The following is a 236,124-nucleotide window of genomic DNA, read 5'->3' as shown; positions in this document are numbered from 1 at the left end:
GCATTTTGACACTTACAAAAACGGTATTACTTAATTCTATTGCAGGCGATCATAGATAAACACAACTATAACTGTTCTACAGTTGTTACGTTATTAAAACCTATATTTGTAATGCACATTTATAGTTTTATAAAAAAAAAGATGAATTTTCAAAATTGAACAAAACATATTAAATCAATAGTTTTATTTATTGTACCGCTGTTAAATACGATCAAATAAATTTTATTTATCAAAAATAACTCAATGCCTGTCAATGTTTACAATTTTGAAGCTTTTCCTGTTGTGCTGATATTGTTTGCTAAATTATTACGGTTAATTTATCTTTTAAAGTAACATGTTAAAACGTGAATCGCAGGTACACCATATTATGCAGCTATATCTGGAAGCCAGGTATTATTTACTTGGGTATATTTAGCATTATTATCTTTTATCGAATATATATATACAGCTATGGCAGGGTTGATTGTTCTGTAAATTGTTATATCGGAAAATCAGCATCGAACGTTATAGTGCACTTTAAATGTTGTTATTCAAAATTTAAATTGAAAATACTTTTTGTAGTTTACAATATTCCAATAATAAAAAAACGTAAACGGTTTCTAAATATTTTGATCGAGATCAGTTATATAAAAAATGAAATATTCTGCTGACGTATGGTAAATAGACAACAAGAAACCATAGTTCAGGTTTATGAATTATAACAAATATTTAAGTCATTTAATTCAAGCTCATGCGTATTTCACTGTCTAAACCTTTCTTCCTTGATATGTTTATTTTGCATGTAGGTTGTAAATATATTTTTTCTATAGTAAATGACTACGAGATAGTTTTACATTCATTCATAAAAGAACTTAACAGATTTTTCTTATAATAGTGTAAATCTTTGACCTCGAGGATATTATATTTCTCCGTACCTACCTGTCATTTTTAACATCATTCGCACCTGTACATCCGGTTTACAGAAGCGATATCACCTGTCATTTAGCCCAGCATCCTGCAGCGACAATACCATTAAATATGTGTACAACACAAAAACTTAACAAAAATCATACAGATTATTAATAGTCAAACTTCCATTTTATTTAAAAGATGCAACTTTAAATAGTCAACTTAAGATTCCGTAACAAACCTTTAAACAAACTCAGAGGCCATTAATTTGACGATCTCATAAAACATATAATTTGTCATTTATCCGAGAAAAAAGGTCAAATATGTTTTTCATAGTTATTCAAAACCTTTTCTTTATGATCAAAAGGGGGTAGGTCTGCACCTAGTTGACATGTATAGAGTTAATTCTTTTGTTATTGTTTATTGCACAATATGAACATTGTGAACGCGGTCAACGATTCTTTACCCCACCATCTTGGGTTTTGTATGTCTAATTTTTCTTTATGATATTATAAGTTTGTGTTATTCAGTTAAAATGACCTTTATATTAAGTATTAATGGATATGGAATGTGTTTTTCTAGAAGACAGTATGTGTAGCTGTGTATACGCTATTAATGGTTTTTTATGCTTGCAATGTTTTATACATTTTTAACATATTTGTTTTCAAAAAGACATAAAAAAAAATCCAAAACAACTTTATGAATTTCATGCGTTCTTTATTTACCTTCACCAGAAATGCTCAAAGTCGAATATTTGAAAGTCAAGGAATTATAAAAACCGAAACAGTTATGACCAAATGATGAAATATCTATTTGCTTTTTTAAGTTTTGTATACGGTATAATCCACAAGCAGGTAATTGCTCATTGTTGAAGGCCTTACGGTGACTTATAGTTGTTAACTTCTACGTCATTTGGTCCCTGGTGGAGACTTATCTTATTGGCAATCATACCACATCCTCTTATCTTTATGATATCATTTCTTTTTCAAATAAGTTGAAAACCACATGTTTGTTTTAACTATTGCTTCTGGGCTTCTTTTTTTAGCTTCAAATGACCCAAGGTATCCTTTTATTCTCAATTCTCTGGTCTGAGCGTTCCATGAGTAGGTTGATTCAGAATAGTGCTGTAAATTTTCTGATGAAGATTATTTCAGAAAAGCATTCTCTGTGTTCCTAATGAAAGTTTATTCAAAAAAGCTCTTTGCGCGCCGGAAATTATTTTTGTCTCTCGCGATTTTTGAATGTAAAGAAATGGACGCAAACAATTAATGAATAAATGTTTAAGCGTTGTTGTTAACCTGATCTTACCGCACGACTTAGTCATTGATTTATTCTTTGTTTTGCGTCCATTGGCCAATAGTTCATAGATTATTCTTGATGAATGACCACATGGACACAGAGTAGTGTGTTATGATAACATGTAAACATGAATGTTTTGCCTCCTTTCAGATTGAATGTGTATCGTGTGTTGACATTTCAAGATGGGGATACCTAGGTCTTGTACTGACATTACACGAGAGGACATATAGATAGCAAACTGACATTTCAAGGTGAGGACACCTAGGTCTTGTACTGGCATTACATGAGAGGACACATAGGTATTAAACTGATATTTCAAGGTGAGGACACCTGAGTATATTTTACTAAGATTACACGAAAGGATACATAGGTATTATAGTGACACTACACGAGAGGACATCAAGGTATTATACTGACATTACACGAAAAGACACCTAGGTATTAAACTGACAATAAATGTGACAACACCTGGGTATTATATTTACTGACACTACACGAGAGTTATACTGACATTACACGCGAGGACACATGGGTATTATACTTACATTACACGTGAATACAGGTATAACTCTGACATTGCATCTGAAAGCACGCGGATATTTTAATAATATGACATGAGGGGGCACCTGCATATCATACTGACATTTCATGGAGGAACACCTATGTATTATATTGACATTACATGCGAGGACACCTACGTTTTTTACTGAAAACATCAAGGTATTGTACTGACATGAGGTGGGAGTTGTTCTCTGTTCTGGTCATGAACTAAATGAATGGGTTTTCCAAGTTTGTGTTTAGATTTAATGATTCAGCCTGCCTGATTAAACAAAATCTTATGTTATAATAAAATCCAATGTTGTACCGCACAAAACCGTTGTGATTAGTGTAAAATCAGAGTACTTATTACACTGCAACAATGAAGATCATGAATACATGGTATTTCTTGTATCAGTAGAGAGCATTGTATCAGTAGAGAGCATTGTATCAGTAGTGAGCATTGTATCAGTAGAGAGCATTGTATTAGTAGAGAACATTGTATCAGTAGAGAGATTGAATTAGTAGAGAACATTGTATCATTAGAGAGCATTGTATCAGTAGAGAGCATTGTATCAGTAGAGAGCATTGTATCAGTAGAGAGCATTGTATCAGTAGAGAGCATGTATCAATAGAGAGCATTGTATCAGTAGAGAGCATTGAATTAGTAGAGAACATTGTATCAGTAGAGAGCATTGTATCAGTAGAGAGCATTGTATCAGTAGTGAGCATTGTATCAGTAGAGAGCATTGTATTAGTAGAGAACATTGTATCAGTAGAGAGCATTGAATTAGTAGAGAACATTGTATCAGTAGAGAGCATTGTATTAGTAGAGAACATTGTATCAGTAGAGAGCATTGAATTAGTAGAGAACATTGTATCAGTAGAGAGCATTGTATCAGTAGAGAGCATTGTATCAGTAATGTTGCAATGAACCTTCTAGTTACACATATGCTAACCTGCGTTTTATATGGTTATTAAGTAGTATTTTATTTAAGATAAGATTGGTTGTCCTTACAATACACGAACCCATGCTACAATCACCTAAGCATTTACAACTTTATTCTCTTTTCCACTTTCGTCAACCCATATCGATGTCATCGTTTCCAAACCCAGTCAATTGCTTTTTTATAAATGCTTATTCTTTGAAAAGAGGTCAAGTCGCAAAAAAAACCCAAAATCGGGATTTTGCAATGGACAGTATCATATATTTTCAAATTTTAATCTTAGGAGTATTATTATCTGTAAACAATTAATAGATTGTGTCCGATTATTTGACTGTACGATAACCACTTGTTAAACAACAGTTTGTATAATGAGCTGTCAGTCTAATCGAATCATACGCTGCTTAATTTCCCGTGATGCCATGCTTAGTCTAATTCAAATATAGATTATTCATTCCATCTTTATTTATACACACCATGCAGTAATTCCCAAAAGGGTTTATGGGTAATATTGAAAACGAGGTACGTATTGTGTTTTCGAAAAATCATCCATTTCAAAAAATGACAAATTAGCAGTATTATGAGGAATCATTAATTACATTTTATCTAATGGACCAAAAACTTGTCATATATCACTAGCATTTGAAATTTACATGAAACTAACATCGCGGGATGACACGCGCGCTCGTCCATCATTTTTGACAAGTTTAAAGTTTAAATATAACAAATCATAAATCAGATCTAACCATGTTGCTGTCATGTTTTCTTTACCTTAACTTGTCAAATATATGCTGTAACTTCAGAGAGGAACGTGTTGTTTATGATTTGTTTTACTTTTCATGTAATCATCTTCTGTTTGATATTTATATTTAGAAAAACAACGATTATTAACCCGATACTTATAAAGCATGATGCAAAAAATTCGTTCAAACGTTCAATCACTATGCTCACACAAGTTGAGGTATGTTCATGTCAGCTGCATTAAGGTTTTTATATGAATATATTTGAGTTAGTCTTTGAATCTATACAATATTCGTTGATGTATTGTCTTTCTTACCGACTAGCATGACTTTTACTAACATCCATATGCTTTTGTTTTTTACTCTTTCGTACATGTAATATTTGTTATAAAGATGGACCAGGCAAGTTAGATTGTAACTATCCAGTGGTAAAAAGAAAAGAAACCCTAAGTAATTTCAGTATATTAAGTGCCGAGACGAAGTGTGAGACTTATTGTTAACATTTCACTATGATTCCGATGTGCTATTGCAATTCACGTTCACATAGATTAATTGTAACTATTTATAATTACATTACATGTATGTTTCATTATAATACGTTATTTTGATTGGCTAACAGCAATCTCGCGTCTTTCTGAAATTAACCTTCATTTCAAAATGAAATGTAACATCCATGATGACACGAGCTTCCACAAAAAAGTGCATAGGTAAATAAAAGAAAAACTTGATAAAAAAAGTGTTTTCATGATCCTATAAAAAAAATGTAATTATAAGTATTGAATGCTTCTTTTTGTAATTTCAGTGGCGGATCCAGGGGCGGGGGGGGTCCGGATGTTGGAACCCCCCCATTTTTTTGACGATCAATTCATTTAAATGGGGTCATATAGTTGGACCCTCCCTTTATCCTGGGTTAGGAACCCCCCTTTTATAAATGGCTTGATCTGCCCCTGAATTTTATAGGGTTGTAAAAGCGTTGATCGTGCGAACATTTTTAGAATGAAGCGTTTCCGCGCTTCATACAAAATGTACTTCGGTCAACGCTTTTACACCCCAATAAATTTACAAAAAGAAGCATTCAATTCTTAAATAAAGAAAAAAGAAATACTGTGATATGAAAATATCAAATTGTTCTGACCGTAAAATGTTCAAAGACGTTATATCATATAAATTGATGTTCTCGCATCAATGTATTTATACTTGTATTAGATGACATGGTTTTGTGACAAAAATACAGTTGAAGCATAAGACAATATTTGTATTAATTCATTGTTTAAATGTAATCCATCTTAAATTACCCGTTTGAACAATACGTTAATGAAAATTTCATTGAAAATTGTCCCTTTATCCTTGGTTGCTATGAAACTCGTTGTTGCTAGGGTGCTCTCTTCGAGGTCCGCGATATTGATATATAAGGACACCGATACATTGTGCGAGATCGTTCATTTGTAATTTGGCTGTTGATGGTAAGGCATCGGAAAGTGAATTCCAGGAGTAAAGCTAGGGGTCTCAGGAACTTATGGTTTTGAAGCTTGGATCTCGGTTCTAGTTTCTAAAAGGTTATGATTGTTTAACAAATAAGTGTGTACCTCGGAGTCAGTGTAAGGATAAAGGATGAATTGAAGTTATAGTTTTTAGACTAGTTTTTGAATACAAAGTAAATTGTATATTATTTTCTAGCTTCTTTGTAATTAAGATTCAGACTTTATACGGCCGGTCTCGTAGTTTATAGTAAAGCTTCCAAGTTGTAGTTAGGTTTAGGGTTAATTAAAAGATTGATATTGAAGCGTCTCAGATTCTGTGAAAACGGATACGAACAGATAGTTCATATATAAGCCAAACACGTTACAGTTTTACTATTTACATTTTGAGATTATAACTTTAAGTTAATTATGTAATTTTACTAAAACTCAGATACTTTCCCTTAGGCAGACAGAAGTTGTTTGGTTCAATATTATTGTATACATTTACAATATTGCTTTGATGCCAAAGTTCCGGAAAACATGTTAACAGTAATATGAATTGTATGTGTTGTTTTATATTGTTTTGTCTGTGTTGTTTGTAGTTAGTAGTCGTATTTGTTTTCTATCTCTATAGCTATATTTGTGTGCGAGTTTTTCTATAGGTTTTTCAGCTTTTTTGAAGTAGACGTTTCTTCTGATGTTATTGACTTTGACTTACATAATTTGGTTTCGTGATTACTATAACATTTCTTTACAACAATAGATTTCGTTTATTACATGACATTTAATACGTGTACTTCTAATGTTGTGTTTATACCATAGCCTGAATGGACATTGTCAGTTCTCTATATGATAATCAGTTATGTACATTCACTTACATAAAATAAGGAGATGTGGTATGATTGCCAATGAAAAACTCTTCACCAGAGACCAAATGACATAGATGTTAGCGACTATAAGTCACTATACGCCATTCAACAATGAGCAAAACCCATACCGAATAGCAAGCTGTAAAAGGTCCCGTGTTGACAAAATGTAAAACAATTCAAACGAGAAAAAATTAAAACCAAAATTTAGTTTTTTTTTTGTTTTTTGTTTTTGTTTATTGTTTATTGTTTTTGTTTTTTGTTTTGCTTTCTTGGTCTTTTGTATTGATATTACTCCCATAATTTGTTGAATGCGTCTACTTTCTATGATGACATTGGATATATCGTTAGTTCAGCTAGTTTTGAAAACTCGAAACGGAGAGAGACTACAACAAGGTACACAAACAATGTATGTATCTCATTAAGCATATTCAGTAATAACTTCCAAGCCAGAAAGATTACGACCATGGTAATAATGTTAGATAGTTGGATATTTGTCAGTTCTACCAATGCACTGACAGTATTCGTGTTAGCGTTAATATCATTACAAAACAGCGATAATGGATGTCATGTCACAAGATCCTTATTAACCCCACCACATTCTATATGTACCTGTCCCAAGTCAGGAGCCTGTGGGTGGTTGTTATTTCTTGCTCTTTATCATGCCTGTTTTTCGTTAATTGTTTTGTATAGTGTGTTCTTGGTCTGTGCTATTGCACCACTGTCTCGGGTTAGGGTAGGGTTTGGCGCCATCTAACTAGTTTAAATCCGCTGCATTTTTATGCACCTGTCCTAAGTCAGAAGGCTGTTGTATAGTGGTTGTCGTTTGTTGGTGTGGTTCATATGTGTTTCTCGTTTCTCGTTTTTTATATAGATTAGACCGTTGGTTTTCCTGTTTGAATGGTTTAACACTAGTCATTTTTGGGGCCCTTTATAGCTTGCTGTTCGGTGTGAGCCAAGGCTCAGAGTGGAAGGCCGTACTTTGACCTATAATTGTTTACTTTTTATACATTGTGACTTGGATGGAGAGTTGTCTCATTGGCACTCATAACATATCTTTTTATTTATATTAAAAAATCATAGCAACGAGATAGCGCTTTTTTTGCTATGGCATATCGTTTTACTTTATATACATAAAAGCCAAAGACTTTGAAAGATTTGTATATAAAGACCACAGAATGCGAAGTTAAAGAAAGGTAAGAAAGGCGAAAATATCAAACTCAAAATTCGAAAATAAACTGACAATCCCATACCAAAAAAAAACAAAAAACGACGAAAAGACAAACAACAGTTCACAAAACACAACATAGAAAACTAAATACTTAGCAACACGAACCCCACCATAACCGGGGCTGATCCCCGGAAGGGTAAGCAGATCCTGGTACACATGTGGCACCCATAGTGCTGGTCTTGTTAGTATAAACCCGGTCATAAATATAATTCTTTAGGTTACATTCGGGGAAAAGAGGACGGGATTGTAGTTACGACAATTGGAACATATCCGTCGTCATCTATAAAACAGATATTCCATAACGGTCAACCAATTCATGATGGCGTCTGTAAAATTTTCGAAGAGATGCCTTCAACTTCACTACTAGAAACTCTTGGTTAAATAGCTTCTTTTGTCAGCAGCAACCCTCTATCAAGGTAACCATGACAGGAAATGCAAGCTCTGGAACTTCGGATTAATTGAGAGATATATACTCTATATGCAGGCGATGCTGGAATGCTTCAAGTAAGTCAAATGATTGATTTTGAAAATTACCACTAAATCACAATTTTACCCATTATTTCAAATTTGCTTATTATCTTCAAAACTATAATAGATAAAAAAATATGTCCAGCAAAAATGAGGAAAAATCATTTCCATTCAAGGCAAACATTCTTTAACCCCGCCACATTCTTTATGTACCTATCCCAAGGCAGGAGCCTGTAGTTCAGTGGTTGTTGTCGGTTCATGTCTGTCATATTTCTTGTTTTTTTGGTAAACTGTTTTGTTATAAATTAGGCCGTTGGTTTTCTCAATTGAATTGTTTCATATTTTTCATGTCGGGGCCTTTTATAGCCAACCATACGGTATGGGTTTTTCTCGTTGTTGAAGGCCGTACGGTTGCCTATAATTGCTTACATCCACTTCATTTGAACTTTGGTGGATAGTTGTCTCATTGGCAATCATACCACATCTCCTTATTTTTATATTAATGCATTGTATAATTTTATGCACAAATTCCAGGTGAGCGATTCAGGCTCCTTGGAGCGTCTAGTTTATATGTCAAACCACCAAGATCGAAAATAAACTTCTTCACAATGAGTTGTTGAAAGAATTATTTTCATAAAATCTGAAAATTCCATATGAGATATACAGTAAAATAAGATAAAGGGTAAATTAATTCTTGCCACAATATCTATGCACGCATTTGATAAGAAATTTCTACTTTTGATTATATTAACAGATGTTGGCATTATAGATATTTCTATGGGTAGATTTCATTTGCAAATTTTGGTACTATAGATGATTTCCCGAGTAGATTTTATAAACAAATGTTGGCATTATTAGTGTATCTCTGAGTAAATTTTATTTACAAATGTTGTCGTTATATAAAAATAAAAGATTTGGTATGATTGCCAATGAGACAACTCTCCATCAGAGACCAAATGACGTAGAACTTAACACAACTATTGTTCAGTCACCGTATGGCCTTAAATAATGAGAAAACCCCATACCGCATAGTACGCTATAAAATGTTTGCCTAATTAATAAGAACAGTCACTTGAATTCCCGTCTCAATATTTTTGTCACACCAATAGTATAACGCCAAGTACTTTGCAAAAGAGACGCGAAAGATAACATAGAAAACTAAAAACTGTAGACCAACCAAAAATCGGGGGTGATCACTGGTGACTTCCTGAATAGGCTGAAAGATTTGCAACAGGGCATTAACAATGAAATTATTCAATTCTTGTTGTGTTTCTTATACTGCATTCTATCGAAATATAGCAAGTGTAAGTTTTGTGATATATTACATTCGTTGACAAGAAAAGGAATGTTGGCCTCGCGCAAACTATTGCATGCTTTTAAACGACTCCCTCGTTGTTCTCCACATATTACATAGTTTTCTAATATGAACAGTTAAATGTTTATAATTCGAAAATAGATTTAAATCTTGTCGATTGTATCTTTAACATTTGCATATCCTTTACTATGTATATTTAGCAACATTTGACTATTCCTGATACTTGTATAGTTTCAGATTCATTATCTATCGTTTGAATGCATGAATTGCATACCAACTACTTCAATTTTAAATTACACAATGAATGCAAGTTAAACTTACGATCTATTGTTCAAAAGTTAAACGTATTATTAACGCTTGACATATATAGAAATCAGCGATACATGACTGTTCTGTTCATTCACATTGGAATATAATACATTTGGAATTATACTTCAATTATACGATACAAATGTTTCCAAGGACTTCCGATATAGAGATCATTGCCAAGTTCATTATATAGATATAGAATGCGAAACTTGTGTAATCTATACTGACGGACTCTAAAAAAGCAACACACATTTTGGTGATTTTTTTAACCAAATCATGATTGATCCTCATATAACTACTATTCATGCTTACCATACTTCTTTCTGTTTAGGAATATGCAATAGTTGACCTACCTGAGGTTATTGAACAAACGAGATTATTGCTGTCGCACAAATTTCTTAAAGCGATATTTGAAACCCATAAATGATTTTTTGAATGTTTTTTTTTTCTTCGTGAAACAATTCTTTCAATCCAAACCTCACTTGAATCAGTAAAAAAATGTTGCATTTCAATATTGCCTAGACTGAGCAATAAAAATCTGAATCAGGCCATAATAAGTTTGCAGGCAGAAATACATGAACGCCATGTCATTTGCGAGACATGTTTTCGGTCGCAACGTCAACTGCTAATAAGTCGTTAAATGCCATGGAAGACAGATTCACGTCATACATCTTTCCAATATACTAAAATCCCAAAGAATCGGATGCAGAAGAAAATTTAAAGCTCTAAAGTTTAAACCGCATAATTGCCAACACACACTGTAATGGGTGGGACAGAGGCAAAATCAGAAGGTTCAAAACAGAACTCAAAACATGCCAAACAGAACTGGCTGACCTTTCTGTCAATCATTTAGGCGTTGGTTACAGACAGTCATTGCCTTCGACGGTGACACATTCATTAATAAGGTGGAAACCAGGGTTTTAGTGCAAACATCATGATTTGACTCTTAACTATAACGTAATAAATTCAACTATCGAACTGCAAACGTTTTTTAGACAATGAAGTAAATGAATGAAATGTATGTTCATACATTTATTTTACAAAAATTGCATATTTAAAATGAGAATTAAAAAGAATAATCTAGTGCTGCGTTTTTAAAGTCCGTCAGTACTATAACCCTTTTGTACTGACTGTCAGTTTAGATCAAATAACCATAGAGTTATCCTTCTCTAGAAAACTAAAAATAACATGAAAAAGTAAAATAACAAAAATACTGAACTCCAAAGAAAATTCAAAACGGAAAGTCCTTTATCAAATGGCAACATCAAAAACTCAAACACATCAAACGAACGGAAAACAACTGTCGTATTCCTGTCTTCGTACAGGCATTTTCTTATGTAAAAATGGTGGATTAAACCTGGTTTTATAGCTAGCTAAACCTCTCAATTGTATGAAAGTCGCATAGAATTCCGTTATATTGACAACAATGTGTGAGCAAAACAAACATACATAAACCCCGCTGCAGTTTTATGTACCTGTCCCAAGTCAGAACCCTGTTGTTCAGTGGTTGTCGTTTATGGTGTGGTTCGTAGGTGTTTCTCGTTTCTCGTTCTTTAAATAGATTAGACCGTTGGTTTTCCTGTTTGAATTGTTTTACACTTTTGCTGTTCGGTGTGAGCCAAGGCTCCGCGTTGATGGCCGTACTTTGACCTATAATTCTTATACATTGTGACTTGGATGGAGAGTTGTCTCATTGGCACTCATACCATATCTTCTAATTTATAATAATAGGTAAAAATGTCAAAAATTGGGGTTCAGCAGTATAAAAAGATCCCAGTTAGTTAAACCTCTCACTTGTATGACAGTCGCATAAAATTCCATTATATTGACAACAATGTGTGAACAAAACAAACAGACATAATAGGTAAACATGTCAAAAATAGGGGTACAGCAGTCAAAATTGCGTTAAAATCTTAATCACTATAAAAACCAACTGTCAGCAAAGAAAAGCAAAATGGCATTTAGACAAAGCACATAAGCAAAAATGAAAGCCAGTACAAAAAAACAAAAAAACAGCACAACAACACCATGGCGGGATGCATAAATACCGAGCAACGTCAAAAGGATATTACCAAAAATGGACTCCAAACAGATTTATTCAGATGCAGTCGAAGAAAAAACAATACCATGCACATGGCAAAAATATAAGTATTAACATGAAATAGGACAATAAGTGTATGTCAATACACGTCTAGTTATGTATTTCACCAAGTATGCTTATATTACATTCATTGAAATTTTCAAGACTTGAAAACAAACACAGGAATAACAAACAAGTTGGGAATTATACAAACTGTAAGAAGGGACCAAAGAAAAACCATCATAAAAATCCCCACCAAAGATACAAGGCAGATACAAGGCGTATTATCTAGTATGGCAGACAATATCATTGGCGCTCTATACAAAATCATTTAACGGCGTAGAAGAGCATTCAAAACACAAAATTCCAAAAGTTTGTGTTAAATCTGTCTAAGGGTGAATATGCTAAGGAGTAAAACAAAATCTTAATAAGACAAGAAAATAAGCAGTAGAGAAACGAAAAATATTTCTCTTTTGTTGTTAATTGTAGTAAAGAGCAATAAAATATCAATGACATGTTTTATAAATTGCGTTTATTATGTTGTCACATGTGATGCTATTGACTTCACTTAGCATGCATATATCATAGTTGCTAGTGTCAATTCACATGACTGGTGATACATGCATAGCAGGAGACACCAACCCTGTCGACACACTCGGTCTCGCTCCTCGCTCAGTTGATTCAATTTCCTCCGTTATTGTTTTTTACCTTCCCAATGAATTTATGGGATTCGAAAATCGGTAAACTACTGTTGCCTTTGATTAACATCCACTTCATTTTGACTTTGTTTGATAGTTGTCTCATTTGAATTCATACCAAATCTCCTTTTTTTTTCTATATATGATATAGAAATAAGATTGATTGCCAATGAGACAACGATCCACCAGACACCAAAATGGCATAGAAGTTAACAACAATATTTGTGTAGATGTTTTCACCATCGGTAGTAGTTTTACTTACAACCATGTCAAAACGGAAAAGCTGTTAAATAAGGAAAGGTGCACATCACAGTCATGTCTCTAATAACGGATAATAAAATTATTAAACAGAGAATTCCGATGACATAGGAAGATTAATGTATAAATTCTACGAAAGTAGTAAAACCCAAACGGTAACGAAGGTTTCTTTCATCCCAAAATATTCTTTCGAGGTTATTGAAATTTTACAGACACTGAAGTAAAATCTGAACATCACAATGTTTCTACTATACCCTTGGTTTTTTTATTACACTGCAACCTTATATTTTCGATCTATGAGTTTGACTGTCCCTCTGGTATCTTTCGCCCCTCTTTTATACGTTTCGATTTACATCTACATCCATTATATGTTCAACTACAAATGTTTCAGTTATACTGACTTGTGCTCTTACAACCATTTAGGAACTTGTAATATAAAAATTGTGACAACTCATATAATAATAACCGTATTAGGTATTTATGGAGTGCAAAAATAATTTAAGGTTGTCTTAGATAATTCTCATTCTTGACTTTTTCTTTCTATTTCCAGTCTGGATAATCTTGATTGTAGATGCAGGGGAGTGATGTTTAACCTGTCGACGCAAATGGTTACTCTCCGTTTAGAGTTCAAGCAATGTATTTAAGATTGATCTTTCAAACATGGATGTTGTCCCTGCTAGATCTCTGTTCTTTTTAGAGTTCAAGCAATGTATTCAGGATTGATCTTTTAAACATGGATTCTTAGGAATAGGATACTATCGTTAAACTTACAGAGTGGACGAATATTCTGGTATCTAAATAAATACATGTGGCTAGTGAGTTGATACACAAATATATCGTATCGATCAACCAATTCGTGATAGGGAAAAAAATGTCGATTCTATAGTTCTTCCTCATAACTCTGTTCGAACAGGTTTTTGTGTAAGGAGATCGCTCTTACTATCGAACCCCGTATACTGCGAACATGCACGAGCGTAACGTATCAATAGAAATATATAAACGTCACACGACGGAGCAAAGGGTATGTTACTGGTGAGAATGGGAAGTTGACAATTAGAAAGTTGAAACCTATTGGTGTATCCTAGATTCTGGTTTGAAGCAGTCCATCGATGTCTGTATCGACGAAAAGATCCATATATTGATCTATTAGTTTTTGTAGTATCCTTAATCTTAAGTTCAATGGGACGTTTGAGATGCAAAAACTCACCAAAATGTAGACATTGAGCGACAGGATATCATTCAAATATCAGAATCAGATGCAAGATGATGTTTTTTTTTATTGAAGGTTTGTATGAATTCTGTTTCATATAAGTAAAAAAAAACAAAAAACAAATCGGTTAGTACAGGTGCACAAATAAGTTCAAATAAAACAGATTATATCGAAACAAAGCATTTACTGAAAGTTATCTTAAAGTATTCAACCTTCAGCTGTGAAATAATGTCCTTCTTTACTTCATAGAATGTTTCATACAGAAACATCTTAAATAATACAGAAAAACACGATGTTGTGCAATGCCCAGAACAAACCATACAAAATTTCGAATCAGAAAAAACAAAAGCAACATTTCAATCTTGTTTCAAGCTAAAACGAATTAATGGCTTTCCCAAAATATAATTGACGCTATGAGTGAACAACAACAATTTAACTCTGACCTTTATTGATAAATCAATAAGACAAAACAGAAAGATTTGAAGACGATTATAACGGGTGCCACATGTGGAGCAGGTTCTGCTTACCCTTCCGGAGCACCTGAGATCAACCCCAGGTTTTGGTGGGTTTCATGTTGCTTAGTCTTTAGTTTTCTATGTTGTGTCATCTGTACTATTATTTGTCTGTTTGTCTTTTTATTTTTGGCCATGGCGTTGTCAGTTTGTTTTCGATCTATGAGTTTGACTGTCCCTCTGGTATCTTTCGTCCCTCTTTTATAAACATATTATAGTATATAAATGAAATTACCATAACACGCTGGATGCAAAATACTCCTTTTTATAAAATTCCTTTGCTAAAATTCATAAAAATCTTTAATCAATTTTGATGGTTAAATCCTTTCTGTAAAAGTTTTTAATTAACGACAATATTACGTTCATTGAAATCAGAAATTTCTTTATAAACAAGAGCACTAGCAATGTTAACTTCAGAGGAAGACAACAGTGACCCCCAATTAATGAAAGGAAAAATAACAATGGGAAAGGAAACTTAGTCCAGTTTATCTTTACATTTTGGTATGAAGCTTAGCATACATTGATCCAATGACAATATCTGAACACAACATTGGTCACCAGCAATATCTATTTATGTTTATTTATAGTCATACATGAACAATTGTAGATTTTGTTAAGCGGTCAAACTTTACGGAATTAATAGTTTTGTACTTAAAATAAATCATGGTTTTAATCTTGTATGTAAAGCTAGCAAACAGTAGTACTGATATCAAGATTAATTTCAAACATATTTTTTTTTTTTGCATGTGCAACAGTAACAGAAAACATTCGAAAGTATTCTATACAATAAACATGAACTACATGTACTAATACAAGATGAGGTAATGTATTATTGTTACCTTTAGTAAGAGAATATATGAATAAAAGAAAAAAAAGTGTGTACTAGAATATTTTATTTCCAATCCAAAGGGCAACAACTCTTGTAAATTAATATATGGTCAAAGTATATATCAATATACATCTTTGTATTCTTCGTATTTGGCATTTTGATTTCTACAATGGTAATCGAGAAGAAAGATATGTATCAAGTTTCAATTCAAAACATTGTTTGATGCATTGCAAAAAACAGCGTCAATATTTGGGGTGAACTAAAACAACATAAGTCAAAATAAACAACACAATAGCCAAATAAGAAACAACAAAACAAGACAAATAAGAAACAACAAATTAAGATAAGTCAAAATAAACAACACAATAGCCAAATAAGAAACAACAAAACAAGATAAGTCAAAATAAACAACACAATAGCCAAATAAGAAACAACAAAACAGCATTGTTAAACGATGTTTCTGTAAACCTTAAATCTGAATGAATGTGAAAGTTTGAAAAGAACGATACACTAATCATAGATACTAGGCTTAAATTGTGAACGTCAGACGCGCGTATCATCAACAAAGGACTCATTAGTGACGCTCGAATAAAATAAGTTAAATAGGTCAAATAAAATACGAAGTTTAAGAGCATTTAGGTGAACTCAGGCTACCAAAAGTCATAGATATACATACATGCAAAACTCAATAAATATTTGTAGATATCCTCATTATATTTATCATTCTGGTGCATATTGTTACCGTTAATGTTGTTATTACATGTCAAAGCAAACAAACAAACAATAAAGACAATTGACGATTATATATTTAGGTGTTCGTCATAAATTATACTGAACCAAGAAGTAAAGGATCATCCAGACATATTCATTTTGCAAGAGTGCAATAAGGTTTCCCACACAAAATGTTCAAATCAAAATCTGAGAAAATTCGGTTCCAACTTTTAAAGTATCAACTGAGCTTGTTGGAAAAGTTGGCACTGTAAGTGCTGTATTTGAACCTTAAAATTTGATCTTGCTTAACAATGCTCTCACTTAAATTTGATAATGCTAACAAAACGTAATAAAGATTTAAAAGTGGAAAATGTCCCACAACGACAAAGAAAAAGGTTCATTCTAAGAAGGTTAGGCAGAAAAAATGTAGGATTAATAATGAATGAACTTCAGAAATAAATTATCAACACCAGAAAACGAAACGGGAGCAAATCATAACAACAAAAGCAATTTTCACATAAATTGAGAATAAAAGTTACTCAAAAACTGAGGGTAAGTGTATCCTCTGTTATCCGTTGACCAAGTTGAAATTCGATTCAAGCGCGATATTAATTGCAACATTGCTTTTATATTCTGCTTTTTGAGATAAAAGCTGATGAGTAATGCCAAGAGAATATATTCTTCAGACAGACTGAAGAATTGCAGAAAGTAGTGTTGAAACATATATCAAACAAATAGGTAAAAAAGAATACTTCTTCTCTGTACCTGATATTGTACCTTTTAACATAAAGCAATTTGTTTTGTAGTTAATCACGATTTTTGTTGTGAATTCTTGAATTATGAAACTGGAAGTGCTTTCATGTGTTTTAGTCTTATATCTTTAAAAATAGTTTTATCTTTAGTAAATTTTACTCATTTTGTTTTCTGCATCATTCTTTGTTGATGTTGATGGAAATCAGACATTGTTAATTGATGACGTAGTTTTTAAATTTTTATTTTATTTTACAGGAATTACTAAAAAAAACTAATGAAGTTTAAGTATGCGTCATTGTAAAACCATCATTGAATAAATTGACAATCTCTGACCTTTACATGTGTGATCTCCTCCATAGTCACTTGCAAGTGAATCATTTTGTTTATCCACATTAATAATGTTTTACCTTGGTGTCTTTGTTTTATTATACATTTTATCTATAAAAAGCTACATAATGCACAAATGTCCTCCAAAATTTCATGAACGTTTCGATCAAAATTAATACTGAATATTTTGTCTTGTTTTTGAACTTCAGTTCGTCCTATTTTCTGATGCAGAAAAAAACCGAATGCATTTTACAGGTGTGTGATTGCAGTATAAAGGTATCGTAACGATTTCACACAACACATTAATTTGGAATAAGTTTCATCAGGTCGACATTGATTGTACGTTTTGCCAAGATAGTACTAAGCTCTTACTTCATATCAACCTGGCATTGTTCGAATCTTTGCCTATGCTAGGCAACAAATGAATATTTTGTACTTGATGTGACAAAATAAGAATATATCAATGGGAACAAAACCGCAAATCAATGACAGATATACAACACAAAAAAACATAAACAGACGAAAGGAAAAACAACGGTAATAAAACAGCACTAGATATAGCAACACGAACCCGATTAAAATCCGGAACGTGGATTCGCGTATTCCAGAACCGAAACCTGTTCCTGTTTTACGTTATTCACCATTTGTTATGCTCCTTATATGTTACAATCCAGTTAAAAGTCACATTCTGTGGTTTCAAACGCGTCGGCTTCACAATATTTGTATTCTCATGCAAGAATGATATTCCTTAAAGGTCAACAAACTCACGACAATGTCCTCATTTAAACTTAAGAAGATATTACTTCCACTTTGCCATTCAGAAACTTTGACAGAATGCAGAAACCACACACATTGGAATAACTACTTATTATAGAGTTGCAACCCTCAACGTCGGTTTCTAGGTATAAAGCAGGTGAAGAAACTGATCTAATTGTGACCATGTTATCCTTTATTTCATAATCAATACGAAAAATCATTAGATTAGGAAGACACCAGACCACATCTTCTACACAATGTATATAGAAGAACGCAATGTTATGGAAAATGTTTGCTTCTTTTTATTCCTTTTTCACAATAAGAATTCCGATTGACTCTGTCCTAAATAAAGGCAACAGTAGTATATCGCTGTTCGAAATTCATAAATCAATTGAGAAAAAAACAAATCCGGGTTACAAACTAAAACTGAGGGAAACACATCAAATATAAGAGGAGAACTACGACACAACAGAAACACAACATGAAAATGTAACACACACAGAAACGAACTATAATATAACAATGGCCATTTTCCTGACTTGGTACAGGACATTTAAAGAAAAAAATGGTGGGTTGAACCTGGTTTTGTGGCTAGCCAAACCTCCCGCTTTTATGACAATGTTAAATATAACATTAAAATGACAACATTACATGGCAGGACTACAATACAAATGAATGGGAGAACATATAGGACAGAGAAACATACGAATACTAGCTAACAAAAGGTACCAGCTAAACATGTTATCAATCAAGAAATCATTGAGCTTGATAATGACAATTCATAAATCGTTTTGTTAGAATGAAAGTGGTGAATGACAAAGTATGGATGGTCCCTGCATTATACAAACTATTGGTATCTACACTTGACAATCGATTTTGTATGTAACGAAAACCATTATTTATTATATTGCAAAAAGAGAAGGCCTTATGATGAACTCTAAGATATCTTTTGAATTGTTAAGTGTATATAACGTCCCACAACAAGTTGTACGTTAATTTTAATTGTTAATAGACTAAATGTTTCTAATACAGAAATTGGTTTCTATGAGTTTTTCGCAAATTCATTTATATAACATTGAATGTAAAGACACGTATGAAATTAAAGTATGAAGTCCTATAAAGGAAAACAATGTTCTTTGCCATGTTGAAATTCAAAAGAATCATAGAACATGCCTATTGTCCAGACTGTCCACACTTTATAAAGTAAGATTGACACACAAAATGACTATATGTTTGGGCTTAGCCTGTGGGTAAAATAACAACGTTGGCTTGAAAGTAAGACACAGCCTTAGCGCATTCAAGAAATAGTATAAATAAATATGTCTTTCTCTCACATTTTGTTAATTCAGTAGTTTAATCATTGACACAGTCTATTAGAATTTCAAAGTTTTGTTCGAATTAATGAATTAAGGTTCATGGTATTTTGACCCTTGGCAAACTCATTTGGTGTCCGAGCGTTCCGTTTGTTCATATAGTCGAGCCTTTGGGTTTGTCATGTTTTATATTCTTCCTTTTTTTATTTATGTTGGAATTTTCTTAGAGCTGTGTTGTTGGCAATGTTAAGTTAGAGCGTTGCTAGTCTATGATATATACAAGGAGAACTTGCAGGGGTATAACTGGAAGGTTGCCTCACTCTTGAAGTCGGCAATATCTAGATTCTGTAATCATATTATTATTTGAACATAGTAGTTGCAGTAACTGTGGTTAAGGTATAAGACACGATTTGAACAGACCGCTGGTCTTTAAAATAAAGAGGACTTTTCGTTTTAACTTATTTATGAAAGATATTGGATAAATTAAAGGCTTCAGGACCGATTATGGAAAAAGATAAAAAAATTGAAAACAACACGTTTAATAATTTCATGCGTCCGAAGCGCTTTTCTGGATTTACCTTCATCAGGAACGCTCAAAGCCAAACATTTGAAATCCGAGGGATGTATAAGTACCGAAACAGTTGAAGAGTTATATGACAAAAATACATAAAACAAATAGCCAAATCCATCTAAGGTCAACTTTGCCTGAGGGAGTTGAAACCTTAGTTTCTTTATAATTTCAAAATTTATAAACGGGCAATTTTAGAAAAGTTTGTTATAAATCATATCAGTACCGAAGTACTGACTACTGAGCTGATGATACCCTCGGGGACTGATAGTCCACCAGCAGAGGTATCGACCCAGTGATGTAAAAAATTGAAAACAACACGTTTAATAATTTCATGCGTCCGAATCGCTTTTCTGGATGTACCTTCATCAGGAACGCTCAAAGCCAAACATTTGAAATCCGAGGGATGTATAAGTACCGAAACAGTTGAAGAGCTATATGACAAAAATACCTAAAACAAATAGCCAAATCCATCTAAGGTCAACTTTGCCTGAGGGAGATGAAACCTTAGTTTCTTTATAATTTCAAAATTTATAAACGGGCAATTTTAGAAAAGTTTGTTATAAATCATGTCAGTACCGAAGTACTGGCTACTGAGCTGATGATACCCTCGGGGACTGATAAGTTTAGGAGGGAGCGTGTATACTCGGTTTTTTTTTTCAACCAAAAGAGGTCTTAAATGTCTATGAACAATATCCATGAAGATGGCTGTAATGTTTGGTTGAATTATGATTGGAATTTGTAAATAGATCGATTTATACCAAGCTGTTCTGTATAAAGTTTTGAGGGTAATACATTGAAGATAACGAAGGTCACTATGGCCATTACTTTGCCCACCATAGGTGTTGAACGTCTCAGTTCACGAATCCAATCTCCTTTCTGTTGTCTATTTCTTATGTTATGATTGTTAGATCTGTGAAAAAAAAATATGAAACAAAATAAAGAGAAAAAATTGTGTAAAAATATGTTGTGTTTTGTGTATCGTATTATAAAAAAAATATGATGTCTACTGGTACTAAAAAATGCTTTGTTGATAATAAACAAACGAATAAAAACATATCATTCTTAATGCAAATAGAAAACCTTGGTAATATGTCAAACTTGAAGCTCATCTTAAAAGAATATATCAACAAAGTCAGCAAATTATAGAAATAAATCAACACGACCTCGGCTTGAAAGAAGAGAAAAAATACTAATGTCCTTGATAATAAGTTAGCTTGCAGTATTTTGCATCTGTGCTTTTTTTACAATAAGACCTCTCCCCTTAAAAAAATTTAAAAAAAAATAAATAAGAAAATGCTTTACTCCAATTGTCTTTCAGGCAATTGATTGGTCTTCTGAGAAATGACATTACATTTCAAGTCATGTATTTATACGAACAAAGCGGCATCAAAATGCAATTCAACATTTGAAATATGGTGACGATTTCTCGCTCTATGTGTCATCCGTCGTGTCACTCATTGCAAGTTAAAATTCGCTGTTCAGTCTTAGTTGGTAATGTCTCAATCCAGGGATGTATTTTAAATATGTGTTGTTCATTCTCTTGGTTTTTAAGATTAGGTGGTGTATAATATTTCCTCAGGTAAAGTTGACCTTTGGTTATATAGCCCTTAAACTGTTTCGGTTCTTATATTTCATTGTATTTCAAATATTCGGATTTGAGCGCTCCCGATGACAGTAAATCCAGAAAAGCGCTTCTGATGCATACAATTAATACAGTGTTGTTTTCATTTTTTTAACATTGTTTTTATTCGAATTATAGAATTGTCAACAAAACCTTGAAAACATTAATCTTTTATTGACCAGTTTAAAAGGGGAGTTTAAATGGGCCACAACTCAATTAAATAAAGGCAACAGTAGTATACCGCTGTTCGAAACTCATAAATCGATAGAGATAAAAATAAATCCGGGTTACAAACTAAAACTGAGGGAAACGCATCAAATATAAGAGGAGAACAACGACACAACAAAAACACAACATTAAAATGTAACACACACAGAAACGAACTATAATATAACAATGGCCTTTTTCCTGACTTGGTACAGGACATTTTAAGAAAAAAATGGTGGGTTGAACCTGGTTTTGTGGTATGCCAAACCTCCCGCTTTTATGGCTAAAACTACCAAATAACAAATGACTTATTTGATGGGATATATTTTTTTTTGAAAGTGTACTTCCTGAATATTCTCTTCGCTATTTTTGTTTTATTTTGTATAATTATCCGATGTCTGCATTCACGTTATGCTGTTCTCGGTAATGTTTAAAGATGTAACTGAAATCCATCAAAATGATCAAAACAACAATGCACCACGACGCATCTTAACGAAATACTTTACTTAAATTCAACAAAAAGTTCCAATCGAAAACTTACCTAAACATAAATAAATAAAGACTAGCACCAACAAATCGACAGTAATAAATGGAACAAAAAAAAAAGCAGTGTCAGTTGGCAAAAACAGTTGGGCTCATTTCTTAAACATTACAATTAGCTTGCTTAATTAGATGATATTGCAAACATAGAAAATGAACTTATTAATGCAATTCAAACGCCCACAATTTTGCTGATGTTTTGTAAACTCTTTGAAAAAAATGAAAAGTAAGTCACAATATACACCACAAGGCGATAATATATATATTCATATCAGAATATAATATAAAGGAGCTTGAGATTTTTCAATTGTTAAAATATATTTTTTCACGTTTTGATCTTTTGGAAAATGTTGTATTTAGACCTCTCTACAAAGAAATTTGTTTTGCAGGCACACGTATAAAAATTGCGGTTTTTATCCAACGCAATCATAGGTTTGAATGTTGTTTTCAATTTAGAGTTGTATATATCAGAATATACACATTAAGTCTCATATTGCATTCTATAATGCGACAGTAATTTGTATCACAAAACTAAAACTATATATCTCAACGCATGTCGAAAAATTAGCGGATAACTGATGAGAATTAGAGTTGTGTCTCAAAATGCATCCGGTAAATGTAGTTGAAGTTAAATGTGAACATAACACTTTATTCATGTCGTGCGTCCGAATTTTGTCAATATAACGGAACTATAAACAACTGTCATACAAGTGGTAGGTTTAGCTAGCTATAAAATCAGAATAAAACCACAATTTTCTAAGGAAAATGTCTGCATCAGGAATGTGACAGTTGTTTACCATTTGTTCCGTTTGTTGATAAAGTCTAACGTCTGATTTTTGTCAGTTTGTACGGACTTCCCCTTTTTGAATTTACCTTGGAGTTAGGAATTTTTATTAATGCTTTTTTTCTTCTGATTTTAATCAATCATAAAAAATCAAACCTTAACATTTGAGAGTCAATTTTGTAAAAAATATAATGTGTTGCAAAGATAGATAAAAGGGGCTTGAGATTTTTTGAAATATGTTACATAGGAAATTAAGATTCTTTCCGAAAAAAAGACTATTTGGCTGTGATGAAACTATGCAGATAAACTCAACATAGATACATATAGCAGAGACAAAAACAGAAACTTTTATATTCTAATGAATGTCATTCTATACTTTATCTCTTTCTATTTTTTTAAACAGAAAGTATATCAAAACATGGTATATAAAATGCGTTGAAAATGGCATAGTCATAAAAGAAGAAATGGTTCCCGAAATGGAAACATTAGCGCAAAACTGACTGGCTGTGCTCGTCTATGAAATATATTTTATCCATAATAATGACATTTATTTATCTACTTTTATTTAAATTTATTTATTTATTTATTTATTTATTTATTTATTTATTTATTTATTTATTTATTTATTTATTTATTTATTTATTTATTTATTTATTTATTTATTTCTATTTATTAATTTACTTAATTTACTTAAATTATATATCAGTTTTTCAACAATTTTGATTTATTAATTTTCATCTTAGCAATTTTCTGTTTATCAATTTTTTATCGTTTGTGTGATTTTCTTGCTTTTTATGATACACTTTTTCAGCAATGTGCATGGCCTTTTGTATTATTGAATTTTAGAGAAAAATATATCTGAAAGATAACGAAAGCAACTTTAAGACGACGAGATAAACTGCATAAAGAAAACGGAACGGATATATCCATTAACGAAAAAAAAAAACACCAACAAGCCACAAATAACATGCTAAGAAAGAACACATACAGATAACAACAAACAATAAATAACATGGGATAAACAAGTTTAATATGACTGCCGTGCGCACAACCTTTTTGTTTCAGGTAAAACCATCCCCAGGTACGTACCAGATCAAATGCTTGGTAAGCCAAAAATAAAATAGTTTAAAGTATAACACAAAAGGGTCGAACCAAAATGCATGCAACCATTAATGTTGATAAAACAAATTTGTATTTTGATAAATGTTGTCTATAATGTGGTGCTAATCGCCAAAATCTTTGAAGATATTAAACCTTTTCTTTGTGAAATATAGCTGAAGTAAGCAATATTAAGTCTCTTTTTAATATCTCTTGCTCTTGCGTACTAGCATGAAATTGTGGTATTGTTTTATTAAAATTTGCTGTTGTAAAATTTCGAAATCATTTTAAATTAAGGAATGTACCTCCCTTGTGAATAGCTATATTCCTTGTACGGGTTTGGCTTTACCATTTATCGTTTTGTTCTAGTTTTATCAGCTCTTCAACGTTTGTATAAGGTTTTGAATTTTCAAATATTTCAGTCTCTAGCATCACTGAAGAGACATTTATTGTCGAAATGTCGCATCTGGTGTAGAAAAGTTTAAACCGTTAGTACTATGATTATCTTGTATTTTAATTATTGCCTCTCTCTGTTACTTTACTATCATTATTATTACCATTTCAATTTGATATTTAATACTTTTTTGTTTTGTATTAGATTTATCTTTTAAATTTTTAAAAAAAAATTACGAAAACTCCAAGATAAATGAAAAAGTCCATACATTCTGCAAAAACCAAGCGTTTGAATTTATTGCTCGATGACAACCAAGAAATACATGTATAGAAATTAAATTATAAAAGTTCTCCGTCCATTTATTTGTTTCAAAAATATATTTCAATGAAAAAGCTCACTTTAACTGGTTGTTATTTTCCAAAATTTAATGTGATGTTGTCTGATAAGAATAAGAATAAGTATAGCAAAGTTCGATACAAAACAAATATTTCTTGAGGATCTCAAGAACCTTTCATTCATCTATTTCTAACATGTTGCTCAGTCTTTAGTTTTCATGTGTTATGTTTTGTGTACTGTTGTTTTTCTGTTTGTCTTATTCTTTTTTTAATCCATGCCGTTGTCAGTTTATTTTCGACTTATTAGTCTGAATGTCCCTTTGGTATATTTTGCCTCTCTTTTAGGAATAATTCAATTGCTATTTGACAATTTCTTTTCTTGTTTTTGTTTTTTAACGGGTTGACTTTGGATATTCTAAACCCTTTTGCTTAGATTAATTATCCCAAAATTATATATCTCGAATATTTATACTTTAAAAAATCCAGAAAACAGATTTGGAAGCATCAAACCTCTAAAAGAATCAAATTAAACTATTACAAAAATACTTATTATGAGAAATTATGGGTATGCTCTATATAACCAAGTCATAAATATTGCAGTGTTTTTCACTTGTTCCGTTAATAGATAGCTTTGATTTTGTCAGTTTTTATGGACTTCCCCTATTTGAAATTTCCTTGACGTTCTGTATTTTTGTGATACTTTTTTGCTGCTTGTGAAAGGAAAGTAAATACTTAAAAACGACTGTCATGCCATCATTGTTTTACATTCAGATAGAAAGAAAGTTATATTGTAGGCAATTAATAAATCTGTTTCGAAGTAAGCAAAACAAGAAAAATAATATATATTAAATCAGGTCTAAAGCGCCATCACGTGAAGTAGCAAATTCAGCATTTGTTTTACGTTTTCCTTTTTGTGAAATATTAGTCTTCAATTTGGAACAATGAATCTGAGGAGGCATGTATTAATGAACGACGTATATTTTTAATAGATAAGAATTGTTCAATAAAAAATAGATAGATTAATCAGTCTTATTTCATGTACAATCAAAAAACAATTTACTTTTGTTTTTTTTTCTCAACAGAAATGATTGAATCATTATGGGTTCTGCGCAGCATTTGATAAATCGGCATGGCTTCCATTTTGAGTTTATTCTTGTGAAAAAACTAAAGCAAATAATATTACATTTGAATAATCGGAACCATAAAGATTTGAAGATGTGTAATGTGTATATTAGTCTTACCATAAACAAAATTACAATATTCCATGTTTACAAAGTTATGTAAGAAAATAAATTTCAATTTGTATGCAAATTTAGATTTACAAAAACGTCAGCAAAATGCTTAAGAAATTATAAGTGCTTGCCTTCACGTGTTTCGATGATTGGGCGGGGAAAATTACGTAATAATGAATTAACAATAACCGGTATAATGTGAGAATTGTGTTTATTTTACTAAAACAAAATATGTACAATAGTTTGTGTGTAGTAAAATAGGTTTGATGTCAGGTTTTGGTACTATAAAAGAGAGGCGAAATACACCAAAGGGATATTCAAACTCACAAGTCGAAAACAAACTGACAATGCCATGGCAAAAAAAGTTAAACGAAGTATTACTTGGCAGCCATCGTCTGTCGTTTACTATTCTAACAATAAAACATTCCTGAATATGAAATTTAAACTGAAAGTGCGAACGGTTTCTTATGACAACGGATAAATAAGAGTATACCAGATATAAGCAACAACATAAAGACACTGAAAAAAATGAAAAACAAAATTTATTGCACCGGAAACTAGAAATAAAACAACACGAACCCCATTTGAAAAGACCTGGTATGAACTGAAACCTTATTCATAAACTCCCCCCCCCCCCCCCCCCCAAAAAAAAACCCAAACACATACATGTATTAAATAACTGTAAATAAAGGTAACAGTAGTATTCCGCTATTCAATTTGATTAAGCAAAAATCAAATCGGGAAACAAACTAAAACCAAGGGAAACACATCAGCAATAAGAGGAGAACAATGGAAAAACAGTAACACTGAACTACAACAAAAGCAAACGCCAACATACATAGAAACGGACTGTAGATAACAATTGCCATATTCCTGACTTGGTACAGGACATTTTAAGACAAAAATGGTGGGTTGAACCTGATTTAATGGGTAGCCAAACCTCCCGCTTATATGGCAATGTTAAAAATACCGTTAAAATGACAAAACTACGTGACAGGAATACAGTACAAACAAACGCAAGAACACTCAGCACAGAGAAATACATAAATAAATAATATAATATTACATTACAACATGTAAACCGCAGAATAACAACGGATACCTCCCGTAAATTTACGACATTACACTAGGACATCACAAACGAAATATAAACTGCGCGTCACATGAATGAATCAACGTCACTAAAAGTAACGTATTTTTGTGACGTTTATGTTATCACAGATAATTTCTGAAAATAAAATAGATTTGTTTTATTTATAGACACTTACAAGAATATTAAATTGGGATTGAGGTTATAATGGTGTTATTTTATGTATTTTCTAACCATGACAAGAATATTAAAATGGAATCTGTAAAACATTGCCAAATAGGTGCTGCCCATATCCCTTGTCTTTGTTTCAACCCCAAACTCGAAGGTTGGTGAAATCTTTTTATGAATATTAAAAAGTCTAAAAAAAATATAGTGGACCAATTTTATAATTTTGAATACTTTACGTTATTTAGTCGTGTATTGATGTTGGGGAATATTGCAGAATATTACAAAAAGGTTTTATAATGCAGCGTATTTTTAAATGCAAACCCAGAAAATATACCATATTTCTTTAAGTGGATAAATAAAGATCTTCGTTATTATTATTCTAAATGTTTTTTTTTTCTATTTTTAACCTAGTCTGGCCTGAAAGAGGTATTATTCATTTTGTTCGTTGGTTTGTTGCAAATATAGACATGTGTGTACCTAATAGACACATAAAACTTATCTGTTTGGTAATCTGTAACACCGATATTCTGTAACAGTTACGTCATGATGACGTCCATAAAACTCACCTAACTTTATGAATAATGTATCAACTCGAAGATAATTACTTTGTATGGAGGTTAAATCTTAATTAAAATTCACCACTTCTGTGTTGACATGAACTATCATTGTTATGATCATAACTATAGATTAACTGTTTACAAAACTTTAAATGTTTTGAAATACTAAGGATTTTCTAATCCAGGCTTTGATTTCTTAAGCTGTTTTTGGCAAAACCTTTCGGAATTTTGCGTTCTCAATGCTCTTCAACTTCGTGCTTTATTTGGCCTCTCAAACTTTGAAACTGCCTACTCTAGGACTAATGGAATCAGGGGTGTACGCTTAATAATTCCAAATGTATCCGTTTTTATTCTGTAGTTAGTCCCCACTTCGGTTTTATCATGTATATCTATCATATAGTCATTTTATCAAATTTACTGTTAGCAAAATTATAAATTATTCTAAATAATAAGGATGTTCTTGTCCCAGGCAGAAAACCCTGGCCGTGTTAGGCGCAACTTTTTTGGAAGTTTTGGTCCTCGGTGCTCTTCAGCTTTGTACTTGTTTTGGCTTTTGAACTTTTTTAATCTGAGCGTCACTGGTTGGTCTTGTGTGGACGAGACGCACGTCGGACGTATTGAATTTTAAGCCTAGTACCTTTTGTTAGCTATTATTCGTGTGTTTCTTTGTCCTATATGTTCTCCCATTTATTTGTATTGTGGTCCTGTCAAGTGATGTTGTCGTTTTGGTGTTGTGTTGGACGTTGCCATAAAAGCGGGAGGTTGGCATGCCACAAAACCAGGTTCAACCCACCATTTTTTCTTAAAATGTCCTGTACCAATTCAGGAAAATGGCCATTGTTATATCATAGTTCGTTGCTGTGTGTGTTACATTTTAATGTTGTGTTTTTGTTGTGTCGTTGTTCTCCTCTTATATTTGATGCGTTTCCCTCAGCTTTATCTGTTAGATTACAAACAATCTAAATCCCTTCCCGTGTGCAAAAAAAAAAAATGAAACATTTGACCTTTATTTCCTTTTAACAAGTATCACTTATTTTTAACTTTAGGACAGACTGTTAGATTTAGTTCAAGTTTGATTCATGAACATGTATATTCTAACAAAAAATTTGAAATTGTCATCGTCATCATGAGGTGGGTATGCTGTTCGACAGACAGTCCGCATTACCATGTCGTGGGGTGGGTATGCTGTTCGACAGACAGTCCGCATTACTATGAGAACAACCTGCCCTCTTCTTGCCAATTTTGGTTCTTGTAATTGAAGTTTGGTGACTTGCTGGTGGACGTTTCGTCCCCTAGGGTATCACCAGCCCAGTAGTCAACACTTCGGTGTTGACATGAATATCAATTATATGGTCATTTTTATAAATTTCCTGTTTACAAAACTTTGAATTTTTAAAAAAACTAAGGATTTTCTTATCCCAGGAATAGATTACCTTAGCCGTATTTGGCACAACTTTTTGGAATTTTGGGTCCTCAATGCTCTTCAACTTTGTACTTGTTTGGCTTTATAACTATTTTGATCTGAGCGTTACTGATGAGTCTTATGTAGACGAAACGCGCGTCTGGCGTATTAAATTATAATCCTGGTACCTTTGATAACTATTTACCAATTAGTTAATTTGCACTTGAAATAAGATATATTAAAGATTTAGTTAAGTCTGCTATACATCTAGATAATAATTAACAATTTGGGTCCGTTAATAAACAAACATAACGACAAAATCAAAGGTGTCTAGCTATTGTTAAAATTCTATATCCATATGTATTAACATTCTAACACCGCCGGTCGTGATTTCGTTGATACAGCGTTTTGTTACACAAAAGCTAATAAACAAAGAATTTATATGATAAAGTTGATGTCATCTCTTCGAAAGTCTTACCAGTGCATTCATGATTTATTTGACCGTTATGAAATGTCTGTGTCATAGACGTCCGCTGATTGGTCTACTTGGCATAGCCACAATACTGTCACTTTGTTTCTTGATTTAGAAATCACCGAATGTAACTTATCGTCGAATCTTTATTTGCCATGATCAACACGGCAATTGTCATTAGATATGCAAAAGCTGATTTCCCTCCCGGAGCATTGGAATCAACATAAGATTTTTAGTTGAGTTCTTGTTTTCTCTGTAGTCTTGTTTTTAATATTAATCTTCTTTAGTAGATGGTGTTGTAAGCTTTGTTTCGAATGATAGTTTTTCGAATGATAGTTTTTAAAAGCCTTACGTATCTTCCTCTCCTTTGCTTAAATATTCAATAGAAGGACATCATCTATGTAGTGGGGCATTGAGATAAATGTTAGTTTCTTAAATTTTTCCTAACATGTTCCTGAATGAAAACTGCCAAAGGGAAGCCAACTGTGTCCCTTTAGAAATACCGAATGTCTTTTGAAATATACATACACCAAACGTTAGAAATATGATGTTGATAGCAGAATTAATCATCTTAAGAGATTTTTTGATAATTCTCTTATGACATTTAAAGAGATTTTTGTCAGAACACGATATTTTTATCTATATTTATTTACTCAATCTAATTTTTCTAAATTGTCGTAACGTACAGAACGAGGAATACTCATCTCAATAGTAGTCAAAAGTTTTAACTCTATTGCACGAAGAAAGGGTCTTTGTGTAACTTTTTTTAGATTCTTTTATTTCGGTTTTGATTGTTGCAGAATATATGCTAGCGATTTAAAAGGAAAAATCATGGATCCAGTGGACATTGTAATCTATCATTGTACAAAATGTGATCTTGGGGAAAGGTTGTTAGGTTGATTGATTAATTGAATTTTGGTGGGAAATGTCACTTTCCTCATTTTGGCTATATCTTGGCGGTTTGTTTTTAATGGGAGAGGAAGCTAAATAGAACAACAGACCATCGGCAGGAAAAACGGACAAGCCTAAATAATTAAGATTGGAGTGGAACACTCATTTCGGACTGTTTGTTCGAACTCGTAACCTCAGTTTTAAAGATACTGTAGTTGACCACGATGTTCTTACTAGGTTGTTAGGATATACTAGTAGATGTTGGATTTCGGACTGAAGTATCAATACAATTTTTACCTAACTCTTAAATAAAATTTATACATTATGATTTACATATAAACATAATATCATTTTGAGCCATTCATGCCGTCAAGGCCAACAATATACTTACCTTGGATATAAGATAGTTGTCTAGCAACAGTAGATGTTGTATGATTCTTATTGTTTAAACTATAACGTGCACCAAAGATGACAATGGTAAGATCCAAAAACGAAAACAATCCTCGAAGGAATTAATAGGAATTCCTAAGTTATGTATTAAACGTATTAACTTTAGCTCATGGTATTTTGATCTTGTTACATTTCGTTACAACATAGTTTCAAAGAACTATTTTTGACAATATTAAGGTGAACGAATTATGATCGAAGGTTTAGAGACAGGATAATATTCTAGATTTTAAAAAAGATATTGATGTTCAGAGCGAATCTGACAAAGCGAATAAGACTAATCAATGGGTCTGTATTTACATGATTAACACGACGGATTCCACATGTGGCGCAGGATCTGTTTACCCTTCCGGAGCACCTGAGATCAACCCCGGTGTTTTGGTGGGGTTCGTGTTGTTCAGTCTTCAGTTTTTGTATATTGTGTGTTGTGTACTGTTGTTTGTCATTTGGTCTTGTTTCGTTTTTCGTCATGTCACAGTTTATTTTCGACTTATGAGTTTGAATATTCCTTCGGTATCTTTCGCCTCTCTTTTACCATTCCGGAGCACCTGAGATCACCCCCAGGTTTTGGTGGGGTTCGTGTTGCTTAGTCTTTAGTTTTCTATGTTGTGTCATCTGTACTATTATTTGTCTGTTTGTCTTTTTATTTTTGGTCATGGCGTTGTCAGTTTGTTTTCGATCTATGAGTTTGACTTTCCCTCTGGTATCTTTCGTCCCTCTTTTACATATGATTTCACTTTTTCAATATTCAAATGAATTAAGGAAATGAATGATTTGTAATCAAACCATTCTCAACAATTGTATAAATGTAAAATTGTTAAAACATATTATATTTATATAGTAAAAAGTAAAATCACAAAAATACTGAACTCCGAGGAAAATTCAAAAAGGAAAGTCCCCATTCAATGGCAAAATCAATAAAACAAACACATCAAACGAAAGGATAACAACTGTCATATTCCTTACTTGGTACAGGCATTTTCTTATGTAGAAAATGGTGGATTGAACCTGGTTTTATAGCTAGTTAAACCTCTCACTTGTATGACAGTCGCATCAAATTCCATTATATTGACAACGATGCGTGAACAAAACAGACACAATAGGTAAAAATGTCAAAAATAGGGGTACAGCAGTCAACATTGTGTTATCATCTTAATCACTATAAAAACAAACAAATGTAACGAAGAAGCACAAAAAGGCATACATCAAATTTAAAGACCTCATTTAGCTTATATTATACGATTTTATTTATCTATGTAAAATCAACCCATAAAGGATGGAAGGTTTTAAGTACTGGCGTAAAATCGCGCGTTTGAAATTCGCACAGGTAGACATAAAATAATTTTGTCGTTCAAAGTATGAGGGGATACATAAATACAGAGTCACGTAAAATGGATATAACAAAAAACAGTAATATTAATAAATAAAATAAAATAATTGTGTGGTACAAAGTATGACGATATACATAAGTACAGAGTCACGTCAAATGTATATCACAAAATACAGACTCAACAGTAAAAGTAATATTAATGAATAAAATAATTTTGTCGTTCAAAGTATGACGGGATACATAAGAACAGAGTCACGTCAAATGGATATCTAAAAAAAACAGACTTAACAGTAAAAGTAATATTAATAAAGATAAATAAAAGAATACAATAACATGTTATTAAGATGATAAACAACGTCAGAACGTAAAATCTATTCTTCAAGACCATCGTGTATTATTTGTGAAGTTGATACGGAATATTTATCAACAAGTTCTTGGTACCTTCCGATGAACTTTTTTAGAAAAAGGACGAGACGTTCTTTGACATACCCCTGGTTCATCAACTTTCTGCTCAGACACTGGTGACGTTTTACAAAGTCTGAGTTGGAGCTGCAAGCTCTTGAATATATATTGCTACTAAGGTGGGGGAAATGGATAATTTCAAAATTAAAATCGTCTCGTTTGTCATAGATTCTGGTACTGAGATGACTGTGTATGTCAAATTCGAGGTATAAGTCTAAAAATGAGGCGGAGAAAGCCGTGTCTGTTGTTTCTTTAATTTCTAGTTCTGGTGGATATATTAATGGAACCCAATCAGAAAAGTTCGGATTGTTAATGGAAAGAACATCATCAATATATCTGAAAGTGAAATTAAATAACCTGGCTTCTTTGATCTTCTTGTTTTTGACAAGTGTCTGAAGGAACTCCGATTCATATGAAAATAAGAAGAGGTCGACAAGGAGAGGCGCACAATTCGTTCCCATAGGAATGCCGACAATTTGTTGAAAAAGTCTACCTCCAAATTCAACAAATATGTTGTCAATAAGAAACTCCAGCATACTGATCACTTGTTCCTCTGTGTAGCATGTTTTACCCTCTTTTGTTCACTATTAACAAAATATGCCTTTTGGTATCCCAAAGTAATAAATTTATAGCGTATGCTACCATTTTTATGATGAAAAGCATTGTGGATTATTTCTTTTAGACGGTTTTTCAATTTCACAAGGGGAATGGTGGTATACAAGGTTGAAAAATCAAAAGTTTTGATAGAACTAATTGCAGAAAAAGACCGAGATTTAAAATTATCCAGAAGTTCTTTAGAGTTTTTAAGAATCCACATATGTTTAATACCACTACGCGAGTAAACAGTTTCACAGTATTTCTGAAGACCCTCTTTCACTGCGGACATAATTTTAGTCAATCTAATGGACAATTCTTTAATGGAACATGCAGATGAGCCGGCAATGTACCGTTGCTTGAACGGAATTTTGTGAAGTTTAGGTATCCAATACAAACAAGGTAAGTCCTCCGATTTGTTGTTCAATGCAATGTTCATAGAAGCCATGAAGGACTTATGTTTCGCCAAAATCTCATCCTTGTCAAATGATATGTTTTTGTATGTGGGATTACCTGAGTGCTCATTTATTCTTAATTCTTTTACAAGACACTCGTAGTAATACGATTTACATATAAAGACAATATTATTTGAAGCTATGTCCGCAGGGACAACAACATACTTATCTTGAAGAGATGATAGACATTTCACAGCCTCTTTGTCTCTGAAAATGGACTTTGGTCGATCATTCACACAGTTTTTCAAGTTATGAATGCGACGTTTTATCAGAGACCTGATTGTTTTGACCCATTCTGACAAAATGTCTAGTTGAACTTCTTCTCGTTTAGCCCATGCTCTGGCGTAGTCCTCAATGGAATCCATAATTATTTTAAAGTTATGGTTCTAATTGATGTGCTGGGGTTCTCTAAACTTAGGACCATGAGAAATCACCTTTCGGAGATTTTCATTGTGAATTATGTTTAGATCCCCAGTAATAACATGGCCAGAGGGGCTGTAATTGTAAGGCGAGTGGGAACAGTCACATGTCAGAGGGTTTTTTAGGTATTGTTCTAAATCAAGGTCCTGTAATGCTTGATTATAGTTAAATATTTTGGGTGCAATGGTTTTGGTGTAACTGTAGGATACAATAGGAACAGACTGATTTTGAAAATAAATAGGAATTTTAGATGTTACCTCCTTGTGATGTAGAACGTTGCTGATGTTGATTGCATCAATTCCTCTATTGGTAAAGTAAACAGGAAGGAATTTCCTCTTTTCCTCATGTAAAGGTTCCGATCTTACTGGTTTAAAAAGACGGAAAAGAGCTACATCACAAATTATACTGACAAGTCTGTATATTGGAGAAAATGTATTTATGCATCCTTTGTCAAGTGCATAATCTCTCAAACATATTAGAAAATTAAGAGGCAGTGAAAAAAGAATAGGACATTTCTAGCTTGGTTTTCATTATTTGTTTGATTTATAAGGGAACTTCAAAAATAACATTAACCAAAATTATCAGGTACATTGTAAGAAAGGTAGCGCAATTGTTTACAATGCAAAACGTGTTCATTTTCAAACAAGTCTGAAGTAAAGCCCACCCACCCCCACCCTAAACTAAAAAAGACGTAAATATAGTGTAATACATAAATTTCTCGCATTTCTGTTATTTCTCATTTTAAGGTGAATTTCATGTGTTTGGAACTATAAACCCAAAAGATCAGACAGATTGAAAATTAGAACAATGTAAGACGATTAGTGATACTGTCACGTGACACAATAATGTCACAATAAAAATGACAATATTAATTGAAGTAAAATCATGTTTTGACATTACTAGATGTGAAGGGCCGGCTTATGAAAAAACCTTTTTTTTTTAATATGAGATCGTACATTTATGCGAGTACTTTCAAATCGTACTTTTGTGTTAATTTGATCTGTTGACACAATTTGTAATGCATTTCTGTTATTCAATGTTTACTTTTTTTGTGTTATATCTCGTCTTACTATTTAATATGTACCACCTTTGGGCTTGTGTTTCCTATCATGATTTCCTTGATAGAGGATTGCTGCTCACAAGGAAGTTATTAAACCAAGAGTTCCAAATGGTGAAGTTGAAGTCATCCCTTCGTAAATTTTACGGACGCTATCACGAGTTGGTTGACCGTTATGGAATAACCGTTTCACAGATGATATCGGATATGTTCCTTATGTCGTAACTACAATACCCTTCCCTTTTCACGAATGTGACTTACCGAATTAGACTATTTACCGGATTTGTAATAACATAAGCAACACGACGGGTGCCACATGTGGAGCAGGATCTGCTAACCCTTCCGGAGCACCTGAGATCACCCCCAGTTTTTGGTGGGGTTCGTGTTGCTTAGTCTTTAGTTTTCTATGTTGTGTCATCTGTACTATTATTTGTCTGTTTGTCTTTTTATTTTTGGCCATGACGTTGTCAGTTTGTTTTCGATCTATGAGTTTGACTGTCACTCTGGTATCTTTCGTCCCTCTTTGATAAGTATTTAGTATGACGAAAACATTTTCACTTCTATACTCGTACTATGAATAACAAATTTATTTTGTAAAAACAAGTTTCTGTATTATTACAAAATTATTATATTTAAATTTACCTGTGTACGTTACTTTAGTTAACGCCATTGTGTCCTAGGTTAAAGTTATCTTTTTGACATTGAAACATCTTTTTTATTTATATTGTGTCATAGATCAAACTAATTCTTTCAGTGTACATTTATTTGTTTTTGTGTAATGTCTTTTTGATCGAGTTAAGCCATTTCAATTGATATTTTATTGTGTGTCTTTTTTATGTTGTGATGTTATACCACTGTTTCAGGTTAGAGTGAAGGTTGGCGCCTGTTTAATCGTTTAAATCCGCTGCATTTTTATGCACCTGTCCTAAATAAAGGCAGCAGTAGTATACCGCTATTCGAAATTCATAAATCGATTGAGAAAAAAAACAAATCCGGGTTACAAACTAAAACTAAGGGAAACACGTCAAATATAAGAGCAGAACAACGACACAACAGAAACACAACACTAAAATACAACACATACAGAAACGAACTATAATATAACAATGGCCATTTTCCTGACTTGGTCCAGGACATTTTAAGAAAAAATGATGGGTTGAACCTGGTTTTGTGGCTAGCCAAAACTACCGCTTCCATAGTCAGGAGCCTGTTGTTCAGTGGTTGTCGTTTGTTGGTGTGGGTCATTAGTGTTTCTCGTTTCTTGTTTTTTTTATATAGATTAGACCGTTGGTTTTCCTGATTGAATTGTTTTACAATATTCTTTTTGGGGCCCTATATAGCTTGCTGTTCGGTGTGAGCCAAGGTTCCGTGTTGAAGGCCGTACTTTGACCTGTTATTGTTTACTTTTTACACATTGTGACTTGGATGGATAGTTGTCTCATTGGCACTCATACCACATCTTCTTATTTATATTAAAATTGTCATTAATAAGAATTGTCTGTCATCCCTATTCATTTGTAATAATCTGGAAGAGGTTGAAATGTGAATATCTCCGTAATAAACAACCCATCATATTTCTAAATCCGTCGTATGTTCGTAGTCTTAAACGTCATCCGTGGTTGTTTTCATAAATATTGTAATGATTTTTACGATGGCAGATTCTTGTTTATTTTGGACATGCATTCGTTTAACTAAAAAAGTAAAAATCTGATGTCTTGTAAAATCTTGTATAATTTAATTAAGAAGAAGATTTTAAATAGTATACTTTCTCAACTAGTTTACATATATTCATAAACTGTTTTTTTTTTTGTCACAATATTTACTTCGAAAGACATAATTAACTAATATACGATTGTATACAAAAAAAAGGATAACAAAAATACCGAGCTCCAAGGATAATTCAAAAAGGTGGAACTTCATAAAAACGTACAAAATCAAACGTTTATCAACCACGGAAAGAATGGAAAACAATTATATTATTCCAGAGGTAATATAACGATTTATACAGATTTAACACTATCAGAGTTTACGTTTGTTGGTTAGAAATGTTTTTCTTATTCATTTTGTTTTGTTGAATACTAAAAAATTTCAACATATTTGAAAAATGCAACTTTGAGTCATCTTTGATCATTCATAAAGTGGTTCCAATACGCGACATAATGTCGTTCCTAACTCAATGTATCCCCACAAACAGTGATGATAGGAATTTTAGAAAAGATAGGCTCTTTATAGTTACTCTTGGGTGAAATACATTTCAAAGAAAATCTACCACCTTTTGCGTAAATTTTCGAAATTACTTAAATATTGAAATGTGGTAAAGATAATTGTATATTGTTGAAGAACGCATGTAGATATGTATAGATTCCTTATTAGCCTTAAACAATTTGCCACTGGGGTTTAGCAACAAACATGATTTTTTTTTTGTATTAATGAGTCAATGTCTCATAAATGGTAATTTAGCATCTCTCCTTTTATAGTTCAAAGATTTGTAAAACGAATTATTACAAATATAAGATTGTTATGTATGTTATAAGAATTCGTGAAATTATTTCGGATTACATCAAAGGTTTGATTTTTCGTACATGTCCAATATTTCAGTTATTGCTGTTATCACAAGCCACATGTGGTGCAGGATCTGCTTACCCTTCCGGAGCACTTGAGATCAACCTAGTTATTGGTGGGTTTCGTGTTTCTCAGTCTTTAGTTTTCTATGTTGTTTTTTGTATACTGTTGTTTCTATGTTGTGTTTTGTATACTGTTGTTTCTATGTTGTGTTTTGTATACTGTTGTTTCTATGTTGTGTTTTGTATACTGTTGTTTGTGTGTTTGTCGTTTTCTTTTTTAGCCATGGCGTTGTCATTCCTTTTTCGACTAATGAGTTTGAATGTCCCTTTGGTATCTTTCGCCTCTCTTTTATACCTTTTGTAAATTCTGAACATCGCTATAAAGAGTTATTACTTATTTTCGAATTTATCATTCCAAATTAAAAATAATGTTTAAATGAATTTAAACTTTAATAATTTTGATAGGTCCTAAATGGAATTCCATATTGCAACAGTAATTTTCCCTTTATGTACTGGATGGTATATATTTCTGTTTTGCAAAATGGCGTTGATCTGTTGGACTTACAATTGTGTTCATAATTATAGATCAAACAATAACATTCTCGTGCAGACGTAATAACTGCATGTTCAGTTACACGTCATCAAGCACGTAATTGGAAGTCTTTGTCAAATTGAGATGCTTATAACGAGTCTAGCACGTGCGCATGCAGTTGTACCTGCTACACACCTGCTAATACACGCAGTGCCTTAGTTTATGAAACATGTTTGTAAGGATGATATTCGAGAGCTCTACTAATATTATCCTTACTTTTAATATTGAAAATCTAAATTTATATTCATTTTGTTCTTTAGTTCAATCACTTTTGTAAAGATATTAAGCTGCTTTTCCGGTTGTTTGAACAAACTTTGTAAATTGCAGCATTCATTTTCGTTGATTAGCAAGGTTCGTTGATTAGCTGCATTAATAGTTGTCCTTTGAAAATGTCGTAAAAGTTGTGGAAGTTTCTGCCCCTCAGGATAATGTAGGCCGTATTCTCGACTCTCTTCTTGATACACAATTATTGAAAACACTAAAAAAATAAAATATTTTTCTATTTATGATGAGATCAAAAGATTATGGGGTGGAATTGACAACCGAGGCGAATTCTCCATCACAAAAGCACAACGAACCTCACGCTGTGGTTCAACTTTACTTAGCAAGTTTATCGTGTTTCGTCAACTCGCTGATTTTACTATAGTCCTGAGTTATTGTAGCGAATTAAGTACATTAAAATTTACTTTTACTTTCCAACTTCTCGTTTGGATGAACGTTTGAGAGTTGACCACGCGTGTAAAATATATCCTAATATCTATAGGTAATTACTTTCTCATGGCATGATGAGCACCGTACTTCCAACCAAGGAGGTATTTTATATTTCAAAACATTAAAGGCATATGAATCAGCATGAGATTTATTAAGAAAACGACCAAGAATAAAGACTGAGTTACAAGTCATTACACTGCCGTTGCGGACCGTGTGACTTCTATGCTTTTCTAATAGGATCATGGGTGATTAGTGATCTTACGTCAATAGTTTAGATGGACGTAATTGAGTAATAATGATCAAACGTTTTACGGGAAGTTGCATTGGCACTTTTTTCCTTTTGAAGTTTGACTATTGTCAAATATTGTTTATACCACCCGGGTTGTTCTGGAAGATCGCTATTCAGGAGAAGACAATAAATTGTTTTAATAATTTTTGAATTTGATATTTCAAACATCAGTAAAGGTTCATTAATTTATATAAATTCCTCTAATATGTACATATTTAAGAAAAAAATAGTCACATAACGCATCTTTAATTTGCAACGAATCAGATAAAAACTGTTAGGCCTGGAATTACACATTAATCATTGTATTTATGAATTTAAAAACAGAAATAAAGTCATAAAATGGAATATTATTATGAATCGAATTCCAACCATGAACAACTGAATATATAAGTGATTAGAATTCATTCAATCCTATGGAGTTCACTTCGTGAATATTATCTATAAGTGTATGTTTATTTATTTTGCAAATATTTTTGCACAGGGATTTGGCAAAAAATGTAGTTCCAAATCTCAAAATAATATTTTGCATATTCAATGAATTTTGAATGAAATCTTTTCACTTTGTCATCTTCCGCTGAAAAGCTTCATTGAATGAAGCTAATAAATCAAAAGTTATTCAGTTTATTTTAGACCTTACATGCAAAATAATAGAAATCCTTGACCACAGTACATTTCAGTGAATGTTTGAAAATCTTTTCATTTATTGCTTAAATAGGTGAACTTGCAATCATTTTTGTTAATGACAGATCATGAATAATAGCATGGACTATAGAGCTGAAGACCACCTCCGGGTGCGGGATTTTCTTGCTGCATTGAAGACCCATTGGTGGCCTCCGGCTGTTTTCTGCTCTTTGGTATGGTTGTTGTCTCTTTGACATATTCCCCATTTCCATTGTTAATTTTACTAAGTAGGTACGTATGGGTTGCAGCTATCAAATTTCCCTTAACTTCGAACATCTGAAAATATATGCTATTTTACGAACGGTTTTTTTGTTGGGTTTTTGTATAAACGTAATATTTTCCCTACTGAAGTATCACATCATTAATTTCCATCAAAAGAGGGGCGAAAGATACCAGAGGGACGAACGATACCAGAGGGCGAAATATACCAGAGGGACAGTCAAAATCACAGATCGAAAACAACTGGACAACGCCATGGCTAAAAAATAAAAAGACAAACAGACAAATAATAGTACACAAGACACAACATAGAAAACTAAAGACTAAGCAACACGAACCCCACCAAAACCAAAAACTGGGGGTGATCTCAGGTGCTCCGGAAGAGTAAGCAGATCCTGCTTCACATGTGGCACCCGTCGTGTTGGTGTTGCTCATGTTATTACAAATCCGGTAAATAGTCTAATTCGGTAGGTCACATTCGCGGTGAAAAAAAGAAGTGAGTTTCATGGAGAATATTTCTTTAAGGTGGTGTTGCCTATTTTTTGGTTTTAGTAAAGTATTTAAAATATGAGCTATTGTATGACTTGTCGTTATATACTTTTGGCCATGGATTAAATGCTTTCACAAAAAGGTAAATTTTACACAAGTATCCAAATCCCTAGATATCGCCAATCCAAAGCTGATATTGACAAACTCTGCTCGAAACTTAAGTTCTGACCACAACAGACTAACTTATTCTATAATCTTAAGTGCTGCACGTTGCATTTAAAAACTACTTTTATATCATATCTTTAGCTATAGACGTTGCCCAATCACAAGCTAATATAAACAAACGAAATCAAATTCTTAGACTTTGCCCACCATTTACTACCTTTACAAGCTATACGCATTACCTTAGATGTGGTTCGCCACATAATTTGTTGGAAAAGATATGATATACATTTTGTTTTTGTTCATGGCACTAAATCCACACAATCATTTTATTGATATGTCTTACAGCAAAGTCAAACAAAGGCTTTCAATTTAGGTAGGCAACAGTAGTTTACCTCATAAACAAACGATAAAGAAGATACAAATCAAGGTAACAAAGAAAAACAAAAAAATCGCATTGACCCCAAAAGAAGCGAGACCAGGTGCGTCGACAGGATACACGTTTCCTGCTATGCATGCTTCATCCGTCATACGAGTTGACACTCAGTCAAAATGTCTCTATCGGTATTAAGAACACGGGGCAATATGTTATATTTCATTTATACTGTTTTTAGATAATTTGTTTAGTTGTGTAAGGAAAACAGTCAAATGATGGGCAATATGTTTATGCATTTAATGTTTCCAATGATTCAAATCTGAGCAAGCGTTGCTTAATTATTGTCGACATCAGTTGTTTCCTTAGGATTGATAAAATGATCCCATCATCTATATCAAATAATGAATTGCTAAATGCGTTTTTGTTTTTGTTCAAAAGCTTTAGTTTCACGTTTTCTTTGGGTTGTTTTCAATGTCGCACCCAAATCAACCCAAAGACACCACCGTACACATTGCAGTCGACCATAATAATGGAATTTTATGCGACTTTCATACAAGTGAGAGGTTTAGCTAGCTATAAAACCAGGTTTAATCCACCATTTTCTACATAAGGAAATGCCTGTACCAAGTCAGGAATATGACAGTTGTTTTCCATTCATTTGATGTGTTTGAGCTTTTGATTTTGCCATTTGATAAGGGACTTTCCGTTTTGAATTTTCCTTGGAGTTCGGTATTTTTGTTATTTTACTTTTTACATTAAGCATGCACGATGTAAAGGTAGCTAACTTAGCTTGAATGAATTCAATAACATTATAAGACGCACATCGTATTTAATTTCTTTAATCTAAATTTGCCTACCACCAGGTAACATTAACAAACTATAACCAGATACTGTTTGTTGCACGATTTAAAACTTGTTCTCAAATGATCTGTTGATTTATGGAAAACACTGTCCGATGAATATGTTCGTCGTGAACACTGTCCGATGAATATGTTCGTCGTGTATTTTTGTTGTTTTCTTATATATATTTATAATTGTCAGCATTAAAATATCTGTTAGAATTTATAATTACAATGAGCTGTATGGTATGCTTCCTGATAAAGGTCTTAGAGGGGAACTTGTGTTTCTTGTTGTTGTCGAGTTTTCTTGCAATTTTTACATTTTAGGAAATTCCTATAAAGACCGAGTTAAACATCGGTTCAATCTGTTCCTTAAAAATTCATTTTTCAGTTATTACTGTTATTAGAATTCCAATACACTTGTTGTGTTTTACTTCATGCTTTCATGAGAGCTTGTCGTTTTTTACAATAATCTGAGAGGTTTCTATTTTTTGACATATTCTTATGTCCTATTTGTTTTATTCATGAGAGAAAAAAATGTCACTTTTGCATTCGTTTGCATTGTACAAATTATAATCTCAAGTTATTGTTTGATATTTGCGTATGTTTTGTGTCTTTGACAGAAATATGTAATATAAAGTTTACTAAATAAAAACTAATTAATCAATTATAAAATTTAGGTTAATAAACATATCAAAACATAAACTAAAGTGTGAAGTTTTCACATGATATCCATATTTATATTACGAAACTTGAGTTCCTAGAATTAAGATACTGAATTAAATCTTCAATGAGAAAACTGTAAACTGTAACAGAAACTGCATTAAAGCCAATTTTAGAAAGTAACGCATTTGAAAAATGACACATAAGGAGTTCATAATTAAGAATTTATCCGCCATTTTTAATCTATTACGGTTTTAAATTTTAAACAAGCAAATTTTCTGCACAGTAAACAAATTTAAACAACTGTGCATTCCATGCATTAGAATGACAATCGATGGTTTTAAACATGCAAAAGTGGGCGGCTTTTGTCTACTGCATAAAATCTGTCAAAATATGCATTTGTACAGTTGCACCATATTTAAATAGCAAAAAAAAAAATTTGGTCGTTTTTATGCACCGAATACTCGTGGAAGATATAGTTAATGTTTGGGAATACAAAAAAATTGAAATAAAGTCGGTCATTATAATTTTGCATGCTTTGATTTATTTAATGTAGGATTTTTCACAAACGTTGTAAGTTTTCCATTTTACATTTGTTTTTATTTGTCACATTTTTATTTTATTTCATTCACTTCTTAGTTTTTTTATATGTCTTTAAACACGAAAAGTGTCACATATTGATGTTTTCTTCATAGAATACCGAGCCTGTAAATAGATAAAATATAATTTGAAATATCTGGTTTTCGAACAACAGTGAAAATCATAAAATTCGGAAATTGAATTAAATATTACATAATTACTGGAGGTTTCCACGGTGAGAATCTGTAGAACACGTCTGTTATGTAGGGGATATATAACTTAATGTATCATCTTAAACTTCTATTACATCTTTATTAATTCAAAAAGATTAGGTTATTATAAATTTTCTTTGGTCGGATTTTCGTAATCCAGCTTTTGAAATTACAAATTGTTTTGTTCACAATTTTAAAACATTTTCCATTTCAGAAAAATGGGTGGAAAGTTTCTTAAATAGGTGAATTAATTCTTTTTTTTTCTAATAATCCTTTGTGAAAAGATTTTTCAAACAGAGTGATGTGTTTTTTAGAAACGTAAAATTATTCTGCTTTGAAGTTGTTGTAATTAATTTTATTCCTTTATCAATAGTTCATATTAAGATATTCAATGAATTAGATTCTTAGGGTTTATAGTGAAATTCTATTTAGTATTTTGTAAGTACACATATTTTTCTGTGGTTTATTGTTGGCCGATCTATTAAAGTGGTTGAATAATCTGTCCCAAGAAAGTGCTAAATAATTCGTATTTGTGTTATTCTAAAATCAACCACTACAAGTTTTCACTGATAACAAAAATATATATGTATTACGGAAATATTCTATTTTTCATGTTTGTATTTTGTACAAAATGAAAACTTAAGAATTGCACCTGGTAATTGTCATTTACTATACTTCGCAATATTAAGTAATTAGTAACATTTTCTATTTATCAAATATGTGCTCATGTATTTTTTTATTTATTTATTTATTTGTTCATTTGTTTTTTGTTTATTTATTTTTAATCTGTCTGGATTTTTTCAAATGTGTGTGAAAATCAAAATTAATTTCTTCCTAATGGTGAAATTTTCCTCGGAGTTCAGTATTTTTGTGATTTTACTTTTTATATATGTTTTGAACTATAATGAAAATTTGTTTTAATCGTGCAATTGAAAATAACAAATGAAACAAAAGCGGTGACTTTAATAATAAAATTGCTCCACTATGTTCTAAAATACATGTTTGTTGCAATAATGAGTCACACCTTAAAATAAAAAGACCAACACGATTAAAAACTGCGAAAGTAGAAAATAACTGAAAAATCAATATTGACCACAAGAAAACATGTATAAAGTATAAATACAAGGCTATATTGTGCAATATTTTTGTTTGTACTTGTTGTTTTGAATGTACAAAAGTTCTAAAGGATAAAAATTTAACAAAAACTAATAATGAACAAAAATATTATTTGACGAGTGCTGATTTGGATTATTTATAGTTCTATCTAGCACATTAAGATGTTACAAAATTAAACTGCTATAATGTTTTAGGAACATTTACTGTAGAACTTGCATTTATTTTTAATTTGGTGGTAGTGTTTTAAACATTTTATTTTTATTTTCCTGAACGCTTATATCCCTTTCGAAGTTATCGAGGGATCGACTTACGAATGTTAATAATCCCTGCTTTATCTGCCAATAAAACGAAACGAACTAAATTTCAGAAAATAACACAAAATAAAAGATAAAAATTGAAAAAGAGCAACAAAATTAAAACCATTATTGCACAGTCACGTAATTTAATTGCTAAAAAATGATGAGGAAGCCATGAGTGCCTTTTAAAAATATGTTTCCACGATGTTAAATTATGAAAAGATAGTCAGAAAACAGCACTTTCGCACAAGGAACATTAGTTTCCTGCTTTAGGATATTGCTGTCATAACTACCAATAGAGCTATAAATCATGTCTTAACAAGGTCCTATCGATTGTTTGGAAACCTAAATAAAATTTCGTGTTGAAAATACCCTTTCCATTGAAACAAATGCACATTCACAGACTGCATGATAAAGATCATAACGTTGAACGATTGTTAAATACACAACGTTTAAGTTTAAAGTTGCAAAAGTAAGGGGTTATAAGGTTTTGCTATTGTCATAATCAAGAATATATGTGTGTTACGCTTTGAAAGTCACATGCGAATCGATATACTTGGAAAGAACATTTGACAATTTATAGAAACATTAAATTTATCAAACACGAAAAAATAGATATACGGGACAAAAAAACAAAATATCAGAAAACTGCACAATAAACATAACCTTGTACTAAATATCAAACAAACATGAACAACAAGATACCACATGAATATCGAAAATATTATCATGATCAGAAGTGGTGGACACCTAATTGCAGAATTTTGAAACTATCAAACTCTTAAGACCAAAAGACTAAACAAAATATCTTAAAAATACCTTTGGATAAGTGATTACCTTAACAGGTTACACATATGACATATTATAACCTGCTGAACTATCAACATTTCATATAACCGGGTCTATGAAACGGTCTCTTTTTTAGATTGATTAAAGTGCATGTAACATACTTTTAAACGAATTACATTTATAAGTTATAACAAACCAATAAAAATTTAGTATACAAATATCATTCTACCATTCGTAACAGCTAGCAATTTAGATGCAAATGGTCCAGTATTCTTTAAAGACATGAACGAAACATAAGAGAGCTAAATCAATCTAGACACAGATTCTGACGAATATACGTGTCTACGAAGGTAGAAGATTCCTGATTTGATAGAAAGGTTTACTTGTTTACATCGTTTAAAATGTCTAAATTACGAAGGTATCACTAGTCCAGTAGTCAGCCCTTCTGTGTTGACATGAATAATCATTGATATGGTTATGTTTATAACTGAACTGTAGACAAAACTTTGAATTGTTCGAAATACAAACAATTTTCTACCCAGGAATAGATTACCTTGGCTATATTTTGCAAAACCTTATGGAATTTTGGGCTCTAATTGCTCTTCAACTTCGTACTTTTTTAAAGTTCTGTGAATTGAGCATCATTGATGAGTCTTTCATAGACACGCTTCTGGCCTACAGAACGTTAAGACTGGTATCTTTAGTGAGTTTGGTTATTTACACTACGATTGTTGCCAGAAGTTGATATCTATTTTGACGAATATACGTTAATATTTTACAGGTTTTGTAGGTATTGATTCATTACTTCATAGCGAACCTTTCTATGCTTAGATAAAATGTTGTATTATCTGTACATTACTGAAAACCTATTACCTTGAGATTTCCATTTTGAACCGTTTGGTGTTGTTGCATTTAAATGTTCCTTTGCCGTTTAGACATTAATTTAATATTGCATTGACATGTAATGTTAAACAGTGTAATAATGCAGTGCCATTAGTTAATGGTATATATCATTTTGTCTTTTCCTGTTTTTTTCCATTTTATTACAAATGATGGTATTTTGTGTAAATCATATGTTTATTAGGTGAACAGAATATGCCCCAATGGGACTTACCATTCATTTGTTAATTTTTTTGATTATTTTCATTGCTATGCCATGGGAATACAATTGGTATTTTCCCTGTTATTGTTATGACATGGGAATGAAATTGGTATTTTCCCTGTTATTTTTATGCCATGGGAATGAAGTTGGTATTTTCCATGTTAATATAAATATTAAACTTTGAGTAATTAAAATGTTTAGCTTTGGGTAATGCCAGTACCAAGTCAGGAATATGAAAGTTGTTCTCCATTCGTTTGATGTGTTTTAGCTTTTGAATTTGCGAAACACATCAAACGAATGGAAAACAACAGTCATTTTCCTGACTTTGTATAGGTATTCCCTTATGTAGAAAATGGTGAATTAAACTGGTTTTACAGCTAGCTAAACCACTTACATTTGTATGACAGTCGCATAGCATTCCATTATATTGACAACTATGTTGTCAAGACCCGTTTTATTTTCAAAATATTAATGTAAAATGTTTTGTGCAATTCTATTAGAAACAAATTCAAAATGACATACTTTTTACTGACGATGTTAAATGCATATGGAACCTTGATATTTAACTTGGTTAAATATGTTGGAAATACCGTTCAAAAATTGCAGAAATTATGGCATGGTATATCAATTTAATTTATAACCCTATAATCGATGTAATTTTCTCCCAAAATCTATCAACTCTAATTATTCTTTGATAAAATCCCTTACGGTGCATGCATATTGTAGTTTGAAATTTACTCAAAAAACAATTATCTATTACTCTATCAAATGTTATTGTGAACTAATTCTTTCATATACTCACTCGTACTAAAAGCATAAAACAGATAAATGCGCTGAAATCGATAAACGGATGGAACAGTTATTGATGAATGTTTCCCGATTTGATCATGTTAAGAATAACAAATATGAAGAAAGCAATCTCTTTTAAAATGTATCAAATTAAATCGCAAATGTCAAACATAATTTTCATTTCACATATCGATGTATATAGTAAAATCGATATATATATATATAAATATAAGAAGATGTGGTATGAGTGCCAATGAGACAACTCTCCATCCAAGTCAAAATTTAAAAAAGTAAAACCATTATAGGTCAAAGTACGGTCTTCAACACGGAGCCTTGGCTCACAACGAACAGCAAGCTATAAAGGTCCCCAAAAATTACTAGTGTAAAACCATTCAAACGGGAAAACCAACGGTCTTATCTATATAAAAACGAGAAACGAGAAACACTTATGAACCACATCAACAAACGACACCTACTGAACATCAGATTCCGGACTTAAGACAGGTGCAAACAATTGCAGCGGGTTTAAACGTTTTAATGGTACCAAACCTTCACCCTTTATATATATATATATATATTGGTGTCCATGCATAGAGGAGGAATGCAACCTGTATACGGTCGACTCCTAGAAATATTACAATTACATGAAATTTACCTCCCTCTTTTTGAAACGGACTGTATAGTAATAGGAGTGTCTGTTCGTCCGTCGGCCCGTTCGTCCTTATAATGTCATAGACCAACTCTAATTTTGTTTTTGATCCAGATTGCTTTTATGGTTTTCCTTGGTATTCATGGACTTTATAAGAGACGGGGGATGAATTATGTGATTTGTGCTCACACTACCTCTAGTTATATTCAAGAAACATACATAGGAAAACATAGAAGAAACAACAGGCCCGTAGATTACAAAAGTTAGCAGAATGAGTAAATGATATTCTTCGTTTGTGAATTTAATGATCTGATGTCCAAAAATCAGATAGATGATTTGTCTTCTTATACATGTTATATGCTAGCTTCATTTTTATTGCTATATACGTATAAAATTGTTCATAAACGAGAAATAATCTAATTCCATACGACAAAGTATGATGTCGTTTTTCTACATTTTATGTCTATAACAACTCATTCATCAACAATGCTTACAAACAACATGTACATCGAGACCCCACAAAACGACAGATATTATAAAATGTAGTCATAATTTACCGTAAGGGTACAGAATGTGACACCGGTCCATCATTGTATACTTGAGGGCCAATATTATCGTTAACACTAACAAACTATCACATGATTCGTGTAAAATGATGGACCGCACGGTGACCTTTACACCTGACGTTAAACAAATAGCAAAACGTCTTTTTAAGTTTTCTGCTTCAATTTATAAGAGAGGCCATAATGTGTGGTAAATAATATGTCAGTAATACTACCAGTAATGTATCATGTCAAGAAAACAGATGGACCAAAAATATGATCATTAGTCTTTCTTAAGGTGTATGTTTTACACCTGTCCTGATAGAATACACAAATACAAATATCTGACAATTATAACTCCTTATAGTTTATTATATCTTTATACAAAACATATAAACAAGAGGTATGATATAAATTTTATGGAAAATGTTGCATAAAATTTATCACAATGTTAAATTTTTAACAGGTGCATATTAGAAGAGTGGTGATGTATACAGATTAGTAATTTACACGTTTTTTTTTTTCATAATGTTCGACTAAACATCTTTCTAAAGTACTGACTACTATTCTTTCTACAGTAGAAAGATGGCCTTCAAAAATATTGCGATGAGATATATTCTACCAGTGGTGTTAACCAGGTGTGGATTCTTAAAAATTCCAAAGATCTACTGCTAAATCTTAGATCAAAATCTCTGCAATTTTGCAGCAACATTAAGACATTAACATTAACATTTACACTACTATTCCCCATGCTCAATTGAAAGATCGACTTCACCATCTCATTAAACAGAGCTTTTTTCTATAAAAATGGTAATCGTAGATACGAATTTCTTGTTTTTGGGTTATAATAATTCTTATTTTGTGAAAAACCACACTGAATCTACCAGAAAATATACTCTGCAATCTTTTGATTGAGTTAAGCCATTTCAATTGATATTTTATAGTGTGTCTTTCTATGTTATGATGTTACACTATTGTTTCAGATAAGGGTGAAACGAAACGTTTAAACCCGCTGCAATTGCTTGCACCTGTCCTAAGTCAGGAATCTTATGTTCAGTATTTGTCGTTTGTTGATGTGGTTCATAAGTGTTTGTCGTTTCTCGTTTTTTATATAGATTAGACCGTTGGTTCTCCCGTTTGAATGGTTTTACACTAGTAATTTTTGGGGCCCTTTAAAGCTTGTTGTTCGTTGTGAGCCAAGGCTCCGTGTTGAAGCCCGTACTTTGACCTATAAAGGTTTACTTTTATAAATTTTGACTTGGATGGAGAGTTGTCTCAGTCGGTATTCCAATGGGTACTAATTGTGCACCCTTACTGGCCGATTTGTTTTTATACTCGTATGAAGCAGAATTTATTCAGAACCTTCTAAAAGACAAAAAGAAAAAGCACCATGCGAAATTCTTTAATTTTACTTTCAGATATATTGATGATGTCCTATCACTGAATAGCCCATATTTCAGCCAATACTCACATCTCGTATATCCCAGTGAACTTGAAATTATGGATACTACTGATACTAGAAGGACTGCTTCATACCTTGATCTTTTCCTCAATATTGACACAGATGGACGACTTCACACTAAAATCTATGACAAACGGGACGATTTCAACTTCCCAATTATCAATTTCCCATTTCTCAGCAGTAACATACCCTCTGCACAATCGTATGGTGTTTACATATCTCAGTTGATACGTTATGCACGTGCATGTTCACACTATACGGACTTCATATACAGGAGTATGCTCCTTACGCAGAAACTGCTCCAACAAAGTTATGAGGAGGAAAGATTAAAAAAGACACTCCGTAAATTTTATGGACACCATCGCGAATTGGTTGATCCATACGATGTGTCTAAACTAATTAATGACATTTTTATCACGTCTTAGATTGTGGTTTACCATTTACGTTTTCTGGACTTTTAAGTACCGAACATGACCAATTCCTGAATGTGACTGTTTTGCTGAGTGTATTCGCATTGCTATAAGACGTGTCACGGTAGTTGTTTATCCAACATTCATGTATTTAGTTATAATGTAGTATTGGTAATTCTGATAGGATATTGTTAAATGTTTATCGTTTGTAGTTGTAATTCTATTTTATTATTTTATCGTTATTTATATGATTTTAGTTTAAAACAACTATAGGTACACGATTTATTTGTTTTACAGTTTGATTTAGAAGAAACTATAGACGTAGCTATATAATACAATTAATTATCTAATTACTAACACAGTCTATATTAATATTCTTGTCATTGCTATAAAATACATCAAATAACATAACTACAAACCTAATCTTGAATTATATCCAATTTTTAGAAATTTACCTGTGACGTCACTTTTGTGGCGTTGAACAGTCGTGTGACGGACAGTTCGTGGTTCTATTGTGCTGTTTTGGGGTGCTGTCCTAGGTTGTTTTACGTGTTCGTTTTTATTCTGTGGTTAGCATGTCGAAATGAACTATTGTATTGTTTATTTGTGTATTTCTCTGTCCTGAATGTTCTTGCATTTATTTATACTGTATTCCTGTCATGTAATGTTCTCATTTTAGTGGTGTTTTTAACATTGCCATAAAAGCGCGAGGTTTGGCTAGCTACAAAACCAGGTTCAACCCACCATTTTTTCTTAAAATGTCCTGTACCAAGTCAGGAAAATGGCAGTTGTTATCTTATAGTTCGTTTCTGTGTGTGTTGCATTGTCGTTTGTTTTTTTGTTTTTTTTTTTTGTTGCAATTCAGTGTTTCTGTTGTTTCGTTGTTTTCCTCTTATAGTTGACGTGTTTCCCTCGGTTTTTAGTTTGTAACCCGGATTTGTTTTCTCTCAATCGATTTATGACTTTTGAACAGCGGTATACTTATGTTGCCTTTATTTTTTCCAAAGAAAAGCGACACTTATATAAACTACTGATGAGGAGAAAAATCCAGGGTAGTGTTGCATCAAAATACAACATACGTATAACAGGTTCTTACGGGCTAAAAAACAGACACGTTCACATATGGCAAATTAAACCTTCCTTTTATATCTCGGTGGTTGAATAACAAAAGATATGTAGGAGAACTTGCAATGAATATAAGTTCAACAAAAGCACATAATTCTATAATACTGGTTTTAAACGACCCAAATTACATCGTTTCAAAAATTAAAAAAAGACAACAGTAGCTAAAACTCAAATTTCGTAATATTTGGCAATAGAAATCAGGTTTGTTTATCGCCTGTTCTTTTAAGTACATTAATCTTAGTTATTAATTTCAGTCTTTATGTCAAAGTAATAAAGCATATATGTTCATCAGTCAGATCACGTACTATGACTAACTGATTTTAATTCCAAATTTGTGAATCTCTCGTCGTATAAGGATAGACTAGTATTCCAAAACAATCAAACAAAAGTTTGAATTTATGATAAATATAAGATAAAAACCTGAGTAGAAAAGGAAAAAGATACCAAAAGGGGCAATTTAAAACCACTGGAAGATCAGCATCATGAACAATTTAAAACCACTGGAAGACCAGCATCATGAACAACTTAAAACCACTGGAAGACCAGCATCATGAACAATTTAAAACCACTGGAAGACCAGCATCATGAACAATTTAAAACCACTGGAAAACCAGCATCATGAACAATTTAAAACCACTGGAAGACCAGCATCATGAACAACTTAAAACCACTGAAAGACCAGCATCATGACCAATTTAAAACCACTGGAAGACCAGCATCATGAACAATTTAAAACCACTGGAAGACCAGCATCATGAACAATTTAAAACCACTGGAAGACCAGCATCATGAACAATTTAAAACCACTGGAAGACCAGCATCATGAACAACTTAAAACCACTGGAAGACCAGCATCATGAACAACTTAAAACCACTGGAAGACCAGCATCATGAACAACTTAAAACCACTGGAAGACCAGCATCATGAACAATTTAAAACCAATGGAAGACCAGCATCATGAACAATTTAAAACCACTGGAAGACCCAACTTAAAACCACTGGAAGACCAGCATCATGAACAATTTAAAACCACTGGAAGACCAGCATCATGACCAATTTAAAACCACTGGAAGACCAGCATCATGAACAATTTAAAACCACTGGCAGACCAGCATCATGAACAATTTAAAACCACTGGAAGATTAGCATCATGAACAATTTAAAACCACTGGAAGACCAGCATCATGAACAATTTAAAACCACTGGAAGACCAGCATCATGAACAATTTAAAACCACTGGAAGACCAGCATCATGAACAATTTAAAACCACTGGAAGACCAGCATCATGAACAATTTAAAACCACTGGAAGACCACCATCATGAACAACTTAAAACCACTGGAAGACCAGCATCATTATTTAAAACCACTGGAAGACCAGCATCATGAACAATTTAAAACCACTGGAAGACCAGCATCATGAACAACTTAAAACCACTGAAAGACCAGCATCATTATTTAAAACCACTGGAAGACCAGCATCATGAACAATTTAAAACCACTGGAAGACCAGCACCATGAACAACTTAAAACCACTGGAAAACCAGCATCATGAACAATTTAAAACCACTGGAAGACCAGCATCATGAACAATTTAAAACCACTGGAAGACCAGCATCATGAACAATTTAAAACCACTGGAAGACCAGCATCATGAACAATTTAAAACCACTGGAAGACCAGCATCATGAACAATTTAAAACCACTGGAAGACCACCATCATGAACAACTTAAAACCACTGGAAGACCAGCATCATTATTTAAAACCACTGGAAGACCAGCATCATGAACAATTTAAAACCACTGGAAGACCAGCATCATGAACAACTTAAAACCACTGGAAGACCAGCATCATTTTTTAAAACCACTGGAAGACCAGCATCATGAACAATTTAAAACCACTGGAAGACCAGCATCATGAACAACTTAAAACCACTGGAAGACCAGCATCATTATTTAAAACCACTGGAAGACCAGCATCATGAACAATTTAAAACCACTGGAAGACCAACACCATGAACAACTTAAAACCACTGGAAAACCAGCATCATGAACAATTTAAAACCACTGGAAGACCAGCATCATGAACAATTTAAAACCACTGGAAGATCAGCATCATGAACAATTTAAAACCACTGGAAGACCAGCATCATGAACAACTTAAAACCACTAGAAGACCAGCATCATGAACAATTTAAAACCACTGGAAGACCAGCATCATGAACAATTTAAAACCACTGGAAGACCAGCATCATGAACAATTTAAAACCACTGGAAGACCAGCATCATGAACAATTTAAAACCACTGGAAGACCAGCATCATGAACAAAGGCAAATAATGCTGAACAAAAATATAAACAGTTCACAAGAAAACTACCCACATACCACCAAGAACAATGAGTGAACATATACGCTCTGGTTGGTTAACAATTCGAGCTTCACTAGTGGCACCCATCCTGTTACGTTTGTCAAATTAGTTTTTTAGAACAGAAATTTCTCTGTTTCAAGTAAATACTCACGGTGAACGTCTGCCTTAAGTTTGGAAGCATCGTTGTAATGAGTTATATAACTGCAGTATAACAAGGAGTATATATCGCTGCTATCAAATTCATGATATATGTCTTTATATATAATATACAGGGATAGAAAAGTGTCTGAAATTTCAAACGTATCTCAATGATTCTACTTTGGAACTATATACCATAATGTTGATCTAGAGTCTATTCATTTCCATTCATTATGAGCTATCGTTTTAGTACATCCAAAGACAATCATAGAAATAACGTATAACAAGAAAGAAATTTGGGTTATAAAGTTGGTAGTTACCTGATTTGTAGCCCAACCAAACAAATAAAAAAAGAAGAAAAATGCCAAAAAGAAACAACAACTTTTATAATTAAAAAGGAGCATGCTTTTCCTAGTTTTTTTGGATTGCCTAATGATATTTTAGAGTATTACGTAGCTAAATACACATTATTAAGCAGATTAAATCATTAATTGGTATCTTTTATCAAATGATAATTACATCTGCTTGTTGATGGATAGTAAATCATCGGTTGATAATCAATACCCTTGATAAATATGTTTTAATTTGAATGTTTTTCCGTATAACTGCATAGTCATTTAATTAACAGTACGCCTCACTGGCTTTTTAATTGGCTTTAATTTAATCTTTCAGTTTTTTCTGTTTTTTACTTTGTTCTCCGTACCTTTGGAATGAGGCAGATGGCAGATAGAATTGGTATTGGGAAAATCCCTCCACAGATTAGTTTCAAGGTCACGATAATTTTTGGACATATAAATACATCAAATGTGCATTTTATTCACGCAAGCTAAATAATACCAAATTAAAAGCGTTATGCATCAATAGCATACAATTACACAATGTACGATCTGTGAATAGTTAAATAATTTTTTTTTTCAATCTGAAAGGATTATCTTACACCGTTTTTTTTTGTAAAAACAAAGTAACATATTTAGCAATAATAGAGTAAAATATATTTTACGTAAGCACATATTCCATCTCTGTTCTTCATTGGATAATGTGGGTGTACGAGCAATGATTGGTTCGTTCAATGATCATGTAGGAATCACTGTGTATCAAATGTGTTATAAGTGGCAATAGTGATACTGATAACGTGTGTTGACATTGCGAAAAAAGAGACAGAAGATACAAAAGGGGCAATCAAACATGATAAAAACTATCAATACCATAGATGTAAAGGGAAAACAAACGACAAAAGGGGCAATCAAACATGATAAAAACTATCAATACCATAGCTGTAAAGGGAAAACAAACGACAAAAGGGGCAATCAAACATGATAAAAACTATCAATACCATAGATGTAAAGGGAAAAATCAAACATGATAAAAACTATCAATACCATAGATGTAAAGGGAAAAATCAAACATGATAAAAACTATCAATACCATAGATGTAAAGGGAAAAATCAAACATGATAAAAACTAACAATACCATAGATGTAAAGGGAAAACGACAAAAAGACAGTCAAACATAGTAAAAACTATCAATACCACAGATGTAAAGGAAAAACGACAAAAGGGGCAATCAAACATGATACAAACTATCAATACCATAGATGTAAAGGGAAAATGACAAAAAGGCAATCAAACACGATACAAACTAACAATACCATAGATGTGAAGGAAAAACGATAAAAAACAGTCAAACATAGTACAAACTAACAATACCATAGATGTAAAATAAAAACGATAAAAAGACTGTCAAACATACTAAAAACTAACAATACCATAGATGTGAAGGAAAAACGATAAAAAACAGTCAAACATAGTACAAACTAAAAATACCATAGATGTAAAAGAAAAACGATAAAAAGACTGTCAAACATGATAGAAACTAACAATAACACAGCTGTACAGGACAAACGATAAAAAGACAGTCAAACATAATAAAAACAAACAATACCATAGCTGTAAAGGAAAAACGACGAAAAGACAGTCAAACATAATAAAAACTAACAATACCATAGCTGTCAAGGAAAAACAACGAAAAGACAGTCAAACATGATAAAAACTAACAATACCACAGCTGTCAAGGAAAAACAACGAAAAGACAGTCAAACATAATAAAAACTAACAATACCATAGCTGTAAAGGATAAACGACGAAAAGACAGTCAAACATAATAAAAACTAACAATACCATAGCTGTCAAGGAAAAATGATAAAAAGACATTCAAACATAATAAAAACTAACAATACCATAGCTGTAAAGGAAAAACGACGAAAAGACAGTCAAACATAATAAAAACTAACAATACCATAGCTGTAAAGGAAAAACGACGAAAAGACAGTCAAACATAATACAAACTAACAATACCATAGCTGTAAAGGAAAAACGACGAAAAGACCGTCAAACATAATGAAAACTAACAATACCATAGCTGTAAAGGAAAAACGACGAAAAGACAGTCAAACATAATAAAAACTAACAATACCATAGCTGTAAAGGAAAAACGATAAAAAGACAGTCAAACATAATGAAAACTAACAATACCATAGCTGTAAAGGAAAAACGACGAAAAGACAGTCAAACATAATAAAAACTAACAATACCATAGCTGTAAAGGAAAAACGATAAAAAGACAGTCAAACATAATGAAAACTAACAATACCATAGCTGTAAAGGAAAAACGACGAAAAGACAGTCAAACATAATGAAAACTAACAATACCATAGCTGTAAAGGAAAAACGATAAAAAGACAGTCAAACACGATAAAAACTAACAATACCACAGCTGTCAAGGAAAAATGATAAAAAGACAGTCAAACATAATAAAAACTAACAATACCATAGATGTAAAGGAAAAACGATAAAAAGACAGTCAAACATAATGAAAACTAACAATACCATAGCTGTAAAGGAAAAACGATAAAAAGACAGTCAAACATAATGAAAACTAACAATACCATAGCTGTAAAGGAAAAACAACGAAAAAACAGTCAAACATGATGTAAAAATTACAATAACACAGCTGTCAAGGAAAAACGATAAAAAGACAGTCAAACATAATAAAAACTAACAATACCATAGCTGTAAAGGAAAAACAACGAAAAAACAGTCAAACATGATGTAAAAATTACAATAACACAGCTGTCAAGGAAAAATGATAAAAAGACAGTCAAACATAATAAATACTTACAATACCACAGCTGTAAAGGAAAAACGATAAAAAGACAGTCAAACATAATAAAAACTAACAATACCATAGCTGTAAAGGAAAAACGATAAAAAGACAGTCAAACATGATAAAAACTAACAATACCATAGATGAAAAGGGAAAACGACAAAATGACAGTCAAACATGATAAAAACTAACAATACCACAGATGAAAATGATAAACGATAAAAAGACAGTCAAACATAATAAAAACTAAAAATACCATAGCTGTGAAGGAAAAACGACAAAAAGACAGTCAAACATAATAAAAACTAACAATACCACAGCTGTAAAGGAAAAACAACGAAAAAACAGTCAAACATGATGTAAAAATTACAATAACACAGCTGTCAAGGAAAAATGATAAAAAGACAGTCAAACATAATAAATACTTACAATACCACAGCTGTAAAGGAAAAACGATAAAAAGACAGTCAAACATAATAAAAACTAACAATACCATAGCTGTAAAGGAAAAACGATAAAAAGACAGTCAAACATGATAAAAACTAACAATACCATAGATGAAAAGGGAAAACGACAAAATGACAGTCAAACATGATAAAAACTAACAATACCACAGATGAAAATGATAAACGATAAAAAGACAGTCAAACATAATAAAAACTAACAATACCATAGCTGTGAAGGAAAAACGACAAAAAGACAGTCAAACATAATAAAAACTAACAATACCACAGCTGTAAAGGAAAAATGATAAAAAGACAGTCAAACATAATAAAAACTAACAATACCATAGATGTAAAGGAAAAACGACGAAAAGACAGTCAAACATTATAAAAACTAACAATACCATAGCTGTAAAGGAAAAACGACGAAAAGACAGTCAAACATAGTACAAACTAACAATACCATAGATGTAAAAGAAAAACGATAAAAAGACTGTCAAACATGATAGAAACTAACAATAACACAGCTGTACAGGACAAACGATAAAAAGACAGTCAAACATAATAAAAACTAACCATACCATAGATTTAAAGGAAAAATGATAAAAAGACAGTCAAACATAATAAAAACTAACAATACCATAGCTGTAAAGGATAAACGACAAAATGACAGTCAAACATGATAAAAACAAACAATACCATAGCTGTAAAGGAAAAACGACGAAAAGACAGTCAAACATAGTACAAACTAACAATACCATAGATGTAAAAGAAAAACGATAAAAAGACTGTCAAACATGATAGAAACTAACAATAACACAGCTGTACAGGACAAACGATAAAAAGACAGTCAAACATAATAAAAACTAACCATACCATAGATTTAAAGGAAAAATGATAAAAAGACAGTCAAACATAATAAAAACTAACAATACCATAGCTGTAAAGGATAAACGACAAAATGACAGTCAAACATAATAAAAACTAATAATACCATAGCTGTAAAGGAAAAACGACAAAAAGACAGTCAAACATGATAAAAAATTACAATACCACAGCTGTCAAGGAAAAATGATAAAAAGACAGTCAAACATAATAAAAACTAACAATACCATAGCTGTAAAGGAAAAATGATAAAAAGACAGTCAAACATAATAAAAACTAACAATACCATAGCTGTAAAGGAAAAATGATAAAAAGACAGTCAAACATAACAAAAACTAACAATACCACAGCTGTCAAGGAAAAACAACTAAAAAACAGTCAAACATAGTAAAAACTTACAATACCATAGCTGTAAAGGAAAAAAGACGAAAAGACAGTCAAACATAATAAAAACTAACAATACCATAGATGTAATGAAAAACGACAAAAAGACAGTCAAACATAATAAAAACTAACAATACCATAGTTGTAATGAAAAATGATAAAAAGACATTCAAACTCGATAAAAACTAACAATACCATAGCTGTAAAGGAAAAACGACGAAAAGACAGTCAAACATAATAAAAACTAACAATACCATAGCTGTAAAGGAAAAACGACGAAAAGACAGTCAAACATAATAAAAACTAACAATACCATAGCTGTAAAGGAAAAACGACGAAAAGACAGTCAAACATAATAAAAACTAACAATACCATAGCTGTAAAGGAAAAACGACGAAAAGACAGTCAAACATAATGAAAACTAACAATACCATAGCTGTGAAGGAAAAACGACGAAAGGACAATCAAACATAATAAAAACTAACAATACCATAGCTGTAAAGGAAAAACGACGAAAAGACAGTCAAACATAATGAAAACTAACAATGACATAGATGTAAAGGAAAAACAACGAAAAAACAGTCAAACATAATAAAAACTAACAATACCATAGCTGTAAAGGAAAAATGATAAAAAGACAGTCAAACATAATAAAAACAAAGAATACCATAGCTGTCAAGGAAAAATGACGAAAAGACAGTCAAACATAATAAAAACTAACAATACCATAGCTGTAAAGGAAAAATGATAAAAAGACAGTCAAACATAACAAAAACTAACAATACCACAGCTGTCAAGGAAAAACAACTAAAAAACAGTCAAACATAGTAAAAACTTACAATACCATAGCTGTAAAGGAAAAAAGACGAAAAGACAGTCAAACATAATAAAAACTAACAATACCATAGATGTAATGAAAAACGACAAAAAGACAGTCAAACATAATAAAAACTAACAATACCATAGTTGTAATGAAAAATGATAAAAAGACATTCAAACTCGATAAAAACTAACAATACCATAGCTGTAAAGGAAAAACGACGAAAAGACAGTCAAACATAATAAAAACTAACAATACCATAGCTGTAAAGGAAAAACGACGAAAAGACAGTCAAACATAATAAAAACTAACAATACCATAGCTGTAAAGGAAAAACGACGAAAAGACAGTCAAACATAATAAAAACTAACAATACCATAGCTGTAAAGGAAAAACGACGAAAAGACAGTCAAACATAATGAAAACTAACAATACCATAGCTGTGAAGGAAAAACGACGAAAAGACAATCAAACATAATAAAAACTAACAATACCATAGCTGTAAAGGAAAAACGACGAAAAGACAGTCAAACATAATGAAAACTAACAATGACATAGATGTAAAGGAAAAACAACGAAAAAACAGTCAAACATAATAAAAACTAACAATACCATAGCTGTAAAGGAAAAATGATAAAAAGACAGTCAAACATAATAAAAACTAAGAATACCATAGCTGTCAAGGAAAAATGACGAAAAGACAGTCAAACATAATAAAAACTAACAATATCATAGCTGAAAAGGAAAAATGATAAAAAGACAGTCAAACATAATAAAAACTAACAATACCATAGCTGTCAAGGAAAAATGATAAAAAGACAGTCAAACATAATAAAAACTAACAATACCATAGATGTAAAGGGAAAACGACAAAAAGACAGTCAAACACGATAAAAACTAACAATACCATAGCTGTAAAGGAAAAACGACGAAAAGACAGTCAAACACGATAAAAACTAACAATACCATAGCTGTAAAGGAAAAATTATAAAAAGACAGTCAAACATAATAAAAACTAACAATACCGTAGATGTAAAGGACAAAACGACGAAAAAACAGTCAAACATAGTAAAAACTAACAATACCATAGCTGTAAAGGAAAAACGACGAAAAGACAGTCAAACATAATAAAAACTAACAATACCATAGATTTAAAGGAAAAATGATAAAAAGACAGTCAAACATAATAAAAACTAACAATACCATAGCTGTAAAGGAAAAATGATAAAAAGACAGTCAAACATAATAAAAACTAACAATACCATAGCTGTAAAGGAAAAACGATAAAAAGACAGTCAAACATAATAAAAACTAACAATACCATAGATGTAAAGGGAAAACGACAAAAAGACAGTCAAACATGATAAAAAATTACAATACCATAGCTGTAAAGGAAAAATGATAAAAAGACAGTCAAACATAATAAAAACTAACAATACCATAGCTGTAAAGGAAAAACGATAAAAAGACAGTCAAACATAATAAAAACTAACAATACCACAGCTGTCAAGGAAAAATGATAAAAAGACAGTCAAACATAATAAAAACTAACAATACCATAGCTGTAAAGGAAAAATGATAAAAAGACAGTCAAACATAATAAAAACTAACAATACCACAGCTGTAAAGGAAAAACGATAAAAAGACAGTTAAACATAATAAAAACTAACAATACCACAGATGAAAAGGATAAATGACAAAAAGACAGTCAAACATAGTACAAACTAACAATACCACAGATGAAAAGGATAAATGACAAAAAGACAGTCAAACATGATGTAAAAATTACAATAACACAGCTGTCAAGGAAAAATGATAAAAAGACAGTCAAACATAATAAAAACTTACAATACCATAGATGTAAAGGGAAAACGATAAAAAGACAGTCAAACATAATAAAAACTAACAATACCACAGATGAAAAGGATAAATGACAAAAAGACAGTCAAACATGATGTAAAAATTACAATAACACAGCTGTCAAGGAAAAATGATAAAAAGACAGTCAAACATAATAAAAACTTACAATACCACAGCTGTAAAGGAAAAACGATAAAAAGACAGTCAAACATAATAAAAACTAACAATACCATAGATGTAAAGGATAAACGACAAAAGACAGTCAAACATGATAAAAACTAACAATACCATAGATGTAAAGACAAAACGACGAAAAGACAGTCAAACATACTAAAAACTAACAATACCATAGCTGTGAAGGAAAAACGACCAAAAAACAGTCAAACATACTAAAAACTAACAATACCATAGATGTAAAGGATAAACGACAAAAGACAGTCAAACATGATAAAAACTAACATTACCATAGATGTAAAGACAAAACGACGAAAAGACAGTCAAACATACTAAAAACTAACAATACCATAGCTGTGAAGGAAAAACGACCAAAAAACAGTCAAACATACTAAAAACTAACAATACCATAGCTGTAAAAGAAAAACGATAAAAGGACAGTCAAACATAATAAAAACTAACAATACCATAGATTTAAAGGAATTTTTTTTTTTTTTTTTTTTTTTTTTTTCCTTATCTTAAGAGACGTTTAATTGGTATTCGCACAACTTTCTCAAATTCCATGTTGATAGATTAAGAAAATAATTTGTAAACTTGGGTTTCAACTCCTTCAGGTAAAACTGAGCTAAGATGAATTTAACTATATTTTTAAACCCCTTGTAGTCATATAGCTCCTCGCTTATTCATGTCCTTGACTTTTAAAATTATTCCATTTGCAGATGCATTTCAAATACCAGGAAACAAGACCGAGCTTTTAAGTATAAAAACTGGCCAACCACTCGGTTACATGTTGGAATGTTGGAAATGTTAACAATAACATCTGTTTGTACTAATGTCATGTAGTAACTGTGAATATGTGGGTTCTATTAAAAAGACAGCGAGTATTTAATTTCAATTTAAACATTTGAAATAAAAACATTCTATTCGCGATATCAACGTTAGAAACTTTAGATATTATAATCTAACATCCTTGAAGGAGTAGTGAAAAGTCGGTAGCGGATTAGTAGCGGATTAACGTTTTAAATCAAAATAAACATTCCGACTTTAAATCGCTACCTAGAACGACCATCTTCAAAATCACGTCGCGTCTTGAGAGCCAAATCATGCTAGACATAGCTACTATTGTGGGTGCCTGGAACCTTAAAATTACAAAAGAAAGATAAAAGTATACGAAATTAATCATGACCAGTACCAACCTACAGTCTACAATATGTGTATCCACTCTAGATTAACCAGTCTACAGTAATAGTATGCCAACTTACATTATGTTTTCGCGGTCTTATATTTAAAGATACCGGAAAGTCGTATGATCTGTGAATTTACCGACTGTTAATGCATGCGTAGCAAGAGACGCTTACACCGTCGACAGAGCCGGTATCTCTTTTTTTGGAGTACATGCGCTCCCTCAGATTTATTCTACCTTGATGTGTATCTTCTTGATGGGATTATGCTATTTGAACATTGGTAAACTACTGCTATCTCTAATTTACAGTCCACACAAGTGATGTGCACGAAATGACAGTCAGTACAGTCCACGATTGTGGTATGGACATAACGACTGTCAATACAGTCCACAATTGTGGTATAGACACAATGACGGTCAGTGCCGACTTTCAGTCCACAATTGTGGTATTGACACAATGACAGTCAGTGCCGACTTTCAGTCCACAATTGTGTTATTGACACAATGACAGTCAGTGCCGACTTTCAGTCCACAATTGTGGTATTGACACAATGACAGTCAGTGCTTACTTACAATCTACAATTGTGGTATTGACACAATGACAGTCAGTGCTTACTTACAATCCACAATTGTGGTATAGACACAATGACAGTCAGTGCCGACTTACAGCCAACAATTGTGGTATTGACACAATGACAGTCAGTGCCGACTTAGAGTCCACAATTGTGGTATTGACACAATGACAATCAATGCTTACTTACAGACCACAATTGTGGTATTGACACAATGACAGTCAGTGCTGACTTATAGTCCACAATTGTGGTATTGACACAATGACAGTCACTGCTTACTTACAGTCCACAATTGTGGTATGGACACAACGACTGTCAATACAGTCCACAATTGTGGTATTGACACAATGACAGTCAGTGCAGACTTACAGTCCACAATTGTGGTATGGACACAACGACTGTCAATACAGTCCACAATTGTGGTATTGACACAATGACAGTCAGTGCCGACTTACAGTCCACAATTGTGGTATTGACACAATGACAGTCAGTGCCGACTTACAGTCCACAATTGTGGTATTGACACAATGACAGTCAGTGCCGACTTACAGACCACAATTGTGGTATTGACACAATGACAGTCAGTGCTGACTTATAGTCCACAATTGTGGTATTGACACAATGACAGTCACTGCTTACTTACAGTCCACAATTGTGGTATGGACACAACGACTGTCAATACAGTCCACAATTGTGGTATTGACACAATGACAGTCAGTGCAGACTTACAGTCCACAATTGTGGTATGGACACAACGACTGTCAATACAGTCCACAATTGTGGTATTGACACAATGACAGTCAGTGCCGACTTACAGTCCACAATTGTGGTATTGACACAATGACAGTCAGTGCCGACTTACAGTCCACAATTGTGGTATTGACACAATGACAGTCAGTGCCGACTTACAGACCACAATTGTGGTATTGACACAATGACAGTCAGTGCTGACTTATAGTCCACAATTGTGGTATTGACACAATGACAGTCAGTGCCGACTTACAGTCCACAATTCTGGTATTGACACAATGACGGTCAGTGCCGACTTACAGTCCACAATTGTGGTATTGACACAATGACAGTCAGTGCCGACTTAGAGTCCACAATTGTGGTATTGACACAATGACAGTCAGTGCCGACTTACAGTCCACAATTGTGGTATTGACACAATGACGGTCAGAGCCGACTTACAGTCCACAATTGTGGTATTGACACAAAGACATTCAGTGTCGGCTTAGAGTCCACAACTGTGCGACACAATGGCAGTCGATGCCGACGCACAGTCCACAATTGTGGTATCGACAAAACGATAGGCAGTGCCGACTTACACTTAACAACTATTCAGAAAATTGCTGACATGTTTTCATTGTTTTAAGTAACACGCACTCCTTTTATTGGTGTCACTCTTTTTATTAGTGTTTTGATCTTATAGCCATATTTTCCAAAGTAACAATCCTCAAAAAATTGTGTATGTGACATTGTGGAAATACTTTGTAAAAGGAGTTGGTAAACTCAGCCCGCACCAAACTTACCTATAGATTCTGACATATATCGCACACACGTACAACGAGAACTAAAAAAAAAAACACATTTTTATTTTGATATTTATTCAAGCAGGAACTGTGTGTTTGCGAATGTGGTAGAATTGTTTTATTTCGATCCATTTATCTGAATTTCAATCAAAATAGATTCCAAAAAGTATATGCAATAGATTCAACGTGAATTCGTTTTACTATACTGGTTTCAAGCTTATAATGGTTTCCAACGCATGGAATTGATTTTACTTTCAATTCCTTTATACAATTAAATGAAATTAAAAAAAGCATAAACGGATCATGTACCTGCTTCCGTCTGAAGGTTTCTCTAGTGTTTGGTATTCAAATATAGGTTATGTATTTAAGACTTTAAATTATTTTAACAAACGTGTGTGATAATTTACAATAAAATGTAACAAAAAGTATTGCAATTAATTTATATGACGTTTATTTTTCATTTTCTGTTTTATCTCTATTATTAAACTTATTGAATGAAATCTTGTGATCCATGGATTTTCCAATCCCTTTTATATTTTTTTGTTTGAATATTCCAATTGTTACAAAAAGAAAGAAGTAAAAATATGTGCAAAGTAATAAGGTGATTATAAAGTAATAATCTTCTTATACAATGTGTGGTAATTTGCTTTTGATATATTTTTATGGTTTCTATTTCCCTTTTTTATTTTATATATCTAAGATAGTTTCATTTGATCTATTTGAACGAAATGACCTTGAAATAACAAGTTGCAGTTTTTACTTAGTATATCATATAAAAAAATGTCTTTCAAGTTAAACAATTTTGATTTACAGGGAACATTAATCCATCTCTTTGTAAGCGGTTTTATAATAGGTCATTTGACAAGATTTATCATAAGCCCATGAAAGATAGCAGGCCTATCAGAAAGTAATAATACTATACTATGTATTTGGTATTGATTAAACTATGATAAAATATTCTTCGATAATAGATTACATGCAAAAGTTTCTTCTCTCACAATAGAATGAAAAACAAGTGCTCCTAATAAAACAACAAGAAAAAAAACCAAAGCTGCCAAAACAATCTAAATATTTTATTGCAACGTTCTCTTGATGGGTCTGACAATTCTCAAAAAAACGTCAACATCCATTCCATTAGTAAACAAAACAGAGATTGAAAGTGGTTATGAAACTACATCTTTTAGGTGTGATATTCGAAAACTACCCAAAAGATCTGTTAAGGCACAAACAATCTAATTACCTCCACTCGAGAAAAAAAAATAAAAAACCAGCTGACTGTTCTACTGTTTACACAAAGTATTCCTCATTTCAAACTTAAAAACTAATTCAAACGTGTTTCATGCGAAAGCATTACTAATGTAGATACCAATATTTCTTTCAAAGAACACTTTAATTTAACCAAAAATATAACTTCATCAATATACTTGATTTATTTTTACACATCATAGTTGTACGTTTGGTGGACGTGTTTTGTAAAAGACAGTTTGAATTCCTATATTCCGTTTTATCAATGACTTCCTTTTATGAATGATCATGACTGAGTTCTTCTTCGCGCTCCAAAAACTTCTGAAATATCTTGTTAACAGATACGTTCAAAACCAAATAATAAGGATGCTAGATATAGCAAGCACTGAATAGAATTAAAACCAACAATAGACGAAACTGAACATCCAAACGTTCATTAATATGAGGGTGTTGCAAACTTAGGGTAAATACAATAGATATTAATTATGTTATAGGAAAAGATGTGACGTATAAATGATCCTTTCTAAAGCTTTCATATGCTTACAATAGTTTCGATGTCATCAATTTAGGTAATACCATTGATCATCAATCATTATAATCGAAAGTAACTCCATCCTTTAAGGATCAGTCTGTTCCTGTCATCTGTTAAACCTCTATCACACCTATTGTGGCTAAAATGTTCAACAACAAACAGATGCTACAGGATTTCAGTATTGACGACTTTAATTCTAAATCTCCTGATTTTACCTGTGTCCCATTCATATTTTATCCGACTATCCACGTTATTTTTGTGACCTAAACATTGTCAACAGCACTTCTCCGGGAAAAAGTAAAATAACAAAAATACCGAACTCCAAGTAAAATTCAAAACGGAAAGTCCCTTATCAAATGGCAAAATCAAAAGCTCAAACACATCAAACGAATGGAAAACTACTGTCATATTCCTGACTTGGTGCAGGCATTTCCTTATGTAGAAAATGGTGGATTAAATCTGGTTTTATAGAAAACAACTGTCATATTCCTGACTTGGTACAGGCATTTCGTTATGTAGAAAATGGTGGATTAAACCTGGTTTTGTAGTTAGCTAAACCTCTCACTTGTATGAAAATGTCTTTGAAAAATCACACTATTACATAAACTGTTTGATAAAGGAATTAGGTATTGACAATCCCCTAGCTTATAGTCCAAATACATTTACCAAAGAAAAACCAGGAACATTAATAGATATGTTTATGTTACTTTGGTAATTCGACAAAAGATGAAGAACAAAATCTTCCTACACTGTACTGGAAACAGAAATTAGGTAATTGATCTTCAAAACTACTTTTTATTGCTGTGTTTGCAAAATTCTCATCGAAACCACTTTCTGATTGAGTAACATATATTCAAACAGCAACAAAACAGTATCATTCCAGCAGCACTTGCACACGGAGTTGTATCTCCAAGTTTTCAAGAGATATTAATTGTCAAAATGCGCATCTGGTGCAATAAAATTGGTACCGTTAATACTATTTATACGATATTCCAGAGCTTTCGTTTCTATCATGATTTCCTAGATGTATCAATAGGGTTACAGGAAATTGTTTGAACAAATGGTTCCTTGTGGTAAAACATGTATCTACAAAAATACCGAACTTTAAGGTGAATTCAAAAAGGGGAAAGTCAAAGTGAAAAGTTGTTCAAAACTGTAAACTTCAAACCTTCGAAATTTTAAGAACACCATTATGACTTGGTTGACCGTTATGGGATATCTGTACTTTTGAACGAATTTTAACTTCGACGGGTGCTACATGTGAAGCAGGATATGCTCATCCGTCAAGAGCATCTGAGCTCGCCCCCGATTTTAGACGGGGTCCATTTAGCTCAGCCATAAGTTTTGAATATAGTTATATGTGGACTGTTGTTTGTCTTTACGTCGTTTTTTTTAATGAAATTGTTGGTTTTGGTTAGATTTATGAAATTTCATTGTTCCTTTGTTGTCCTCTGCCAGTTTTTGAAAAACTCAAAATATACAGAAAGAAGATATAATTTATATCATGCCAGTATCAATCCATATTTGGCTCATATTTCTGTAATAATATTTATCAGAGACTAAAAATTTTTATAAAATATTGAAGATAATGAAGACCAAAACATGATCAAACCAGAACAGCCAACTAACATAGTTACGAACCATTTATTACTGCAATGATAGTGTTGCATTTTGTGGGGAATGTAAATACCAAACTACAATTCACATATTAGATACACCAAACTATTTTTTACAACAAAGAAAGCAACGAATGTTTCCTCTTCAAATCATTTGTATTAGTTATTATTCTGAGTTCTAATTTCCCGCTCGTTTAATACTAATTAGTTTCTAGTTCCACGTGTGTGAAACAACTAGTATCAGCTATCAGATAAAGTGCGCCATCTTGACTAATGTCAACACAGGAAGTTGTTCCAAACAGAACTAATGCATATGCATTGTTTCATTAATATCACCAGGTCTGTCATTTTCATAACTAAAATAAGTCTAACGGGATTAATTTTTTATGGAATTTTTCCATAAAATAAAAAAAAATCTTGTTAAGTTCCCAACTTCGTTCAATCTGTTGCGTCTGTGTAATGTTTGTAAATCTGCTTGTTATAAGATAAATTTATATATTATTCATATATGATTATAATATACAACCTCTATGGCAGCGTGTGTGGTTAATCTACAATTGAACAGGGATTCCAATACGTATTACAGCAAGTTTGATATAAAAATAATGTATTTGCCCTCAATATTGGTGCAATATTTGAAAGAAAATTGGGTTTCAACACCATTGTAATGAGATCAAACGAAATCATACAGAAATAATCTGTGGTTTGAAACCACACATCCGAATAATATTATGCCAAATCATTTTGTCCCTATCCCCATAGGTCTCACATATACATATGCAAAACGTTTTTTAATAATAAATTAGTCAAAGATATATATGTCTCAAAATTTACGCACAAACAGACAAATTAATTTTTTTGAATTATTTTCTGTTTTGCCATTCGACATCGATAGAAGTTTTTAACATTTTTGCTTTCAAAATTGATAAACCGTGAAAAGTTTAATATATTTATTAAAATGCAATAAAATTTATTTATCTTATACATTTACCTCCTACATCTTATTTTAGACATTTGTTCCTAATGTCTCTGATTTTTTTTAATTTAATATTTTAAGCAAACTTTTGTAATGTATTCAGTTAAATATGAAATAAAAAACTTTCTTATGAAAAAAAAACTCATCACAAATACATGTAACCATGCAGGCTTATAATTTGGTACATATATATATATATTTGTTTTCTGTTTGTAGAGAAGGTTAATGATATACATTTATAACAATTTTATCTGAGGAACATATAACATAATTATGATATACGGAAAACACGACTTGGTGGGTAAAATATGTATTTTTATTAATTCTTTTGAGCACATCATTGCAGTATAATCTCTTAATATCATTCTAAAACACGACCAAAAAATATATACAATACAAAATATTTTCCAAATCCTATTTAAATATGCTTCCAAACGATGGAGCGACAATAAAAAGAAAGAACAATATTGTATAAATATGTTTTGCTTTTAATAAAGACGCTTTTGGTGCATATTTCTTTATCAAGTCTAGCAGAAAATCAAAGGCGGCATATTTTAGTTAAAATTTTAATATTGTACAAAATATTTAATTGAAACGCACTTTGAACTTCGGATGTTATATTTCTTAAGCACAAGGTATGTTTTTCCTGGTGCCACTAAAACCGAATATTTTCTATTATATCTGAATTAACAAAGTAACAAATCTTTGGTTTAATTATAGATAAATATTTTTACGTACATAAGTGTTGTTTTATAATTAACTGTCCGTGTGCAAAAGTACAGCACAGTTTACTGTAAATAAGAAGACAGTTTCAATTTCGGAAAAAAAATGAAATAGAAATCTTAACATTCTAATAAAAACTTATTCTTTAAACCCAAATAAATAATCACTTTTGTATTATTAATTCCATCTAAATTCATAATTTTGTTATGTTTATTTAATATTTTTCGTTTACAGGAATCATTTTATTTGTCGTGTTGTTGATTTCGAAACAACCCAGAAAGAAAACAATCTTTGGTATTTGACATAAATAATATAATTGTTCCTCTTTAGATGTCTTTTATCTTCTTCTTCTTTTACTTCTTTTGAATATTTAAGGTTTTCAAATGATTTTGAATTAGAGAAAATAATATTTGAAAATAAGTTTATCATATCATAATATTTATTTTAAATTTTTAAGTAGTCCTCTTCATTCTTGTTTTATATTTGTTGCTATGATTCAGATATATATATAATGTATTTTGAAAACAAAAAAGTACAATTATAAAATATTTTGTATGGATTATAGATAGAAACAATGACAAACGGAAGCTGTATAAGAAACTGGGTAATGGAGAACATTGGTAATTTATAAGACAGTATAAGACAGTTAACTACTCAATTTTGAAAGTGCCGAATAAATAAGTTAAGGAAGAATGAATATTCAAAGTCAGATGTTCAAAACAAGTATCTTTAATAACAATTTAACATATGGATGAATTCCCGGAACATTTTGTTTCACAAAGAGGAATGACCAATTTCCCCTTTATGTGTTTCACGCAAAGATCTAGGATCAGTTTCCCCTGTATTAGCTTAATAAACAAAATTAATTATCATTAATGTTACACATTTCCATAAAATAAGAATATAGTTTTTGCGCCACACATTGCTGTTGAAAACAAAATTGAAAGTTAAACCTTTTTCCCAAACATTTGGATATCTAAAATCAAACGAAATAATTTATATCTACAAAACAATATGTAGAATTAAAATTTACCTAAAATGAAATTTTGTATTTAGTTAATAATTTCCTTCTTTTACATTGTTTGTTTTTTTTCTATGAAAATACAGTTTTGAGCCACACCTAGACTTGCTGTTTAAACCTTAAAGTACACACTTTAATCTAGGGTACTGCGAATTTTTGGACAAATTGAATGGCTTTTAGAAAATACCCTAGCAATCATACAACATCTCCTAATCTGTATACTGGTATGAAATTAATTCGGGGAAAATTGGTCCTAATTCTCTGCAAAATTTCTACTATATGGACATTCTTTGATTTTTATGCAAATGTATTCAGTAAAAATACTTTACGTCTTGTGTAGTTAACTCAGATTTATTGTCATAATTGATAAAAACTTAGTGTCATGCAAATGATTATGTCATCTGCAATATGCAAATGCTTTGTAGCGAATTGACAAGTATTAAATAGAATTATACATTTAACAATTATATAACGAATACTATAAACATTTACAACAAACAATCAGCAGAAAATTAAATATAAAAATAAAAACAGATAATGACAGGATCTAATTTACATTTCGTGCGTAGAAAAGTCACAAAAGGGTCCTAGCGGATTAATATTCAATAACAGATGAATCGTCTACATTGTAAAATTCTGACTCCCTTAAAAAATCATCTTATGAAATGAAGCGAAAACGGCATACAACATTGCTTAGCACCTTTTATATAGTTTACATGCACCATACATTGTAGTTACAAAGAAAACGTGAACAGCTCAAAGATTAAAATGCTGACGGTATATGCACAATTTCTCAAAGACAATGAAAATTATCATAATCTCATGGGATTACATATGCATATTTTTAATTTACATGATGTAACGAATTGTAAAAGTATTATATTATAATTAAACAAGCTTTTTTTTATCGTGTTATGTCCTTCAACTGTTTGGTGTTGTTTACAGTTAAGATTTTAAGCAATTTCAAAAAGTAATTTTATTCAAATTCAAAATATTTATATGTACCAATGTAAAGTTTTGAAATTTCCCGTTTTACAACTGTACAACACAAGTACACTAGTTTACTAACGGATAATTGTTAATAAGATTGAGCACCGATACTTCGTTTATTAAGAGTGTTCTATGCCATAAATTGTTGCAGTCTGACGTAGAGATTGATTACTGTGAGGGACGTTAAACGCACCAACCGACTAATGAATTGCCAGTACGTTTTATCTGTTCAGTTTGTTATACAGCATTGAAGTAATTTTTCTATTTTTACCTTCTTGCTCCAAGAGTAATACATAATTTCTGTGTGGTATCTATGATGAGTTTATTGGCTCATTATTCTGTTGATTTGCCTACATGCTTCAGCTTAATAAGACTTGTCGTATCAACATTCAAAAGACTTGCTGTTTACAAGAAACCTGAATGCAAGGATCCACCATTATTGGCTGCTATCTCACACAATTGTGGACAGCCACATTTATGTTTATTGTTATCAAATATTATTCGAACATACTCTGCAAGGGGTATTAATCTATTAATTGCATTTTTAATTACTTTTTCAAAATGCTATAACTATGTTCAATTATGAAGCTAACGGTTTATATATGCGGAATTGACAACTTAGAAATAATTAAGAAACTAAAGTTTTTATTTTTGCCTTGGCATTGTCAATTTGTTGCTGAGTTTGAATGTCCCTTTGGTTCATTTCGCCTCTCCTTTCCAACGTCCTCGGGTAACATTGACCTCAGATGAATTTGGCCATTATCTCTAGGTACCTTTTGGTCGTCATATATTCAAGTAGTTATACATTCTTTGCCTTCTAGTATTTGTTGAGTTAAAGCGTTCTTGATGAAAGCAAACAGGAAAGTGCTTTGGACGCAAAACAATATTTAAATTAAAAGATTTTTTTACAACTTCAAATAAACCATATACTTATATTCAAAAATCGCTACATTATGCTGTTTAATGCAATTTTGAACGATAATTGCAAATTAAACTTTTCGAAGCAATGAATAATTTGCTTTTAAAGACATTTTTGTTTAATTTGTATTTAAAAGAAAATACTTGACTTTACATTTGGTTGATGTTGGTTTTATCAGCTCTTCGCAATTTTTATTAGGTTTTGGATTTTCAAATATTTTGGCCTCGATCATCACTGAAGTGATATTGGTTATCGAAATGCGCTTTTGGTTCAGTAAAGTGGTACCGTTAATATTATTACTATCACTATTCAAAACCTATGCTGGTGGACTATTAGTCCCCGAGGATGTCATTTGACCAGTAGCCAGCACTCGGTTTTGATATGAAAATACGGATAGTTTTATTCAAATTTTCAAATGATTTCTTCCTCGTGCATAGCTCTGATTCCTTGTCTCGGTTTTGCTATGATTTTGGTCTTATTTTTGGTCTTATCAGTTCTTCAACGTTTGTATTAGATTTTTTATTTTCAATAATGTGCTACTGGTGTTACAATAATTTGTACCGTTATTTGTTTTTTACGTCGGATAAACAGGATTTTTGGTTAAGAAAATCCTTCTTATTCATTTCTATGGATACGTAAAAACTCATCAAAGATACCAGGCTTATAGTTTCGTACGCATAATTTTGTGAAATACTGCAAAAATATATAAAAATTGCAGTTTTAAGCCCTCTCTAGGCATTTTCAATTTGGTCTTATTCTCGAAAATAAGTATTAATGTTTTACAGCATTTAAGTTCACATATAGCTCTCAAAATTATTGAAAGGCTTTTAGAAAATTGTCTTATTGTGAAATAACTTCAATGGAAATTGGTAGTTCGACCTCGTGTTTTCAAAATTACCACCACCGATGTCATCATTATACATATATCTTTATTTTTTAAGAAGGTAGAGTCAGCTAAATTTGAAGAAAAAGGTGGGTTGATTTCTCCCGAATTTTTTTCCACTCGCTGGTTCAAAAACCGAAATATGATTAACCTAAAGAAAGCTGAAAATTATTGAATCAAATTATTATTCTAACCGAATTTTGTCACAATTTTGCATATATTTATAAATGTTGTACATTGTTGGACGTTGTTGTCGCAGGAGATTTTGACAAAATATTGCAAATCCCACTTTGTTTGTTAAACATGTTGAAGTTTGCCACGAGACACATATTTTCAAAAAAAAATATGTAACGAAATACGATAGAATTTTGCTTTGGTAAAGAACGTCCATCTAGTACATATTTTGTGTTAATAATTTTGACAAAGTCTTACAAAATTGCAGTTTTGATCCATTTTCAGATATTTCCATTGAGCTGTATTTCAAGAAATACGACTTGATATTATTACAACACCAAAGAACATGCATGCAGCTGTGCTATTATAACTCTTAGCATAACTGAATACTGTTTTTGAGAATATCCCTAGTATTGAATAGATCCAAGGGTTAGAGGTAGGGAAATTTCCCTGAATTTAATTCAGTATCATGGCTTTATGTGTTAACTTTTGTAATCTTCTTATAATTTTAAGACCTACCTCTAAATAGATCATCAAATTATATCATCCGGAAAATAGCGTATAGCAGCAATTTTGACAGATTTTGGCATTTCGAGTACTTTTCCGATGGTTGGAGACTTCAATTTATTGTTTAAATTTTACATAATCTTTTACAGCATCAATCAGCACTAAATAACATTTTATTTTGATAGAAATATGCATAGCATAATTAATGAACAATGTTTACATTTATGATGTAGAGTCTTAAAAATTCAAATTCCGGTAGGATTTGATAACTTTGAAATTTTGGCCATGTGCATGAAACAAATACAATGGATTTTTGTCTGCCCTTCTGTATTACTTTACTTAACAACAGGACCATAAAAAAAACTTGTCAATCTTCATATAAATTTATAGAGCTACAACTTTATGCGTGTACTAGGCTGCTAGAATATTTTATGGAGTTTTAGTATGAAATCCAAAACTGGAATTTTAAACCACAGGTTGTCATTTTTTTTTCTTATTATTTCACCGCAAAAGTCGGTACGGAGAATATTTAAAAAAAAAAACCAAGCGTTATTACAATTTTGTATTTTTATGAATTTATTGATGTATTTAATTGAATTTGGTTCACTGTGAATTTACCGCAAAAATAGTAAAATCTGCTATTTGTATGAAATCGTAATGAACAGCACTGTAAAGTATAGCACCGTATACCATTGACTGTTAATGTTGAATAGTTTTGAAATATATTCACAAGAGTTTTGAATACCTTATTCTAATAGACTCCATAAAATTTTCGATTTTCAGACAGGTACTGAAAGAAATTGCCCTAAGATATGGTGCAAATATAACATAGAAGATATAGATTAATAGTTGAAACAGAAGTTCGCTGCTCTTGGACGATTCTTCGAAGCAAAGAATAAATGTCATAGATAAAATAAAAAAGTTTGAAATGAATTGCATGACAAATCGACATTTCAGATTAGATGTGTACAAAAACACAAGGAAACAAAACCAAAAAGTTAGTAATTTATGGATATATGATCTAATATGTATTTAGTTATATTTATTTGGACTTTTATGTTGGTAAAAATATTATAGATCTGTATGTTGTTCAATTGTTTTCGCTGAATTTTGTTCTACTAACATTTGATGCAGAATGTACCATCGAACACAACGAATTTAGTACCTTTGTTTCGATAAACAACGGATCTGTTATGAGCTCTTTGTTATCAAGTGTATTTCCTAGTCAATGTTACAACATTATATATAATTAATTAACAATGGGTTGGGTTTTTTTTCTCAGCTAAGTTTTATATTTTAACAAAACTAATTCTGCCACTAAAGCAGATGGAGTTGACCATAGAAGGATTTAGATTTGGTGACTTTGAACCTCGCTTATTTTATTTTTGCCATGGCGTTGTCAGTTTGTCATCGAATATCTCTTTGATATCTTCCGTCTCTTTTTTGTAGCTTTCGATATTTTTGGAATCTATTGCTGTTTTGACCTTTTCCTTAAGACATTTTTGATGAAGGTTTAAAACTAGGCTATAGATTCCCTGGTGCAGGTTCAGTCCAGAAATATGCTACGAACTACATATTGATTACGTTTTATCTTAATTAATCTTATGTAAACTGTACTGATTAATTTGAAATGTACCAATGTATTAAATTAAAAGTGAGAATAAAAAAAGAATCAAAACTCATGAATCGAAGACAGACTGAAAAATAAAAAAGGCCGAAAGACAAACAACAGTCTACACAAAATAAAACTAAAGACTGAGCAGCACGAACCCACCAAACACCGGGTGTTATTCAAGATGCTCCATTGCCACAAGACGTTAAGCGACCAGCAATCAATCAATCAATCAATTAATCCATATGCTCCGGAATGGTAAGCAGGTACTGCGCTACATATTTCAACCGTCGTGTTTCTCATAAAAAGTACAAGTTCGATGTTAAGTCTGATAAAATTATTTTGCAACAGTAACAGTCTTGTTTATCCCTGTATCAAACATTCACATAGGATTACAAAATTTTCATAAACCTATTATATTGTGAGGATTTGACAAGAATATTTACCAATTAGCAATCTAAGATGCCATATCACCAGATATACCACATCAACGCATTTTAACAGGAGTTACAAGGTGGGTGTCATTTGTTAGGAAGGTACTGTTGACAGTCAGGAGTACCTGAGTTTTCTCTCGGTTTTCATATGGGTTTATGTTTCCCAATCTTTAGTCTTTGTTCAGTCATGCACCAGGATAATTCTGATTAAGGTTTTATTTTTGGTAACTTCAATGTTTTTTCTCTTGTTGTTTACTATTTACGTTCAATCATTATACGCCTGATATCTTTAATGAGGTATTGCATTTGGATGAGTTTTGGGGTTTCTTGCTTTAAAAAAGTTTGTGGGTTTTTTTAATACTAAAAAAAACGGCTCCGAAGTAAAAGCCATGAATAAATAAAGGCAACAGTAGTATATCGCTGTTCAATAGTCATAATTCGAGTAAGCAAAAACAAATCCGGGTAACAAACTAACACCGAGGGAAACACATCAGTTATAAGAGAAAAACAACGGAACAACAAAAACTTTGAACTACAACAAAAGCAAACGCCAACATACATAGAAACGGACTGTCTAATAACAAGTGCCATATTCCTGACTTGGTACAGGACATTTTAAGAAAAAATGGTGGGTTGAACCTGGTTTTATCGCTAGCCATGAGCCATTGTAGCGATAATACATTAGATGCAGCAGCAGTGTTATTGATGTTCAAACCATACATGATTACATGATATATAAATCTATTTGAGGTGGTACCCAACACCTTGACTAATATTAATTTGGCTCGTTTAATTTTCATAAAATTTTGACAAAATGTTTACTTTGACCCTTTGACAAAAATATAAAAATTTCAAAAAATTTGAACCAACCATTTTATCAGAAAAATTTCATTGGTTATATAGCAGTTTGATAAACACTAATTTTGATCATTTAGAAGATTAATATTTCCTTAACAATACAACGTAATTAAAACGTTTAGCTGATTTTTACAGAGTTATCTCCCTGTAGTGTTAGGTACCACCTTAAAGAAGATACAAATTAAAATAAAAAACAAAATCCGAGGAAATCACAGGAACTCCAAAAAGACTGAGACCACGTGTGTTGACAAGGTAAGCGTCTCCTGTTATAACTGTATTATCTGCCAACCAAATCCACACTTAGTAAGAATAGTAAGCAAGTTCAAAAGTATTGACGATTCAAATTATTATTTGACTTTTGTAGGTTTTAAGTAGATCTGCTAATTCTGAACTGTTGCCAGCTGTATGGTCATTGATTATGTGAAGAGTTGTCAAAGCATATATATTGTAAATCTGATGAATTTTAGTTTTTAACTAATTATTTGTCTGTGTGATATACGCAATTTTGCGAATGATCAAATATTGTTATGTCGGCCTCTTTTTCGGACATGTATTCATTAGAAACATTGCTACATCAAAATTATAAAATTTCATTTCAATTATAATAATAATAGCAATAATAATAATAATAACAATACAATGATAATAATGTTAATAATAATAATATAATGATAATAATCTTCATGACTGTACGATATTTGTTCTTATTGGTCTTTTTTTATTTGTTCTTATTTGTCTTTTTTTGTTCAAACAGTGTAACAGAACACATGATTTAGATTTAATTTCGCTTTTCTGCATTATTTTCATCTACAATATTTAAAAACTTCTTTTTGCATAGGGTGTCACAGATTCGTTATTATTATTCAAATCAACCTTTGACACAAGAAATTAAAAAATTGTAAACTTAATCCGGTAAATGTGACTTACATTGTATCATACCAAATGACGCGACCTTAAGTGGCCACCCAAAATCTATTTCAAATTTGAAAAGTGTTACAAATCGAGTTGTTTATTAATCCTCAGAAATCTGACGTAAATTGGTGTAAAACAACCACCACGTTCCCTGCTATAGAGCGGATGTCAACTTCGTTTCCTTTCAGTCGGTGGTATCTGTTTAGGCTTTGTGGTATCAGACTGAATCATAATTATCCAATTAGAACTTGTAAATTGCTTTATAGAAATTGTAGGTTGTTTTTGAAGCTTTTATTCTTCGACGATAGTTTGATTTCAGTAACATCATCTAATTGAATTTTAAAGCCATTCAAATTTCATAGTATCAAAATATATAATAGGGGACAAACATTAAAATATCTTTAGTGGAAATATTAATGGGTTTGACAGTAGTGTTATCAAAATGGTCTTTTCTTCTGAAGAAATGGCTTGTATGTTATCATGTTTTGTGTTTTATTTAGTTCTATATGAGTTGACAGGTTTTATGTACAGATAGACCACCCGGCCGTCATACTCCTTTGATTTTGATATTGGCAATCCAGGCAATACAATTAAGTCAAAAGCATTCAAAATCTCAAAATTTACTTCGTTGATTAATAATATTGAATTAAGAAAGTGAACATTTTTATAACTTACAGAATCTTGCAGATGAATATTGTTGATATGTAAAAGGGGATATTGTTTTTATAAACTTCCAGCATCTGGCTTGTCAAGACTTGATACATACCAAAATTGTTTGATGGAATCATATAAAAATGTATCATTAAACACCATTTACCAAACTAATAGGCAACATTACGATATGATTCTTATGCATACAAAGACATATTGACACATTAATGCCATAAAAGATAAAAAAAAAAAAAAAAGAATCTTAGTCCATAAGTCGTCATAATTTTTTTTAAAACAATATTTAAGATATTAAACTGAAATTTTCGGCCAAACAAACGTTTATTTCTGAACCAAAGTTTTTTCATCAGTTAAAGATGGCGATTATTAGATTATCATTCGTCTCATTGATCGACAATAAACAATCTTTAGGATCCTATTCCCAGTATTTGATTTAAGCATCGTTTTAAACATAAACGTTGAGATCTTCTTTGTTGTCTCAAAGTTATATATCTGTTGTATGTTGTAAGGCTTTTTGCGCACTTGTTCGGTCAATAAATAGGGCGATTTAATTAATAGTTTCATGTATATTATTTTCAATGAAAATAAAAATGACAAAACAGGAGATGTTTTGAGAATAACAAAGATATGTAAAGTTTTGATAGGTCTTTTAAAATTAGTTTTCATCCCATCTTAATTTCTAGCAATTGAATAACTATAATTTAAATAATTTGAATAAATGTTTATTATTAGGCATATTTGATTACGGTGGCGATGTTTTCTGACGGTTAAACCACAGCACGCGCGTGTGTGATCATGCATCGCGTGCATTTGTGAATTTTTTTAATCAAAATTGGACTTGTTTTTGAACAAATGTAATCTTGTGCACGTGTGCCGCACCCGACTTTATTTATACGTTGATTAAAACTGATGAGAACTAATGAATGGGAATAAAGGAGTTCCGAAAGTTACAAGTTTAATGATATTAAATAGAAAAATTGTGCTAATACAGCACAAGGCACGGCTCATCTTTGTAAATATTTGGAACAAATAAAAGAGACATGTTAAGACGGATTAAGACATGTTTTCCTCACATCTGTCCTCCTTTTATTCTGTAATTGAGGAAAAGCATCTGTTTTTGTTCCATAAAAAGGCAAAAGACGATTGCTCTTTTATTTACCTTCTTATATTTATTGACTTCCTGAAGCAGTGGAAATGAACTGCCACCATTAAAATGGTCGGATAAAAGTAATGAGATGTTCCTTGTGTTGTTAGAAATGTTTCGTAGAATGTATCCTTAAGTGGTTTCGATACCAATAAGAAGTAAAAGATACCTATTCACCTGTGTGAAGTAGAGGAAAGGTAAAAAAAAACACCAACGTGATACACAGGTGGTCGAATCATAAGAAAAAAATAATTCAAAGAACACCGTACAATCAGACATAAAGAAAAAGAGTATATAACAAAAATACCGAACTCCAAGGTAAATTCAAAAATGGGATGTCCATAAAAACTGTCAAAATAAAACATTATCAACCAACGGAACGAGTGGGAAACAACTGTCATATTCCTGATATGGTACAGTGAACATCAAAATCTAAAACTTTGGACTACATAAACGTCCATAAATAAAATAAAGAATATCAGGTTCCGATGGTTTTTGCCTTTTATTATGTCGTAGGGATAGACAACTGCACATACATCAGCGGATGTTTTTATTTCATCAATGGAAATTAGTAACACGACAGGTGTCAAAAATTGAGCCGGAATTGTTTACCCTTCCGGAGCACCTGGGTTTACTCTCATGTATTGTTCAATATTTAGTTTTCTATCTAGTGTTTTTGTATCCGGTATTTTATTCCTGTTTTATAATGTTCATGAAATGAATTTGTCTGTTTTCCGTCCAAAGTTGTTTTTTATTGTCTCCTTGGTATTTTCTAATTTTTCCGGGAATGGTAGGCATACTCTTCTACGCATGGGATAAATAACATAAACATGACACATTTTGTAAAGATCCACGAACAATTTTACTTTCTATATATGAGAAACATTGTGCTAGCATGATGGTAGGCAGTTGTTTTCAAATTCTTATGTAGCAAACAATAACGTACATAAATTCTGTTACTAGAATTCATACATAATCTTCTCTAAGGCAAAATTGAAAAAGCACCTTGCAAAGTTCTATCATTTCACCTTCAGATATATTGAAAATGTTCAGTCGCTCAATAACCCACATTTCAATGAGTGCTTACATCGCATATATCCAAGTGAACTCAGGCTTGAGATTAATGATACCACCGAAAGTAAAATGTCTGCATTATATCTTGATATTTTCCTCGATATTGAAACAGATGAAAGACTTCAAACTATGATGTATAACAAAAAACTTGATTCCAACTTTCCGATTGTCATCTTCCCATTTCTCAGCAGTGATATAACATCCACTCTGTTCAATCATATGGCGTTTACATATTGCAGTCAATGCGTAACGCTCGTGCTGTTCACACTATACGGACTTCATGAGCAAAGATGTGCTGCTTTCACAAAAACCGCTCCAAACAGTTATGAGAAAGAACGACTGAAATCGAAACTATATAAGTTTAATGGTCACCATCAGGAATTGGTTATCCGATACGATATTTCGGTGTTTAAAATCACTATCGACATGTTTTTTTTGGGTTTTAGATCTTTAGTTACCAGTATAGTCGTCACCGAGTATGTCCTATTCCCGATTGCGATATTTTGACTGAGTCTGAAGTCATAGCGGGAGATGCATGCATAGCAGGAAATGCTTACCCTGTTGACGCACCCGGTCTAGCTTCTTTTAGAGTTACCCTGTTGACGCACCCGGTCTAGCTTTTAGAGTTACCCTGTTGACGCACCCGGTCTAGCTTCTTTTGGAGTTCATGCATAGCTTATGAAGCAGTGTGGGATCTACGATGACAGATTTGGACTACAAAATAACAATTAGATATGGTATGATTGATTGGCCATGATACAGCTTTCTACAAAAGATCAAAGGTGAAGTTGGGAACAACTACAGGTAGGTGTACAATAATTAGCAACAAGAATGTGTCCACAGTACACGGATGCCCCACTCGGACTATCATTTTCTATGTTCAGTGGACCGTGAAATTGGGGGTAAAAACTCTAATTTGGCACTAAAATTAGAAAGATCATACCATAGGGAACATATGTACTAAGTTTCAAGTTCATTGGACTTCAACTTTATCAAAAACTACCTTGACCAAAAACTTTAACCTGAAGCGGGACAGACGGACGAACGGACGCACAGACCGAAAAACATAATGACCATAAATGGGGCATAAAAATCAATTCTCTAGGGATGACAATATGTATTACTATTCAAGCGAAAACTAACAGCCTGCCACTGAATTACAAGCTCCTGTCTTGGTACTGGCACATACCAATGTAGCGAGGTGAAACATGTTAATGAGCCATCATCCCTCCCCATGACCTGACCTAGTGTATTGTTTGTATTTTGAAGTGATTATCATCAAAGGACCTGGATCATACAATTTTGAGAACGCTACACATTTTGATTATGAATAAAACATTCTCAAATCAGAATCTTTAAACTTTTCAAATGGAAGGAGGAAAGCACCAAAGTATTAAAATATTTTCTCTTCTAGTTTCCTCCACCTGGTGATCAAATTAATTCATAAACGATAATTGTTATGTGGGGAAAATCATGTTAAAAGGGTTATCCTACAAGTTGGCTTGGCAAGGCTGTATTTTCTGTTGCTTTATATATCATATATATTTTGCTTTGTTGTATTTTTTCCATCTTTTGGTCCTGTTTAAAGGCCATCTTATAACATTGCCGACAGAAAAAAAAAAAACACTTTATGATTCTGTTGAAAGCATCCACGCATGGATTATTTCTAATGTTCATGATGAAGCAAGTACAATACTAACAGCAATTGTTGTGCTTGACATGACTGTCACACAATATTCTGGAGGGGAAGCTCAACAACTAGTTGTAAAAGTAATCAACAACAATGGATGCAAAGCAAGGACCATACAATCAAAGTTCTCAAGAGTAAAAGGACTGAAGATGATTCCCTACACCAAGCGCAAAAATAATATTGAACCATTCCCTGAATTGTCAATGGCTGCAACATTGTAAACAAATTACCCAGAATGCTTAGAGTCTGAAATATCAAACTGCTAAAGGGATTTCAGGGGGGGGGGGGGGGGGGGAGATGTTAACAATTCAAAACAAGTCATGCATGTGCAAATCATGGAAGTAAATTGACAAAATACAACAACAATTTCATCTAAATTTTATTCGTTTTGCATTATTTGCTGTGAAATGCACACTTTAATGCATTCATTAACTCTAACAAATATAAATGAAATGAAACAAATGCTGGTCTTGTTATATCACTGGCTGCTTAAAAGTGACATATATAGGTAAATAAGTAAACTCTATCCAATGTATTACAAGGTAAATAAGAAAGATTCATAAAATTTATTACAAGGTAAATAAGTAAACTTTATCCAATGTATTACAAGGTAAATAAGTACCAGTCATCCAATCTATTACAAGGTAAATACGGAAGATTCATCAAATCTATTACAAGGTAAATAAGAAAGAGTCATCCAATCTTTTACAAGGTAAATAAGTAAGATTCATCAAATTTATTACAAGGTAAATAAGTAAACTTTATCCAATGTATTACAAGGTAAATACGGAAGATTCATCAAATCTATTACAAGGTAAATAAGTATGAGTCATCCAATCTATTACAAGGTAAATAAGAAAAATTCATTATTACAAGATTAACAACGATTTATTTCTTTTAGTTAGCAGACATTTGTATTGAGAGACTAATTTGTGAAACATGTATCTGTAATCTTTGAAAATGTCCATTTTATTAAATAAATAATCTGTCAATTTCAAAAATGTTAAAGCCATGCATATTCACATGTAATTTATTAATGCATGAAGACATTTTAGGATAGATATTTGTAAAAAAAAATAAACTATCTTATCTACCTCTAAAGTGAATTTATAGAATAGTCTGAGAACATCCAATAGGATTTAATACAATACTATATTTACAACATTGGTGATGTTAATTGTTCTTTTCATACAGAGTTTACTTCTCATTGTTTATGATGAATTTAATAAAATTTTACCGAATGACAAATTTTCTCCATTTCAATATATTTGTAAAATCTTTATCAATAGAACTGGACTAACATTTTAACTTTCATACTGTGTCATTTAAGCAAAGCTTCATATGATATTGTGTCCATCAGGATGACTTGGCAAACTACAAGTCAATATACTGCTATTCGTATTAGTCATATATTTGAGATGACCATTGGTCAACACTAGTTCAGGAGATTTTCCCACAATTTTTCAGATAGACAAGCATATACATAACGAAAAATTATAAAACTTTGTTCTTTTGAGTGTAAGCTTAGTATAAGCATTATATATACTTGTATATGAATATAAAACCCTCAATATTATAAGATGATCAAACCAAAGTTAAGTGTTTAATTTACATACTGGCACTTTCTAAGAAAATGTTTAAATAGGTTAAAGCTACTTTTGAATTCAATTCTTTATAAAAGAAGAAAAATATATTTAAAATGATGATCATTCTGAGCTTACATTTTTTTGATTGGCAAGTTAACATTACATCAAAATATAATATAGATGATATTATGTATTCCTGTCTTTAGGGAAAAATCAAAACGCAATATGTTTATACCATAGTGACTAGACATTTAAAACTTTTCGAAACACATTAAGACAATATACAGATGGTCGTTGAAAGTCTATTGTCAGATGTACAATACAAAATAAATACAGGTCACGACACTAGTCTATTAAGTCAGGATTATATTATCTTTAACAGCAAAAAGATCTCAACTGTTTGTGTGAATCCCGCATGCTATTACTATCTGTAAAGGAGCTTCTTCATTTTAATAGTGTGGTTATGACCAAGAGACAGAAACTGGATCGGTTATCTGGAATTATATACAAGTACTATACTGGTACTTTCTAGCTGAGGCTTATGTAATGTTATTGTTCAATATAATGATTTATCTACGTAGAAATCTGCTGCATGGTTTTACCATGGAGAACATGGAATCAGTGAATTATGTATTTGTTTAATATCTATATAAGTTGTATCTGCATATCAAATCATCAAAATATTTTGTAAACCAATTTGGATATCAAAACGAATTTTTGTTATGGTTCCAATGATAAAGATTTTTTGATTTTGTATAATAAAAGAGATCGTAAACTGAGAGATCTGGAATAATAGCTTGAGGATCTAACTCTTAAAAATAAAATTAAAAATTCTGTACAATTTTTACTGAGAACAAAATTCCAATAACTTCTTTGATGAGATGTTAGATAATGAGTTATGGCATCAAGCTGGGAATAAAGAATTGAAATTAGGAATTAAATAAATGTTTGGGGAATGTAAATATTAAATGAAGATAAATCTCTATATAAATATATCTAAACTAAGCACCTTCTGATTAAACATAACAAAATAACATAAATAACTACCATGTGACAGTCATGTGGTCACTGTGTGACTATCACATGATTTCAAATGTAAAAACAAAATAAAAGAATCTCATCTCAGATTTCCTCTACCCAATACTGTTGTTTGTGTCAAAGGTAAGGTATACTATTAAAGTCCAGACAATCTGGAATACCATTAAATCTCAATCTGTACTGACAATAAATTTTAAACTCAGTCGAACTAACAATAAATCCTGGTGACATATATTAGGAATAATTAAAACATAATATTAGAATAACATCAAAATTAAGTGATTTCTGATAAGTTCTAACAACATCATTGATTTTCAAAGTCCAATTTTTATAGTTTTGTTCAAAATATATATTTTAGTCATGAATTGTAAATTTAAGTTACAAATTGTAACAAACTACAGGATCTGGGAATCTATACAAACTTAGGGATTCTTGATTTGTTTTATTCATCACATTACAGTTAGGTGGTCAAATGGTGGTCTAACATTTATGCTTTAATGGAGACGCCTATTAATAATTATTTTTTTTATAAATTATTTTTCATACAAATCATAAATTTATATAACATGTGTTTACAGAACTTAAAATATTGTTCAAAACGAAGTAATTATTATGATTTGATCCAATGTAACATTTGTTAGAATAAAAAATAACATATTCAGTATTTCAAAAAAATTTAAATTGTTCATTCCAATTATTCTAGACTATTTTGTTACCTTTTTTTTAATTAATTATACAAATATATTTGAAACAAATCTGTGTAACAATTTTTACAGTAACAATACTAACAGAACAAACCAGATATACAATTAATGGTCACATTTTACATAAAACAAATCGGTTATCATCTGAAGCATTTTCAAAATTATATAAAATGCAACATTGTGAACAACTTTTTTGTGTGGACTATATGAATAGTAATAACTACTCATAATTTTTCATTGACAAAGCTTGTAAGATATGTCCCCCATTGAAACATACCCATCATATTGCTTTTTACAAGTGTGACATTAGATAAAGCAACATGTCTCATACTAAATTAAGTGGCAAAATTTATAAAAAAAAATTAGTATGATTGGCAATGATACAACTTTCCACTAGAGACCAAATGATGTAAACGTAAGAGGTCACCAAAATGTACACAAACAATGTAACCATTAACTTTATATCTGTTTGTTTCTAATCAACAAAAACAACATGGCAAACTATTGCACAAATTTCATACATAAACAATTCTATACACAAAACTTACATCTATTATTTATAGACATGATGTAGTCAATAAATAAATCACCCATTGCACTTTGTTTTGAAAAACCTATATATACATGTATATAATGAGGATGACTATCATCATTTGTGTTGTTGCACTATCAGAATACATTCTTTTAGAACACTATTTAAAGAAAAAACTATACTAAAAACTGAACTATCTTCAATTTCCTTGCACATTTGACTGCAACAGGCCTTAAGCTAATCTTTCATTATTAATTTAAATAATTGCTGTCTTCTTACTCTGTATCTAAGTAGAAGTATTATTTAAGTATAATTATCTTATGTATGCTTGTAAATTTTAGTCCTAAAATGCATATGCTACAATATCATTTTATATCTGAACATTAACAAGTTTTGCACAAAACATTTGACATTTTGAAAATGAAATATACAATATTTTAATAAAATCTTATGGCACTGTACAAAATATGTAGATTTGTGATGAATTTGTATATTGTGACAAGTGTAAGCATGAAAAAAGATTTCTGTAACAAAAATCTACAATAATTTGAGATCCATACAAAGAATCAATAGCGTTCTGATATCTGACTGCAAATCACCCATTTTTTTGTCCATTTTCCCAATGCTAAAATTATTTTCAAATAACACATATTGAATGTAATGTCAAAATGTTCCTTAAAAGGCCTCTTCTGGTGTAAATACTGACTACTGGCTAACTGACCCTGGCTGTTGTATCACAGAAAAACATTACAGTTACAGCTGACTGGTTTTTTTCTGGAAAAGAAAGTTTGTATTTGTTTCAATAGATAGTAATGTAATTAAAACAAAGACTAATTATAAGCCGGCTGGATGAAGGTCGTCAGCCTTGGAAGGCAATTCATCTAGGAGAAGAAAACTCTAATATAAAATTTCAGGTAGATTTGACTCGTCAGCCTTGGTCCGTAATTGATCTAAAGGAAAGAAACCTTGAGTAAAGATTCTTTGGATCTCCAGGTTGGGGATTGAGTGATAGGCCAACAACCTATCCTCATAATAAAATGCTTCGCTGGGCGCAGCTTGATACGACCGCAGAGGTCTAACCCTGAACAGTTGGGGCAAGTATGGACACAACATTCAAGCTTGATACAGCTCTGAATTTGGATTGTGATTAAATATTTGACACAGCATAGGTTTCTGACACAGAAAGAATGTGGTCTAAGAACTTTAATTTTTTTAATTTACCTATTATGGTCCAATGTCCAAAATCAAAATACATGGTTAGATTCAGCATATCAAAGAACCCCATATATTCAATTTTTGTTGAAATGAAACAAAGTTTAATTTTGGACCCCAACTTGGACAAACTTGAAAACTGGTCCCATAATCAAAAATCTAAACACATGTTAAGATTCAGCATATCAAAGTACCCCAAGAATTCAATTTTTGTTAAAATCAAACTAAGTTTAATTTTGGACCCTTTGGACCTTAATGTAGACCAATTTAAAAAACGGGACCCAAAATTAAAAATCTAAAAACACGGTTAGATTTAGCATATCAAAGAACCCCAATAATTCAATTTTTGATGAAATCAAACAAAGTTTAATTTTGGACCCTTTTGACCTCAATATGAACCAATTTGATAGCCGGCCCACAAATAAAAAATCTAAATACATGGTAAGATTCAGCATATCAAAGAACCCCATATATTCAATTGTTGTTGAAATCAAACAAAGTTTAATTTTGGACCCCAATTTGGACCAACTTGAAAACTGGGCCAAAAATCAAAAATCTAAATACATGTTTAGATTCAGCATATCAAAGAACCCAATATATTCAATTTTTGTTGAAATCAAACAAAGTTTATTTTTGGACCCCAACTTGGACCAACTTGAAAAAATCAATAATCTAAACACATGTTTAGATTCAGCATATCAAAGAACCCCAAGAATTCAATTTTTGTTAAAATCAAACTTAGTTAATTTTGGACCCTTTGGACCTTAATGTAGACCAATTTAAAAAACGGGACCCAAAAATTAAAAATCTAAATACACGGTTAGATTTGGCATATCAAAGAACCCCAAGAATTCAATTTTTGATGAAATCAAACAAAGTTTAATTTTGGACCCTTTTGACCTCAATATGAACCAATTTGATAGCCGGCCCACAAATAAAAAATCTAAATACATGGTAAGATTCAGCATATCAAAGAACCCCATATATTCAATTTTTGTTGAAATCAAACAAAGTTTAATTTTGGACCCCAATTTGGACTAACTTGAAAACTGGGCCAAAAATCTAAAATCTAAATACATGTTTAGATTCAGCATATCAAAGAACCCCATATATTCAATTTTTGTTGAAATCAAACAAAGTTTAATTTTGGACCCCAACTTGGACCAACTTGAAAACTGGGCCCATAATCAAAAATCTAAACACATGTTTAGATTCAGCATATCAAAGAACCCCGAGAATCCAATTTTTGTTAAAATCAAACTAAGTTTAATTTTGGACCCTTTGGACCTTAATGTAGACCAATCTAAAAAAACGGGACCAAAATTAAAAATCTAAATACACGGTTAGATTTGGCATATCAAAGAACCCCAATAATTCAATTTTTGATGAAATCAAACAAAGTTTAATTTTGGACCCTTTTGACCTCAATATGAACCAATTTGATAGCAGGGTCCACAAATAAAAAATCTAAATACATGGTTAGATTCAGCATATCAAAGAACCCCATATATTCAATTTTTGTTGAAATCAAACAAAGTTTAATTTTGGACCCCAATTTGGACCAACTTGAAAACTGGGCCAAAAATCAAAAATCTAAATACATTTTTAGATTCAGCATATCAAAGAACCCCATATATTCATTTTTTGTTAAAATCAAACAAAGTTTAATTTTGGACCCTTTGGACCTTAATGTAGACCAATTTGAAAACTGGACCCAAAATTAAAAATCTAAATACACGGTTAGATTCGTCATAACAAATAAATAAATGTGGTCAATGATTTTACAAATCTAATGCGCCATACTGGTCTTCCTTTATAAATATGCATTTCTTTAAACATAATTTAAAAGCAGTGTAAGGGAAGTAACCAAAACGTTGTATTTGGATTACCTCCCTTACACTGTTTTAAATTATCTTAATTGTTCATTAACCATTACTTTATACATAATTTAAAAGCAGTGTAAGGGAGATAATTTCAATGATGTATTTGATTTATCTCCCTTACACTGCTTTAAATTATGTTTTGTACTAAAGTATTTGTCCATTAATGAGGACAACCTTGTTTTTCCCCCTTTTTTGCCCCTTAATTCTTAAACGGTTTGAGCAATAACCCCCCAAAGCAAATCCTAACCATCCCTTTGTGGTATGGAAACTTGTAGTATAATTTCAGAGAGATCCATACACCGTTCCACAGTTATTGTCTGGAAACTAGAAAATGCTTATTTTTGGCCCCCTTTTGGCCCCTAATTCCTTAACTGTTGGAACCATAACCCCCAAAATCAATCCCCACCTTCCTTTTGTGGTATTGAACCTTATGGTAAAATTTCATAGAGATCCATTCACTTAAACTAAAGTTAGAGTGCGAAAACTAATGCGTCTTCGGACTACGACGCCGGTTGACGACGACGACGATGCCAACGTCATACCAATATACGACCACAAAAATTTTTTTGCGGTCGTATAAAAACTATAAAGTTACAGAAACACGAAACGCGCCCTATGCGACACATGGCACTTACGGGAGTTGTAAGTTGTAAGTAATTATAAATAAGAAGATGTGGTATGAGTGCCAATGAGACAACTATCCATCCAAGTCACAATGCGTAAAAAGTAAACAATTGAAGGTCAAAGTACAGCCTTCAACACGGAGCCTTGGCTTACACCGAACAGCAAGCTTTAAAGGGCCCCAAAAAGACTAGTGTAAAATCATTCAAACAGGAAAACCAACGGTCTTATTTATATTAAAAACGAGAAACGTGAAACACTTATGAACCACACCAACAAACAACAACCGCTGAACAACAGGTTCCTGACTTAGGACAGGTGCAAACAAATGCAGCAGGTTAAAAAGTGTCTGGTTTTATATATTTGGTCTATCACATGAACAATTTACATTCTTATTCATTCAAAAATTAAATGCACTGGTCCTTTTTATTTTTCATTTTACTTTAATGTAATTTAATTAATTAGGGATAATACCAATATGATTTGCTTAAAACAATTTACGGTTAACAACAACATGCTCCAACAAAGGAAATGGCGTTTATTTTGTAGGAGTTCCATTGTTTTTTTACTTGAAAAAATTTCAGTACAGGTTTATTGTAATGGAAATTATGAGTCAAAGTTGGTTTTAAATTGAGACCCAGATATATCCCTGAACTGATGAACAGACCAGATTGATATTTAATTGTTTTCAGATAATCACTGAAATTAAGATTAAGTAAACAGCAACGTCACTCTATTATTGTGACACAAGTCAAGTATCCTCCATACTGTATTAAGATGTAAACAATCGAATATAAGCTACCAGCAGAAAATATAATAATTATCTGATTGATTTAAAAATTTTCCATGATGGACATTAATATGATGAACAATTTGTAAAAAAAGACCTTCTATTGAAACCATGATAGAACTGTAATCCTCGGCAAGATACCATTACAACAACAAGAATGTCAAATGACCCTCATCCTGCGTAACTTAACGTCACTTCATTTAACAAAACTGATTGAAATGTTTGTTTAATTCAGTCAGACATAACATGTCTATAGAAAAACTCCAACGACCCATCACTGAAACAATCTACCGTCATTTTCTTCTTTATTTCTACATAATTAAATACAACAGTCTCAACAGATTTTAACAAAAGCTGGTTTAACTAAAGCTTCTTTTTAACAAAGATTACTACTTGAAACTTTCTTGTGATTATGATCTGATCATATAAAGAAGTAATTAAATTGAATCTTTTTGAAAATTTGAGACATTTTGTTACTTTTATTATAAACATGATGAATAAAAAGAACAATACATAAATAGAAAGATGAAGCAGCATCCTTTTGTTTGAAATCTGGTCACTACTAAGTCAATATATACATCACACCTCAAGAAGTTCCATTTTTCTCAGAGGCTACTATTAAGGAAAGGAAGAGAAGATGGAATTTGACTGATACTGTACCTTCAAATCATTATATTTTCACACAAAAAATGCAATAGATTCTAATTATATTGAAACTTCAAGCTGAAAATGAGGAGATCTGAAACTGACTGCGATGAGAGATTACATTCCATTTCCCACATTACAATAGCACTCTTTGTGCCACTTAAATGTCGTCTTTGAAGGCAGCTGATTTTTGTCACTAAAATGTTGTTTTTCAAGGCAGCTGACTTCTCAAACAGGGTTATGAATTATGTTTATTAAGAAGTTTTTGGTAAGGAGATGATCTCTCAAGACTGTCATAAATTTAACAATCATTTTCTTAAATTTCTTTAACGATTTTGTAAATTTTGTGATGTTTTTATAATCTGACATCATATACAACATTCAAAAAACATTTAAAATCAATTTAAACTTATGCAATCATACTTTTTAAAAATTAATATGTGTTTACATTCATTACAAATGGTTACTACTCCCAGCGGATCGTTTGTTCGCTCAGGTTTCACTTTGAAAACAGTTCACTCTGTTTATTTCCATTCATAACTGACAAACACAACAAGGCCATGATTAATATTCTAACATTAAAAATACTGTGTTCATTATAACAGGCATAACATGCGTTTTGTTACATACAAGATCTCGAACACGATATGAAGATTGCGTGACTGCACCTCATGTTTGTATAAACCACTTCTTAGGTCAAAAACAATCATTATAAAACCAGTGATAATAGACATCATGCACAAATTGCATGAAGATCGTTAATCGACCGATTTCGGGTCAAAATAATTACCATCTAAGTTTGAAAAAGGATAAAAACAGTATGTCATATGCCAAACACAACGCTGCTGTAAATAAAAAGAATGGTCTCAATGTAATCTTATACTCTGCAGATTGTATAATATTATCTTCAAATATTACAGAGGAAAATAATATGCAAACAATTTATTTAAAAACACCCTATCTGCATGACTCCACCTACTAGAAAAAATGTCATGCCTAAATGCAAAACGCAATGAAGCGATATTTAAACTAAGTTATAACTAACAAATATTGTGTACACGGACCATTCAGGGTCAAAACAATTTTATTCATTAAAGCTGAACGATACGGAATGGCGAGTATTAGGTTGCAACTTATAAACCCAGAACATGGTAAAATATGCCTTTTTGAATTAATTTGATATAATTCAACCCCGTCAAAGTTGGTAGCTTCTGAATGGAGGCTTTGTTTTGATATCGACAAGATCCTGCATGGCGTCACTACAGTGGTTGACCTATATATAGCAATTCAATTATAGTCATTGTCCGATCAAATTTTCTGTGAGTTTGTACAATAGAATTTGTTTACGAGATTTGAAAAATAATAGCATGCATTGACATTATGTCAAAATTAAAAAACATTAATATCTGTTAATTACTGTTGACGTTTTCATTTCCAAGTTTTATTCATACCTATGTTAAATATAGAATTAATAAATATTACAGTACTAATTTTTTGTCATAAAATAGAAAACTGCTTATCAATTACATCAAACGCACCCTTTGTATATTTCAAGGTTAGACATTAGATTGGGTTGTAAATTTTGATATCGTTTATGCAACCCCTACACATATTATTGTAATATAATGAATCATCATGCCTGATTAGTTTTTATGTAACCTAAAGAGTTATATGATACAGGGATCTTGGATATGTTTGTGTCGATGTAATTTGTACAGATTACAACCAAAGGAAGACAACTCTAGCAGATCTTTATGGACCATAATGTTTTGAAAGTGAAACGACTGATTGATTGATTGATTGCTTAACATTGTGTAGATTGAAACAAGAGAAAAAAAATGCATTTAAAAAATGTTACATTATAGAACTTTTCAAATATACATTAATGAGAGAGCTGACAATCAAACTAAAATAATTTTGTTAACAGCATAAGCCTGTGAAGCTTTGAATTGTTACCTATAAAAATTTTAGTTCAGAAACATCAAAAAAGATTTTCTTTACAAAATGTATATTTTTTCAAAGTGCGATGCACTTGAAATTTACTCTCCCATCAAATGATCATTATAATTTATATCACACCTTTATCCCAATATCTTCAAAACAACATAGAAAAAAGTATACCTCAATTTAAACCATGCTTCCTTTACTCTAAATCCATTGGATGTTGGATGTGTGTTGATTGATACTTTAGTCTTAGATACATGAATTTTAATTAAGTTGTTGTTTGAACTAGCTGTCAGCAACTGCGAGTACTCTCAGATCTGTACTAAGTGTCTTTTTTGTTGTAAGGATGTATAAATACCCTGTCACATCCAGTCTGTGTTTTTGTTACTTGTTTTTCTGCTTTGTATCGATCTGATGAGTTAAGCCCTTTTCAACTGATTTTTATAGTTTGTTCATATGATGTACTGTTACACCACTGCCCCAGGTTAGGGGAGGGATGGCGCTTTGGTGCCCACTAACATGTTAAACCTCGCCACATTCTCTATGTGCCTGTCCCAAGTCAGGAGCCTGTAATTCAGTGGTTGTAATTTGTTGCTGTATATCATATTTGTATTTCGTTCATTGTTTTTACATAAATCAGGTCGTTATTTTTCTTGTTTTTAATTGTTTTGCATTTGTCATTTAGGGCCCTTTTAAAGCCAACTATGCGGTATGGGTTCTGTTCATTGTTGAAAGCCGTACAGTGACCTATAGTTATTAATTTCTTTGTCATTTGGTCCCTGGTTGAGAGTTGTCTCATTGTCAATTTAATCACATCTTCTTATTTTTTTTATTCTTATTAATTAGCTGCTGGGAAATCATTTTTTTTTACAGCTTGCCAAAAAAAAAAAAAAAAATTTGAAGGTTTTTTAAAAGTATCAAGAGTGGATAAGTATTGTACAATTTGGAATCAAAGCATTATTTGAATTTATAAAAAAAAATGTGGACACATGATGCCCCCGCTTGCATATCATATAGTTATAAAGGGACAAAACTGAAGAACAATAAAAGTGACGCTACCCAAATTTGAACTTGATCTGAGTTTTGTGTGTAAGTCTCATAACATTTGGTTGAGGCTAACTTAAGTAGAGAACAGAAACTAAAAATTCAGCAATTTTTCTATTTATAAAGGGGCATAACTCAATAATGGTTAAAGTGACACTACCCAAATTCAATTTGATCTGTGTTTTATCAGTGGAAGTCATAATTAAACATTGCATTGTATAAAGCATTCATTGTAGTTGATTCAACTATAATCATGGACAAAGGAAGATAACTCCAATTTTAAAAATAACTTGATATTTAGAAGAAAATAAAAATTTTGCAATTTTTTCCATTTATAAAGGGGCATAACTCTAGAACGGTTAAAGTGACGCCACCAAAATTCAAACTTGATCTGTGTTTTGTGGTAATAAGCATTGTGTATAAGTTTCATAACATTTGGTTGAGACAAACTTAAATTAGAGAACGGAAACTAAATATTTTGCAATTTTTCCATTTATAAAGGGCATAACTCTAGAACGGTTAAAGTGAAGCCACCAAAATTCATACTTGATTTGTGTTTTGTGGTAATTAGCCTTGTGTATAAGTTTCATAACATTTGGTTGAGGCAAACTTAAGTTAGAGGACGGAAACTAAATATTTTGCAATTTTTCCATTTATAAAGGGGCATAACTCTAGAACGGTTAAAGTGACACCACCAAAATTCATACTTGATCTGTGTTTTGTAGGTAATAAGCCTTGTGTATAAGTTTCATAACATTTGGTTGAGGCAAACTTAAGTTAGAGAACGGAACCTAAAAATTTTGCAATTTTTCCATTTATAAAGGGGCATAACTCTAGAACGGTTAAAGTGACACCACCAAAATTCAAACTTGATCTGTGTTTTGTGAAAATAAGCATTGTGTTTAAGTTTCATAACATTTGGTTGAGGCAAACTCAAGTTAGAGAACGGAAACCAATTTTGGGACGTACGGACGGACGTACGTACAAACGGACAAGGGTAAAACTTAATGCCCCCACCGCTACGGCGGGGGCATAAAAATTGTATTGAATTTGCACTATATCATGTTTTGTGTTCATCCATTTGCATTTATCTCCATATATTCTATGGAGTATATTAGAAATTCAGTGCAAAGTAAGAATTGCAAGTCAAAATATTGCCAAATATTGTATGTTAATTTTAGAAAGATATCTAAGGTAAATATTTGATACTTAATATTATATATCTAGCATCCCATCCAAATGGCTACCTCAATTATCAACTCAAGATAGATCAATTTTCAAACATTAAAATGGGAAGTTTACAGAGTGTATCAAAATTTGAACATTAACTACCAAGAGTGTATCAATATAAATATATATATATCATAAGTGGGAGAGAGGTATAATCTGTTTCAGGTGATTTAGAGGAAAATTCAATGTGCAAAGTTCTGAATATATAAGGTGGAAAATTTAATTTAATCACTAGATTGGGTATAAAAATTTATCAAACTGGTGAGAACCTGTGCACCAAGAATAAGACAAAAAAACATATGACATCTGTGCACCAAGTAAAACGTTGTTGTTTTCTCAAGAGAATTTTAATGTTAACAGCTATTAACAAAATGACTAAGTGGGAGTCGAGGTAAATTGAAAAATCAAATAAAATTGTCATCTATTTTTGTATTAAATGCCAATTGTAAAGTCTAATGCATGTAAACAGCTGTATTGCATCTGAACACATGTATTAAATGGTTTATCAAAGTATTTATTATATAATTTCTACCTTCAACTTCCTCAATTTTTTTTCTTCAAAGTCATACAGTATTTAACGAAGCTTTCGATGATGATTTACTTTGTGAAGAATCTTCTGCATCACTCTGACTCAGTGTTCGTTCAAACTCTTTTGCCTCCTCTGCAGCTTTTTCCTTCTGAGCCATCTGGTAAGCTACCTCGAAAGCTTCTCCAAGAGTCATAATCACCTCTCTAGCTAAATCCTAGAACAATATACAAATAATCAGATAAGTCAATTGTTACATGTACAATAATAAAATTACAAACTTTCTTGCAACTGGTTTATAGTTCAATTCTATCAAGAGGTTTATTAAAATGTTTACTTGTTAGAATCACTTTTGGAATCAGCTGAGAAGAGGTGATTTTACCTATGATTTATAAGTCATTTTAATTTCAACAATTATCAAATTAGTTCCAACTATCTCTTGACAGAATTTTGATTAAAACAGCCAGTAATATTGATAAGGTTGTAGTATTTTAACACGTCATGTCATATGAAAAATACTAAAATTAGATGCAGATATCCAAGGGTTGACTGTGGTATAGAATGTGGTTATATTGTCATCTGGACTCCAATAAAACCAATGCTAGAGGAATGTAGATTTCCTGCCTTATGTTGAAGACTACCATGCTCTCTGAGAGGCTAGAGGAATGTAGATTTACTGCCTTATGTTGAAGACTACCATGCTCTCTGAGAGGCTAGAGGAATGTAGATTTACTACCTTATGTTGAAGACTACCATGCTCTCTGAGAGGTTAGAGGAATGTAGATTCACTACCTTATGTTGAAGACTACCATGCTCTCTGAGAGGTTAGAGGAATGTAGATTTACTGCCTTATGTTGAAGACTACCATGCTCTCTGAGAGGTCCTGAGCGTTACCTACTGCAAGATATAATTTATTTCTGCTACCACCTAATTTACTCTCTTTTCCAATTTTTCCAGAAAATAATACCTATATTAACCAAAATTTACAATTTAACTTTTTAATACTTTGATATTAATGATGTAGGGTAGATAAACTACGGAGAATATTATTCTAAATTTTGAGAATATATCAGTGTTCTCTGCAAAAATTTCATATAACTTAAATATTCTGGTAAGCCTGGTAGTTTTGAAGGAGCATCTGTTTTGAAAAAATAAGGCCTCAGATCTTCAACTTTGAAATTACTTTTAATTCACTTGTGATAAAATAATAAACCCTCACACTTGGTACATAATGTATTTTCAACAGAATTTTTGTACTTGTATATTTTTTTTCTGTTACGTGAGAAAATTATAGTGCACCAAATGCAAATATTGTTTTATTTACAAGTCAATAAATTTGTTCGGTAACACCACCAACAATAAGCAGCCATGTGTACTTAGCATAAGCTTGCCCTGCAGGGAGCAGATCAAAGAATGAAGATGTTCCCGGCCAATAATACACCACTACAATACAATGCTCATCTACCATAAAACAAAATCCTACGCTGGCTCTTAAAATACAATTATTTAGGTTTCCGTAATGGTTTGTTAGTCGACAACAATAATTGCATGAAATCTCAGTTCTCAACCAGACTTCAAAGAAGAGATCAAAAGTCGTGCCCACATGGGGTAGAAAGCCTGTTCAGTAGGAGTCGTAGGTCACTTCTATCAAATCCAATAGGGATAAACTTAATCTCTTGTGACGCTTAATCTTAATGGATTCATTTTGATTTTGCTAATTTGTCATTGAAGTGATTTTAGTGCATAATAACGTAATGGAAATTATAAATAAAATTTCTTGTATAAAGGCCATTCCGATTGTTACTGTACAATGCTTATGGCTTTTCTTTATAGCCATGTTTTGTTAGTCATATATAATTTCTATGAAACAAGGAGCGTTAAAAACATGTCATTTATACGATGTTGTTTTTTCATTATTATTTTAGTTAGATTATATAGGAAAAATTCTCTTGAACAAATAAAATAAACAATAGTGTTGTCAGAAAATCAAGCTAAAAGCATTTTTAAACTTGCTCTTCTGTTTTAAAAACACTGCACACTTTTGTTCAAGATGAAAATATAGCAATACAAGCACTGTATAAGATATTAGTTTCCTCAGATAATCTATGTACACTTTATGTTTCCTTAGTTGGTATGCAAACTCACTATTATAAGTTATAAATGGATCCCAAAAATATTCAATTATGTATCTGAACAATGTCATATACATATATACAAGTTTGATTTACTAGTGGTATACCTGCATGACATAAGTCATTGAATACAGAGTTTATTCTAAAAAGGAGTGTCCTGTAAATAACTCTTTACATCATTTTCACTGATTTATTCAAATGGAGGTGATTATTTAATAAACCTTATTTTGTTGATATTGGTTATATTTTGACATATCAATTTTGCACATTGCTAAGTTCATATTGAAAGTGTAAAATCTGAACTTCGCATTTACTGATTTTTTTTACAGAATAAATATTTTTATTGCAACCAATATTAGTAATCAGCAAATATAACAACCATATTTTACTATTAATTTCATATATTTTAAGTCTGTAAATCCTTTAACTTTCTGAAGTACAATGTTTTATTTTTTTTAATTTCATATTCTTTTTCCAAATACTGAATGATCTCATATAAAACAGACAACCAAACACACAAGGCATGCATGAATACACTTTTTAAGACCAACATACAGTAAATCTATTTAATATAAATAACATACGAAGCCATCAAGTACCGATTTGGATAACCGTTAATTAAACCAATTCACTAAGGCAAAGTCTAGGACACATCAATAAAGCCAAAGGGTATCTGAATATTACCGGACATTTAACCCTACAATTATGGCGTAGTTTATTACAATTTAACCCATTATTCTTTAGACATTTTGACAATAAGAATAGGTGCAGACAAGTCAATGACAAGAATAAGAATGTCTATTATAAAGTCTTATAAGTGGCTTACATTTATTCTATTTCTTACAAAATTTGTATTTATTCTAAGTGAAACCTGTATATAAGAACGATAAAACAGAAAATTGTGCATTTTATACACAGGCAAAAACAAATGAATACAAATAATAAATCTCAAGAAAATTTTTATTTTGGAATGCATAAACAAAAGTGGAAAAGGACTTTTTTCTGTTTGTGCATGTAAAAGATTGTTTACAAAAATAATTTGTTGATAAAGATAGAACTGTCAGTGATTTTAATTGTTAAATCAATATTAAATTGACAATATGCTACCATTACTACCATCTTGTATAACAAAGGGAATATTAAACTATACCACCCACATACACTATAAATATCTTATCTCATCACAAATCAATATACGCTGACCTTTCACTTATTTAAAATCATTTAGGCTTCATATCATTTTTTAAATAACTACAGAATGGATTATTTACTTCTAAATTACTGGCGACTATCAATTGACAAAAGTCTTTCAGGTACAAAATGTTCAAAACAAAGTTAAAGTTGTCATCGTAGGAGGAGATTTTCTGACATAAGCGTGGACGAGGATTTAAATGTTGACAGGTATTATAAGTATGCTGGACAGATGGCGATAAAACCTGCAGATAGTCAGGACAGATGTAAAATCGCCAAGGCTTCCCTCCCTTACCTAATGATGGATAAAATTAATTGGACAAACTGAAAAATTTTGGTAAATCGGGCGAACAGTGTGTAACCATGCATAGGTTTAAGTAGTAAAAGGGAGATAACCACATTACAAATTTACCAATGGCTGAAACATCATTTAATGAAATTCTTGTTGCAATGACAATAGAAATAATTAATTTCTTGTTTGCAGTAATGCCTTCAATGCATAAAGACCTGCCTTTTACACTAATGATGTATAATAAAACTGTGTGATTTCTGTCATGGGTTCATTTGGGGTCATTCTCGCATGAATAACCTTAAGATTGAATGGACTATCAATTAGTAACATGAAAATTCCTTGTTATGGATCTAATTATATCTGACATTGTGTAAATGTACATAATAAAGGAAGTTTTAATTCCCCTGGAGCATATCCAATGTGACAATATATAAGTGGAATACCTACCCAAAAACATGTTCCATTATTTCTATGATTATTATAAACATCATGTTTTTTATATACATGTAATATCAAGTCAACATTTAGCAACATGGTTTCTCTATAAAGTATTAAATATCAGCATGATCAGCTTCATATTGCAGAAAAAAATATAAAATTATGATAAAACGACATGTATGCTAGAATCTTTGCCTTTTTGATATGAATGAGTTTTGTGTGTAAAATTTTTTACAAAAAACACTTTATAAATTTATGCATTCCACGCAATCACTTTTCTGGATTTACCTTCATCAGAAACTTTCAAAGCCAAATATTTGATAGCCAAGGATGTAGAAGTACAGAAACATGTGAAGAGTTTTATAACCAAAAGGGACCTAAAAATATAGACAAATCTACCTAAGGTCAACTTTGCATGAGGGAGTCAAATAGTCTTTACACTAAATGTATAACAATAATATACATTTACCAGTATTGGGGTGTATACTACCTAGAGAAGTCCTTACACTGAACATTTGCCTATCATTCTTTCTTGTGATGTGTGTGCATATTTGTGTGTGTGTGAATGTATGTACGTTTGTGTATTTACTTACAGCAGTCCTTACACTGAACACATGGCAATAATGTTTGCAAGTTTCATTGTCTCTTGTGATGTATGCAAAGAAGTTCATACTCTCTGCGTCCTGGCATGCACAAAATATGTTTACAATCTCATGATCACAGATAACTTTCTGAAATGATAAAACATACTTCAAGTTAAAGGACAAAGTTGATACAAACATAAAGATTATATGCAACAACCAAACATTTCTCAAAATAGCAAAAACATTATTAATGCTAAGATTAAATTGCATGTTCACTGTCAAAATTTATCAAAAACATTATTTTGAATAATTTATCTGCAAAAAATAAAGATTTGTTTTTTATTTCATAACAGGTACATATCTAGAACATATTCAGCTAAAATTCTTACCTTCGATTTGGCATCTATAAATTTGACCCCTCGATAAGATATTGACAACATAATGGTTGGGATCTTTGCTATGGCATCTGCTGATTTCTGAGGAAAAAATAATAAATGATGTATAATTACAAGATTGCAATAAATTAGAATCAAAGATTAAAACATATAAGGTCCAAATATTGCTGGTGTACCTGCTTATAAGGCAGATAACATTTTAAATTCTATTATTTTGTACTTTTTCCTGTATAAATATATTTCAAGGTATAAATATATGTGTTATGTGTTGTAAACTATAATAATAATAATAATAATAATTTACATAGGTTATTCATATGTAGGTTATTCATATGTTTATTGTTAAAGAATAATTTCGAGATTAAAAACCAAAACTGTTTGTTCACATATTGAAAAAAAATTAATAACAAGACTAAAATTTTAGTCTTTTCAGAAAGACTTTAATGAAACCAAAAAAAGAAAGGAAAAAGAAATGTAGTAAAGCTTTCTAATTTAAAGAATACAATATCAATCTTTCAATAATGGAAATTCTGGTGTAATTAAGATAATATTGCTAACAAATAAACTCAAAATCTTTAAAGAACTATTCATATAAGAACCACATAAACCTCAATAACAATTCAAATAAAATGGTTGATAGAACATTAATTTTTTTGTTGGTTAAACTGGCAGAAAATTCTCTGATCTTTACAATGTCATTATATTTGTTTAGCATGGATTATTACTGAATTGGGTATCAAATTTAAACAGGAAAATGTAAGGACTGATCAGGATGACTTTAACAATCTATCTTTTCATCAAAATGATTAATGAGTAAAAGGAAGAATACAACATCATTAGCCTCATCTTTAAACCAAGGCTCTTTGATTTATATCCTTATATATCTTTATCATAAATGCTTCACTGAATCTGAAAATGAATGCAGAAGTCATTACTGTTTTTAAATTAATTTTTGCTCTGGAAATTGTCGGAAATGAAGTATTTGGAACAGAAAGAAATCAAACTTAAAGAAAAGAAACGCATGCACTGTCCTTATCTAGTCCTCAGTTCTATAAGATGCAAGTTTCATTAAGCAACATCATATATTAATTTCCCATATCGATGACGAGATTTGGGAATAATGTCAAAGGCATAAGACATCTACGACCCTACTACCAATGTCATCATTGTAAACACATTCATCACCACTTGGAGTTCCGCTAAATAGCAACGATATCAATACATCTGATGATCTTTCATGGAAACGATCGAGTCAGCTGATGCAATCTTACATGAGACGTACACTTCATAACGATCAAAAGTGAAAATGGTGAAATATAAAATATGAAGATGAATGTCCTGATGTGAATTAATATATCTATGCTTCATTTAACATTTTATCGGGAGAAAACTATTATCTATGGTGGGTTCTAGACCAGCATGCCAAAGTGTCAATCAGTGATTTAATCCTTTTGTCCGGGGAAGAGATTCACATTCATCATCATAACATGAAAATAGCCCATTTTTATAATTAATTTTTTTCTTGGAATGTATTTAGTTCATAAAATAAAATGAAATATGTTCTGTATGTCGATGAGTGAGCAACCCCTTAACACAAATATATAGTAATCAAATATAGATATATGGGTTCCAAATACAGTTCTCAACAATGGATCCAAAATGTGTAGCTCATGTCAATGAGTGAGCAACCCCTTAACACAAATATATAGTAATCAAATATAGATATATGGGTTCCAAATACAGTTCTCAACAATGGATCCAAAATGTGTAGCTCATGTCAATGAGTGAGCAACCCCTTAACACAAATATATAGTAATCAAATATAGATATATGGGTTCCAAATACAGTTCTCAACAATGGATCCAAAATGTGTAGCTCATGTCAATGAGTGAGCAACCCCTTAACACAAATATATAGTAATCAAATATAGATATATGGGTTCCAAATACAGTTCTCAACAATGGATCCAAAATGTGTAGCTCATGTCAATGAGTGAGCAACCCCTTAACACAAATATATAGTAATCAAATATAGATATATGGGTTCCAAATACAGTTCTCAACAATGGATCCAAAATGTGTAGCTCATGTCAATGAGTGAGCAACCCCTTAACACAAATATATAGTAATCAAATATAGATATATGGGTTCCAAATACAGTTCTCAACAATGGATCCAAAATGTGTAGCTTGGAATTGTATTCAGTTTAATCAGCTTCTAAATAATTTCAATGCAGATGACAGGAGATCTGACTTCAAGATAAAAGTAGACAGTGACCAACACTGGGTATATTCCTAATTTGGGATAGGTACAATAGAAGTTGACAAGGATAAACTATTTTTCATGAAAGTTTAACCCTGCTTTTTTATCTTAAAGGGTGTGGTAATAAATCATCCAGTTATACTGTTTTCTTCAAGTTTAAAATGCTCACAACTTTTATTGTAGATCTACAAAAAAAGTTGTGAGCATTTTAAACTATATATTATGCGGAGTTCAGATTAAAAGTTTAAGTATTCCAACAGATCGTATTTCACAGAATTATGGTGCTTAAAGTTTTAATCTTCAAACATTAAATAAAAACCATAGTTGTTCCCACTTTTGAGTTTGTATTTCACTCCAACTGAACTAGTTTTGATTTCAGTGATGGTGTTGTACCCCAAACATCATACTATTAACTATGATGCAGGTATAAATTGGTCTAAATAAAAGCAGTGCCTTTTAATTCATAATTACTATTAATAAAGTTAAATGGCACCGATAGAGTCTGGCAAGATGCAGTTTTTTAAAGCATCTTTTTTGAGTCAGTCCTAAATCACATGGAACCTTCATGATCTCAGACTACAAACATTTCAATCATTTCTCATCAAAGTTGAACAAATTACAGCTTTAAAGACCTTCAAGCAGTTGTTTGCCTAAAAAATTCTGTTTTGATCTAACTAACTAACGAATAAGTTTTCCACTAAAAATTTTGGTAAAAAAGGCTACACAGAAAAAATACTTGGTCTGAAACTTTTAATTTCAATTTTTGTCATACCATCCAAAGTAACATTTATTCAAGGTTGGGAAATCGTGATATAAAAGATTGTGCACATATTTTTATTCTATTCAAACCTTTATAGAGATTTTCACTGAATCTTTCCGTTCAAATTTATTTCTGTGTAAGAATCTGATATTTAATCTATTTTGATAAAATGTCAATTTCATTCATTATTCAAAAGCATAGAATTAGATTACAACAGAGTGAAAAGAGAAAGAAATTAAACCTTTTATAAGATGAATTACTCAAATAATTTAGAAGAAGAAAATTTAATTTTCATTGTGCGGGTCATCTATTATAATAGACGCAAAGTAATGACACCGATTTGTGTAAAATCGTAGGTACGCTCAATTGAGTTAAGTAAGGTTGGATGAATCTTGCCGAGGAAAAACAGGATTCATTAAGTCTATACAATATGATGCGCTGCATTCAATCCAATAATGTCAGAAATTTCCAAATCAACATCAATCAGAATGGACGATATCGACATCCTTTGATTTTACATTTCTAAACCACTACAGTAGACTCCACCTAATCGGATATCGGCTAAACGAATATATCGGCTATAATTTTTTACACAAACATCGTGGTGATGTAACTGATAAAAATCACTCCATCAATCCTCCAGCCCTTTCACATATTTAGCAATTGTCAGGGTTAGTAACATCTCAGGATTATATCTACTCATTATTGCAGAATATTCAATGAATATACATTCATCGTCTAATTGAATATATCGGGTAATCGGATATTTTTAGCTGACATTTTGGGTATCCGATTTGCCGGAGTCTACTGTACTACAAACATTTTGTAAAGGTCATTTAATGGCGACTTCTTCATGGAGAGACAGACTTATTCAAAAACAGGAAAAATTAATGATGAACCATTCTGTACATATTAAATCAAGCTTTTCACATAAACTTCAAAGTACCGAACGTTTATTCTTGATCGTGAACATCAAATATGATATAAATGATAGAAACGTAGACCAGAATGGGAAGTAATTAAGGCGATTAATTAAATCATCTTGCCACAATTTGATGTCATCATAATATAGATGGTGCATGTTCACGGTCCAATGCACATTAGATTTGCCTAGTGAAATGATGTATGCAACCGTTTGTCAGTTCGGGAATGAATGCGGAAAAATCGTGCAAAAAAGCATGAACGAAGAGCAATCACAAATAAGGGAAAAAGATATAAGTTTGTTTAATGTATATAACAAATACAACTTAGTTCATGCTTGTGTAAGTTATCAAATACCCAATATACAAGACTCAAGCATGGATCATGGAACCTTAATGTGAAAATGAAATTGATAAGGCACGGATCATAGATTGACAAGAGTAGCTATAAGTATTAATAGACTGATCAAAGTCATTAATGCTAATTGATAGAGAAAACAAAATTAGCTATCAATTACTATTTATTTAATTTGAGAATCAATTACAGCAATTAATTAAGAATTATAAGTATCAATCAGTACACTCAGAATGGGTTTGAATAAATTTGTCGTTCCGCGGAACCATGTGTCTTGCCTGTGATTGCTGCTGTCAGTGTAAAAGTGTAATGTTGACTTCGAAAGTGAATCCATTTATCAGTAAAATACTTATTTAAAAAAAAAAAAAAATCAAAACTTTTTTCTTTAGATGCTATTTCTTGGTCTTGAAGATTAGCTTCTGTCCAAGTTTCATAACAATCCATGAAGGTTTACAAATTAATGTGTCAAAAAAAATTAATCCCAGACTGTCTGTAAATGTTAACTGTAAACAATGAAGTCCATCTACCAGAAAAATACTAAAAATGAAAAAAATATATTTTCAATGATCTGCTCCAGACATTATCTCTTATTCATTAAAAAGCTTCTGCAAAATGTTTCACAAAACTCTATGAAGGTTTAACAAAGTAATTAAAACTTTAACCCAGACTGTATTTACAAAAAAATTAAGTCCATTTATCAGTTAAATACGCAAAAATGAAAATAAAGATTTTCCAATTTTGCTTTGGATACTGTATTTTGGTTATAAATAAGCCTCTGTAAAAATTTCATAAATTTTCAAGAAGGTTTGACAAAGTTATTGATTACTGAAAAACTTTAACCTCAGACTGGGCCCATTGCTAACTGTAAAAATAAAATGCTTCACTGAGCGCAGCTGGATACGACCGCAGAGGTCCAACCCTGAACAGTTGGGGCAAAAATGGACACAATATTCGCGCTTGATACAGGTGTGAATTTGGATTGTAATTAAACATTTGACACATAATAGGTTTCTGACACAGAATAACTGTAGTCAAAGAACTTAGAATTGGTTTTATGATTTGAATTTATATTCAATTTTTTGCTTTTGAGCAATACACTTTGCTGTTTGGAATTGACTCCCCCTCCCCCCTTTTTTTTGCAAAAAAAATATTTGAAGAATTTTTCTTTTTCATTTCTGACATCAGAAATGAGAAAAAATTGACCCCCCACAATTTCTTTTTACCCCCCCCCCCCCCCCCAAATTTTTTTTTCACCCCCCCAAAATAAAATCTTTCCCTCAAGATATGGTCATAATCTCAATTCAAATTTCCAATGGAGTTTGCAACCATAATTACCCATTTAAACACATCATAAAAGTCTTAAAGTAGAAAATGACATACATAATCATCGCTAAAATTAATATTCCTTAATAGTAACTTCTAAAAATAAATTGACAGCTAATCATCTCAAGACAATACAGAAATTTCTTTATACATAATTTAAAAGCATTGTAAAGGAGGTAATCAAAACGTTGTGTTTGGATTACCTCCCTTACACTGCTTTTAAATTGTCTTAATTGTCCATTGACCAGGAAACCCTTGTTTTCCCCCTTTTTTGCCCCTTATTCCTAAACAGTTTGAGCCATTACCCCCAAAGCAAATCCTAACCATCCCTTTGTGGTATGGAAACTTGTGGTATAATGTCAGAGAGATCCATACACTGTTCCACAAGTTATTGTCTGGAAACTAGAAAAATGCTTATTTGGGCCCCTTTTTTGGCCCCTAATTCCTAAACTGTTAGGACCATAACCCCCAAAATCCCAACCTTCCTTTTGTGGTTATAAACCTTGTGTTAAAATTTCATAGATTTTTATTTAATTATACTTAAGTTATTGTCCGGAAACCAACTGTCTTCGGACGACGACGACGTGATACCAATATACGACCGCAAAATTTTTTGCGGTAGTGTTGTATAAAAACTAAGTCCATTTATAAGAAAATACAGAAAAAATGAAAATAAATATTTTCAAAATTTTGCTCTGGCTATTGTCTTTTGGTCATAAACAAGCTTCTGTCCAAATTTCATAAAATTCCATGTAGGTTTGACAAAGTTATTGATGTCTAAAAAAACTTTAACCACAGACTGAATCTAAATGTTGACGATGCCAACAACAGAATCGAGGATCGCTATGTCTCGCTTTCGCGAAATAAATTTTGCATGCTCCACAAAAAACCATTTCATGTAGTGCAATATATTGATTAATTGCCAATACAATATGTCTGGCTTGTATGACTAATTCATAAAATTTAAAAATTGTTAACTCCCCCTTGTGCCTACAACTGCAACAGCATGCGTCTCACTTCTTTAACTTTAATGCTAAGTGAGACAAAACGATTATTTCCACTTTTAAGGGTTTTGACCCATATGAACAAAAGAGCACTAAACAGCAATTTTGAACCCAAAATCGATCTTTAACTGCTTTTTCTCACTATTTAATCTAATAGGCACAACTATAGAACCTAACATATGTAAAGAGTGTCAAAACTGTTATTCAATTGTGGTTTATTGGTAACTTGCACCGTTTCAAATCAAATGATTTCATTGACTATCCAAAATATTAAGCATTAAACTAAAATTTAGCTGCTATTAATCATGTTAATACATGAAGAGGCATAACTCTAAATGTCTAACATGAAATGTGTACAACTCCAACTTGATTTGTAATCTATTATTATGTTAAATTATCAAACAATTTCATTAAACCATGTTCAATAACAGAGTAGTAAATTCTAAATATTTGTTTTTCTCCCCTTGAAAGCTGATATTTTCTATATATCCAAGAGTATTCATTTCCTAAATTTACTCAACCTGAAAAATTCAAACTTCATATAATTGATGCAGGCAATAACAAACAGAAGTGTGGAAAACACATGTAAAACTTGTTTCTACAACCAACATCAAACTAATGCAAAAAATCTCAAACAGAAAGAAATTTGATCGATACTTTCTCATGATGTTACTGTATAATTTAAATATGGATGTAACACGTCTTCTGATTGGCTGAAACTTTTTGTCTATCAGCTCATAGACATAATTTTGTCATGTGACTGTGACATCAGCAACATTTTTTTCATGATTTACTCATTCAAAATGGAATTTTGAATTTAATTTTAAGGAATGAATGTAATATTTTTTCTGTCTATTCGAAATAACAAAAACAAAATGTGGAGCACACTTTTAAATAACCTGCTACATGTGTTGTTCTGTGTGTACCACATCTTCCTAGACAGAAAAAATATTACATTTAATTATTCCTTAAATATACTTAATATCTAATCAGTTGATTAACGCATTACAGGGAAAAGAAAGTGAAAGGGTTTTTTTCTTCAAGTAACGGCCAAAACTTAAACAATAATTTTAATTCTGAACAAAACTCAAATTATACCTGTAGCTTCTTTAAGATATGACCATACACTAAATAACAATTAATTCTACATTATAAAAAAAAGCATTGCAAACATAACTAGAAATGTTTAAAGATACTTTTTTTACTAGCCATTAAAAAATGTTTAAAGATACTGTTTTTACTAGCCATTAAGAAATGTTTAAAGATACTGTTTTCACTAGCCATTAAAAAATGTTTAAAGATACTGTTTTTACTAGCCATTAAAAAATGTTTAAAGATACTTTTTTTACTAGCCATTAAAAAATGTTTAGATACTGTTTTTACTAGCCATTAAAAAATGTTTAAAGATACTGTTTTTACTAGCCATTAAAAAATGTTTAAAGATACTGTTTTTACTAGCCATTAAGAAATGTTTAAAGATACTGTTTTTACTAGCCATAAAGAAATGTTTAAGTTCAAAATACCAACTTGTCATGCAAATACCGAGCCTACAAAATAAATGCAGATGACTAATATTTCTGTTATAAACTTTTTAGGTATGATAAAAGATGTGGAACACCAATTATGCAGTAAAGAAAGAACAACCAACAACCAAAAAAACAAAAAATCATCAAGAACGAAAAAAGCAAAAATATACAATTTTCAATTGCATTTGGAAATGGACTCAACCTGTGTTTGATAACTTCATTTTAACAAGTCCAAACAAAATACATGTCTGATCAGAGTTACTCCTCTTTCAAAAATATATTAATTACATAATAAAAATTGTATTTCTATTTCACTCATATCATGTAAAATATTCTAACAAAGTGTTTCAAGAGGAATAACTCTTGCGGTTTTACTTCCATTTACTATTATAAAATAGTCACATAAAGTATCGGTCCCATTTGTGTAAAATAAACCTGTTCTTTTTCATCATGTACATAAAAACATGTTTATTAAATAAGACCTGTACATAAAATATGGCTAATCAAATTAATAAAATTATGTTTTATTATTAGATACATTGGAGTGAACCTTTAGATAATATAAAGCAGTTTGAAGATTTAAGCATATACAAGGGAATATATATAATCTATACTGTTAGTATTGTCTGTATAATCTAACTGTAGATCAATTGATATGATTCTTCAGTATAAATAACCACTGACATATAACAGATATCCAATGACTGACAAGACTGTCTTGTCTACTTGTCTGATGAGACTATTTTCAGTAGAAATTAAGCCAGATTTTTATACACACAACAGATTGTTATATAAGAAAATGCAATACATTTCTTATTTTCCTATGCAGTCTACATGAAGTAAACACATATTTTGGAGAATATAGCCTGATCTTCAATACAACCTTATGTAAGATAAAATTGAGAATGGAAATGGAGAATGTGTCAAAGAGACAACAACCCGACCAAAGAACAGAAAACAGCCGAAGGACATCAATGGGTCTTCAACACAGCGAGAAAATCCCAGACCCGGAGGCGGACTTCAGCTGGCCCCTAAACAAAAATGTGTACTTGTTCAGTGAAAATGGATGTCATACTAAACTCCAAATAAAATTAAAAAACATACAAGACTAACAAAGGCCAGAGGCTCCTGACTTGGTATGGCACAAAAAATGCGGCAGGGTTAAATATGTTTTGTGAGATCTCAACCCTCCCCCTATACCACTAGCCAATGTAGAATAAACCTATCACATACACTCAGGTCTGCTATATACAATAGTACATGTATTATAAACAATTCTAAATTGTTTGTTAGTCTGACTTTAAACACAAATGTTGTCATTAGAATAACTAGTATATATCTTTATTTATCAATATATGGCATATTATTTACAAGAAAGAAAAGAAATGAAGAGAAAAGTGGTGAATCATCAAAATGTTGAACCAAAGATAATGTCTTTATACATGTAAGGCATTCAATATATCAGATCATCCAATTTAAGATCAACAAAAATAGCAGTCAATATAAATAGAAAAGAAAAATAAAGTCTTTGGTCCAAAATATATATACATTGAAGTCCATGGTAGCATAAATTATAGGAACATGCCAAATGTTTATTTGACAAGCCAGCAAATTAAATTCAAAATGGTCTTACTTTTTGTCGTTTGTACTAGTAAATTAGATATAGGTACATAAGCAATACTGACATATATAATTTGTGTAAAATATTTACCAATCGGGGACTGTGTGCCTAAATACACAATACATACACAATAAATCTGTTATAATATTCCTAAAACTCAATACAAAGGTTCCATTATGGTATAACCATGTTTTTATTTCTGTAGTAAGAATGTTTTCAATATTCACAAGAACTGAGTAGACATAACACATCAATATTTCAATGGCCAGACCCCTGCTTTAGAATGACCCTCTATAACCTTTTGTGAAACAGAGGCTACTTTTCATTCACATTTCAATCATAAGAAGTATATTTTCTTGAACTTTATATTTTTAAATGATATGCTTTTGCTGACATGGGATAGAAAACAATTCATTGAAGCACCAATGGAGTTAACAAGATAATTGTTGAAAATACTTATTTTTCCAGAAACGGAAGGACAGAAAAGTATGTCCTTTCAAACATTATAAATGCTGCTTTAAATCAAAGCACTATACTCTAGGATAGTGCTCCACAATTAATGGAGGAAAACACAAGAAACTGAACAGAACTTAATCAATGCAAACGTTTTAAACTGTATAATATAAAAGAAGGTAGATTTCACAACATTGTACAGAGCACATGAAATATGATACAAGGGAGGTAACTCAATCTTATTTGAAAAAAAAACTGCCAAAAGGAAAAGCTGAAAAAATATATATTAAACGGAAACAACAATAAAATTAACTAAAAGTGAAAATATATTGGATGACGTGAAGGATAAGTGGATTATTTTATAATATTTGAATACAGTACTATTGCAACAAATTTAAAAAAAATTTAAACAAGGTTAAAACATGCAGACTTCAGACACCAACTGATATTTACAACAAACCTGTATTTTCCTCTTAAATTTACTCTGTTAGTAATCAAACAAAATTGTTACATTAAAATATAGGAAAAAATGATAACATCTGATGCATTTAATAACTACTCAAGGCTGTTCTCTGAAATAATTTCATGTACATTTGAAATCTTTGAATGGAGTCTTAAAATATAATTTTATTACAACTAAATTATTCTAGCAGTCCTAAATTCTAGCTATACATACTAACAAATTGCAAACAAAAGTTTATCCTTATAACCAGAAAAAAAATCTTGAATTATGCACCCTTTATAACATCAATGAACAATAGTATCCACCAGTCTATATCCTTTATCAAGATCAATGAAGACATGCGAAAACAAATATCACAAAGTTGTTATAACTATAAATTTAAATGTGAACTTCTCTGATAAGTTGTAGTTATGCAAAGTAAATACACAAGTGATGTAATAAAGGTGTAATATTCAAGACATTTTTCTACAAAGTGACTACCAGTACCTGAGCATTTATTAGTCTTAAAGCATTATAATGTATAGAATATCAACATACCTTTAATTTTGTGATGCCTTCTATCGTAGAACTTGTACCAGTTAATTCTTTTACTAAGGTTGATCCAAGATACTGCAAATATATATAAACAATCATATGTGAACTAAAAACTAATTTGTCTTTTATACATTATATTAAAGCTGTATCATTATTTGGTCACTGGTGGAAAGTTGTCTCATTGGCAATCATACCACATCTTATTTTTATATTCTCATGAAAATAGTTATTTTTTTTATATCCCTCTCTGAAGGAGGGTTTATGCTTTTTTACCCCTGTCTGTCCTCAACTTCCTGTTTACTAAATACTTATATATTCTAACACATAATGGCCAGGCATGAAATTTTTGTCAGATTTTTCTAGGGAATTTGAAATAAGAGTTTCTATAATTTGTTATCAGATCTCATGTGAACATGCTATACCATGTGAGGTTTCCGATTTATTGCTTATCAACTTCCTGTATATATCCTATTACATAATGTAAGAATATTTCATCACATTTTTCCTAGGGAACTGCACATCGAAATTTCCTGAAATTTGTCATCAAGCTTCACATGAACCTACTTTACAATATGATGTGCTTTCAGATTCATCACTCATCCTGTTTACCTTATATTTAAAGCAGGGTATCATTAGCAAGCAAAAAGATCATATTTCTACTTGTCATAATAAAGTTTAGCAACAAAAGAGCTTCCTAACTCACAATGGAGACCTATGGTATTACTGTTGATTTATCTTTTTTCTGAACATTTTCTAAATTCTAAGTAAATATCATCAGACCCGAAACAGGAAACTCAATCTGTTTGCTGGGTAATAATGACTGCCTATCAGCTCTAAAAATCACATACACAGTATCAAACATTATAACATTCCAGACCAAAAGTCAAATCATTCCTTAATATAACAGCTGAGAATTATGTAAAGATCAAGGTGATTGTAGTATACGCCTAATCTATGAGTACTGTAAATTCAGAAATTATTGCGAGGTTTTTATTAATGCGAATAATGCGACTGGGTGAGTATCGCAATAATAAGAACTCGCATTCTGATATCTGAAACATATATCTGTATGCAGATTTTCCTGAAATCGCAATAATTAAACTCGCATTAATGTCCATTTTTTAACAATCGCAATAATAAATGCACGCAATAATTTCTGAATTTACAGTAATCTTAAGGTAAATATCATTATAGAAAGACAGGCAAATTTCAAACACACAACATGATCTTAACAATAACATCCTTAACATCTTCAATAGATGTGGTCTCTATTTACTCAGCCAATACATGTAACACATTTGTGTTGTACAATCAAATATCTTAGGTAGATGTCGCCACTGTTTAACTCACCTGTGCTGTATAATTACAACATCCTTTGATTAACATCTCTGGACGATGCCGCCACTGCTTTATAGGAGCTGTTGTATTAGCTTGATGAGGAGGTCGTATGTGTATTGATGTATCCTTGATGCTCTTACCCTGTAAAATATATAAATTGGTTTTAAACAACATGTACAACCTTCACTAATCAGTAAAAGTGAAAAAGACTGAAATAGAATTTAACCTGTTTTAAGTGGTCCAAAACATGCCATTAAAATCTCAATAAATTTTAAAAATTGGCTCTTCAATTATTATCTGGAAAACACAAAATTCAGATTTTTTCCAAAAAAAAAGTATCGTAACTCTGGAACGTTAAAAGTGAAAATGACGAAAATCGAATCAAACCTGTCTTTAACTGTCCAAAATATTCCATTAATTTCAATCAATTTGAAAAAGGGGTTCTCCATTTATTATCCAGAAACCAAAATTTTTTCAATTTTTCCAACAATCAAACTTAAACTGTCTTTAGTGGTCCAAAACATGTCATTAACATTTGAATTGATTACAAATAGAAGTTCTCTATCTTTCATCTGGAAACCTAAAGTAAGATGGACAGATAGATAAGGACAAGGATTCCTATATAACCAAACTCTGTCACACAGGGGTATAAAAAGGGGGGGGGAGATATGGAAGATTCTTCCAGTATTTACCCCCATTATGAGACTTAACATTTAACTGTCTTTACTTTGCTGAACATTTTTGCAGTTTAAAATTTCTCTCTATCTATCATAATTTCTGCTAAAAAAATTAAACAATGAAAAAAAATTGTCTTTCAAGGGTAATAACTCCTATAAGAGTTTAATTGACAATTTCGGTCCTGCTGACTTATTTATAGGTCTAACTTTGCTGAACATATTTACCGTCAAAGTTTCTGACTATTTATCATAGTTTCTGGAAAAAACTTTTAAAAAATTCGTTAGGGTTCTGCGGAACCCAGTGTCTCGCCTACTTTTTCTGTTAATCGCAGGCTCAACAAAAATGAGGAAGTAAATCAATAAAAATATTCCTCTTGATACTATCTTTTGATTGTAAGAAGCTTCTGTCCAAGTTTGGTAAAAATCCAGGATAGTTTATGAATCTAATAAATGTTTAAAATCTTTAACTGCAGACTGAATGTAATGTTAACTGGAAGAAAACAAAATTTCCTTCTAGATACTAGCATTTGATTATAAACAAGCTTCTGTCCAAGTTTGGTACAAATCCAAAATAGTATAAGAAAGTTATTAAAATTTTTAAAACTTTAACCACAGAGTGAATGTGTTGTTTCCTGGCAGAAAATCTAAATCCATTTAAAAGTAAAATACGGAAAAAATGGATTTATTTTTTTACAAAATTTCCTTCTAGATACTAGCTTTTGATCATAAACAAGCTTCTGTCCAAGATTGGTACAAATCCAAAATAGTATAAGAAAGTTATTAAAATTTTAAAAACTTTAACCACAGAGTGAATGTGTTGTTTCCTGACAGAAAATCTAAGTCCATTTAAAAGTAAAATAAGGAAAAAATGGATTTTTTTTTTACAAAGTTTACTTCTGGATACTATCTAATGATCATAAACAAACTTCTGTCCAAGTTTGGTAGAAACCCAGGATAGTTTAAGAAAGTTATTAAAATTTTAAAAACTTTAACCACAGAGTGAATGTGTTGTTTCCTGGCAGAAAATCTAAGTCCATTTAAAAGTAAAATACGGAAAAAATGGATTTATTTTTTTACAAAATTTCCTTCTAGATACTAGCTTTTGATCATAAACAAGCTTCTGTCCAAGATTGGTACAAATCCAAAATAGTATAAGAAAGTTATTAAAATTTTAAAAACTTTAACCACAGAGTGAATGTGTTGTTTCCTGACAGAAAATCTAAGTCCATTTAAAAGTAAAATAAGGAAAAAATGGATTTTTTTTTTACAAAGTTTACTTCTGGATACTATCTAATGATCATAAACAAACTTCTGTCCAAGTTTGGTAGAAACCCAGGATAGTTTAAGAAAGTTATTAAAATTTTAAAAACTTTAACCACAGAGTGAATGTAATATTTCCTGGCAGAAAAACTAAGTCCATTTATAAGTAAAATACGGAAAAAATGGAATTTTATTTTTACAAAATTTACTTCTGGATACTATCTTATGATCATAAACAAGCTTCTGTCCAAGTTTGGTAGAAATTCAGGATAGTTTAAGAAAGTTATTAAAATTTCAAAAACTTTAACCACAGAGTGAATATTTGTGGACGCCGCCGACGACGACGACGACACCGAAGGAATGTAGGATCGCTATGTCTCGCTTTTTCGACTAAAGTCGAAGGCTCGACAAAAATGTAATAAAATTAGGCAAGGGCAATAACTCCTATAAGGGATCAATTAACATAGACTAATTGGTAGATCTAATTTTGTTGAACATTTTTGCTGTTTAAAATTTCTGTTTATCTATATTAGTTTTCAAGAAAATAACCAAAAACTGAGGAATTTCATAAAATAAGTATTCCAGGGGCAATAACTCCAAATTAGGTTGTGTGATTTGTCTGAAAAATTGGAGCAAATAGATTTTGACCTGCTGTTCATTTTAACCCATTTCAGTTTTGCTGTAACTGCTTTAGTTTTTGAGATATTAGCCAAAAAATGCAGTTAACTCTTACATGTATGTTCTTTTTTTAGCCATGCTGGCCATGTATGTTGGCAGTCCACAATTAAAAAACACAAGCTTTATACTAAAAACCATAAGGATCATTCACCCCAATTTTGGTTGAAATAGATTCAGTAGTACCAGAGGAGAAGATCTTTGAAAAAGTTTACAACAAGACAATGGATGACGACGACAGAAGCCAAGTGATGGCAATTACTAAAAAGGCCTTTTTGGAGAGGTGAGCTAAAAACAGCTTTACATTTTTAAAAGCTTTATTATATCAGACATAAAACAAACAGGCTGTCAAAATAACAGTGACCAATTTTCTGACATTAATAAATGTCATTCTTATGGCAATCAAAAGGACATAACTATAGAACAACAAAAGTGAAAATTGTCAATATCAAACTTGATATAATTTAGTTCAGCAACAACATATCAAAAATTTGAAAAGCATTGTACATAAGTTACTGCACGGAAACAAATAGACACTTGCCTGCCCTTTGCACCATTTTAAGAAATGATATATGCTTTGGGAAACCCAGTTAAATAAATTACTTTGTATATTTTTATTTTATTATTTAAATCTTTATCTAAATTTTGAGAGGCTTCAGTGGCTGAGGGATCAATGACTGCATTATATATTTAGGAGTCTTTCATGAAACAGTTTACCATAAGCCACTCACATTGTTACTACTTTCCTTTACAAGAGACAGTTAGGACTTTTGAGAATAGTATTCATAAAAACTTCACCATTATAAATAATCAAGAGATAACTGTATTGTATTTGTGGATAAACAAATGAATATTTGCAGCAGTAAAACTACTGATAAACGTCTGCAAAGCTTCAAATACAATACAGTTATCTCTTCCAAAGAAAAATAAACAAATCAATTTCAATTTTAGTATTCTCTTGCACCTAAACAAGGTGATGTCATTGGTATCATTTAGTTTCAAATGTAAACACTGGGCGTTTTCTAGCTTCTTGTCAGCCTCAGAATGCAATAACATTTAACAAAAAGAAGATTTTTTTGCTTCTTATGGGAGAAATTACATGCAGTTCATTCTGGAATTCAAAATGTCGGCTTCTCTAAGTTACAGACAGGTAGACAGAGAATTGTATGCTGGTTGTCAATTAATCAAAACCAATGATACAAAATAATTGCAATCAAGTTTTTAATTTCTACTTGGTAATTCTATAATTAGAAGGGAGTGTAGTACCTGGACATTATTTTGGAAGACTTCATCATTATCACTATTTTCTACCGAGGGAGTCTGTGGTTTGGAAGACGATTTATTTTCCTCTTCAGAGGTTGAGGTTAATGGTTTAACTTTAGTATAATCTTTGTACAAATTAATGTCTGTAAAAGGAGATTTCTTCTCTTGATGATCTTCAACTCGACTTTTCTTTTTCTGTAAAAAAAAATAAGTCATAGATAGTAAGATGAAACTAAATAAAACATGTTTCTGCTTTTTGTTAGATTAATAGTTTAACTTTAGTATAATATTTGAATATGAAAAAAGATTTGTGAAGAATTACCTCCCCTTAAGTAAATATCCGGCAAAAACCTCTTATAACACTTGACAAACTGTCTCTTGTATACTTCCTAATTATATTAAGTATTTAAATGAAAGTTGACCTATAAAATAATCTAAATAACATCTGCAAGTATGTTCATTTTGACTTTTTATCTTTTGAAAACAGAAGATAGATATGGATTTATATCTTTTATATTTTTATTTTACGGATAAATAAACTGTTAACACGAAGAAGTGTGTTTCCTGTGTGACCTTAACACAAACTTGTACAATTGTTGACCCCACTGATGCTCTGGCCACAGATAGCCAACATGTTGTCAATTCTGCTAATTTTGTTGAAAGAGATGCAATTATGTATAATGTTAGTATTTATGTTCACTTTACACAGTTCAGTTAAATGCAACTTTTACTTTATGAATTGGATATAATTTTCCAGGTCTTAAAAAACTGTTTGTTGATCTATAGATGTCTCTGGTTTATGTGTATTGTTGGGTTACTGCTTTATTGACACATATTACATCTTTTTATTCACAGATCTGTCTTAAGTAGTGGTGAATCCATTATTACTCGTTGGATACCAATTTTCATAAGATTTCGTGGGTGTAGGTAAACACAAATTCAAATGTTCAACAAAGTACACATTTGCTAAAGGTTCCTCAGCAAACTTTGTCAAGACTCAATTCTCAAACAAAACTGTATAATAGAGGTAGAGTTTGGCTAAACTCTGTCCAATATTTTACATATTTTCTGACATTGCTGATTAATAAACCTGTTTACCAATGAAGCAAACTGTCTTTCTGGAGGAGATCTGTCCCCTAATGAGGCTAATATTCTCTTTCTGTGACCCATTGATGAGATGTCTAAAACCTGAAAACATTGAAGATAATTAGTATACTTAAGATGATATTATTTGGACACCTATCTATTGTTGTAAACTGTATGTTGCCATTTAGACGTCTATTTGGTTATTTTTGTGATTGGGTTGCTGTCCCATAGGCCTATACCCGCTGTCTCCTTACATTCTAATTATAATTAATCTGTTTTCTTTTGATCATGTTGTCTAATCTCTTACTGATATTTACCCTTCATATTAAACCATATTCAATAAAATGTGTAACAACAAAAAATATTATTGGTTAATGTAAGCTTTAAATTTCATAATTTCTCTTTTCAACATTTCTCTTTAATAAAATCATTAAAATCCCTTTACAGAGTCTTAAAAACCATGTCCTAGCACCTAATCATTTTGCACTAAATTGTACTTGAAGTTTTAAGATTTCTATCTATCATACTTCCTGGACACTATCTGTTAGGCTTGAGGGACAAAGTCTAAGTTTAAATACTTTCCGGACTTCCTATGATACTTTAAAACCATGCATTATTTCCTCTCTCTGTTATACTTGCTGACCGTGAAAGACCTTCATGGATAGTCAAGGTCGTTAAAAAAAAAACCTTGTCATCTGTTATACTTACAGTACTGAGTTCTAGCTCCCACACTTGTAGAACTCTTTCCATCGTATTATATTTATTTACTCTCTCTGTCATACTTATAGTACTGAGTTCTAGCTCCCAGACTTGTAGAACTCTCTCTATTGTATTATATTTATTTACTCTCTCTGTTATACTTACGGTACTGAGTTCTAGCTCCCAGACTTATACTTATGGTACTGAGTTCTAGCTCCCAGACTTATACTTACAGTACTGAGTTCTAGCTCCCAGACTTGTAGAACTCTCTCCATTGTATTATATTTATTTACTCTCTCTGTTATACTTACGGTACTGAGTTCTAGCTCCCAGACTTATACTTACAGTACTGAGTTCTAGCTCCCAGACTTGTAGAACTCTCTCCATTGTATTATATTTATTTACTCTCTCTGTTATACTTACGGTACTGAGTTCTAGCTCCCAGACTTGTAGAACTCTCTCTATTGTATTATATTTATTTACTCTCTCTGTTATACTTACGGTACTGAGTTCTAGCTCCCAGACTTGTAGAACTCTCTCCATTGTATTATATTTATTTACTCTCTCTGTTATACTTACAGTACTGAGTTCTAGCTCCCAGACTTGTAGAACTCTCTCCATTGTATTATATTTATTTATTCTCTCTGTTATACTTACGGTACTGAGTTCTAGCTCTCAGACTTATACTTACAGTACTGAGTTCTAGCTCCCAGACTTGTAGAACTCTCTCCATTGTATTATATTTATTTACTCTCTCTGTTATACTTACGGTACTGAGTTCTAGCTCCCAGACTTATACTTATGGTACTGAGTTCTAGCTCCCAGACTTGTAGAACTCTCTCCATTGTATTATATTTATTTACTCTCTCTGTTATACTTAGAGTACTGAGTTCTAGCTCCCAGACTTATACTTACGGTACTGAGTTCTAGCTCCCAGACTTGTAGAACTCTCTCTATTGTATTATATTTATTTATTCTCTCTGTTATACTTACGGTACTGAGTTCTAGCTCCCAGACTTGAAGAACTCTCTCCATTGTATTATATTTATTTACTCTCTCTGTTATACTTACGGTACTGAGTTCTAGCTCCCAGACTTGTAGAACTGTCTCTATTGTATTATATTTATGTACTCTCTCTGTTATACTTACGGTACTGAGTTCTAGCTCCCAGACTTAAAGAACTCTCTCCATTGTATTATATTTATTTACTCTCTCTGTTATACTTACGGTACTGAGTTCTAGCTCCCACACTTGTAGAACTCTCTCCATTGTATTATATTTATTTACTCTCTCTGTTATACTTACAGTACTCAGTTCTAGCTCACAGACTTGTAGAACTCTCTCCATTGTATTATATTTATTTACTCTCTCTGTTATACTTACAGTACTCAGTTCTAGCTCCCAGACTTGTAGAACTCTCTCCATTGTATTATATTTATTTACTCTCTCTGTTATACTTACAGTACTCAGTTCTAGCTCCCACACTTGTAGAACTCTTTCCATCGTATTATATTTATTTACTCTCTCTGTTATACTTACAGTACTGAGTTCTAGCTCCCAGACTTGTAGAACTCTCTCCATTGTATTATATTTATTTACTCTCTCTGTTATACTTACGGTACTGAGTTCTAGCTCCCACACTTGTAGAACTCTCTCCATTGTATTATATTTATTTACTCTCTCTGTTATACTTACGGTACTGAGTTCTAGCTCACAGACTTGTAGAACTCTCTCCATTGTATTATATTTATTTACTCTCTCTGTTATACTTACGGTACTGAGTTCTAGCTCACAGACTTGTAGAACTCTCTCCATTGTATTATATTTATTTACTCTCTCTGTTATACTTACAGTACTCAGTTCTAGCTCACAGACTTGTAGAACTCTCTCCATTGTATCATATTTATTTACTCTCTCTGTTATACTTACAGTACTGAGTTCTAGCTCCCAGACTTGTAGAACTCTCTCCATTGTATTATATTTATTTACTCTCTCTGTTATACTTACAGTACTGAGTTCTAGCTCCCAGACTTGTAGAACTCTCTCCATTGTATTATATTTATTTACTCTCTCTGTTATACTTACAGTACTGAGTTCTAGCTCCCAGACTTGTAGAACTCTCTCCATTGTATTATATTTATTTACTCTCTCTGTTATACTTACAGTACTGAGTTCTAGCTCCCACACTTGTAGAACTCTCTCCATTGTATTATATTTATTTACTCTCTCTGTTATACTTACAGTACTGAGTTCTAGCTCCCACACTTGTAGAACTCTCTCCATTGTATTATATTTATTTACTCTCTCTGTTATACTTACGGTACTGAGTTCTAGCTCCCAGACTTGTAGAACTCTCTCCATTGTATTATATTTATTTACTCTCTCTGTTATACTTACGGTACTGAGTTCTAGCTCCCAGACTTGTAGAACTCTCTCCATTGTATCATATTTATTTACTCTCTCTGTTATACTTACAGTACTCAGTTCTAGCTCACAGACTTGTAGAACTCTCTCCATTGTATCATATTTATTTACTCTCTCTGTTATACTTACGGTACTGAGTTCTAGCTCCCAGACTTGTAGAACTCTCTCCATTGTATTATATTTATTTACTCTCTCTGTTATACTTACAGTACTGAGTTCTAGCTCCCAGACTTGTAGAACTCTCTCCATTGTATTATATTTATTTACTCTCTCTGTTATACTTACAGTACTGAGTTCTAGCTCCCAGACTTGTAGAACTCTCTCCATTGTATTATATTTATTTACTCTCTCTGTTATACTTACAGTACTGAGTTCTAGCTCCCAGACTTGTAGAACTCTCTCCATTGTATTATATTTATTTACTCTCTCTGTTATACTTACAGTACTGAGTTCTAGCTCCCAGACTTGTAGAACTCTCTCTATTGTATTATATTTATTTACTCTCTCTGTTATACTTACGGTACTGAGTTCTAGCTCCCAGACTTATACTTACGGTACTGAGTTCTAGCTCCCAGACTTGTAGAACTCTCTCCATTGTATTATATTTATTTACTCTCTCTGTTATACTTACAGTACTGAGTTCTAGCTCCCAGACTTGTAGAACTCTCTCTATTGTATTATATTTATTTACTCTCTCTGTTATACTTACGGTACTGAGTTCTAGCTCCCAGACTTATACTTATGGTACTGAGTTCTAGCTCCCAGACTTGTAGAACTCTCTCCATTGTATTATATTTATTTACTCTCTCTGTTATACTTACAGTACTGAGTTCTAGCTCCCAGACTTGTAGAACTCTCTCTATTGTATTATATTTATTTACTCTCTCTGTTATACTTACGGTACTGAGTTCTAGCTCCCAGACTTGTAGAACTCTCTCCATTGTATTATATTTATTTACTCTCTCTGTTATACTTACGGTACTGAGTTCTAGCTCCCAGACTTGAAGAACTCTCTCCATTGTATTATATTTATTTACTCTCTCTGTTATACTTATGGTACTGAGTTCTAGCTCCCAGACCTGTAGAACTCTCTCCATTGTATTATATTTATTTACTCTCTCTGTTATACTTACAGTACTGAGTTCTAGCTCCCAGACTTGTAGAACTCTCTCCATTGTATTATATTTATTTACTCTCTCTGTTATACTTACAGTACTGAGTTCTAGCTCCCAGACTTGTAGAACTCTCTCCATTGTATTATATTTATTTATTCTCTCTGTTATACTTACGGTACTGAGTTCTAGCTCTCAGACTTATACTTACAGTACTGAGTTCTAGCTCCCAGACTTGTAGAACTCTCTCCATTGTATTATATTTATTTACTCTCTCTGTTATACTTACGGTACTGAGTTCTAGCTCCCAGACTTATACTTATGGTACTGAGTTCTAGCTCCCAGACTTGTAGAACTCTCTCCATTGTATTATATTTATTTACTCTCTCTGTTATACTTAGAGTACTGAGTTCTAGCTCCCAGACTTATACTTACGGTACTGAGTTCTAGCTCCCAGACTTGTAGAACTCTCTCTATTGTATTATATTTATTTATTCTCTCTGTTATACTTACGGTACTGAGTTCTAGCTCCCAGACTTGAAGAACTCTCTCCATTGTATTATATTTATTTACTCTCTCTGTTATACTTACGGTACTGAGTTCTAGCTCCCAGACTTGTAGAACTGTCTCTATTGTATTATATTTATGTACTCTCTCTGTTATACTTACGGTACTGAGTTCTAGCTCCCAGACTTGAAGAACTCTCTCCATTGTATTATATTTATTTACTCTCTCTGTTATACTTACGGTACTGAGTTCTAGCTCCCACACTTGTAGAACTCTCTCCATTGTATTATATTTATTTACTCTCTCTGTTATACTTACAGTACTCAGTTCTAGCTCACAGACTTGTAGAACTCTCTCCATTGTATTATATTTATTTACTCTCTCTGTTATACTTACAGTACTCAGTTCTAGCTCCCAGACTTGTAGAACTCTCTCCATTGTATTATATTTATTTACTCTCTCTGTTATACTTACAGTACTCAGTTCTAGCTCCCACACTTGTAGAACTCTTTCCATCGTATTATATTTATTTACTCTCTCTGTTATACTTACAGTACTGAGTTCTAGCTCCCAGACTTGTAGAACTCTCTCCATTGTATTATATTTATTTACTCTCTCTGTTATACTTACGGTACTGAGTTCTAGCTCCCACACTTGTAGAACTCTCTCCATTGTATTATATTTATTTACTCTCTCTGTTATACTTACGGTACTGAGTTCTAGCTCACAGACTTGTAGAACTCTCTCCATTGTATTATATTTATTTACTCTCTCTGTTATACTTACGGTACTGAGTTCTAGCTCACAGACTTGTAGAACTCTCTCCATTGTATTATATTTATTTACTCTCTCTGTTATACTTACAGTACTCAGTTCTAGCTCACAGACTTGTAGAACTCTCTCCATTGTATCATATTTATTTACTCTCTCTGTTATACTTACAGTACTGAGTTCTAGCTCCCAGACTTGTAGAACTCTCTCCATTGTATTATATTTATTTACTCTCTCTGTTATACTTACAGTACTGAGTTCTAGCTCCCAGACTTGTAGAACTCTCTCCATTGTATTATATTTATTTACTCTCTCTGTTATACTTACAGTACTGAGTTCTAGCTCCCAGACTTGTAGAACTCTCTCCATTGTATTATATTTATTTACTCTCTCTGTTATACTTACAGTACTGAGTTCTAGCTCCCACACTTGTAGAACTCTCTCCATTGTATTATATTTATTTACTCTCTCTGTTATACTTACAGTACTGAGTTCTAGCTCCCACACTTGTAGAACTCTCTCCATTGTATTATATTTATTTACTCTCTCTGTTATACTTACGGTACTGAGTTCTAGCTCCCAGACTTGTAGAACTCTCTCCATTGTATTATATTTATTTACTCTCTCTGTTATACTTACGGTACTGAGTTCTAGCTCCCAGACTTGTAGAACTCTCTCCATTGTATTATATTTATTTACTCTCTCTGTTATACTTACAGTACTCAGTTCTAGCTCACAGACTTGTAGAACTCTCTCCATTGTATCATATTTATTTACTCTCTCTGTTATACTTACGGTACTGAGTTCTAGCTCCCAGACTTGTAGAACTCTCTCCATTGTATTATATTTATTTACTCTCTCTGTTATACTTACAGTACTGAGTTCTAGCTCCCAGACTTGTAGAACTCTCTCCATTGTATTATATTTATTTACTCTCTCTGTTATACTTACAGTACTGAGTTCTAGCTCCCAGACTTGTAGAACTCTCTCCATTGTATTATATTTATTTACTCTCTCTGTTATACTTACAGTACTGAGTTCTAGCTCCCAGACTTGTAGAACTCTCTCCATTGTATTATATTTATTTACTCTCTCTGTTATACTTACAGTACTGAGTTCTAGCTCCCAGACTTGTAGAACTCTCTCTATTGTATTATATTTATTTACTCTCTCTGTTATACTTACGGTACTGAGTTCTAGCTCCCAGACTTGTAGAACTCTCTCCATTGTATTATATTTATTTACTCTCTCTGTTATACTTACAGTACTCAGTTCTAGCTCACAGACTTGTAGAACTCTCTCCATTGTATCATATTTATTTACTCTCTCTGTTATACTTACGGTACTGAGTTCTAGCTCCCAGACTTGTAGAACTCTCTCCATTGTATTATATTTATTTACTCTCTCTGTTATACTTACAGTACTGAGTTCTAGCTCCCAGACTTGTAGAACTCTCTCCATTGTATTATATTTATTTACTCTCTCTGTTATACTTACAGTACTGAGTTCTAGCTCCCAGACTTGTAGAACTCTCTCTATTGTATTATATTTATTTACTCTCTCTGTTATACTTACGGTACTGAGTTCTAGCTCCCAGACTTATACTTATGGTACTGAGTTCTAGCTCCCAGACTTGTAGAACTCTCTCCATTGTATTATATTTATTTACTCTCTCTGTTATACTTACAGTACTGAGTTCTAGCTCCCAGACTTGTATAACTCTCTCTATTGTATTATATTTATTTACTCTCTCTGTTATACTTACGGTACTGAGTTCTAGCTCCCAGACTTGTAGAACTCTCTCCATTGTATTATATTTATTTACTCTCTCTGTTATACTTACGGTACTGAGTTCTAGCTCCCAGACTTGAAGAACTCTCTCCATTGTATTATATTTATTTACTCTCTCTGTTATACTTATGGTACTGAGTTCTAGCTCCCAGACCTGTAGAACTCTCTCCATTGTATTATATTTATTTACTCTCTCTGTTATACTTACAGTACTGAGTTCTAGCTCCCAGACTTGAAGAACTCTCTCCATTGTATTATATTTATGAGACATAAATTTATCTAAGTACTGAGGTAATCGTAAACTGTTCAGCCAAACCTCCACAGAAACAGGTGGACATTCAGCATCTGTAATTAACAATTACAATTTTGTAAACATTATCCTAATGCTTGAAGGGACTAGAAATTTCAACTTGTAAGTCTATATAATACACTTTGGCCTGTTTTAAACATGACACTATAAGACAGATCTAAATCCTAACATCACTTTTTATTGATATTACTTAGGCATATCATAGAATTATATATGAATTGATAAACTTCTTAAAGCTATGTTGCACAAAAGCCTCAACCTAGTACCATCATATTGAGAGGACATATAGTTCATGTATTCAGGACTTCCTTGTTTCACTAAAACAGGGTATGGTCAAGATTGGTCAAGTACAGTTTTACCTCGTTAAGTCGAAGTCAAAGGGACGGGAAGAAAGTATTAGATTATCCGAGGACAAGTGTGTCGTCATAAATTTGAAATGCATGAAATAAGGTATGATATTTTTTTTAAACTAGATATTTTGAACAGTGTGCCTTTTTTTTTCAATAAGACAATTTATGACTGTGTATTCAAGCTCCATATTTTTTTATGATCTAGACAAAACGTTCACCAATATTCACAAATATTGGTCATTATAAATTATGGAATCAACTCACAAAACGAAATAAATCCTGAAACATCACTGATGAGGGTCGTCTGCTTTGAATTCAATTATTGTAAATTTGACATAATCCGTTTTTTAAGATTATTGTAATTAATGAATATTGATGACTGGGACTGAGAAATTACTTCAACTCATCAGAGTTTTCGACACAACAAGGTTCAACTGTACTTTCTTAGAAGGTATAAATCTGAAACGTTTAATGATTACTGATGCCAAAATCTATTTCTTTTTGAACATATGAGCAAACAACAAAATTCTCACTAGTACAATGCATTTCTAACTCTGAGATCTCAATTGGTATTTGAAAGTTCAGGTAAAATATATTTCAAAATTTTCTCAAAGAAAATTGAACATAAAATAACCTCAATGTATGTTGAAGGAAAAGAAAACAAGGCTAAAAATACTGATTCAAATATCACATTTTTTGTATGCTCGACTGAATATTTAAGTGACTTAGAATTCACATTTTGTATTTGTTTTTGAATTTATCATTTGATCTGAAGAAGATTTTTATTGCTCAGACTACCGGTAGTATCTTATTACCCTAGGCTGATAGTATATATTGAACTTTTAACTTGACCATACTAATAGGTTTGATCTGTGGAAGTCTTTTTGCTTGGTCCAGTATCTTATTACCCCATGGCCAATAGTTTATATTGGACCCTATGTTACATACTTATAGGTTTGATCTGTGGAAGTCTTTTTGCTTGGTCCAGTATTTTATTACCCCATGGCCAATAGTTTATATTGGACCCTATGTTACATACTTATAGGTTTGATCTGTGGAAGTCTTTTTGCTTGGTCCAGTATTTTATTACCCCATGGCCAATAGTTTATATTGGGCCCTATGTTACATACTTATAGGTTTGATCAGTGGAAGTCTTTTTGCTTGGTCCAGTATCTTATTACCCCATGGCCAATAGTTAATATTGGACCCTATGTTACATACTTATAGGTTTGATCTGTGGAAGTCTTTTTGCTTGGTCCAGTATCTTATCACCCCATGGCCAATAGTTTATATTGGGCCCTATGTTACATACTTATAGGTTTGATCTGTGGAAGTCTTTTTGCTTGGTCCAGTATCTTATAACCACAGAGCCAATAGTTTATATTGGACCCTATATTACATACTTATAAGTTTGATCTGTGGAAGTCTTTTTGCTTGGTCCAGTATCTTATTATCCCATGGCCAATAGTTTATATTGGACCCTATGTTACATACTTATAGGTTAGATCTGTGGAAGACCTTTTGCTTAGTCCAGTATCTTATTACCCCATGGCCAATAGTTTATATTTGACCCTATGTTACATACTTATAGGTTTGATCTGTGGAAGTCTTTTTGCTTGGTCCAGTATCTTATTACCCCATGGCCAATAGTTTACATTGGACCCTATGTTACATACTTATAGGTTTGATCAGTGGAAGTCTTTTTGCTTGGTCCAGTATCTTATTATCCCTGGGCCAATAGTTTATATTGGACCCTATGTTACATACTTATAGGTTTGATCTGTGGAAGTCTTTTTGTTTGGTCCAGTATCTTATTACCCCATGGCCAATAGTTAACATTGGACCCTATGTTACATACTTATAGGTTTGATCAGTGGAAGTCTTTTTGCTTGGTCCAGTATCTTATTACCCCATGGGTCTATAGTTTATATTGGACCCTATGTTACATACTTATAGGTTTGATCTGTGGAAGTCTTTTTGCCAGGTCCAGTATTTTCTTTCTGTGTTCAGCAGTTGAGATACCTATAGATTCCAGATCTTGTTCTTCCATTATTTTCTCCCCCTTAAATAAACAAAAACATAACTGTATCAGTTTTGTAACTCACGATCGATAATATTTTGTATAATAGTACAGTTGTATAATATCTGAATGAATCAGTAAAATTGTTACTGGTTTATTTTTAAACAAGAATGTGTCCATAGTACACGGATGCCCCACTCGCGCTATCATTTTCTATGTTCAGTGTACCGTGAAATTGGGGTCAAAACTGGAATTTGGCATTAAAATTAGAAAGATCATATCATAGGGAACAAGTGTACTAAGTTTCAAGTTGATTAGACTTCAACTTCATCAAAAACTACCTTGACCAAAAACTTAAACCTGAAGTGGGACGGACTGAGGAACGAACGAACGAACGAAAGGACGCACAGACCAGAAAACATAATGCCCCTACTACTATCATAGGTGGGGCATAAAAATAGATAAAATTTCTTTATTCAATTGGTTTTTTTTTCTATCGTCTAAATTCAATTTCATAGACTAAATATATTAATAGATCGTTAAATGGCATTTTCTATATTGGGCCTAATATCATTCCTTTAGTTTTAGTCCCTCTATCTGATATGGGAGTTTCCGGCTGATACTAGGACCGATATGGAAAATGCTATGAAATAATTTATAACAACACTTGTATTCCCAAGGTTAAGAACTAGGTTTAGATATCGCTGATATCAACCTTGACAAAAGTTTCATTGAACTTAAGCCAAAAATATTGGCAGCAGAATGCTGCAGACTTCCATTTCATTACCTTTAACAGAAGCATTATCATACCCAATAGTTAAATTGTAGCCGATTTTTCCAACTTATGCTGAATATAGCTTTGTCAGACTTTGGTATAAACTCCTGAGAAAAGAAGGTGTGAGAGCATTTACAATGCTGAGTTTCCATGGGGCATAACTCCAAATCAATCATTATTTCACCCTGATTTTTGAACTAATATGTAGGATCTAGCTATGTCAGACTTTGGTATAAACTCGTAGGAGAAATGAAGGTGTGAGAGCATTTATAATGTTGAGTTTCAATGGGGCATAACTCCAAATCAATCATTATTTGACCTTGATTTTTTAAATCATCATAGAAATTTCTCAGGTTAACCCTTGACATTAAATTTAATTAAAATTTGATAATAACTGTCGGTAAAAGAAGCCTTGCAATGTCAGATGAACAAAGGACAGACAAACATTATTTTCACATCCTCTGCTCCGCTTTGCAGCATGGGACACAGGGGAGGATCAAGCCATTTTCAAAAGGGGGAGTTCCAACCATATGTCCCCATTCAAAAGCATTGATCGTCAAAAAAAAAGGGGGGGTTCTGCCACTGGGACATTGCGTATTTTTGAAATATATTTTCCAATATATACCATTGCAAACTATCCTAAATGTTTTTAGTGTGTCATTGTGGTTTACTGGTGTTTGGAGTGAATTTTCACGATTGCTTGCCTTTGTCCATTGGGTCATTAAAACCTTAACTAATTCTGGTTATGTGACTTCATCCAACAGGTGACTTACCAGAAAATCTGTATCATCAAACCCATTAGCATACAGAGTATTTTCATACTGTCCTAAACTAAGGGACTCTAACCATTCTCCAACACTATGGATTGAGGGATTAGAACCTGTAAACAGAATACAACAGAATTAGTATCTAATGTCTCTATTGTCATGGTTTTCTGAAGTAAGTTTTGACATTTTACATTGGCTGCATCATCAAATCTGATGATTTTATGTGTTATATATACATTTATACAATATTTTTGGTTTCAAATGTGAGCAGTGTATCCCAGTGTGTACTTTATAACAAGACTAGACAACAGTATGCACTCCTCCCTACCAAATCAGCTTTAGAAACTGTAATGAATGCAGAATTTGCCACTGACCGAATTTTGCCAAAATTGAAAAAGACAACGAAATGTTTACCTACTGATGTTTTATGTGGTTTTTATGTTGTTTGGTTGCTGTCTCATATGATGTTTCCCTGATATCTTATATCATTTTCAGTTTTTCATTTCGTCAAGTAAAGATAATATTTACTAAAACATACGTGCAATCAAATCAATTACTTTAAAAGTGAATCAAAATTAGTACTTTTGTCTTTGTAACTTAAAAAATTTACAATCATTCTAAAAATAATTTCAGCCTTATGATTCACTATGTGCATCATTATTTTTAATTGGTTCCATAACAGAACACAAAACTTGATATTATGTGTGCATTAGTTGATGTACAAAGTACTCAGAATAATGCTGTAAGCTGCATGAAGCCAGTTCTGTACCTAATGTTAGGCAGAAACTCAAGCTTTAGAACTAAATTAAGCCGTGATGGTCAATGCATTTTATCTGGTTGCTGCGGAGAACCACAAATGGGTCTAGATTAGGATGATAGCATGAAGTCAAAAATGTGAAATAGCCTGAATTGTTAAGCTGTAAATAAATTACCTGGAGCAGCCAGATGTTTAGTAAACAAAGCTTCAAACTTTTCAACAAACACTGATTCTCTTTCTATCCCTGAACCAAAGGAGGCCATAATGTCAGCTATCTAGAGAAGAATACTCCAGGTGATAGTAACATGCCAGAGGGTGGTGATCTAAGTCATACTTACAGAGATCAAAAATACTTTTTATAAGGATTGAAAAACATACTTTTTTTTCCTTTCTTTTATCTTTAAGTTGTCATCAAAAGTGTTATGATTATTTATTTTTGATCCCAGTAAATCTACCACATTCAAATATTAATCTTGTAAACAAATTCTAAGTGAAAATAAAAATTTTAATCTGTAATTAAGACAATAAGTTCAAGTCTTAGTATGTAAAATTTTCTAATAAAAAAAAGTCTTAATAATACTTTTTAAAAGACTTACTTTTTGGTCAGAAATGTTAACAGAAATCCGATCCATCATTTAGATTTTGTTACAAGATTTGTATAAATTTAAAACATTCCAGAGACATGCATACAAGCAGAAGACAACAGGACATGATGGCTGATACTTGAATAAAGGACAGATTTCCTGATTAAACATAATTTTAGTTGTAGATATTATCACTTTTCTTATTAGATCATTACTCTTGAATTTATGAAAATAAACAAAATCTTTTCTAATTTAAAATATTTTTTTAATGATTAAAAAAACAAAAACAATTCCTGTTGTATTCTTCAAAGTAATGAAAGATGAAAATGTCACTACAAATACATGTCTACCACGCTTGCAACAGTTAGTAATATTTTTTTATAATATTGCTTTAATATGAATTTCATATGAAAAGATATCCCTCTTTTTAAAATATGCTCAATTTATTGTTTTTTTGTTAAAATGTAGTCCACATTTTTTAATAAAATAATATATCAATTATGTAACTTACTGTAAAAGTTAAGAGGATGGTCAGGGAATTATCTCTTTCAAACAAAAACAATGTTATGTTGAATTGGGTAGGGACAGAAATTCTCCTGTCCCAGTACTTGATATTCTTAGTTTGTGAGTAGAATTCCAAGGATTCTTTAATCTTGGTGAAAATCTAAAAGGAATGATTTTGGTTTCTTTCATGGTCAAAGTAACAAAATACAGGGATCCTTAGGTCAAGAAAATTGTGATTTACAATCAAATAGACACTTGAATTATTAAACTTTTCATGCAAGTGTGATAAACTATTATTTGTGAAAATCAACAGGAATGCACTTTGGAACATGAGGATTTTTTACTGTAAAAGAACCAATACAGGAAGTAACATATAAAAAAAGGTTAAGAACTGCCAGTATTAATACTTTTACAAATCCCTCCCAGGTGCATCCCTGAACAGGCACATTATTCATGCTGAGTCTGTTCCTGTAAGAAGTGGAAAGTGATTAAACATGCTAGGTCTAAAACATTCCAGAATGGCTGCTCTTTAGAAGACAAATTATACCCCACATGCTTAAGTTCCTAAACATTCCACCTAAAATGTATAAAGAGTCATTCTGTTTCATAAAGCCAGTTCTTAGCTATATAAACACAGATGTATATTATGTAACGGGATTTTTTACAAATTATTTTACCAGACAGCAGAATTGCCAAGAGAAATGTCAAATATGTTGATGTATTTCGTTCCCCTAATATTTCCTGATCATTAATTTATCTGTCTACTTGGTATATTCATTCTGCCATTTTTTCATGTTTGCACATTCTTTAAATCTATTACTGAAAGTTAAAATTAATTGGCTGAGATATTAGGCACAATAGATTGAAGCCAAAGCCCTTGCAGTTAGCATTCTATTCTAAAGCATTGCCAATGTCCTAGCTAGCCCCAAATGAAGGGACATGGCACCCCTCTGCATTTTAGTATCTGATGGAAATTACATACTTTTTAATGAAAAAAAATGTTAACCTGTAGAAAAGGCCTTTTACAATCCTAAATTACAAAAATTCCATCAAATATACATTAATTTATAATCAATTGAATTTGTATGTAATTAATTTTATCTATAAACATATTTAAGTTGCCAATTTTCAGACAAGAAAGCGTGCTAACCTGCCCTTCTTCTTAAAACTGTGCCCCCTGACCTTTCATCCTATCTAGAACACTGATAGCTATTGCCATATAACCTTCAAATGATTTATTTTTAAGCTGTTACAATTGTATGCTTTTTGGTTAAATACTGGTTCTGTGTTAAAGAGCTGAAGAATTGGCTTGATAAAATCATTTATCTCAAGCAAAAATTCAAGCAAGGCAACAAAACAATAAAAGTCTATCAGTCAACAGGGAATCAGTCACTGTCCAGGATCATCAGACTGTTTGTACCTTCTAAAAGATGGTTCATGTCCGTGTCATTAACAGACACAGTTTCATCATGAGACAGTTTCCCTCCAAAACTTGAGACAATGTCTGCTATCTGTAAATGGTAAATCAGTCCAATAATTACTCAATACTTATTATTTAATCACTGACAGATTAAAATTAATATGTTCCTTAAATAATAATGTAAATATTTCCCTCTTTTATATATAGATTCTTAAAAGAGAAGACAACTTCAATATGATAGAAAACATTTTTAATTAGAGCTATTAGTTCTTTCTGATGTATCATTAATTTGTTCATTGACATTACAGAAACAATCCTTTCCCTGCACAGAGAATTCATTTTTCATTTTAGTTGTGTAGCTTATAATATACACAAGTTGTATAAATTGTTTTACTGTTTTTTTAGTATGTTATTACATATGTCCTTTATTTTAACAATTCTCAGTGGTTATAACTGATATCTTTACTCAAAAGTATTCCAAAAAATATAGCATACCTGGTCCCATTCATCTTTGTCATCAAATGAGCTATCCTCTTTCATCCCTGACCTAGTCAATTCTAGTGACTTTTCAACGTCTGATCTTTTTTCATGGCCCCCATCTTCTTCTCTTTCCATTACAGGTTCAAAGGTCATGTTGCTTAGGGGTAGTGAGGTCCTCTTACCACTTGTCCTTTTGAGTGGCACAGCCACATGTTCATAAATTTGAGAAACAACTTTTCGTGGTCCACCAATAGCTGATCCTCTCAAAAGACCTGAAAATAATAAAATAAGATGTGATGATATTAAAAGTTTCCTGAAGAAAATGGCCTTATTAGATAGGGCTGTGCAACATTACATCAATAGAAGACACATTCCTACTTCTGTCATATAATCTTTATGTTCCTCATACCATGATAAACATAATAAAATTCTTATTTTGTATCAAATTTTCTGTTTATTCACAAATGAAATATTTTCTGAATGTTATAGTTGCCATATCCTGAAGTGTTGTTGATTAATAACATCAAACATGATGTTGATGTTCAGAAGTGTTGCTCATACACATCCCCCCCTTTGCTTTTACCCTTTAAGCAAGATTACACACTATTCCTTGAGATGAACTTCAAAAACTTTACTTTTTAGTAAATTTCAAAAGTTATAAAACTATTAAAAAATTCGTAAGGGTTCTGCGTGTCTCGCCTACTTTTTCTGTTGTCTATGTTTTCAGTGTGATAGTGTGATAGGGGAATGCACACAATAGATTTACAGTTAATGAAATGGTTTATGAATCTAATAAATGTTTTAAAAACTTTAACTGCAGACTGTATGTAATGTTAACTGGAAGAAAAACTAAGTCCATTTATAAGTAATATATGGAAAAACATGAAATATATTTTTACAAAATATTTTGGATTCAAACATGCCACATTGTTTAAGTATGTTATTATTGTTTTCCTTTCATGAACAATGGTCACATAAGGACTATAAAACTGAGTGGAAAGGAAACGCTTAGTATAATGAGGCTCTCGATCAAGGGGTGAACAAAAGCACCAAAATACAAGCGGCCCACCATTGGTAAACATCCATAGTACATCCATGAATGAGATCACAGTACATATACAGGCCAGTATCTTTTGCTTATTCTGGATCAGTTTTATGGAACGGTCTTACCATATGAAATGCATAAAGTGCAAAACACTTTTTGTTTTAAACAAATTATAAAACGATACTTGAGGCAGTCCCAATATTCAGTCTTGAAATGATTGCAACTCTTACTTTTTTAGAATGTATAATTTTGATTTGTATATAATATCTATTTACTACATGCACTCTGTAACGGTTTTATATGTTCTAATTATGGTACATGTACACTGAACTATCATGACTATACGATTGTGAACTGGCTATGTGTTAATTTGTTGTATGTTTGCTTTTTTTCTCTTATTATTATTTTTTTACTTGTATTGTATATGAGGGCCTCAGGGAAGTTTAGTAATTGTAACTAACTGTGTTTACCCTCTTTAAATAAATAATTTATTATTATTTTTATTATTATTATAGTAACATTATGTAAAACACAGATCCAAGAAGGAGAAAGCGTTTGAATCACCTTGTCAAATTAACTTTTCTACTCTGATTAAAGGTATTAGCCATCAAAATAAATACCCCAAAATTGGCTCCGTAGTTATGTAAGTAAAACCAAAAACTGCTATCATGGAAATGGCACCCATGTAATATTCATTTGAAAGCAGTTTAACATGGCTATCCCATATAGATGCAATAACCCTGAATAAAACAGACAAACAATCATTCTATCAACATTTGATCAAATTATTACATCTTTGAATCAAAGACAATTTTCCAGTATTAATATATAAAATTTTGTAAACTGATTTTGTACGAAAATCTCCCAGACATAATTACTGGTAATAGCATGTCTCAGACAAGACAGGAAACCATAGAACATTATAAACCACCCCTCACACAGAATCAAAAACATCATAAACTCATTAATATAAACACATAACCTTTTTTCCTCTGTCAAGTTTGTAGTTTGTTTTGGTTTCTCCTAATGTATAGCACATTTTTTGGTGTACTTAAGGAATTGATGCAGAAATAATGAACTTCTCAGTAGTATGTGTTTGTCTCTGTAATTCCCATCAACAACAAAGCCTTATGACTGAATTGCAGCAGAAAGATAGTTGGCGTACTGAGGAAAAGTTATACTGTGGATTCATTATCATTCGTGGGATACCAATTTTCGTGGGTAAAGGTCAACCACGAATTTAAATGATCAACGAATCACAAACTCTCTATAGGCTTGTATGCAGAATTTTGCTAAACCACGAATCAAATATCCACCAAAATACAAATTTTCTTCAATCCACGAAAATTGGTATCCACGAAAATAAATGAATCCACAGTACAGCTTATTTGTTGATCTTATTTTCAAAAAACTTCTTTAAACCTCATTCATATATGAGATTTTGTCAAGGTCTTGATCTTTCTCAAACAGAAAAGGAAAAGTACCTGCCTTTATAAAATGACCTGAAGAAGTTGTACCAAATAATCAGTTAATAGATTTCAAAATAAATGCATATATATATTTCATAAAATAAATTATTTCTCAGACACTTTATATTGATGCACACCTGGCAATTATTTTCTAAAACTGGATAAAATTCAGGATTTAAAAAATATATCTTCTTTTTACATATGGTTATTAGATATATATATATCTTTTTGAAAATGCAGCTTGCACTTTGTAACCACTAAACAAATAAGTGATCAGTTAGTTTAATATTATTATTTTTATCACAAAATCATTTTGAAAGGAGCATGCAACATTTAGTTTTCTTCTGTGAACATTCAAGAAACATCAGTATAGATTTTACTCTAACTTATGAATCATTATAATGCCAAGTTAATCTGAAATACTTCAATATATAGGCAAAATTAAGATCCACTTCACACAATTACTACTAATGGCAAAAACTTTAGTGAACATAACATGCTTGAGTGATAACCTAATTGTTTTCAAAGTACCCCTAATCTATAAAGATGGGTTATAAAAACCCTGTTAAACAAATTTAAATATCAAAAATGCATATAATATGACATAAAACCCTTCTTGCATGATTATTTAGACACTAAAAATGAATTTATTACAAGAAGTCTGGTTTTATTACAAGAAGTCTGGTTTTATAACAAGAAGTCTGGTTTTATTAAAACAAAAAGAAACTGAAGATACCAAGGGAACATTCAAAACTCAAAGGTCAAGAGAAACTGACCAAAATTCAAAGGTCAAGAGAAACTGACCAAAACTAAAAGTTCAAGAGAAACTGACCAACACTCAAAGGTCAAGAGAAACTGACCAAAACTCAAAAGTCAAGAGAAACTGACCAAAACTCAAAGGTCAAGAGAAACTGACCAACACTCAAAGGTCAAGAGAAACTGACAATGCCATGACAAATGAAAAGACAAACAACTACACCAACCATTACATAGACAACTAAAGACTGAGCAATGCCAACGCCCCACTAAAAACCTCATTCTACTGTCACTGTTCTAACTCTCAGTAGATGTTTCCATCAATCTTCTTTACTCTACAAAATAAGCCTAATCTTTCTTTTAATAAAAACCACACGATTCATTGATACTGTATTCAAGATCGACAATTTAACAAAAATTCAAAAACTTTCTGTTAACACAGAGATTGAAAGTTTGACTTTTAGATGTTTGAACAAGATAACCAGATGAAAATGATGTATATCTTTTTGATTTCTATACAAATCTATCTTATTGAATGATAACATCAAACACATCTGCCTATTATATCTCTTCAAGGAACCAACCAATCAGCCATGCATTATTTATGAGTTCAAAATAACAAATCAAAAAAATGTTTTTTTTTAAATATACAGTCTGGGTTAAAGTAATTCAATTCACTCTGTGTCAGTATTTTAGATCTCCAATACATTATACACCTGTTATCAAATGGTCAAAGTGACCGGAGCAGTCTATGTTGATGGCTTTCTTGTATATTTCACAGAAACATCATTGTATGGGAAAAAGGCAACATTCTGGAAAAAAACATTCTTCATGTATGAGAAATAGTTGCAACATAGAACTCCCATATCCAGGGGTGGATCGTCATTTTTAAAAGGGGGTGGGGGTAATCCCAACCCAGGATAAGGGGGGGGGGGGGGGTTCCAACCATATGTCCCCATTCAAATGCATTGATTGTCATAAAAAAAGGAGGGGGGGTTTCAACCCCCAGAAGCCCCCCCCCCCTCCGATGTCCCAGCAGCAAATTAGAAGAACAGAAGAAGGGTAAAGGCTGATATCCTGCATATAACATTCTTAACATAGGATAGTCTGTCCTCTCCATTAAACTTAAACATTTATAAAAAACAAATCAATGTACTAATATTGTAGTAATTATGTACGATAAAGTACATATAATTTAGATACTGTTACTATTATTTTAACATCAAACTCCCCCATCAAAGTAAAACTCAATTATCAGAACAATCCTTCCGATTTGAATTATTGATTACACAATTACATAACATGTTTAAGTTCTGTTATAAACATGGCTTTTCTCTTTATATTATATGACAAGGGATTACATGTAATAAAACTATTCCACCAGTAAAACATAAATCAGTTAGGAAAAGGGATTGACTATTTCATTCTTATCTTATAGTCATTACATGTTACAGCCTTTGAATAACTTCTATTCTAAAACTATGTTCCCTTTCATTAGCAATTCCGAAAGTAATGTCATTTCCCTAGCTTACTTCAGTAGATGTTCTACTTTGAAGAAGATAAAAGTCATACTGATACAAGAACTACTTCACCACAAGCTTATATAACTTACCATTAAAAATTAAAAAAAAAACCTTTTGCCTGCATATTGCTTGATTTCTTAATTAAAAGCAGTTCAGAGGAAACAAAAATATTATTAACCTCTGAAATAAATCGTGAATATAGAGATCACATTAATTTCTTAATAACTATAAAACAATGCTTTATAATAAATTAATATCATTCAAATCCCTGTCCATGAAAAGGATATATACTGAATATGAAACTGAATGGTCACAATGAAAAGGAAGAAAAAAACATTTTATTACTTTCAGACCATTTACTAGAACTATTGGGAAGAATAAAGCTAGGTTTAGAGTTACAGGTAATGAAATGTAACTGATTTTCTTCTAAGTGCTGAGATAACTGAACCTTACTTTAACATAGGAACAGTCTGTAGAAGCTGTGAAGTAATTTGTTGTTAGAGAGTTTACTACAAGACTTTTGTTTTAGACAGACATTAACACAGAGTGTGTGCACTTTAACATGAAAATTATAACTATGGAAACAGCATGCATACAGAAAGAGAACAAATATTCAAATATCACATTTTTTTCAACCTTTTATGATATACTGAATCAGGAACGTTAAATAAGGAAATGTGGTATGACTGCCAACAGAGTCCAAATAACATGGATTTTAAGCAATTCAGAGGACAAAAACAATATCTAAAATGACCAAATCTAAAATCAAGGATACTGTTGACACAGAGAAATGTATTGCTTGTGCTTATTTTCAATAGTATAATTTAAATTTTGAAATTTATTCGAGGTCAATAGACAATGAGTCGACTGAAGGGAAGGGCAGAATAATCTCCATTAAAATGAAATATGTCTTTGCTAGTGGTTCCCATTAAAATGACCTAATTATCTGTAAGTGCAACACAAAAACCAGTATTTTTACTTTGATCTGGTAGTCTATTTGTTGTTGGGTTGCTGTCACATTGACATATTTACCCTTTTATTCTACTTTTCTTGAAGTTGAAGTAAACTTGAGACATGCAATAGATTTGTCTGTATACATAACATTTGCTGCTTCAGTATTTATGTATCATAGAATCCAGTTATAACAAACATTAAAGTATGTACATGTGGTAACAAAACAAACCAATGAAGAGTATACAATATAAAGGAAAGCATTAAAGAGAGATGTTTTCATCCACAAAGTGTTATTTCTCCTCCAGTCAGTAACCTATAGCTTTGTTAAGTTTTATAGACCTATAAAAGTCATAATTAAGTCCATTCATCATACAATAAACACATAATCAAAGTCAAAACACATTTACTTCTTATGTACGTATCTTATTTACTCTCAGTGTTATTTATATAAATTACATCCATTAAATGCTTTTTATTAAATGTTTAAGACAGAACTGTTATACTCAAAACTGTTATATAGTAATACAGGAGAGTTAAAAAAAAAGGGGGGATAAATGGTAAATTGTATGTATCAATAAGGGGTTAACATGGTTATTAACATAATTAGTATGCCAAACAAGACTGATCAGGTTAAATTGATTAAACTTAACGATCAATGATTATGTATTTAACTAAATGGCTTACGATTACATATTTTTAGAAAATGAGACACAAAAAACAGAATACCACAGTCCACTATCATGAATCTTTATATTTGCACTTGTTATATGATTTTTGTACCTAACATTACTTGGTTAACATACATATGTGCTTGACATTTTGTTATAGCAACAAATAATGTTATCTTATTGGAGGTTCTGTTATAGCAACAAATAATGTTATCTTATTGGAGGTTCTGTTATAGCAACAAATAATGTTATCTTATTGGAGGTTCTGTTATAGCAACAAATAATGTTATCTTATTGGAGGTTCTGTTATAGCAACAAATAATGTTATCTTATTGGAGGTTCTGTTATAGCAACAAATAATGTTATCTTATTGGAGGTTCTGTTATAGCAACAAATAATGTTACCTTATTGGAGGTTCTGTTATAGCAACAAATAATGTTATCTTATTGGAGGTTCTGTTATAGCAACAAATAATGTTATCTTATTGGAGGTTCTGTTATAGCAACAAATAATGTTACCTTATTGGAGGTTCTGTTATAGCAACAAATAATGTTATCTTATTGGAGGTTCTGTTATAGCAACAAATAATGTTATCTTACTGGAGGTTCTGTTATAGCAACAAATAATGTTATCTTATTGGAGGTTCTGTTATAGCAACAAATAATGTTACCTTATTGGAGGTTCTGTTATAGCAACAAATAATGTTATCTTACTGGAGGTTCTGTTATAGCAACAAATAATGTTATCTTATTGGAGGTTCTGTTATAGCAACAAATAATGTTACCCAATTGGAAACTTGAAAGGACTTACTGTATATGTAAGAAGATGTGGTATGATTGACAATGAGACAACTCTAATTTTTCAGAGACAAAATGATGTTAAAGCAACTATGGGTCATTCTATGGTAACCAACAATGAGGAACACCCATACCACACAGAGAGATATAAAGTCCCCAAAATGACATATGTAAAACAATTCAAACAAGAAAACTAACTGCCTGATTTACATACAAAATAATAAATGAATAAACTGCTTCGCTGAGCGCAGCTGGATACTCCTGCAGAGGTCCAACCCTGAACAGTTGGGGCAAAAATGGACACAATATTCAAGCTTGATACAGGTCTGAATTTGGAATGTAATTAAATATTTGACATATTATAGGTTTCTGAATAAATGTAGTCAAAGAATTTGAAATTGGTTATATGAATTGAATTTATATTCAATTAAAGATTTCTTGCTGTTGTGCAATACACTGTGCTGTTGCGCAATACTTAGTAAATCTGTTGTCAAGACTATAAACAAATAAAATCTTATAACTCGGAAAAGTAAAATCCAAAATTTATAAAAATCAAAAAGGAGCTTACAAAGATAGATATAAACAACTTACCAAAGTTTCATAAAAAATGCTGAAAGCATTTTTGAGTTATTGTCCGAAAACTGGAAAATCCCCCCTTTTTTAATGAATAAAACCCCAAAACTTGGAAACAGTAAATCCGAAATTTATAAAAAATGAAAGGGAGCTCAGGTCAATAGATATAAACAATTCACAAAAGTTTCATGCAAATTGGTGAAATTGTTTTTGAGTTATTGTCCGAAATCTGGAAAAAAAAACCTTTTTTAATGAATAAAACCCCAAAACTCGGAAACGGTAAATCTGAAATTTATAATAAACAAAAGGGAGCTCACATCAATAGATATAAACAATTCACCAAAGTTTCATGCATATTGGTTAAAGTGTTTTTGAATTAATGTCCGACATGTTGACGACGGATGGACAGACGGTCAACGGAACGGGCGTATAAAAACAAATATGATATACAGCAACAAACAACCACTTCATTACAGGCTCCTGACTTGGAGACAAGCACATACAGAATGTGGCAGGGTTAAACAGTGTTTGCGGGCTCCAAACCCTCTCCCTGTGAATATATGGGAAAGATAGAACATAGAAAGTTTGGGATACACTTGTTTATTGATTTTTCTTCTGTAATGAAGACTTCTTCCTATATCATCTTGGTAAAATATGTCACGGATTATGAGTTTTTATTATCTATTATCTAATTTGAATGTCTCCAAGGATCAATTTTCCATTACAATTATTCATCATATGATTACTGGGTAACATTCTATAAAACAAACCAGACCAACAGTGAATCATTTCATCAGCTACTCAGATCTCTCTCATGTACACCAGAATTTAATTAACTTGTAAAGTACATTCTTGAAGACAATATTCATGTATCCCATGACAAAACAAATGAAAAATATTAAGATCAATTAAATTGTCTTTAGTGTTTGAAGTTTTATTCATATTTTAAAGAATGTAATGTTAATGCCTGTTCCTTTTTATGCTCCCAATAATTTGATTGTATCTGACAGTCCTTCCTTCGAGTCATGCAGTCATTCCAGAGTCTAGTATTGTGTAGCTGCATGCATGTATGATTATTTCTATAAATCCTAATAGTACAAATTTCTTTTCGGTTAGGCTTTGCTAGGTAAAATATGGCCTAAAGGGCTTTTCTTTTTTTAAAGATAATATTGTTTCGTCATACCAGTTTGTACAACTGCACTTTATGTAGTAAATTTCATCAGACCCTTTAAAGATTAACCAAATGTTCTTCCTATTACATGTATATCCTCTCAACTGACTTCACTATATCAATCTTTTACGTGGGCTATCTATGTTATACATGTATCTACTCACCAAATTTACTGATATTATAGAGAACTCAACTTTTTTGTTTACTTTTCAGCAAGTGGACAAGAACCTTTATCAGACAGAATATTGCAGTATATTATATGGTTGTTGTCCAATTAAAAAGTCAAATTTTAATTACTTCCTGCATAATTTTCTAAGTGAAAAGATTCATTGAACTCCTGGCTGGGTTTGAACATCCTAATGAAAAGCACTAAGTTAAGGAACAAGGTATTAACAATACATTCTAACTTTGGCTGATCAATTTGTCATACCTTATGAGATTTGTGATTAAAAATTAATTTCTAATGTAAACAGGACAGGTAATTAACTAACTTAGTTGTTTATGACAGGTAGTTTTACCTGTCAATCAATCAATCAATAATTACCTCCTAACTCCATGTCAACTATATAAATAAAACACCTTGAGGGTAAAACAGATTTATGTAAAACTTGGTGAACTGCCCATCAACAGTAACAAGGTAGTGAATATTAATGAAGGGTCACATGTCAAAGACATTAAATTACACAAGAAATTTAACATAATAATGTACATATGACCCAGCACTGTACATACAGAATTTCTCTTCTCAAGTTAATGCTCTTTTACTAAAATACAATGTCTTTGGTTTTCCTTTCTTATGTGATGTTGGGTTGCAGCTGAGAATCTCAATGACATAAAACTAACATCTCATCTATATTTAATACTTGTTAACTGTAGATACTCTGTCTATCTTAAACATAGTATTGATCTCAGTACTATAACTAAAAGCGGTTGTCAGCTCATTGATGAAAACTCATCCAGTGACTTATGATGAAGAATGACAATAAAAACTTCATAAAAATAAGAAGACCTGAATGAGACAACTCTCCACTTAAGAGACCAAATGACATAGAAGTTTGTTCCTTTAATCTAAATGGTTATTTCCCAGTAGTTTTGGGACTGTCATCTGATGCACACTCGTCTATTGTCCTCCCCACCATTATTGCATGATGAGTGTTTGTGTTTACATAGTCAACATTAAATAGAACCCAATCCCTTCCTACTTTGTGAAAACTATCGAATCTTAATAAATAAAGTAAAACAGTTATCTCTATATTAAAGTAAATACATATGTAATATGCCAAATCATTTACACTTCTGCAGAATAACAACAAAATATTGGATCATCTCTTTAATTATATTATTGACTTCAAACAGTTTATTTGATCATCTCTTTATTGACATAAAACAGTTTTAAATGGACTAAAACCTTATTGTAATAGGAAGTTATGTTTATTCAACAAATAATTATAAATCCACTGTAAGTGGTAATAGTATGATAAGATATGAAGGTCTACTCCTCCTTACTGAAATCCTGTCAATGATAATATTATGATAAGATATGAAGGTCTACTCCTCCTTACTAAAGTCCTGTCAATGATAATATTATGATGAGATATGAAGGTCTACTCCTCCTTACTAAAGTCCTGTCAATGATAATATTATGATAAGATATGAAGGTTTACTCCTCCTTACTGAAATCCTGTCAATGATAATATTATGATAAGATATGAAGGTCTACTCCTCCTTACTGAAATCCTGTCAATGATAATATTATGATAAGATATGAAGGTCTACTCCTCCTTACTAAAGTCCTGTCAATGATAATAATATGATAAGATATGAAGGTCTACTCCTCCTTACTAAAGTCCTGTCAATGATAATATTATGATAAGATATGAAGATCTACTCCTCCTTACTAAAGTCCTGCCAATGATAATATTATGATAAGATATGAAGGTCTACTCCTCCTTACTAAAGTCCTGTCAATGATAATATTATGATAAGATATGAAGGTCTACTCCTCCTTACTAAAGTCCTGTCAATGGTAATAATATGATGAGATATGAAGGTCTACTCCTCCTTACTAAAGTCCTGTCAATGATAATATTATGATAAGATATGAAGGTCTACTCCTCCTTACTAAAGACCTGTCAATGATAATATTATGATAAGATATGAAGGTCTACTCCTCCTAACTAAAGTCCTGTCAATGGTAATATTATGATAAGATATGAAGGTCTACTCCTCCTTACTAAAGTCCTGTCAATGGTAATATTATGATAAGATATGAAGGTCTACTCCTCCTTACTAAAGTCCTGTCAATGATAATATTATGATAAGATATGAAGGTTTACTCCTCCTTACTAAAGTCCTGTCAATGGTAATATTATGATAAGATATGAAGGTTTACTCCTCCTTACTAAAGTCCTGTCAATGATAATATTATGATAAGATATGAAGGTTACTCCTCCTTACTAAAGTCCTGTCAATGATAATATTATGATAAGATATGAAGGTCTACTCCTCCTTACTAAAGTCCTGTCAATGATAATATTATGATAAGATATGAAGGTCTACTCCTCCTTACTAAAGTCCTGTCAATGGTAATATTATGATAAGATAGGAAGGTCTACTCCTCCTTACTAAAGTCCTGTTAATGGTAATATTATGATAAGATATGAAGGTCTACTCCTCCTTACTAAAGTCCTGTTAATGGTAATAATATGATAAGATATGAAGGTCTACTCCTCCTTACTAAAGTCCTGTCAATGATAATATTATGATAAGATATGAAGGTCTACTCCTCCTTACTAAAGTCCTGTCAATGGTAATATTATGATAAGATATGAAGGTCTACTCCTCCTTACTAAAGTCCTGTCAATGATAATATTATGATAAGATATGAAGGTTTACTCCTCCTTACCAAAGTCCTGTCAATGATAATATTATGATAAGATATGAAGGTCTACTCCTCCTAACTAAAGTCCTGTCAATGATAATATTATGATAAGATATGAAGGTCTACTCCTCCTTACTAAAGTCCTGTCAATGATAATATTATAAGATATGAAGGTCTACTCCTCCTTACTAAAGTCCTGTCAATGATAATATTATAAGATATGAAGGTCTACTCCTCCTTACTAAAGTCCTGTCAATGATAATATCATGATAAGATATGAAGGTCTACTCCTCCTTACTAAAGACCTGTCAATGATAATATTATGATAAGATATGAAGGTCTACTCCTCCTAACTAAAGTCCTGTCAATGGTAATATTATGATAAGATATGAAGGTCTACTCCTCCTTACTAAAGTCCTGTCAATGGTAATATTATGATAAGATATGAAGGTCTACTCCTCCTTACTAAAGTCCTGTCAATGATAATATTATGATAAGATATGAAGGTTTACTCCTCCTTACTAAAGTCCTGTCAATGGTAATATTATGATAAGATATGAAGGTTTACTCCTCCTTACTAAAGTCCTGTCAATGATAATATTATGATAAGATATGAAGGTTACTCCTCCTTACTAAAGTCCTGTCAATGATAATATTATGATAAGATATGAAGGTCTACTCCTCCTTACTAAAGTCCTGTCAATGATAATATTATGATAAGATAGGAAGGTCTACTCCTCCTTACTAAAGTCCTGTCAATGATAATATTATGATAAGATAGGAAGGTCTACTCCTCCTTACTAAAGTCCTGTCAATGATAATATTATGATAAGATATGAAGGTCTACTCCTCCTTATTTAAGTCTTGTCAATGGTAATAATATGATAAGATAGGAAGGTCTACTCCTCCTTACTAAAGTCCTGTCAATGATAATATTATGATAAGATAGGAAGGTCTACTCCTCCTTACTAAAGTCCTGTCAATGATAATATTATGATAAGATAGGAAGGTCTACTCCTCCTCACTAAAGTCCTGTCAATGGTAATAATATGATAAGATAGGAAGGTCTACTCCTCCTTACTAAAGTCCTGTCAATGATAATATTATGATAAGATAGGAAGATCTACTCCTCCTTACTAAAGTCCTGTCAATGGTAATAATATGATAAGATAGGAAGGTCTACTCCTCCTTACTGAAGTCCTGTCAATGATAATATTATGATAAGATAGGAAGATCTACTCCTCCTTACTGAAGTCCTGTCAATGGTAATATTATGATAAGATAGGAAGATCTACTCCTCCTTACTGAAGTCCTGTCAATGGTAATATTATGATAAGATATGAAGGTCTACTCCTCCTTACTGAAGTCCTGTCAATGGTAATATTATGATAAGATATGAAGGTCTACTCCTCCTTACTAAAGTCCTGTCAATGGTAATATTATGATAAGATATGAAGGTCTACTCCTCCTTACTAAAGTCCTGTCAATGGTAATATTATGATAAGATATGAAGGTCTACTCCTCCTTACTAAAGTCCTGTCAATGGTAATATTATGATAAGATATGAAGGTCTACTCCTCCTTACTAAAGTCCTGTCAATGGTAATATTATGATAAGATATGAAGGTCTACTCCTCCTTACTAAAGTCCTGTCAATGGTAATATTATGATAAGATATGAAGGTCTACTCCTCCTTACTAAAGTCCTGTCAATGGTAATATTATGATAAGATATGAAGGTCTACTCCTCCTTACTAAAGTCCTGTCAATGGTAATATTATGATAAGATATGAAGGTCTACTCCTCCTTACTAAAGTCCTGTCAATGGTAATATTATGATAAGATATGAAGGTGTACTCCTCCTTACTAAAGTCCTGTCAATGGTAATATTATGATAAGATATGAAGGTGTACTCCTCCTTACTAAAGTCCTGTCAATGATAATATTATGATAAGATATGAAGGTCTACTCCTCCTTACTAAAGTCCTGTCAATGGTAATATTATGATAAGATATGAAGGTCTACTCCTCCTTACTAAAGTCCTGTCAATGATAATATTATGATAAGATATGAAGGTCTACTCCTCCTTACTGAAATCCTGTCAATGGAACTTGGTTAACATTTACATAGGCTCTACAGGCAGTACCTGTTCAGTCAATGGAAGAACTACACAATAATACTGGTTAAAACTGAGCATGCCATTAGCTGTTTTTACGGTATAATCTACTGTATTTATGAATAAATAATTATAGAAATCATGACAAATAATGGTACTCCTCAAGCCTCCCTTACATTTTGCTCTCATGAATTGAATTGTTTTAGTATCCTTCTTTTCAGGAAACAATGTTAAGAGAAATTAGACTACTTAACATTAGTTGTGCAAAATTGGACATTTTGAGTTTATCTTATTCAAGAGATAAGCAATACTACCCTGTCAAGCATAAAGTCAATAGTATTTCAATACTTCTTCCCATAGCCAAATATAGCTTATCCTTGGTAAGAAATCACCTCATCTGAACCAAACTGACAGACTATGATAAATAGACTTTATAATGGTTCTTTACATCAACGGTATTTTACAAAATTAGCTAATTTGTTACACATGTAAACTGTCAGAACCAACATTTATCTTCCAACATAAATAGATTTTTGGAAACTTTATCCAGAAATCCTGACTTATCTGAAAATAAACATTGACAAGAAAATTCAAAGTATGCATTTATATTGCATCTTTCAAAAGACATCGTTAATTTTGGGTTACTGTACTGTCTAAGTAATATATCAACCGCCACTTCTTTACACAAAAGAGATGTGTATGGGTTTTACTCATTGTTGAAGGCTGATCTAATTACTTAAATCCAGTCATTTGGACTCAGTTGGGTTGTTGTCTCATTGGCAATCATACCACAAGCTTGTTAATGATATAATAATAACATGTCATTTGGTGGACGATCAGGAAGGGGTGATTAGTATAACATTATACCCACATATAATATTTGGCTTCTGCACATACTATAATATTGTAAACATTACTGCTAAAAAAAAATCCCATTAAATTTGCACTGTACAACCCATGCCGATGAAGCATGTAGCATCAAAAGACTTAATATCATGGAAGCATACCCTGTTATATAGTCTTTGTGCTTCCCTGGATAATAAAAAATAAAAAATAATTTTTTTAGTCACATGATGGCATTGTCATATGACTATCAGATTACTGAGTTTCAATGAAAAATATACTTGGTATTGCTGCAAAATAGATTCTACCTTGACATCATCTATTTCCTGGAGACCCAGGTTAAAACTAATAAATGTGATATTTAAGTGTAAAAGATCAAATAAATCTATAATCAATTAAAACTTACTTTATAATTAACTGCTAGATATAATCTCTTTTATTCACTTGATGTTTCAAATGTTAGGGAGGAAATGTTACGATTTCCTGTGTCATTCCGTTTTCAACACGGTTTTTTCCCCCGCATTTTTTTTGGTATAACATCCTTATTAACATCATGTCGTTGATTACTGCTGATGTTTGTTTGTTTGTTTGTTAACTTTTTGTTCTGGAGGATTTAAAACTCACAATTATAAAAACAAACTTTTTGGAAAAAGCATTACACATTGACCAAAGATACCAAGGCTTATGATTTTATATTACACTCATCAGTAACAATCCTAAACAGTCGGAAGGTCAAATCAATCAAAGTTGTAGAGGAATAAAATCCAAAACTTCACAATAGTTTACAAATATTTGAAAACAAAAATGATAGAACAAACTATGCTCAGCCTAAAGAATCTTCTAAATTTTACTTTTTTTCGTATGAACATTTAAGGAGATGTGTGGTATACTTCAATGAGACAGCAAACCAACAACACAATTAACTTAAAGAAATGTCGAGTCCCATACGGTATGTTTCACAAAATTTAATTGAGCTGTTACTACAACCGACCTTTTGTCTCTGTACATTTAGCGTGAAGAAAATTTTCTAAAATAAGATGCATCCAATCACTTAAAAATCTTGTAAAATTTAATATACATGCAGGATTTTTTTGCTGTGTTTAAGACCCATTTGTGGACTTTGGCTGTTTTCAGCTCTTTAGTCTGGTTTTTGTCTCTTTGACACCTTCCCCATTTCCATTCTCAATTTTATACATGTACTTCAGATTTCCATTTGTTTTGTTTGCAGCAATACTGTCCAAGGATGGGAACAAATATTAGACAAATTCAAAATGGAAGTAAAATTGTGTACAAAACTTCAATTTAAGATATTTGTAATTTTAAGTTTTCTCATTAGAGAAATCACTATAATGAAGATATGTTAACATGAAATACATTTTTCTTTAACTTTTACATGTAAGGATAAGAAGTATAAAGTAGACATTATCATTGGACAGCACATGGCATTGACAGGTGAAAACGATTGTTATCTTGAATTTATTATCAAAGATGTCAAAATCCATTTAAATTCTAATTATAAACAAAATAAAAAAAAAAACGAAGATCACTTGACTTTATAGAGATAATTAATTACACGTTTTCTCCCCTTCAACATACCTGTGAAGTTGACCCAGTACTAACTCCTTCAGGACTACTTACCAAACTCCATATATACATGTTCAAGTATATGTAGTAAACTTTTATAATATCCAACATGCATCAGAAGTTTACTTTATAGAACACCAGACATATCCTACCTTTACCTTAAAGACTTAAATACATTTTAAATCCTAAGAGCCTTTATTCCTTTCATACTGTCAGTGTGGACAATTAAGAAAACGTCACGGTTTTATGCAGTTACATGCTAGAGGCAATGTTAAGAAAATGCATTAGACTGGAATAAAAGCAAGGTACTTTTAAAGTCAACTAATTATCCAAATAACTATTGATAAAATGACAAGAAAAACTTAAATCCATCAAAATTAATAATCGGCTAACATTTTATTAAAAATCAATTAATTGTATTGCTTTTCCCTAGTAGATATTGTATTACAGTTTCATTTCTCTATTCAGGGAATTCACATTGTGTACAGCTGCAGCCACATGACATTTCTTTTATTACTTTATTAAATTAAAAGTAATTATTTATTTCCAAAGGGAGATTATTTTTCATATCAACCAGAATACTACTGACCTGATGAGACTACATTAGTATTTATTCAGAAGGAAAGGCTGATTACAATAAATAATCAGATCTTGTCAATATTATACTGTAGCTGGCTTATCAAATAGAGTCAAACATGTTATAAAGGTCAACTCTATTAAGCAAAAACATATCTTGTCAGAGGTCAGACTCTTCTGGTTGAACCTCAATTCAAATGACACCTCTTTCATACGGTCAGTTTTCACTAAGTCCTAATGGTTATTTTTATATGCAGGTTCAACTGTATTTTAGGGAGGGGAAGGGCACCACGGCAATGTTAGGAATGGGATTTGTAAAATGTCTGTGTTATCCCTATATGAAGCTCCAGAAGGGGGGAATGTGCCACCTCCCTCATAATCAGCCTATGAATACACAACAGTTGAACTGCAAATGCCTGGTATGCAGGTCAGGTCTAAAGACAAAAGATATAATAATTCAATATGTATAAACATTCGAAGGACTTACTTTCTCTAACAGAACTACCAATGAAGTGGCATAAAATGTTCAACATTGTTGTAAAAAAGGACATACATTGTCTGATATATTCTAACTTTTGTATGTCAGAATCTTTGGCAGTATCATAGATAAAGGTGTTATATCAATCCTGATTACATCTTGGTAGGGAAGTTAATTTGACAGGTAATCACCTAATAATGTCAATCTTTCCCCACATGCAATATCAGTAATTCTTTCAACTGTTGAGTATGTTTTTAGCTAAATTCTATTTTTTTACAAATGAAAAGTGTGTAGAGACAGAAATGTACATCAAATATTGAGAGAAAAGTGTACAACAGATTTTAATTTTTTTATATTTAGAAAGCTGTGAGGAAGAATCATAGCACAACCTTGTGTAACCTTTATCACATCAATAATGTGACAAATAACTAGTTTACTTAACCCTAATTAAACGGGGGGGGGGGGGGGGGGAAATGTTAATTAGACAGCAACCCAACAATACAAACAAAAAGCAAAGGACTTAATAAAAGGTCAATATAAAGTCTGTATCATTCTATCTCTGACCCCAAAACTTCAAAAACTTCCAACCTTTACTGATGAATCAACTGACCAATTAAAAGGAAGTTGAGTATGATAAACCTGACTTGGTACAGGAGTTAAGTTTAAATTAGCCAAGTACAGGTGCCAAAAACATAATTCTTTTGATAACCTTTTATGTTTCATCTGTTGTAACTTAAAAAAGAACAGTTCAATTTTTGTTTACAATTAATCTGACGTCGTTGATCAAAGTGCTATGTCAGTGTGTGAACAAAAACTACATGCTGATTAGCTTAGCTACAAACAAAATAATAAGAATGTAACCTTGAGAAAACAATAAAAACTTTCAGAAGTAAACTTTTTTTATCAATTTTCTTCCTGTTTTTTCAGGTGTTCATGAACTTAAACAGTATGTTTAGCTGAAAACTTACTTTAAGAACTGTCTAATTATCCTTCAGAAATTATCCAGGTGGTCAATTAACTCAGGAAGATATATTATCTTCAAAATTCACATTCATAATGTCAGTCCAACTTAATTTAAATTCACTCAAATTCTGTCATTCTATCAAAAGAAAGTAGCTGAAAATCTATCTAAATTATGTTTGTAGTGTTCAATCAAGCTGAAAAACACCAGAATAATTTCCGTAAATTTCAAGATCAATTTATCTTTAAAAACTGATTCACACAGACATGACAGATCGAAGAAAGAAAGCTATATCCACGGAAATGATAAAATAAGTTTACGTTGTTTGATCAATATTTATAAATCACAGGTGATGTGAACCAGATGATATCTATATGTTTGTATAATACAGATGTTTTACGATAATCTTATAAAAACTTGTATCCAAATAAACTTTCACAATGAAGAATTGCACATCTTACTAATAATCGCTCTCGTTAAATATTTATCAATGATTTACCAAAGTCTGGATTGTTTAAGGATGGTTGACTTCCAATAAATCCATACGTTCTATATCATATTCTATAATATTTACAATATTAAGTTTTCATATTAGACATAATATTTGTAGCTACCATCCAGATGTACGATTTAGAATTAGATAAGAGAGTTATTGACTTATTCTCTGATGGTGAACCAGCCAATTACACAGATGTGCAACAAAAATCTTTTACAACTTGCACGTAAATTTTTGTGGAGTAGAAATGCACCTTGAGGCTGATGAAAAGCTAAAGTGCTACACCTGTAAAAATTTTGAAGTGCCTAAAGCAATGTAACCTCCCATCCTTGTGAAATCTTACTCCTATACCTGTCTTAACATTGAACTTAAATACACATTATACTAAATCCATTAAACGTTTATATTGACTGTTTATAGCTTTTTCTATAATTTTTTTTATCCACAAAGGAATAAAATCCATCAAAAATTATGGGAAATTAACATCCTCAATGTCAAAACGTGTACTTCAAAAACACTTTGTAAGCACTTGATAAATTGTTAGGTATAATTAATAGTGGATGAAATGTAATTATCTATGGAAAGCAACTACTACCACTATTTAACATATATAACAATGGAAATAACTGCACTGTCGAAAAATTGTGCAACACATCCAATATACATCTTTTCAAATTGTAAACAAACTATGTCAAATAGGAAGTGAAATTTGCATGTAAAGAGGTCAAAGGTTAAGATTTGGATCATTAGAATAAGGAATGCTATAGTAAATAATTAGTCTGTAAATTTCACACACTTTGTCAAGTAAACTGGTGTTAAAGTAAACTAATTAAGATTATTTTATCTTACAAATGATCCCATTTTGATATGTAGTCACTTCAGAGAAGCTTTATCACTAGTTCTTATCTTTTTAATTTAAGTGAAGAAAATCTGTTCTACATAGGTGATCTCAGAGTATACTAGTATTTACTGTAACATTTGGGAGAGAGTAGACTTGCTACAATTCCCTTTCTTTTATTTCTTTCTTACTAATTAATATGTTTACTGAAAACTGCCAGTATACTGATTGCCCTTGGAGAGCCTTCCTCTGCAGATGTCACTATAATGGTAATCTCTTAATTATAGCAGTAAAATTGTTAAAGGGGCAAAATTGAAAAAAAAATAATAAGGAAGGGACATGTAGCAAGTCTAGGGAGAGAGCTTTGGTTCAAAGTTTCAAGTCAGTAATGTGTGAAAAACCTCAAAATATAACTTGACCAAATACTAACATGCATTGCCTGTAGGTGAAAATACACTAATACTACATTGATCTGGTAATAATTCATGGTTAATTGGTCTTGTTTACAACTCATTATTGACCTTTAAGGTTTTTTTTGTGGAATGAAGTAAAATTGATTATTAAATTTAGATTATAACACTTTAGATTTATCTTTTAGATACATAAATATACTATAATCACATTTAGTTATGTAAAAGACAATAAAAACATAATTAAGATCTCTATACATATCACAATGCCTCAGGTATCATTAAATACAAATGTTTTACCAATGTTATAAGAGTTTGCTAAGAGAATTCATGTTTCTAAAGATATATATCTATTTATCACAATATGGGAGGGTAACACAAACAATACTATTCACAGAATAAACACATTGTTTTCTGTCTGTAAACTCCCCAATTATAATTATGAAATCAACATTTTAATAAAAAGAAAAAGAAGTTTTTAATTCTTTTTGTTTTTCATTGAAAGAACAAAACAAAAGCCACACTTACCCTGACTTTACAACATTGTTGAAAACGAAATAAAATGTCCTTGGTGTAAAACTAAACTAGGTTTATTATCTGTCTAACTTTAAAACCCCATTCACAATTTTAAAAAAGTTAAAGAAATAGATCATTCACAAGTTTGTATTAGCTTTGGGGGGGGATGTATACTTTAGGGTCAAAGTTCATACAACTTGTTGTCAAACTGACATGATCAATCATTGAAAATAGGAAGTGTGTCTGATTCTCTTTCTGATAAATTCATAATATTGAAAGCCTTTAATTAATAAGTACATGTCAGTCTCAGGGTTACAAATCATGTGCATGTTCTCAGGGTCATTCTGTTGACATGGTGATAACAGATTCCAGAAACATGGTGATTATTAAAGTTGCATTTCAAATGGCTGTTATGTTGTTTAAAAAAAAAACACAGCCAAAAACTTTTATAATCATGAAAACATGTTCTGACTCCAAGATACAGGGTAAAATATTTTGCCCCATATCACCCACTTTTCTTTTCATAGAAGACTTCAATAGCTCATAAAAGGGTCATTACCGAAATTTAAACAGAATCTAGATTTTTTTTCTTACGATTTGAGACCCAAATAATGCCAATACTAATATAAGGTAAAAGTCTGAATCAGCCTTTTCCCACAATTTTTAAAAAATCAAATATCTCAAAAAGGAGTTCCATAATCTATCAATATTTTGGCTTATTTTGTTCCTTAACTAATGCTCTTCTGACGTATAGTATCAATTTTAAATTCTAGATTTTTTTAGTTTCACCTAAGTAAAATCCTTTTAAAAAGGGCTTAACAATTGTTGAAGACTGTGTGTAGACCTCTTTGTTTATTTGTGTCGTTAGATTGCTGTCTATTTGTACCCACATCACTTTTATTCACAATTGTATCAGATTTTAGTTCTTAAAAAAATTGTCACATCCTCTCCTACCAACACACCCTGCCTAATATATACAATTATCTATGTCTTAAAACTGTCAACATGACCTACCTTTTTGTTTACTACATGTAGATTAACCTAAATAAAGATATTTATCAATGTTTTTATAATTCTTATCAAAATATTATCATACTGTCAAAATAAACTGAAGTTGTCCCCCTTCTTATTTATCACTTTCTTTATAATACCAGTAAGTTTTACAGGGAAAATGTTATAAGGAGGAAACATCATGAAAACCTAAGTTAACTAAATATAACTTAAATGGAGAAAGCATATGACCTGAACAGTATTTTAGTCATTAGATAAGAATTAAATGCTACTTTTGGTAATTTCATTGGGATGTAAAAGCGTTGACTGAAGAAAATTTTGTATTGGCCATGGAAGTTATTTAAGAAAGGCTAATGAATTGTATAATGTGACTGGGTAATTTAAAGAAAGACCCAATTCAATATTATATATTTTCTAAACTATAATCTTTCCAAAATATGCCCAAGACTGGTTTACTCAATCTTTTATAACTTTTATTAAGTTTCAGAATTCAATAAGCAAATAAATAATTCTATAATTCTTGGAGTATTGTTTCAGTAAATCTATTTCTGTTCTATAGTAGTAGATAAAACTTCTCTGTGATTTCAATCAAAATAAGAAATAGAATATATATAATAAGATAAGTAAGAAATGGATTTCTCATTATATATGTCTAGACAGGTATATCATTGGTCAAATCTAAATTACCTCTTTTCTATCAATAAAGATCTGACCAAGTCTTAATGTGTCCATATTTATCAGATAATATCTTTGATTTCAGATGTAAACATACAATTTTACTGCTAATTATCAGTGACCTGACCTAAACATAACTTATATATCTGTTTCATTATCTAAGATCTTCTGTACTGAAGACGATTTTATGCTGGATGTCTGTTGGGCATCTTAGGCAGGGGTTCAAATTTAATTGAACGAATGATAGGTCCAGGACTATCAGGACCATTTAAATTTTCGAAAGACCCTCCTTCATAAAGTCAAAGGCCCTGTATAAATCATCAATATTAAGGATGGGAGGTCCTGCGCTTTTGTCATTCATAAATCAAAGGTCCCCTAAAACAAAAAAAAAAAGGTCTTTGACCTTAGACCCATATGCAAAAATTCATTAGCTTTACTGATGTTTGAAATGAAGTCAATTCTATTAATATGTCAATTATTCTTCTTCACATTAACAGAAACCCTTTAAAGTAAGTGAATAAAAAATAGGAATTTGAATATTAAGAGGATACAACTAAAATATTCAGAGTTTATACTATATAAAGTTATGAAATTCCTTCATTTTTTGTCATCAATGAAGAAAACATTTATTCTAATTATTTCTTTTATTTCAAAGTAAGCATTATCTTTTTAAGTTTTTATTTCAATATTGTACCATTTAGTACATGTATGCCTGTTCAACATTTTTTTCTTCTGTCTTTTATAACTTACAGTCCTTTCATGCCCCCACCCCTTTTGAGTTTTCTATCCTTTTTCTAGTACAAACACTTGCTGACAACCTTAAACATCAGTGACATATCAAAATATCTCCTAAATCAATATATAGCTGTTGATAATGCAAACTTACCTTAAAAACACAAAAAAAAAAATTTCATGCTGCTATCTATTAACTCAGTGTTCCAGCTAGCATGAAATGGAGGGGCGCCGCGCCCCGCCCCCGAAATTTTGCGCCCCTCTGCCTTTTTTAAGCGCCCCTGCGCCCCTCTGTGCCCTTTTGAAAAAAGTTTAAAAAAAACGATCTTTTTTCCTCATATCGTCGCCATTTTGTTGAGTTCTTTATACACACACTTCATTAAGACAACAGATCAAAATTGTTGACACTTGTTACCTGTATATAATCACCTATTTGATTAGAGTCAATTACTTAATCAGGTGAAATTTACGACCCTGTCTAATCCCTTTGCCCGGAAGTACCAAACATCCAAGTTAAATGAATTGTTTTTTAACACCTGACGATGCAAAATAGAATTTATAAAATAAATGTGAACGATGTCCATTTCTATTGTATTTGTTATTTATAAAATAACGTTCGTTAAAAAAGAATCATTCCAATAGTATATTGTAAATCGTCAACACGCAAAATGCCGACGAAAAAAAGAAAAATTGACCAACTCGAAAATGACAAGAAGAAAATATCAAAGACTTGCCAGTCTATTACATCTTTTTTCAAGAATAATGACCATCAAAGGTAAAAAAATAATTTAATTCTTTACTTTTATGAAAAATCGAGAAGAAGAAAGGTTTCTATCAGATATCGCAATTGTTCTTCTATTGTAAATTCCGCCGATTACGGAGCACTCGAAAGTCCGATTTTTATATCATTTTTCTTAAATTGAAATCCGTTTTGACTAACTTTAATATTGATATTATTAGATACGCTCAACATGAAATATACGGAGATGCTTGTTGAATTGATAATAAACTTTCAAAGTTGAATTAATTTATTATTGTGCCGATTACGGAGCTCTCGAAAGTCCGATTTTTGTATCAATTTTCTTATTGAAATCCGTTTTGACAAACTTATTGATATTATTAGATACGCTCAACATGAAATATACGGAGATGCTTGTTAAATTGATAATAAACTTTCAAAGTTGAATTAACAAACTTATTTGTTGAATTAATCTATTTCTCAAGATCGAAATAAAGACAATTGTCTCATTGGCACTCTTATTTAAATTCACAACCAAACCTACATAATTTTCAATGTATGTAATAGTATAGAGTATTTAACTTACATGCTTGCTAAAAATATGTCATTATGTGGTAATATTAAGTATTTGATTTTTTTCAGTGAGAACACGCTAAAGTGCCCTTTTTTAAAAACGCGCCCCTCTATTTTCAAATCCTAGCTGGAACACTGTAACTAATATTCTAAACTACTGTATGAACAAAATCTTTGTCAAAATCTTAGTAACACTTATATCATAAAATATGTATTTTACGAGTCATACTTAGGAGTAAAATACTAGTTTGACACTATTCAGCATTCAGTAAAATCATTGACAATAACAGGTCTTGTCTTACAATGTCTTACAGGGAATAGTTTTATACAGTTCTCCTGTCATAGCAAACCAAACTCACAAAAAGTATTTCCACCCAATCCAAGTCTGTATACTTTTTTTACATAAAAATTCATAATGAAAAACTCGTCTTAAACGAGACCAAAGTTGTGTTCACATTTTAAATAAATGGAGAATATGTCCATGGGACACAGATGATGCCCCCGTTTGCATATATCGTTATAAAGGGACACAACTCAAGAACAGTAAAAGTGACGCTACCCAAACTTGAACTTGATCTGTGCTATGTGGTAATAAGCATTGTGTATAAGTTTCATAAAATTTGGTTGAGGCAAACTTAAGAGAACGAAAACGAAAAATTCAGCATTTTTTTTCATTTGTAAAGGGGCATAACTCTAGAACAGTAAAAGTGACACCACCAAAATTTTAACTTGATCTGAGTTTTGTGGTAATAAGCATTGTGTATAAGTTTCATAATATTTGGTTGAGGCAAACTAAAGTAAGAGAACGGAAACTAAAAATTCAGCAGTTTTTCAATTTGTAAAGGGGCATAACTCTAGAACGGTAAAAGTGTCGCCAACAAAATTCAATCTTGATCTGTGTTATGTGGTTATAAGCATTGTGTATAAGTTTCATAACATTTGGTTGAGGCAAACTAGAGTAAGAAATGGAAACGAAAAATTTTAGCAATTTTTCCATTTGTAAAGGGGCATAACTCTAGAACAGTAAAAGTTACGCCACCATAATTCAAAATTGATCTGAGTCTTTTTTGTAATAAGCATTGTATTTAAGTTTCATATTTGGTTGAGGCAAACTAAAGTTAGAGAACAAAAAATAAAAATTCAGCAATTTTTCCATTTGTAAAGGGGCATAACTCTAAAATGGTAAAAGTAACGCCACCAAAATTCAAACTTGATCTGTGTTTTGTGGTAATAAGCATTGTATATAAGATTCATAACATTTGGTTGAGGCAAACTAAAGTTAGAGAACGGAAACCAATTTTGGGATGTACAGACAGACAAGGGTAAAACTTAATGCCCCCTCCGCTACGGCAGGGGCATAATAAAATTTTAGCAATCTATAATAGCTTCCATATGTATTATTGCAAATTTTCATTGTTTTATCTGTGCTGTATGTGAAAAACTGCTTTTAAATTTCATTATTTTTTCAATATAAACTGTAGAACAATGGACATTTTTTTATTTTTACAGAGTAGCCAGTTCTATTTTTTTCTCACTCTCTTATCTAGTGGTTTTAATAATACACACTGCGTCCCACTTTTCCAAAAAAATAACCAAAAAGTAGGAAAAAAACAAAAATAAGTTACAGATTAATGTTAATCAGATATTAGAAATATGTCAAACCTTGGACCTTTTCAAACATATTAAAAATAAGAAATAAACAGAACAATGTCACGAACTGGGTTGTTATTGTAGAACATTGAAGGGGGAAACCATGCACAATGTTAACAGAAGATAAACAAATACCTGAACCACAATAAAAAAAAATAAATACAACAATACAGTTCTCAACAAACTATTATCACCTTGGGTAGTTTTTTCTTCTGAAAAATTATAATTCTGAAATATTTATTCCAAATATGTGACCTTTCTTTTATAAATCTAAAAGTATAGAAAAAATACATCAACATTTATGCCAACTATCTTTAATTTCATAAGAAAATTTTATAATATGCTAGTGAACAGGTATCAGGAAGGACACAATTTAACGTAATGCCTTTTATCCATTAATTTTGTCTAAATTTTCAACATAAATTCTAACAATATGGTTATATGGCAGGTTTCAATTAAAAATACTTTGTTAATTTTGTTGAGAACTGTTAACATTGAACATACAAAATGATCTTTGACTTACAGCTAGAAGAATCTCCGTTACTCAAAGCAGCTTAAAGCAGGGATAAAACATCTGATTAAAAATAAGTAAAAATAAAGCAGTTATCTCCCTTCATTGGTGATACACAACATAAATCCCTTCAAATTTCTCTACACAATTCCCTCGGAAAAACTTTCTGTTGTAGACCTCTAAAGACTACACAAATCCCATGAAAATTTTTCAGTTGTAGACCTCTAAAGAGTACTACACAAATCCCATGAAAAAACTTTCAGTTGTAGACCTCTAAAGACTACTACACAAATCCCATGAAAAAACTTTCAGTTGTAGACCTCTAAAGACTACTACACAAATCCCATGAAAAAACTTTCAGTTGTAGACCTCTAAAGACTACTACACAAATCCCATGAAAAAGCTTTCAGTTGTAGACCTCTAAAGACTACAACACAAATCCCATGAAAAACTTTCAGTTGTAGACCTCTAAAGACTACTACACAAATCCCATGAAAAAACTTTCTTTTGTGGACCTATAGATTACTACACAAATCCCATGAAAAAACTTTCGTTTGTGGACCTATAGACTACACAAATCCCATGAAAAAACATTCTGTTGTGGACCTATATTTAAACGACTACTGCAGCGTTAAAAATTCCCTAAGAGGTTTATAGCAATAACTACAGTTTGTAATTTAAAAAAAAACAATATGAATGGCAATGTCACTAGTATTTGATATGCTCAATGGAGCACCTATTTGAATTCTAGTAAAGAAATGTGACATCTATCAATTTCTACATTTTCACAAAACTGAAGAAAAAACTACAATCTCCAAAGAAATATTTGCTAAAAAAATTTAAATCATAAAAATATGGGTACCCTCCATTGAGAATGCTGCACCACCTTTCACCATCTAGAAAACCTGCAAAAATTATCCAAATGTGTACAGGGAGTAAGATTCATATTCTTAAAGTAAGAATGCTCTTGAATGGAAAAAACCACCATTAGGAATGTTGCTATGGATGAAAGCATCACTGAAACAACACAAATTATCACAATGTGCATCTGGTGCAGAAAAAAAATAGGTACCAATAAAATGTAATTGCAAAACATGGACTAAGATTCTTACCTGGAAAATCAGCTAAAACAATTTGAATGTGTACACAAAGCTAGCTTCAATATTTAAACAAATATACTTGCAAGGTTGGAAACTGCAAGAGGAGTTGATTGTACAAAACAGGTAAGCTTCATCAAGAATGTCACTTAAAATTTACTAAGTTTCTGCATCTAGAAAACTCAGAACAACCTATTTGAATGTGTACACAAGATGTAATGCACTTCTCTAATGTAAATTAATATATATTCCAGAACAGTTGAAGGTTCTCGGTGAAAAACTGTAAGAGAAGTTATTTACAGTAAACAGGTTTCTGTTTTTTACATACTTTTATGGCAAATATACTTTTATAGTGGGGAAGGTGCAATGATCAGAGTAATTTAATGACCACTTAATAATAGAAGTAAAATTCTTTACCAAAACTTCATTTGGATTGTGTGAATTATTCTTAATCCTCTTAAAGATATTTAGAATTATCATTTGTCAACTTTTTACATCTTTACGTAATTCATAATCTTATATTGTTTGTTTAAACCTCTGCATAATGGTTGCTTCATTTGATAGATTTTGCAAATAAATCAGCAAAAATTCAATATCATGCATCAAACACAAAAACTGTGCTGTGTATTATATTTCAGTGCAGAGAAATAAAATTACGATTTGATAACAAAAATTAAAGTTTTTACTGAAAAAGAGAATTAAAAAAACAAAACTTTTTAGCAGATTGGAGAAAAAGAAAATTTGGATCTTGAAAGAATAAAAAAAATTGTATATACATATATATGTAAAAATTAGATCTGGTAGTTGACCTAAAATATAATATAAAATGATAATAATAACCTTGTACACTTTAAAAAAATTAAATTGCTCAATATTGACTGGCCATAAAAGTTATCTTGGGTAATTCAATCTCCAACATTTGAATATTTAGTTGAACTGTGGTAAAACTATCACCTATAACTATAATGGATACATGTAACTCTACCCTTGCTTTTGGAATATATAACAAGGAAAACAGATTCACATTTTCATCTTGGTATAAATGCAAGTACAAAACAAGTATTATCAATGTAAAGCCAAGTTGACAAAACTCTTTGTGAGAGACATTTTAGAAAAATGATTTTAATGTTTACCTACCAGCAAAAGGTTCTAAGTCATCTCCAATTAACACTTCCTGTCCACTACCATTACTGGACCGAGATGACTTCCTTAAAACAACAACTTCTTCATCTTTCTTGTCATGTGACCTTCTATCACTTTCATTTTCAATTAGTTCTGTACTTTCCTTTTCTTTTATTGGAATATTATCGTCAACTTTTTGTAAATCTGTCTGATCACTTGCTTCTTTGGTATTTGATTTAGATAAATTATCTCCAGAAGTTTTCCCATCCGTTACTAAATCTTCTGTAATAGTCTCTATATCTCTTGATGATCTCTTATTCTGAAAATACACAGAAAATACTCAGTCTGAAGAAGAGTTATTTTCCCTACTATAAAATATGTAATGGTCTTTTTATCTCTTGATGTTCTCATATTCTGAAAATACACCAAAATTCTCTATATCTCTTCTGATAGAGTTATCTCCCCTAATATAAAATGTGCAATAATCTTATTAATATATCTCCATGTTGCATGGGAAATTCACAAACGGATAAAAATACAAACTCAAAACAATTTGTCTTTAAATACCAACCAGTGATAATTCACTTTCTACCCCATACATTAAATCATACAAGATTATTTATCAAAGCATAACTATGTGTCCTAATATCAAAACACACATAAATTTGAACTGTTAACTCCCCTCGAGTCCCTCAATCTCTTCATATGATTCTGAAATTTGTATAGTAAGAGTTAACTCCCCCTTGATAAAATTCCAGTATACCTTGAATGCAAAAAATATTCCCCAATGAACTAAAGGACACAACCAGACCATCTTTATACAAAACATCTTTTATATCACAGGAAGGAAACATTGAAAAATAATGGAATTAATAGAGTAAAAAGTCCAAGTTCAATTTGAACAAAGCCCTTTGTGTTTCAGGTGTGAATGTGTTATGTCCATGGTTTTGTCTTTCTTGTGTGGATGTGTTATTTCAATGGTCCCTGATTTCTGGTATGAATGTGATATGTTAACAATTGTGGGTTTCTGGAGTGAATATGTTTTATCAAAGGTTGCAGGTTTCTAGTGTGAATGGAATCAGTAAATGGTTTTGTGTTTCAGGTGTGACTGTCATGTTAATGGTAGTGGGTTTTTGGTGTGAATGCATTATTTTAGTGGTTTCAAGGTTTCTGGTGTGACTGTGTTATGTTAATGTTTTTTTATTTCTGGTGTGAATGTGTTATCTTAATGGTTTAAGGTTTCTGGTATGACTGTGTTTTGTTAATGGTGGTGGGTTTTTGGTGTGATTGTGTTATTTTAGAGGTTATAGGTTTTTGGTTTAAATGTGTTATGTTAATAGTTTTTGATTTCTAGTATAAATGAGTTATGTCAATGGTTGTGGGTGTCTGGTGTGAATGTGTAATGTCAAAGGTCAGAGTATCTAGTGAGAATTAGTCTGTTGACTTACAGAAGGCACTTCAATGTCTGCTATTTTCTGTTCAATCCCCTTCCGTGCTGTGTGTGGTGACGGAGGTGGGAAGTCAGGTGTAGGTGGTTGTGGGTAGCCTGTTGGAGTAGTAGGAAATCTATGCTCTGACAACCTCTTCTTTGTAAACTCTAATGAATGAGGCTTTGGTGCTGTACATAAAATCAAAATGGTTAAACATATATTATACTGAATCAATTTTTGTCGAGCCTTCGACTTTTGTCGAAAAAGCGAGACATAGCGATCCTACATTCCGTCGGCGTCGTCGTCGTCGGCGGCGTCCACAAATATTCACTCTGTGGTTAAAGTTTTTGAAATTTTAATAACTTTCTTAAACTATCCTGGATTTCTAACAAACTTGGACAGAAGCTTGTTTATGATCATAAGATTATATTCAAAAGTAAATTTTGTAAAAAAAAAATTCCATTTTTTCCGTATTTTACTTATAAATGGACTTAGTTTTTCTGCCAGGAAACATTACATTCACTCTGTGGTTAAAGTTTTTGAAATTTTAATAACTTTCTTAAACTATCCTGGATTTCTACCAAACTTGGAAAGAAGCTTGTTTATGATCATAAGATAGTATCCAGAAGTAAATTTTGTAAAAAAAAATTCCATTTTTTCCGTATTTTACTTATAAATGGACTTAGTTTTTCTGCCAGTTAACATTACATTCACTCTGTGGTTAAAGTTTTTAAAATTTTAACAACTTTCTTAAACTATCCTGGATTTGTACTACACTTGGACAGAAGCTTATTTATGATCATAAGATAGTATCTAGAAGAAAATTTTGATAAAAATATGTTCCATTTTTTCCGTATTTTACTTATAAATGGACTTAGTTTTTCTTCCAGTTAACTTTACATACAGTCTGCAGTTAAAGTTTTAAAAACATTTATTAGATTCAAAAACCATCCTGGATTTTTACCAAACTTGGACAGAAGCTACTTACAATCAAAAGATAGTATAGAGAGGAATATTTTTATTAATTTTTTTCCTCATTTTTGTTGAGCCTGCAATTAACAGCAAAAGTAGGCGAGACACTGGGTTCCGCGGAACCCTTACGAATTTTTTATCTTATTCATTCAAAAGATGTATGCTTAAATCAACAGTTGTGCAATTTATGACTTTTTTCAACAAAATAACCTGAAAGTATCTACAGCATGATAAAATCTTTGAGTCTCATTGATAAATTTTTTATTAATCAAGCTTTGAATCTTTGCAAAGGATGGGTAGTTATTTCGTGTCTGTCATATTAAGTTTTACTTAAATATTTTTGTTATAAATTAGGCCATTAGTTTTCTTGTTTGAATTGTTTCACATTTTTCATGTCGACCCTTTCATAGCTGACTATATAGTATGGGTTTTTCTTATTGCTGAAGGCCTTACGGTGGCCTATAATTGCTTACATCCACTTAATAAGAACTCTGGTGGAAAGTTTTCGCATTAGCAATTATACCACATCTTCTTATTTTTATATATAAAATAGTAGGTGAAGAGGTCATTAATATATACCTTTATAATCATCACAATCCTTTGGTTCCCCTGATCCATTAGAAATCCTTTTCTCATCTACCACCAAATCTTTAGACAGATCACTTAGGCTTGTTTTTGGTGGCAGCTCTGGAGCTGATGAATCAGCCAAGGGTTTGTATGATAGTGGCCTAGGTTTTATTTCAGGCGTAGCACACTCAGCACCAGTCTTTGTAATGTCTCGGCAAGATACAACAGAAACACTATTTTCATTCTCAAAAGAATTTTGTGGAATGTTATTGTCACTTTGTAAAGATTTTTGTGGAATGTTATCGTCAGTTTGTAAACAATTATCTGGAATGTCTCCAATGGAATATCTTTTTTCAGGAATGCTTTTATTTATCGAACATGATTTACGAATATTGCCGTCTGGAATGTCACTATCACAGTTATTTGATTCACATAATTTCTCTGTCCCTGAAATGCTTTCACTACAATCATTAGTATTTTCCTTACTGTCAAACATTTCAGGGATTGTCTTATCACTTTGACTATCAATCACAGACAATGGGTCTTTACTTTTACTTTGTATTTCATCACTTGTATTGGTCTGTCCAAAACCAGTTGAACTTCTGTCTAATTTAGTTGACCCTACACTGTTGGATCTAGACGTACTTTGAATTTCTCCTCGTAATTCTGTACAATGAGACTCAACTCTCTCAGTTCTGATGTCTTTTGAAGGAGATGTAGTTTCACTATATTTAGTAAATGGCACAGTTTTTGCATCTTCATGATCAGCAGTTACCTTTGAGGAACGGTATTCAGCAGCTGTACTTGTGTTTGTGTATTCAGGGTCACAAGAAAGAGATTCGGAAGCAGTGCTTTTATTTGTACATTCTGGGTCACAAGACCTAGATTCAGAAACAGTGCCTATATTTGTATATTCTGGGTCACAAGACAGAGATTCAGACACAGTGCTTATATTTGTATATTCTGCATCACATGACGGAGATTCAGAGGCAGTGCTCATATTTGTATATTCTGGATCACACAATTGAGATTCAGAGTCACTGCTATCTTTAGTATCAGTTTTAAAGCTAGAAAATAAAGCATTATACACGTCTTCAGTAAAACTTGATTCTGTTTTCTGAACGTTTGACATGGTCTCATATTCCTCCTTATCTATTTCTTTAATATTAATTGGACTATGTTCCATCTTCCTGGATGGTGCCGGACTCTTTTTCCTGGGAGGTTTGGCAGGTCTTTTCTATAAATAATAATAATATATTCTATTAGTAGTATAATATTCATTCTGTAAAAAATAATATCTATCATCATTGAATTGTATAAAGGACCATTTTGAATGTATTTAAGAACAAATAAATTATTGTATTCATGACTTCATTGACTATTTCTTGATAACTGCTTTCCTGCAGTCTAGAAGTTCATCATAACAATACACACTGTCCACTATAATCTTGATGTTCAAATAACCAGGATTTTATGTCCATCAATAGATTAAGGAATAACAGTCCTGAAGTTGAAGAGTTGCTGCCATGAATTGGGGATTTGACAGTTGCAATTTCAGTTTTACATATAGTTTCTGAGAACTGGCTGTAGACATGCATGCACATGTAGACACAGATGGTAGGGAAACTCCATGTATCAGAATTGTAAATACTTATTTCAAAGACCTATGGCTATTTTAAGAATGTTGTTGGAAAGCACATTATATAATGATACATAGGTAAAGGGTTAAGGAACTTTATCTTATATAATATACACTTTGGGTTTCCTCTTAAAATAGTGCAGATGGTTAGGCACTGAAAAAAACAATACTCAGCATTTCCCCTGACTTGAGTAGTTCACTTTTTTGAATGAAAAATAGTTGTTTGTAGCAACAATTGATTTTAGCATAGTATTATAACTTTTAAGAATGACCTATGAATGATTTTATCATATATTATCATAACTTTTTTGAATGACCTATGAATGATTTTATCATAGTATTATCATAACTTTTCTGAATGACCTATGAATGATTTTATCATAGTATTATCACAACTTTTCTGAATGACCTATGAATGATTTTATCATAGTATTATCATAACTTTTCTGAATGACCTATGAATGATTTTATCATAGTATTATCATAACTTTTTTGAATGACCTATGAATGATTTTAGCATAGTATTATCATAACTTTTAAGAATGACCTATGAATGATTTTTAACATATCATAACCATACCTTCTTTGAAGCAGGACTTAATGTAGAACCCTCTGTATCTACTGGTTTGGTCATAGCAAAATATCCTGAAACAAAGAGATTTACAGTTAGGAATACTTAATTAAAAAAGTTTAAATAAGTGTAGTTCTACTTTGTACAGATTTACAAGACATTTTCTTCTCATGGTTCAAAGATGAAAATTCCCTTTTGAAGCATTCATTAAAAGTCATTCAACACTGTAATTAGATCATTAAATATTGTTTTTATTGGTACTGATATTGATTTTGTTATCAGTAAATTAAAAGCAAACTAAATATTATTGTTATATACATATAAACATTCATGGATCTACAATCTGTCGATACCTGTATCTTGGCATTGCACAAGGTCATGTTTTTCTCTGACTGTTTATGACGTCTTTACACTAAATCCATTGGATGTTGGATGTGTACGGATTGATAATTTAGTCTTAGATGCATGATTTTTTTATTAGTTGTTAGTGGCTTTGAACTAGCTGTCAGTAACTGTGAGTACCCTCAGATCTGTACTTAAGTGTCTTTTTGTTGTTTGGATGTACAAGTACCTGTCCACGTCCACTTGTAATTGTAGTATTTGTATTTTTATCCATCTGATGAGTTAAGCCTCTTTCAACTGATTTTTATAGTTCGTTCTTATGTTGTACTGTTACACCACTGTCCCAGGTTAGGGGGAGGGTTGGGATCCGCTAACATGTTTAACCCCGCCACATTCTGTATGTATGTGCCTGTCCCAAGTCAGGAGCCTGTAATTCAGTGGTTGTCGTTTGTTTATGTGTTACATATTTGTTTTTCTAACTCTAACTCACTACAGACTCACCAGGCGTTGGTTCACTTTCGTGTGTAATATTTGTTTTTCGTTCATTTTTTGTACATAAATTAGGCCGTTAGTTTTCTCGTTTGAATTGTTTTACATTGTCATTTCGGGGCCTTTTATAGCTGACTGTTCGGTATGGGCTTTGCTCATTGTTGATGGCCGTACAGTGACCTATAGTTGTTAATTTCTGTGTCATTTGGTCTCTTGTGGAGAGTTGTCTCATTGGCAATCATACCACATCTTCTTTTTTATAATCTGTGATTGTTTTGCATTTACTTTTCAGTCTTCATAGGATTGTACTGTTGAAAAATCTTAACAAAGTATTTGGCCAAGTGTTCATTATATTAGTAAATAACCAATAAATTATTTTATAATCTTAATCTGTAAAGTGATTTATATTAAAACATCAAACCTAGAAATGAAGCATCCAAATAATTAGGACTGATTCCCAAATTTTGGATAATTTCAGGATATGAAGTGTAATAAAAGCAGAACATTTGTTATTGTTGGCAACTGTAAATGATTTAATATTGTACAGACATGTACACAGGACTTAAGATCTGTGCATTGACATTCTATAATGCAAAAAAGATGCACTTGAATTGTTCATTACACAATAGAAATCCATTGATTCATTTCAACAAGTTTCCTTTTGTTTACATGTCTATGTTCAGTAGTTTGTCGTTTGTTGATGTGGTTCATAAGTGTTTCTCGTTTTTTATATAGATTAGACTGTTGGTTTTCCCGTTTGAATGGTTTTACACTAGTCATTTTTGGGGCCCTTTATAGCTTGCTGTTCGGTGTGAGCCAAGGCTCCTTGTTGAAGACCGTACTTTGACCTATAATGGTTTACTTTTACACATTGTGACTTGGATGGAGAGTTGTCTCATAGGCACTCATACCACATCTTCTTATATCTATATGCTTAAATAATTGGTAAGGATGTGTTCATTAATCAATATTTATAAATTTTTACAAGACATTACTAAGGTGTAAAACTTGCATCTGATCTATTTGTCATTTTGAACGATAAAATAAGTTAAAGTTTAACTGTACAAATTCTATTGGCTAGTTGATTTCAAACTAAAAATAAAATTAATAAAATGCTTCGCTGGGGCGCAGCTTGATACGACCGCAGAGGTCGAACCCTGAACAGTTGGGGCAAGTATGGACACAACATTCAAGCTTGATACAGCTCTGAATTTGGATTGTTATTAAATATTTGACACAGCATAGGTTTCTGACACAGAAAGAATGTGGTCTAAGAACTTGAATTTTTTTAATTTACCTATTATGGTCCAATGTCCAAAATCAAAATACATGGTTAGATTCAGCATATCAAAGAACCCCATATATTGAATTTTTGTTAAAATCAAACAAAGTTTAATTTTGGACCCCAACTTGGACAAACTTGAAAACTGGGCCCATAGTCAAAAATCTAAACACATGTTTAGATTCAGCATATCAAAGAACCCCAAGAATTCAATTTTTGCTAAAATCAAACTAAGTTTAATTTTGGACCCTTTGGACCTCAATGAAGACCAATTTAAAAAACGGGACCCAAATTAAAAATCTAAAAACACGGTTAGATTTGGCATATCAAAGAACGCCAATAATTCAATTTTCGATGAAATCAAACAAAGTTTAATTTTGGACCCTTTTGACCTCAATATGAACCAATTTGATAGCGGGGCCTACAAATAAAAAATCTAAATACATGGTTAGATTCAGCATATCAAAGAACCTCATATATTCAATTTTTGTTGAAATCAAACAAAGTTTAATTTTGGACCCCAACTTGGACAAACTTGAAAACTGGGCCCATAGTCAAAAATCTAAACACATGTTTAGATTCAGCATATCAAAGAACCCCAAGAATTCAATTTTTGCTAAAATCAAACTAAGTTTAATTTTGGACCCTTTGGACCTTAATGTAGACCAATTTAAAAAACGGGACTTAAAATTAAAAATCTAAATACACGGTTAGATTTGGAATATCAAAGAACCCCAATAATTCAATTTTTGATGAAATCAAACAAAGTTTAATTTTGGACCCTTTTGACCTCAATATGAACCAATTTGATAGCGGGGCCCACAAATAAAAAAATCTAAATTCATGGCTAGATTCAGCATATCAAAGAACCCCATATATTCAATTTTTGTTGAAATCAAAAAAAGTATAATTTTGGACCCCAACTTGGACCAACTTGAAAACTGGGCCCATAATCAAAATCTAAACACATGTTTAGATTCAGCATATCAAAGAACCCCAAGAATTCAATTTTTGTTAAAATCAAACTAAGTTTAATTTTGGACCCTTTGGACCTCAATGAAGACCAATTTAAAAAACGGGACCCAAATTAAAAATCTAAAAACACGGTTAGATTTGGCATATCAAAGAACGCCAATAATTCAATTTTCGATGAAATCAAACAAAGTTTAATTTTGGACCCTTTTGACCTCAATATGAACCAATTTGATAGCGGGGCCTACAAATAAAAAATCTAAATACATGGTTAGATTCAGCATATCAAAGAACCTCATATATTCAATTTTTGTTGAAATCAAACAAAGTTTAATTTTGGACCCCAATTTGGACCAACTTGAAAACTGGGCCCATAATCAAAAATCTAAATACATGTTTAGATTCAGCATATCAAAGAACCCCATATATTCAATTTTTGTTGAAATCAAACAAAGTTTAAATACTGGACCCTATCTTGGACAAACTTGAAAACTGGGCCCATAATCAAAAATCTAAACACATGTTTAGATTCAGCAAATCAAAGAACCCCAAGAATTCAATTTTTGTTAAAATCAAACTAAGTTTAATTTGGACCCTTTGGACCTCAATGTAGACCAATTTAAAAAACAGGACCCAAAATTAAAAACCTAAATACACGGTTAGATTTGGAATATCAAAGAACCCCAATAATTCAATTTTAGATGAAATCAAACAAAGTTTAATTTTGGACCCTTTTGACCTCAATATGAACCAATTAGATAACGGAGTCCACAAATAAAAAATCTAAATACATGGTTAGATTCAGCATATCAAAGAACCCCATATATTCAATTTTTGTTGAAATCAAACAAAGTTTAATTTTGGACCCCAATTTGGACCAACTTGAAAACTGGGCCAAAAATCAAAAATCTAAATACATGTTTAGATTCAGCATATCAAAGAACCTCATATATTCAATTTTTGCTAAAATCAAACAAAGTTTAATTTTGGACCCTTTGGACATTAATGTAGACCAATTTGAAAACTGGACCCAAAATTAAAAATCTAAATACACGGTTAGATTCGGCATAACAAATAAATAAATGTGATCAAAGATTTTACAAATCTAATGCGCCATACTGTGCAATTAAAGATTACTTCTTGAAATTTTTCAATATTTGAAATTTGAAAAAAAAATAATATTTGAAGAATAATTCTTTTTAATTTCTGAAATCTGAAATGAGAAAAAATTGGCCCCCCACAATTTCTTTTTATCCCCCCCCCCCCCCTTTTTCCCCCAAAAAAATTCTTTCCCTCAAGATATGGTCATAATCTCAATTCAAATTTCCAATGGAGTTGGCAACCATAATTACCCATTTAAATTTACCATAGTGCTAACTTAATCTATTTTATAATAGAATTAATAAAAATATAGTGTCAAATCTTTCATATGGATTTTTTTGTAAAAAAAAAAGATGAAAACATTTGCAGATATTTTTACTGGTCTTCCTTTATAAATATGCATTTCTTTAAACATAATTTAAAAGCAGTGTAAGGGAAGTAACCAAAACGTTGTATTTGGATTACCTCCCTTACACTGTTTTAGATTATCTTTATTGTTCATTAACCATTACTTTATACATAATTTAAAAGCAGTGTAAGGGAGATAATTTCAATGATGTATTTGATTTATCTCCCTTACACTGCTTTAAATTATGTTTTGTACTAAAGTATTTGTCCATTAACCAGGACAACCTTGTTTTTCCCCCTTTTTTGCCCCTAATTCCTAAACGGTTTGAGCCATAACCCCCCAAAGCAAATCCTAACCATCCCTTTGTGGTATGGAAACTTGTAGTATAATTTCAGAGAGATCCATACACCGTTCCACAGTTATTGTCTGGAAACTAGAAAATGCTCATTTTTGGCCCCTTTTTGGCCCCTAATTCCTTAACTGTTGGTACCATAACCCCCAAAATCAATCCCAACCTTCCTTTTGTAGTATTTAACCTTATGGTCAAATTTCAAAAAGATCCATTCACTTAAACTAAAGTTAGAGTGCGAAAACCAATATGTATTCGGACGACGACGCCGGACGACGACGACGACGCCGGACGACGACGACGACGCCAACGTCATACCAATATACGACCACAAAATTTTTTTGCGGTCGTATAATGAATCAAAATTATAATTTAAAAAAAAACTTATATCTGTATCCTTATTTTTAAAATCTCTTTTGATCGTCCTTACGACTTAGGTGGATAGTTTTCTCATTGGCAATCATACCACATCTCCTTAGAAACATATTAACAAAAGACTGGCAGACAGGACAGGACTAAAACAGATGTCCCCTAAAATATTTGTGAAGACATAAAAAGCTATACAATTGTTATATGTATACATATGAAGCGCTATGCATGCTATTAATTTGTTAGTTTCTGTCTGCCAATTTCTTCTGACCTGTAAAAATCAATCGTTGTTATTTGAACTCAACTTTTAATTGAATATGCTTTTGTATGTAAAGTTGTTTTTCAGAAGCACTTTTAATTTGGCATCTTGATTTCCAGGGAAAAGATCAAATCATCCTAATCTTATTCATATAATATTGTTTGAAATTGTTCAAGATAGTTTCACCTAAAAATTAGTCTGCACTATTTATGAGGTTTTGTTGACATTTGAACTGTCTTATTCATTTAATTTCTGTATATAAATGATCTTTACTGTTTCTTCCCAGGAATATCATTCAGTTTTTCATCTGGTTATATTTATTTCCTTACATTTTTTATTATTCAAAAAATTTATGAAGGCTCTCATTCTTTCGACAGTAGTGTGTAAAGGGGTTTAAGTTACAAATTCTTCACCCTTCTTTCCGTTTTCTATAAATGATTGATTACCAATCAGATTTTAATAAGCCATCAGCTTAGGTAAAATTTTATTAGGGAGATATTCATCCTTTTATACTATAACATTTTTATAACCGATACTTTCCTTTTGGGACTTCAATTACATATACTTCAAAAGCTAGCTGCATAACTAAGCATAAGGGCTATTCCAGGTTGAATGACAGAGGAATGGACAGTACTTTTCCCATGACCCATCTCCAAAAAATATCAACAGGAAATCAAAGGGTATCATGAGAAGCTATGTGATATCCCCATTATCCATTAATAATAATATAAAGAACTGTTCCCCCTCCCTCTGCAAATTTTCCTGGAATAGCCCTTATTTAGGATCAACATTCATCTAAGTAAAATAACAAAATTTGTTGATTTTGAAGAATTTATAAATAAAAATGCCCCCCAAAAAACATAAATATAAGCAAACTAAGCATGTCTGGCTTGAGTTTTTTAATCTATTATTGTTTCAAATGCCAGCCAGATTATATATAACTTAGTGAGTCTTACAGTTAAACTGTTGATTGATTTTATTGTTATTCTGTGTTGCACATTAGTGTTAAATATATAATTTTTGTTTTTACAAATACCAGCACCTTTGAAATGTTCACCTGTTGATACATTGGCATAAATTTCTTCTGAAATGACCATCAAACAAATGTTAAATAATGTGCCAATTAGTATTACCTAAAGTCTCTCAGATGTTTTTGTTTATAAATACAAATTGCCATTAAAGGCATTCAAATTTATCGTCACGTTTTTTTCAATACAATATCATCTAAATTTATAAGATCAGCGGCTCTATTCACAAAAAATCTTCAGAGTAAAAATACTCGTAAGTCATACACATTTCAGTATAACTTACGATCAATTTTAATCGTAAGATTTTTTGTGAAGAGTCGCTGATTCATCAGTTAGTCAAAACACAATGCATTTTCTTCTTGATTTTTTTTGTATGTGTGAAATCTCAATTTTTGTTGAATCATATATTTACATTTTAATTACAGTAATCTAAAGAAGTTGAAATGTTAGATTTATCTTAAAGAAGCAGAAATATTTTATTTTAATTCAAAAGAAATCAATCATAATATCAGATCTGAGTTTCCCTAAAACTTTGTAATACCCTTGATTGGATGATTTGGAGAGTATTTTATTCATTGAAATTGTAGTTTTCATACAAAATCATTGTAAATGTTAAGACATTTAGAGCACAAAGCAATTTCTTTTTTTTAATGGTTATACAATTTTTAAGTTAGAATATAGAAATAACAGTAGTCCTTCTATGTGAAAGAATAAAATCAGAAGATATCTTACTAACTGTAACTCAAATAAAACCAGAAGACATCTTACTCACTGTAACTCAAATAAAACCAGAAGACATCTTACTCACTGAAACTCAAGTAAAACCAGAAGACATCATACTCACTGTAACTCAAATAAAACCAGAAGACATCTTACTCACTGAAACTCAAGTAAAACCAGAAGACATCATACTCACTGTAACTCAAATAAAACCAGAAGACATCTTACTCACTGAAACTCAAGTAAAACCAGAAGACATCATACTCACTGTAACTCAAATAAAACCAGAAGACATCTTACTCACTGTAACTCAAATAAAACCAGAAGACATCTTACTCACTGAAACTCAAGTAAAACCAGAAGACATCATACTCACTGTAACTCAAATAAAACCAGAAGACATCTTACTCACTGTAACTCAAATAAAACCAGAAGACATCTTACTCACTGAAACTCAAGTAAAACCAGAAGACATCATACTCACTGTAACTCAAATAAAACCAGAAGACATCTTACTCACTGTAACTCAAATAAAACCAGAAGACATCTTACTCATTGTAACTCAAATAAAACCAGAAGACATCTTACTCATTGTAACTCCTTAACTCCTCAACTTATATTATCTTGATAGTTAGTTATAACCCCATTGAAAGGACTGATGTTTCTCCCATAAAAAAATCAACATTCAATAATTAAGAAATTTGGGAAATCCGTATCTCTTATATATGATCTTATTCAATCTTTTAATACTACCTATTTTTTCTTATCTTGCATCACAACTGTTAATAACTGTTATCTATCAGAATATTTTCAAATACCTGTATATTCTGAATCAACAATCCCCCCTTCACATGGTGGAGGACCATCTAATGGTTCTTGGCTTTTAGTTCTGACTGGTGGTAAATCAGCTACAACCATATCAGCAGTTGGTGACATAACCTTTGGTGGCAGGATTGGGATATCATCTGTCTTTGGTGGTAATGGTGGAACGGAATCTCTTTCTTTCTTTGGTAAATCAGGTGGATAATGTTGTTCAATTTTAGGTTCAGGAGAAATTGCTTTTAATTCTCTTGGTGCTGGTTCAGGAGAAACTGCTTTTGATTCTCTTGGTGCTGGTTTAGGTGGTGAGATAATGGTAACTGACACTGGAGAATCGTCAATTCTGTAAAACACAAAACAACGCAACAGTTATGTATCTTAAACATAAACAAACCAATCTGAAAGATTTGTTGACATCTAAATGTCTTTTTATTTTTTGGCATCAAAGGGTTGCATTCTAGGTGACATACGCCAAAAGTATCAGGAAAAAATAAAACGCATCCAAACAATTTATACAAGATTTTAGTTAAGGGCTATTGCAGAGATAAATGTATGGTGGGGTTGGAAGGCACTTTTTTTAATGCCGATGACCCATACAATTAGATTTTTTTGACGACCCATAACCCAAACAATTATATAAAGGTTTGATACCACCACCCATTTAATTAAAAATAAATTGCTTCGCCTAACGCAGCTGGATACGTCTGCAGAGGTCCAACCTTGAACAGTTGGGGCAAAAATGGACACAATATTCAAGCTTGATACAGGTCTGAATTTGGATTGTAATTAAATATTTGACACATTATAGGTTTCTGACATAGAATAAATGTAGTCAAAGAACTTGAAATTCTTTATAAGATAAAAATATTTCAAGTAATTGCTTCAGTGATAGGTTGTTAGTGTGAAGTGAGTGCTGTGAAAAAGAGTTATACTTACCATCTAACTTCAGTTAATTATTGTGTATGTCATGAAAGTCAAATAAAACAAGCATTCTGAGAGTATTGCATGGCAATACATAGTCCCCTACTGGTTAAAAATTCATTGTATAGGAACAAAATGCTAACTAGATCTATAAATTGTCATGGTATAAATATCAAGTCAATATATTCAAGCATGACAACAAAAAAAAGTGCTGAAAACTGATTATTTAAGTGAATTTTCTTAGTCCAAAGACCATAACTCTGCACAAAATCATCAGACCAGAACAAATTTCAAACTTGATCTGTAACTTGTCATGATAAAACAATACACCAAATATCAAGTCAATATCTTCAAGCATGACGAAAAAAAGTGCGGAGAACTGATTATTTGAGTAAATTTTCTAAGTCCAAGGACCATAACTCTGCACAAAATCATTAGACCGGAACAAAATTCAGACTGACGGATGGACAGACAGATAGACAGACAGATGGACGGACAGAGGTGCAAACCTAAAGTCCCCTTAGACTTCGTTGGTAGAGGACTAATAATAACTTGTTATAGTATAAGGCACTGGTTTAAATAGGTCTAACTTTACCATGAAAACTTCTATCCTAAATAAATCTTACAGATAACTTGTTCTAACCGGAAGTTATTGAGTAATTGTAATTTGGATATTTTTTTTTAAAGCAATTACAATCTGTTAATAATAAAGGGAAATAATTTACATTATAATCAGACAAATTTTGTCAACTATCAACTTCCTTCATATTGACATTTTCTTAGTAATTTGTTCTAAACATTATTTCCATGATTATTGAACTATTAATCTATTTTTAAGATTATTAAAATTTTGGGAAAAAAAAATGTTGAAAACATATTATAGGACACATTCAAAGTCGTATAAATCATAAATTCCTCTGTAAATTAAGAGGGTATCACCAGCCCAGTAGTCAGCAATTCTGTGTTGACATGAATTATCATTCATATGGTCAAAATTATAAATTAACTGTTTTGCAAAAATTTGAATTGTTCAAAATACTAATGATTTTCTACCCCTGACGATTAGATTACTTATAAACAGTACTCGGAATTTTGTTTCCTCAATGCTCTTCAACTTCGTACATAATTTGGCATTTCAAATTGTTTTATTGGAGCCTCACTGATGAGTCTTCTGTTGACAAAACTTGTGTCTGGTGTACATAATCATCAGCCCGGTATCTTTCATTATATTTTTTTTACAATGAGTGAATAAAAATTATTTCCCTTTAATGCCAGCAGATCAGTAATTGTTATAGAAAAAAATATCCAAATTACAATTACACAATATTTTCCTGTTAAAAAACAAAGCAATAAATTATTGACTAGCTAAACAATTGTAAGAACTAATTATTTATAAAATGTCATTAGGATAGAAGTTTTCATGTCAAAGTCAGTGCCTTATATTATAGTAGGTGATTATTTTATTTCAATAATATTACACAGACATTAAATAACGGTCGTTGGATGGTAAGCATTATTTTTATTTCACTGAAGCAATTAGCTAAAATATTTGACCAGTTAATCAGGTTGAGATCAATTCAAACAACAATTTGGAAAACTATTTAATCACTTGGTATTGTGATAGGCATAAGCCTACAGGTTAAGTATAGTAATAGCTATATATATTGACTCATGTGGTTAATTTTATCTTATTCTAGATTGTATCTTCAGGTTTGGTAACTTAATCATAATTATAATATTCAAATCTAAAATAAGGACATAACTCTTTTAAAATTTATTGATCGGCACTGATTTTCAAATTCGTCCAAGAAATTACTAATATATACCAATGATTTAAGTTTCATAAAATTCTGGCAAGAATTGTACATATGAGAGCACTAACAATGCAATTCTCCATGTAATTTATATTTCCAAGGGGCATAACTCTTTTAAAAATATTTGATCGGCACTGATTTTCGAAATCGTCAAAGACATTGCTGATATAAACCTATGATATAAGTTTCATAAAAATCTGGCAAGAATTGTAAACGTGAGAGCGCTAACAAGACCAGACAGACGGACGCCCGGTATTCCAGTGTTAGCATTACGCAGGGGACAATAATGGTCTACTAAGAAATTCTTTTTATTCAATAAAATGAACTTTTTTAAAACAAAAAGATCAAAGCTGTACTTCTTTTCATTAAAATGACATTATCTTGCAGTTATAAAAGTAAAATAAAATTGTTGTGTATTTCAATAATCAGTAAAAACATATCTAAAGGAAATCCACTTTAAGGGGAAATAACTCCACATAAAAAATTAAAAAAACATAAAAAAAATTCAGAGATTCATTCCTGTTTCAACACCTTTTGTAACGTTATATTTTTATGTTATGTATGTGTAAAAGCTTTTCTGAATAAATGTAGTCAAAGAACTTGAAATTGGTTATATTAATTGAATTTATATTCAATTAAAGATTTCTTGCTGTTGTGCAATTGTGCTGTTGCGCAATACTTAGTAAATCTGTTGTCAGACTATAAACAATTAAAGTTCAATTAATTTTCAATGTCATATTTAAAATTTATGAAAATGTAAAGGGAGCTTACATCAATAAATATAAATAATTCACCAAAGTTTCATGAGAATTTCTGACAGCATTTTTCAGTTATTGTCCAAAAACTGGAAAATCCCCCCTTTTTTAATGAATAAAACCCAATAACTCAGAAATGTAAAATGTAAAATTTATAAAATTCTAAACGGAGCTTACATCAATAGATATAAACAATTCACCAAAGTTTCATAAGAACTGCTGAAAGCATTTTTGATTTTTTGTCTGAAAACTGGAAAATCCCCCTTTTTTTTATGAATAAAACCCTGTAACTCGGAAATGTAAAATCTAAAATATATAAAAATCAAAAGGGAGCTCATGTCAATAGATATAAACAATTCACCACAATTTCTTGCAAGTTGGTGAAAGCACTCTTGAGTTATTGTCCGAAAACTGGAAAATCCCCCTTTTTTTAATGAATAAAACCCCATAACTCGGAAACGTAAAACCTAAAATTTATAAAAAATGAAAGGGAGCTCACGTCAATAGATATTAACAATTCACCAAAGTTTTATGCAAATTGGTTAAAGTGTTTTTGAGTTAATGTCTGACATGTTGACAACGGACGGACGGACAGACAGACAGACAGACAGTATTCCATAATACATCCTGTAAACGGGCGTATAAAAAGGAAGCACGATTACAAGCTTCACATTTTCTGAATGGTAATAAAATAAATATTTTTTAATCAATCATGGGATCATGAGATTCAACATTAAAATCTAAATGTGTCTTTATTTTGTGAATACACTGTCAAGGCTATACTTCCGCTATATCACCTGTCACGTTGATTTTTACCTATTTTTATCCCTATTTTTGTCAGGTTTAGTATACAGGGCCGACTTTCTCTCTTCATCCACACCAGCATCACCAAGAGACAGTCTGGGTTTAGGTACAGGTCTGGTTTTGACTTCTGGTTCTTCCTTATCCTCAGGTTTACTGCTGTTTGTTTGGTCTTTGGTGACATCTTCATCAACAGCTGGTGCTAATGGTGGAGGTGCTGCTGACTTAACATTAAATGATGTGTCATACACATTACTGTCATCAGGGTCGTCTGCACCGGATATCATTATATGATCTGTAGTGAAGAAAGCTTCTGTTTTAAAGCAGTACAAATATGTATATGTGTCTATTGTCCAATATTACACTTGGAACAGGGATTAACATTTATGTACAAGGTGTAATGCTAACCCTAACTCTATCATGAACTCTTTTTTGTATTCAGCATGTTCTTGAAATTGTAGGCAATATCTACTATACTGTACTTTCTAGTTTGTTTAAGGTGGTACCTAACACTACAGGGAGATAACTCTGTAAAAATCAGCTAAACGTTTTAATTACGTTGTATTGTTAAGGAAATATTAAGCTTCTCAATGATCAAAATTAGTGTTTGTCAAACTGCTATATAACCAATGAAATTTTTCTGATAAAGTGGTTGGTTCAAATTTTTTGAAATTTTTATATTTTTGTCAAAGGGTCAAAGTAAACATTTTGTCAAAATTTTATGAAAATTAAACGAGCCAAATTAATATTAGTCAAGGTGTTGGGTACCACCTTAAAGCATGTTTTTTTTTAATTTTAGGAAATATTTACTATACTGTAATGTCTAATTTGTGTTGAACATGTTCTTGTAGTTGTAGACACTATCTGTATGAAAAAGTTAAATCTAATCCTTTGCATTGCATTCATGTTACCTCTGATAAGTTTGGCAATTTCAGCATATTTCTGTTGTGATTGATCATTCTTCAATACAATCTCTAGAGCTGTTTTACCCTCTCCATCCTGGGCATGTATATCTATACCTGTAGTCAAATAAAATACTGTTAATATAAATCATAATTTATACAATACAAAGAATGAAAATTATTATATAATAATATATATCATGTAATAGCAAGAATTGATTTTTTTGGCAGCATCTGTTTTCTTGCATTAAGGATCATTCGCTCAAGATTATTTTATCTCGTCATAGGACAAACTCAAAGTTGTGTTTTTCATTTTTTGTGTTTCTTTGTGCTGTTAGGTTTTTGATGGTGCGGGATAAAAAAACACAAAGATTTTACAGGGCTTTTGAAATGCAGTTATCATTCTGTTAAAAGAATTCTGTGTTGATGGTAAGTTTGCTGGATACAAATTTAATCAGAATGATTTTTCTGAGCACAAATTGTTTCTAACTGTACGGCATGTTCAGATTTTAAAGTTTTTTGTGTGCCATTTTCTTTCTGGCTGGCTGACTGGAATGTTTTGAAAATCCTAATTGATGTTGCAGTATTACTGAATATTTATAGTAACATATTATGTCGACAAATTAAATTCATGATTAACGTAGGAATTCTGGAAAACAAAACTATGAAAACTAAAATAGAAAAAAATATTTCAGAGTTTAATATTGAAAATTGCATGAAAATCATTTGATGTAAAAAATTATGGGGAAAAATATTGAAAAAGGAACGACTTTTGTCCAAGTACTGTATATTATACCTTTTTCTATGAATAACTTGACCACATCTGTTTAACCACAGAAAACTTACCTTTTTCCACCAGTAACTTGACCACATCTGTCTGACCACAGAAAACTTACCTTTTTCTAGCAATAACTTGACCACATCTGTCTAACCCCAGATATCTTACCTTTTTCCACCAATAACTTGACCACATCTGTCTAACCACAGAAATCTTACCTTTTTCTATCAATAACTTGACCACATCTGTTTAACCACATATTTCTTACCTTTTTCCACCAATAACTTGACCACATCTGTTTAACAACATATTTCTTACCTTTTTCCATCAATAACTTGACCACATCTGTCTAACCACAGAAATCTTACCTTTTTCCACCAGTAACTTGACCACATCTGTCTAACCTCAGAAATCTTACCTTTTTCCACCAGTAACTTGACCACGTCAGTTTTACAGTACATAGCAGCAGTATGCAGTGCTGTGCCAGCTGTTGTCTGTAAATAAATGGACAAAGTATTCAACATATAGCTCTGTGAACATCTTATATATAAACTTATAATAATAAATTATAAATTTAGAATTCAGACAGTATCAGTGTACCTATATTGATCCAATGTGACTTTAGCCCTGGTCCACTTTACATGGACCAAGTTACTTAAAAGTGATATATTTCACAGTGTTCTCCCCAGGATTTGTTTATAGCGCTGTGGTAAGTGTGCGATATTAGATTGGTTCACCATTTTTACATAATGTTATTTTTACATAATGTTACATTTATTTATAACTACCATGTTGGTTAAATTATATTAAATAGACAAAGACCAGCATTTTTTATACATATGCTTTCACAGAAATGGAAATAAGTTCCATTTTAATTATTTAAAAGTTTTAAAATTAAAATGTCTAGATAATTTATATAATATTATTTTATTACCACCCCTCCCCACTTTTTTGTAAGAGTATTAAAGTATGCTTTTTTAGTTGTTTGACTTATAAACTAGTTATATATCCTTTACAACTTCATAATTTACTGACAGTCACGCATATATTTACCCTTTCCATAATATTTAAATGTTATTAAAGACTTGCTTATGAAAGGCTAACATAATCCAAGATGAATATGATAGAAATCCTATATATTTTTTTTTAAAGATTTTTTTTTTTATTAAAGGTGGATTATCAAGTAAAAATAAATTATGTTTGCCAATTGAAACATTTTTACTACCACCCTTTAAAGGTTGTGTTTGGTAATTTTACAAACATTTGAATTCTTGCAACCAGAAATACTTGTCAAGATTGGACAATACATGTTTTAGAACTTTCCCTCCAAAATTGTCTCCCTTACTGGCTTACATAACTTCCTGTTTACATTTGTGGCTTTATGCATCATTAATGTTGTTTTTGTCACGAATCGTATAAGTTGGTTTAAATGGCAATAAAAGTCTGATTTGATTTGATTAATGCCATTCCATATTCAAGCCATCCTCTGTTTACATTAATTTTAAAACAATATTGAATTAATATATATTGATAAATTGATGACAAATATCGATACTTTTTAATATATTTACGCAATTTTTTTCTATTTTTTCGTTTTGTTTTATTCTCTATTTGATTTTGGAAAGAGCAATGCAAGGACTCATAATCGTAAAATATAGGCTTGTTAAGAATCCCTGGACAACAGGAATGCTTTCCTTAAAGCAATACAGGTTCAACAGTTCAGTTGTAAACGTGAAAAAGTAATGAAATAATCGTAGATGGTTCAAAAAATGTTCAAGACCACGTTGTCAGAGAAGGGGTAAAACTTCCCTTAAATAATTTAGGAATGAACTTTTGATTACTATCCATCCCTTTCATGAAGTTTCTGCATCTTTTTAAATCGAAAAACTCCAGAAAAGAAAAGGTTATTTTGACAGTAAAAGTTTTGAAAATGCCGCCATTTTGTTCTTTTATTGAACTGGCCCCTCGATATTTGACTTCGTTAGGTGAATAAACGATCTTTTAGACAAATCAACCAGTCAACCACGTGATCGGAATTGTACAGAATAATACTGGAAATTTGAAAATTCAAAAACAATAGCGCTGATATTTGATTGGTTAGCGCTGCGGTCTGCCTATAGCACAGCATTGAAATACGATAGCGCTGAATACTGCAGCGCTAAAACGGCCTGGGGAGAACGCTGATTTCAACAATTTGCCAGAATTACTACAGAATATGTATAAAAACAATGATATATAATTTCAGCATGTATACTGGTAAGGCCTAACATAAATCCATGGTGGATAGTTGTCACATTGGCAATCATAACACACATCTTTGTTATTTCTATTTCTAGGGAAATCATAAAACTATAAAAAAAAAAATTTTAATTTTGGCCCAATCATTTGCTTTTTTAAGAATTAGCAACTATAGGTCAATATACAGTCTTATACAAAGAGCAAAACCCATACTGCCAAACAAGGATTTTTAATTTTTCACTGTTTGACAAATGCGAACAAATTCGTTTCGTACAGTTTCAAAGTGTTTTGAGGTACACATTATCTTACTAGCAGTTTTTTTTATACTTTTTTGATTTTGGTGTGATATAGTCAATAATCCGAAATTTAAATCTTCAATTGCCAAATAAACTTATTATCCATGTCAACAGGGCAGTATTGAGATGTTTTGGAGAAGGGGAATCATTGTATCGTTTGGGGGGAGGGAAGAGTTATTGTAGGTTTCCCAGGAAGGTAGATACTCTCTGTATTATTGATATCTAGCTCCTATTACTTGACTTTGTATCTGTACATGCAAGCAGATGGCAGCCATATATTTGGGGAGAAGTGTAGTGTCGTTATGTTTTTAAAAAGAAGAGAGGTATTCACTGTTGTATTGATATCATATCTAGCTCCTATTACTTGACTTTGTATTTGTACATGCAAGCAGATTGCAGCCATATATTTGGGGAGAAGTGAGGTATGTTTTGAAATAGAAGAGAGAACTCACTGTTGTATTGATATCATAACCTGCTCCGATCAATGTACTGATAATTTGTACATGTCCACAGGCTGCAGCTAGATGTAGGGGAGAATGTGATGTGACGGTATGTTTGACCAGATCTGGGTTCTTGGTAACCAGAAGCTGAACTACATCATGTCGTCCATACTGGGCAGCAAGATCTAAAGCTGATTGATCCTTTAAGTTCCGTATAGTAGCATCAACATTGTACTAAAATATAAACAAAAGACCAAAATGAAGCCATTGTAATGCAAATCTTGTTCATTGATAAATTTTGTGTATCTTAACACATACCATGTATGCAAAACATGTCTATTCAACACTCACAAATTTATGTGTTAGCACTTCATTAAAGTTTTCTGCCTTTAAGCATAATATTTATTATTTCCTATTGGCCTCCTTTAATCGGCATGATAAATGTCTCATTTCAAAGTCCTAATGTATCTTAGAACAATACTACCTATAGGATAATACTTAATAGCAATTCTGAGAAGCCTCACATTTTTAAAATATGAAAATTTACCTGTCTTGAGTGAAAAATTGATGAACCTCTAAACATACTAGGTATAATTAACAGTTGAGGACCAAATTATAATTGATAATTATTCAATTGTCAGACTGAGAAAAAATTATTATCGCATGACAAAATAAATCTTGATAGAACTAAATGTTTTACCTGTAGAAGGACGTCAACCACATTCTTGTAGCCATATTGGGCTGCCATATGTAAGGCTGTGTCTCCCAGACTGTTCTATCAAAATAAAATATAATTCTAAATCATTTAATACACAAAATAACTTAATATCTTTTTCACACTGTTTTGTACATTATTAGCTTGGTTTTTACAAACCTATGTTTTGCTGTTTGATATTTCCATCTAATCGTCATATACTTATGGATTATTGCAAAACTTTAATCTGAACAATTTGTTTATTAGCAGTTTCATTACTGGATATGAACCTTGTGATACAGTTTCTGTTTCGGGATTTAATACATTTTTTATGCAGAAAAGTAACAGCTTAAACAATCCTAGTATTATTACAAATAAGTTGATGCTTTTTCCTTTAGTGTTTTAGCATAAATCAGACCATTGGTTTTCACTTTTGAATTGTTTCACATTTTTTCATACCTGGGATTTTAATACTGCATGCATATGGTATGGTTATTGCTCATTGTTGATTTGATTTGATTTGATTTTTGGTGTTTTAACGCCACTTTTAAGCACCGCTTTTGGGCTATTTCGTGGCGGCCAGTTTTTATTGGTGGAGGAAGCCGGAGTGCCCGGAGAAAACCACCGACCTTCGATAGGAAAACTGACAATCCTAGTCAATTAAGATTGGAGTCGAGTGCACCCGCACGAGCGGGGTTTGAACTCACAACCTCAGTGTTGACTGGCTAGTGATTACAGTAGTGACTACTTAGACCACCGAGGCCCCGCTCATTGTTGAAGGCTGTACAATGTTCTATGGCTGTTAACACCAACACCCTATGATCTATGGTGGATAGTTTGTTTTATTGACAACCATACCACATTTCCTTTACATATGTATATCAAATATTTGAGATGGAATTCTATCTGTATCCCTAAAGCTAAGACTTAGTCCCATTCCTTCAAGAAATACCCTCAACATTATGTATGTTAGAAAAAAGCTTTAAACAAATGTTATTCCTACTACAAATACCCTAAAACCTTTTGTTGTCTATATAATTTTGAGTCTAAGCCATTTATACAGTGTTCTAAATCCTTAGACAACATTTTAATTCTGTAATCATTGGGAGTGGTTATTGAACCATATGTGTTTCTAAATTTTACAAAGTTCAATCAGTCATTTCAACACTTATCTCCTTAACAGTAAATCTAAAGTGTTAATCATTTTAAATATTCCATATTTGCACATGTGTTGAAATGAGTCATTGACTCATGAAAGCATTGACATATCAGGTAACCTTTTCTCTATGATAAAGTGTATACGTACCTGGGTAAATGAACTCATAAATCATATTTAAATTGATCTTTGTTTTTATCAAATTTAATCCTTTACATAAGTTTGCTGAAAAACCATCCTTACTTTGATATAACATTTTGATAAATAATAGTTTCATGTCTATTTTGCAATTTTTCAGCATGTTCAGGAAGACTGTATAATATTGTTCTTGACCAGTTTCTTAATTTTCTAGCCTGACATGAATTTCAATCAGTTTAAAATTTAAGCAAACCACCGCATGGCTAGTATATAGAATACTGTGACCCACCAAATACGTCTCCACTTCAGAATGCTAGGTAATTCCCATGTAGAAAACTACCAGAGTTCTACATTTGTTATACATGTAAATAAATCAAAAATACTGGGCTTCAAATTTTGTACACCAGACGTGTGTTTCGTCTACAAAAGACTCATCAGTAAGAATGATATTTTGACCACAGAAAATGCATAGAATAACATTCAGTTCTTCACAGAAAACCGCAGAAAACAAGACCAAAAATGCAATTTATATTGTTTGATGCTGCCATCCTACCCATCCAAAAAGCAGCATACCCGAAAACTTTAATGACACAAATCGATTCAATTTTTTTTTTTTAAGATTTTTTCCTGCTCTTACATCCTTTTCTTGTCTAAAATATGTAACTTATTTTGTTGGCAAAAAAAAAATTCCTACCTACATACCCTCCCTACAAGGCACAGGTTGGCAACATCAAACAAAGAATTAAAAAAATAAAGGGTAGTCCAAACAAGTGTATATACATTGTTAGGGTAGGGTCACCATACTACATTATAATTAGGTTGATTTTAAAACTCTATACATTGTTAGGGTAGGGTCACCATACTACATTATAATGAGGTTGATTTTAAAACTCAATCAAGTGCTGATAAAAGAAAACTTATTTAAATTTCCTTTGAAATCCAAGAAAATATACTGTCCTGGTGTTAGATAAAAGGATGTGTCAAAAGGCAATTTATTGATGCTACTTTTCAGTGTTTAATTAAGATAAAACTTCTCGGAGTCTGATTAATCCAAATAATATTTTACATATTTTAAGAGGATTTTTATAAAAATGCAACAATACAGGAAGAAATACAATGAGTAAATAAAGAATTTAACATTTTAAGGAAGTACATGTAACTATTTTAAGAATACTGACTGGTAACATAAATCTCTCTTTTCTGTTACAGAAAGTAGTTTTATAGAATAGAAATATTCCAATTCCACTCAACCTAATTGAAATTGGTGAAACTGCTTGTCAAAACATAAATTTCTAAAACATTGATTTTACATGTAGACATAATCTGGACTGTTTTAACTACTCTTCTTTTATAATGAACAAATATTCTATATTTGCGTTTCTAGACAACTGATAAGATTTTTTGTAAAAGTATAGAAGCTGAGGTACATCTACAGCATAATAGGGACAGTGGCATTAGAAAATGTTTAGATTAAGTTTACAGATTTCATTGTATCCTTTTCATGCTTCCAAGAATTGAGAATTGAGAAGGATACCCCCAAAACAAAATAATAGACAATTACCTGTCCATCTAAAGGAATGGTAAGATTAGTAAATGTTAAGAAGAGTTTACAGATTTTATCGTATTCTTTCCACGCTGCCAAGTGTGGAGAAATTTACCCAAATAAATGTGAAATATGTCCATGGGACACAGATGATGCCCCCTTGCATATCATATAAAGTTATAAAGGGACATAACTGAAGAACGGTAAAAGTGATGCTACCCAAATTTAAACTTGATCTGAGTTTTGTGGTAATAAGTATTGCGTATAAGTTTCATAAAATTTGGTTGAGGCAAACTTAAGTTAGAGAACGGTAAATTCAGCAATTTTTCCCTTTGTAAAGGGGCATAACTCTAGAATGGTAAAAGTGACACCACCATAATTCAAACTTGATCTGAGTTTTGTGGTAATAAGTATTGTGTATAAGTTTCATAACATTTTGTTGAGGCAAACTAAAGTTAGAGAACGGAAACCAACTTTGGGACGTATGTACGGACGTACAGGGGTAAAACTTAATGCCCCCTCCGCTACGGTGGGGGCAGAAAAAAATAATTGATGGTTACCTGCACATCTATAGGAATGGTGGCATTAGTAAATGTTAAGAAGAGTTTACAGATTTCATCATATCCTTTCCATGCTGCCAAGTGTAGTGGAGTACAGCCACTGTTATCTTTTGAACTGACTAAGGCATCCAGGTTCAACAGGCATTCTACTGCTGATCTGTAAAAATATTCACAAAGGTTTAACATTTTTCAATATTATTTCAAAAGGGAGTTACATGTAGCTATGAAATTGGAATAAGTTCAAAATACGATTTTTGTTGTTTCTAACATTTATAAAATCTGAATTATGAAATAATATTTTGCTATTAGCAGTCAGTAATTCAAAATATGATTTTTTTTTTGTTTCAAACATTTATAAATCTGAATTTTGAAATAATATTTTACTATAAGCAGTCAGTAGCTTTCATTTTGTCAAAATAATTTCAAAGTTATGCATGGGCTAAGCATGTTTAGTTATTAAAAAAAGAAAAGAATGTCAAAATTAAACAGTGAAAAAACATGTACATGGCAGCATCTTGGGAGAACCCTTTTGTTAACTTTTTCTGCAAACAGAAAAAAAAATCATTCCGATAATGGTAGAACGATGAGTTACATATATGCCATTAAAATTAAATAGAACTTCAAAAATTATATTTTTTTATCATAATATGATTGCACATGCTTGTCTGTGTATTTATATTTGTATTTTTGTTTACATCAGGTCATATGACCATCAGAATTCTCCGGAGATCGTCTTGATTGTTAATTAAATGGCGTCTAGTTTAAAATACACACAAAATGTTGATACATTATAATTTGTCTATGCATTGCTTATTGTTTCTTTTGGACTTTTTGTAATTTGGATAGATGTTTTAGTATGTTATAAATATAATATGAGAATTTGAGTCCAATCGGTTAACATGAATTTGACGGCGTATGGCCCTTAAATTTTTAATCGTACATTAAATGAGGTCAAAATTGCAACTTTGTTATTACAATTTTGACACCTTAACAGAACAATGGTATGGAAATCTTTTTCTTTATATCATTTAAATTCCAAATCATTAAAGAAAATACCTTATCTGTATATACAAAATAAATTAGATGTAATTTGATATAGAACAAATTACATATATGTACACCAATTATATAATGTTGCACATTCTTATTCATATTTTTTTTCTACCAATGCTAGGCTTATAAATATGAAATTTGCCTTTTGAAATACCCATATATCAATGTGTATAATTATATATTCGCCACTGTTTTTCATGTGTTTCACTTTATAAAAAATAAGGTAGTTCACACAATTTTATTGCCATAAATATGAACATTTAAACATATAGATATAAGAAGATGTGGTATGAGTGCCAATGAGACAACTCTCCATCCAAGTCAAAATTTATAAAAGTAAACCATTATAGATCAAAGTACGGTCTTCAACATGGAGCCTTAGCTCACACCGAACAGTAAGCTATAAAGGGCATCAAAAGTTACTAGTGTAAAACCATTCAAACGGGAAAACCAACGGTCTAATCTATATAAATAAAATGCTGCGCTGGGCGCAGCTTGATACAACCACAGAGGTCAAACCCTGAACAGTTGGGGCAAGTATGGACACAACATTCAAGCTTGATACAGCACTGAATTTGGATTGTGATTAAATATTTGACACAGCATAGGTTTCTGACACAGAATGAATGTGGTCTAAGAACTTAAAATTTTTTAATTTACCTATTCAAACCATATCATTATTATTTGCTTTTATATATAAATCAGAAATAACCAATTTAAAATGGAAAATTTTAAAGAAAAAAAAATCCCTCCCCCAAATTTTTTGAACCCCCTTATGATTCATCACTCCCAAACTCAATCCCAGCCTTCCCTTTGATGTATGGTACCTTGCAGTACAATTTCAGAGAGATCCATACACTTGAACACAGGTTATTGTCTGGAAACTAGAAAAATGCGTGTTTTAGGCCCCTTTTTGGCCCCAAATTCCTAAACATAAAGGGCAATTACCCCAAACTCAAACCCAGCTTTCCCTTTGTGATATGGAACCTAGTAGTACAATTTCATAAAGATCCATACACTTACACACAAGTTATTGTCCTGAAACTAGAAAAATGCTTGTTTTTTGCCACTTTTGGCCCCTAATTCCTAAAATTTGAGGCAATTACCCCAAAAATCATTCCCAGCCTTCCCTTTGTGGTATGGTACCTTGCAGTACAATTTCAGAGAGATCCATACACTTGAACACAAGTTATTGTCTGGAAACTAGAAAATGCTTGTTTTTAGGCCCCTTTTGGCCCCAAATTCCTAAACGTTTAGGACAATTACCCCCAAACTCAAACCCAGCTTTTCCTTTGTGATATGGAACCTTGTAGTACAATTTCATAACGATCCATACACTTACACACAAGTTATTGTCCTGAAACTAGAAAAATGCTTGTTTTTTGCCCCTTTTTTGCCCCTAATTCCTAAAATTATGAGGCAATCACCCCCAAAATCAATCCCAGCCTTCCCTTTGTGGTATGGTACCTTGCAGTACAATTTCAGAGAAATCCATACACTTGAACACAAGTTATTGTCTGGAAACTAGAATACACTGCTTCGCTAAGCGCAGCTGGATAGGCCCTCAGAGGTCCAACCCTGAACAGTTTGGGCAAAAATGGACACAATATTCAAGCATGATACAGGTCTGAATTTGGATTGTAATTAAATATTTGACATATTAAAGGTTTCTGAATAAATGTAGTCAAAGAACTTGAAATTGGTTATATGAATTGAATTTATATTCAATTTAAGATTTCTTGCTGTTGTGCAATACACTGTGCTGTTGCGCAATACTAAGTAAATAAACAAATAAAGTTCAATTTCTTTTCAATGTCATATTTGAAATTTATGAAAATCAATAGGGAGATTACATCAATAGCTATAAATAATTCACCAAAGTTTCATGAGAACTGATGAAAGCGTTTTTGAGTTATTGACGAAAAACTGGAAAATCCCCCCTTTTTTAATGAATAAAACCCAATAACTCAGAAATGTAAAATCTAAAATTTATAAAATTCTAAAGGGAACTTACATCAACAGATATAAACAATTCACCAAAGTTTCATGAGAACTGATGAAAGCATTTTTTAGTTATTGTCAGAAAACTGGAAAATCCCCCTTTTTTTATGAATAAAACCCTGTAACTCGGAAACGTAAAATCTAAAATTCATAAAAATAGAAAGGGAGCTCATGTCAATAGATATAAACAATTCACCAAAATTTCTTGCAAGTTGGTGAAAGCATTCTTGAGTTATTGTCGGAAAACTGGAAAATCCCCCCTTTTTTAATGAATAAAACCCCAAAACTCGGAAACGGTAAATCTGAAATTTATAAAAAACAAAAGAGAGCTCACGTCAATAGATATAAACAATTCAATAAAGTTTCATGCATATTGGTTAAAGCGTTTTTGAGTTAATGGCCGACATGTTGACGACGGACGGACGGACAACGGTATACCATAATACGTCCTGTAAACGGGCGTATAAAAATGCTTATTTTTGGCCCCTTATTCCTAAACGTTTTGGGCAATTACCCCCAAACTCAATTCCAGCTTTCCCTTAGTGATATGGAACCTTGTAGTACAATTTCATAAAGATCCATACACTTACACACAAGTTATTATCATGAAACTAGAAAATTGCTTGTTTTTTGCCCCTTTTTTGGCCATAATTCCTAAAATTTTGAGGCAATTACACCCAAAATCAATCCCAGCATTCCCTTTGTGATATGGAACCTTGTGGTACAATGTCAGAGAGATCCATACACTAACACACAAGTTATGTCTGGAAGTTACAAAATTGCTTATTTTTTACCCCTAATTCCTTAACTGTTGGTACCATAACCCCCAAAATCAATCCCAACCTTCCTTTTGTGGTATTGAACCTTATGGTAAAATTTCATAGATATCCATTCACTTAAACTAAAGTTAGAGTGCGATAACCAATGTGTCTTCAGACGACGATGACGCCAACGTCATACCAATATACGACCAAAATTTTTTTAATTTTTGCAGTCGTATAAAAACGAGAAACACTTATGAACCACGTCAACAAACGACAACTACTGAACATCAGATTCCTGACTTAGGACTGGTGCAATCAAACACAGCGTGTTTAAACGTTTTAATGGTACCAAACCTTCACCCTTTTTCTGAAACAAGTGTATTAACATCTCAACATAGAAAGACACACTATAAAATATCAACTGAAATAGCTTAACTCAATCAAAGGACATATTAACACCAGTGAACATACACGGAACAAATAAATTTGACCTATGATACAATGTAAATACAAAATAAATAAACTAAGGGAAGAATAATAAAAGTAACATGTTATATCGGTATGAAATGTTAAACAATTTAAGAAAAACAATATGCTTGAACAAAAATATCAGCCATATATATATACAATTGCAGTAAGTAAAGGTACAAAGTACATGTAGTGATATAACAATATTGTATAACAATCATTCATCCGTGACAGAACTTCCCTATTTGTCAAGTAGAATAGGATAGAATTTATCATTGGGAAGTGAAATATTCAGAAGATTAACTATTTATGATTTTCTTGATAAAAATTATCTTATTTTGTCAATAATTTAACCTCGATCAAGCCATAAACAAAATTGATACACTGAACTAAGAAATAAAGCTATCCTATCCATGAATTATTATTTCATGTCATTTCACCTCTCTTATTATATATTATACGAGGTTCAAAGTCTGATTATACAGATGTTTAAACCTTCGTTGTGTCATAAAACAAGGAGTGACAAAAAGTTAAATAATAATTCTAAATCAGATTAAATACAATGTCCAAAGTCTAGCTCACAGTCTATTTAACTTCTTTTATTTGTGTATCAAACAACTAGCATAGTGGATCAATATATAGGATTTCTTCCATAAACATAAACTGTTAACACAGAGATATGTCTGGTCTGTCAGCAGAAAATTCAGAAAAAGACAATCTAAGTTAGATATCACAGATATGTTTGCTAATGGACAAGTTCTTACAGAATTCACTTTTTCTTTGCATTTCATGCTTTTATACTTGTATTTGAAATAGAAGAACAGAGTTCTAATGTCCCACGTGTTACACATATTTTATATTTCCAAGGGCATAACTCTTTTAAAATAAAAAGTCGATCTGCCACCATTATAAAACTTGTCCCAGATATTGCTGATATTAACCTATAGTAAAATTTTTATAAAAATCTGGCAAGAATTGTACCTGTGAGAGCTCTAACGAGGCCATCCATAAATTTAATATTTCCAAGGGGCATAACTCTTTTAAAAAAAGTCGATAATCCACCATTATAGGACTTGTCCAAGATATTGCTGATATTAATCTAAAGTATAAGTTTTATAAAAATCTGGCAAGAATTGTACCTGTGAGAGCTTTAACGAGATCATTTTCCATAAATTTTAATATTTCCAAGGGGCATAACTTTGTTAAAAGAAGTCGATCGGCCACCATTTTAATACTTGTTCGAGATATTGCTGATATTAACCTCTAGTATAAGTTTTATAAAATTCTGACAAGAATTGTACCTGTGAGAGCACTAACGAAGCCATTTTCTATAAAGATAATATTTACAAGGGGCATAACTCTTTTAAAAAAAGTCGATTGGCCATCATTATAGAACTTGTCCCAGATACTGCTGATATGAACCTATAGTATAAGTTTTATAAAAATCTGGCAAGAATTGTACCTGTGAGAGCGCTAACGAGGCCATTTTCCATAAATTTAATATTTCCATGGGGCATAACTCCATTAAAAAACATCGATCGGCCACCATTTTAAACCCTTGTCTGAGATATTGCTGATATTAATCTATAGAATAAGTTTTATAAAAATCTGCCAAGAATTGTACTTGTGAGAGCGCTAACAAGACCGGACGGACACCCAGTATTTCCATGTCCCCACAACGCATTACACCAGGGACAATTATGCATTTTGCGTCTCAATGTTTTAAACTATGGAACTGAATGTCAAAATAGAATAGACTAAAAAACATTTATAAAGAGAGTACAACACAATCTAAATTGCTTTTCTGAACTAAAACAAAAAGAGTATGAATTCAATTATTTCCGCAGTATAAATTCTTCCTATTACCAAGCTTACACTGTAAGACTTTTCACAACTCATCAATATAAAATGTTCCCATATATATCATACAATGCACCAAGTTCACATGTAGCACATCCATTCACAAATAATTTCTCCATATAAAATTTCCTATACAAGTAAACATGAAGCACATCAATTCACAATTAATTCTTCTGGAAAATAATCAATTATCCAATTCCTGAATTACAGTTGCTGATACAAATTTCTAGCTATATAATATCTAATCTCACACACATGAATTTTGATACAAGAGGATATTTCTAAAGGATACATTTTTTTGTACTTGTAGACTAGTTCTATTTTTTCTTAAATCTTTTGAATAATTTGACATCTACTGACCAACTTATAGTACACCTGATACTATAAATATGATAAAGGTTTAATTTAATTTTTCAACTTTTTGTTCTCTTCAAGATTTCATTGTTGGGAGAAATATTTAGAAATTTACCTGGCCTTATAAAACTTATCCACATTTTCTTTCTTTAAGACAGTCTTTCTAAATAATTTTACAAACCCTGAACACCCAGCTTCCAAAGAACCTATATATATATATCCATGTGCACATAAGATCCACCTGACAATATAAGATTGGGCTGTTGCCATTTAGATCTTGTATTATCTGTTTACACCACCTATTATTGTAACTACTTTACCTAACCAATAATCTAAATGTAAGCTAAAAACAAATCTGAACAAAACCCTACAGTCTTGACTCCTAGGAAAAGTCAATCACAAAATATATGTACCTAGGCTTTCATACAAATGATGGTTAAATATTTGTTGATCAGACCTATCAATGGTGAAAATTTTAAGCAACAAATGAGGATTTATTTATTTTCATGGCTACAAATTGTTGTGTAATGACGAAAAAAATATTTGATTTCATGGTTTTAACAAATTCTGCATTCAGGTCAATAGATTTGTACTTCATTGAACACTTAAAAGCTTTGTTTACCCATACACACAAAATCCTCTAATATTGGTACGAGGATAAAAAAAAATGAATCTACCGTCTCCTGGTTCCAATAGCAAAGAAAATGTTTTATTATAATATCTGTAGCGCTTTAAGTTTAAATACTTAGGTACATAATCAATTGGTTATAAATCATAAAATATTTTACAACTTTAAAACAACATGTCCCTGTCCAGAGTATTCATACTTTTATATATATGAGCAGAAAACAATGAGCACTTTGATTCTTGGATGGCTGTATTTGTGATTTTTGTCTTTGCATATATATATAACAATATTAATGTATAACAGATAAAGGTGAAATCTGTCTATTGTTATACTGTAAATTCAGATATATATAACAATATTAATGTATAACAGATAAAGGTGAGATCTGTCTATTGTTATACTGTAAATTCAGATATATATAACAATTTTAATGTTAACAGATAAAGGTCAAATCTGTCTATTGTTATACTGTAAATTCAGATATATATAACAATATTAATGTATAACAGATAAAGGTCAAATCTGTCTATTGTTATACTGTAAATTCAGATATATATAACAATATTAATGTATAACAGATAAAGGTCAAATCTGTCTATTGTTATACTGTAAATTCAGATATATCTGTCTATTGTTATACTGTAAATTCAGATATATTTGCAATGCTTTTATTACTGATAAAGTTGTGAGTTGATTAGCAACTCATTAAACCTACTCTCACATTTTTGTCAGTGGGCATCATAAATGCACAGAAATTGTTGAATTCCGTATATTGACCTATATTTATTTATATCCTTGCCCTTTGGTCTCTGGTCAATACTTGTCTTATTGGCAATCATACCACATCTTTTTATTTTTATAATATATTCAGAATCTACAGTACTTAAATCTCTGGTTTTGATCAATCCAGAAATTTATAAATAGAAAAAACTTCCACAACATTTTCAGAAATGCATGTACATACATGTAGACTGTCAATTTGAGGCTATAGAAAGAAAGATTATGTTTGCCGAATTAACAGAGCCAAACATCAGCTTTTGTTCAATAATATTCTCGCTTATCATTCATTTAATTATTGCCTTAATTTACCATATAACAGACTTTTTTTTTTAAAGTTTTACAGAATGTCATAACCAAGTAAATTCAGAAAGTAAGGTTTCAATAGACATAATGAGTAGATTCTCACAAAAACAAATAACTTCGTGGAATGTACAAAATGAATTAGTAAGACAGTCTTTTAGGATCAGGCTAATTATTAGAAGGAAAGTAATATAGACATTGTGTCAGGGTAATGAATGGTCATATGTTACTCTGTGTTAATTGACAGACAATAATTGCTGTGTAACACTATATTATTTATTGATTAATCTGATGGAAGATTTTTATAACATTTAGATTGTCACCCAATAATCAATAGCTATGTTGGGATGGTTTACATCTTGTTTTGGTGTAGCAGTAATTTGTATAAGGCCATTGGCTTAAAATCAAGAACTGAAGATATTCTTTTCATATTAACAGTTAAAAGTGATTTTTGTAACCTTATAAGTTTTTATCTGGCTTTGATTTTACTAGAGGTCCAAAAGACTAAGCATTTGATCCACTAACATATTGAATTGTAAATATATACATTGTATATATTTCAACATTGTTTATTTTGGGGAATTATAAGCTGTATTTGGGACTATATAAGAACCATCCTTTAAAAGGGTTTCAATGTCAGACAGTTTTGATTGGCACAAAACATTATAGTTTACATTTGTATGTCTGACAAGTCAAAATATGAAATAGATTTTTGAATGAAAAACAATAACCTGTAACAACAATAATACAAAAGTCCTTCACTTGGCAAAAATAAAACCTGGGTTAGAGACTTTCACGTCATTATGAACACTTGACAAAAATAAAACCTGGGTTAGAGACTTTCATGTCATTATGAACACTTGACAAAAATAAAACCTGGGTTAGAGACTTTCATGTCATTATGAACTTGCATCACTTCTGGAGTAAGACTTCTGTGTTACTGAACATATAACCCTTATTTCAATAGAAATACTGACCTTGAACCATGTTACATGTAATAATTTTTCATGATAAAAAATACTTTGAACTGTCAGGGGTCAGTTAAGTGAGCTTGTAAAGTTGCATCAATTCGCTAAAATGTCCATCATCTATGTATAATTTTTTCATGTATATGGTTTTAACGGAATAAAATCATAAAACATGAGACTAAATTACCTTGTCTTAATCTGGTACACAGGTTGATGTTTTTATTACTCAGTGATTACTCAACAGTCCCAAAAAGTATTTACATAACAGGACTTACTTGTGATTAAGTGTTGCCAGGTGTAATGGTGTGTAACATATGACTTATGTGTGACCATCAAGTGTTGCCAGGTGTAATGGTGTGTGTCACACGACTTACTTGTCTGGTGACCATTAAGTGTTGTCAAGTGTAATGCTGTTTATCACATGACTAACTTGTGACCATTAAGTGTTGTCAGGTGTAATGGTGTGTAACACATGATTTACTTGTGACCATTAAGTGTTACCAGGTGTAATGGTGTGTATCACATGACTTACTTGTAACCATTAAGTGTTGTCAGGTGTAAAGGTGTGTAACACATGACTTACTTGTGACCATTAAGCGCTACCAGGTATAATGGTATGTATCACATGACTAACTTGACCATTAAGTGTTGTCAGGTGTAATGGTGTGTGTCACATGACTTACTTGTGACCATTAAGTGTTGTCAGGTGTAATGGTATGTATCACATGACTTACTTGTGATCATTAAGTGTTGTCAGGTGTAATGGTGTGTAACACATGACTAACTTGTGACCATTAAGTGTTGTCAGGTGTAATGGTGTGTATCACATGACTTACTTGTGACCATTAACTGTTGCCAGGTGTAGTGGTGTGTATCACATGACTTACTTGTGACCATTAAGTGTTGTCAGTAGCAAGGGTCCGGAAATGGTACTCAGTAGTAAAGGTATGTATCACATGACTTACTTGTGACCATTAAGGGTTGCCAGGTGTAATGGTGTGTATCACATGACTTACTTGTGACCATTAAGTGTTGTCAGTAGTAGAGGTATGAATCATATGACTTACTTGTGACCATTAAGGGTTGCCAGGTGTAATGGTGTCTATCACATGACTTACCCGGTACTTGTGATCATTAAGTGTTGTCAGGTGTAATGGTGTGTATCACATGACTTACTTGTGACCATTAAGTGGTGTCAGGTGAAATGGTTTCACATGACTTACTTGTGACCATTAAGTGTTGTCAGGTGTAATGGTGTGTGTCACATGACTTACTTGTGACCATTAAGTGTTGTCAGGTGTTATGGTGTGTATCACATGACTTACTTGTGACCATTAAGCGTTGTCAGGTGTTATGGTGTGTATCACATGACTTACTTGTGACCATTAAGCGTTGTCAGGTGTAATGGTGTGTATAACATGACTTACTCAGGTTACTTGTGACCATTTATAAGTGTTGTCAGGTGTAATGGTGTGTATCACATGACTTACTCATGTTACTTGTGACCATTAAGCGTTGTCAGGTGTAATGGTGTGTATCACGAGACTTACTTGTGACCATTAAGTGTTGCCAGATGTAAAGGTGTGTATCACATTACTTATTTGTGACCATTAAGTGTTGTCAGGTGTAATGGTGTGTATCACATGACTTACTTGTGACCATTAAGTGTTGTCAGGTGTAATGGTGTGTATCCCTCCCTATCAACACAGTTGATATTTACTGATCCTTTCAAAAAACTGAAAAATAAAAAAAAGTATTAAAATTCCAGACATTCACACATGAAGAAATATAGATATAAGGTATACATTTGTAATATTTGTTCTGCATCAGGGAACATTACCCTAGTTTTATATCCCATCATAACTGCTGGGCCGTCGGCATCAGTGGCCAAAGAAACACAATTTTCAAGCGGATTCCTAAATTTGAAAACTCATCAACTAAACAATTTGCTATTGTGATAGCACAACCATCATTTAGATGAAGATTACATAGAACAGTTGTGATAGGTTCATCATTCTTGACATATCAGACACAAATTGACAGTCTTCTACCCCTATGTCTGTGCTTTCAGTTTCATCCAACATAATTGCATTATAAACAGATGATGCCTTAATATCATTGACAAGAACATCGGTCAGAGTTTTGGCAATACAAGACTGAATTTCAGTAATAATGTCCCAGCATCAATTTATATATATTTGCATTCCAGTCCGTTTTTCTTTTGTAAGTCTAAATGTAACAATTGGTTGACATGAGTCAGACTCTGCTTCGTTATCATCACATTGTATATCAGAGTCACTTTGGCAATGTGTAAATTTTTATTGATGATATCCATATGTTCAGTGCTCTCATTATATGTCTTGTCACTGCTGACAGCTGAATATTTGGGGTCCCTTCATGGTTCCAAACACTTGTAATTTTTTGGCACTTGAGGCAGACTTACATCCACAGCAACATACTTGCATATATACATGAAACCCCTGTTTCATCTACTTTATTTAGCCACCGATACTTTTCTTTCCATACAAAGAATGTCTTATCTGACACTGTGTGTCTTTGCTTTAATTCATTTGTATTTTTGATCATTAAAAGCAGAAATGACATTGTCGATGATTTCGTCTATTATGTCCCTCACAAATGGAGAGGTTGCTTTCTCCACTAAGGAATTGATAATGGGACTTGGGTACTTTAGTGGTTCTGCATGGCCGTCTGCTGACATATCTTTCAACAGGCTATAAGACTTTACTAGCAGTGTTTATTTTCTGCCTCTCTGACTCATGGTCTTGCAAGGTGTAAAACCACCAAATCATAGTACGTCACATTTGGTTGCATATGAAAAAGGGTCGAAAAAAAATATTCCCTTGAATTTGACAGTTGTAGGAAATCAATCCTGCATTTCATTGCAGTAAAACATTTCTGAGTCATAAACATATATCTTGGGTGTTTGAACATTGTTGAAAGCACCATTCTTTTTTTATTTTGGTGTTTCTATAAAATAATTTGAAAACTTGATGTTACATGTACATGTGTTACATGGTTACTAAAGCTTGTAAACATGAAAAAAGGGATGAAATTTGATTGGTTAACTTCTAGTGATGGTTATTATCTTATAAGCAATGACATGTGATGTGAAATTTTGTCTGTAGTACTGGACAGGATAAAACTTTACTCATGCCAAATGCAAGTATTTCTTTATTTGAAACAAAGAAAAATTCTGCACAATTTTTTTTAAAACTGCAAATTTAACAAATACTATTCATGCTAATAGGGAAAAAACAATGGTGGTATTACACTTTTAAAGAAAATTTGATAAACTTGTCCCTTTTGTCTACCAGAGATACAGATATCAGCAAGGGAAAAGCGGTTTAAAATTCAAACTGAACCCGTACAGCTACATTTACTTGATAAGTCTCTCTATTTTAAGAAAAAAAGTAGATTTCCTAAAATTACAAAAATAGATTTACATAGCAATTTATGTATAAGAGTAAATAATGCACATGATAGCAACTATATGTAGCATGACTAGACGGGTTGAGAACTCATAGTTTTGACATATAATTGGGTTTCCCTTTGCATGAATACAGTTTTTGAACGCTGCATTCGTCAAATAAATGGGTTTTTAATTTTTTTTGGGGTTTATCATGCAAACAGCAGCTTATCTGAAGGTTTGCATAAGACATCTGTAATGTATGAAGCATCCAGGTCTTTTATCTTCTGAAATAGACAGATATAGCTGGGATTAGCTGCTGCTGCAGGATTGTAATCCCTACGTATGTCTTACATTCTGCAACTTAAATAGCAGGCGGGACAAAAATCAACAACTTCAAATGTTTTTCTGAGTTGACACATCTTGCCATGCTAATCATTTTTGCAGTTTACACTTTTAACCTAATTCCCGTAGTTTTCATAGATATACGTGTAGTATACTAAATATTACTTTAAAATTACAATACTTGTATGCCTTGACAATTTTTTGTTTAAAAAATAAGCTCCAAGTTTCACATTGCTCAGTATAACAAGGTTCCACGATTAACCACAAGCCCTACGTCCCAGGCCAGTAAAATTTTCTCTAAAAGACGCCTCTCAAGCCTTTTTAAGTTTTAAGAAATTGTACAAGAGACTGATTTCCTGGGTTGTAATTCAAAAAGATTTTGTGAAAACTTTTACTTATTTCTGTGAGCATTGCCTAACCTAGGTAAACCAGGGTTTTCCCACCCAGGGTAATACTTTCAATCTTTGCTAACACTTTCTTACAACCTAAATGGGATCAGACATTTGAACAAATGAACAGTCAATACTTGTCTGACCAACAGCAAATTTCTTGAATGTCAGAGAATCCCCCTGGTCTGTTTGCCCTGATTCTTAATTCATTTTGTTGCCTTGTTGTATAACAATGTATAATGATAGAATATATTATTTGAATTGAGTACGTATTGCTTAAAGTTATTTTTGTGTTGAAAATTTTAAAAAGAGGGATTCTGATAAATGTAAATATGTTTTGCACATTGATTTTGTACAAAATGTAATATTTATATTGTGCTCCTACCAGATAATTATTTTTTTTGAGTTGCTCTGTAGTCTTCAGGAATACATAGTATTTCATATAAAACAACTGAAGACCAATTCATACAGTATGCATTGTTTTTACTCATTGAATGATTCGAGCTGACTAGTTAACTAAAAAAATGTTATTTTCATTATTAAACCACCAAAATAATAACATGTAATACAACAATCAATGAAGACACCATAATTATACCTTATCAGCATTCTAAATCACAATCAAGTTTTCAAAATTAATTCTTAATATAAAAAAAAATGTAACAATGAATCCAATCATAGCTCAAAAACAAGCAATTAATTTACAAATGTGAACTTGTTTTTTTTCCCAATAATTTAGACATGTTAGAGATAGATACATGTACATTTGTACATGTATATGTATTAGAATACAATATATACCAATTTTATCAAATAACTGCATCTGCACATGTTCAATGTATATAGAAACCTAATTATCATTATTTAAATATTGATATATATTTTTTTTAAATAGGGCGAATGGACCCAAGTTGAACATGTTATAAGGACAAATGAACCCCATACAAATGGTAAGGCATATTTTGTGAAGTGTCTTTGTATCTATTTAATAAATACTCAATACCAGTCGTCACGATAAACTTTTAAATCTACAGACCAGGAGCTCCATTTTAAGAAAATTTAAATTGGATTCTGTTGGCCTGTAGAGATTATTTTAACAAATTACAGACCTGAGAGCAATTTTACAGGCCTTGGCTGCTGTCAGTGCTGAGCTAGTCCAAATAATTATGACGTCTTGAAAGGCTATTTTATTTTTTTTTTCTGTGACACCTTACGTCATAGGAAGGTGTCACAGAAAAAAAATTAAAATAGCCTTTCAAGACGTCATAATTATATTTGGACTAGTGCTGAGCCTGTTGCTAAGAATGAAGACTGCAATACACCTTATTGCTATTCCCGGCTGACCCGAGAATCTGTCCCGCTTGAACTTTTGAAGTCATACAACAATCACTTTTCCATTGTGGCGTCAGATATTTTGTATTGTGACATCAAAATTTTACGGGAACCTGTGTGATGTCCAGTAATGGCGGACAAATAGCGATAAGGTGTATACTATGAGAACACTTAAGTAGTCTGGAGTTCCCATAATATTGAACATACTGCATTGGGACTCGACTAGTCAAGATATAAACCACCAAAATATTTTCAATATTAAGAAATTAATGTTGAGTAACACAGGATGTACAGTAAAATCTTGAGGAGGGGCAGTTTTTCACCTTGTAAAAACTTGACTGGCTGTACTTTGGCGTTTCTTGGAGGTAAGTTTAACAATAGCTTCAACATTTCCAGTTTTTGCTGCCTCAAGAAGATCCTGATCCTTGCTACTGATGACGCCTTTTATTTTTCCACCTATGCTACTCAAAGCCATTTTTCTACATCTTTTTTATCCACTTCCTGAATAATAACAGCAGCTCCATCTAGTTTCATTTTTGAATCGGCAAATTTGATTGGTTTAAAGGGTTACGTTTGTTAACTTAATATTGATTGGATATTTTCCTAAAACTAATCCAATGAAATCTTTGTGACGTAAACAATCGTTATTTTTAGTAATCAGATGTAAACAGTCGGAGTCGGAAATAAACAGCTGTATTTTGGGTTTGAAGAGAGCTGCTATATTAAATAAAAAAGAGACTAGGGAGATCAGAGATGACAAAACCATTGACAGTGGTAATTTTTTTAATTATTATTGCAATTCAATAGCTTCGTAATTATGACTATATTTTGTTCTTTTTATTGTTATTCCTGTACGTAAATAACCATTGAAGGTCAGTTCTGTGACCCACTTAATTTATTTGTAAACATATAAATTATATGTAATTTACAGTTATCTATGACTTGAAAATGTTAAAAATGTTCAGGGTTTTCTCTGCATACTCAACTTTTGATAATTAAGATGAATATTATATCTATGCATCGCGATATAAACGCGTTTTAGTGGTTACAACGTCAACAATGAGCAGAATTTGATGTGTTGCCAAATTTGGCAAAAATCACGCATCATCAGTTTTATTTTAGACTTCTCGTATTTCGACGCTGGCCTTAACTTTTGAGTCAGGACATAATTAAATAATTAACTCCCTTCAATCTCGTATACTACACCACTGACCAGAGACATTTTATTGTATTAAATATGACTACACTCATGAACATGTGATGAAACTATCATAATGTCACGTGGTAAAATACGTCAACCGTATCCATGTGCTTACTATTTAACTGTTAAACTTTCATTTAAGAAATAGAAATGGTCAGTAATGAAGCAATGCATTGAACATTGATGTTTTTTTTTTATTTTAATTTTGTATGTTTTAAAGTTTTTAAATCCAGCCAGATTTACACTTTTTAAAAATCATTTATGCTGCATTAAAAAACATGTCATTAAAACAAAAATTGAAAAATAAAATAAATTATATTTGACAAAACCCAAAAATGAATGAATATATTAATTAAGTTAATAATAAAAAAATAATAGGAAATATTAGTTTGTCTGAAAAATTGGGTATACTGTCTTACTAAATTAATCATCAAAAAAAGTTGTGATGTAAAGCATCTTGGTAAATGTGCAAAGCTTTGTTAATCTTGTCAATACATGATTTATTGTCGAGCCTTCGACTTTTGTCGAAAAAGCGAGACATAGCGATCCTACATTCCGTCGTCGGCGGCGGCGGCGTCCACAAATATTCACTCTGTGGTTAAAGTTTTTGAAATTTTAATAACTTTCTTAAACTATCCTGGATTTCTACCAAACTTGGACAGAAGCTTGTTTATGATCATAAGATTATATTCAAAAGTAAATTTTGTAAAAAGAAAATTCCATTTTTTCCGTATTTTACTTATAAGTGGACTTAGTTTTTCTGCCAGGAAACATTACATTCACTCTGTGGTTAAAGTTTTTGAAATTTTAATAACTTTCTTAAACTATCCTGGATTTCTACCAAACTTGGAAAGAAGCTTGTTTATGATCATAAGATAGTATCCAGAAGTAAATTTTGTAAAAAAAAATTCCATTTTTTCCGTATTTTACTTATAAATGGACTTAGTTTTTCTGCCAGTTAACATTACATTCACTCTGTGGTTAAAGTTTTTAAAATTTTAACAACTTTCTTAAACTATCCTGGATTTGTACCACACTTGGACAGAAGCTTGTTTATGATCAAAAGTTAGTATCTAGAAGGAAATTTTGATAAAATTTTGTTCCATTTTTTCCTTTTTTACTTATAAATGGACTTAGTTTTTCTTCTTTATTAGATTCATAAATTATCCTGGATTTTTACCAAACTTGGACAGAAGCTACTTACAATCAAAAGATAGTATAGAGAGGAATATTTTTAATAATTTTTTTCCTCATTTTTGTTGAGCCTGCGATTAACACCAAAAGTAGGCGAGACACTGGGTTCCGCGGAACCCTTACGAATTTTTTTTGTTATACGACTGCAAAAAATTTGCGATCTCTATGAAATTAAACCAAAAGGTCCAATACCACAAAAGGAAGGTTGGGATTAATGTTTTTGGGGATGATGGTCCCAACAGTTTAGGAATTAGGGGCCAAAACAAGCATTTTTCTAGTTTCAGGACAATTGGGTAGAAGTATTTTGATTGCTCTGAAATTGTACCGCAAGGTTCATTATCACAAGCAGTAAGTTGAGATTCATTTTGGGGGTAATTGCCCAAACCGATCAGGAATTAGGGGCCAAAAAGTGGCCAAAGCAAGCAATTTTCTAGTTTCCAGACAATAACTTGTGTTCAAGTGTATGGATCTCTCTGAAATTGTACTGCAAGGTTCCATATCATAAAGGGAATGCTTAGATTGATTTTGAGGGTTATTGCCTCAAAATTTTAGGAATTAGCATGATTAGGGGACAAAAAATGGGCAAAAAACAAGCATTTTTCTAGTTTCATGACAATAACTTGTGTGTAAGTATGGATCTTTCTGAAATTGTACTACAAGGTTCCATATCACAAAGGGAAAGCTGGAATTGAGTTTGGGGGTAATTGCCCAAAACATTTAGGAATAAGGGGCCAAAAATAAACATTTTTCTAGTTTCCAGACAATAACTTGTGTTCAAGTGTATGGATCTCTCTGAAATTGTACTACAAGGTACCATACCACAAAGGGAAGGCTTGGATTGATTTTGGGGGTAATTGCCTGAATATTTTAGGAATTAGGGGCCAAAAAGGGGCAAAAAACAAGCATTTTTTCCTAGTTTCAGGACAATAACTTGTGTGTAAGTGTATGGATCTTTATGAAATTCTGTTTCAGAAACCTATATTGTGTCAAATATTTAATCACAATCCAAATTCAGTGCTGTATCAAGCTTGAATGTTGTGTCTATACTTGCTCCAACTGTTCAGGGTTTGACCTCTGTGGTCATATCAAGCTGCGCCCAGCAAAGCATTTTATTTCCTGTGTACAAGCTTTGTATTAAGTAACATCAAGTTCCCAAAATATTCTATAGAACACCAAATAAAAAAATAATGGTGCTTTGAAACACCCAAGATATATGTTTATGACTCAGTAATATTTTACTGCAATGAAATGTAGGATAAATTTTCTACAACGGAATATTTTTTTAGACCCTTTTTAGTATGCAACCGGATGTGACGTACATGTACTATGATTTGGTGGTATTACACATAAAGAAGACTTTTTAATCGGATTTTTGAAGGAAAATTCAATTTTTCATTATTAATTAGATAATAATCTATTTTAGATATTCAATCACAATCCAAATTCAGAGCTGTTTTAAGCTTAAATGTTGTGTCCATACTTGCTCAACTGTTCAGGGTTCGACCTCTGCAGGAAAATCCGGTTTGCTGTCACTCAACAGCCTCTTGTTTGTTTAATAAACTGAATGTGATTTTTATACGACCGCAAAAATTTTTTGACGTTGGCGTCGTTGTCGTCCGAAGACACATTGGTTTTTGCACTATAACTTTAGTTTAAACAGGCTATTATTTCAACTTGGAATTATTTTTAATTATGGGATTTGCATAATTTCTTGTGCTTGAAATTTTTAATAAATTCCATGTTTATTTTGTATTTTAATGTTCTGTGCGCACAACACTATCTAAACATTATAATACAGAATAAACATGGAATTTATTAAAAATTTCAAACACAAGAAATTATGGAAATTCCATAATTAAAAATAATTCCAAGTTGAAATAATAGCCTGTTTTTAAGTGAATGGATCTCTATGAAATTTTACCATAAGGTTAAATACCACAAAAGGAAGGTTGGGATTGATTTTGGGGGTCATGGTACCAACAGTTAAGGAAAAAGGGGCCAATGGCAAAAATAAGCATTTTCTAGTTTCCAGACTATAACTTGTGGAACGGTGTATGGATCTCTCTGAATTATACCACAAGTTTCCATACCACAAAGGGATGGTTAGGATTTGCTTTGGGGGGTTATGGCTCAAACCGTTTAGGAATTAGGGGCAAAAAAAGCGGGAAAAACAAGGTTGTCCTGGTTAATGGACAAATTCTTTAGTACAAAACATAATTTAAACCCTACTGAAAATGAGTACGGGATTCCACTGGATTTCCAGTGAAATTACACTGGTATTCAGTGGAAAAAAATATTCCGATGGAATCCCATTAGAATTTCATCCAAAACATCTGGAATATTTTTCACACTGTAATTCCAATGGAAAATCAGTGAAATTTCCAATGAAACTTCCAATAAATTTCCAGTGGAATATTATTGTCTATATTTCAGTGGATTTTTGATTTAATGCAAATATTCCAGTGGAATTTTGGACTTAGAAATTTAAAGGAATATATACTTCTAATTCAAATTTTCAAATAATTAAGTGAATGATTATTATATAAAGGATTTAATTGTAACATATGATTTGCTGGCCTGATAAGAAATTAAATATTATAATCATGATAATATATGGGATGTAATGAATATTTCATAAACCTACATATATACATGTATATGAAACATTTTTTCAAAAAAGTTACATGGTTAAACGTAATATGAAATCACTTGCCTAGCAACAAATGAAAATAATCATTTGGTCTGAAAGACACCCCCACCCACCCCCCTCCATATAAAATAAGTAAAATGGTAGCTCCTCAGATGTAGGGTGAATATAATGCATCACCATATAGCCTATGAGTATGACACATTGAAAGGATACATTTTAACTATTAAGAAATAAAATTAAATGTGCAATAATATAAATAAATAAATGAATATTTTATATCAAATTGGGTTGAGAATAAGATTCTGTTTGATTTAACGAACAAAAACAATTAAGATTCTTTTTGAAAAATGTGCATGGCTCTTAAAAGGGCCGTTTTTAAACAGATCTGTTGCAGAAATTATCTTCAGTCTGTACGAATTGTTAGGATAACTCCGTTTTTTTCTTCAAGTGACCGTACTGGCAACTGCCCTGCACTACAGTCTACATGTATACAATAATATAATTATTTCTCCTTTGACTTCATCATGTTCATTAACTGTTACTGGTCTACTGTTCTTTTGAGAAAAATAAAGTGAACGGCTTTCATTTTCCACATTGTTCTATAAACTGTTTCGGTATCTTAACTTTGTCGGTATGATGAATTTTTCATCATTTTCATGTCCTGAACTCGGCACTGGAACTCGGGTCATATAAGTTAATCTATAGAAACATTTCACTTAATCCCCTCCAATTAATTGTACGATAAATGTCAGTGTTTTGGCATAATTTGAGCAGAAAATTCGTGAAACTGTAGTCTTTAATGTTGTTTTTCAACACACATGTTTACATTCATGGAGGCTGCCATTTTTTTCTACCAGACTATAAATATAACCGCTGATTTGATTGGATAACTCAATTTCCGGGATTTCCGATCGGCCAATCAGATCGTCGTTATCATTAATACACGGAATGTGTTCAAATTTGAAACTAAAAATATTGTACGAGTATGTATCCTGTCCAGCTGTGGTTACATTAATCATGTTAATTATTATTAATACTCAACAACCTTCGATAAATAAAGAAATAGACATTAAAGGCAGAACATTTAGGCATGACATTAGCTGTTGAACCAAGAATTTACGATGAGACGATGTGCTGATGTAGGACAGACGTACAGCAGATACAGGTAATTTTTAAGAGATTTTACATTTGATCATGAATATTTTTAATTAAAATTTAAAAAAAGATATACACCCCCTTTAGTTTCATTCATAATCTCCGTTAGTTCACACTTTGAGGATGACCATTTGGTGTTCTGAAAAGGGGGAATGTAATAATAATTTTATTCAATCAAGGAAAGATGTTTACTACACAATTTCCGGCACATTCAACTTAATTTTGTCATGTTCTGATTTGGATGGACATGCAACACAAAAATTCCCTAAAGGTTAATATTGTGTTTTAGAATCTTTATACTTAAATGAAAGAAGCTTCTTAATTATATATGTACATTGTATGATAAATATCAGTAATATATGATGCATACAGGTCATGACCAGAATTGAAAATTATTAATAAAATGTCTTTACATATTTTTTTTAGGTTGTCCATATATTAAAAGGGATTTTTCATGGTGAAGGTACAAAGCTGCAAAAATGATGACTGTGCATCGATCAATACCCACTCAATAATATGAAAACACGATGAAAACAAACAAACCAGCAGCAGAAAAGAAATTTGAGTATAAGATTATTGAAAGGTACTTATTGAATTATTTTTTCATCCTTCCCACACTTGAAATAAAAATACATTAATCATTCACATCTATAAGCTTTTAACACAGATAGTAAACCAACAACAAACACAACACAAAGGGAAAGATAATATGAGGCTAAATAAAAATATATGCATGGTTCCAATTACCTTACCTACCTTTTTTTTAGTCTTAACAATAGCCTACCCTAAAGATTTTTTTGTCATTTTTCACTGTTTAAGTCAGAATGTTACTCCCATAGACTCAATGTAAAAAAAAGCCATAAAATAAAAAAAATCCTTACCTATACCTACCCTAATTTTTTTTTAAATGTAACTGGAACCACACATACCATTTTATTTGGCCTCTGAGAGACACCTGATCCATGAACTATAAAAGTCTATTTTGATAAAAAGAGATGTGTGTTATAAGTCTAAGAGACAGCAACCCAACAACTATAGCCAAAGATATCTAGAGAACACATAGTCTTCAACAATAGACATACATGTGTCTAAATTGCTCTTAGTGTATAAATGTTGTGAATAAATTAAACAAACACAAAAAAAATATGCCAGTAACATATATTTTTGAATAATTGCAGACTGGAGCATGGTATTGTAATGTTATTTTAATTCAAAATTCTATGCATGTTATGATGTATGATTTTTTTTCTTTCAGATTAATCAATGAACATGATGAAGACTTAATGGAACAGGATTGGAATGCAGAAACTTTGGACTTAATTCATGAATAACATCAATGGATGATGAAGAAAACTGAACAAACTGACAAAGTATTTCGTATGCATGTAAACTGGACATTTTTGTTTGTTTAATGCACAATAAACAAATTTGTAAAATTGAAAATTAAAACCATTTGTGAAAGATTTCAAGAGGACCAAAAGTTACCATGGACTTATGAATGATTTAACCAGAAAAATGATTTACATGTACAATTAAGTAAATACATGTACATCTTTGACTAAAAAATGATAATTTATCAACATTAATATTTTAAAGAGGTTGATCTTTTCGTTTAAAAGGTCTTAAATGTGGATAATGTATAAACTGTTGTAATTTCTTTGATTGTTGACTTGCATTAAAATGGTTATTGTCTTATTTCAAGTTTTCTTGTTAATTCATTCAAAAATAAGCAGTGCATGCAAAATGATATTTACATTTCAGTGGAAATGTCAATTTCCATTGAAATATCACTGGTTTTCTTTGGTTGATTGTTACAATTTCCAATGGAATTACCACTGGTATCCCAGTTGAAAACAATAAATGTCCAGTGGGAAAACAATGGTATTCCAACGAAGTTTTCACTGGTATTCCAATGGAATTTCCACTGTATTCCACTCGAGTATTCACCGGAATCCCACTGGATATTCCACTGATATCCCAATGGAAAACAATGAATGTCCAATGAAAATCCCGACCAAATTTCCCAGTGGTAATACAGTGGTATTCCAATGGAACTCTGATGAAACTCCACTGGTATTTTCAGTGAAATCCCACTTTACATTTTCAGTAGGGAAGCAGTGTAAGGTTGATAAATCAAATACGTCATTTGAATTACCTCCCTTACACTGCTTTTAAATTATGTATAAAGTAATGGTTAATGAACAATTAAGACAATTTAAAAGCAGTGTAAGGGAGGTAATCCAAATACAACATTTTGATTACTTCCCTTACAGTGCTTTTAAATTATGTTGAAAGAAATGCATATTTATAAAGGAAATTCTATTATAAAATAGATTAAGTTAGCACTATGGTAAATTTAAATGGGTAATTATGGTTGCAAACTCCATTGGAAATTTGAATTGAGAATATGACCATATCTTGAGGGAAAGAATTTTTTGCGGGAAAAAGGGGGGGGGGGGGGTTAAATAGAAATTGTGGGGGGTCAATTTTTTCTCATTTCAGATTTCAGAAATTAAAAAGAATTATTCTTCAAATATTTTTTTTTTCAAATTTCAAATATTGAAAAAATTCAAGAAGTAATCTTTAATTGCACAGTACGTATGGCACATTAGATTTGTAAAATCTTTGACCACATTTATTTCTTTGTTATGCCGAATCTAACCATGTATTTAGATTTTTAATTTGGGGTCCAGTTTTCAAATTGGTCTACATTAAGGTCCAAAGGGTCCAAAATTAAACTTAGTTTGATTTTAACAAAAATTGAATATATGGGGTCTTTGATCCTATATGCGGAATCTAAACATGTACAAATGTATTTAGATTTTTGATTTTGGGCCCAGTTTTCAAGTTGGTCCAAATTGGGGTCAAAAATTAAACTTTGTTTGATTTCAACAAAAATTGAATATATGGGGTTCTTTGATATGCTGAATCTAACCATGTATTTAGATTTTTTATTTGTGGGCCCCGCTATCAAATTGGTTCATATTGAGGTCAAAAGGGTCCAAAATTAAACTTTGTTTGATTTCATCATAAATTGAATTATTGGGGTTCTTTGATATGCCAAATCTAACCGTGTATTAAGATTTTTAATTCTGGGTCCAGTTTTCAAATTGTTCTACATTGAGGTCCAAAGGGTCCAAAATTAAACTTAGTTTGATTTTAACAACAATTGAATTCTTGGGGTTCTTTGATATGCTGAATCTAAACATGTGTTTAGATTTTTGATTATGGGCCCAATTTTCAAGTTGGTCCAAGTTGGGTCCAAAATTAAACTTTGTTTGATTTCAACAAAAATTGAATATATGGGGTTCTTTGATATGCGGAATCTAACCATGTATTTTGATTTTTGGGCCCCGTTATCAAATTGGTCCACATTGAGGTCAAAAGGGTCCAAAATTAAACTTTGTTTGATTTCATCAAAAACTGAATTCTTTGGATTCTTTGATATGCTGAATCTAACCTTGTATTTTAATTTTAGATTTTGGATATTGGACCATAATAGGTAAATTATTCTGTGTCAGAAACCTATGCTGTGTCAAATATTTAATCACAATCCAAATTCAGAGCTGTATCAAGCTTGGATGTTGTGTCCATACTTGCCCCAACTGTTCAGGGTTCAACCTCTGCAGTCATATCAAGCTGCGCCCAGCGGAGCATTTTATTTTCCTTTTTAATACTGGTTATTTCAAGCATTACTGTCAAGTTTTGTCAAAATCAGTTCAATAGTTTTAGAAAATTCTAGTAGAATGTAAGACGACATCTACGTCGATTCGAGCAAAATTTCTTGGAAAATCAAAACATTAATCCAAATCCAAAAGTTGACTCTAGGATGATAAATACCACTAATAGACCTATTGTCTTCATTATTAGGTCCCTTTTGGTCCATTTATACCTCTCATTTCCTTAAAATTTCAAATTTTTAGACCAGTAAATAAAATTTTTGGGGTAAATTTCACTCATTTATGAAAGAAATGTGATAATAAATGAGTAATTGAAGTATTCAAGCTAAATGAACTATCCATATAAAAGTTTACTGACCCCACTATATATTTATCAAAGTGTTACTTTAAGGAGAAAGTTTTCTATTAGGTATGTATACAGTCCAACAACACTGAAAAGACACCTATGCGGCAACATATGTATACAATCCAACAACACTGAAAATACAAATATAGGGCAACATATGTATACAGTCTAACAACACAAAAAAAGATACCTTAAGGTCAACATATGTTTATAGTTCAACAACTTAGAAAAAAACATCTATAGGGCAACATATGTATACAGTCCAACAACTCAGAATAGACATATATAGGGCAACATATGTATACAGTCCAACAACACTGACAAGACATCTATAGGGCAACATATGTATACAGTCCAACAATGACAAGACATCTATAGGGCAACATATGTATACAATCCAACAACACTGAAATTACAAATATAGGGCAACATATGTATACAGTCCAACAACACAAAAAAAGATACCTAAAGGTCAACATATGTATACAGTTCAACAACTCAGAAAAGACATCTATAGGGCAACATATGTATACAGTCCAACAACACTAAAAAGACACCTATACGGCAACATATGTATACAGTCAAACAACACTGAAAAAAAAAATATAGGGCAACATTTGTATACGGTCCAACAACACTGAAAAGACATCTATAGGGCAACACATGTATACAGTCCAACAACACTGAAAAAACAAATATAGGGCAACATATGTATACAGTCCAACAACACTAAAAAGACAAATATAGGGCAACATATGTATACAGTCCAACAACACTGAAATGAAAAATATAGGGCAACATTTTTATACAGTCCAACAGTCAAGGATATAACTCTATAGGGTTATTAGAGAAAAATAACATTCATTTGTTATTGTGGACTAAAAAATCAAAGAACTGTGATAACATATGGATGTTACATGTTTCAAAGGGACAATATACATCATTAGTTTTGTTAAAATGTATACAAGGTCTATTGCTATTAATATTGTCTTTATGTATACTTAACTATAGAAAGATATAACATTTCATAGTTTGCCAATCATGCATAGTACACCTATATGTTATTACAGAAAAAATATGCCTATAATAACTAAAGGGTGTTATTACAGCTTCTCTACATCACTCCTAAGCATTTGCTAAGACATTCATCATGCTTAATTACAATGAATATTAATTTATTGTAAGAAATAATGGTCAGAGCATGTAATGAGGTTCTGCACAAGCTTCACAGTAATTCCCAAGTGTCTCATATAACAAGTTACATGCCTTTAATAACTAAGCCTTGTTATTACAGCTCAGTTTATCCCTTAAAAGCCTCTTCTCATTTATTTACCATGGTTAATGAAAAATGTATTAATTTAATTCAAAAATTAGTTATCAAGGCTATGCATTTAAGTTCTGCGCAGATTCCCTAGAGCCCACTAATATTCAAATTATGTATGATTTATTTTACAAATAACAAACATATGTTATTACAGATTTAGAAAATTTATGGATAAAAAAGTAGACAACTCACGAAAGTATCTGTAATAACACATACAAGTTATTTTCTGTAATAACCCTATTGAGTTATATCCCTGGCTGTCCAACAACACTGAAAAGACATCTATAGGGCAACATATTTATACAGTCCAACAACACTGAAAAAACAAATATAGGGCAACATATGTATACAGTCAAACAACACTAAAAAGACAAATATAGGGCAACATATGTATACATTCCAACAATACTGAAAAGACAAACATAGGACAACATGTGTATACAGTGAGTCTAACAACACTAAAAGTCAAATATAGGGCAACATATGATATGTATAGAGTCCAACAGCACTAAAATACACCTATAGGGCAACATATTTATACAGTTCAACAACACTGAAAAGACATTAATAGGACAACATATGTATACAGTCAAACAACACTGACAAAACATCTATAGGGCAACATATGTATACAGTCCAACTACACAAAAAAAGATACCTAAAGGTCAACATATGTATACAGTTCAACAACTCAGAAAAAACATCTATAGCGCAACATATATATACAGTTTATCAACACTGACAAGACATCTATATGGCAACATATGTATACAGTCCAACAACACTGACAAGACATCTATAGGACAACATATGTATACAGTCAAACAACACTAAGAAGACAAATATAGGGCAACATATGTATATCTTCTAACAACACTAAAAAGACAAATATAGGGCAACACATGTATACAGTCCAACAACACTGAAGAAACAAATATAGGGCAACATATGTATACAGTCCAACAACACTGAAAAAACAAATAAAGGGCAACATATGTATACAGTCCAACAACACTGAAAAGACATCTATAGGGCAACATATGTATACAGTCCAACAACACTGAAAAAACAAATATAGGGCAACATATGTATACAGGCCAACAACTCAAAAAAGACATTTATAAGACAATATATCTATACAGACAAACAACACTAAAAAGACAAATATAGGGCAACATATGTATACATTCCAACAACACTTAAAAGACAAATATAGGGCAACACATGTATACAGTCCAACAACACTGAAAAGACATTTATAGGGCAATATATGTATATAGTCCAACAACATTGAAAAGAGAAATGTAGGGCAACACATGTATACAGTCCAAAAACACTTAAAAGACAAATATAGGGCAACATATGTTAACAGTCCAACAACACTGAAAAGACAAATATCAGGCATCATATGTATACAGTCCAACAACACTCAAAAGACAAATATAGGGCAACATATGTATACAGAAAAACAACACTTAAAAAACAAATATAGGGCAACACATGTATACATTCCAACAACACTTAAAAGACAAATATAGGGCAACACATGTATACAGTCCAACAACACTGAAAAGACATTTATAGGGCAATATATGTATATAGTCCAACAACATTGAAAAGACAAATATAGGGCAACACATGTATACAGTCCAACAACACTGAAAAGACATTTATAGGGCAATATATGTATATAGTCCAACAACATTGAAAAGAGAAATATAGGGCAACACATGTATACAGTCTAACAACACTAAAAAGACAAATATAGGGCAACACATGTATACAGTCCAACAACACTTAAAAGACAAATATAGGGCAACACATGTATACAGTCTAACACCTGAGAAAAAACAAATATAGGGCAACATATGTATACAGTTCAGCAACACTGAAAAGACAAATAATGGGCAACATATGTTAACAGTCCAACAACACAAAAAAAGATACCTAAAGGTCAACATTTGTATACAGTTCAACAACTCAGAAAAGACAAATATAGGGCAACATATGTATACACTCCATCAACATTGACAAGACATCTATAGGGCAACATATGTATACAGTCCAACAACACTGAAAAGACATCTATAGGGCAACATATGTATACAGTCCAACAACATTGAAAAAACAAATATAGGGCAACATATGTATACAGTCAAACAACACTAAAAAGACAAATATAGGGCAACATATGTATACATTCCAACAATACTGAAAAGACAAACATAGGACAACATGTGTATACAGTGAGTCTAACAACACTAAAAGTCAAATATAGGGCAACATATGATATGTATACAGTCCAACAGCACTAAAATACACCTATAGGGCAACATATTTATACAGTTCAACAACACTGAAAAGACATTAATAGGACAACATATGTATACAGTCAAACAACACTGACAAAACATCTATAGGGCAACATTTGTATACAGTCCAACTACACAAAAAAAGATACCTAAAGGTCAACATATGTATACAGTTCAACAACTCAGAAAAAACATCTATAGGGCAACATATATATACAGTTTATCAACACTGACAAGACATCTATATGGCAACATATGTATACAGTCCAACAACACTGACAAGACATCTATAGGACAACATATGTATACAGTCAAACAACACTAAGAAGACAAATATAGGGCAACATATGTATATCTTCTAACAACACTAAAAAGACAAATATAGGGCAACACATGTATACAGTCCAACAACACTGAAGAAACAAATATAGGGCAACATATGTATACAGTCCAACAACACTGAAAAAACAAATAAAGGGCAACATATGTATACAGTCCAACAACACTGAAAAGACATCTATAGGGCAACATATGTATACAGTCCAACAACACTGAAAAAACAAATATAGGGCAACATATGTATACAGGCCAACAACTCAAAAAAGACATTTATAAGACAATATATCTATACAGACAAACAACACTAAAAAGACAAATATAGGGCAACATATGTATACATTCCAACAACACTTAAAAGACATTTATAGGGCAATATATGTATATAGTCCAACAACATTGAAAAGAGAAATATAGGGCAACACATGTATACAGTCCAAAAACACTTAAAAGACAAATATAGGGCAACATATGTTTACAGTCCAACAACACTGAAAAGACAAATATCAGGCATCATATGTATACAGTCCAACAACACTCAAAAGACAAATATAGGGCAACATACGTATACAGAAAAACAACACTTAAAAACAAATATAGGGCAACACATGTATACATTCCAACAACACTTAAAAGACAAATATAGGGCAACACATGTATACAGTCCAACAACACTGAAAAGACATTTATAGGGCAATATATGTATATAGTCCAACAACATTGAAAAGACAAATATAGGGCAACACATGTATACAGTCTAACAACACTAAAAAGACAAATATAGGGCAACACATGTATACAGTCCAACAACACTTAAAAGACAAATATAGGGCAACACATGTATACAGTCTAACACCTGAGAAAAAACAAATATAGTGCAACATATGTATACAGTTCAGCAACACTGAAAAGACAAATATAGGGCAACATATGTTAACAGTCCAACAACACAAAAAAAGATACCTAAAGGTCAACATTTGTATACAGTTCAACAACTCAGAAAAGACAAATATAGGGCAACATATGTATACAATCCATCAACATTGACAAGACATCTATAGGGCAACATATGTATACAGTCCAACAACACTGAAAAGACATCTATAGGGCAACATATGTATACAGTCCAACAACACTGAAAAAACAAATATAGGGAAACATATGTATACAGTCAAACAACACTAAAAAGACAAATATAGGGCAACATATGTATACATTCCAACAATACTGAAAAGACAAACATAGGACAACATGTGTATACAGTGAGTCTAACAACACTAAAAGTCAAATATAGGGCAACATATGATATGTATAGAGTCCAACAGCACTAAAATACACCTATAGGGCAACATATTTATACAGTTCAACGACACTGAAAAGACATTAATAGGACAACATATGTATACAGTCAAACAACACTGACAAAACATCTATAGGGCAACATTTGTATACAGTCCAACTACACAAAAAAAGATACCTAAAGGTCAACATATGTATACAGTTCAACAACTCAGAAAAAACATCTATAGGGCAACATATATATACAGTTTATCAACACTGACAAGACATCTATATGGCAACATATGTATACAGTCCAACAACACTGATTAGACATCTATAGGACAACATATGTATACAGTCAAACAACACTAAGAAGACAAATATAGGGCAACATATGTATATCTTCTAACAACACTAAAAAGACAAATATAGGGCAACACATGTATACAGTCCAACAACACTGAAGAAACAAATATAGGGCAACATATGTATACAGTCCAACAACACTGAAAAAACAAATAAAGGGCAACATATGTATACAGTCAAACAACACTGACAAAACATCTATAGGGCAACATTTGTATACAGTCCAACTACACAAAAAAAGATACCTAAAGGTCAACATATGTATACAGTTCAACAACTCAGAAAAAACATCTATAGGGCAACATATATATACAGTTTATCAACACTGACAAGACATCTATATGGCAACATATGTATACTGTCCAACAACACTGACAAGACATCTATAGGACAACATATGTATACAGTCAAACAACACTAAGAAGACAAATATAGGGCAACATATGTATATCTTCTAACAACACTAAAAAGACAAATATAGGGCAACACATGTATACAGTCCAACAACACTGAAGAAACAAATATAGGGCAACATATGTATACAGTCCAACAACACTGAAAAAACAAATAAAGGGCAACATATGTATACAGTCCAACAACACTGAAAAGACATCTATAGGGCAACATATGTATACAGTCCAACAACACTGAAAAAACAAATATAGGGCAACATATGTATACAGGCCAACAACTCAAAAAAGACATTTATAAGACAATATATCTATACAGACAAACAACACTAAAAAGACAAATATAGGGCAACATATGTATACATTCCAACAACACTTAAAAGACAAATATAGGGCAACACATGTATACAGTCCAACAACACTGAAAAGACATTTATAGGGCAATATATGTATATAGTCCAACAACATTGAAAAGAGAAATATAGGGCAACACATGTATACAGTCCAAAAACACTTAAAAGACAAATATAGGGCAACATATGTTTACAGTCCAACAACACTGAAAAGACAAATATCAGGCATCATATGTATACAGTCCAACAACACTCAAAAGACAAATATAGGGCAACATACGTATACAGAAAAACAACACTTAAAAACAAATATAGGGCAACACATGTATACATTCCAACAACACTTAAAAGACAAATATAGGGCAACACATGTATACAGTCCAACAACACTGAAAAGACATTTATAGGGCAATATATGTATATAGTCCAACAACATTGAAAAGACAAATATAGGGCAACACATGTATACAGTCTAACAACACTAAAAAGACAAATATAGGGCAACACATGTATACAGTCCAACAACACTTAAAAGACAAATATAGGGCAACACATGTATACAGTCTAACACCTGAGAAAAAACAAATATAGTGCAACATATGTATACAGTTCAGCAACACTGAAAAGACAAATATAGGGCAACATATGTTAACAGTCCAACAACACAAAAAAAGATACCTAAAGGTCAACATTTGTATACAGTTCAACAACTCAGAAAAGACAAATATAGGGCAACATATGTATACAATCCATCAACATTGACAAGACATCTATAGGGCAACATATGTATACAGTCCAACAACACTGAAAAGACATCTATAGGGCAACATATGTATACAGTCCAACAACACTGAAAAAACAAATATAGGGAAACATATGTATACAGTCAAACAACACTAAAAAGACAAATATAGGGCAACATATGTATACATTCCAACAATACTGAAAAGACAAACATAGGACAACATGTGTATACAGTGAGTCTAACAACACTAAAAGTCAAATATAGGGCAACATATGATATGTATAGAGTCCAACAGCACTAAAATACACCTATAGGGCAACATATTTATACAGTTCAACGACACTGAAAAGACATTAATAGGACAACATATGTATACAGTCAAACAACACTGACAAAACATCTATAGGGCAACATTTGTATACAGTCCAACTACACAAAAAAAGATACCTAAAGGTCAACATATGTATACAGTTCAACAACTCAGAAAAAACATCTATAGGGCAACATATATATACAGTTTATCAACACTGACAAGACATCTATATGGCAACATATGTATACAGTCCAACAACACTGATTAGACATCTATAGGACAACATATGTATACAGTCAAACAACACTAAGAAGACAAATATAGGGCAACATATGTATATCTTCTAACAACACTAAAAAGACAAATATAGGGCAACACATGTATACAGTCCAACAACACTGAAGAAACAAATATAGGGCAACATATGTATACAGTCCAACAACACTGAAAAAACAAATAAAGGGCAACATATGTATACAGTCCAACAACACTGAAAAGACATCTATAGGGCAACATATGTATACAGTCTAACAACACTGAAAAAACAAATATAGGGCAACATATGTATACAGGCCAACAACTCAAAAAAGACATTTATAAGACAATATATCTATACAGACAAACAACACTAAAAAGACAAATATAGGGCAACATATGTATACATTCCAACAACACTTAAAAGACAAATATAGGGCAACACATGTATACAGTCCAACAACACTGAAAAGACATTTATAGGGCAATATATGTATATAGTCCAACAACATTGAAAAGAGAAATATAGGGCAACACATGTATACAGTCCAAAAACACTTAAAAGACAAATATAGGGCAACATATGTTTACAGTCCAACAACACTGAAAAGACAAATATCAGGCATCATATGTATACAGTCCAACAACACTCAAAAGACAAATATAGGGCAACATATGTATACAGAAAAACAACACTTAAAAAACAAATATAGGGCAACACATGTATACATTCCAACAACACTTAAAAGACAAATATAGGGCAACACAAGTATACAGTCCAACAACACTGAAAAGACATTTATAGGGCAATATATGTATATAGTCCAACAACATTGAAAAGAGAAATATAGGACAACACATGTATACAGTCTAACAACACTAAAAAGACAAATATAGGGCAACACATGTATACAGTCCAACAACACTTAAAAGACAAATATAGGGCAACACATGTATACAGTCTAACACCTGAGAAAAAACAAATATAGTGCAACATATGTATACAGTTCAGCAACACTGAAAAGACAAATATAGGGCAACATATGTTAACAGTCCAACAACACAAAAAAAGATACCTAAAGGTCAACATTTGTATACAGTTCAACAACTCAGAAAAGACAAATATAGGGCAACATATGTATACACTCCATCAACATTGACAAGACATCTATAGGGCAACATATGTATACAGTCCAACAACACTGAAAAGACATCTATAGGGCAACATATGTATACAGTCCAACAACACTGAAAAAACAAATATAGGGCAACATATGTATACAGTCAAACAACACTAAAAAGACAAATATAGGGCAACATATGTATACAGTCTAACAACACTAAAAAGACAAATATAGGGCAACACATGTATACAGTGCAACAACACTAAAAAGACAAATATAGGGCAACACATGTATACAGTCCAACACTTGAGAAAAAACAAATATAGGGCAACATATGTATAAAGTCCAACAACACTGAAAAGACATATATAGGGCAACATATGTATATAGTCCAACAACACTTAAAAGACATCTATAGGGCAACATATGTAGACAGTCCAACAACACTGAAAAGACATCTATAGGGCAACATATGTATACAGTCAAACAACACTGAAAAGACATCTATAGGGCAACAGATGAATACAGTCCAACAACACTAAAAAGACATTTAAAGGTCAATACATGTAAACAGTCCAACAACACTAAAAAGACATATATAGGGCAACATATGTATACAGTCCAACAACACTGACAAGACATCTATAGGGCAACATATGTATACAGTCTAACAACACTAAAAAGACAAATATAGGGCAACACATGTATACAGTCCAACAACACAAAAAAGACAAATATAGGGCAACACATGTATACAGTCCAACACTTAAGAAAAAACAAATATAGGGCTTCAAATGTATAAAGTCCAACAACACTGAAAAGACATATATAGGGCAACATATGTATACAGTCCAACAACACTGAAAAGACATCTATAGGGCAACATATGTAGACAGTCCATCAACACTGAAAAGACATCTATAGGGCAACATATGTGTACAGTCAAACAACACTGAAAAGACATATATAGGACAACATATGTATACAGTCAAACACGCTAAAAAGACAAATATAGGGCAACATATGTATACAGTCCAACAACTCAGAAAAGACAAATATAGGGCAACATATGTATACACTCCATCAACATTGACAAGACATCTATAGGGCAACATATGTATACAGTCCAACAATACTGAAAAGACAAATATAGAGCAACATGTGTATACAGTCTAACAACACTAAACAGACACCTATGGGGCAACATATGTATATAGTCCAACAACACTTAAAAGACAAATATAGGGCAACACATGTATAGAGTCCAACAACACTGAAAAGACATTCATAGGGCAATATATGTATAGTCCAACAATATTGAAAAGAGAAATATAGGGCAACACATGTATACAGTCCAACAACACTCAAAAGACAAATATAGGGCAACATATGTATACAGTCCAACAACACCCAAAAGACAAATATAGGGCAACATATGTATACAGTCTAACAACACTAAAAAGACAAATATAGGGCAACACATGTAAACAGTCCAACAACACTAAAAAGACAAATATAGGGCAACACATGTATACAGTCCAACACTTGAGAAAAAACAAATATAGGGCAACAAATGTATAAAGTCCAACAACACTGAAAAGACATATATAGGGCAACATATGTATACAGTCCAACACTTGAGAAAAAACAAATATAGGGCAACAAATGTATAAAGTCCAACAACACTGAAAAGACATCTATAGGGCAACATATGTATACAGTCAAACAACACTGAAAAGACATATATAGGGCAACATATGTATACAGTCCAACACGCTAAAAAGACAAATATAGGGCAACATATGTATACAGTCAAACAACACTGAAAAAAAATATAGGGCAACATTTGTATACAGTCCAACAACACTGAAAAAACAAATATAGGGCAATATATAGGATGCTCTTAATATCGTCTGTAGTAAAGTTTTCATTGAATTCAGCTGAAACAATCAATGGTCTGCAGATACACCAAAATTTCCAAATTAAAAAATCCTATTAAGATATAACATACAACAACCACTGACAAGGTTCCTGACTTTGGAGGGTTGCATTCATATGGGGGGAGTTATTAGTTTTCCTAAATTCCATTGCATATGTATTTCTCTTTATCTCCACGTGTACATATGGGGGGAGTTATTAGTTTTCCTAAATTCCATTGCATATGTATTTCTCTTTCTCTCCACGTGTACATATGGGGGTAGTTATTAGTTTTCCTAAATGCCATTGCATATGTACATTGTATTTCTCTTTCTCTCCACGTGTACATATGGGGGGAGTTATTAGTTTTCCTAAATGCCATTGCATATGTATTTCTCTTTCTCTCCACAAACAAACAGTGTTCTCCCCAGGGCCTTTTAGCATCATGGTAATGTGATGCTATCTGAGATTATTATGTTATAGATTATATGTTATGGATGTGGTGCAATAATCTTAAATGTGATGCTATGTGAAGTGGTTTTCTTATAGATTGTGTTATGGATGTGATGCTATAATTTTTAGAAACAAGATGGTATTTCAAATTCCCCTGTTTACCAGGATGCTAAATGAAATATCTGGGGAGAACACTGACAACATGTACAATGCTCATGTAGTTTGATCAACTATTAAGGTAAACAAAAATAATTGTTTTAATTTTTACCTTATAATCACAACTTAGGGTTAGATATCATGTCTGCGATGACCGTCACCTCTCGTGGGATGGTTAAATTACACAACTGATATCATGTCTGCGATGACCGTCACCTCTCGTGGGATGGTTAAATTACACAACTGATATCATGTCTGCGATGACCGTCACCTCTCGTGGGATGGTTTAATTACATAACTGATATCATGTCTGCGATGACCGTCACCTCTCGTGGGATGGTTTAATTACACAACTGATATCATGTCTGCGATGACCGTCACCTCTCGTGGGATGGTTAAATTACACAACTGATATCATGTCTGCGATGACCGTCACCTCTCGTGGGATGGTTTAATTACACAACTGATATCATGTCTGCGATGACCGTCACCTCTTGTGGGATGGTTTAATTACACAACTGATATCATGTCTGCGATGACCGTCACCTCTCGTGGGATGATTTAATTACACAACTGATATCATGTCTGCGATGACCGTCACCTCTCGTGGGATGGTTTAATTACACAACTGATATCATGTCTGCAATGACCGTCACCTCTCCTGGGATGGTTTAATTACACAACTGATATCATGTCTGCGATGACCGTCACCTCTCCTGGGATGGTTTAATTACACAACTGATATCATGTCTGCGATGACCGTCACCTCTCGTGGGATGGTTTAATTACACAACTGATATCATGTCTGCGATGACCGTCACCTCTCGTGGGATGGTTTAATTACACAACTGATATCATGTCTGCGATGACCGTCACCTCTCCTGGGATGGTTTTAATTACACAACTGATATCATGTCTGTGATGACCTTCACCTCTCTTGGGATGGTTTATTTACACAACTGATATCATGTCTGCGATGACCGTCACCTCTCGTGGGATGGTTTATTTACACAACTGATATCATGTCTGCGATGACCGTCACCTCTCGTGGGATGGTTTATTTACACAACTGATATCATGTCTGCGATGACCGTCACCTCTCGTGGGATGGTTTAATTACACAACTGATATCATGTCTGCGATGACCGTCACCTCTCTTGGGATGGTTAAATTACACAAGTGATACATGTCTGCGATGACCGTCACTTTCGTGGGATGGTTTAATTACACAACTGATATCATGTCTGCGATGACCCTCTCGTGGGATGGTTTAATTACATAACTGATATCATGTCTGCGATGACCGTCACCTCTTGTGGGATGGTTTAATTACACAACTGATATCATGTCTGCGATGACCGTCACCTCTCGTGGGATGGTTTAATTACACAACTGATATCATGTCTGCGATGACCGTCACCTCTCGTGGGATGGTTAAATTACACAACTGATATCATGTCTGCGATGACCGTCACCTCTCGTGGGATGGTTTAATTACATAACTGATATCATGTCTGCGATGACCGTCACCTCTCGTGGGATGGTTTAATTACACAACTGATATCATGTCTGCGATGACCGTCACCTCTCGTGGGATGATTTAATTACACAACTGATATCATGTCTGCGATGACCGTCACCTCTCGTGGGATGGTTTAATTACACAACTGATATCATGTCTGCAATGACCGTCACCCCTCCTGGGATGGTTTAATTACACAACTGATATCATGTCTGCGATGACCGTCACCTCTCCTGGGATGGTTTAATTACACAACTGATATCATGTCTGCGATGACCGTCACCTCTCGTGGGATGGTTTAATTACACAACTGATATCATGTCTGCGATGACCGTCACCTCTCGTGGGATGGTTTAATTACACAACTGATATCATGTCTGCGATGACCGTCACCTCTCCTGGGATGGTTTTAATTACACAACTGATATCATGTCTGTGATGACCTTCACCTCTCTTGGGATGGTTTATTTACACAACTGATATCATGTCTGCGATGACCGTCACCTCTGGTGGGATGGTTTATTTACACAACTGATATCATGTCTGCGATGACCATCACCTCTCGTGGGATGGTTTATTTACACAACTGATATCATGTCTGCGATGACCGTCACCTCTCGTGGGATGGTTTAATTACACAACTGATATCATGTCTGCGATGACCGTCACCTCTCTTGGGATGGTTAAATTACACAAGTGATACATGTCTGCGATGACCGTCACTTTCGTGGGATGGTTTAATTACACAACTGATATAATGTCTGCGATGACCCTCTCGTGGGATGGTTTAATTACATAACTGATATCATGTCTGCGATGACCGTCACCTCTTGTGGGATGGTTTAATTACACAACTGATATCATGTCTGCGATGACCGTCACCTCTCCTGGGATGGTTTAATTACACAACTGATATCATGTCTGCGATGACCGTCACCTCTCGTGGGATGGTTTAATTACACAACTGATATCATGTCTGCAATGACCGTCACCTCTCCTGGGATGGTTTAATTACACAACTGATATCATGTCTGCGATGACCGTCACCTCTCCTGGGATGGGTTAATTACACAACTGATATCATGTCTGCGATGACCGTCCTCTCTTGTGGGATGGTTTAATTGCACAACTGATATCATGTCTGCGATGACCGTCACCTCTCGTGGGATGGTTTCATTACACAACTGATATCATGTCTGCGATGACCGTCACCTCTCGTGGGATGGTTTAATTACACAACTGATATCATGTCTGCGATGACCGTCACCTCTCTTGGGATGGTTTAATTACACAACTGATATCATGTCTGCGATGACCGTCACCTCTCGTGGGATGGTTTAATTACACAACTGATATCATGTCTGCGATGACCGTCACCTCTTGTGGGATGGTTTATTTACACAACTGATATCATGTCTGCGATGACCGTCACCTCTTGTGGGATGGTTTAATTACACAACTGATATCATGTCTGCGATGACCGTCACCTCTCTTGGGATGGTTAAATTACACAAGTGATACATGTCTGCGATGACCGTCACTTTCGTGGGATGGTTTAATTACACAACTGATATCATGTCTGCGATGACTGTCACCTCTCGTGGGATGGTTTAATTACACAACTGATATCATGTCTGCAATGACCGTCACCTCTAGTGGGATGGTTTAATTACACAACTGATATCATGTCTGCGATGACTGTCACCTCTTGTGGGATGGTTTTATTACACAACTGATATCATGTCTGCGATGACCGTCACCTCACGTGGGATGGTTTAATTACACAACTGATATCATGTCTGCGATGACCATCACCTCACGTGGGATGGTTTAATTACACAACTGTTTTAATGTCTGCGATGACTGTCACCTTTCATGGGATGGTTTAATTACCCAAACGTGATTATAATTAATATATTATCTCAATTTTATTTTTTTTTTTTTTTTCAGTTGAAGAGTGTTGGTCCAAAGTTGGTTCCTTTCTTCAAGACTTGTGCTATTTTCTTCGTTCTGTATGGCAACGAACCAGCAGCCTGCGGGATAGTTTATTGTATACTGAAATGTCTTCCTGTCATATCGCTAATCTTATTTATATTACTTGATGGGATGAGCTTGTCAGAATCGTATTACAGGTATTCCAGGAGAATCTTGATTGGACTTATATTTTCTTGCTTCGGTGATGTATTTTTGGTATGGAAACATAAAGGCATGAACTTTGAACTTGGATTACTCATGTTTGCTGTTGCCCAAACAGAATACGCACGTGCTTTTGGTTGGAGACCTTTCAATCTGTATGCTGGCGGAACGTTCGCAATACTTGGGGCAGCCGTTTACTACTTTTTAAGTTCAAATTTGGACGGCATAATGTCCTATCTAGTGGCCCTATATATCACGCTTATTTGCACTATGGCCTGGAGAGCAGTAGCAAGAGTCCAGATATTTGATGATTTGAGAACTTGGTGCAAGCTATGTGGTTGTTTTGCAGCTATTTTCTGTCTGCTTTCTAAAACCACGAACTTTGAACTTCCATTTGGGTTAGTCCTGTTTGCAATTGCTCAAATTGAATACGCACATGCTTTTGGATGGAAACCTTTGAACCTGTATGTTGGCGGATTGACTGCAGTTCTTGGGTCAGCAGTGTACTATCTTTTAAGTGCATATGTGGGCGACATGGTGTCCTACATGTATTTAGTGGCCATATTCATTACGCTTGTTTGCATAATGGGATGTAGAGCGGTAGCTAGATTCCAGTTATTGGACGATTTGTGGACGACTTGGGGCAAGCTGTTTGGTTGTATAGGAGCTATGTTCTTTGTCCTGTCTGATCTTACAATAGCAGTGGATAAGTTTTGTTTTGATGTACCATGTGCACACCAGATAATCATGCTGACATATTATGCTGCTCAGGTGTTGATTGCATTGTCTGTTGTTGATAGTCAGGTTGATGAACTCTTGAACTCGAATTTGAAGAAAACTGATGGTCCGATTGATAAACTCTTCAAGAAAACTGCCAATTATCTGTCACAAACTCTACACCTGGAGTGATTGAGCCATCTTTAGTTTTGAACTCTTGATGGCCTGAGTTAAGATTTTTAAAAGTTAATTCCAAGTGAAGAACACAAATCTTTGAATTAAGTGTACAATGCTTCATTCATATATATACCTAACCAGAAAGATGAGATATCTGAATAGACATGATAGAGACACACTGGTAAAAAAATGTAAACACGGAAATACTCAGAACCATCTTGTTGTAAGTGGTTGTATTATATACCTTGTTGTGTAAACCAATTATACTGCCGCTAGTTTGTCAAATACAGGTACATGTATGATACGTATAAATTGTTATTGCCAAAAATTTTGATCACGTTATAATTGTCTTTCATTTGTTATATTTTACCATGGTTACAGTTATTGTTCATTTTATAGAAATCAAAAGTTGGGACTGAAACAAAATTTACCAAGAAAAGAAAATAAGGTCATCAGTACGAGTTATATCAAAAGTGTAATGTATATCTATTTCATTATACATGAAATGTTTTCTTTTTCCTTGTGAATTTTTAGAGAATAATATGGTGTGCACTCATTCAAATGTTTTGGCACAGAAAGTTTTATTTTATCATCCGCTTTAATGCCCCTCTGACTGTGAACAACAAAATATCTTCTTTCAGCAAAACTGCTGTTATATATAATATGAATTCTATTGGATTTACACATTGTAACAGTCTAAGCACAGATTTATAAAGTCAATTTTAAATTCTATTGGTTTGACATTTTATGATGTATGAAATTAATTTAAAATAAATTGAAATGTCATTAAACAAATTTGGCAAAACTCTTTCTTGAAATGTATACGTACTCAAGGCATTCACATTTCTGATTCAAAAAGAAATAGTCCCCCTTTTTTTACCTCATCAATATTTAGTCACAAAAAGGTACCTTCAGAATTATTTTTTTGAATAACTAATGGAAGAATTCAATTATAACATCAATATTCATGTTAGTAGTGCATGAGTTAATTAATTATCAGTGTTGTTTGGTCACGATTTGAATTTTTTGTTTGATATTTGATTTCTTTGATTAGTTATTCTTATTATTACATTGACCATGGGCTTATAGAGGAAATAAAGTATAAAATACGGGAAACTATATCTTTTTCTACACATTCCCTGTTCCTTTTGATGCAACAGCATTAACAATTTTACAATGCCCATTTTTGTATGACGTCAAGAGGAGTGAAATTATAAGATTCATTTCACATGCGATTTATCAGTTTTTATTGATCTGGCAAATTGCGGTATTTCTTTGCAATCAATGTAATGATATAAAATAATTTTGTTGCAAATCCTTTTCCACATTCTAGTCTTCAGCTCATACACTTCAGATTTTGAAGAAATCAAGCCTATGTTAATGATTATATAACTGTAGTGTAGTGTTAGACTGTAGACTTTTCAGAATCTTTATTCTGAATTTATTACTTTGTTGCTACCATGACGTTATATTGATTTATGTCATAGTCCTGATACATGTAGTGCTGTAATGAATGATTTTGTTTGTGTTAACATTGTCTCATTATTACATTGTATAATAACATGTATATATTCACACTAATTGTTTTATTGCTGAAGACATATTTTATGTATTTTTCTTCTTTTTTTTTCTTTTTCTTTTTGATCATGTTTGTGTATTGCAGTGTTAAGAAACAAAGATCTGTGTTATCTGTGAGGGATTGTTTTTTTGACAGTACATGTATTGAAAAGAGGAAAGTATCAATGTTAGTCACTTGATTTTTATGGAGAAATATTGAGTAACATTGCACCTCTCAAATTCTTTTGAATGAGGAATATCTATAAGTTTATAAGGTTATAATTCAGAAATGAGTGCAACCATGCCAATTAAAGCAATCTTTGATAGTCCAAGATAAACTTATAGGCTTATCCTCAGAATTGTGCAGAATCATATCTCATGTACATCAGCCAGGGATATAACTCAATAGGGTTATTACAGAAAATAACTTGTATGTGTTATTACAGATACTTTCGTGAGTTGTCTACTCTTTAATCCATAAATTTTCTAAATCTGTAATAACATATGTTTGTTATTTGTAAAATAAATCATACATGATTTGAATATTAGTGGGCTCTAGGGAACTCTGGGCAGAACTTAAATGCATAGCCTTGATAACTAATTTTTGAATTAAATTAATACATTTTTCATTAACCATGGTAAATCAATGAGACGAGGCTTTTAAGGGATAAACTGAGCTGTTATAACAAGGCTTAGTTATTAAAGGCATGTAACTTGTTATATGAGACACTTGGGAATTACTGTGAAGCTTGGGCAGAACCTCATTACATGCTCTGATCATTATTTCTTACAATAAATTAATATTCATTGTAATTAAGCATGATGAATGTCTGAGAAAATGCTTAGGAGTGATGTAGAGAAGCTGTAATAACACCCTTAAGTTATTATAGGCATATTTTTTCTGTAATAACATAGGTGTACTATGCATGATTGGCAAACTATGAACTGTTATATCTTTCTATAGTTAAGTATACATAAAGACAATAGTAATATCAATAGAACTTGTATACATTTTAACTAAACTAATGATGTATATTGTCCCTTTGAAACATGTAACATCCATATGTTATCACAGTTCTTTGATTTTTTAGTCCACAATAACAAATGTATGTTATTTTTCTCTAATAACCCTATAGAGTTATATCCTTGACGGTACATATGTAGAGGCAAAATGAAAAAAGTAAAATACATTATAACAAGATTATTGTATGTATATAGCATTCAAGGAAAACATATACTTCAAATACTAATGTGGGTTATTTGCTTGTTAATTTCAAAATTGATTAAAACAAATATTGCATGTAAAGTGACGAGGTCTGTTTTAAAAATCCTTGAGTTTACCTCTGATACGGAAAGAATACGGAAAGAATATAAATGAAAATAAATAAAATTCAGTAGGTTTTCAAGTCATAATCATTTGTGGATTTACAAGGGTTAGATTGTAATTATACATTTGTTGATTTGACATGTTAAGTATCATTCCTATTATAGCTGACAAGCCATTGTCTTACCTGATATTATGTTTTATCGTATAACCTGATATTGAATGTTTTATGTATATGATGTATAACATTTATAAACATTTGTTTGTTACATGAAGATATTTGTTCCCTGTATAACTTTTTAACCGGACTTTCGAAGGAAAATCTATTATTGATTTGGGGATGTACGACGGGCAGGCGGCTGCCAAACAGTGTCTGTTCATTAACATGCAAATGCTTTGAAGAAATCTTTTCAAATTTAGATATGTTGTTTCCTGTGACTAAATGAAGGTCAAGTTGAATTTTCAAGATTTTAGATTTTCTCGTTGTTGAGTTGTAGACCTTTTAGTAGCCAAAAGTTATACATATTATATGATTGAGTTATTTCCCTTTGAACAGAAATGGTGATTTGCAAATATCATTTTCATTAGATAATAATCTATTTTTATTAAAGGATATATTTCATTTCGTTACATTGTGTAGATAAAAATGTTGACAATGATAGATAAGTTGCAGATCTATATTAGTTTGTGACAAATGAAAGAAAAAATATTGGGAACTATTAATTTTATATATAAAGTTTGATTACACAAAGTGTTTTTAAATGATTTTCACCTGTTATCAGATAACAAAGCATGTGGTAAATATCTCATCACACAATTATAATTAGAATGACGGATTTATTGGAAAATTTTCTGTTTCCGAAGTGTTGATGCTGATAAGATCTGTAGGACTGTATAAATATAGTTTGAACTTTACTGTTCCTTATTAGACATTTTGAAGATAATTACAGATAAGGTTTATAGATTTTTGATAGACATTGTATTAATAATAAATGACATTTTGGATTTTTTTATGCCCCCGTCGTAGCGGAGGGGGCATTAAGTTTTACCCTTGTCCGTCTGTACGTACGTATGTAAGTACGAATGAACGTACGTACAGAAGTACTTACGTCCCAAAATTTGTTTCCATTCTCTAACTTTAGTTTGCCTCAACCAAATGTTATGAAACTTATACACAATGCTTATTACCACAAAACACAGATCAAGTTTGAATTTTGGTGGCGTGACTTTAACCATTCTAGAGTTATGCCTCTTTATAAATGGAAAAATCGCAAAATTTTTACTTCTAAATATCAAGTAATATTTATTAAAATTGGACTTAAGTTTGCCCCAACCAAACATAATGAAACCTATACACAATATTCATTACCACAAAACTAAGATCAAGTACAATTTTTTGGTTTCCGTTTTCTAACTTTAGTGCCTCACTAAATGATATGAAACTTATACACAATGCTTATTACTACATAATACAGATTAAGTACGAAATTTGGTGGCAACACTTTTACCATTCTTAAGTTGTGTCCCTTTATAAACATAAAAATTGCTGAATTTTTCATTTCTGTTCTCTTACTTTAGTTTGTCTCAACCAAATGTTATAAAACTTATACACACCTGTTCTAGAGTTATGTGTGTTTACAAATAGAAAAATTGCTGAATTTTAAGTTTCTGTTCTCTACTGAAGTTAGCCTCAACCAAATGTTATGAGACTTGCACACAATGCTTATTACCACAAAACTCAGATCAAGATCAAATTTGGGTATCGTCACTTACCGTTCTTCAGTTATGTCCCTTTATAACTATATGATATGCAAGCGGGTGCATCATCTGTGTCCACATGTGGACACTATCCACATTTCTTTCTTCCTTTTCTTTGGTAAATTGTTTGAAGAATTTTGTGGTAGGTTTGTTTGTTATTCTGTATAAACTAATTTTCTGAATGCTTTATATATATATTTTTTTGATGAAGCAAACTCCTTTATAAACTAAGCTTAGTTTGTCTATTAATAAACTTATATTTAGATTTCTG

At 31.9% G+C, this 236,124-nt stretch overlaps 2 protein-coding genes and 4 long non-coding RNA genes across 40 annotated transcripts; 5 read left to right on the top strand and 1 right to left on the bottom strand.

Annotated features, from left to right (window-relative positions):
* Window positions 1-69,471: 69,471 nt before the first annotated feature.
* On the top strand, window positions 69,472-78,927 carry LOC127704582 (uncharacterized). The gene is made up of 3 exons (XR_007983397.1): window positions 69,472-69,541; window positions 76,179-76,392; window positions 78,664-78,927. It is a non-coding gene; the product is annotated as an uncharacterized LOC127704582 (long non-coding RNA).
* Window positions 78,928-84,154: 5,227 nt separating this feature from the next.
* Window positions 84,155-205,607, bottom strand: LOC127704561 (ankyrin repeat and sterile alpha motif domain-containing protein 1B-like). Of its 27 annotated transcripts, none has more exons than XM_052208654.1 (29): window positions 205,415-205,607; window positions 201,251-201,334; window positions 190,423-190,579; window positions 187,032-187,106; window positions 186,344-186,565; window positions 183,776-183,851; window positions 182,589-182,696; window positions 181,693-181,972; window positions 177,386-177,729; window positions 175,862-175,903; window positions 169,317-169,381; window positions 167,110-168,334; window positions 165,577-165,746; window positions 164,144-164,447; window positions 161,922-161,951; window positions 135,381-135,637; window positions 134,886-134,976; window positions 131,627-131,733; window positions 130,009-130,120; window positions 127,607-127,743; window positions 120,107-120,196; window positions 119,012-119,203; window positions 115,146-115,274; window positions 113,799-113,870; window positions 113,259-113,282; window positions 102,570-102,656; window positions 102,190-102,327; window positions 97,550-97,760; window positions 84,155-88,422 (listed from the first exon to the last, which is right to left on the bottom strand). In XM_052208654.1, the coding sequence occupies exons 1-28, from the start codon at window positions 205,564-205,566 to the stop codon at window positions 97,581-97,583; spliced, it is 4,950 nt and encodes a 1,649-aa protein (XP_052064614.1). In that variant the 5' UTR covers window positions 205,567-205,607; the 3' UTR covers window positions 84,155-88,422; window positions 97,550-97,580. The 27 variants fall into 27 exon arrangements, with proteins under 27 accessions (XP_052064614.1, XP_052064611.1, XP_052064613.1 ...); XM_052208651.1 differs by lacking the exon at window positions 134,886-134,976 and adding an exon at window positions 132,553-132,652; XM_052208653.1 differs by lacking the exons at window positions 113,259-113,282; window positions 134,886-134,976 and adding exons at window positions 112,436-112,453; window positions 132,553-132,652.
* On the top strand, window positions 141,911-142,573 carry LOC127704581 (uncharacterized). Of its 3 annotated transcripts, none has more exons than XR_007983394.1 (3): window positions 141,911-142,270; window positions 142,385-142,422; window positions 142,499-142,573. It is a non-coding gene; the product is annotated as an uncharacterized LOC127704581 (long non-coding RNA). The 3 variants fall into 3 exon arrangements; XR_007983396.1 differs by lacking the exon at window positions 142,385-142,422 and adding an exon at window positions 142,309-142,346; XR_007983395.1 differs by lacking the exon at window positions 142,499-142,573 and adding an exon at window positions 142,309-142,346 and having other exon boundaries at window positions 142,385-142,475.
* LOC127704576 (uncharacterized) lies at window positions 145,809-149,364 on the top strand. Of its 7 annotated transcripts, none has more exons than XR_007983384.1 (7): window positions 145,809-145,979; window positions 146,092-146,147; window positions 146,540-146,651; window positions 147,043-147,210; window positions 147,597-147,708; window positions 148,604-149,051; window positions 149,164-149,364. It is a non-coding gene; the product is annotated as an uncharacterized LOC127704576 (long non-coding RNA). The 7 variants fall into 7 exon arrangements; XR_007983389.1 differs by having other exon boundaries at window positions 146,540-146,707; window positions 147,099-147,210; XR_007983388.1 differs by having other exon boundaries at window positions 146,540-146,707; window positions 147,653-147,708.
* A 125-nt stretch (window positions 205,608-205,732) lies between the features above and the next one.
* Window positions 205,733-232,902, top strand: LOC127706401 (lysoplasmalogenase-like protein TMEM86A). The gene is made up of 2 exons (XM_052210988.1): window positions 205,733-205,865; window positions 230,135-232,902. Exons 1-2 carry the CDS (start codon window positions 205,845-205,847, stop codon window positions 231,227-231,229), a joined length of 1,116 nt encoding a protein of 371 aa, XP_052066948.1. The 5' UTR covers window positions 205,733-205,844; the 3' UTR covers window positions 231,230-232,902.
* On the top strand, window positions 210,565-212,831 carry LOC127706402 (uncharacterized). Its single transcript, XR_007984449.1, has 3 exons — window positions 210,565-211,301; window positions 211,718-211,874; window positions 212,547-212,831. It is a non-coding gene; the product is annotated as an uncharacterized LOC127706402 (long non-coding RNA).
* Window positions 232,903-236,124: the final 3,222 nt, after the last annotated feature.

The sequence above is a fragment of the Mytilus californianus genome, unplaced genomic scaffold (genome assembly GCF_021869535.1).
Source record: "Mytilus californianus isolate M0D057914Y unplaced genomic scaffold, xbMytCali1.0.p SCAF_6, whole genome shotgun sequence".
NCBI lineage: Eukaryota > Metazoa > Mollusca > Bivalvia > Mytilida > Mytilidae > Mytilus > Mytilus californianus.
Note: the sequence above shows the minus strand (reverse complement) of the source record. Positions and strands in the feature narration are given on the sequence as shown.

Coding starts and splice junctions, on each gene's coding strand:
- LOC127706401 (XM_052210988.1), top strand. CDS start 205,845: ATGACAAAACCATTGACAGTG. Junction 205,866..230,134: donor TGACAAAACCATTGACAGTG/GTAATTTTTTTA, acceptor TTTTTTTTTCAG/TTGAAGAGTGTTGGTCCAAA.
- LOC127704561 (XM_052208651.1), bottom strand. CDS start 205,566: ATGGCTTTGAGTAGCATAGGTGGAAAAATAAAAGGCGTCATCAGTAGC. Junction 132,653..135,380: donor ACAAAGATGAATGGGACCAG/GTATGCTATATT, acceptor ATTCTTCTCTAG/ATAGCTGACATTATGGCCTC. Junction 119,204..120,106: donor AAAGACAGTTTGCTTCATTG/GTAAACAGGTTT, acceptor TTTTTTTTACAG/AAAAAGAAAAGTCGAGTTGA.